The 288,358-nt window shown below is 37.7% G+C and overlaps 10 protein-coding genes and 2 long non-coding RNA genes across 24 annotated transcripts in view; 5 read left to right on the forward strand and 7 right to left on the reverse strand.

Annotated features, from left to right (window-relative positions):
- Positions 1-1,456: 1,456 nt before the first annotated feature.
- trabd2b (TraB domain containing 2B) lies at positions 1,457-58,254 on the reverse strand. The gene is made up of 7 exons (XM_082187598.1): positions 57,584-58,254; positions 54,120-54,689; positions 23,061-23,207; positions 20,596-20,770; positions 6,570-6,660; positions 3,459-3,707; positions 1,457-3,367 (listed from the first exon to the last, which is right to left on the reverse strand). The coding sequence occupies exons 1-7, from the start codon at positions 57,692-57,694 to the stop codon at positions 3,142-3,144; spliced, it is 1,569 nt and encodes a 522-aa protein (XP_082043724.1). The 5' UTR covers positions 57,695-58,254; the 3' UTR covers positions 1,457-3,141.
- Positions 28,996-37,072, forward strand: LOC309512797. The gene is made up of 2 exons (XR_014211191.1): positions 28,996-36,784; positions 36,849-37,072. It is a non-coding gene; the product is annotated as an uncharacterized lncRNA (long non-coding RNA).
- LOC309512165 lies at positions 54,606-66,783 on the forward strand. Its single transcript, XR_014210914.1, has 3 exons — positions 54,606-54,727; positions 59,773-60,038; positions 65,978-66,783. It is a non-coding gene; the product is annotated as an uncharacterized lncRNA (long non-coding RNA).
- Positions 66,784-75,814: 9,031 nt separating this feature from the next.
- lpxn (leupaxin) lies at positions 75,815-81,170 on the reverse strand. The gene is made up of 9 exons (XM_082187605.1): positions 81,013-81,170; positions 79,590-79,714; positions 78,928-78,983; positions 78,696-78,795; positions 78,240-78,500; positions 77,935-78,108; positions 77,391-77,472; positions 77,130-77,278; positions 75,815-76,940 (listed from the first exon to the last, which is right to left on the reverse strand). Exons 1-9 carry the CDS (start codon positions 81,083-81,085, stop codon positions 76,674-76,676), a joined length of 1,287 nt encoding a protein of 428 aa, XP_082043731.1. The 5' UTR covers positions 81,086-81,170; the 3' UTR covers positions 75,815-76,673.
- Positions 81,171-81,274: 104 nt separating this feature from the next.
- Positions 81,275-87,826, forward strand: znf692 (zinc finger protein 692). Of its 2 annotated transcripts, XM_082187596.1 has the most exons (12): positions 81,275-81,947; positions 82,250-82,441; positions 82,795-82,826; positions 83,285-83,791; positions 83,872-83,947; positions 84,034-84,111; positions 84,184-84,294; positions 84,394-84,444; positions 84,657-84,735; positions 84,941-85,055; positions 87,164-87,263; positions 87,439-87,826. In XM_082187596.1, exons 2-12 carry the CDS (start codon positions 82,275-82,277, stop codon positions 87,716-87,718), a joined length of 1,596 nt encoding a protein of 531 aa, XP_082043722.1. In that variant the 5' UTR covers positions 81,275-81,947; positions 82,250-82,274; the 3' UTR covers positions 87,719-87,826. The 2 variants fall into 2 exon arrangements, with proteins under 2 accessions (XP_082043722.1, XP_082043723.1); XM_082187597.1 differs by lacking the exon at positions 82,795-82,826.
- A 142-nt stretch (positions 87,827-87,968) lies between these two features.
- Positions 87,969-133,223, forward strand: fcho1 (FCH and mu domain containing endocytic adaptor 1). Its single transcript, XM_082187575.1, has 27 exons — positions 87,969-88,640; positions 102,344-102,397; positions 111,834-111,925; positions 114,321-114,395; positions 115,001-115,142; positions 116,282-116,434; positions 116,820-116,924; positions 117,803-117,901; positions 118,068-118,164; positions 118,499-118,616; positions 118,813-118,837; positions 119,965-120,025; positions 120,719-120,903; positions 121,758-121,782; positions 121,877-121,933; positions 122,750-122,801; positions 123,588-123,706; positions 124,040-125,002; positions 126,040-126,146; positions 127,467-127,581; positions 127,891-128,002; positions 128,113-128,268; positions 128,357-128,489; positions 130,435-130,631; positions 130,804-130,868; positions 131,842-132,009; positions 132,754-133,223. Exons 2-27 carry the CDS (start codon positions 102,365-102,367, stop codon positions 132,780-132,782), a joined length of 3,483 nt encoding a protein of 1,160 aa, XP_082043701.1. The 5' UTR covers positions 87,969-88,640; positions 102,344-102,364; the 3' UTR covers positions 132,783-133,223.
- A 292-nt stretch (positions 133,224-133,515) lies between these two features.
- rfx2 (regulatory factor X, 2 (influences HLA class II expression)) lies at positions 133,516-175,963 on the reverse strand. Of its 7 annotated transcripts, none has more exons than XM_082187584.1 (18): positions 175,824-175,963; positions 158,816-158,928; positions 157,695-157,784; positions 157,084-157,163; positions 155,950-156,214; positions 153,834-153,908; positions 152,035-152,216; positions 150,059-150,178; positions 149,268-149,389; positions 147,196-147,314; positions 141,716-141,825; positions 140,681-140,838; positions 140,467-140,564; positions 138,781-138,930; positions 138,467-138,675; positions 136,441-136,594; positions 135,522-135,564; positions 133,516-135,418 (listed from the first exon to the last, which is right to left on the reverse strand). In XM_082187584.1, exons 2-18 carry the CDS (start codon positions 158,918-158,920, stop codon positions 135,294-135,296), a joined length of 2,205 nt encoding a protein of 734 aa, XP_082043710.1. In that variant the 5' UTR covers positions 158,921-158,928; positions 175,824-175,963; the 3' UTR covers positions 133,516-135,293. The 7 variants fall into 7 exon arrangements, with proteins under 7 accessions (XP_082043710.1, XP_082043712.1, XP_082043711.1 ...); XM_082187586.1 differs by lacking the exon at positions 175,824-175,963 and adding an exon at positions 164,817-164,937; XM_082187585.1 differs by lacking the exon at positions 175,824-175,963 and adding an exon at positions 159,394-160,714.
- Positions 175,964-177,987: 2,024 nt separating this feature from the next.
- acsbg2 (acyl-CoA synthetase bubblegum family member 2) lies at positions 177,988-204,317 on the forward strand. 3 transcript variants are annotated; one of them, XM_082187580.1, is made up of 16 exons: positions 184,133-184,267; positions 184,476-184,532; positions 188,838-188,973; positions 189,721-189,803; positions 192,437-192,705; positions 194,984-195,072; positions 195,509-195,629; positions 196,070-196,150; positions 196,270-196,419; positions 196,576-196,752; positions 198,556-198,737; positions 199,503-199,745; positions 199,845-200,062; positions 200,927-201,066; positions 202,216-202,462; positions 202,579-204,317. In XM_082187580.1, exons 2-16 carry the CDS (start codon positions 184,526-184,528, stop codon positions 202,695-202,697), a joined length of 2,262 nt encoding a protein of 753 aa, XP_082043706.1. In that variant the 5' UTR covers positions 184,133-184,267; positions 184,476-184,525; the 3' UTR covers positions 202,698-204,317. The 3 variants fall into 3 exon arrangements, with proteins under 3 accessions (XP_082043707.1, XP_082043705.1, XP_082043706.1); XM_082187581.1 differs by lacking the exons at positions 184,133-184,267; positions 184,476-184,532 and adding an exon at positions 177,988-178,158; XM_082187579.1 differs by lacking the exon at positions 184,476-184,532 and having other exon boundaries at positions 184,114-184,267.
- Positions 204,318-206,574: 2,257 nt separating this feature from the next.
- mllt1a (MLLT1 super elongation complex subunit a) lies at positions 206,575-222,614 on the reverse strand. 2 transcript variants are annotated; one of them, XM_082187594.1, is made up of 12 exons: positions 222,479-222,614; positions 219,273-219,453; positions 218,416-218,498; positions 216,973-217,116; positions 216,742-216,867; positions 213,261-213,890; positions 212,738-212,828; positions 212,157-212,268; positions 211,358-211,457; positions 210,851-210,919; positions 209,150-209,221; positions 206,575-209,068 (listed from the first exon to the last, which is right to left on the reverse strand). In XM_082187594.1, the coding sequence occupies exons 1-12, from the start codon at positions 222,488-222,490 to the stop codon at positions 208,940-208,942; spliced, it is 1,749 nt and encodes a 582-aa protein (XP_082043720.1). In that variant the 5' UTR covers positions 222,491-222,614; the 3' UTR covers positions 206,575-208,939. The 2 variants fall into 2 exon arrangements, with proteins under 2 accessions (XP_082043720.1, XP_082043719.1); XM_082187593.1 differs by having other exon boundaries at positions 210,842-210,919.
- A 1,202-nt stretch (positions 222,615-223,816) lies between these two features.
- acer1 (alkaline ceramidase 1) lies at positions 223,817-229,041 on the reverse strand. Of its 2 annotated transcripts, none has more exons than XM_082187610.1 (7): positions 228,903-229,041; positions 227,725-227,846; positions 227,252-227,366; positions 226,662-226,800; positions 226,230-226,367; positions 225,959-226,096; positions 223,817-224,717 (listed from the first exon to the last, which is right to left on the reverse strand). In XM_082187610.1, exons 2-7 carry the CDS (start codon positions 227,815-227,817, stop codon positions 224,540-224,542), a joined length of 801 nt encoding a protein of 266 aa, XP_082043736.1. In that variant the 5' UTR covers positions 227,818-227,846; positions 228,903-229,041; the 3' UTR covers positions 223,817-224,539. The 2 variants fall into 2 exon arrangements, with proteins under 2 accessions (XP_082043736.1, XP_082043737.1); XM_082187611.1 differs by lacking the exon at positions 228,903-229,041 and adding an exon at positions 227,940-228,311.
- Positions 229,042-234,036: 4,995 nt separating this feature from the next.
- On the reverse strand, positions 234,037-255,174 carry myo1f (myosin IF). The gene is made up of 28 exons (XM_082187578.1): positions 254,998-255,174; positions 250,774-250,905; positions 249,880-249,969; positions 249,676-249,770; positions 248,699-248,786; positions 248,517-248,606; positions 248,287-248,418; positions 247,400-247,534; positions 247,128-247,260; positions 246,794-246,990; positions 246,632-246,712; positions 245,871-245,957; positions 245,693-245,779; positions 245,417-245,584; positions 244,830-244,915; positions 244,497-244,578; positions 244,305-244,411; positions 244,093-244,191; positions 243,674-243,818; positions 243,427-243,541; positions 242,887-243,056; positions 242,340-242,485; positions 236,750-236,896; positions 236,522-236,670; positions 236,374-236,439; positions 234,956-235,178; positions 234,699-234,871; positions 234,037-234,616 (listed from the first exon to the last, which is right to left on the reverse strand). Exons 1-28 carry the CDS (start codon positions 254,998-255,000, stop codon positions 234,540-234,542), a joined length of 3,303 nt encoding a protein of 1,100 aa, XP_082043704.1. The 5' UTR covers positions 255,001-255,174; the 3' UTR covers positions 234,037-234,539.
- Positions 255,175-255,798: 624 nt separating this feature from the next.
- The window catches only part of adamts10 (ADAM metallopeptidase with thrombospondin type 1 motif, 10), a 64,068-nt gene continuing 31,508 nt past the window's right edge, over positions 255,799-288,358 (reverse strand). For both annotated transcript variants that reach the window (XM_082187576.1, XM_082187577.1), the window contains 14 exons: positions 287,928-288,035; positions 287,575-287,720; positions 286,819-286,882; positions 286,237-286,339; positions 279,681-279,814; positions 273,303-273,426; positions 268,539-268,619; positions 267,165-267,328; positions 266,552-266,678; positions 263,521-263,650; positions 262,354-262,558; positions 262,096-262,272; positions 260,178-260,337; positions 255,799-259,024 (listed from right to left, as the gene is read on the reverse strand). In XM_082187576.1, the coding sequence (XP_082043702.1) occupies positions 258,915-259,024; positions 260,178-260,337; positions 262,096-262,272; positions 262,354-262,558; positions 263,521-263,650; positions 266,552-266,678; positions 267,165-267,328; positions 268,539-268,619; positions 273,303-273,426; positions 279,681-279,814; positions 286,237-286,339; positions 286,819-286,882; positions 287,575-287,720; positions 287,928-288,035 (1,833 nt within the window). In that variant the 3' untranslated portion in view covers positions 255,799-258,914. The remainder of the gene's footprint in view (positions 259,025-260,177; positions 260,338-262,095; positions 262,273-262,353; positions 262,559-263,520; positions 263,651-266,551; positions 266,679-267,164; positions 267,329-268,538; positions 268,620-273,302; positions 273,427-279,680; positions 279,815-286,236; positions 286,340-286,818; positions 286,883-287,574; positions 287,721-287,927; positions 288,036-288,358) is intronic.

The raw sequence follows: 288,358 nt of genomic DNA on the forward strand, positions 1-288,358 counted from the left end.
GCACTAATGTGTTTATCCAGACGTTCCTTTTGAAGGAACTGAAATAGCTTTTATTTGAAATAATAAAATGTCCTTTATTTCCATTGATCTCTTAAGGAGTCCTTCCAATGGCAATCCCAGGAACAAAGACACCCTCTTGTTTTGTGTGTTTTAAAACCGTGTCCCTGAAATTTTTATTGATTAAATGAAACATACTATACTGAATTAGTGTTATATTTGAAAGACCTTGAGTTGATTGTGTGTATGCTTCATCTTTCACTCTACTCAATTAGAACTACTCATATTGGCAGAAAGCATTTGAGGGCCACAAACAAAACTATACAGACAAAATATCAGTTATATATATAGTGTAAATACAATCTATAATATATATACTGTAAATACAATCTATAAATATAGTATTACATTTATTTTGACCACCCTACAAGTACAAGATGCTGAAACCACGCCATCTTTGTCTAGCCCTGGTGGGCCTTAACCTTGGACCATACGACCGTGCAAAGGGAGGCTTTAAAGCTGAGGGGGTCCTGGAGGTGTGTGGGCCAAGTCATGCCTTCCACATTATATGCTTTAACATGGATGGCAAATCCAGCACGGTTAAACAAACTTAACCTTCATTTGTGAAACGGTGCAACTCAAAGGGCAGAAAACGACTTGTGAAAGTAATTACCGCTGGGGAAAAGCAACAGGGGGAGAGAGAGAGACGGAGTGGAGGTAAAGAACAAAAATCATTTACGATGAAGAGGCATTTTTAATGAGTTTGCTCAGACATTGATTTTCCCCAGTAATCTTTTATTAATATGCAGTGGGCGTTCTGTCCCCAAGCCCAGGGAGGGGTCACAGCCTGTCAGGACCCCTACTCCCTCAAATAACACCCCAAAGCCAAGGCAAAATGGTATTTTAGCAAAGGCAAACATTGTCCTGTCTTGGCTTAAGGGGCGAAATAGCTGTTTATTTTAAAACTTGTATCTCTCTGCCTGGATAAGTGAGGTACTTCTGTAGGTACTACAAAAGGAGGTGCCGAAAAGACATGTATAAAATTGATAGGTCTATCCAGTTTTGCTTTTAGATTTAATTTATTACTTGAGATGTGAAGTGTTTAAACTTCACTCAGTTGCAGTATTAATTCAGTTTAATCACCTTTGGTTATAAGAAACAAACATGTAGGCCTATACAATTGAGCAAGATATAATTGTATAAAGATGATAAGACAGTGGATTGTATTGATTTGGTAGGAAACTATATATTTTTTTGGTTCCCAATTATATTTATTTTGACCATTTAATATTAGCCATGGCATTTGGTCAGTGCTCAGTTTCTTTAAAGTGTAATTGAGAAAGAATATCCTGATGAAGATAAAGGCAATGGGCAAATGGGCAATGTTATTATTTATTTATAAATACTTAAAAGAAAAGAAAAATACAGCAAGTAGGCCTATTATGGGTTTGATATAAAAAAAAACTTTATTCAATATAAAAACTTAAAATAATATTGTTATTCAAAAATTTTACATTTTTTTAAATCAAGATTATTGAACGTAGACAAACCATCTTTTGCAACGTATTTCTAGAGGTTGAAGATTAGAATGCAACATTTCTTAAGGTACAATCAGTTACAAAGGTGTTGTCTGCCACCTAGTGGATCGAACAGGATGGGTTGGTTGCATTAAATCATTTAGACTAATTTTATTCCAACGCAGTACTTATTTTTTCCTTCCTTGAAAGAGAAAGGAGATAGGTTTTCAATACAATGAAAGCGAATTACAATTTGAAATGCCAAGCTACAAAAAGTAAGAAAAAAAGTAGGCTACCATAAAACTAGTCCATACGAATGGTGGTCAATACTCCACGTCTTATCAATCCATACGGAAGTTTTGTGTATTAGGAACTTTACAAAATACTAAAATTCAGTATTTATTGACTGGCCTTTTCCCTTGTGAACGAGCTCGCGGTCATGACATGCGAGAACAAAAAGGGTTTTGCGTCATTTACGTCAGAGCGGCGCCATTTTTGAGTTGAACAAGACCGCGAATGAATACTCACTCACCTGTCATGACTCACATTAATGATAGTTTTTAACATAGCATTAAACATAACCATCCGATTTTATAGTATGGGAAACCTGCCTTGGAATTTTCTGCCTTCTCATGTTTCACGGAAGAAAAAATATTTGCTTTGGAACTGCATGAGGGTAAGTGATGATGACAAAATGATAACGTTTTTATTTTGGGTGGACTGTTTCTTTAACAGAACAAAACTCGACATCATTGAAAATGTGTATAATAATAAAGTGTCGACCATATTTTCTCCCTCCATTTAATAAATCAACTCGTAATTGTTTGTACAATTTTAGGCAGGCCTACTATACAATAAATAAAAATAATAATAAAAAAATAAATGCTTTGAGTACCAGTAGAGGGCAGTATGCGTTCAAGTATTAGTAACGTTGAAACCCTAAATTAAGGGACAGGAGTCAAGATTCTTTACATAACTCTGTTAACTTTAATACTTGAGAAATGCATGAAAATATACTCTTAATGAAATAATAAATATAAAATTTCTGTATGAACAAATGCACAATTTACAAAATATAAGTGTCATCTCTGTGAACTATTTAAGTTATTCAGTTATCTGTCAGTGACCATATCACATAATAACAGTCTCTATTACATCATTTAGGTTTTTAACCTTTATATGATAATGATAATTTGGTATAGGCTACTTTCTTTTGCCCCATTTCACTTATTAGAAGAAAAAAAAGCACATTCATGTTTAGCTGTCTGCTCTAATGGGGCAGGAGGGAACAGTCATGTGGGTATTCACATCAAGGTACAATCTTAGCTGATACTTATGAATGAAGTCTGGTCAGAGTCATTGCATAAGTATAACAAAATGTTCTTGTTTTTCTTTTACTGTTATTCTTACAGACTACCATTCTGCCAGATGTAACAATTAGAAATTTCTCACATATGTCTGCTGTTACATACTACAGCAACTAATTTACTGTAGGCACTAAGGCAGACATTCAAAATTGATCTAAGCAGTACCTAAATGTACTTTACTGCCATTTATTTTTACCACAGGCAAAGTCACTCAGATACAATTCTGATCGAGTTGAGCTTCCAAGAGACCCATTCCCTCTTCAGGAAGTGAAAAGCAGTTGTGAAATGAGACAGGCCAAAAGGTATGTCAGCGCATATGTTGGGTTTGGAGCAGCGGAGTCAAGAACGCTGGGGTTTGTGGGCAGGCTAGGGGGCATCAGTCTGTCTCTGAGCGGCGTTCGCCTTTGCTGTTGTTCGTGCCGTGTTTGAGGAGGTTCCACCGTCACGTAGCCATTGGTTATCCTCATATTCAGGTGTGGAGTTGTGCTACGGTCAACATGAAAACAAAAATGTGGGTTTTATTAGTAAAGAGCAGCTTTGAATTTCTTGCGGTGTCTGGCATGTGTCGTGTCCTCACCTGTCTCCTATGCGCACCCACAGGTCACTGAACAGCCGTGGTCGACTGTGTGAATGATGGGTTTTACGAGGGCGCTTGTAGCGGCCAAACTCCTCTAGCTGGCTGAGACTGTCTGGCAGCAGCATGTGTGTGAGTTCTTCCTGGCTGATCTCCTCTAGCTCTGGAGGTTCTGATGTCCATTCAGTCACTGACTCAAAGCTGTCTTCAGAGGGATTCACAGTAGTCGCCTCAACCTCAGACCAGCTCCTTCTGTGAGAACATGTGGAAGTTACAAAACTTATGGGGTGCAGAATTTTAATGGGAAATTGTCGAAACACAACAAGTTCATCACTATATCTATCTATCTATCTATCTATCTATCTATCTATCTATCTATCTATCTATCTATCTATCTATCTATCTATATATGCTTAAAATTAGGCGTGCATGATATATCAGTACCATATCATTTATTAGTTGTTTTTTTATTGTGTTTGTCAATATCGGATATATTAGCTGATATTTAATTAGCATGATAATGTCACCACATTTTAAATTGAGATTATTTTTACTGTCATCCAGTGCTCACTAATATCTTTTAAAACATTATTAATTTAATAATGTAAATAATTGAGAAAATCTCAAAATGAATATCCATTTTTTAATACTAAATTATAACTTTGTGATGTTTAAATTCAGTTGCAGTGTTTAAAATGATAAATTTTTTGTTTTAGTTTTCAATTTACTTAACATTTATTTAAATAAAAATTGACTAATAATAACTATTTGAATATCAGCCATCTATATCATAAAAAAATTATATCAGGCTATCAATTTAGGTTAGGATTTTAATATAAATTTAGTTGTAGCATTTAAAATGAGTATTTTTTAGCTTTTACTGTTATTTAAAAAAAATTATTTAAAGATAATTTTAATTAAAATGTATTATTAATGAATATTTTATTATCAGCCATTTATAAAAATTTACAAGCAATTTTCTGATTATCGACATAGGTCAGAATTTAAGTATCGATGCATCCCTATTCCCTACTTAAAATAGTGGATTAATACATATGAAGGTTATTTGAGAACTGGGTAGTGTCAGGAGACACCTTTGAAGTACTGGAGATAAAATCCTAGTAGTGTTTTAAAAAAGCTCTGGCTTATGGTGTGTGTGCATGTGTTTTGGAGATACCTTGGACTTCAAACAGCTTCATATCAACCTTTCAGCTTGCTAAGAATTTACAAAGAGCCAGTGAGGTCAAAACTACAACCTCAAAGTCTTGAGCTCCCTTACTGATATCCATATTCAGACTTGCATACCAATCCATACAGCTATTAAATGCCAGTGTTATAGAGTCATGACTCTTCTTTCATTATAGACATTTGGACATAGACTTTACCATAGTGAACCAGTAGGGCGTAGCATTGCTCAAGATTATGCCACACTGTACTTGTCACCTCCTGCTGGTGAGTACCCTATAGGGCATTTCATCGAGTAACCATGACGACATTTGGTAAACCGTACTTTATTCCAAACTGCCTCATTGTGGTTAGGCCAACCCACTGTGTTTAGTATGTCCATGAAGTGTTTTGTTTGGTTTGAATCTCATAATCACCCATATGTAAACCACAAGCACACTACAGGACTGGTTTCGGTTCTCCAGTTTGTGGTTCATGAGCTTTTAGTAAACACATGTCCAGCTGCCATTGCATGTTGTTTTACTTACCCATCATATCACCTCATTTTTTTTTTTTTTTGCGCTTTACAGAGAAGAGAAAAGTGAGCTAGAGGGAGCAGGCCTGAGAAAGCTGGAAGGGTTCATGTTTCTAAACCACAGTCAGTCCGTCATTCAGCCAGTCCATCCAGCTGTCAGCTTGTTACCACAGCCACTGTCATCATCTCCAGCAATCTGAGAACCCCCCCTCATGCACTCTCTGCCTCTCCCACTTCCAGTGGTGCAATGTGCCAAAGGAAAACGTTTGCACTGAAATTTGCAACAGGAGATTTTTCAAATGACACCGGCTGTATGTTGTGGCGGTGGTTGGGTGCTTTTGAGTTGTAACTGCCTTTCTGATACTGTTGGCTTGCTCATCGCTCTCATTTTTCCATTTGCGTCTTTGTTGGGTGTTGGAGTCATTACAACAGCTATTTAATGAGTACAACCTACAAAGCCTTTGGATCACCTCCTTCCAGCTCCCCCAAAGGCCTGTTGAGTAATGGTACGAGTATGCCAACAATGGAGGTGGGTTTCCTTTGTTTGAGCAGGCATTGCACCTCTCTCTAAAAGATAACTGGGTGAGGACTGAGTTTGGAAGAGTGCTGGTGTAGCCCACCTTGTCATGGTTAGCAGGGGGAGATAAAAGGAATAGTTTAGCACTGTTTGCAGTTTAGCACAGTAAGTGGAATATCCTCCTGGTGATTTACAAAGTGCTTGGGGTTTCTATGTGGTGAAATACGATGCACTACTGAGTCTGTGTATGTAGTATGCGTCATTATATTCTGCGCCACAGAATATTCAGGAAAGTTTGTTGTATAAATAACTTCATAATTATTGTGTGTGTGCACGGTATTGGCATGGGAGGAAAAGGAATTAGTGGAGACTGAATCTTAACGGGGAGGAAAAGGTGAAGAGGAGCACTGTCCTTGGTGAGAGAACCATAAAGCCAAGAGTGTGAAGCAGAGTTGTGTTCAAAATGCAGTTCCTGAAGTTGACTTGAGGTAGCAAAAAAGAAGCAGAAGTTCAGTTCCAATTGGAATGCAATGAAGTAGAATTACAATTAATTATGAAGAAATTCATATAACTGTAATTTTTAAGGTTTTCAAACATGGCTTTGTCAAGCTAACATTAAAATTTGGCTTGACAATACCATGTTTGAAAGTTTTTTAAAAAGCCTTGAAGTTTCTAAGGTTATAGGCCTTGGATGGATGGATGGATGGATAGATAGATTGATTGATTAACTTTTGTGGCCCTGGGTTGAAGAACACTTAATTTCCCAGAATGCATTACCTGTGTTGAATTTCTTTGCATTGCAATTCAGTAAATTCCACTGCATTCTGATTCAAATTCTGAATTAATTCAGAATTTTGCACAACCCTGGTGTAAAGTGTTTGTATGTGTGTGTACTCACTGTGTGATGGGCTCTTGCGCTGGTGTGTGCTCCACCTCATAGCCCTCCTGCCTCAGAATGTCCAGTACACTATGATTCCCCAGGAAATGACCTGCAGAACACAGGAAACAAGTAGCAGCCGTGTTAATGAGGATAAGTTTAAGGTGGGCGTGTGCAAATATTAAGAGAAAGTAGATAAGTGCATATAGTTATGGGCGGACGCTGTCTCAAGAACCCTCAGTTTCTCTTGTTCTTGATCTTGAGGTGCACTTGTTCCTTCAAGAATAAGGCCATATAAAATGCCCCTGTGCTACTGTCTCTCCGCCTCAGCTCTCACATATAATACGCTCATAATTCCTTCACTCTTGAGACATCAAACGCACGCGCTCCAGCGCCACGCTGATGAAAGCTGTTTCACTTGTCTGCGTAGCCGATAATCCTGTGTGTCACTCAACCCAGCAATAAGCGCTAATACAGCCTGACCTCATCGCCTCAGCATGCTCCGTGAGCTTATTAACGGCACGCTGAAAATCTTCAAGGCTGTCTCTTTTCATGCTTCTTTATCATCATTATTTTGCTGATCACTCGTGAAGACAGGGAAGGGGAGGGGGAGAGATGGGGCCCGCGGTGCTTTCTTGGCCGCCGAGTTCAAAGGCTGCTGGGGCGACTGGCACGGAGCGTGAAGAGGCTACTGCTGAGCGGCGGTCAGATCAGACGGACAGATTATGCCGCTACGCCCTTCGGCCCGATGGGAAGGAACAGGCGGCCCATTGAGGCCGGTCCTGTTGTGTTCCTCACCTCGTCTCCCATCCCAGAGCTGACTCAGGTTCAATGACACTGCGGCATGGTCGGCGCAAACTATCACACCCACATACTCTGATTAATGTTCATATTAAACTCGGTTAGAAATGATCTTTTATGGAAATTTCGAGTAAAACAGCCATGCCTCTGTATTCTGCATGTAAAGTCGAGCAGTTCATTTCATGTGCTGTATTTATTTGCAGGGTTTGAGCCACATAAATAACCCAGCTGGACAGAGCGTTCTCACAGACATTTGGCTACTGGAGGAAGTAGTTACTGGAGAAGTGTTTGGTTACTAGAGGAAGTAGTTGGATTAAGTTTCAGGCTGCGGTGAGGTGCGGGTGGTCACCAAATTGGTGAGGTTTTTCTTTGTTGGGACTTATTTAGGGCGCATTCGGAGGTCTTTCAGAAAAGCTCTCCTTTAATTAATGCAAGGAGGCAGATGCATGCTACAAAACAAATCAGCCTGAACTAATCTCTTGCTCTTTCTCCGTAGGCACCCACACCCAAAACACTGGCACACGATAAATAAATATACACACCCAGAAACAAACAAACAAACAAACCTGTGCGCCATACACACAGACTCGTTTCTCAACAGGAGCTTCAGCTCTCCAAAGGCTGATACAATTCATTATGTATATTTGTGGTGTTTATTTTGGGACCGCAGTTAGTATATTCTGATTACCAAGAGAAAACTGCAGTTAAGAAATCCTGAAAACACGCACAGGCCTTAAACAAATCCATTTGAGGCTTAGTAAAAGCTCCTGGCTTTTCACTACAGTTACACCTAAAGCCCTCATCCAAATCATCCTGTTTACAGGTGCAGGTGCAGTGACTGTCAGTTCATTCCTTCTGATTCAGTCAAAGTAGAGCACATGTGGTGTTTCCATAGTTTGTTTTTCAACCTGTAGCTCAGTCGGTAAAGCACGGCGGGAGCAATTCCATGGCAATGGGTTCGATTCACTGGGAGTATGAATACATTGAATTCACTGTAAGTGGCTTTAAATAACAGTGTCTGGCATATTAATAAATGTAAATGTTTAACTAATGTCCTTACGGCCTGGCTTTTGCTGTAATGCTTAAGCTCTGAGCTTTCTCTCTCTCTGACTTTCATCAGACTTGTTCTCGTTTTCACTCTCGGGGTATTTAGGGTTCTCAATCACTTTTTAGCAAAAATTCTTTGGTGCATTTATACATTTTATGAATCCCCTCTCCTCTCGCCCAATCTTCATACTCAGAAGATGTACTGTGAACGGTTCAGTGGTTGGTTTGAGTGTTTTGGTTTGTGTCCAGGTATGTCAGCACCTTTATGATACATGACAAACAACACGCACGCACACACACACACACACACACACACACACACACACACACACACACACACAGCCATTCAGCCAATATTTTAGACTTGTGTGCAGTGTTTTACACAGCAGGATTTTTATGTAGTAATTATCATAGTTTTAGTCATAGTTATTATCAGCTTAAATCTAGTTAATATATTTTTTGTCATATTTGTCAATTTTATTATAATTTATTAAACTCGCTATAAGATAGCAAATAATTTTATATTCCATATTATATTTTAATTTTAAATGCAAAACAGACCAAACATTAACCAAAGTGAATTAGCAAAAGTTAAAGCAAACTAGTTCAGTTACAATTTAGGTATTCAAATCTATGATTGTACATACTTTGAACTATTTACATAAACCTTTTATCTACTAAAAGCATTGTTACTGCATTAATACATGCATTGCTGTGTTAGGGTAACCCTAACCCTATTGGTATATGTTTGTCTGCTTAACACTTATGTGAATGTGATTTCACCAAGTATAATATGTTCCTAGATCAACATCTTTGTTGGTCCTGGAACAACATTCCAATCAACCAATAAAAATTGAGGTACAAGTTTACAGTTTATGCCAAGTTTAAGCTTACAACAAGGGTTAGGTGTTTCTACATCAGTGTTATTCACCTATCATTTCTCTCTGATTTTAGGGATAAGTTATGGGTAGGGTTAGGTTTAGGGATAGGGATAGGGTTAGGACTACATGTTCGGGAAGGAATGTTGTTTCAGGATCAACAAAATATGTTGATCCAGGAACATGTCTTACTTGGCAAAATCACGGTGGCCCCTATGGATAGACAGCCAACAAACAAAATATTCATTGGAGAGAGGGAACATTTGAAAGAGTGGAGAAAGCATATGGAAGTAGAATAATGTCAAATGTTTTTGAAATAAAAAGCCTGTTGAATTGCACTACTTGAAAAAAAATAGGCAATGCATTAACCATGCTTGCATTTTAATGCATTGTATTTTTAGTGCTTACATTTTTATGGGCTGAAATTCAACATGGTTCAATATTTAAGCTGTGAATATTTCAATTAAAAACATTTCAAACACCTTTTCATTATTAAAAATTCAATAATCCATATTCACCTTTCATATTTCACTTCCAAAATATTCAAACTGTTTAAAAATACAACCAATAATATTCAACAGGCAATTTTCGGTCCATTTTATTTCGCTTTGCAAATTCGCTTCCACAAATTCAGTGGTTCAAATTCGACAGTAAATTCAACATTGACGTCCAGGAACTGCAGGAAAAGCAGTAGATTGCCGAGCACACTCTCCATCTGCTGTTAGTCTACCTCACCAGCAGATGGTGCAAAAGCGCGTGTTGAAGACCAGCAACAGTTAGAACAAGTCATTAATTTCATTCATAAAACTCATTTACAGCAATGTAAGTGTATTTGTGATTATTATGACGGCTGTTTTATGTTAAATTCAGTGTCTTCACGGTTACTTTTCCTGTGTAGCCTACATGCATCTTTCTCTACCGTGAACGAGATTATAATGTTATTCACCGATGCGGATATACAGATCCAATGTTACATTTTTGAGGTTGACATATATTTCTCATGGTTGTTTAGTTGCCTTAACTTTATATTGTGGCGATGTGCTGCATGCAGGCCATTAGGGTTTCCCTCAATACTTAAGGATTCCCCTGCTGGACATACAACGCTTAACGTAGCTTAATGGACTACAGTGATGTAAAAGACCAAACTCGCAGGCAAGCAGATGGACTCAGAATAACGCGCAAAGCTTAATGCTGAGCGTTTCCCAGTGATAGATTGGCATAAAGATGGCTTGATGTTGGACATTCGCACATTTAGGGACCGTCTCTAAAGTGTATACGACTTTGGTATACACGTTTCTAACTCCGATAGCATTTGAATAGAACGACTTACAGTCATAAAACCAACTGTAAAGTGTTCATTTAGTGTCAGGCATAATGCGCACCCTTTGGATTTTTGATATTTATTCAAATAAATTTAAGTTTGCTATTGAAGTTAGAAACGTGTATGCCAATGTTGTATGCAACTTTAGAGACGGTCCCTAAATGTGCTAATGTCCAATTTCAAGCCAATTTTTACATTTAGTCATTTAGCAGACGCTTTTATCCAAAGCGATTTACAGTTAAACTAACAATAGGACAACAATATGCAAGTGCTGTGACAGTTTAAGCTAATGCAATACACGTATGCATACTATATGTATGTGTTGATTTTATGCCAGTATATCACGAAACGCTCAGCATGAAACTTTGCGCGTTAAAGGTAGGGTAGGTAATCCTGTTCAGAAACACTTTTTTTTATACTGGGTGAAATGGTCCTTCCATCCTGATAGTAGTCAATACATTATGTGTTTAGAAAAAGGAATGAAAAAAATCAGACCTCTGTAGCAGCTGCAGGACAGTAAAAACTCTGACCAATCACTGCCATTCGGTGCGAATGTAAAGAACCAATCAGATGCCTTCATGTCTCGTGCCCGCCCCGAGCCCCACTGCGCGCGCTGCCCGGCGTGCACTCATCACATGTCACCGTTCCCGGAAATATTCAGCTCAAAGCACCTGCATATGCAGTCAGCGAAGGCAAACAAGGCAAAAACTACTTCCTCGGACCCTGCCCGCGCTCTTGAACGACCTCCTCTGCTTCGCCCTCAACCCCGGACCTGTCCTCGAACCGACGATGCGGTACTTGTCTCCGGACTCGGAGTGTACGTTAGTCTTCATTAGAGTCAACAATGTTTTCATCATGGAAACTCTTACATGCAAAACACCGTATATGTTATGAATCTTACACGAAATTCATCTTCATCACAGTGTAACTGATGGTAATGGAAAAACGTGTATCAATGCAACCTGTTTTTAGTTTTGCCTTATAAATATAGCTCGTTACCGAATGAAACTTTACCATTATCGATATGCTAGCTTGATAGTGAGTACTAAAAGAAATCTTATTTGTTTATATTCATAGTGATAAAGTTAGGTATTTTATTACATGTGATTCTGACATGATGTCACTGTATGTACTGCGCTCCTTCCTTTCCACTCGTCTCAGGTAATAAATGCGTCTTGTTCCAGCCTGAGCGTTTGGCGTCGCGCGTTCATGTGTTTGGGGGCGTGGCTTTGGAAGGAGCTCAGAAGGGAGGGGGTGGAGTGAATGGAAATAATGAGCTGTGTTTATTGCAGATTAAAAGGTCTGCAGTCACTCGATTTTTATATTTTCTTTTTCAGAGTACTTACATTTTAATTATGTATTGGTATATAAAGACAGTTTAAACAAATTTGGAATGTTTTTTTTTTAGAAAAATGATTACCTACCCTACCTTTAAGTTCATATTCTGAGTCCATCTTCTTGCCTGTGGCCTATAATAATAGCCTACAGCCTACTTCCCTATAAGGTGCAAGATTGGTCTTTCATATCACTATCAAAAGTGATAATCCTTGAGTATGAGGTATTGAGGGAAACCGATTATAATCCTGTTCATGGTAGAGAAAGCTGATGACATGTAGAATACACAGGGAAAGTAACAATGAAGTTATTGAATGAAACATAAACACAGCTTTTGTGTGTTAATCATCTTTTCCGCATATACTGACACAGATAATCATTTTCATTTTATGAATGAATGTCTCCGTCTACAACACGCGCTTTTGCACTACCTGATGGTGAGGTCGACTAACAGCAGATGGAGAGTGTGCTCGGCAATCTACTGCTTTTCCTGCAGTTCCTGGACGTCAATGTTGAATTTACTGTCGAATTTGAACCACTGAATTTGTGGAAGCGAATTTGCAAAGCGAAATAAAATGGACCGAAAATTGCCTGTTGAATATTATTGGTTGTATTTTTAAACAGTTTGAATATTTTGGAAGTGAAATATGAAAGGTGAATATGGATTATTGAATTTTTAATAATGAAAAGGTGTTTGAAATGTTTTTAATTGAAATATTCACAGCTTAAATATTCAACCATGTTGAATTTCAGCCCATAAAAATGTAAGCACTAAAAATACAATGCATTAAAATGCAAGCATGGTTAATGCAATGCCTATTTTTTTTCAAGTAGTGCAATTCAACAGGCTTTTTATTTAAAAAACATTTGACATTATTCTACTTCCATAAAAGCACATATTGAGCTCTGTGATATGAAATTGAAATGCATTGTGGTCCACCAGGCTGCTGCTGTCTTTGATCATAGTACTACTTTTGTCTTGTTTGTTCTCTGCTTGCTGTCCATTATTATAAGCATGTGTGAATCTGTGGGTGTGTGTCAGATGATGCTCAAGGGAAGCCTCCACCTCTGAGTTATTCATTTTTGTTCTATCCAGCGCTCAGTCCCCCATGATAACCCTACAAACTACTGACCTGCAAAGCAGCACAGCTCCATCTAATCCACACACACATGCTACCCTGTGCAAGTTTTTACAGCAGCAGGAAATCTATAAATCTCGACATGGTCTCTGAGTCAACAAAACCTCCACGCCGCCCTGAGTGTGAGCGAGAGTAAATGACCACAGATCAGCTCTCACACCTCCTATAAATCTCTAAAGATCAGGAAATTCCAGCCTTCAGGCCATCCCATGGATCTGAGCTGAACCCAGAGATTAGTGAGAATTAAGGGGGTGCTTCTCTCTTTTACCTGTCCAAAGGGACTCCTCTGGTGGTAGTTCAGCAGACTCCATAATGAGGGGACTCTCTCTCTGTGGCGCTGCCATAGGGGAACTGGAGTGAACTACTTTAAGGTCTGTTTGGGGTTCAAGGGTTTGATGCAGAAACATTGAAACTGTTTCCTTTATGGCTTTAAATATTTACATTTCTCTTACAGTGACTGTTGGGTGGCGGGCAAGCAGATTTACCAAAGAGAGAGAGAGAAAGTCAGTAGAATGGATGGGGACATTTTCACAGTTGGGGAAATGTGAAAATGGAGGAAAGAGACAAAAACAGGCGGAGCAGGAGCGCATTAACAGTCAAAACTCACAGGGGTTAAAGCATTTAGGGGAAATTGCCCCTACAGTTTGTTTTAGTTTCTGACAGCTGGGGTCTTTACTTTTTTTCTTGGAATGTTGAAGTGGCTTTGAAGCAGTAAACAGAAATAAGCCTTTCTTGCACATAAATACATGTAATGGTATGTGCACACATACTTGAAGAGCAAAAACTACATTTATTGACAGGGCAGTGAACAAAAAGTGTGTGTGTGTGTGTGTGTGTGTGTGTGTGTGTGTGTGTGTGTGTGTGTGTGTGTGTGTGTGTGTGTGTGTGTGTGTGTGTGTGTGTGTGTGTGTGTGTGTGTGTAAATCAAATGTCAAATGTATACAGCCAATGTAGCATATATAATATGGGCCATTCTACAGAATTGGTGCAAACTGCTGTCCGACAACCAAAAAAAACACATTTAAAAAGCATTTAAGTATTCAAATTTTAGATGTTTACTAAGATCCTTCTATTATCTATTGAATCCCATAATAATATTTAAAATATAAGTAAGCTAAATATATATAAAATCATAATTTATCGGGTACTTTCAATTGGGAGGTGGCTGTCCTGAACCCTAACCCCTAAATTTCAACTTGTGAAAATGATATTGAAATATTTTTTTAACATTTTTTTCCATTGTTGTTTTAAAAAATATCTTTTTGATTTATTTTAAAAAGTAAAGTAAAAAAAAACACACATTTATTTAATATTTTATTTTTAAATCATGAAACTTTATGTAAAAAAAATGTGTCCCGCATTTTCATGTCACTACCAAAACAGTGTGTGTTTTAGTCCATTGGCTGAGACTGATTCTAACCACACCCCTACATTAGATCAAATTTAGTTTTTGTGTGTGTACGTCTGTTCAGAACTGTGCTAGGTAACCATGTGCTGGTTATCATCTTTGAACTAGGCTAAAAAGTATCTTAAATTGTCACTACCGAAACAGTCATTAACCGAAACATGCCATCATGAATGAATGAATGAATATAGCGCTTTCATATGTACTACTGTACACCCAAAGCGCTTTACAATCAGGGAATCTCTCCTCAACCACTACCAGTGTGCAGCATCCACTTGGATGATGCGACGGCAGCCACAGTACAACGGCGCCAGTGCGCTCACCACACACCAGCCATAGGTGGAGAGGAGAGAGAGTGATAGAGCCAATTCAATGGATGGGGATTATTAGGAGGCTAATCATTGTTTTGGTAGTGACAAAAGGGAACACATAATATTTCCACCTTAGAAACATTGCTAAGCTACGTAAAATGCTATCAGTTTCTGATGCAGAAAAGTTAGTTCATGCATTCATGACCTCGAGACTAGATTACTGTAATGCTTTATTAGCTGGTTGTCCTGCATCCTCAATAAACAAGCTACAGTTAGTCCAAAATGCCGCCGCTAGAGTTCTTACTAGATCAAGAAAATATGATCATATAACACCGATTTTATCATCACTGCATTGGTTACCTATAAAGTTCCATATTAATTACAAGGTATTGCTACTGACTTATAAAGCTCTAAACGGCTTAGCTCCAGTCTATTTAACGGATCTTCTATCGCCCTATAATCCATCGCACTCTTTAAGATCACTAAATTCAAGGCTTTTGGTCATACCTAGGATATCCAGAACCACCAGCATTTTCACATTTGGCTCCAAAACTCTGGAATAGTCTTCCTGATACTGTTCGTTGCTCAGAATCGCTCTCCCAGTTTAAAACTAGATTAAAGTCGCATCTCTTCAGCCAGGCATTCATATAATATTTTTAATCTTACAGTTCAAACTACAATCCGGCCTCTAGCTCATAAATGCCAGAGGAGAACTGGCCCCCGACTGAGCCTGGGTTCTCCCAAGGTTTTTTTTTCTCCATTAGGTCACCTGATGGAGTTTTAGGACACCATTAGGTCACTTGATGGAGTTTTTCGGTTCCTTGCCACTGTTGCCTTTGGCTTGCTCAGTTGGGGATATTTTGGGGATATTTTATTTTATTTTATCAATCAATAAATTCCACTTGAAACAAACCTTGTTGTATTATTTTAATTTAATACTGTGAAGCTGCTTTGATACAATCTGTATTGTGAAAAGCGCTATACAAATATACTTGACTTGACTTGACTTGACATAATCATTTATTTGGGGGAAATAAACAAATTTTTTTTACAGTTATGCAAATCAGTATCTTAGTATGTTGTAGAAGTGTTTTAGTATGTGAGTAAAAATTCTGTAACGTGATGTGGTCACTACCAAAACATTGGATGTTTTGTCTCAAATAAAGTAGACTGAATTATCATGTTATTATAGTGTTTGGTTCAATGTATACTCAATATAAGGTCAATATAGGCTAAGCCTTCTTATTAAATAATTTATTATTGTGTTTTGGTAGTGACAAATTTGGGGAGAGGAAACATATTCCAAAACGTTCTGAAAATACAATACATTTAATGAAAATTAACTGCAAAATTACTAGATACAATTTGCATACATACACAATTTGTGGAAAAAGACACCTTTTTTTCCAAGACGTTTCCAACTCTGACTTTGAACCAATTCTGTAGAATGGCCATATTATTTATTTATATATACAGTTAAGCCCAAAATTATTCATACCCAGACCAAATTTTTTGTGCATTTTAAGTGCATTTTTACTTGGTGAATGGGTATCTACTGACTGTCAATGACACAAGAACGTGGGCAAAGACTGTATGACATTGTGTAAGAGATATTAATGAAAAAGATTAGGTTTATTTGATAGATGATAGGTAACACTGGCACGGACACTGGCACTGACACGGACACAGCGGCATGGACACCGCCACGGACACGACGACACCGGCACGGACACACTGACGCGACAAAAAAGGTGAATTTGACTTGGTTACATGACACTCACCAACAGCGGTTACACAAACAAAACTAGACTAGATACAATGGAAACATGAATGCTATTTATACACCAAGAAAAATGACTAACAAGAAACACCTGTGAACAATCAAGACAATCAAACAAAAATATATAATTTTTTTATTATATATGCTATTATTTTATATATAAACATCATAACTGATGGTTATCATGGTGAGTCAATAAACTGTATCGTTCACACACTGTATGATTTCACTCCTGCATTTTAATGTGGTTGTCACTCCCAAGACTCTCTGACTCTGTTGACTCTGCAATTATTCTCTGTTATTTTTTCTGTTGTAAAGGGACACAAGGCGGCTTAAATAATTTGCATAATAAATCACAGACTTTGTCTTGGAGTGCATCCACATATTCTTTGTGTGTGTGTGTATGTGTGTGCGTGCATGTGTGTGTTGGATAAAATCACTTGCAGGTAGAAGCATCTGTGTAAGTGCATCACAGTAAAACAGTGTGTGGGAGAAGAGAGATCATGTGTTATGTGTGTAATGTGAGCTTAAATTCCATTAGCACCCAGATCAGTTGTTTTAGTAGCTAATGAGGCGTGTAATGGCAGAGTCTGATAATGAGCTCTGCTGGTCTAATTAGCACTGAGAGTCACTTTAGCACAATGTACTCAGAGATGCAGACCAACACAACACCGCAGCTCAAGACAAGCAGACTGTTTTCTCCAGGGTCCCGAAAGCCATTCCATTTGATTTGCATTTAATAGTTGAGCTTTTTTATTGTGTATTTGGAGGGACAATTTAATGACTCCGATAAAACCCTTCCTGCTTGCCTTTTGAGCCTGCATGATATTCACTTTCTAGTATATAATATTCCTTGCCAATAAAAGGACCAATTGCAGTGGTTATTGTGATGCCATCTGGTGGAGTCATCTTTTAAATCGCTTGACAAGCTACAAGTGACTCAATTTAAAGCAATTTAGTTACAGTCAGGCTGCTTTTTGCATCCCAGTTTAGCTCAAAAGAATCCACAAAAGTTCTTCATTTAAACAATCCATCAGAAGGAACTTTTACTAAAATGAATTGGACCCAAAGCAAATGGTCCCAATGCTTCATACTGCTTTATCAAACAATTGTGACCATGCCTGTGTCCTATTCCATTCACTCTGCGAAGTTAACATAAGGTACTTTGACATCATCTTCCCAAACCACTGGAGCTTTTGTTACGTTTTTTCAATGACTGACGCTTCTAATGCAGCGCAAAGAACCTTGGGAGTGGAGTGTACCTCGGTTGGACACCAAGAAAATGTTCATGTCAAAGGGCCCTTTGAAGCAATTCTTTTTGAGCACTTCTGTAAGGAATGACAATACAGTGACCACCACAAACAACTGCAAAACACATGTGCTGAGTGTTCCTCACCACACACAAACACACGGATGAGTGATCACATTCATACAAACACAGTAAGACATAAACAGTGTCCCTTGCTCTTACTGGAACTGACTGTAATAGTGCTTAAGAGCCTGTGATATTAGCTTTGTCATTTATTAGAGTCATATGCATGTCAAATCAATAGCAAAACAAATCTGAGGCCATTAATGCGAAGACAAATGCTCCCTATCACATGTAGCGTGTGTATTAAAGAAGAAAGTGGTTGGCCTGGGTTGTGGCCATTGCAGGAAATTCCTAGGGATGTTTTCAATAAGAGCACGAAACTCCACGCAGCACCGAGGAACCAGGCAAATGAGAACCTGCTGAAACGCCACACACACACTCTCTCCTTGCTCAGCAAATGGCTAATTAGGATGTGAGTGAATATGTTTGAGGAAAGCAAAATGATTTTTATAACACAAACAACGTTTACCATCGTATAGCATTGTCTTGACATACGGCTTTTTATGTAAGATATATGTGTTTGTCGGAGGTTTGTTAATAGATTTCTAGTGGATGTGAAATAGTAATATATACTGAAGTTTGTGTCTGTGATCTGTACCATAAACAGATGTGTCATGGTGGTGTGTTCCTGCTTATCATCTGACCTGTTGTGTAACTTTGCAGTCCTTCTCATACTCACAAAAAAACAAAGCAAAACAGATGAAAGGGAATAAGAATAGCTTTTCATATGAAAAACAGAATTTGCGCAAAACTGTATACATCAGGGGTCCAGTCTTATTCCTGGAGGGCCGATGTCCTGCCCTGCGAAGTTTAGCTCCAATCCCAATTAAACACACCTAAACAAGCTGATCAAGGTCAAAGCATAGAAACTTCCAATCCAGGCAGGTGTGTTAAGGCCATTTGGAGCTAAACTCTGTAGGACAGTGGCTCTCCAGGACAGAGTTTGGACACCCCTGGTCTACATGAAGCCTTGGTTTTAATATGTGATTTACTACTGCAAACTAGTAGGGAGCAGTAACTTCTACTTGTGCTTCTTCCACAGGAATTTAAAAGAATAGGGCTAAATCCGAAATCACCCCCTAAACCCTCAATCACTATTCCCTACGTTAGTCCACTAATACAGTTCACTTGAAGGAGTGAATGAAAACGAGTGAATGAATTCGGACAGCCGTTGAGAAAAACTGAATCAAGTCTTATTCATAAATAAATCATTTCGTTTTGTAAACTGTGTGTCTGTTGATTCATTGAACATATCCAATTCAAAAGAATGATTAATTCATGAAAGTGAATGTCAGGTAGAGGGGAGCTAAGGCTGATCAGATTTTTAATCAACATAAATTGTATGGATGACTTTTAGGGAACTTTTTACAAAAAGGTGCTTTGGCGTCAGGGTTGGGGGTATGTGTGAGTGCATATGAGTATGATTTTCCAAAAGAGTCTTCTAGCCTGTGCCATAAGGGCTTCCTGTTGAATCAGAACATGCTTTTGGAAAGTCTACAAAGCAAAGGTGGCAGGTTTGCTGTGGAGCAAAGATGGATGGCTTGTTTAACCACTTTACCAGCACAATGTGTACTTTAATCACCCCTACAGAAACTTGTGGAGCACTCTGGTAACTGTAGAACCCTCTGAGCCCAGGTTTACAGCTGCCAATTTTGCTTTCTGTCAATAGTTCTGACTAGGTTCTGTGTGAAATGGTCCAAATGAAACTGAGTAACTCAAACAAGAGCTCTGAGTAAACACAGTTAGAGAAAGGACTAGCACACAAGGGACAGGCAGACAAACTAACACTGCAGTTGCCGAACTATTAGTGTGTTATATTTGTCACAGTTTTGATCTTTTACTGATTTTGAGCTAAATGTAAAAAAACAAAAAAAAACACAGGGCATTATGTTAAATTCTACTTCTATTTCACTAACACTTACAAATTGACAGACAGGTTCTCTCTCTCTCTCACACACACACACACACACACACACACACACGTCCAGTCGAAAACCTCAGATTCACCCCATCAGTGCTAATAAACTTCACAAACATGTGTGCTCATAGCCACACCACAGTTATCCCTGATGACTTGAAGCAGCATTAGCTTGGAATGCAAATTAAAAACAAACCACTCACACTCTTACAGATGAGAGTAGCTGTCAGTCCTCTCACTGGGTCTCATTCACTATTACATGCATTCAAGTGTTCTTAATTACGTGTGTACAAAACGTTTTCACTAAATTTAGAACAGGTGTGTACACGCATGCATTTCTATTCTCATTCTAATGAATCCAGATTATTCTAAAGTGTGTAGCCAGAGTTAGAAATTAGCATAATACACACCCAAACTCTCACTTTATGCACCCTTTTGGTGATTAAAAATTTCATGAAAATAATGCATTTTGTGAGGTATGCATTTGTCAAACAGACAGAGAATCACACACAGGTGTACACAGATTAGGAATGTAGGTGATGTTTTCTCAGTCGTGGGAAAAGTTCTGAGGGCCATTTGGTTTTATTGCCATCTGGGGGAGTTTGTGTGTGTGTGTGTGTGTGTGTGCGTTTGTTTTGTGTGTGGAGCTGGACCTATTCCTAGTCAATGTCAACTGACCTCATCTTCACGTTGTTAAGAGAGTGTATGTGTGTGATGGTTATAAGTTTTGTGTGACTCACCAGCTCCGAAAGCAAAAAAGAATCTTTGGGTGGGGCTTCTCTGAAGGAGGGCAGAGACACGGCGGGCCATTCGCTCGTTGCGTTTGTAAATGAGCTCCTGCCGCAGGTAACTGTCAATCTGCTGCGCTGTCAAGCGCTCGTGAGCTGGCAGGGAACTGTTGATGAAATGTGGAAGCTGAGAGAGGAAAAAGAGAGAGAGAGAGAGAGAGAGAGAGAGGTATTACTAAAGGCCTGGCATGAATCTTAGTCTGTGTATGTGAGAAATTGGGCAGCTGAGAAGTTTATGACGCTTTGTGGAACGTGACATCCACACACACTTACAAATGCTGTTTTACTGTCTTGGACTCCATTGATTTGCTGCAGGGTAAAGTGTATAGAAAGCTTTCTACAGCTGGCCGTGTCTCTCTCTGCTATTAATACATAGGGATGGACTGAATAGATGGAAGGAGAAAAGGGAAAGTAGACTTCAAAGATGGAATAGAAGAGAAAAAGAAAAGGAAGATTAGGGAAAGACAATAAAGACGCCAAAGTCCCTGTGAACTGGTTTTCCACAATGAGGTTAAGTTTTTCTGATCGAAATGGTTGAGCTTGTCCATTTTTTTTATGGAATAAAAGTCTAATGGATGCCCACTTTTAGATTTAAAATGAAACTATAACATTTCTGTCATAAACTACAGTAAATCATAATCATAATAAGATAAATTATGCAATAGAGATGTATAGTTTGAAAAGCTTTGCTTTTATGGCACAAAGTTGTCTCCTATTTTCCTCTTCAATGCTGTTTATAATCGAAGTTAAGTCAAGGTTTTCTAATCTTTTCGAGGTTTTTTAAATTCCATAGTGCTTTAAGTTCCATAGTGCTTTAAGTTCCATAGTGCTTTAAGTTCCATAGTGCTTTAAGTTCAAAGTAGAGTTTTCTGTATGATTTCACTGGGTCTTTAAGGTCTATTTACACCAAGTGCATTGTGACATTGTTAGGAAAATGTGTGAAAGACCTTTTTTCATAGAGTGAAAAAGTCCATGTTTTCATTGTAAGACATTTAAGACAGTTTAAAATAAATGTAATACTTGTATGCATCATATGAGTTAAAAAGTTGCAATTGTGAGATATAAGGCTGCAATTGCAAGATGTGAAGTCACATTATGGGATAAAGAGGCAATTATGAGAAAGTCACAAATGTCATACATAAAGTCACAATTTTACTTGTACATTTGAGTCGAAATTACCTTTTTATTTGTTTTACTTGAGCTTCTAAATGTATGGAATCCATCTTTAGAATTGGAAAAGTGAGTATAGATCTTTGGAAGAGATCAGGGCATTAGGGAAATATATGGTTATGGCTCTAATAGATGGTCGGAAACACAACGCTTCCCATGTCTTGACTGGCTATACATACACCAGAAATGAAGGGGGTGGGGGGTAATGGATAATGGTACCAGGACGGAGGAATCGATAGAGACTTAAAAGGGAAACTGTGAGGTGGCCTCTTGTTAGAATCCAGAGCTTTGGAACGTCTAAATACTATGTATGTGTGTGTGTGTTTATCCATTCACCCCTCTAATGAGAGAACAGTTTGGAAATTGGGAGGCAGAGAGGGTAAATATGGCTGTGCACGTGTGTTTATCTGAGAGATTCCTGCCGGAGTTGTGCACTAAAGAACTGAAGGTGAAGTGCAGCGATGCAGAAAGCCATTCGTTTGACTCCACTGTGTGTGTGTGTGTGTGTGTGTGTGTTTGTATTCAGACACTGATAGATGAACTGCTGTACCCCTGCAAGTATCCAAACCACTTTTAGAGAAGGCTTTCCCGTAATGCCCTCTTATACTCTCTCTCTCCTCCTCCTCCTCTCCTATAAGACACAGTATAGAGAAACTTCAGTGTGCTAAAAGATCTACAAGTCATGGAAATTCAGTAAAAAGAGGGAACCTGACATTTAATGAGTTTATATATGTATACATTATCCTTGAATGCGGTTTGGATTTCTGTCTGTAATGAAGAGACTCTAGCAGAAAACTCAACTCAAGCTCTAAGTCAAGTATTACATAATTTCCGCGTAGAATATAGAAACCGAAATAGAGAAAGAGAATGAAGTTAAGAGGCATAAAGCAGTGAAAGGGGGAGCAGTCAGATACCTTATCAGACAGTAAAGCCATTAGCTGCCCAGTGTCTGATCTTTGCAGGAAATATGGAACAACAGAGAGAAATTACCTCCCTCCTTCCTCTTTCTGCTCCCTCACATTTTTCCTAAAATGTTCATTCTCTCTTGCACTATGTGTGTGTGACGTTGCTTTAATGTCTTAGCGTGCAGGGTGAAGTGGAGAATTATAGGCCATCCATCAGAAGGAACCTGTTGCTGCTCAAACTTTAAGCTCATAATGACTTCAATACATCACATACATGCAGTTACACTACACACATACTCACATGATGCATTGAACAGGAGTGTGTGTTTTGTGTGTGTGTACCTGTGATGTGTCATGATTGAAGATGATGGAGTTGAGGTCTCCACAGTTGTAGTGTGTGATGAGGTCCTCAGTGGTGAAGGCGCCCTGCAAAATGCCTGCACGCAAACTTTCATGCTGCAGTAGAGTCTGGTTCAGAGCAAACAACACCTGCAGACATACACACACACACACAGAGAGAGAGAGAAAGGGTTTGACATTTTGAACACATAAAATACACAAGTTTAGTCATTTTCACTCCCACACACACAATATAAAGTCACAAACGCACTCTTCATTTATTCACACACTATAAACATACTCCATATGAACATTTTTCCTTTTGGAGGCGCCCACAATTTACGCCAGCATACTGCCAGGTACAAATGTTGTGTAAAGCATGCAGGCAGTTTCTAGAGAAACAGGTATAAGAGAGAAACAAAATAGACAGGGAGTGCTCCTTTAAAAACGGCTCTATCTCCAGGGTCCAAGGGTTGTAAATTTACTGCCCCCATTAAAATAAAAAGTAAACTCTCTTTAGAGAGAATTTATGGTGTGCAACAGCCACAGACCACAGTGACACTGCAGCTGTCCCAGACTCCTGGGGTTAAACTTCACAGTTCACACTCCCGCCCACTTCGCTCCCACACCACGCATGATTGGCTGACTCGCCCGACTCTGGCTGTCAATCAAAGTTAAGTGTTTTGACAGCACAGCCCATTAGAGATGGGAGGGGGGGCGTTTTTTCTGTTATTTTGCGTGGAAAGGTAGATCGAATTTCACACTGTCGTGCACTCTGCTGGCTAACACGTTCATACCCGATCATGTGTGGTCAGTTGATTTGTGTACTTGATTACACCTCTCTATTCTGGCTGGATCCCGTCACATAAATTGCCTTGGAGATTTACAGGGAGTGTGTATTTGTGAGCGTGTGTGACAGAAATACAGTAATGAAAATGGTCAATGAAAGCAGTGATGCTGATTGATTTATGCACTAGCTTAAAGGCTAGAGAAGATTTAGTTCCTGCCTTATGCAGAAAGGTTGGAAATGAGAGTCTGTGCTGTTCTATTTAGCACTGGGAATGAAATACAGAATGCTGTTTTGCTCACTAGTCCAATGTGCTTTGTCTACACTGTAAGCATTGCCAATAGCAAGCAAACCAAACTTGACATCACTTTGTTTAAAAGCTTGAGAATCATAGACTAATATCTATCTATCTATCTATCTATCTATCTATCTATCTATCTATCTATCTATCTATCTATCTATCTATCTATCTATCTATCTATCTATCTATCTATCTATCTATCTATCTATCTATCTATCGTCCGTCAATTATAAGCATCAATGTAGTAAGCTACTTTTCCCCTGTAGTTTATAGTGTAACTATCTACTTTCTCAGCTTACTGTAAATATTTTTGGTATAATGTAATTTTAATCTTAGCTCGCTATAGGCTACCTTTCTTTGAGCATTGTTATTTTAGCATTATTATTTATATGCTATTATAGTATTTATTGCAATTTTAAATTATCTTTTATTTTTAGATTTTTAGTTTTCATTTTGATTTTAGTTTAAGTTTTATAATTTAACAAATTACTGTGCTTTTGTCATTTTTATTAGTTTTTGTCTTAAAAATATTTCTATATAACTTTTTTTTCTTCATTTTTATTTCATTTAAGCTTTATTTCAAATATTTTTATTTTATTTTTAATAGTTTTATTTAACTATAACAACACTGTTGTTTGAGTAGCTTTCCCAACACTATACCTGGGTATGATGTCAGCGTGGGGTTAGTGATACTATTTCATCTATTAAACAATTTTTTAACAATTCTATTTTCAGCCTAGTGCTGTGCAGATCTTTGTCACGCTGCCAGTGCGGTAATCCCAAAATGGACCGCGATCAAACCAGCACTAGAAGAGCACGAATGCACTCCATCTATCGCACTTCACATCCAGCCAGCTCTCTGTGCTCTAAGCCGACCCCCTGCCGGCCCTCTAATCGCCGGCCGTTTATTTCGATATTGCGTGTGTTGTTTTATTGTCTTCATTTTTTACGTTGCCATGTCATGTCGGGTGTTGCCCTCCTGTGCAGATGTGCTCTGGCTCTGTGTGCCACGGGTTTTTGCCCACACATGGGAGCTTTATAGTGATGCCAGCTGCTACAGCGGCCATGGCACGCTCAGATTAGGAGACCGGTGTCTGACCCATTTGCCTCGCTTCTGTGCTGGTGCCAAAAATGAGGAGTTTCCCTTAACCTTAAGCGCATTCCATGTGAGAAATAGAAAGATGAAAGGATGACTGGGATGTGATAGATAGAAGGATTAAAGGATGGGACGGCGAGGGCGAAAGCAAGCCAGGAAAGAGAATTGAATCATTCTGTGCTTCTCTGCTGTTCATTTGATGGACAGAGTGCGAGAGAGCGCAGACATTAAGGCCTGGTGTTTTGTGTGTGTATGTGAGTATGTGGGATGAAGGATGGCTAAAGTGTGTGAGAACGTTCCATTTGTTGAAGTGTGAACACCCTTTAGCATCCATTGTGCTAAACAAAAGCATATTTTCAGAGCGCTTTCTCTCTGGTAATGGAGATTTCACAGGGTGGTAGTTGTGCGATTTACCCAGATGGACTCTTCTGTGTTTCTTGACATGTGAGAAGCCCCATTTACATCTGATAATAACATCCGTTTTGGTGGTCAGTTTAAAACAGGATGATGATGAATCCAAGTGTTAAGATTTAGATATCAAATAAACCTAAAAGGTATGTTTGGGAAAAACAGTGGTGAGAATTTCCTTTTTGTGATCGGATCACTCGAGACGGATAATGGGTGTAAACGGGGCTTGAGTCTCATGGAGTGATTAAACACAGAAACCCCTTTGCAAACAAAAAAAGTTTGGAGAACCCAGCCTGCTTCTGGAACGTCTTACCTTCTCCCAAGCATTGCATTCCAAAATTTCATTAGCGGTTTGGAGAAAATAAATAGAGAAAAATACCAAGTGAGGGAGGGAAACACAAAAGAAGAGAATGTTAATTCCCATGTAATGATCCCAAATGAAAGGAGGGAAAAGAAGCATGCTATTTCATTGACACGTGTGAGTATGGAAGTAGTTCTTGTAGTTCTTGAAGACTTCTTGTTCGTTCATTGCAGCTAATTACATTATCACTCTCACACCTTCATTTCTTTGGGTCTCTTTCTTCATTCAATTATTTGACTCGCTTGTCTTCATTGTTGTTTATGGAAAGTTCTGAGGTAGAACAGAGGGATGGAGGGAGAGAGGATGGCAAAATAAATAATAGCTGGCTGCAAACGCATGTGCACCACAGCTGGAAGTGATTTCGTCTCTTTTAGAGTGGTCAGAGGCATTATGGGAAAAGTGCAGATGGGCACAGGTGCAGTTGGTGGGCAGTGCGAGCCAAAATCAGCTCAGCGTATCCAAACATAAAACGAAAAACAGCAGTCGAGCACAGCTGACCACTTCAAACCAACATCTTGTGGATGACACTTGCTCTTTATTAGTCATTAATTAGAGGTTTTCTCTTTCTTGCCAAATTTATCCCTGCACTTTTGTTCTCACTCTTGACTGCCCCCTACATGTCACAGAGATATTGTGCATTTTGTGGATTAGCTTGGGATAATTCATATATGACATGAGGTTTTTAGTTTCTAATCTTTCAGCAGAACGTTTTTCACAGCAAGGTTGGACAAAATTAGAATGTAAGAATTGGCCGCTTTTAATCCTTGAATGTGAATTTTAATTGAAAGTTTAGTATTGTCAAAACAATAATATTCACACAGACAAAATATCCCACCACATTGTTTCAGGTAACTTTATAAAGATATCAAAACTGTGATCTATCTATTTTGTAATATTTAATAAACAATTATAATTATAATATGAATTAGTCCATTAAAAATGACTCAAAGTCATACTCTTTGCATTTATTTATGTTCCATATTAATTGTACTTCCTAAAATTCAAATTTGAATTCAATTAGAATTTAAATTCTGCTTCCATTTTAATTTGAAGTTTAAAAGGCATTTTCAATTCAATTTCCAACGACACACAATCCTGAATCAAAGCAGGTGTGATTTTAACGTTGTTTTGACATTCTTCTAAACCATTTTGTGTAAATTCTGCATTTTTTCTTGCAGTACCCTTAAAAGGACATCTTTGTACCTTTTTTACTCCTAAAAGTTGCATATTAGTACTTTAGAGTACAAATACGAACCTTAAGGTACTAATATTAAACTTTTTGTGATAAAAAAGGTACAAATATGTCATTTTAAGGGGACTGCCCCAGTGACAAGCTGTTGTACCCTAAAGGTAATTTTTTTTACATCTTTTTCTTTCTGTGTGTAAGCGGTTAATGCCTTAATGAAACAGAGAGACCCTTTGCAACATATGCATTGAAGCACTTTCTGGACCAGGGTTTCTCTTTCACTACCTTGCATACTAATTTTACATGCTTTCCTTGTCTTGTATTTTCTTTTAGTCCAGGAGTCATATTAGTTACTGCCAAGAAAAGTTTGGTAGCACATTGGTGCATTTTGGTTTTCCTCTCTTTCCTGGCTTGCCAGACAAATCTCTTCATCTCTCTGTCTAATCTCTCCATGCACTCGTCTCCATCCTGTCAGTCTGTGTCTTGAACCCGCTGTCAGCCTGCAGTGACCATCTGTGTCTGTTTAATAAGATCATGGAGAGAGTTTCTCTTTTATTTTCTCTCTCACACCCTCTCTCTCACTTTTTGCACTTGTCCAAAAACAAACTCTGCCATTTGACTTGGCAGCACCGGTAGCGGAGTCTTCAGCCATTCTTTCCCTTCAAACAAAAAAAGAAAACAAGACGAAAGAGCAGGAAAATAATCAACTGTTTCTCAGCGCTCCAGCTGCTTCTGTGCTGTGAGGAGAAGAAAGTGGGAAATTACAAAAGAGTATGAAACGTATAGAGAACGTGAAAGGGTACACCACTGAGAAACAGGAAAACACTCAGGCCGGTCTCTAGGAGCTAAGGGAAAGATGGAATGGAGGGATGAATAAACAGAGAAGGAGAGGAGCATTGTTGAGAGGGGTCAGAGGTCAAATAAAACTCAGCCTCCTGAAAGCCCACCACTCCGAATAAACATGCCAGTAGAGATGAGCTGAGCTGCATGGGGCTTTAGGACACTTATTAACCCCTGTGTGTGTGTGTGTGTGTGTGTGTGTGTGTGTGTGTGTGTGTGTGTGTGTGTGTGTGTGTGTGTGTGTGTGTGAGAGAGAGAGAGAGAGAGTCAAGTTTTTTTTGTCTTGTAGAGGGGGAGTACTGTTAGGACATGATTGGTTTTCTAAACGACATTACAGTTTAACATACAGCTCTTGTGTTTTCGTACTGATTCTGACGAGATTGGGATCTGTGTATCTCTGGATGTGGGTGATATGGAAGGTCAAGTGCTATGGATGTACATGCATCATGAAACCCTTTGAAATAAAAAGAGACGTATAGCTGTGACCGATGTATGAAACATTTGTGGGGTTTTTAAGTCTCATGCTCACCAAGGCTGCATTTACTTGATAAAAAATGCAGTGATACAGGAATATTGTGAAATATTATTACAATTTCAAATACATATTTTCTATTTAGAATATATTTTAAAATGTAATTTATTCCTGTGATGGCAAATCTGAATTTTCCAAGCCATTACTCTAGTCTTCAGTGTCACATGATCCTTCAAATTTGCTTAACCTTATCAGTAAAAATTTGTCTTTTGTCAGAATAGGGCTAAAAACCACATTAAAGCTGCAGTCTGTAACTTTTTTTATGTTCAAAATGTATATAATAAGCGAGTACATCATGAAAATGGATTCATGATGTGCTCGCTTATTATATACATTTTGAACACAAAAAAAGTTACAGACTGCAGCTTTAATGTGGTTTTTAGCCCTATTCTGACAAAAGACACATTTTTACTGATAAGGTAAACCGTGTTTTTGTCTTATTCTGAACCACTACGGTAAACCTACAATAAGTGTTTATATTCTGACTATTTTAGACTGGTTCGGGTCGTACCACTGCAGAGTAGCCCAGTACCTGCGTGACTCGTCATAGACATATACAGAGAGAAGTAGCTCCGGCTACAATGTTCTTCCGCAAGACGCATACAGTTCTGTTTATTAACCGCTAGAGCGCCAAAATTTACGGACTGCAGTTTTAAATACTAAGCATGTTTAATGTAAATATTTAAAATAAAAAAATAAAAATTGTGAGCAACAGGAGTCAAAAAATATAATTCACTCAGAAGTCTGAATATAAACAATAGAAGTCAATGAAAATTCCTCAGGATTGATAAAAAAACGTGTGTGTGTGTGTGTGTGTGTGTGTGTCCTGCACTCTTGCATTGATCCTCTCACATTCTGAAGATAGTGGCCCCTCCCACTGGAAGAGATAACTGACTCCCACTGCTCTTTATCAGACCCTGGGGCGTCTGATAGCATCTAAACCATATGATGCTCATTCCAGAGCAGAGCGAGAGAGAAAGACAAAGAGAAAGACTGAGAGAGTCCTTCCAACTTCTCTCTTATCTACAGGATAGGCTTTTGTCCGTTTAATGCCCTCGGACAGCGTAATTCTCCTTGAGTGATTTGTAGTTTTCACAAACTCTTGCTGGAGAGTGTGCTGAAACATGAGTATAACCCATAAGTTTTAATATGATAATAAATGTGCTAAGGAAACTGGGGGGGAAAAGCCTCCTGCCACTGCTGTTCATTCATACAGACAGACCTGTGTGTGTTTGAGAGAGACTAAATGAGAAGCAGACAGTGACAGTGTGTCATGTTCTCCTGCTCAGAGTCACAGATGAGATCTGGAGCACAGATGGACTGCTCTCCACCCAAACCTGCAGTCTTATCAACATCACGTCCTCTTTCTCCCTCTCTTTCTACGATTCATCCTCATCATAATGTTTATTCTCCTTTCATCTACTCTCGGCCCTTCCTGTGCCATTTTCCTTTCATGTGTGTATTTGTGTGTCCACTAATGTTGGTCGAATCTGAGTGTGATTGTATAGTCAACATGTGCTCCAGTTGGTTTTTACATGACTGTAGGATGCACTGATGATTTTCTTTTTCTTTTCTTTTTTTGCTCAAAAATGCCATAAAATGCCACTTTCGTTTTTGGCTGAAAGAGAAAATAGACCAAATAGTTGAACAGAAAGCATTACTTTATTCAATAACAGGATCATTAAAGGCTTTAAAGACCTACACTTAAAAATGAAACTTTTGTCATCAGTTACTCATCCTTATGTTGTTCCAAACCCTTTCATTCATCTTTAAAACACAAAGATATTTTTAATGAAGCCTATATGACATTTCTGTCCCTCTAATGAAACTCCATTCATCCAAAACTCAATTCAAAACATTCATAAAAACATTGTAAATCAATTCACAATAACCGAGTGGTTTAATCCAATTATCAATCAATTCATATGGATTTCTTTTACAGTATTGTTATAAACTTTTAAACTGTCAAAGATTTGGGTGAATGGACTTTCAATGGAGGGGAAACTTTTTGCCACTTATATTGTTATATTGTATCACTTATAGTTATTTAAATTTTTATATAATATTATATAATATTAATACTATAATATAAAATATTTTTATTTTTCATTTTGTTGTTATTTACATAGATTTTTAGTTTTTTCAAGCAAAGAGCGTTTTAATACAATACAAGCACAGACTAGCTAAAAGAATTTAATTAAATGCTGCATAAATACTGAGAAAAGCACAACCAATCAAAACATATGATCTTTATTATATATTTATTTGGAGCAGGATTATGGACCGATGAGATTTTACTCTGAGTGGAGCTCCTCAGCATTAGAAAAAAATAGAACCAGGCGACCAACAAAAGCTTTTGTTGCATGTCATGGATGCAGCTGTTAAGGATAAACTCAGAGATTGAAGACAGAGGGTTTGACACTTAGGACACAGCGTAAGACTGAGTAGTTTGTGTCATACCATGCGCACTAATGCAGCATAAGCCCAAACAAACACAGCATTTCACGGCAAATCTTTGCAGAAAAGTCCGATTTCACACATAGACTGTGCCAGCACTGCAGGCCAATGTCTCTCAGACTAGAGGAGAAACAGAGAAAATGTGTGTGTGTGTTGTGTTTGGCTAATGGCAGGCATATGTTGTCTTGAATGTGTCCTGCGTGTACTGTACATGTGACCTTATGATAGAAAACATGGAAGTGTGCATGTGTGCTTTCATATCAGGAGCTTTAACATGTGTTGAATGCATATGAGTGTGTGTGTGTGCAAAGGCAATTGCACTCATCCAAAGGGGTCAGCCTCCTCCGTCAATTTCAATGTATTCCATTACAGCAGGAAAGGTTCCTGTCAACATGTGCGTACACACTGCAACAAGAACAAGCTGTCTGAGCCTGAGCAGATATTGATGGAGCTTTCACAGACTGGCGCACAGACGTGCCGTGTGATTCTGTGGAGGAGCCAGCGTTCTCTCAGTGCTGGCTAGTGCAGTCAGAGTCTGAAACTAGAATGAAATGACATTTTTTTCCTGATGGAAAATATGTACAGCGTGCTTGAGCAGTCTTATGTCATACATTTCTCGTGCTTTTGCTCTCTGTTTTCGGCTCTCATCATCCCAAGGCCCTCTGTGTAACATACACTCATGTGTATTTATACAGATGCATACAGATACATATGTCATTGGATATATTATATATACAGTATATATAGCCTATATATATATATATAAGAAATAATTTTCCCAGAAATAAAATAAAAATATAGCTGCGAGCAGCAATTATTGGGGTTCAAGCGGTATAAGGCCTTTAAGCACGTGTAAAAAGACATTATGTTTTATTTAGCAAGCCTGTTACCATCTCAAACATAGATGGAAATTACCATTTACAGCCAATACAGGAAATGTAACAGGAAATATATGGATTTTAAGTTTTTTAACAGTAATTCATTGGCCAATGGCGGACATGTTTTTTGAGATACGTCAATGTACGCATAGACAATCATTGCAGCTCGGACAAAGACACGGCATGCCGATTTTCAAGTCAATCGGACTAGCGGTGAAGTAGTTATAGGTGTTTTCATGTTTTTCCCTGTTATAGCGCCACCAAGTGGCCAGTAGCCGTGTCCTTTTCAACGCGACCACAGAATGAGCTCTTACATAGGTGCGCTGAGTTTGGTGAAAATCTCTCATTCGGTTCACGAGTTATAGCCATTTTAGTAAAAGTGGCTCCTCCCACTTCGAGCGTTTTGGCGGCCCTTAAGGGACCATGTCAAAAATCCATTTTCTAAAAAAATAAATAATAATAATGTAATATTGACGGAACGCAAAAGGCAGAGCTTTGAAGTGCGGAAGTGCAGTGCCCGGATAGTCTGTGGCGTGCGCGTAACAGAGACGCATAATGGCGCGAAATCCAAACGGCACCTTCTTTGTTAAAAGCTAACGTATGGAAAATTGCCATAATTTAATTGTGGCCTTTTTGTATGAGAGCTGCTTTCTGTATTGTTTTGTTTTCACATCAATGTGCTGTAAACAGATCTGTTATACGTACATAGGTTTACTGTACTGCCCTCCACAGTCACAGTGTGTATCAGTGCAATGCCAGTCACAAAAAAAAGTTACATTTTGACTGTGCTCTCTGCAGATGTTCATTTACTTTTTTTGTATAAGCTGTTTTTGATTGTGGTATACAGCAACAATTTCAAGTCATAAGTCTTAGACTCTTTATTATTTATTTCTGTATAAAAGCAGCTTTGTATGTTACTAATTATTCAGAATATGCATAAGTCCACAAGCATTATTTTTGAATGAAAGCTGCTGGTACATAATTCTATATTTTTGTATGAAAGCTGTTTGTGATTTTGCTACAGCAAAATGTTTATTTATTTTTTGTCTGAAAGATTATATTGCTCATTGCACATAACAGGAGGATGTTGGTTGGAAGTCTATAATTTTATGTTAGAGATTCAGAATATGCTGAAGTTTGTATTCATTGACTACAAGTGCTGCTGCCTGCTAGTACAGGCACACATTTCTTTTCCCGTTGGTTCTTTGCAATGTTGGGACATAAATATATGCTGGCAAATGTAACCTTAGAGTTGACTTGCCAAATCACTTCCATTTGTTTTTATTAATAAAATATATTGGAAGCAAATTCTTTATGGAGCATTATAAATACTTTGCTTTAAAAGTACCAAGTAGTCACAAACACAAAAAAGATGCATTGATAATCGTTTTAGCATCGCATCGCAGCCCTCTGAATCGTAATCGAATCGTGAGGTGCCTAGAGATTCCCACCCCTAACCATGAACCGAAATTTCGACTTTTTTGATAACTATCGACAATCAGACTCCAGAGAATCTTGCTGTACTGGTTTAGTTCCGATCGCAAAATAAGTTTTTTTCAAAAAATCCGAAACACCCGAAAAATTCGCTGAACGACAAGCATATCTGGGGAATGCATTTTGTCCGCCTTGAGCCAAGGATTCCAACGATATAATACATTTGAGCCATTTCATACTTTTGACCGCTGTAGCGCCCCCGTCAGGCCGATCGGGGCGAACCTTGGTGATATTGTAGGCGGTGTGAGTACTACCAGCCCTCAAAATTTCAAGTCTCTACAACTTACGGTTTGGTCTGCCCAATCACTTTTAGGGGAGAATGCTGATCCTTAGAAAATGTAACAATTACAATAGGATTTCAGCTCTATGCTGATTAAATATTTTATTTAAAGTAAAGCCCAATAGAGTGATCACGATGCAAACGTGAAGAGAAGGGCCCCAAAAAGTCCTCACTACTCAAATATGTTGTCACCGATATATTAAAACCTGTAGAACAACAGGTTTGGGATTTCACTATTTGAGATGTTCTTAAATCTGCCAAATCATATTTTGCTTTAAATCTAATAATTTCTACTGTAAGGTTTAGGATTAGGTGTATAGTAAATCATTTTTTTTACATGAAAACCATAGCATCTATGAGAACTGAGAAGTCTTCACTAAAACAGCTTCAAAGGTTTGTGTGTGAGGTGCATGCCGGCTCGGGCCGCCTTCTCAGACAAAGAATACATCATGTCAGCTCTTTCCCTCTCCTCCACACCCATCACTACACAGAGCGAGGGAGCGGGTAGCTTGGCAGAGGAGGGTGTGAATTAGAAGCAGATGAAGACGGGGAGTCACAGCCAGTGTTTCGGCAGGAACGAGAGCATTTTTACTCTCTCAGAGACCCACATCCCAGAACACATACAGAAATAGACATACACACATAGACAGACAGTGCTTCCGTTTCTACAGCTGGCTGGATCCTTATCTTAGAGAGGGAAATGGAAAGAGGGATAAGACCGACATACACAGACAGACAGACGACAGGATGAACTCAAGGAAAAAGAGCCAGAGAGAGCCAGGCAGACAGACCCACAAACAGAGCGCCTCTTCGACTATGTGCTGGTCTTAATTAGAAAGTGGGATCCAAAGTTTCTACCTCTTTCTCCCTCTCTATCCCCTTTTCCTTTCTTAGTGTCTTTCTCTCGTACTTTCTCTTGCCCATGCTCAAGTCTCCAAACCAAAGAGACGTTTATTACTTTACAAGAATGTTCCACAGGTGAGGGCAAGGCCAATTTGTAAATAAGCCACTGGGCAACTTGCAAAGTGAAACATGCCAAACTGCAGAGATCACAGCTATTTGCATCCATTTCAGTCTTGTTTCATTTTAGTCTTCATTAGCCTGTCAGAACATTATTTATTTTTATATTTATGTGTAATTTTGTATTTTTAAATCACTTTGAGTATGATGCAAGGTTTTTGGAGGACTCCATTTAGATTATATTCAGGGTTTTGTTCCTCTTATGGATCCTCATTGGGGTTTACAGTGTTCAGAGTGCTTTTAGGGGCTTCGATTGTGTGAATATATTGTTAAAGAAATAGAATATCAAAATGTGAAAATTCTGTTTTTTAATTACCCTCATGTCATTTCAAGCTAATTTTTTTCTTCTGTGGAACTAAAGAAGTGCTGAATGTATGCAGTGAGCAACAACGAGAGGATGAGTAAATGTATGTAACATACACTAATGTTCAAAGGTTTGAAGTCTTTTTGGAGATTTTTAAAAAGAAATTAATACTTTTATTCAGCAAGAATGCTTTAATAAAATTGCACAAAAATAAATACATTTCAAATGTAAGAAATGCTGTTGTTTTAAAATGTCTATTTATCACAGAATTCATCAAAGAATCCTGGAAAAAAATGATCATGGTTTCTACAAAAATATTAAGCAGCACAAACTCTTTCAACTGGGATATTAACAAGACATGAAGAAGAAACATATTAAGGATCATGTGAAACTGAAGAGTAATGATGCTGAAAATGTTTGCCATCACAAGAATAAATTACAATTTAAAAATATATTTCTAAATTGTAATATTTCACAATAATTTTAGTGTATTTTTGATCAATTAAATGCAGCCTTGGTCAGCATAAGTGACTTCTTTCAAAAACACTAACATTGAACAAAAGCATTAGTTGTGGTGGTCCTGTAAATTGCACACTGTTTCGTGCGTGCCTGTAATTCTAGCTGAACTTTATATGTGTTTTCCGGCGTAATTAGCAGCTTTCATATCATTCATATGATGTATTTAGTTAGTTTCTAGTCCAACAGCTCAGAGCTGATTTCATTTCTTTTGTATATTTACAGCTGTAGTTGTTTTCCTTGAATGTTTTATTGTTTTGTTGTGCGTTTGTAGTTGTGTGTGTGTTTTATGGTGGTTTGTGTGTACGTGCATGTCTGTTTGTTTGCCTTCCAGTAGTAGCATGCATTTGGCAACCTTTGGTCTTTTGCTAAAATTACAACAGCATTTGGTTTACTACATTCTGTATCTGTTTGTGTGTGTGTGTGTGTGTGTGTGTGTGTGTGTGTGTGTGTGTGTGTGTGTGTGTGTGTGTGTGTGTGTGTGTGTGTGTGTGTGTGTGTGTGTGTGTGTGTGTGTGTGTGTGTGTGTGTGTGTGTGTGTGTGTGTGTGTGTGTGTGTGTGTTTCCTTTGTGGCTCTTTGCTTTGAAAAACAAACATTTTATTATTTCATTAGATCCTTTAATAATGTGCAGCATTAGGAAAAACAGGGATCTGGGATTTGGTTTCCTGGTAGTACTAACTAAAAATAAGGGTTGTTTTTTTGTCTTGTGCACATGATGGGCCAGCAACCAATCACAAACAATCCTGTCTTCCAGCTCCTGCCAGCGACCAATCACAAACCAATCTCTGCCTCGGCTAACTGAACCTTTGGAAAACAAAAACCTATTTTGCGAGCATAAACACACAAAGGTGTTCTGATAAATGTAAGCTAACTTTGATTGATAGTCTTTTGTACTACAAAGAGCATACAAAAACACTACACACACCTGTGCTTACTCACATTTGTGGCAAATTTGGATGGCAAAACCCTGGGAAAAAAGTGCTGATGTTAATGGAACAGCAGGGAGAGGGAAAGTTTTGCACCATATTTTAACCAATAAAACCAAAGAATTACAGCTCAAACGGACTCCATGGCAATGCACCATGGCAAAACTCACCAGAGAGAGTATATATATATCTAGTGTGATACACCAAAAAAGTACTAGTGCTTTAAAAACATATATATATGACAAATGCAGGAAAAAAATAATTTGAATTTATTTCTTAAATCATACACTTTTTGCAAATAAGTAATATATATATTTTGAATTTCTTTTGAAATAATGAGTGGTGCTTACTGCTTAGTTTGAGTTGCTGGGACGTTGCTGTGTGATTGCTGTGTTGCCTCTAGGCAATTGGTTACTGGCTTAAGTCAAAAGATTTCACTCCCAAGTCTCTATGATATAATAGACCCTAAATATGGCTCGGGTCCTTCCATCAAGTAAGTCTAGGGGATTTTTCCACCCATTTAATTGTCCATCACGCAAAATCGTAAATCTGATTGCTTAAAAAAGTAATAGCACACCTCTCTTCAACAAACCACATGATTTGAGGTATCATTCAGGACAAATTACATGCCAAAGATTTGTCCAAATCCCAAACCTTAAGTATGAGCAATAGTACTAATGATGATCGTCTTAGCAAGCACCACTAATTCTAAGCGTGATCAGACTTTTAAACAGCCTTTTAATCTTGAAAACGTTTTAACAGTCACAGATTGATTCATCCATAGTGCCATTAATGTGAATCAATCTTGTTAATAAAGCTTGATAAGTTGTGATGGAGCAGGTGAGGAAGAGGGTAATTTTGTGGTAGCCCTAAACGTTCTTTCTGCTGGACCAGCTGTGAGCAGTAAATCCAGCGGTGCCGCCAGGCTGATCTCAGCTGATTTAATTCAATGAGTCGTCCTTTTCCTGCTCTGGACAACACGGCCTCCCATCACATTAGGGCTGTACTGAGGCCTCATGGGACTGCATACAATGGAGCTCTTTTATTGGACTCTCAACTACTATTCTTTCCCTCTCACTCTGACTTTCTCTTACTTTACCTCTCTAATTTTTGTTCATAAATTTGAATGGGGCCACTCTGTTTGGGAGCCGAGGACTTTGTGCTGGGTAGATGGTGCTGATTAAGTCTTTAGGGGACCAGGCAGAGTCTTTTGCAGCTGTGTGAGGTGTGCACATGTGTGTGAGGGGATATGCAGTGGATGTAGCAACCGTTATAACTGCATGGGGGGAATAGAAATGAGAATGTTACGGGCAAATAATGATATGCTGCAATGAATGCTATGAAAAGTACTGAAAGAAAAGTCCCCTATACAGTAATTAATATTCATGAGCCTGGCTGATGATAAGGTTTATCAAATTTCCCGGTTTGCAATATGAGCCTGGAGTAAATTATTTTTTAAGTGACTTGTTGAAGTCCAGTTTTAAATGCCATATCTGAGACTGACACACTCAGATCGGCCGTTCTGTGACCCTACATTTATCTGTTGTTCAGATCTCTCTGTGGGACTCGAGGCACTGTCTGGTTTGGCTATGCCCCAGGTCATTTAACCTTTTCTCTTTCTCTATCTCTATCAGTCTTGTACTTAAATACAGTTCATTTCATTCACTCACTAACAGTGTGTACAGATGTATGCAAGCATAAAATCTGTGTGCAAACATTTTCAAACAGAAACTTGTTTATAAAAATGTATATGTATGTCAGGGGCGTTTCCTCCATCCTAAAAAAATAGGATGAGAAAATAATCCCTATTACAAAAATAAAACAACGCAAATATTACAAAATGTGACATTAAAAAGTGTTTAAATCACTACTTTTTTTCTAAAGTAACACTGTCCAACAGCAACACCAGCAGGTAAAGTTACTGCGGGACGCCGCGTCTCTCGTGCCTCCTTTGAGCCCATTGACTTTTAACAGACCCCCTAAAGTTTGCAGTGGGTTTAGTGCGGGGTAATTGAGAATAAATGGGGGAAAGTCACGTGAGAGGAGGCAATGTGATTGGCAAAGATTAGATGTGATTGGTTATGATTGGTTCACATGATAAATCTCGCCTCTTGTTTTCATGTGTGTTCCAATGAACAAAATGATGGCGCAAATGGAAAGACTAATTAAAAATGAAGTAAACAGCCCATGTTGTGTTTTCATGTTTTATGGAGACTTTCCATAGTAAGTACTAACTATATATTCTATCCCCTTACACTAAGCCTACCCCTAAACCTACCCATCACAGAAAACTTTCAGCATTTTTACATTTTCAAAAAACATAGCTTAGGATGAATTATAGGCTGTTTTTCTCATGGAGACCAAAAAATGTCCAGGCAAACCATACACACACACACACACACACACACACACACACACACACACACACACACACACAGAGAGAGAGAGACACAGACACACACACGCACACACAACTATTAAAAGATTGGGGTAATTCATATTTTTTATTAATACTTTTACTCAGCAAGGATGCATTTGACTGAAAAGTGACAAAAGTGACGGTAAAGATATTTATGATATTACAAAATCAATTTCAAATAAATGCTGTTCTTTTGAACTTTCTGTTCATCAAAGTATCCTTTAAAAAAAAATATATATATATATATATTGTTGTATGTTGAAAATTCAGCTTTGCCATCACAGGAATAAAATACATTTGAAAATATACTAAAATAACTATTCTATTAAAATAAAAATAAAAGTTATTTAAAATTGTAATAATATTTTAGAATATTACATTTGTATTTTTTATCAAATAATGGCAGCTTTGGGGAGCATAAAATACTTCTTTCTTAAACACTAAAATCTTACAATTTGAGGTTATACTCTATATGTATGTACAGTATGTGCTTTATATAACTTAATCTGGGATAGGCTCTGAATAAACATTAAGTCAATGACAATATTTATGGTATGACTGCAGAGAAAGCATCTTTAACATTGTGGTGAAATTCATGTGCGTATGCACATGTTCTGACTCTTGTTGAAATTTTGTATGAGAACCTTTCCTGTTGACATAAGCAAGAACACTTGAAGGCAATTATTAGTGAGTGAGTGAATATGAATGACTTTGACAGTGGCAAAGCCTCTACCTGAGTATCTACAGTGTATCAGTGTGTATGACTCTGACAAAAAGCTCAGTTTCACCCAAACCCCAGGACCCAGTCATTTCTCATGAACCTTTTGTTTTTTGAAATTAATATTAGAATTGAAATAGAAATAGGCAGAACACAGGAATCAAGACTTTAACTGTATGAGTCGAAAGTCCAATGTCTATCAAAATGCTTGACAGACATCTCAGATTAAACTCTGTCAGAAGCACTTAAGTTACGAGGAATGTGTTTTTTGTTTTTGTGTTTGAGAAGAGAGCGATAGCAGCTCTCATCTTTCAGTCGAGCCACTGCTCTTGTTTCATTTAGTAACAGATGCTTCGGATGAGTGGTTGTGGTTTTGGTATCTTTTGGCGTGTGTGTGTGGTGTGCTGTGCCTCCTAGACACAAACTAACCACATTTTTATCGCTGTGTGCGCATACATCAGTGCCTTTTATTTATTCAAAATAGGAATGGCAGAACGAGAAGAACCATTTCAGCAAAAATAAGTCTCAGTTCACCGCAAACACAGACACACTCATACTCTTGGCTGTGTGAGGAAATGCTTCATTTTCAAGGCCTTTCCACATAGGTTACAGGCAGTGAGTTGTTCACCCCACAAACAGTGTGAAACCAGAATCCTTGAGAAGAGAAGATGAGCTCTTTGGGTTATTTCAGGTCACACCAGACCCAGAGCGCACACACACACACACACACACTGCTGAAGGCTGCAGGGGACATTTATAGGTGTCAATTAGACAGACCACAACACACACATAATAAAGTCCGGCTTGTGGGCAGTCCAGCAGTGCCCGTGAGTCAAAGCACAGCTTCAAAGGTAGCCTTGAACACCATTTTCAGAGAACATTTAGACTTCTCTGTCTGTACATTTAAACAAACTCAAGACAGCTTTCCACAGTGTGGTAACTGAACCCACACACCTAGAACACAGAACCGGATCAAACGGCTTAATGGCATATACAGTAAAGCTGAGATATGCTGCTGGTTTGGCAGACGGGTTTGGGCTTGGGTTTTATAAAGGATAACATTACGTTTGAATTCTTATACGATTTTAGTTTCTCATCTATTTAGGGGACATTTCATGAATCACACTGTATTTGGGGGGGGATTTGAAGTGGGGTGAATATATAAATTGTCCATTTTATTGACCAAACAAATTGTCTGAACTGTTTTTTCCTCTCAACTCATCGGCCATACTGGATTTTCTTTTTTATTGAGCTCAACACAACACATTCTAGGATTGCTTTTTCTTCTAAGAGTATGCCATGGAATATATTTTAGTAGGCAACGTAATTAGGCAGCTTGCCTTTTGCAACAACCCTCACATCAGAAGCACACCATTTATTATTTTCACAGCGTATATAGTGTTCACAGGGTATCAAAATGCTTGTTACGAGGTTCAGATTGCAGGACACTGATGAGATCAACATTTGTGCAGAACAAGACACAGAGTATTACACAAAAGTAATACATAAAAGTATATATAGAATTAAAATATAAATCTCCTATTTTTAATAAGAGAAGACTAGCAGACTGTAACGTGCTTGTAGAGCAACAATGATGTCTACAAATGCTGTCTAGTTAGGCAGCTCACTTGGTTTTGGTTTTGGTCAGCACTGATGTGTTTCTTCCTCCGACCAGAGCAGGGACCGGGGACACATGGTTATCATTGAAGAGGATTGTGGATTCCTTTCATCCGGGGGTGACTGTCTGTTTCCTAAACCCCGCTCTGACCTCCCTTACCTTTATCTCTCCCTGTCTCTCTCTCTTCCTTTCTCTCTCCATTTTCACCCGCTCTCATCTGCTTCTCATCCGTGAGTGAAAGTGAATCGAGGGGTTTGGAATCAGAGCATGTGTAATGTATGTCAATGCTGGACTGTAAACCGTTTTCCCATGTACAAGTGGAGGTTATCTATTCCCATAATACGATACAACGATACATTATCTGCTGTAGACAATAAGCCAATAGATACACATGGATCACCAGTTCAAACAGTGGTTTGAGTAAATGTGAGGGGGAAAAAAACAAATGGAGATTTGACGGGGCAGCCTGCCATTTCAAAACACACATACAGGCATTCTGTAAGGCTGTCAGTGCCTGTTAGGCTTGGCATCCTGATTAACAGGCGGTTTGGATCAACTTTCAGAAGACCTTTTCCCCTCCACTCCTCTCCCATTCACAGACAGAGAGTGAGAGAGGAGGATTATGGGAAAGTCTGAAAGGCTTAGAATATATATATTCTTTTTTTCTCATAATTTTATTATTTTATCTGTATTTTTAAACTTTTTTAATTGCTTTAACTCTGAGGATTTAAAAAAAGTGAGCAATTCATAAAAAAAAAAAAGAATTTAGCAGTTCCAACAGTATTCGTTATCGGATGATATTAGAGATTGTTTTATTTATTGTTATTTAAATGTGCATGCTCATTTCTCCTATTTAAAAAATTTAGATTACCTTTGCCATTATCTAACACTGACTTAATTTTTTTTAACTTATATTTAAATACCACTTTTAAATGTATTATTTAGCAAATCTCAGTAGAATATCTATTTTTATACTGTATATTACAATTTTGTGATGCATAAACTCACATGTAGCATTTAAAAAAAAAATTGTGTGTTTCAAATTTAATTTATTTAGACAAAATAGTATAGAATTTTAATCTTGTCTATTTATTTTGACTTATTGTTTCAACCAGAAGTTTAATATCAGGGCATCACTACTTTAATTTTCACTCTTTGAAACTAAATCCTAAGGGAATGGAGCTGATAATGAGTATTTATTTGTGTTTAGGAGTTCTGAGACTTAAGACTAAACCAAAAGATCCCTGTGAGTCATTAAATCCACAGTAACATCAGCCTTAAAACTGACCCAGATCACACACTCAGCCAATAATGACAGAGCCTCAATGCAGAATCAGATCATCCTGATGATGTCTATCACCACATTAAACATTTTTTCACCATAAAAAACAAAAAAGGCAAGAACGTTTTCCTTGGATGCAACGTGTCCTACAGAGACCAGTCGGCTAAAGGTGCTCTTTTTCTCTCGCTCTAACCATCTCCCGTTCACCCTCAGAGGAAAATCATTAGCTCCTACTTTTCCTCCATGGATAATGTGTTTCAAATGACTCCTTGCATCTCTTTCATCCCTCTTTGTCTCTCTCCTTTGGGGCAGGGTGCCTCTTGAAGGGCTTGTTTGGAGAGGGATGTTTCCTCCTGAGTTTGGCCAGGGCCCATGGCAGGTTCGAGAGGGGCCCCTGCAGGCCTCTATTCTACAGGTTGATGGATGGCTGTTTCACCTTGGACAGCTCTAAGGGTGGGGGGGGAAACGTTGCTGCTTTGTAATGCTGTAACGGGGCTCGTTCACCCCCCGAGACGGATGGCACTCCAAATAGAGTGAGCGGCAGGGGGCCATGTGGCTTGGTAAGTTAACAAGCTCATGTGTGCTTTTCTCGCAATATACGGAGCGCTGTCACACTCGACCTCTACACAGCGGGGTCACGGCTTCTGTAGAACGCAAGGTGGGAGGGGGTCCGCATTTGGCCGGTAAAGACATTATAGGAGAGAATGCTCACACATGCATAGAAACCCCCTGGTATATAGGTCTCTTTTTAACCCTTTCGTACATTTTAACCCCTTTCTTAGTTTCCTGAGCCCACTGAAGAAAGGCTCTGCTTTTAAGACTACAACTAAACTAGAAACACCATGGGTATACCTGATAAAGTGTATACCTTGAACTGAAAAGGTGTTTGTTATTTGGCTAATACACATCCACATGGCTCAATCAATCAGATTTTAGAGCTGGAACTTATCCAGTGATATTTAAAGGAACATTTTGTGTTCAAAATACTCAAGCAATAGCACAAGCTATCAGTAGCACCTGTGATACGTTGTCAATTACCACAAAAAAAAAACATTTTAGTTTATAACAGTGATGTTTACAGTAATTTATATACAATGGAATTCCTTTCCTTGTGTAGTATCCAAAAACCATGTGCAAAACTTTTACTTTTAAGGCTACAGCAGTTTGTCATTGGGGCAGCACCCTCAAGAGGTACACCTTTATAATTTAACTACACTTTAAGGGTGCATATTAGTACCCTAATGTACAATTTTTACTCATTAACACACATAATGTTTGTTTTGGGGCTTTACTTTAGAGTATTTTCTAACATTTATCCTAGCGGAAAGCCTTCCACCTTAGACTTCTATTGTGAGTACCGTAAAATTATTTTTAGTTACTGAGGGACGGGTCCAAATCATTTTTTGTGTTAGTCGACAGCATGACAGCAATGCTGTTGATAGAGATTCGCTTATTTTGAACCAAGAACATTCCTTTAACTTCTCCTCTCCAAAGTGTAGTCAATCGTATACCTTATCTTCTCCGTAGTGACCTGTTTCACCCTCCTCTGACCTGTTTTTAGGAATTTGCAGGGGAATTTACAGCAGTCGTGGCTGTATACAGGCCAGCTGACACAGAGAGTGTCTTAAGCACACAGATATACAAACACGGGAAACATTTGTGCATGCTGAGTGGTATAAATGCCATTCAAAGCTGTGGATACACAGAGGTCATCTCAGGGCTGAAGTAAAAGGTGCTGAAATATGTAAATCTTGGGCAGAAAAGCCTGAATATCTGTAATTGCTTCAGCTGGTGGGCCAGACGTGGTGCTGTAATAACAGACTCCCAGGAATCACAACAATGTCCCAATACTTCTCCACACTCGTGTTTTTAAACTCTCAGCTAATTTCTCTCAGCATTATTCCAGCAAAAACACATTATACCATTAATTGAACCTCTCCAAGATGTTTTTTAAACCTTTCAAGTCATTTTTGGCTGCCTTTATGTGTAGACCTAACTGAATCCAACAAGCGTTGATGGTGGTAAAATTCAGGATTAGTGGACACCAAGGAAAGATGACGTGTTCGGCTCAGTCATGGATGGTTGGAAAGACCCTTCCCCGCTCTGTCGACACTCTCTTCCCATCTCCAGTTCTCCATCGTGCTAAATGCCTCTCCTGTTAGCAGGCATTAAAAAGCCATTCACACCGCAGCCATGTGCTTGAGTTGGCCGGCATAATAGCTGAGCTACGTCTGGAAGGTGTCCGTTATTCTCTCAATCATTTATTTTCTCCATCTCCCTTAGCTTTTGGCACGCCAACAGCATGCGGTCTCTATAGACCGGTGCTCAAAGCCGCTCAGACACGGCAGATAAAGTCTCTCATGCAGCTTTTTTTTTGCTTAAAACACAGAGAAATGGCTGTTATGACTGTTACCTATGAGAGCCGGAACTGAGAAACGTGATTTATGCGTTTGAAAGCAAAAGGATTTGCTAATGCATGTCGATCGAATATCATGGCAAGCCACGGAAAAGCGCTCTCTGGCACGGACGAGTGCCTGAAGCCATATTTTTCACATTAGAGGTTCTGTACAGTTGCCTTGTGGTGCACATATCCGCTGGCACCCTGCTTGGGGGACGATCAAGCCTCGCAGGAGCTGTTCTCATACTGCGATGCCCATCTGACCATCATCATAATCAAATACACTGCACATGGGCCCTGTGAATGATCCAGTGTAGCAGTGCGGGCTGAACTGAGGGCATTTTGGAAAGTCAGGGAGGAGTTAAGAGCTTGATGGGTGGGATAGAGATGCTGTAGTGCAAGTCTCTTTTTCTCTCGCTCACTCAACCTCCTCCCTTGGGCAGGTGGTCTGGCCGAAAACTGACAAGGGCATCAGAAACCAATTACCCAGACTGCTTACACACAGGCTTTTCGCTGCCAAACCAAACTATGCTATCTGAATAGGCCTGCGTGTTCACTCCCACCCGAACCCCCCTTTCTCTCTTTCTCGGTGTCCAGCTCTCAGAAGAAAGAATGTGAGATGGTACCGTATTATTCCCGTTCCCAATCGTTATGCTTTTTTCTCATTTTCATTCATCGCTGACATTGCTTTAAATATCCATTTAAAAGTTATAAACACAATTAAGCTGTATTTATAAAATCATGGTGTATTAAGAAGTGTTTTCCTTTTTTTTCTTTCTTTCTTTCTTTCTTTCTTTCTTTCTTTCTTTCTTTCTTTCTTTCTTTCTTTCTTTCTTTCGTGTTGTTTTAGGATCATTTATATACCGTTAAAGTATTCATTAATATTTGGAATTTGCTTTTATTTTTTCAATGTTTCAGTTTTTATTTTTTAACTTGTACTAGTAGTATTTAAATATTATTATTATTATTTTACTTTTTTTAAGGTCTCGCCTCAGTCGGTAGTGCACAAGAGGCACAAAAAAAACTTGTCCTCTCTCACTGTGACTCCGAAAACCTGAGATTTCTCTCACTCGTTCTCTCTCTCCTCCTGTCTTCCTGTTTTTCTGTCTGGAGGGTGTAATTTCAGATGCCCATCATCATCTCCCATGGTAACTGGTTCCTGAGGAACCAAAGCTGGAATCGTTAAGCAAATTTGATTTCTCAACTCATTTGCCTTCTATAAACGTTGCCATATGTTTGATATTACATATAAGCTGTTCCAGTGGGTGCAGAGGGAAAGCTGAGAAAGGAGAGAGGTGGAGAACAGGAATCGGAACATTAAATGGCAGGTGAAATTGAGCGAGATCTGAGGCGGAGGAAAAACAGAGAAGATGAGAAGAACGATATGCCAAAACATCACTTTTCTTGGCCATAAATAGGGAAAAAGACAAAACATCAATTCTTTCAATCAGTCTGTTATTACATGTGCAAAACAAGAACATCCGAATGTTGAAAGTTCAACCAGCAGACAACCGTGATAGAAAACAACACCATGTCCCAACTCTACAACGAGACTTAAACAATGCAACATTGAGTGGCTAACCAGAATCCCTCTGTAGGCTGAATCAAAAGTATATTGTTTCTGGAAAAAAAGATTGTAAAAGCACTCAAGTATTTAACTCAAGGACAGCCTGAAGGTTGGACAGTTTTGTGCACTGTAAGGAATGTAGGCAAAGGAAAATGACTAACTTTTAAAATTAAAATCTAAGGTTTATAAATGTCAATGGCTATATCAATGTCCAAAAATGCAATTTACATGTTTTCCATGCAGGAAACAAATTGCATTTAAAATATATTCAAATAGAAAACTTGTAATAATATTTTTACTGTATTTTTGATTCAATAAATGCAGCCTTGTTGAGCATAAGAGACTACTTTTAAAAACGTAAAAAATGTATTATGTTTCTAAACTTTTGACAGGTACTTTACATGAAGACAGAATTACATTTTGAATGCTTTGTAGGAAGCATTATAAGCACTAAATGAGGTTATGTAGGGGTGAAAGTGAGAGCAGGGATGGGTTTATAATATTTAAGAATAAAGGAGAGAGGATAAAATGAGACTGGGTGATGATCTGTCAGTAACAGATATGTGTCACTGTTTCCCCTTTGATGTCACTGGCTCTAAACCAGTATTAGCGCAGTGCAGAAACCTAATATTGTGCTAATCTGAACCTATCTGCTGTCGTCTTAGATGGACTGGGGGGGGGGGTACTTGCTGTACTTGCTACCCCATGTAGCTATATATAAAAAGCCACGAACAGTGAGCACTGCATCACATCCCTGTTTTATTGATGAATTGGGACTGAATTTGCCTGATCTCATTCTGATCTCATAAAAAAATGAATGGAATGATATACAATCTTTCCCATCATGCCTCTCTCAAGAGCAGAATGGTAATAACTTTGCATCTGAGTATGAGACCTTGTTAATATCACTGAAGCCTGTCTGCACCCCTCAGGCGCTGAAGATCAGGGGTTGTTCAGACTCTGAGCCTGCAGAGGTTACAGTGACAAAGTGAGGTTTTGAGGGGAAGAGGTTGACAGGGAATCAGAGGATTTATGTGCACGCCTGTAAAACTTTACGAGAGGAGCCGCATTTCTAACGATCCAGCGGGCACTATTCACATCAGTCCCGACCCGGTGGGGGCGAGCTATGAAAACTTTGTCTGAGGCGGAGGTGGAAATGATAAAAGAAGAAGAGAGATGTTTTAGTCAGTGGCTAGCAGCATCTGTTCAAACAATAGCAGCCTGACAGAAGCTGTATGGTTCAAAACTGTCCATAAGGAAAATGAATATTGTGATTAGGGCAATGATTCTCTGCATGCACGTGCCTGCTTGTCCAGGGGTCACAGAAGTAGCCCTATTCCCATCTTTACTCATCTCGTGGGGTTTGTGCTGACATGTACGGGCAGGACCCAGAGGAGTGTTTAGGGAGAGTATGGATCGTGTTAGAGCAGAGGTCAACAAGAGGCTGCCTGTGTGTGCTGTGAACCTGATAAGATTCAGAAAAAGACCATAGAACCAAGCATGGAGGGTCTCTGGATTAAAGAGTTTTCAAAATACATTTACCTTCTGTGATGACAGATTCCTGAAACTGAATATTCTGAACTTAACATTATTATATTCAATAATAATTATATATTATATTCAAATAATGTATTTTATCTATTAAGATTTATTGGATGAGGTTGAAATGTGACAATATATATATATATAACATGCACATACACACTACCGTTTAATGTTAAAGAAGTCACCTATGCATACCAATCCTGATGAAAATTTGCATAGAAAAAGTAGCTGTTTTCTATGTGAATATATTTTAAAATGTAATATATACCTGTGATGGCAAAGCTGAATTTTGTATAAAGTAATGTTCAATTTCTCATTTAGTGTCTTTCAGTTCATGTACTTTCAAATGTAATGAAGTCGACCACACAAGTGGATTTCCTCTAGTTTTGTGTCTGTGTGTGTACATGACAAAAATGTCTCATTTCAATCTTCTTTGTTCCACTAACAAAAGCACTGCTGGAAAGTTTCCTCATATTTCTGAAAGGGTGCCATGTTTGTGGTCAGTCGCCTCAGAAATCTTTCCTATGAAGAGGGAACACTCTCCAAACCTGTTGACCGTTTGAAGGGTGTTTGTAGTGTGTTATCTGATTTAACTCTGTTACACCCATTGGTTGTATTTGTGTGTTTTTTTTTAATAAAATAGACCTTGTTCTCACTGATAGGTAAGACAGCCGGTGGGCGACCTTTTGCGTGACGTTAGGCCATTAGAGCAAAGATGAAATTACTGTTCCATTCTCAAGGAGGAATGCAGTGAAGATGATGAAGAGAAAGGAAAAGAAAGGTGGATCTTGGCACTGGGATCACAGTTGTGTGGAATAGCACTCTGTCTTGTGCATTCCCAGCTGTTGGGAGCTCATAGCACGATCTATCCCCAATGTGCAGAATTCATTAGCGCTGGAATACTGTAGCACAACAGACTTTCATTCAGGCCATTCATTCAGTCATTGAGATGTTTCATGGATCACTAACAATAGATTGATTTACTGATGCATTAACAGCAATCAACTGATTTTGATACAAAGAACGTCTGACTGCATGAATCATTAAATATCAGAAATCACTGATCACAGATCAGGCAATGGAATGAACATGGTTACTTATATATTGTGACATTACTGTCAGGTCCATTTCTTACAGTGAAAGTCTGTTTGCAAAGCTTGCGCCGAAATTGCAACTGATTTACCTAAGAATCACAGTGAAATGTACTAAACAAACAAACAAAGCTCTACTGAGACATTCACATAGTTGAAAATATAAAACCACTTTCTTTGCATTAGGATTCTGTACCTCTTTTCTCTCTCTTTCTCACTAACGCGCCAGTGGGCCGGGCAAAAGATATGATGATGTAGAAGTAGGCGTTGTTTTTATTCTGCTGAGGCAGTCTTACGTCACACTATTACGTCAATGTGACAAAATTCCAAACAAGTCATTTTCTAAGCTTGGATTCAATAAAAGCTGTTTTTGGACTAGGTTTTGAGTTCTAAAACTTACAGGATGTTTTTATAGCACAATGACCGTATATGTCGAGGAAAGGAAATTTGATTTCTCAATTCATGACCACTTTAATAGACTTCTATCAAGCACATAATAGCAATCTTACCAAAACGAAACGTATGAACTGTAGTATACACTCGCAGACACACATCTTTTGCTATTGAGTCCAAATTCATTTTACGCATTAACATTATCCGCTTCTATTTTCAACTTGACAGAAAGCAGAAAAAGCCACAGGACAGGATGTTTGTGGGACACAAACTCCAGTGTGTACTTCATGGATAATTACCTCTGCGAGGAAGGGCGCACCCTCAGCACAGACACAGAGTTGGCCTTGCTGACCACTGCTCAGTCGCTGTGTGTGTGCCACACTTTGGGGAAAGATGGCACTTTGATGTAGGTAACTACCTCCTATTTGATGAAAGTAAACATTCACGGTATCCATGGCTTGGCTTTTCCACTTCAGTGATTTCCACAGCAAGCCTACTTTTCAGGCCAATACATAATTGTTTAAGTGGTCCTGGACAGCAGGGGACAATTTAGTCATTAGAAAGGCCAATTAAGTAATTAGGCCAGCGGTTTGACTGCCGCGTGTACGCTCACAGGCCCCGCAGATTGCCTGATTTGGCTTTGGTGCCACTTCTATGCACATTTGCTCTTGATATCATTGAAAGCTCACTAGGTAAAGTCCCCTAGTGGACATCCTCCAAATGGAAATTGCATTTCTTTAAGAGCATGATGGGTAATTGAGAAAATTAAGTCGTGGATATACAAACAGAGGTCATTCCTGAGTCAAAACTATTTATGAAATAGAGAGTGCCAGAATCTTGGGTAATATTTAAAGACATGCTTAAACATCAGCCAATCAGCCACATGAAAACACCAAGCTCCAATACCATCTTGAAACAATGAGGAAAGAATTTGATGATAACATCTTTGCTTCCACCAGACTGAAGCTCATGTGTTCACATTCCCATGTTCTGATATTCTAATTCTCCATTTATTCTAATTCCATTATGCTGACATAAAAATTCCACTCTTTGCAGGTAGAGTGTCACAGAGGTGTGCAAAATGCCTCCACGAAGAGGACGAGGAAAAAAAAGAGAGAGGCAAGGAGAATATTTTGGGCTAGGAGGTTATCCAGCAGGAGCAGAGAGGTGGCTGCTTTTTCCATCACGCCGTTGCTCATGCCAGCAGATCATAGCGCCCAGTTCTTACACATGAGACCTGGAATGTAAATATTTAAATGCAGCAAAAGTCAGATTCTCCTTAATTCTATCATTTAAATATGCATTATTTATCCGAAGTCCATCAGATGATTACAGCATGGAGTATTGAGTAAATATTTGTAGCACAATGCTGATTATAAACTCTTTTGAATAGCCAGTTGACCATTTGCAAAATTTATGATGGAAATTTTACACACATTTTCCATCATGGTGTCATTCCTAATAACATTTCTAATTAAGCAGTAAGAATACAAGCAAGAGTGCAATTGTGCACTGAATGGCTGTGATTCGGGTGCTTGCTTATGATGTTCTTCATTTTTAAGTTGCTAGTTTAAAAGAAGTCTATTCAAGGCTGTATTTCTTTGATTAAAATGCAGGGAAAACATAATATTGTGAATATTACAATTTAAAATAGCTATTTGAATATATTTATTTGAATATATAAAAAAAATATATATATATATATATTCAGCAGCCATTACTCCAGTCTTCAGTATCACACAATCTTTTATAATGCCGCCTTGCTGAATAAAAGTATTAATTTATTTTTTATAAAAATCTTACTAACACCAAACGTTTGAACAAGAACAAGTTTTTGAACAAATTAATACAAGGTAACTGACATTTCATTCACAATATGGCTGGCCATGTTTATTTTTGCGCCGCCAACAAAAATACTTTAGCTTATACAGTTTGAATTCTCTGTAGCAAACACAGAGAAGCAGTGATACAAACAAATTAGTGGACGGGAATTAATTGCTGTATAATAATATGGTGAAAAGATCATGACAATTTCACAGTGAGTGTACAAACATTTCTGCTGTATTCAACCTATATATTTCTGTTAATCCCATTTTAACAGACTATATCCCTCCACGGTCCATCAACACTTTAGCACTTCTTCACAGCTGAAAACAGATGTGGCTTCTGCTAAAGTGTGAGATCCAACAACTTTATACTGTTAGTCTAAGTTTGCAGTGGGGTTTTCACTCCTTACGCAGAGCCTGAAATAGCCTTGTAACTTTCCCCTTTCTGCTGGTCAGAATCACACAGAGACTCTAGTATACATGGGGTTGTCTGCATCGTCAGCAAGGCCGTGACTTTTGACCTCAGCCCTGACGAGATTGGCACATATATGATGTTTCATGTACATTTTTTGTCTTCTAAGCACATGCATACATTGCTTTAGCATAGGCATGAGGCATTCATTCCAGTGATGCATTATGGGAGCTTTTCTCACGAAACAAGAGATAAACAGCTTGTCCTCCACCCCTATGGACACCGTGTTCTGCTATTGCCTGGTGTATTCTGCATGCTTTAAGCTTTAAGTAAGTGTGTGTTGCTTCCTGTCATGCCCAGCTGTCTGTGTTCATCCATGTTTGCGAAGCTAGAGATGAACCATGCGCTCCATGCAGCCTTTGAAACTCACCACTCCTGCTTCAAGGAGAAAGCCAAACCCTCCCCAATGCTCTTCAACTCCCCCCTGCACTCTATCCGAGAGCCAGACATGGATCTGTGCCAGGCCAGGCAAACCGCTCTATCCTCCAGGCATCACACCCCATTATCCCCCAAGGAACCACATCAGCACTGAGATGGGACCTGTTTTTCTGTAGCACCTTTCAAGCTCAAAGCACTTCCTGAGCTCTTGGCGACGATTCCCAGCGAACAGAGAGGTAAAAGGTCAGGCTAACTGCTTTAACCTAAGGTAAAGGCCAAGGAGGTTAATGCCAGTGACAACTGATGACTCACACCACAAAGCCCCTAGAAAGAACGCACTGCAAGATTGAGGATATCGTAGGCAGTTACTTTTATTGGGAACGATTAATACGCCGGCTAGCGGCATTTGGAAGCATTCCCAACTCTGATCTCCCACAATCCCGTGGCTCATGTTTCAGATTAAGCCTCGCAGCGACACCACAGCCTACACATCATCCAACCCCTTCCTTCTTGCCTCCACGCATGATCTTGCCGTCTGACCTCACTCCTGCTTGAGCGTTCCAGGCGAGCACAGCGCTCAAATTATCCTTCAGATTCTAATACAGCATAATCATTTGCCTGTCATTTTCATTTCATGCTCTTTACTTCTTCTGGGACTATTTTTGGGTGGAAAGCTGTAGGAAATTCAGATGTTCAAAAGCTTGCTGATTAGCCCTGTGATTAAAATGGATCGCTGGCTGAGCCTTCGCCAGAATCTAAAGCAGAGACTTCTACAGTCATTAAGAGCACTTTGTAACAGTTCACATTGCAGTGCCTAACTCCATCTGCTCTGCCCATTCTGATCACATTTAGTGTACGAACACAATTCGCTGAAAAGTAAACTCATACTCAAAGAAATATTTGATGCAATAAATATCCAAACCCAAAAGCCATTCAGTCTGAAAGCATTATTTTGCTGCTACATTAAATACGATTTTTCGACTTGCTCAGCCTGGGAATGAGAGTGGTATTTTGACCTCTCCCAGATTAAAGACGAGAGTTCTGTCACCCTTAGCTGGGTCTACATTTCCCACGATTCCTTACAGGGGGTGCGCTGTATGGCGGGCCCTGAAGGCATGTTCTTTTTTGACAGCATAGTTAGGAGGTGCTGATGAAAGTGGAGAGGCTACGTTGCCCCTGTACCCTCTCAAATTAGCACAGGAGCCCTGTTGCCTGTCACACGGGGGGCCCCGACTCACAGATTCAGTTGCAGTGTGAGCATTTATGACTGTGTTGCTGCCACTGATGCAGGTTTGGTGGTGCTGAGGTTGCGGATGTATATTTTTTTTATGTATATGTGTCACACAAGGAACAAAAACTCTCTCGGCCGTGTTGAATTTGTGGATGTGAATTTTTTATATATATACATTTAAAAAATTACATATTTATTCATGTGTGTGTGTGTGTGTGTGTGTGGCAAGCAAAAACTGTCTGCCTGTTTAATATAACTCCTACGCTCTATACATATTTCTGACCCACTTCTTCAGTGCAGAAATAAAAGCTGGATACCCTCCACCTGCATATCATCAAGCAATTAGGTAAGTTTGTCCATCTTTCACTCTAATGTTACATTCGACAGGCAGCAATAGGATAATCAAGACGTGTCAGATGACAGCGCGACCCCACAGGCAGCCAGAGTCATTCTCTTTCCTCCCTCTATACCTCATAAATATTATTCAGCATTGATTTCCACACCAATCTATCAACCTGACAGCTGCTCTCCCTCCCCCCTCTGATTTAACTTCAGTGGTTTCAGACTTTTTTTTGTCAGACTTTTATCTCATTTCCTCCCTGCTCTGGTCTGTCGGTGGACATTCATAATCACTTAATCCATAACAACACCTTTTTTTTTTTAACCACCGGATCTCCCATGCACACTTGCCAAAACACACACACAGGCCTCTCTGTCTGGTTGCCTGCTCACTGACCTGTGAGAAGTTCAGTCCATTCAGGGGATGACACTGTTCCTCCACCCTCTCCACAGCACCTGTCTGCTTCCCGAGACGCTCTGCCTCCTGCGCCATGAACAAATCGAGCACTGGAGTTCCCCTCGACCGCACATCTGCTTCAGTCAGAGAGTTCACCATCAGCATCACCCATACAGGCCTCTTGCGTTCCCAGTTCCCCGCAATGGCATTGAAGAGGTAGTCAGCATAAAGTCCACGGCCACGCTGATCTGCCGTCATCCAGAAGGGCATCATGTGTTTGACGTAGTCCAGGTGGCGCTTGAGGCGACGGTAGAGGTCGCGCGGCAGTAACGTCTGGAGGTTTTCTCCGTTGGGCAGAAGCTGGCAGCTGGTGAGTTTTGAGATGGTTAGAGGATTCGTGAGGTCCAGTTCAAAGAATACATTGGTGCTGGTCTGGAAGGCCTGTTTCGAGTTCTCAGGGATGTAGTCCCAGACTCGAGTGTAGGGGACGTGGATTGTCCCGAACAAATAGGACGGAGGGTAAGGAGGAGGCCGTTTCACAGTCCACAGGAATGAGTTCATGTCTTTCTGCTGTACGAAGAAAAAAGGAATAGAGAGGAGATTTTAAGGTAATTAAAGCATTGGACTGACACAAACACATCAAGGTTATTTCCTTTAACTCGAATAGCTTTATATTTAGAAAAGTAGCCTATATATTTTAATTTTATTATAATTTAAAAAAATCTTAATACATTTTTTTAACTGCATGAATCAAAGTAAACCACACTGATGAAGTATTGGACACCGATATAATAATCTTAACTGGATTCCACAGAGTAAGACATTAACTTTTTCCTTATTCACAGTCAAACTGAGAGAAAAAAAGCACCGTATAGTAGCTGTATCACAGAGGAGTCGGTTCATGCCAGTGCACTGATAGAGCTGCCGTATTAAATCTGGGGTGGAAATGTTTAACTGGGGTTCTTAGTTTACAGTGTGCCTCTCCTCGTAAAAAGGGCCTTTACACTCCGCAGAGCTGCAAACCTCTGCTGTTCTGCACCCTCTGAAACTCTCAAGTATTTACTAGTTGCTGAGGCTGTCAATAGCTGTGCCCTCGTAAAATGTAACCTTCAATGAACAACTCACTCTTAAACGGTCAATCTTTAATTTGAATGAATTGTTCATCCACCTCAGATCAGGAAAGAGCAGTTTAGAGTTTATTAACCACTAGTCAGAGCTGATGGTAATGAGAGCAGAAAGAACTGCAAGTGATGTTTGACTATATTTTTTGAAGTTCCCCCTTCCCCAGGTATCTTATACTTGCACACAACTCTTTTTTTCTTTTTGACTGGATCTATTAAGTAGGCCTACATTGCGAAACGCAATTCATACAGAAATGACTTGGATATACACCTCTTCCATTATATCTGAATTAGACATTTTAATATTTTTATTGAGGGTGTTATGTGCAGAAAGCTATTTTGCTGTCATGTGACAATAACACATTAAGACCCCCATGTCATTCAAAAAATGTTTTACCTTTTTTTGGATCAAATCAAATAGAGTAAATGTAAGCAACTCTCCATGGCTGAAATAAAAATATGATATATATGCCTAATGATTTTTTTGAAAATAGTGATAAAATATTTCAGTACTGTTTACTTGGTTATATGTGATATTTTAGGGTCATGAAATCAAAATATATATTTTTAAATGGTATAAATGTTTATCAAAAATGTATGAAACCAACATAAATGCGAATGCATTTCTAAGAACTTGCATGTTTTAATATTATCTTTTTAAATTTGTAACCTGACATCCTTATTGTTGTTAATGTTGCTAATGTGCCTTGGCTGTCAGCATTTATTTAGCTATAGGCTCTATTCCTTTATTCCTTTTTTCTAGGTCTTCAAGCCTGAAGTCCTTGTTCGTTAATGGCCACGTGCGACGGCTCTTGTATTAGCCTAAATGGACACCTGTGAAAATGACTCGAACACTGACCAGCTTTACTGGAGAGAAGCTTATACTAAAGTAATATATTGTGTATTAGCCGGTCACATTTGCAGACCCTCTGCTCTGTTTTATAGAGTAATTTCTTAACCAAAAACAGGCCTCGCAGTACTCGCGCATTATGAATTACATAAAGAATGCACAGGTCATGTCCTGGACAATGGGGCCATTAATGATATAAATCTCCAGGAAAAGATAAACATTAATTGTCAAAACAAATAGAGAGGTAAATTGGCAGAACGTTTGCGTGCATAATGCATTCATTTTCGGATTAGTAACCTATATTTAACAAAGTCTGTTGCATTTTAGCCTAAATATAGGCTGCTCAAACACTATTGAATGTGCGAATCTCTATTAAGATTTGGGATAGTCAATATGTTTACTTTAAAGGAATATAATGCATCATCTTTCCTTATGATTTCCACCCCGACCGACGAGGAATTCTCTCCTCAACACATTGTATGGCTCAGATGAAAGCGAGACATTAATTGCGTTAAACAGACTCGCGCACTTGCCAAATCATAATGAAGTAAATATGCTCGATAACTACTTTAACAGTTCTCGTCTCACGCACTGAAACTTGATCAGTTTATGGGGGTCAGTGATTTTTTCCCATATAAATGCATTTGAAGTCTATTCACCCGTGGGCTTCCCCTTTTTCCTTTGACACATAAACTGGCATTGCACTGGCAAGAGTTTAACGGTATTTCACTTGGCACAAAAATTCATTTTTCAGGCCCAGATTTCTACGAGTATATGACAAGAAGTGACACGCGGTTGGCTGGACGCCACTAAAATAATTGTTTAAAAACAATAAATTCCTATGGCTCAATTATTAACTGGAATGCAATAAATCTAATAATAATAATATACAAATAATTGTTTCTATTGCGATTATAATAGGGATTTATATGATAACTATTTTATTTTAAAATATTATCTAGGCCTAGGCTATATTTGGTGTTGTTAATAATACGAAGAGGAACAATATCGTGCAGAATAATTAAATAATAAGAAACGAAGATCACTTTAATCTAGTAGCAAAAGTTTTATGTTAAAATAAATGTTAAAAAATCATAATTTAGTACCCAGATGCAATTTTAGTTTGAGAAAAAGATCGTATGGCTACAGATAAAACAAATGCATCTATTTTTAATTCATTCAATTTTCTTTAATTTTATTCAACTAAAACTTTTATTAAACATAGGCCTACACGCATTCTACTCATTTTGATTTAGCCTATAGTGTCTTGACAATCTGGAGAAAAAAAAAGAAAAAAAACAGTTGTTGATAATAAAAGCACCTCTTTAAAATAGCCCACACCAGCAGCGGAGAAGATCAAACAGCGAATCAATTTATACTGTTTATAATATCATTCAAGATAGATCTAGTTAACATGTAATTTACGAGGATCTCCAAAGGTGCGTGCATTGCGCGCGAAGCAACTGCAGAAAGTGCGTTTGAGACAAACTCACCGATACGGGCTTGTCACATTGCCGCGTGCTCTCGTGCGTGTCCCGGGGTGAGCCCACTTGAAAGAAAGCGCATAAAGTTACCAACCATCGTAGTCCCGAGTGACAGTTCATTTCGAGATGAGAGGGCACAGGACACCTCACGTTTCCCTCAGCTCCGTTACCTCTGTTGTTTACAAGTTTTTCCTGGTTTCACAGCACAAATGAAGTGTTTTACGCCGGTTACGATAATGAGCTCACATTTGCCGTCTCGAAAGGGAAGCATTCTGCCCCTCCGCCATTCTACTGCCCCAGACTATCAAAGAGATTCGCGTTGTCTCCTGTCTCTCTCTCTCTCTCTATCTCTCTCTCTCTCGCTCTCTCTATCTCTCTCTCTGTCCAGTTGCCCAGCTGTGGAGAGCACAAACTCTGCGCTGCGCCCCTCAAGTTTCCAGCTTAACTGCGCCGAGAACGTGAAACGCCTTGAATGTTTCCCCCTCTGCTTGTTTTACAAGAGGAGGGGAGAACAGGTTCTTTCAGAGGACGAGAGTGTGTAGCATTTCGACGGTCATAGAACAGAGCATTGATCTTTAGCCTGTAGCTATATTGAAAATATTGCATTTTTCATTAGATGAATGTAGACTTTTCATTAGATGGATGTGCATGAATCGAAGTAAACCCCATAAAATATCCTGTTAAATCTGCTGTGAAACGGACAGCTCTTGTCGCCAGAAATTCACCTGACGACGTTTCGGTCATGACGGAAGAAGTTTTGTGCTCTAGCTTATATTTTGCGATTTCATACAGCTATATCATCTACTACTGCGGTATAATGTTAATATTCCTGCTGACTTGGATTACTAAAATCTGCTTTGTACCTTAAAATATAACCACCATAATTTTACATGCCACGTGATGAACAATGAGGCTACTATTAAATGTATGGATAGTTAGCACAGTGTTACACAAAATACCATCCAGGGTAACACGCATGACAGTACAAGCATTAACTAAACAACAAAAAGTGTTACACCCTAATTTCAAAAAGTAAGTCAATTTAGATAAACAGAATGTGATGTAATGTGGGGACTCATGGGAATGCCTTTATTGATATGCCTTTCATTGTGTTTCACTGTAAATTATATCTTGTATTTTTCTAAACAAAATACATTTTAACATTACTCTAAATATGCATGTATTATCTTGTTAAATATAGATTTGCACTGTAAAATAGGCCTGTCGGCTATATTAATTCATACTTTTTACTTTCATAATCACATTTTTTAATATTTTACAGTGAAATTGCATTTATCCATTAATCTATCTGCTTTTTCTGTTAAAACTGCATATTTTACAGGGAGTTAAAATAATCCGGCAGTGGTTCTTAAAGGGTTAGTTCACCCAAAAGTTAAAATTCTGTCATTAATTACTCACCCTGCACGTCAGTCCAAACCCGTAGGGCTTTTGTTCATCTTCAGAACACAAATGAAGATATTTTTAATGAAATCTCTGAGCTTTCTGTCCTACCATTGACAGTCTATGCAACTACAACTGTCAAGCCCTAGAAAGGTACCAAAGACATCATTAAAGTAATATGTGTGACTCCAGTTGTTTAACCTCAATTTTATGAAGGGACGTGAGTGCTTTGTTTGCACAAAAAACACGAATTAACACTTTATTTACAAAATATTAATCTCCGACACGTGTTGACGCGAGAGCAGACGCTTTGGAAATTAATATTTTATAAATAAAGTGGTAAATTGTGTGTCACTTGCGCTTCATAAAATTGAGGTTAAACCACTGGAGTCACATGGATTACTTTAATCATGTCTTTATACCTTTCTCGGGTTTGAAAGTGGTATTTGCGTAGGCTGTCAATGGAGGAACAGAAAGTTCACAGACTTCATTAAAAAGATCTTCATTTGTGTTCCGAAGATGTTACAGCACAAACGACGTTCTTCATGAATTTGTAAATGTCATCAGGGTCTTTTATTGTTTAAATGTTTCGTTTTTGACATATTGTACTGTTTACCCTCAATTCATCACTGTCACAATCTATTTGACAGTAATGCGTTTTGGCTATTGCCTCTAATCATTTTTGCATTGACGTGTACTGGATCGCAGGCGTAGCTATGATTAATGGATCCAAACATTGTAGGAAGTAATGCCTGCAAAAATATATTTTAAGTTTGTTTTTCATTCCATGTCTTAAGGATGTGTCACTCCGGCCAGTAACACCGGTGGATGAATGGCAGTGCTGAAAGCCAGTTGTCGTGTTTCCGCAGTCCCAAGCTCTGGTGCCGTGACCCGTGTTATTGTCCGAGTGGATGGGCGAGTGACAGTGTCAAGTAGTGGGCAATTAATCATACGGATCCTTCAAAACAAGTGCTACATAGAGCTCCGCTGGTGACAGCAGAAAGGGTCGACACAAGAGCCCCTTTGTGTTTCCATCACGTCTCATTCTCCAGACTCTCCACAGGTCCGTATGGGGCTCCAACGCCGGCGTACTTGCTCTTACCTACTGTATATTTTCTGTCGGCTCAGTGATTACACCACACTGATTACAACCTTATATTTGTTTATGTGAGTGCGAGCCTGCTCAACCAGGCCTTGATGATCTGCAGTATCAGTAAGTTTTAAAGCAGCATGTTTCAATCACAAGCGTTGATGAACGATTAAATTATATATATCTGGCTACAGTAAAGTAGCTAATGAACGGCTTTAGCTAAAATATTCCTCGCAGTTTACCCCACGTGCTCTAGTTACGGTAAGAGCTTCAGTGAGAATCAGTTTTCAGTCTGAATGATAGATAATCCCGTTTAATTGTGTTTTTCTACGGCTCATTGACCGTATGTGCCGTTTAGCGGGTTTATTTGACTGTTACTCTCATGGTGAATGTCAATGTGAGCCCACATCTGCCTTCTCTCATTGTGTGTTCTGTTATTGAGATCTTTTCTCTTCGTACATGTCTTCTGTATCACCTGTGGCCACCTGCTGAAGCATTTACCTGTTGAAATGACGCCTGGGAAGAGCTCAGGGTCTTAGGGTGATTTTCACATTCTTGGCTGGCAAGTGCCGAATATTCCTGGATCTGCTCCAGAGCTTGAAGCACATTTATTGTGCACTAGGATAGTGGAAATAAAACAGTTAAATGTTAATGTTCTGGTTGTTTCTTTAATGGATGCCTTGGGAAGCATAAAACTAAGAGCATGTGTGTTTTTTATGGTCACAGCGCTGTCATAGTTCGTATCTGCATTCATTCACCTCATCGTCAAGCTCAACCCTTCAACTGGACGTTCAACCAAACAAACACGCTGACAGACCAGTCTGCGCTCTCATATGCCGTCAAGCTGCTTTTTATGATGGAGTGGGTAATGTCTTTCACCTCAAGGTTCCTCAAGGCGCTTGTTTTTGTGTTTCTGAGGCCGAGAACTGAAGCTTTGACGTTTCACAGCTCTCCCCCGAATGAGCTCATGAATCATGATTAAGTCGAGAACAAATGTCTTCATTTATATTTGAAGGTCATTTCTGTTCATTTGGGAGCCTGTGCTAATTTTGATCTCTTTTTGGTGCCTTACCTGCTGTGTCCATTATAATATGTTTAACTTGTTGATCTTTAAAACGGCGCCCTCTATTGCCCACTCATGGTATTGCAAGAGTTTGTGAGAACAAACTAAGAGAAACGACCATTGTGCTACTCTCAGTAACTTAAGACAAAGTCAAACAAAAGGAAAAGTTCCCAGCAAGAGGGTTATGAAGAAATTAAAAAGAAAACCACTCAGTCCAGACCGTGCTGCTCATCCTGACAGTTCTGTAGCCGAACATGAGAATACTGCAGTCAATATTGTCTGTCGCCCAAACCAAAAACAACACAACACGGCCTTGTTGTCAATATTGAGGTATTGTTGTGGTTTCCAGCATTTTGGATTTCCTAGGACAGTATGGGGCAAAGCGGTCCTCACAGAAGGGGGTTGCAAGTGTCGTTTAGGGGTCACTAGAAGAAACATGAGGCTCTGAGTTAAGTGAACTAGTAATAAGCCTAAGGAGAGAAAAAAAAGTTTAAGATTTCACAGTTTTCATGCCAAAACATGAATAACTTGTGTAGTTATGACAGCAAAGTGTAGCAAACTACAAAAACAATAAAGGAGAACGACTCCGTTTACGACTGTTTGAACTATGTGCTTTCCTGGCGTGTGCTCACACGCAGACAAAGACTGTCGGGCTATCTCATGAATCAGTATGAGAGAGATGGAGAGAAAGAGTGAAAGTGAGAGGGGGGATGTGGAGAGATTCAGATGATGATAAGATTGGAAGGCGACAGACGGATGGTTGTTCGCTTTCTTTTAGACTATGATGGAAATCCTTACAGATCGAATTTGAAAGGCTGCTTCCAGGGAATATCGGAAACTGTGGATGGAATTGCTTAGCTTTGTTTGTTTGATGTTGGAATAGGCTTAACGGACTTGTTAGTGTATGTATGTAGGAGAGAGAGTGGAAAAACAGTGTTCATAACCTCAGAAAACACTGAACAATCACATCAAAGAGCTTGCAAACAAAGGCTTCCCATAATGCAACAGTGCTTTCTTTTTAGATCAGAGATTATGTGTGTAATTGCATGATGATCTGTGGGGGACCCCTGCTATGGCTTCATCTGTTACTGGGGTCTCTCAGTGTTACAGTCTGAATAGACTGCATAACTGCATCTATTCATGATGCAACTGTACAAAGAGCTCCAAAATTACTGCTGGTTAAAGATTGTGGTGGTTTAATATACTGAGACCTGGAAGCCTAGATTTGGACAAAAGAAATCATAATATTATGGAAATAACAACTAAGGCATCATTGTCAGGCAGCAGTTCATTCACATTCACCACAAATCGGCTTATCCAAGAGATGCTAATACATAGCAGACTGGCAACAGGGATCCAGAATTTCCCATAGGGAAAAGGTACTCCATACCGAAGCCGGTGTAAATCATTTATTCTCTGACCATGTAATTATAGGGTTTGAAGGAGCACTTAATCTGACCAAAGCAGGCAAACATTTATTGTCATAAATTTGCCAATCACAATGTACTGACACACCATTAGATGTAGTATATCATCTCCTGTTTAAAATGTACTTGTGTGTGTGTGTTTAAGGCAGAAATGGGTGGGGGGTGGCCAGAGAGCTGCCTAAGAAAATATGGAGAGGCCAGTTTCCTGGCTGCAGCGTACTGTGTAGGGTTTTTATGAGTGGTGAAATCTTAACCATGTTTATCCAGCGTTTTTCCAGTGTTCTTAAAGAACATCTTAGTTTCTTGACCTGGATTACTTGTCAGATTTTGAAATGTTGTGTGTGTGTGTGTGTACATGGTTAAAAATATGACAAAGAAGCCTAGTCTTTTTTAATCAATAATGAATACATTTATATATTATTATTTTTATTAATACATTTCTGTCATGACAACTCTTGGAGTGTTTGGCATGATCATGGATATGACAATGTTCATATTTGGTCTTGGCGGAATAGATCTGCCATGCTGCTGCTGTTGCAGAGCATATCCGGGACTTGCTACTGCCAATACATACGCAATACGCTGCTGTGAGCAAGTATATTGTACATGAATTACCCATAGCAGATCTATAGCCTACAGGTGGAGCTGGGGAAGGTGGAGGGTTTCCAGTAAACACGTCATCAGAGAAGAGAAGAGATGTCGCTACAAGAGGGAGGGGAAGGTATTTTGATTAAAGATAATAAGGGCACATTAACTGTAAAAACATTATTTGTACGGATAAGTCGTTACAAGTTGTAAATACTGTAATATTCCATAAAAAAATACGAATATTCAATGTGACTATAAGTAAGGCAAAAGGTGTGAAAATAAACATTTAGTTCCATCTGTTACTTTCAAACTTTTCAAAGAATAAAAAAAAATTTGTTTTTACAAAAGAACCTCTTTAGATCATATGTTGGTATAAAGGCACCTTTGAAGTCCTGCAAAAATGGCTGAACTGATGGTTATCTCTCTCATGTTGGCACCTTTAAATGTTTGTGTGTTCATGCTGTGATTTGAGCTTGTGATGATTATTTCTGTCTCAGCAATCATAGATAAATCAAAGAAGGCCAGCAGGCCATGGGAGAGAGTTGTGGACTGCTTCCCCAGTCTGTCAAGTGGACATAATTGCAATGCCATTTTTAAAAGCTTGGAGAAGTGCATTACGAATTCTGTCAAACTACATCATTTTCTTGTCTTGGCATAATCACGTTCTTGTCATGTCTGTGTAATTTTGCACTAGAGATGATGTCCTGTAAGTACTTCACTGGATAAATAAAACTCAGATAGATATCCTGTCCAGCATTTTTTGTCTTGAATAATCTTCAGTGATAATTTGTCTTCAATGACTCAAAGCTCTCCAGGGATGCTAAAAATGCAAGTACTTTTCTCAGGACGAAAAAAGGACGTTGAAGTAAAAAGAAAAAATGCTCTGCCTTTGGTTGCAATGACAGATTCTGCACTCTCTGACAACACAGTTGTGCTTTCCTACAGTTTGTTTTCATCCAGTGCTGTCAGTAAACAGCACGATCAGATCCCGACTTTCTTCCGCTACATGTTTTCAATTTCCGCTCACAAACAGTTGTTGCTCTCTGGCTCAACCCAGAAGCAAAGAGACGCTGTCAGTAGGGACATGATAAAGTCTAGGAAGCATCCTACCCTCCATCCCTTAAATTATCATACCACCCCTCTTCCCAACGAACGGCACATAACCGGAAAAAAACAATGAGTGTGGGCGCTTCCAGGAAAAGCTCAGTTCTCATTTTCTGCTTCTCTTGCTGATTCTGAGCATGTGTCTGAGCTTTTACTGTAATCTACAGTACGCCTAGGAAAAGGAAACATGCGTTATGCTGATTTGCTTATTGTCCTGCCAGCGGCCATGGCCTGACGTGCCTGTTTGTGCAGACGCACTTCACACACATATGTTTGTATGGAAGAAATTATACAAGTATGTGAATGAATCATTCATGTCAAATTTCCAGGCACGAAAAGTAGTGTTGAAATCATTATCATATTTATTATAAAATCATATTAATCAATAACTTTGATGATGAGGTGGTCATATTGTCTTTAGAATGGCTGATCCGGGTCCTGATGCTGGATGTCAATCTAATTAGCTCTTATTCATGTCAATCAAAGTGTTCCCTGTAAAAGAAGTACTCTAATATTTGTATTTTGAATGTGCACTAAATCTTAAAAGTATAATATAATATTAATGAAATAAAAGGTCATAAGTGTACACTTTTAAAATGAGGTGCATTTTATAATAATGTCATCTTAAAAGTTTTACTTGAAGGTACGCGTGTATTTTGATGTGTTGACTAAAGCCTACTTAAGCACATATAGTATACTTGTTTATAATTTTAACTGTTATTCGATATTACTTTTAAAGTTATTTTTTAAATTGCAACTTTATAATCACAAAACTGTAATTACAAATAATTATATTTAATTACATGACAAGTTTAGATAAACGTGACGTTAACATTTTATTTCACCATAAATGTTTGTCAGTATATTCGGCAGTACATTAACCATAATTCAAGTCAATAGAAGTAATTATGACATATGTATAAAGACGTACTATTTAAGTGGGTCAAAAAACAAAACAAAGTTCAGCTGCATTTAATATGCATTTAAAACACAATACATTTTAATTTAATTGTAAATTACATGCAGTAAGTGTTCAGTTTGCACTTAAAGTTTTTTTATTATTTTTTTTTATATATACTATGTAAGTCAATGGGGCCCGTTTGGTGACCAACATTCTTCAAAATATCTTCTTTTGTGTGAAAGAAATTCATACAGAAATTCCACAACTTGAGGGTGAGTAAATGATGACAGAAGTATATTATTTTCATTTAGTGAGTACTTTTTTAAAGTATGCTATACTTCTTTTTCCACAAGGGCTTGCCTTTCTAAAGCCTCAGCTAGACTCAGTTCCTCTGGGCTGGACTCCACTAAAGTCTGTAGGGGTTTGTTTTAAGTGTGGGCAAAGGTGAAGAACTAAAACACACACCACTCAACAGGCGGTTAAAAACACAGCAAGGCCCGTATGAAGGCAGAAAGCTTGATTAATGGCTGCGTTCACGGTCCAGCCAGATTCATGTGGCATCAAACATGAGATTCCTGATTCCTCTTAAATCAATCTCAGAGAATTGCAGATTTCCCGGTGTTGAGTTACATCATATCTCAGATGCTGTACGTGATATAGAAGCGTTTCCCTCAATTTGATTTCAATGAGATGAGTGCCTTATGCTCAGACATAATAAACAACAGTCATCCTCTTCGTTTTTCTTTCTTTTTTCCACTCCACTGTCAAACACAGATTTCATCCACATGGAGACATGTTATGAAACCCTTTTATGTGTTTCTGTTTGCAGAACTCCCTCTTCAAGACAAGCCACAGCCGATCAGAGCATCATCATGTGTTGGGTTTAAATGATGCATGGATGGATGAGAAGCATGCAGGTACTGCAGTCTGACTTTCATATGAGTGAGATTACAGATAAAACGTCATGTATCATTGTTAAGTTGATAAAACTATTTTCAATAAAAATGGAAGAGAGTTCTATGAATATTTTTCCGTAAGTGAATTTATCCATACTCAGATATTTATATTACCCATAAAGTCACAAGATAAGCATAGCATGTTATTTAATTGTAAAAATATTCAAATAGTTCTTGGGGGTTTTTTGCTAAAAATGCTCATGAGGGTCATTTTGGTCAATTCAATTTTATTTCCATAATTTGATGGATTTCCAAGTGAAACAGGATATTCAATGAGAAAAATTTGTAGTGCGGCACTTGATTATATCCATGAGGAATTGATTGGCTTGTGAAAATAGGGAGTTATATGCTAGATTGGAGCCAGATTTAAGGGGCGGATTGAGAGATTTGTAATATTATATGAAAGGAAAGTTGTTTAGGAAGCAGAGCAATTATTATTTATTTATTTTTAGATTACAAAGTTAAACTTTTTTTTAAGTAGCATGCAGGACTGCTTGTGCACTATATGCCAGAAATGTGTACAAAGTCAATTTTATGAAACAAAAAAGGTTGATCTTACAGTGACTTGTTTCAGCTAATGTTAAATCTTTACTTATGAAGTAAAAAGGTCAATTTTGGTGACTTGTTTCAGACAATATGTTACAAATAAATAAATAAATGACTTCTAAAACATAAAACGATGAAGCCATATATATATATAGAGAGAGAGAGAGCTATATCTGATACCCAGTCAACTTCTTCAGTGTGTTCGCTTCTCATTTAGTCGTCATATAGTGTTTGGAGACACCACTTCTGTTTTGAAGACGCAGGACTCAGACAGTAAATGAGCCGCGGTGTAGGTAATTGGGGAAATAATCCCCCTTGAGCTGCAACAGCATTTTTACAAAAAAAATATTAAGTGGAAACAATTTCATAGCCTGACCACCATATGCAAGAGGAGGAAAGACGGAGATGAAAAATTGCAATAATCCCTTCTTTCCTGTTTATCCTGGCTCAGTTTGATGGTATGTGATACACTGATAAAACAAGGAACCGATGTTTGATGCAGAGGGAAAGGGTTTCTAATGTCAGACGGACCCTTAGATGTTGTAAATTAAAATTAAAGTAGGAAAAACTGTGTTCTTGCACGTATGAAATGTGTTGTTAACGTAAAGCAGCACTGTAATTAGTATGGTGACCGAGAGCTAAAAAGTAGAGTGCTTTAATCAATGTAACGCTAAAAAAAAACTAACGTTAATTTGTCTTGTGAAACTTGTGAAAAGATCCATGCATACTCGTGTAGTATAAATGATGAATTAGGCCTAACTCTATGAGAAATCACAGAGGTCCCTGTTCTTTTCCAGTTCTGTTAGATTTTTTGTATGATTACCAAACAGCTATGAAAGCTAAAGAGCAGACCTGCCCTTCAAACAGTGCTTAGAGTCTGCTGAGGCTTTGTTCATGGGATTTTGCACATGGTTAATTAGATTAGATTAGCACAGATTCCTCTGCTATTCACATTAATAAGCTTGTCTGTGTGGGTGTTTATAAATGTGTGTGTGTGAGAGAGAGAGAGAGAGGGACTCTCAGTGTTTTCCATGACAGGGGCCAGACAGACCCCCGGGCCCAAGTCTCTCCCGACAGAGCCTGTGATTTATCATCTGTAAGCCCCTTGCTTCAAATCTACACACACACATAGACTGATCAACCAAGTTCTCATGTGGTTAACCACTCCTCAAAAAGACAAATCTCTCAATTCTTAACTCTCTTACATACAGTGTGGAAGGCACTGTCACTCCAAGAAATGCAGTTTGTGCAAAAACAAGACACCACTGTAAAGTACACTCTTAAGAAAAATGGTTATAAACAGTCATAAATATACATAAACAGTACCAAATTAGGGTTCTTCAGCTTGTAACAATAGCAGAACACTTTTTGGTGCTAAATAGAACCCTTTTTATGAGGTTCCATGGTGTTATAAATAACCTTTTCAATGATATTTATTATCAATCATATTAGTATATTAGTAGCCTATATTAGTATCTTCATATTATTAATATTACTATTATTACTATTATTTTTTATAAATTATATATATATATATATATATATATTTAGCCCTCTATCTGCCTGGTCTTATATCGTGTTGCCTCTATTCTGGTTTTACATAAAAAAAAAAAAAAAAATGCTGTGTCAATTAGGTACTTACATTTTTTATTGACATGGCAGATTGTAGCAAAAATTAGAGTGCTCTAAGAGGATACCTGAATACTTTAATAAATAACAATTGACATTGAACACAATATAGATGTAATGAAGACTAAGTTCCAGTGAAATACCTTCACAATCCTCTATGATGTCTTTATACGTCCTTCATTATGTGTGTATTCTGAGTGGCAGTTTCTCTCAGATGATGAGGTTATGATACGTGACAGCATCTGAAATACACAATTGAGTTTAGAGTTACATTGTGTCTCTTCCATTTGATTATGTAAAAACAGTTATGTTCATGAAGGCCAGAATTAGCAAAAATGGACTGAATGAGCCGTTTGTTTACAGCAAAAAGTTATATAAAGTCATGGTATAGCTTTTTTTTTGTGACTGGGTATGTTTAGGCATAAAGTCATAATTAAAAAAATCAAACAATATGGATCATAAATTCCATATCTCGGTTAGCCTACTTTGTGGAGAAGAGAAGATGAGTAGGCTATCCTTAACTGAACAGAGCTGCTCACACTTAATGTTCTGTTAAACTAAAAAAGAGAAAAAGACATGATTGTTAGGAAATGATTGTAATTTTTTTTTTATAATTTATTGACATTTTAATAAATAAATCATTTACCTGTTGAGAGTATGTTGATAGTCTGTGTAGTTGAGCTCCAGAAAATCAGTAATGAGGAGGCTTTGACAGTTACAGATTTGAAACACAAAAAGGCGGGAATAAAGAACCCTAAACTCTAACACAAAGAACCATTTCAGCATATAAAGGGTTCTTTAGGACGATATGGTAAATATAACTGTTACTATGCGTAAAGAACCTTTAAAGAACCTTTTTTTTTTTTTGGAGAGTGTAGGATCATCATACCTATTTTTCATAATTTAATCTAAAAACACTTCTAACTAGTAAACAGTAAATGTATATAAATACACCATTCAAAAGTTTGGGGTTGGCAAGATTTTAAACATCTTATGCTCGCCAAAGCTGCAAATGATCAAAGTAAAGCCAGTAATATTTTTGAAATATTAGTACAATTTCAATATATTTTAAAATGTAATTTATTCCTGTGATGGCAACACTGAATTTTCAGCATCATTACTCCAGTCTTCAGTGTCACATGATCCTTCAGAAATCATTCTAATATGCTGATTTGCTGCTCAAGCAACATTTCTTACTAAATGTTGAAAACAGTTGTGCTGCTTAATATTTTTGTGTTAACCGTGATGTTTTTTTTCAGAATTCTTTGATTAGGCTAATAGAAAGTTCTTTTTGAAGTAGAATCTTAAAAAGAAAGTTCAGATCAAATATTTTGTAACATTATACACTCAATATTGATCAATTTAATGCATCCTTCTTGAATCAAAGTGTACTAATGTACTATTTTCAGTAAAAATCTGAAATCCCAAAACTTTTAGTACAGTATATTTGTATATATACACACCCACAATCAATTTTGGCCTCCAAGTAGAGTTAAAGGTAGGGTAGGCAATTTCGGTAGCAAGCTGGCGGATGTTTGAACAATGTACTTTTACACAACAAACTCTAAATCGGTTTTGCCCTCCAAGAGGAGTGCATCAAATTTAGTGTGTGAGCCTGGGCCGTAAAGATGACGAATGTCAGCATTTGTTTTCCCATCAGCGGCGAGGCAAGTTTCACCCAGGAGAGCTCTCTGTCACAGCCTTCACACTTCCACAGCTCTCAGGGGGTCAACAGTGTGTGGAAATGACCGCCCTCAGCAACCTCTGCACCACAGTAAATCAGGCCTTGATGATGACGCTGCTGCTGCACTTTTCAGGTTCAGGGGAGGAGGAGGAGTATCAGATGAGAGGGAAATGAGAGGAGAGATGAGAGAGGAGGATTTAGTGTGTGGGAGGATTGCGGTTTGAGGTTGATTTGAAGCTCTCCCAGGTTGCCTCGGATCTCCGTCATCTCCATGGTTGCTTTTCTGTTCATGAGGCAAAGTTTTGTTTTTCTTTTCGAGTTCTGTTGGTGACTTACTGTACGCGTGCGACTCTCGCATTTCACAGAGCCCACATTCAGAAAATGGATATATTTCTTTAATATTAAAGGGGTGGTTAATAATGATTTCACTTTTCTAACTTTAGTTAGTGTGTAATGTTGCTGTTTGAGTATAAACAACATCTGCAAAGTTACAACGCTCAAAGTTCAAAGCAAAGGGAGATATTTGCTTTTAAAGAAACTGCTTTTTAAGCAGGGACTACATGACATTCCTCCTGGGTTAGTGACATCACCAACCCTAAAATGTACATAAACCCCGCCCACCGTGAACGCGATTTATAGATAATCATAACAGAATATACTAATCAATGACTAGAAGATAACTAGACATAAGCTACATAAATTCATCAGCTAACCATTCAGAAATGTCCTGTTGCTTCTACATGTCGTCACTTCTTCTTGAGTCTCTCCATCATTGTCTGACTTCGGTTTGAACATAAAAGGCTAAAAGTTTTAGAAATTTTCTGTGTGAGGTAAAAGGACACAAGCTGTTGAAGCTCCGCCCTCTGTGCCGGGAGCAGCAGCTCGTTTGCATTTAAAGGAACAGACACAAAAACGGTGCGTTTTCGCTCACCCTCAAAAAGTGACAATTTTAACATGCTATATAAAAATATCTGTGGGTTATTTTGAGCTAAAACTTCACATACACTGGGGACATCAAAGACTTATTTTACATATTGTGAAAAGGGCATTATACCACCCCTTTGAGCCTCAAATCTAAAATCATTCACTTTTTAGAATTATCTTAAAAGTTTCTCGTGTAAAACATTTTCTCTTGAGCATCCTGGCAACACTGACTCCAATGGTGTCAGTTTAGGGCAGGCCTATCTGATTGTCTGAACAAAGGAGAACCTGTTTGATAACAGTCACTATACCAGCTGGTGTCGCTAGTGAGCAGAAATTACAGAAGCAAAAGAAGAGTTCAAATTCAAAGAGTGTGTTGCTTTCCATTTAAACCTGCTTCCCTGCTTGCAATGAGTGAGGGAATTAGAGGCCAAAACTCAGAAGCTGAAGGAAAGAGAGCGTGAAACCACAGATCAAATGATAAAGACTAAAAAAGTAGTCGCCTGGCACGGGGAGCCTCTGCTAAGCACTACAGGAAGTCATCGGTACAGAGGAGCTAGTCATTAATTTGATATGATACCTGCGCTAGGCTGGCTGTGGGCCAAACCAAATACAGGTAATGGTGAAGGGAATGCAGCCCTTTTCCTCTGGCTTTGAATGAGCTTTTCTAATTAATATATGGGCCCTGTGTCACCAGGAAGCAATTAGGGGGTGTTGAAGTTGTCACTTCTTGTCTTCATTGAAAAACCTCTCAGTCAGAGGCAGTTACTTCAATACACAGATCAATACACAGTTTTGCTTTATCTAGCTTTTTAACCTTTTATTTAAAAACATTATTACAAATTCACTGCAAAGTATGTTTCATTGTATTCTTTGGAGGAAGTAATTCAGGATTTGCCAAGGAAACGAAAAAGCTTCAACGAGTGACTAAAGGTCACAGATTTTGTCAGGGGTCAATAATTCTCATTGAATTTTTCCTGTGGAAGCACATTCCCCCGCAGATATTTGGGATTGGGATTTTTACATTTAAAAAAAACATAAATATACATATTCAAAATTAAATTAAATAAATAGTTTTGTTTTTCATGACACAAACTTTTGAAAATAATTCAAGAAACATGATTTTTTTAATCCATTCAGTCACTATCTATATGTTAATTATAAGAACCTAATCATTATTAATTTTCAGTTTTTCTAATGAATGCAAGTGAAGTTTAAGATTTTTGTAAAAATGTTTGGCAGCAAAAAAAAACAAAAAAAACATTATTACATCACCTAAGAAATTTCTAAAATCTATGTTTTCTTTTTTTTTTTTCTTTTTTTTTTGGCCTCTATAATATTTGCACTGGTAGCCATCTGGATTGGATAAAAATAAATGTTAAGAAGTTTGGTGGTGATTGAAGACATGGCAAATAAATCAATAAAACACCGCTTTGCTGACACTCCTGCATTTCACATTTGCTCCATAAATAGATAAAGTTACATTTGACTTCATTGGTTTTATTAAGTATTTCATACAGTTAATCATTTTGGCATCCAGCAGTCCACATTCATCTTACCAATCCTTTATAGGAAGCCTGAGCCCCCTGAATGCGGTTTTGTTCGTGGGGTTACACACTCAGTGGCTTGTCTGGCAGTGACATACTGGACACTTATTGGCTTCATTGTTTATTATGGGAGTGTGGTCTCAGAGTTGCCAGGTTGGTCAGTATTTACGGTGCTCTGTGACCCATGCCGTGGCTTTGTGGATCGGTGGGGTGATAGAGAGGCCAAGGTCTGGTTCAGGTGAGGCTAGGGTTTCAGTGTAACTCCCCTCCTTTTACCCTCTCCTATGGATCCACGGACCAATTCACCCACCGGCCTCTTTCAGCCCTACAGCTGTAAATGTCACCTGACTCCTGCCACACCAGCACTTATTGACAGGCCTTTTATTCCTGCTGCTTTAACGAGTTTCAGCACTCCTGTTTCATTCCCTATGGTTTTACAAGTATACTAAACACCATTGCCCCCAATAATTTGCTCATTTCGATGCAAGTTGGATGGTTGTTGCTTTTAGACAACAGTTCAATACAAGGGGTTAGTATCGAATAGTTTACATTTTATATACAAAATTGCCATTTACTTTGTCTGCCAAATACAAATAGTTTCAAACAAAGCAGTTTCATTCCTGAATGAATGAGATTTTAAATGAATTGGTTGAGTAAATGAACCAATGACTCACTCACAAAGAAAATGGAGACCTGCTCAGCGACCCGATAGTGAAGTGTAACTCGCGACGGAATTATTCTATTGATCTGATTCTTTTCAATGAACCGAATTAACAAACTGCATTGAATGATTCTTTGGCGAATTCAACTGAACTGATTATAGCATGCAGTTAATTCACCGATTCAGTATGAACTCAATATGTGCAGACTGAACTCTATTTAAGCTCTGTCCTATCTGTAAGAATTTACATCTGCATACCAACAATAAAAAAAAAAAAGCTTACATCTTAGCAACCACATGAAAATGCCCACACTGCATACCCGAATAAGTTGGGAAAACTCCTTGAGGATATGAGGATATTGAGGATACTATATTCCTTGAGGAAATTTTAGATAACAAGTTACATCAAATTTTTTAAGATTTTAATTTTGTACTCATACATTGAAATTGCTGAACTTAAAATATATGAGTAAGCTAATTCATACTTTTAACTTAAAATTATCATGCAGTCTCAACTTAAATATTTTAGTAATGGGAACTTGGCTAGCTTTAACTATAGCTATTTTAGTAAATACTAACTTGCTAATAAGTAACACAATGCTTTGATAACATTAGCATAGCATAGTTCAAAAATGTTCTTATTGTCTTCTTAATGATTAAGTTTGGATAGTATTTCTTCTAGAAAGACAAAAAGGTCAGGTGGAGAAAAAAAAAAAAAGCATAGCATAGCATAGCAATTGCTGAATAAGTACGACAATATAAAACATTTTATATTAAACTAAGCTCATGCTCCACTTGTCACCATGTTCATTTTGCACAAAAAACCCATCATATAACACTTAATTTTAGCATCTACTTTCCGTTTTGAGTGTCATGGCAAAGCATGCTGGAAAATATAAATCCCTTTCAGTTGAATTCATAAAAACAAAACAATGAAACAATTCAGATTACTTAAATTGTGTCCGTTTTGTGAACTCGTAAGAAAAAGAAAGTTATAAATACTCATAAAAGTTCATTTGATTGAACTCATTTGTTTAATTAAAATGTTGAGCGTCAGGGTTTACAGTATGGTTCCAGACAGAAACCCTTTTTAGGAAGCTCTACATTAGCAGTCATTTCAGCAAAGGAACTGTAAACAGAGAAGAGGGAGTGAAAGAGAATAAAAAAGAGAAAAATCAGCTTCTGTTGTTTTCTAACAGCAACATATTTAATTTCAGTCTTCCTAAACCAGAAAAGAGAGTGCTATAATGGAGTGATGACAACTTGATTTATAAACTCAACACATACACGTCTTCCCAACCACTGCGCTCTGTTCCTCTTCCCTTCGTTCTCTCTCTCCTTCTCTCCCATTCGATTTATGAGAAAGATACTTCAAGGCTTTTTCAAACCCTCAGCACTCAAAATTTGATAGAAAACAAAATATAAAATCATTTGGTAAGAAATAAAAAACAAATATGCATTTAGTTTTATGACATTTATCATTAAATGCTATACAAAATGGGAAGTGGGAATTGAATTGTTTTTATTTTATATTTTAATATTGGGTAAAAAAAATACACTGTTAACTTAATACAAGATCAATACATATTTTAGGAAGGGGTTCTCATAGGGGATTCTCATATATGAGAGGAGGAGTGCTTTCTTGTATAGTTGGTCAGTTAATAGTATCGCAATATGTCTGAATTCATGCCTTTTATGGTGAGTCACTGTTAGATCAAGTCATCACATTAAAATCTAAAGTTCCCCATCACATGCTCCACGAGTGTTTGTCCACTCACTATGGGAGGTTCTTGCAGTTCATGACTGTTCGTGACTGTTATGGTGTGATAAACATCTTGATCTCTGACCCATCCTCCCAGAAAGCAGCTGTCATCTCTTACCATCAAAGAGCATTCTTTGAAGATGAGAAGGCTGTTCCTTAAGTTACTGCCCATCTGAACCTTGAGTAACAGTGCAGTGAACTGACTAATCAAGGGATCTTGAGCAATATCTATAGGGATGTTCCCTCATGTGATCTTGCCATGCACACAACAAAATAAACAGGCTTCTGTACAATCCATGTGTATTAAAGCAAGAAAATGATGGTCGGTGTTATTCTAACCCTTTTTAATGTTTACAGAACATGTAATTGTGAAAAATGAAAAAATGTGTTATTAAGCGAAGTCTTTTTTTAGTCATTGAAATCTTAATGACATAATAGTACATTAATGGCCTTTACAATCTCCTCAACTGGCAAAGATAATCACAAGAGCAAAATTAAATTCATGTCATAGTCAGCTTGAAGAAGAGAGAAGGAATCTTTGTCTTTAAATTTTATGAACCCTCTGTAACAATCATTTTTGTTTCGTTCAACATGTATTAAAATAGCTTGATTGATGTGATGTGATAAAATTGTATCACAATAGTTTAGAAAAATATAGTAAGTTATGACAATATGTGTTTTTTTTTACATTGCTTTAACTTTAATACAGTTATACAAGATTGAATTAATTTAAGTCAGTTTAACGTAATTTAAGTCACTAAGTTGAAGTGACTTGAACATTCAAGTTGACTGTACTTAAAAATTTTAAGGCAGCAACTTTTTTTACAGTGTATAAAGTTTGTCCCCCCTTTTACGTGGCATTTATACAATGCAATGTGTAACAGGGTGGACCAAACAGGATGGATGTTTTAAGCTTAAAACCCTTAATTAGTTAGGACAGAACAACATGCTAGCACAAGATTTACATTAAGGAAGAATTTTAATAGATATATCAAATATATTATACATCCAATACAACAGGGTGGACATGTTATGATTTACACTATTAAATAAGTCATCTAAAAATTAGGAAAAGAGAGAAAAGTTTATGACTGATTCTTTCTTTGTTCTTGGAGTTGCTTTTCTTTCCAAGGAAATGATGTAATTTCTAGCATGTCATGTGATTTAGGGCATATGCTTAAGGTTTTAAAGGGCAAATTGTATTTTATGTCAAAGAGAATAAGTAAATGTATATTTTACAACTCAAAATTTCTCATTTAGAAATATAGACGTAACCTTTATTTCAAAGCTATATAGTTAGTTGAATGTCTCGAAACAAAGTGTAAACAATAGCATTTGTAAGATTTTGAGTGCAATTTACATTTTCTGACTTGACTTGCTTTCTGAAGCTCTTAAAAAGTTTATTCTAAAACAAAATACAAAAAAAAGGGAGCCGGGGCCTGATAGGGGACCCGTTGCAGGATGTCTTAAAAGTAATTAAAATAATAGATTATTGATAAATTATTAAAATAATCTACATTTAAATCCTAAAAAACTAGGACTAAAAAGTAAAATGTCAACTGAAATCATATTTTTTCCTCACTAATTATTGTTTTTATTGAAGAAATTACAGGTCTTTAAACGTTTAGAATAAAAAATAAAATGAATCCTGGTTAATTAATTTAATATATCAGTACTCCCTGTTTGTGTTTACAAACATGTAGCTTTTTTATACAGCAGAATACCCAATACAAAACTTTTTAAATCTTGTGTTGGACAATGGAGGGCCTTAGAGTAAAAAAGTTGTAACCTTGATTTTCCTTGAGGAAAGTCACCTCTTTCACACAAAGAGTTTTGTGTGGCATACTGAACAATATGGCTTCCCTCCCTGCTCCTTAAACACCCCCTGACTCAGCTGCCGAAGGCAGAACGCACACACGAAGTGGTCGGGGTGAAACTTGCGGTCCAGAGCAGAGATGCAGCGACCTGAGATGGGCTCTCCGCAGGTCCCACACAGAGTGCCCTGTCTAGAGTGATAGTGCAGGGAACAGAGGGGCCGACCATTCAACTCAAGAAAGCAACCGTCTGTAAAAGGCTTCAGACAGTCCTGGAGAGAGATGCAGAAAGAGGGTATTAAAGATAACTATAATGAAGAAGAATGATTGAGCAGGTGAAGAATTCACCTATGAAGCTCACCACAATAGCACAGACTGACTGACTCCATATTCTTTAATAATAAGGAGTAAGTCACACGACTGTATTGCATTCCAGTCTTCAACGCCACTAATTCACTCACCGCACATACAAAGCAGTCGGGGTGCCAGGTTCCATTGGCTGCGGACAGATAGTTATCCTTCACTGGCTCTCCACAGCCGGAGCATTTGGGTGCAAAGAGGCGGTAGAAATCCCTGGAGCAATATGGTTTACCTTCTCTCTCCATAAACCCTGCAGACAAAGACAAATTTATTAAGTACAAAAGATCATTTTTCAAATGATGACCAGATCTGCTGACTTGTCAAAATGGTCTGCTAAATTGGTGAATTTCCAGTTGTCTCACCATCAGGTCCAAATAGATCCCCACAGTGGGAGCAGAAAAAATGTTCCGGGTGCCATGTTTGATCCATCGCTGTTAGAATGTTCTGTGCAGGCAAAACACACTCATTACCACCTGCTTCATTGGCTGGAATAAGTTCATTTGTTTGTGAAGTGAAAGAGTTGAAAATGTCATTCCAAATATTTGTATATACGAATTTTAAATAAATGAAATTATAATTAAATAAATACAAATACAATTTATAGATATACAAAACTTTAAAATGTAATATTTAAAATAAAATCTAAATAAATGTATACTATATATAGTAATTATAATATATATATATATATATATATATTACATTTTATATTATATATTTTAAATATTACATTTTATATTTGTATATTTTTTACATTATTTCTACGTATTTAATAATAATTTATTTCATATTTACAGTTTAATAATTAATTCTAATTAGTTATACATACAGTATATATATAAATGCCTGAGAAAACTCTAACTCTGAGCATTCGGAGGGTAAATACACACAGATATGGCAGGTCACCTGTATAATAGGACCCTTGCAGTAAGCGCAGCGAGGGGAGAAGAGGTTTTGGTAGTCTTTTTCACAGTATGGCTTGCCGTCTCTCTCAAAGAAACCACTGGTGCCGAGTTCTTCCCTGCATGTGGTACACGCAAAGTGTTCTGGGTGCCACACCTGACCCAAAGCTGTGATCATCTGCATGGGCAGAAGAACATAGACAGTAAAATTGTGAGAGACGATGACAAATTTGTTAATTCAGAAAACTCACCAGTGATTTGCAGAGAACAAGACATTATTATAACAAATCTGTTGTCTGTTGCTAGTACCTTCCCAGCTATACACTTTCCACAAGAAGCACAATGGCCTTTGGCAGCTGTGCGGACCCCCATTTTCTCCATGTCCGAGCTGAGAGAGCCCAGCAAGTCGTCTATAGCATCCACACTCTTGGATACTTTATTTGACAGTGGAGGATGTGGTTTCTTATCCTCTTCCTGACTATCACTTTCTTTAGTTTCCTCAGTTTTTTTGTCCTTTACTGCCTTGCGAGCCAGTGGAGGGGGGCTTGATGTAGGAACTGGTTCTGAAACCTACAAAATAAAGCATATGTGGTCCATTTCAAAGCATGATGTTTTTAATTGGTTTAGTAGGCAAGGCATGAATTAGGAGTGTTAATATGCTTATACTGCCCTCTTCTGGTACTACTCATTATGTGCAATGGCGGTACAATGCAAGTAGTTGATGCATGAAAAGGTCAACTGATGTCAACCTCATGTTTCCCTCACCTCCAGACCGAGTCCTAGCAGCTCATTCATGATGGAGTCTAGCTCTCGTGTAGCTGTGCCGGGACTCATCACTCCTGCCTCCACAGGGGCTGGAAGCATGCTAGAAAGAGATTACTGTTCTTAGTGAACAGCTGAACCTCAAAGGACACCACGCATGCCAAAATATGATCTCACAAATAAGATACATACAACAGATATTTGTACTCCATATTTTGCAAAAAGATGGATGTACCTGTAGGCATTATCAAATGTCTTTCCTGGACCAGCAACAAGACCTGAGGATTCAGTCTGTGACGATAGGAAAAAAGCATTAGAATGAATCAGTTTGGGCCTAAATATAGGCTATATTTATTAGCTATTGCAGACAAATAACTACACTACTGTTTCAAATTTAGTGGTCAGTAAGATTTTATTTCAAAATAATAGTCATACTTTTATTTTGCAAGGATGCATTGAATTGATCAAAGTAAAAACATTTATCATGTTTATAAATGTTTGAACTTTCTGTTCATCAAATAATCCTGAGAAAAAATATATAATTTAGCAGCACAACTGTTTTCAACATTGATAATAATAAGAAATCTTACTTGAGCACCACATCAGCATATTAGAATGATTTCTGAAGGATCACGTGACACAAGAAATGATGCTGAAAACTCAGCTTTGCCATCACAGGAATAAATTACATTTAAAAAAAGTTAATTTAAATTTATAATAATATTTCATAATATTACTGTTTTTACTGTATTTTTGATCAAATAAATGCCATCTTACTGACACCAAACTTTTAAATGTATGTTTTTGAATGTTTTCGAAACTGTAATGTTTTTCAAAATTCTTGTTTCAGAACAACTTGAAAATGAAAATGAATTGGTCTTCATGAAATGTAATTACTTGTTCAAGCTGAGTTGTGTTGTTGCTTTTAACGGAAGCTTTCAGTGAGAGAGTTTTGGGTGGAATGGGAGCAGGAACATCTGAAGTCTGGGTGGAGTTCTGAGCCAACTGCTCTAGAAGCATGTCTGAAATATCAAAATCACATGAAAATCATGCAGTGACAATGAAATCAGTGACACTGAACTCAAACTTTCACCAACTGAAGCAATGGTTACTGTATGTAGGTGTAGAACTAAAGGTGAAGCGTTAGCAATTCGTGTCATTTCCTGAGGAAGTGAAAAGGCACATCACTGTCATCGCAACGGATGCAGAGCACAAAACATAAATCAACTCTTTTGCAACACTTTTTTTGCTGACATAGAAAAAGTCACTTATGGGTCTGACTAACTTCTGTAAGAATACCAAGAAAAATGCAAACAAGAGCATAACTGTATTCCTAATAATGACAGGACTTCACAACACTCATTACTTCTCACAGGGAGGAAAAACTCAATTATAAATCCTCAGTACACCAAAATGCTCCCAGGAAAGAATATTTATGTACAGTATACATATATATTTGGGTTTTTTTCCGAATGACAACATTTCTCACCCTCTCCCAGAATGGTCTAGTTTAAATAGATATAAATATACACAATTATTCCAAAAAAAGGTGAAAACATTCACTGATGCTCAAGGAGGCAACACAATGCATTAAGAGCCGGGGGACGTAAACTTTTTGAATCGGATGATTGGGGTAAATTGTACTTATTTTGTCTTCTGGGAAACATATACATATATTAAGTAGGCTACATGTAGCTTCTGAAGGGCAGAAATAATAATTAAAAATTCACAACAACATCCTGTTCAAAAGTTTACATCCCCGGCTCTTAATGCATCGTGTCTCCTTCCTTCTTGAGCATCAGTGAATGTTTTCACCTTTTGTAATAATTGTTTATGAGCCCCTCAATCGTCCTCAGCGTGAAAAAATGGATCTCAAAATGATACAGTCGCTGTGCGAAAGGGTTCAATTATGCAGATTCAGAAGATGCTGGAAAACCAATGAAATTCAGGCCCTTGAGGATTTTTCTGAAGAACTTTGGGCAATTTAACTGCTCAAGACAAAATAGGGACACAGAAAAACAGTCGTTGATCACCAACAACACACAGTATTAAGATTCTAGGGTATGTAAACTTTTGAAATGTGTATTTGTGTAAATTCAGTTCATTTTTTTCTTTTTTCAGTTCATTTTTGTAAATTCAGTTATTGTTTTGTCTTGTAGATTGCAGTTTTTGCCATTTTTATAATCCTTATTTTGTTCAAATGATTAACATCTTGCATATTCTTCAAGGGGTATGTATACAGCAGATCTGTACATCAATAGAGACTCTATGCTGATTAAGACTTTAGTATTAGAAGGACACAGAAGGTCGAACAACTCACCGAGTTCATCCATGGTGGTCTGGGGCGTGAGATGAGAGGTAAGCAGCGCACGTTGTGTGTTCGTAGTGAGCATGTGTGGTGGGGGTGATCTGATACATGCAGCTGTGGGTTGAGCTCAATATCACTTGTGAAACTGATGTTGCTTCCTTTTTGTGTTCTCATTGCCGCATAAAAGTGAGATGATTTTACTTTAATATATATATTTATTAGTAGTAGTAGTAGGCTAGTAGAAGCTATTAGCTGTATAATACATAGTAGCCTAATAAAAGTAGTGGTGTTAAAAAACCAGTGTAATTAGACTATGTTTTAGAAGATTATTGAAAATGTTTTACCAATGGTTAAAAATTAAAGTAAAAGTGTAAAATGAAAAGTGTACAAAGTTTTGAAACAGTGTATACATAACAAGGTAGCTTGCTTAAGAAATGTAGGCTACTGTAAACATAATAAACTCCTGTAGGCTACAGCACTTTGGTACCCATTGTGGTTATGCATATTAAAACATTATATTATATATATATTTATTTATTTTGTAGAAATGACTTATAGGCCAAGTCTTTCAACACATAAAACACTGTTCTGATCATGTAAAATTATAAAATCACGGTGATTATTCTCAGACTACATTTCCCATAGATCCTAGCTATGCCGTGAAGAATTCTGGGACAGGAAACTTCCGATTCGGTTTCTCTTTCTGCAGCTCGCCTGACATAATACTCTAGAACTGAAGACATTCTTGAAATAATCGTATTAAGCAGATGAATTCATCTTATATTAATTATTTTTATGTAGCATCTCTTTCGTCGCGAGATAAATTCCATGCTCTTTACACTGAGTTAAGCGATAGTCTGTTGATTGACTGAGCGGTTCCTCCTTAAAAGGGCAACAGTTCGAGCGAGTGGGCCCCGCGAACCCTATCGCGCAGGGTCTTATTTAAGGTATGCCAGAGGTTTCCTGTGGTCTGTTTACTTATGTTATGACTTTGTTGTTGTACCTACACTGTGTATAGGTACAAGACATATTATGCGCATATATTTAAAATGAGGCCTGAGAGCAGCTGCTGGTGGTGGCACTTTCCATGAAAAGAGTAGCCTACAGAATATAACGTTAGACTTATACTGAAACTTTTTTAATGATTTTTTTCCCCTGATGATTTTATTCCACTTTTTTTTGTACAGCACAAAAAAAAAAAAAAAAAGCAAAAAAAGCAACAAAAAAAGTGTTTCTCTCTTTTTTCCAGTGTTTGTGTGGCACCTGTCAGTGTGATGTCGTCCTCTAGCGATACTCCTCGCAGTCAGCGGCGCAGGGAGTTGGATGCCCGCAGGAGTAAGTCTCGCGTGCGTCTGGGTTCGTGTCTGCAGAGCTGGGGTCATCTCAAAGAGAAACTGGGCTTTTCTCTTCACTCAGAGCTCGCTCAGCATCTGCTGCAGAGGTATAATACAGTGAGAGAGATACAGTTACCCTTAGACCCACACTAGATGACAGTTCGTTGGATGTGCGCTCTAGAATTTCAGTTAAATCACATCTGCAGTTGTTGATTCTGGCTTTGTAGGGACTTAACATTTTTTCCATTTGTTGTGATCCTGTTCCAGATCATACAGGGGAAAGACAGGAATTATGAGTGAGCTTAAAATGAAGTATAGGCAGAAAAACAAAGATGAACTTGTGGTTTATGGAGTTCGAAACATATTATAGTTTGGCTGACAGTTAAGTCTTTTGGTGGTGTGAAGCATTATAGATAACATGTGGTGTAACTGACGATGACGTCTGCTTCCTGTTTTGCAGCTACATTTCAAGAGTTTGCATCAAGTGCTCAGGTAAACCACAGTTAAAGGGATAGTTCATCCACAAAATGATAATTATGAGATAATTTAAAGATTTAAAGATTACCACAATGATCGCTCTGAAAGTGATCTTACGATATTGTTATCGTAATAGCTGTGGTGTGGACTTCCCTATTCATATAGAATTAGAAAAATAATAATTAAAACTTTATAGTTATCCTTATAGTTATCAACTTTGGAGTGAACAGGCCTTAAGAAAATAATATTTGCAATGTTTTTGGCCTTGTTAATCTGAGAATCATGAAATCTATTTGTCACTTTTGCATTTGGTTTCTCTCTTTCTATTTCTCTCTCTCTCTCTCTCTCTCTCTCTCTCTCTCTCTCTCTCTCTCTCTCTCTCTCTCTCTCTCTCTCTCTCTCTCTCATGTATGTATGTATGTATGTATGTCGAATGTCTACTTTAGTTTTACATGTCACTATGGCTTCTTTAGGTGATGGGAAAGGAGAGATCACAAGCACCCTATCAACTACCAAGGAATCTTTGCAGGAACTTATCCTGCTGGTCCACAACCATGGGCGGATGTGCCTTTCCCCCCCTGTCCTGCATTCTCGGCCTGTCACAAAACCAACAGTTCAAGATCAGAGTGCTCATGCAACAGGGAGAAGAGAAGCTGAAACTGATTCCAAGGACTGTGAGGTGGACGTGTGTCTCAAGTACACCTGTGAAGACGGACATCACTTTTTGTGGTCTCCTATTAAGATGGAGAAGGTAATGACATCTAAAAACGAAGGTGAAATAACTGCAGCCAGCCCAAAGAGACTCAAACAACGAGGCAGGAGGAGGCTGAAGGATCCTGACGCAGAGATAGAAAGACAAGAGGTGATGACTAGATTAAAAACCAGACGGCAACTACGAGAAAACACTGAAGTTACCACAAATAACACTGAACAGAAAAACAATACAAGCTCTCAAACGTTCGGAGACAACAAGAATGCAGGTGACTTTGTTTTTAAGGATTTTTCTCAAATAAAGATGCTGTTTTTGTTTTTTAAGGAATAACTAGAACCATTTGTTAAGATGTTACAGTGACTGAGACTTCTGAGACACAGAAAGGAAATAATGTGGCAGCTGACTTTTCGCATTCAGAACATAGGTATATATTTTTGCATATTTTAATGTTTAGCTGGTTTTATAATATTTAGTTTAATTATGTCTCCTCAATCTTTTTCTGATTTTCAGGTCTTCAGCAGACAGTGATGAGATGACTGAAGATGATCCTGCCAGGGTCTGCATTGAAAACCAAAGCCCCCCTGATAGGTATTTCCTCTATTCATCTACTCTTTTAATGAATCAATTAGACATATGTTAAGCCAAGTCTCTGTCTCCTAGCAATGGGGAAGTTGCATTGCTGAATTTAACCAACAGAGGGATCCAGAGTAGAGCAGATCCTACTGAGAAACACAACACAAACAAAAAGACAGGAACACTTAAAAATAGCAGGTGATTTTTCTAACTGCACATATTTTTGATATTTTCATATTTTAGGATTTCTAACAAGTTGAATAAAATCTTAAAAGTTCTTTACCATTTTCTCTCCAGTCCACAGTCTTTGAAAGATGATGTGTCCCAGATTGGTGGCAAGAGAAAACGGTTTGTTTTTTCATTTTACCAATGTAAATATTGTTTATAAAATATTTACAGTATTTTACATTTATATAAAAGTTATGTATAGTTATATAATTATGAAATATTAGAACAGTTATTTATTTATTTGGTGATATTTTCATGGTTTTATTTTGAATGCCTTATGATGTCCTATATGTTGACATCATATTACATGATACTGATCTCTGTGTTTACAGAAAATCAACATCCAAAGTGATTTTGCCTTGTGAGTTTCAAGGCTGCGATAAGATTTTCTCTAGTCGGCAATATCTCAATGTGAGTGCTGAGTCAATATTGACTGTCCATGACACATTCATTAGTCTTTACTAGACTAAAACATTTCCCATTGTTCTGCAATGATCTGACTGTTAGAAAATAAACTTTATTTAAAACAGAATTACGTTGATTGCAAGGTTTTGTGGAAAAGCATCAACACTGAGACTGGATGGCAAAGCATCTCACAATCTGTTCCTCTCCTCAGCATCATGTCAAGTACCAGCATCTCCAGCAGAAGACCTTCACCTGCTCGCACCCCCCCTGCAGCAAGTCATTCAACTTCAAGAAGCATCTGAAGGAACATGAAAAGTTGCACAGTAGTGAGTATTCAGTCCATTTGAATGATTTATGTGATAGATGTAATCCAGTGTAGTTTTGGACAGACACTATAGACATATGTATACACTATATACATGTATGTATGTGTATATGTATGTATGTATGTGGATTACCACTGGATTAGAAGAATCTAATTACCATGTTATTTAAATACAGTATATATATATATATATATATATATATATATATATACACACACACTGTATTTAAATACCATGGTAATTAGATTCTTCTAATTCAGTGGTTATTGGCTTGTGGGTTGCAGGTCTGTTTTGACAGCAGGTAAACAACAATGCTAAATGCAAATAACCATAAAGCTGTGCAAGTAACAATATAGTTGTGCATTGGTTGGAATGCACTGTAAAAAATGATTTTTTGGTGAAGTAAATACTACTGAAAAAAAACAATGTAATTTACATGAAAAAGTTAGTCCAGGCAAGAATTTAAAAAACTAAGTAAATTCCATATCAGTACTTATTTCAAGCGAGTAGAAATGAAAGCGTAAATATCAACTCAATAAAATTAAGTAAAAATTACTCAACTTTTCTGATACTGGGGTTCCCATCATGCACTGGACCTTGAATAATTAATGAGGTTCATTTTTCACTGTTTTCCAGCTGTATTTACACTGTTTTATCATTGCTTTTGTTGTCAGGATTAGTAACTTGCCATTTTGTGACATTTTGAGTAAATTTTCTGCTCAAAATGACACATTCAAACACAAAAATGATCCATCAAATGTTACCGTCATTGTGTATTGTCTACGAAGTATTGAGGTACTGTATTTGCATTCACATGAGACTTAACATCTGACATGATGTCTTATAAATTACTTAGATAATCTAAGTAAAGCACATACTATAAATGATTGGTATAATTCAATATTATTGTTTGAGTGAAATGTAATGCAAAGGAATATTCAACTAAATCGATATCAATCAACCTTTTACTAGCCAAGTTAAAATTACTTATTATCTTTGTTACTTTCACTTAACTAGGTTAAGTAAAGTTTACTTAATTCCATATTCCAAGTAAATTTAACTTAAAGATTTCTAATTAAAGCTACTAATAAATGTTTAGGTTTTTACTTGGCAAACTTTGTAAATTTACTAGCATTTTCAGAGTGAAAAAAATTAGCAAGCTTTTTTCAAGTAAATCCTACTCCAAATTTTTTACAGTGTGGAATAAAATAGGTTTATCAACTTTTAAAAGAAGAAAAACCTTCCCAAATCTTTTATTGTTGATGTCAAATGCTGGGTGTCTTATCAAAGTCTAGTCTACTGTATTTTGGTGCAAATTCATCTACATTTCATTGAAGTCATGTAGAATCCAAATTAAGTAGATGCAAAAATGGACACAGTGAAAAAAATCCTCGAAAAAAAGTTCCCACTTTTTACTGTGTCTGTCTATTATATATACTATTATGTACTTATTATGTCAACAATTAATTATTTGGTACAATATACTTATTGGATCACAATGAGTACATTGTATCAAATAATTCATGTTTACTGCTATTGAGATGGAACACGGGTAGGGACAGGTTTGGTGGCATGTTTGGGTTTAAGGGGGTAGGAGTTGGGACAACATGAACTTGTAAATGCAATTACAAAAATGAATTGCATGTAATTACATGTATCATTTAAATATATACAATGTAATACCGTGTATGTATACAATAAGTGCATTGTATATTATTTTAAAGGTTCGTACATAGTAGTTTAAGACACTTTAAAACCATGAACAATTACAGAAAGTTAAAGAAAATCCAATCCAGACAGCAGAGTATAAACATGGTTTGTGTCAACCACATTGTGTGTGCTTTGAATTATTGGATGCTGAAATTACTTTCATACTGTATGATATTTAATCAATGTAAAATTAATAATACATTTGAGTGTAATTATAGTGGAAGTTTCGTCTACTTTGTATGCTAAAAAATATTGTTTTCCAATGTTAAATCTATGTCCAGAAGCAAACCCGCTTAAGAACCACTGGACAAGTACAGTAAGCATTAAGGATGAGTGATGTTTTGTCATGTTGTGGTTAGTAACATGGTTCTCTCTATATGATTCTTTGTGCCTGTGAGATCAGAGAGACTATATCTGTGAGTTCTGTGCCCGGGCGTTCCGAACCAGCAGTAACCTGATCATCCACCGCAGGATACACACCGGAGAGAAACCACTGCAGTATGAGTTTCACCACACACACGTGCACCAGGCCCTTTGTTTATACCAAGCTTGCGTATCTCCCAAACTAATTTTTGCATGAACATTCCATAAATTTTTAGCACAACAACTGCTCAAGGCTTTGCTACTACAGTTTTCATCTCCGGATATAACTCGCCCCTTCTCTCTTTCTCAGGTGTGAGGTGTGTGGCTTTACCTGTCGACAGAAAGCCTCTCTGAATTGGCATATGCGGAAGCACAATGCTGAGAGCACCTACCAGTTCCCCTGTGAGATCTGCGGTCGTCGCTTTGAAAAGAGAGACAATGTTACAGCTCACCGAAGCAAGAGCCACCCAGACTACAATACACCCACTCCTCCTGAGCTTCTCCTTCCTCCTTCTGACCCAGTCCCGCATCCCTCTGGGCAGCGCAGATCTTCCCCTTCTGTTTCTAAGAATCACATTTCTGTAGAATAACATTTGTAATGCCGTGTTTTGACTAAATATTGTACCATTTGTGCATCCTTGAACTTGAGCAAACTACTGTGGGACTGATTGGCTTCTATAAACAAACTGAGTAATTGCCATGTGGTCTATCTGTGGTGTTAATTCAGATTTTGGTGATTTTTAACATGCAAGTAGATGTTTTTTCTTCATGCAGTGGCTGGACTTCTGTAAAATGACCCAAATTAGCATAATCAGGTCATTGTTAATCAGGTTATTTTATGTTGTAGTTGCTTTAGTTTAAAAAAAAAAGTAGGGCATCAAATAGAACTAAATGTGACTTATTTTATTTTATCAACAAAACTTGATATTTATGGTTTTGTGTTGAAATTCTGTATTACTTTTAAAAATGATCAACACAAGACATTTTTGGCTCTTTTTATATATATTTTTATTTATTTCTTTTCCACCCCTTTACACACGCATAAATCGCAGTTGTCTGGAAAAAATGTGATGCACACATAGACGATTTTGCATTTTTGTGGAGATTTGAACAGTGGTTTGTCATGATGCATTTCAGTAAAGAAATACATTTGCATACATTATAATAATCGAACTCAAGGGTTCCCGCCTTTAGGAAAGCCTTACTTTGATTGACAAACACTTTATCCAATGACTCTTGTCCATGAGAAGTGGGCGTTGCCTCTTGAAATTGATCCATACTCTATTGGCTAACAAAAGCGGTATTGGTAACGCAGTTGCCATGCCTACACAGCTTTGCTCCGGTGACGCTTGAGTGACAGGAAACGTGAACCAATAGGAACACAAAGAGGCGGGGCTTTTCTAACACTGTCAACTGTTCGTTCAAACCTTGTTACACATTGAACGCGCCACGGTCGGATCAACTACCGGCGATGAAAATGAGCCTCACTGTTTTTACTGAAACCACAACAAGGTAACATACTTTTTACGTTTCTTTTCACAGTAAGTGAAGTTATTGGTTGTGCTGCTGAAACGTTTTCCCGGGAATGCAACATAATAGGCGTCCAGCACTAAGCAGTTCATTGTACGTGACACTGACAGTGAGGCTTTCCCCAGCGGAGCATCTCTGTTTCAGTGTGTCAGCATTGTGGAGCAAAAGCCTGATCATTTGCTACAAGGTCAGTTTTAGTTTGAGCTGCAGCGCACAGCATGTTCCTCATCAGTAACGTTACAGTGCATACACATTTCCTCTGTCTAGAACAAAGACAGACACGGTGCTTTGTGGAAGGAAGTTGCTAGATCAGAATAGTGATGGGCAAAGTAGTGAAGTATTTGTGTCTCTTAAGTGTATTTTAAAAGTTGATCAGATTATTTTGTGTTTTTAAATAAGATGCTATATCTTTTTTGTCTATTGCTTCAGGTCTTACTAGTATCTACATTTATGTCACTAATGCTTTTAATCCACTAGTGACTAGTATCTTTTTCAATTTAACTAGCAACTATTAATTTAGAGATACTAATACAGTATTAATGCTAGTAGTGACTAGTATCAAGTCACTGGTACTTTTTACATACTAGTACTTCATTTAATTGCTATTAGTCACCATCCTAATAGTGTAATGTAACTATTTTAGTAACAAATTAAGTAAAAATTGGTTACACTTTATTTTAAGGTGTCAGTATTACAGTTTAATTATACATTTAAGTACTGAGTAATAATAATTAACTGCATGTACTTACTAGGCCTATATGGTTAGGATTAAGATGAGGGTTTGGCTTAGGGTTAATTGCATGTAATTATGCATAATGTATAGTTATTAATACAGTAACTACATTTAACATGTGTAACACTGTAAAATAAAGTGTCATCCAATTGAAATCTGTGGTTCAAATATTAATCTCTGAATATTATGTATTACATTTTTTGCTGGTACCAATTCTAGTTTTTGGTAACACTTTATTTTAAGGTGACATAGTTACACATTATTTACACTATAGTAATGACAGTAAATTATGCATAATTACAAGTAACTAAACCAAACCCTACTTATTTGAGTAAGTACAATGTAACTACATCACCTTAAAATAAAGTGTAACCTAATTTTTCGCTAACACTTTTTTACAGTGCCAATGTTAAATATGTTATATGTAGTTACTAAAGTAATAACTATAAATTATCCATAATTGCAACAAACTAACCCTAAACCATATCAAACCCTAATCCAAACCCTTAATATTTACTTAATATTACACAGTACGCAAATGTATAATTACAGTGTGTTACAATACAATAATAATAACTGTTATTATTAATTATGAATAACTATGTCACTATAATAATAAGTCCTAGTATGAAATGGATACGTACTAAAATCCTACAAATCCAAATAGGCCTACTTTTGGATTACTTTAGCAATTAAAAAAAAATTACTGGTTAGTTTTAAGGAATACATTTTAGAAAAGCTTCTTCAGATTAGATTTCACTAATATTCTAATAGCAGCTCTAAGACTGTTGAATTTCATGCCTTGAAAGACAAATCATTTGTTTTGCAAATTGTGTGGATGAATAATGTCCCTGTCATTCTTGATGAAGTGGATAAGGAGAAATATCTCTAGAAGTAGCCAGTCGCCTGTTCAGAAGAGTGGCTGGTTATTTCTAGAAACACTTGCACCACCGCATGTCACATCCTGAGGCATGTGGTTGTAGATTTGCGGAGAATGGCTGCAGGTTAGTTTTTCATATTCCCACATAGTCAAAAGAGTGTGCAAAGCTGAGTTATTGCGCAACACAGATCCCGGGGCTCATATACACTGTACTCCACTTTGTAACTTCTCTGTGGGATCTCTTGCAGCGTGTGTTGTAAATGCACGTCATGGTATTCCAACCTCATGATAAGAGTCTTGTGATGCAGATGCAGATTGTCATTTGCGTGTGTGTCTTGATTCTTGTTCTTGTTTAGTCTATCCTTAAAGGAACCCAGAGATTCGCAAAAGTCTGCGTATCTACAGTACACAAATATAACATTCTTAAGACAATTTTAAGATGCACTTGAGAGCACTGAGATGTGGCTAAGATAGGAAAGAATGCTGGAGTGCTTTTAAAAACAAATTAACAAACCATTGAAGCATCTGATTCTTCTAGTTGTGGTCCGTGAAGGATTCCAAGTGGTTCTCGAGTTGAATGTCTAGTAAAAATAAATAAATAAATTGTCTTCTAGATGTTCACTTCGTGAAAAAGTTGAATACTTTCCTAATGCCATGATAAGATTCCAATGCAAACGTGTAGTTACTAGCATTTCTTAATATTAAGCCTAAAATGTTAGTACGGATATAGTATGATCACTGTATAATATCAGTCTTTAAATGCAAAATATTTAAAGTGTGCCTAAAGTATACTTGCAATAGTTCCACTTTAGCACAATCAAATATATATACAAGTATATCTTTAGTTGGACCTCAGCACAACTTCCGGATAGGCTAAATAAAGTGCATTAAGTACAAAATTAGTTGTACCAATTTAGCAGACTTAAAGTATATCAATTTAGTATACCAAAAATACAATCACAGGATATTTATATTAAGTACATAAATATGAAATGAATTGTATTATACTTAGCATAAAATAAATGTATTTCAAATACATTTTTTGTATATTTATTTTTCACTAGGGTAGCATTTGTGTACCAATGAGTGCTAATGATGTCCTTCATAGTTTCTCGTCATTTCCAAAGTTGCAAGCTTTTACCACTTATAGCATTGCACTTATCTCAGAATAAAACAAATAAAGGCAGTTAAGAATTCAAATATCAGCATTTGATTATCAGTACTGGCTGCACTTTAATGACGAGCATGCACTTAAAGGGACAGCGTGCATTTAGTAGGTGTAGAGACTAAATTAAACTGCCTTTGCCTTATAATCTGGTTTTCTGAGTAGTATGTAATGACATCTGAGTCACACTTTAATATTTGTGCCAGGACTGAAGGCTGTTGCTGATTACTGTAAGTGCTGCATTTCCTCTGTGTGCCCAGACAGAGATATATACACCACACTGCTCTTCAGTGCTGCATGGCTTGCCAGTGCTATGCACGCAGAATGCATTGTTGTTGTTTTTTTTTGTAGAGTAAGCTTTTCTATCTCTGTTAAAAGTTTCAATACTGAATTTGGATTTTGGAGGCTACTTTAGTGTTCTAACCTGTCTCATCTTAAATAAAAGACTGATTAGAGCTCTGAACTCTGTAAGCATCTGGATAAAAAGGGCTGTACATCTTATCCCCATGCTTTATACTGGAGGTCATGCTGAAGTTAACAGTAGATATTTTTGACACCACACAATCCTGTTGAATTAAAGTCGGTCTGTCACTTTTTTAAGTCAAGGTAGATTCATTATCAGACCTGAAAGAGCTGGGACACATGAAAGCCGGTGCAGTTTGAGATTAGAGGGCTCATCTAAGGACACCCCCTGACTCTGAAGACCTGCAGAGAAGGATGGAGAGAGAGAGGGAGGTGGGGGATGCACAGTATGTTCCATTTAAATTTGAATTGGCTTGAATTGCTCCTGTTGATTAGACTTCATTAGAGTGAAGCTACAGCATTAGCATGGACTCCCTCATTAGCAGAGTGAGAGAACATCACACTTATAGAGAGAAGTTCATTGTAGTATTGTTTATCCTAAAGTTTCAAGGAATCTGATCCAGTCCTCCTGTCGCTTGTTTTATCATCTGCTGTAGTGGTTGTTAGTAGCAGCATTGGAAGATTTGTAGTTTTGTGTCAGTGCTGCTGGCTCACCTAGATCCCTGCCAAGCAGGACAGTGCCTGTGGGCAAAGCTTGGCAGCCCGTGGCAGATGGAGGATTTCTGTCTGTTGGGCTGTCTAGAGGCACACAGAAGCCTGGAGAAGGGAACGTGGCTCTGAGCCTAGCCGGATTGTGGGTCATTGTTACATGAATTGGATGTGGGATTTTTCAGTAAGCAGCCATTTATTTCAGCATGTTTTAATTAAATGTTTTATAGTTCATTCAAAAATGAATTTTTTTTTTTTTTACTCTCAACTCATATGATTTTATTCCATGAAACACAAAAGGAAATGTTCGGGAGAATGGCTGAGTTCCTTCCTTAGGAATTCTCAAATTTACTGATGATCTGTGCTGTAGTTCTCAATGTTGTTTGCTGTCAATACTTCACAGTAAATAATAATAATAATACAGTAACTTATGGTTGCCACATTTCATCAAAGTATATAATTTTTAAATAACAATCTACTTGAATACAAAAATCTGCTTTATAAACTGAACTGATAACCACCACCCATGATAATACAGGTTGTACAATAGAAAGCCACATATACTTTTGTTGTATATTGTATATGAGGCTTTATTGTACAACCTGTATTATCATGGGTGGTTATCAGTGCTTGTCCTTAAAAAATTACCAATACTCATAGATAGATGGCGGGTCATACACATAGACAAGACAAAACAAAACAACACCATCAGGGTAACACAGATGACATTAAAATAATGTAATAAACAATTACTAAATAACATAAAATGTAACAAAAACACCCTAATGTACATTATCGTTTACAAAAATAAGAAACAAAACAATTTAAATAAAATATAGGCCTAGTCATATGTGATCTGTCACACAGGGATTTTAATGTCATTTTACTGTTTTCTTTTCACCACAAAATATTACTCCAAAAACCCTACATTATTTTACAGTAAAATATACTTGTATAGTAGTACAATATACATATAATGTGATGTTAAACCATTTACAATTTTTCACCATATATAAGGTAACTTTTAAGCTTGTACTGTTGCATTTTTACAGTATTTTTTTTATTTTTTTTTTATGGTTTTAGCTTTAGTAAAATAAACCTGTTCAAAAGACTTGGAGTAGGCCTAAGTTGTATCGTCTTATGTAGAATTTTTGTCCTTTTTGGAGCTTGACTGTATAATGACCATTAAATATATTGGCTAAATAAATAGCCTATAAAATGTTGGCTAAATAAAAAGTTGATGGAAAATAGATTAGTAGGCCACTAGGTCCCGAGGTTTAAAATTTGCTTGACTTGAAAGTTCAGAAAAACGGTGACTTATGGTCATATGAAAAGGCAAACAAATTAAAGAGCCATACAACTGCTTTGAGTATAAAGTTTCAGTTGTTATTTTCAATGTTTTATCTGTGTTTATCAGTAAAATTATCTGCTGAATACAGACCTAACGACGACACGCTGTGTAGCATGATAAGAAAAGGTAGTTTACAGAAATCTCAGTGCAGTATTTGCAGCATTGAGATGCAACTGTCCTCAAATTCAGGAGACCCTAATCAAATTTGCTATCTAGGTCGTTTATGAGACGCACACTGACCCCAAAAAACTGAGAAAGCAACAGCAAGTGCTGGCAGAGAATAGGACTGTGTTCATAATTTGTAATGCTAATACACCTCCGTCAGTGTCTTCTAGATGTGTACTGTCATTTAAATGTCCCGTTGGGCTGCAAAAACATGGTTTAATGATCTGATTTAATTAATGCATTGTGTACAATTGTTGATTCTACATGTGCTTGCATGGCTTACGCTGCTGGGTGATGCACCGGATGGAGGTGAGCTCTGGACTGCTGTCATAAACTGTGCTCGAGCACTACTGGCAACAACAACAGCATTCAGCACAGCACAAAAGCCAGCAGAGACTGTGGTTTATTCTGCTGGGTTCTGAACAGAGGAACAAGCTGAACTCTGTTGGTGTGGAAGGATGTATTGCTGTTGTCCACATGGTGCCGTTCATGGTACCATTCGCCTGTAATGTTCAATGAGGTGACATTAAGTGTTGTCTAACTGCTAATTAGTCTTTTAGCAGATCATTTATTATCCAAAGCGACTCACACTTACTTTAGAAAAGGGAAACCTGGGGTTTAAGACCTTGATCTTGTCACCTTGGTGATAGTTTATTGATCATCACCGCTTTAAAGGGATAGTTCACTTTGAAATTTATTTTTGGTATGTTTTAGCTTACCTCAAGGGCATCCAAGATGTAGGTGTCTTTTTTTCCGCAGTAGTTTCAATTTTGATATTTTTAGGTCAAACCGTTCTTGTCTGTCAGTCAAATAATGCAGGTCTATGGTCACCACCTCAAAGAGCATGCACAGAGTCCAAATTAAAACAATTCCCCGTCGTCCAAATTAAACAATTCCCCATCGTAAGTACACATTGATGGCCTAAGACACGAAACGAGCGGTTTGTGTGAGAAAACGAACAGTATTTATATAGTTTTTACCTCTTATACACAGCCATGTCCAAGTGATCTGATCTGACGTGTATGCAGACTGGTGCATAGATATATACACTAGATGTCGCCTTGTCTACGGCAGTTCATTGGAACGAATGTCTTTAAGGCGATATCTAGTGTATATATCTACGCACCAGTCTGCGCCATCACTGTGTACTTACGATGTGGAATTGTTTCATTTGGACGACGGGGAATTGTTTTAATTTGAACTCTGTGCATGCTCTTTGAGATAGTGACCATAGACCTGCATTATATGACTGACAGACAAGAACGGTTTGACCTAAAAATATCAAAATTGAAACTACTGCGGAAAAAAAGACACCAACATCTTGGATGCCCTTGAGGTAAGCTAAAACATACCAAAAATTTATTTCAAAGTGAACTATCCCTTTAATACTTTTAACCTTTAATCTTTACCAGTCCAAATCTTTAATCATGATGTATTTTCAGCTGGGAATAAACAACTTTATTTACAACATTTAGTTCTTGTCTTTGAATCGGATTGGTCGAGTGATGGTCTAACAGCTATGGCACTTTTGAATGATTAGTGTTGTGGATTTTTCAGCGATTCTTCTTGCATATTTTATTAATCCGCCAGTAGGTGGCATCAACTGACTGTCTTTATGGGTGTGTCACTGTCTCATTCGTTCAACTGATTTGTTTAAAACACTGATTCATTCGGAACAATAGAAGTGACCGGCTAAATACAGAATAGCATTCTAGAATACTACTCTTACTTTTTCTGCAGTTAAAGATATGGCAGAAATAAGTTGGAGTGTGTTAGTATGCTATTCCAAATTCAACCGAGTCATTGATTTAAACTATTCATTCAATAAAGAAAGAATTGACCGGCTGAATTTGCATACTTTTTATGGCAGAAATTAGTAAGTCTTTATGAGTCATTGAATCATTCACTCAATTAAAACAAAAACACTAGGCTAATACATTGAGGTAGGAATTCATTTGTTTTGGCTTTGTTTGCAAATATATTTGAAGGAGGAGCAACAATAGTCAAACTGGTATTGTGTCTAAAATGTAAGTTACTGAATGTTAATTTGTTCAATTAACTGTTCTATATAAGCAATATCACACTCTCTCAATTGTGCTGTTGTTAATAATAATGCTGATATTCAGAGCAACAACACTCTTGCTCGAATGATATTGCTTAATTATTTTTATTTCTATTATATTATTGAATACCTTGGTATATGAATGTGGTAATCATTCAGTAACATGGTCTATATGATATAATAACAAATTATTTTGTGTAAATTAAATATTACATCTGACATTTTTTAGGGACTTTTTGATAATGAGGAAATAGCAGAAGGGGCTTCTGCAGCAAAGCCCCAGAATCTCCATAAAAAATTCCCCCAAATGTATTTGTAATCACACCAAATCAAGTTCTGGACATTTTGAAGAAGCTCTGATGCAGAGATACAGACAGGCTTGTTATAGGTGGGTGGGGGATTTGGCACTGCACTGCTGAAGCTTGCTGCAAAACCTCTCTGACAGGAAATGTTCTCAGCTCATTTTCTTTGCCAACGCAGGTGAGGAAGGACACACAGATTCACTATCTGATTCACACTTATCCACACGATAATACTTATTAGAAGCTGAATACACCAAACAGCCATAGTTCATGTTCATCCTTCTTGTTCATCAGGGATTTCGATTTAAGTAATATAATTTCTTAAAATGTATTTTAGGCCACTGTCGGTTGGTTAGCTCCCCTTAATTTCTTTACTAATGGAGCCCTTGGCCCTGAAGTAATGAGAAAATTTTATTTCAAAGCATGCCCTCTTCCTCATTTTGAGTTTCACTCCGCTCACACACACTTAGTGTCACACTCATAAAATCACTCTCTGACTTTGACAGATGGGGCTTTAGTAGCCGAGCAGGATGTCTACTGTCGATTCTTGGCTCTGGAGCCAGGCTTCACTCCTGGTGTGAGGTCAGCTGAGGGTTGATACGCTGCTTCGGTTTATACACTGCACCTTAAGAAGCTACGGATTGAAAGAGAGAGAATAGAGATCAGCGTCTCCCTTCTGAGCTGCATCTGCATCTGCCAATAACGCTCTAACAATCCTCTCAGCCACAGCAAAGTGAGAAAGAGAGAGAGATTGAAATGATGCTGAGCGTTGTCATTTAAATTCTGCCAGAGAGTAATGAGGATCACTTAGTGGCTGTGTGCTTTACTTTTAAGCTACTCATTTTTCCTGGCACCCTATCTGTTTTTTCATTCTGAAAAGCACCGGCTTTTTTGTACTTATTGATTAAATTAATGAATGTGACATGGCATGAGCAAGGATGGAAATCTCCTATTTTTTTATTTTTGGGGGGTCCTGACTCCTGTGCCAGCTAAGCAAGTGCAAATGAGATGAATGTGAATGCTAATGGATGGATTGGGATAGACGTCTTTAGAGAAACCAGCTACTATTAACAGTACGCTGGTCCTGAAAGACTCACTGAGCACCAGATGGATCCTCCAGAACTCACTCCACAGTGACCACCGAATCAGCTAGGAGGCTTATAGTCTTCAATGGAAAATTCGGCCGCACATTCACTGTGTTTTGGTGCCAATGCCAAACCCAAAGGGTAGATTTGCCATGATCCCAAATGTCTGGAATGTAGTTATAGCTTGTTATTTTACCAAAACATCTCATTTATTTGTGTATATGCCATTAGTTGATGGTTACAAGCACGTGTTAAATGGATATTTTAATGGTTATAAGATTTTAGTATCGCCATATTATGTCTACAGAGATACATGGCTGACATATACCTAATTACAGGGAATGAGAAGAAGCCAATCTTTAGAAATTCCTTCTAGTTCCAGTTGGATTATTCTTTCTCAGCCACATTACGCCCTGATGTCTGTTTGGAGACCTCTGAACCGGCGGCTGAGTCTTATTTTTGGAATGAGCCATGCTGCCAAGCTTGTGTCATCCATACACCCCTAAGGTTTGCCGGGTCGAGATAATTAAAGGGGTGTGAGAGATGGATAGAGGGAGTAAGGCGTAAGCATGAGTATTTCCCTGTCCATGAGAGGTTGTGCTGTGCACCGGCTGATGGTCATCAACAGTGCCAAGAGAGGCCCGGCCGGCCAGAGAAAAGCCCTGTGGTCAGCACTCCATGGGCTGTAGATCCTGCCAGCATCCAGCTCTCAGAAACATAACAGGAATCACACCTCCAACCGGCTCTCTGCTGGGCTCACGCCTAGCACCCACAAACACGTCTACTCAAGGACAGTGCTATCATTTTGGCAGTTGTATCACCGCTAATCTCTATAAAACATGTTTTTAAAGACCACACTTTGTAGACCAAAGATTTACTTTCAAACTGGCATTAGGTTAGTTCATTTATCAGCAGAAAAGTTCTGAAAATTTGTGTATAAAATTCATAAAACATACACTATCATTCAAAAGTTTGGGGCTGGTCTTTTATGCTCACCAAGGCTACATTTATTTTATAAAAAATACAGTCAAAACAATAATATTGTGAAATAATATTAAATTATTGTTAGGGGTCATGATTGTTTTATTCTTTTAATATGTTCCTTGAGGTTTGCTTAATGTTAATAAAGCTTTTTTGCACAAAAAACAAATATGCACGCAAAAAATATTTTTAACCCTCTGTCTGAAATGATCAGGTGCTCTAAGCGATGTTGGGTGACGTCACTTCTTGTTGACGTTCAAAGTATTGTCAAACAAAACAGAGGCTAGCTCCACCCTCCCTCCTCCTCATCCCGTCCCCTCCCCCTCCCTTCTGTGCTTCCTGAAACAGGCTTTTCCGATGTAAATTTGGGACTAAACACGCGTTCCTTCTCCTTTTCCCTCTTCTTTGCTATTTGTTCATCCGAACGTCGTCTCTTTGCTTGTGTGTCGGCCGTATCAAAACTCAAGAGAATATAATTCTAACGTTAGTTGTTGTCGTTTTCTAGGACATCTCTCCTCTAGCTAACTCCCCTCTTCATGCTTCTCTCTCTCCACTCCCCACACCCCCCTTCATGTGCACGTGCACTAACCCCCACCCCCAAATCATTCTTGTCGGTTATTGGCTGGAACACTGTTTGTTATGTTTCATGGTGCAGGTTGGCCCAGTTTGTTTTTGTTGCCATTTGTGGAGCCTGGGCTGTCTACAGAGAGTGAGAGACCGGGTTTTTTTACAGTGTGTTCGGGGGACAGGCAGCTAGCGGATAGTGAGGAGATGTTTGCTGTATGTGACAAAAAATGTTTCAGCCTAAAAAAAGCGTGACATCGCTTAGAGCACCTTTAAGGGGGCTGATCCTTTAAAGCGTGTCAGTAATGGGCCACTGTTATGATTGGCTTATCTCATTGTATAGGGAAAAGTGTAAACGCCCCACTATTGCACGCGATTCATTGTTTTAAAAACATCTATATAAAACCGTAATTTGCAGACAAAGCATTAGCAAATTTTTTACTAACGGTCTGCGATGTAGCTGCTGTCAAATGCTCCAAAAATAAACAAGGATTGCGTCCTCCAATGCGATATATTCAGGATTTCACCTTGATGTTTGTGGCATCATAATGTCAGAAAGTGTGCTAATTAAAGCTGTGTCCAAGTAAGTAGTCCTCATCACACATAAATAGAGAACTGTTATTCTCATGGCGATGTGGGTGTGAATGTACAGTAGCATGTGTCCTGACTCCTGATCCCATTCCCTTCTCCCTCCTTCTACTTTCCCATCTACCTCCACTGTCCTGTCAGACACTTAAAAAATTTAACCTGACTGCTGTCAGGAAGGATCCTCATTATGAGCCCCAGGTGTTGTGCGGTAGGCTGCTGGTCAGAAAAGCAGGAACACAAACCTGCCAATATAGTGACACTGGACTGGAAATGCCCGTCACATTTTGAGAGCCAGCAGGCACTGCCAGGATGTGTTTACGAAAGAGAGGGAGGAAAGAAAAGGATAGTGAAAAGGATGGTAATGTGTGTGTGTGTGTGTGCAATTAGAGAGGCTGTATTACAGAGAAGCATTCTGTAGTGACTCAGCTCTTTGCACCTGTTGTCTTACCTCAGAGAGATGTTCAACCATCGTATACACAGCTACAAAAGAGATGCATTCTGAAACATTACTCAGTTCCACTGATCTGACATCTTAACTTTCAACAGCTTTTTCGTGTTTTGTTTAGCCCCTGACGCTGTGAATGTTACATTTGATTTCACTGAACAGTGAAAAGAATTCAGTGGGATGCTCAGGCTATTAGCTGAGGTGATGGTTTTATATTTCTGAGTTGGCTGACATTTACATTCACAAAGAGAAACTTCCGCAGTCATCTCAGTGTCATCTGCTCCGCTAGAGCACTGAAACATTGAAACCGAGTGTGTTTGTGTGTGCACCTCAGCGTGGGTTTGGTCTAATTAAAATTGCCTTGAGTTCTTGCCACTAGCCCCTGCAGGAGCCTGCTTTCATCAGCACTATCTGTCAGTCTGCTCTACTGGTTAACCTTGTTTTTGATTGTGTACCTTGTTTCTTCCACTGACGGTTCCCCGAAAATGCATCCATTTAACAGGTTCACTTAGGCACATCTAATATCAGTTGATTATGCACAGAGAAAGACGGCCCCATCTTGTTTTAAAGATACTGAATTAGTCATTAGCCGGGTTTCCATTATAGAACATCATAAAACATTTTAAATACATAATTGTACATGCACATTTTTTTCCATTTAGATGAACTTTTCTGTCATTTAACGCTCACTTAGTAAATCTTTTAATTACTAATAATTTAATAACACTTTTAAATGTAATCTTTAGCAAATCTCAAAATCCAAAATATCATATTTTCATACTGTACATTATAATGTGGCAATTTAAAATGATTCATTTTAATTTGAGTGTTTTTTTATTATTATTAATTTGGACAAATAGTATAGAACTTTAAAACAGCTATTTATTAGTTATTGGCTATAAATATGAAAATGATTAGTTACAGTGGGTACGGAAAGTATTCAGACCCCCTTACATTTTTCACTCTTTGTTATATTGCAGCCATTTGCTAAAATCATTTAAGTTAATTTTTTTTCCTCATTATTGTACACACAGCACCCCATATTAACAGAAAAACACAGAATTGTTGACATTTTTGCTAATTTATTAAAAAAGAAAAACTGAAATATCACATGGTCCTAAGTATTCAGACCCTTTGCTCAGTAATTAGTAGAAGCACCCTTTTGATCTAATACAGCCATGAGTCTTTTTGGGAAAGATGCAACAAGTTTTTCACACCTGGATTTGGGTATCCTCTGCCATTCCTCCTTGCAGATCCTCTCCAGTTCTGTCAGGTTGGATGGTAAACATTGATGGACAGCCATTTTCAGGTCTCTCCAGAGATGCTCAATTGGGTTTAAGTCAGGGCTCTGGCTGGGGCTCTCTCATCAGACCAGAGAATCTTATTTATCACCATCTTGGAGTCCTTCAGGTGTGCTTTCATGTGTCTTGCACTGAGGAGAGGCTTCCGTCGGGCCACTCTGCCATAAAGCCCCGACTGGTGGATGGCTGCAGTGATGGTTGACTTACTACAACTTTCTCCCATCTCCCGACTGCATCTCTGGAGCTCAGCCACAGTGATCTTTGGGTTCTTCTTTACCTCTCTCACCAAGGCTCTTCTCCCCCGATAGCTCAGTTTGGCCGGACGGCCAGCTCTACGAAGGGTTCTGGTCGTCCCAAACGTCTTCCATTTAAGGATTATGGAGGCCACTGTGCTCTTAGGAACCTTAAGTGCAGCAGAAATTTTTTTGTAACCTTGGCCATATCTGTGCCTTGCCACAATTCTGTCTCTGAGCTCTTCAGGCAGTCCCTTTGACCTCATGATTCTCATTTGCTCTGACATGCACTGTGAGCTGTAAGGTCTTATATAGACAGGTCTGTGGCTTTCCTAATCAAGTCCAATCAGTATAAGCAAACACAGCTGGACTCAAATGAAGGTGTAGAACCATCTCAAGGATGATCAGAAGAAATGGACAGCACCTGAGTTAAATATATGAGTGTCACAGCAAAGGGTCTGAATACTTAGGACCATGTGATATTTCAGTTTTTCTTTTTTGATAAATGTGCAAAAATGCCAACAATTCTTTGTTTTTCTGTCAATATGGGGTGCTGTGGGTACAATAATGAGGGGAAAAAAAAGAACTTAAATGATTTTAGCAAAGGGCTGCAATATAACAAAGAGTGAAAAATTTAAGGGGGTCTGAATACTTTCCGTACCCACTGTATATTTCTCTGAATATTAAACTGAGATAAAAGGAAAACATTTTACTATTTGAAAATTAATTTTCAATGAGTTTTCCTAAAAATCAGTTTGGGGGGAAAAACACCTCTAAATATTATATCTGGGGGCATAACCACGTTCTTCTCTCTTTCAGAACTCTCTAGGAACCCTCTAAATGGAGATGGCGTATTTCAAGAACAATTTTTGGGTAAGTCTGTCACATTTCTTATACATTGTGTTCTTTATGTTCTAGCTTTGTACAGTAAGAGCAATGTTTACTCAGCGTATGTTTTATACAGTTGCCTTGTAAGCAGTTTGGGATTCATATGCTGACTGTTTCTGTCACATCATTGAAAGTATGAAGAAAGGATAGCGAAAGGAAAGAACAAAGAGAGAAAAAAAAAGTGTATGAACAAAAGCAGAGGGCCAGGGCTTTGTCAGCTTTCCCATGAGGACAGCCGTGTTCTGCACTTTCCACACACCTGGTAGGGCTATTTCAGGGGCGTCCTACTTTAATACCTAGCCTGCCCCTCTCAAAGAACAAGGAAGAAGGGAGGAAAATCAAGCCAGAACATTCAGGAACTGCTGCTACTGAATGAAGGCCACATTACACCAGTACAGATGCCTTCCTACAAGATAAAGACCTCCATATGTTAGAGAAGCTTACAACATCTGTGCCGTCAAATTAGTTTTGTTTGAGAAGTAGTAAAGTGGCATTTAAATGTCATGTTAAAATAAACATCATACAGTGATTGGTTCCCTCCTGTTTAAGCTGAACACCCCATCTCTCATTTGTAGTCTTGACTGGAGTTTTATTTTTGAGTTCCTCTACTGTGTTCTGGCTGGTTGGAGCCTCTGGTCTGCTGACCAGTTTGGGCCAGGTCATGTGATTGTCTGGCTTTGTGTCGCAGGACTGTGGTAGATGCAGAGACCTCCTCTATTGTGTTGTGTTCCTACACAAAAAACACCCCCCAAAACTCCCAAGCATCCATGCAGAACTATTATTCACTCTCGACCCCCTCATCGCTCATGCAGATGTATGCAGACGCTGACGCTCTGGCCTGCACTTTTTCCTGTTACTCCGAAAAGCAGTTTTTAAAGTCAACATAAAATCAAATTGGCCTTTACGAGTTCACACTTACATAGAATAAATAGAGTAAAGGTTATGCATATTTGGCGGGCTGTCAGAGGGGAGGAAGCAGAAGTAAGTCTGCTGTGTGTGTATATATACCTCTATCTTGTTAATTGAGTTGATTACTGAATATGTTAATAGGTTAGTTATCTGAACGTGCTCATCCTGAACTTTTAATACACATTTTTTGTATTTTTGTGCATGATTCATCAATGCATGTTGTACCGAAGAACTGTCATTAGAATTCATCAGATTAATCAGTTAATTCATTTTAAAGTCATTTTTTTGTGAGTTTCACCATTTTAAAATGAGTTTCTTTTTTGGTTGATGGAACCAAGGCTGCTTAAATTTCACATTACAAATACTGATTCATGGTAACTTTAAAGAAATTAATTGTCATTATAGTGTGTGTGTGTGTGTGTGTGTGTGTGTGTGTGTGTGTGTGTGTGTGTGTGTGTGTGTGTGTGTGTGTGTGTGTGTGCGTTTGTTTTATATTACATTGTGGGAACCAAATGTCCCCACAAGGATAGTAAAACCTGAGATCACCTCCATTGTGAGGACCAGCCAGCGGACCGCTGGGAAATGGGTTAATAAACATTCTAAATTATATTTTTTTGAAAATGTAAAAATGCAGAAAGTTTTCTGTGATGGGTAGGTTTAGGGGTAGGGTTAGTGTAAGGAGATAGATTAGAATATACAGTTTGTACAGTATAAAAACCATTAAGTCTATGGAGAGTCCCCACAAAGATAGTGAACCAGACGTGTGTGTGTAAAATGATCATAACTGTGTGTGTTTGTCTTGTTGTGTGCGTTCGTCCTGCTCTGACTGTTTCTTCAGCACTGAATAAAAACACCTGTGTGAAAAGACTGAAACGACACATTTGGGTAATTACTGAAAATGCATGATTAATTAAGTCTCTGAGAGGGAATTCACAATCGCAGTGATTAAGCACATTCCTTATTTAGCTCATACGTCTTCATCCTTACAACTGTCTTCAATCTGTTTTCTCCTCAGAAGGAAAACAGGGCGTTCAGCAGGCTGTCAGATGCTGTCTCACAACAGAGAGCTCATTTAGCAGCCTAATCAGTTCATTTAGTTTCACTCTTACTGTTCTTTTTCAATTTTGCGAGCTTGGATGTAGATTTTTCAGTCTCACATTAAAGTATTCGTGAAGCTTTGGAAGATGAGGGTTTATTAGATCTAGAAAGTTGTTAAATGCGGTCATACTTTAATAGCTCTACAAAGCATGCATTTTCTCGCATTTGCTAGTGAAAATTACTTTGGCCACACCAGTGCGTGTGAAATATGCCACCTAAACCTCATGAACTTATCTAGTACCATCAGAAAAAACGAACATTATACGCAGATTACCTTTCACACTAAGATTGGCAGATTGGCTGCTTTTTATTGGTTTCCGTCCAAATGAGAAAGTTATTTTTAATTCATTTATGGACACATGCATGGACGTTTCTGTCCATCGTTCTCATAGTGTTGTGCTTTTATAATTAATGTTTGATGTGGAAAGTAATGTATAGTGTGTGAATATTAATTGCATCTTTAATTTGGTCATGGATTAGTAACCCTCTGAGAGTGTCCAGACAAGTAACAGTATAATTAAGAATTCAAAAATAAGGTTCATGAATATTTATTATTCAAAACATAAGCCATGCCTTTATAATAGTAGAATTTGTTAATTAGTTACCTGATTAGAACACACTTAACAGTGTCTTCCTTTCAGCATATAAATTATGCTTACTGAGCAAATCATTATTTGTCCCTGTTCAGTTGAGTTTTGGGTCATGATCCATCAGTTTCCACTGCCATAGAGAGGCCTTTTGTCTTGTGCATGTAATTAACCAATAGCATTTCATTAAAAAAACAACAGAAGAACAAAGAACAGAAGTCAGAGAATTCCTCAAGTTAATGTATAGCCCTGTCTCCATCTCCAATTCAAGATAAACATCACTGATACGCTATATCTGTCTTATTGTCCCATTCGTGTGATTTAATCAAGACTCGTCTAGATAAAGGTAAAAGAGAGGAGGATGAAATACTTTAGGTCAGTCAATGATTTCCCTCTTTCTCAACTAAAAGCTAATGCAGTTATTCATCACAGGTGACAGGACTGGGCCATGTGTGTGCGTTTTACCCATAATGCACAGTCAGCAGTAAGTCCTTTACAGCCCCTTTGGAGGGAATTCTAGGAAATGAGCAAATAATCAAATATCCAACATACACATTGTTATGAACAATCTCATCCGAGATTCTTTTTTCATAAAAGAATCAACTCATAAGAGCCATTTGTTTCAGGACTCAGATGGGCAGCGCTGTACATACAAGTTTTCTCACAGCCAAACTAGAGGTCTATAAAAGATAAATCTTGGGACTTTAAGGGGATAGTTCACTTTGAAATTAAATTTTGGTATGTTTTAGCTTACCTCAAGGGCATCCAAGATGATGGTGTCTTTTTTTCCGCAGTAGTTTCAATTTTGATATTTTTAGGTCAAACCGTTCTTGTCTGTCAGTCATATAATGCAGGTCTATGGTCACTGTCTCAAAGAGCATGCACAGAGTCCAAATTAAAACAATTCCCCGTCGTCCAAATTAAACAATTCCCCATCGTAAGTACACATTGATGGCCCAAGACACGAATGTCTACTGCAGCCAATGCGACATCTAGTGTATATACTGTATCTGTACCCGCCCGCGCTCTCAGATCACTTGGATTCGGCTGTGTTCAAGAGGTAAAAACAATATAAATACTGTTTGTTTTCTCACACAAACCGCTCGTTTTGTGTCTTAGGCCATCAATGTGTACTTACGATGGGGAATTGTTTAATTTGGACGATGGGGAATTGTTTTCATTTGGACTCTGTGCATGCTCTTTGAGACAGTGACCATCGACCTGCATTATATGACTGACAGACAAGAACGGTTTGACCTAAAAATATCAAAATTGAAACTACTGCGGAAAAAAAGACACCTACATCTTGGATGCCCTTGAGGTAAGCTAAAACATACCAAAATTTAATTTCAAAGTGAACTATCCCTTTAAGAATTGATGTTGAGCAAGAAAAAAATCACGCAGTCCTTCTCCTTCTCGAGCCATGGTGAACTCATCGACCTGCACTGACACTTGAATGTGAAAAGGTTTTTTGAGGGACTACAGTGTTCTGTTCTGTTGCTTGTCCTTTGTGTTTATTGGGTCTCACATGATTGCCTCATTGCCCCGAGCATCATGACTCTGGAACGCCCTGCAATCTTCTAATTACAACTTCCATGAGACATGGCTTATTCATCAAACTCCATATTAGACCTTCTTACATGCTGCTTGTGTGTTTACAGCATAGGGTTAATTAAAATCAAGTGAGACTGGTTAGTTCTGTAGGCTAACACAGGTTATCATTGTGAGGTGGTGCTGTTGGATGTTCAGCCTCATGCTCAGACTGACTTTCAAAAGAGAAACGCATATGATGGGAAAGTTTTAAGTTTAAATGATTCCTGAATAGATTTATAAACCCCTTTCAGAATATAGCTCTCAACATTAATGACTTAACACATTACAAACAGATTTTAGGGAATCCAGCTCTCTTAAAACTTAAAAACCCCTGTGGTGAAAATCAAGCTTTTAATGTTGTTTATGTCTATGTGGCGTTTTTAATAAGCTTTAAGACCATGTGCAAATTCATTAGTCAACACCATTGCTGAGTATTTTCTCTTTAAATCTACGGTGAACCAAAGACAGTCTGAAAAACGCGGTTTGAAATCGCTGGCCTGTGACATCACAAACTACTTTGTAACCAATCACGTCAAAGTGCCAACGGGCTTTAGCATATAATCAACAGCGAACTAGCAGGGGAATCGTGAAAGAAGCCAGGTTATCCCAGTATATTTTTCTGTTGATATGAAAAATCAGGTAGATTTAGCAATAGCGAGTGTATGATGGATATTACGAGGTTATGATGAACTATATGCCTGACTCCGAGATGCTGGACAGGAACATGGTTTGTGTAACATTAGCAATACATTATTAGCTGTTTGATAACGTATTCAAACAAAAGGCTAATCATATTAATTTCTGTTATGTGTCCGACGTCAGCATTTACCTCAGGAAGTTGGCCGAGTGAATCTCTGAGCTGGTGGCGTCAGTGGAGGCGGGGCTAATTAGCATATTTACATCTCGTGTTACAATGCATTTTATGTGTACTAATTTTGTCGTCTTTTATTATCATTATAAAATGGATTTCATTTTTAATCTTATATTATTATGTTTTTGATTTGTTTTCATGTTGATGCTTATTGTAATGCTTTTAAAGCACTTTAAGCTGCTTTTCTTGTGTGAAAGGTGCTATGCAAATATTTCATATATTAGAGTTAATGCATTTTTTATTACAATATTTTATTTATTTATAGTATTTATAATAATTGTATAATATAAAATATATATCAAAGCTTTTCTCCACTTCCTTAGAGGAGAGGTCAAACTGATTTTTAACAGTCCTGGGACTTGTGATGAACAAGACAGAATACTGCAGCACCGACACACACGTATCGTATGCCCCTCACCTTATGGAATGAGCTGTCATGTGTCTCCCGCTCTCTCACAGTTTCCAGGGGAACCCTGTCGCTTTAGCAACTGCTATCTTGGTAGAGACACGTTAATACCGAGCGGATTGGAGTTCCTCTTTCAACACCTGCAGCTCTGCTTAATGTCATCGCAGCCAAGCTTATGCTTTGTTTCTCGCTCCCTGTCTGTCATGCTTCAAACATAAAGCGACCTCTGTGGCGGCATCACGTTAGAAAAGGTGAATGGCAGATACTGCTGTATGCTTTGCAAATGAACTTCAGGGAATGAAGCTATGAAAGAACAGACTGTCAACAGATGCGCCATCATTCCATATGCTTTCAGCACTGAATTCTCAATTCTGACTGAGGAATCCAGGGGAAAACACTGTCTGTTTAAGCCTGCCTGATAGTTGTTTACCGTCCTGTATTTAAAAAGAAAGAGGGAAGTGAGAGAAAGAGGCAGAATAGAGTGAGAGAAGGAAAGACGGCTTTAGAAGGGGTGCTGTTGTACCTGTGCTGTGTGGGCAGAGCAGAGAGAATCATGGGAGATCAGCTTTCCAAAGGGGTCAGGTTTCAACAAGCGTACTGGCTACACAACAAACATCAGCTGTTGTTTTTCATTTCGTTCTAACATTGAAATTACATGTTGGTTGCAACTGGTCCATTTGGTCCAACTGTTGTTTTGTGACCAGGGTTCTTTAAACAGCACTATACTGTGAACAAGTACAGCATAAAAGACTGAAACTGAACACCAGAAGGGTCCATGGGTAACTGATACCTAGTCTGGATTTGACTATAGTGCCACAGGAACATAAAGCATAAAGTGATCCCCACATTTTCAGTAACCATTTTTTTCATGTAGGGATTTTAAATAATTTTTCAATAAAATCTTAAACTTAACTAACCACAACATTTGATTCAAAGCAAAAGTATATGATTGATTTATTTGGTTCAGTTCTCTTTTGGCACTTCACCTCACTATAGAATTGTAGCAGCTCTCTGATTGGCCCATATCTATTTGGATAACCTCTACTTTTCCTTGTGGGACACAAAAGCTTGACCTCTGACCTGCTTTTTTGTATGATCTGCAGGTTTTTTTATATATTTTTTTTTTATATTTACGGCTAATTTCACCTCAGAACATAACAAATCTGCTCTTTAGAAACACAAAGTGTAAAATAGACCTCAAAACAATTACATTTTTGTTCAATGTCACAAATGTCTAGAATTCAAATATACCAGATTCAAATTCAAACTACAGTGCTATGTATAAGTTTAGACACCCATGCTAAAGTTGACTAAAAAGAGGAATAAAAAAATCATCTTTTGGAAATTGAACTTAATGCCTTAATTAAAAAAATTAGGAAAAATCCAACCTTTAAGGACACCAATTTTCATTGTGAATGAATAATGTATCGTAAATAAATAAATGTTCTTTCTTAAAATACAGGGTGCATAAGTCTGGACACCCTTATGTTAAATTCCCATAGAGGCAGGCAGATTTTTATTTTTAAAGGCCAGTTACTTCATGGATCCAGGATACTATTTATCCTGATAAAGTTCCCTTGGCCTTTGGAATTAAAATAGCCCCACATCATCACATAGCCTTCACCATACCTAGAGATTGGCATGGTTTTATTTCAGTTAGCTTAATAGCTGGTTTGATTTGCATTGAGAGATGATCTTATGGAAAGTACTCCATGCCAATCTCTAGGTATGGTGAAGGCTATGTGATGATGTGGGGCTATTTTAATTCCTATTTAATTTATCAGGATGCATAGTATCCTGGATCCATGAAGTAACTGGCCTTTAAAAATAAAAATCTGCCTGCCTCTATGGGAATTTAACATAGGGGTGTCCAGACTTATGCACCCTGTATTTTAAGGAAGAACATTTATTTATTTACGATACATTATTCATTCACAAAGAAAATTGGTGTCCTTAAAGGTTGGATTTTTCCTAATTTTTTTAATCAAGGCATTAAGTTCAATTTCCAAAAGATGACTTTTTATTCCTCTTTTTAGTCAACTTTAGCATGGGTGTCTAAACTTATGCATAGCACTGTATAAATAAAATATTCCCGGAAAAATTTATTTTGTTAAATGTCACAACTAAAATGTAAATTTACAAAAGTCTAATTCATTTTCTAGTCTCATAAATTATAGCTGTTGACTTGTAGCTCACCAGTTTTTCACTTTCTTAATGAGATCTAAAAAGATTCAGTTTAGACTTAAAGCCCCCCTGTGGTGAAAATCAAGCTTTTAATGTTGTTTATATGTCTATGTGGTGTTTTTAATATGCTTTAAGACAAACCATGTGCAAATTCATAAGTCAACACCATTGTTGAGTATTTTCTCCTTAAAACTGCAGTGAACCAAAGACAGTCTCAAAAACGCGGTTTGAAATCGCTGGTGTTTCTGACGTCACAAACTGCCTTATAACCAAACATGTCAACGTGTGATCGTCAACGAGTGGATCTCTGAGCTGGTGCGAGTGAGTGGAGGCGGGGTCATTTGCATATTCATAGAACCGCATATTCTAAATGAAGATGGTGTAGAGTTACATTCAAGCTATTTTAAGGCAATCATTTTTTTTCCAAGGAAAAAACATTTAAATATGTCATTTTGATGATCAAAGATGAGTTAAAAGGGCTAAAATTGTTGATTACAGGAGGACTTTAAGTAAGTGACAGTTTTTTAAGAGAAAAAGTGCACAAAAGTCTTTATCTGCAATACTCGTACTTGACATCAACATAATGGTTCCCCTTAAAATTTGTATAGAATTCATATTGTGCAACACCTTTGCAGTAGATTGTTGGAATCAGGTTTTGTTTAGTTGGCCCTGTCCAGTTTCTATCTTTGGACAGTGGGAATTTTGTCAATCCGTCTGTCTTATACCTGGGAAGTTCTTTCTGTGGTTTTGGAGATATTTATGGCCACTGACTTCTCTGGTTCTGTTATTTCTTTCTCTCTCTTCTTTGTTGACATTTTTCTGTTAGCTAAAAGAAAGGGGGCTATTTTTATACATGCTAACTTTGACCGCAGGATGTGCTGTTACTTTGTTCCAAAGGTTATCATCTGAGGATCTCCCCTACTGGGCCTTAGCCTTTGAGGGAAGTCTGGGAGAAGTGTTGTGCTCCTTGCTCACGTGGCAGGTTTTGCACACACTGCTGTGCTATTCTTTTGTTGTTGTATTTTCACTACACCAGACATCCCGCCCTACATCCCACCCTACAGAAACTCATTTCCGGAAGTTAGCACGCTATATTGTATTATATTATTTGTATGATTCTTTTTTTAATCATACAAATTAAGTATGATAAAAGTATTATTTCCTTAAAAAGATGTATTTCTGTAAATGACTGTCGAGATTTTCAGCGGTGTATTTCACAACCAGAGGGATGAGGGTTTGGCAGGTTATTCTCTGAATGGAATTTTTCCACATCAGTGGACAATAAAAGAAAAACGCTTGGTTTGTTTTTGTTTGTCTTTGATTTGATTCAGTGTCTTTTATGCCAAAAACAAAACAAAAAATACTGAGTCAGACTGTCATTCTTACATTGCATTTCCTAAAATAGAGGTAACATGTACAGTAACATGAGTAATATGGTTTAACTTTTATTTACTTTTCATTGCATTTTTCTTTTGGAAAAACCAGTTTTGGAACCTGTCCAGTCAGCAGATTTTTATTTGTTCCTTCTCTTGGTTTATTGTAATTCTCCCTGACTCTGATCTCTTATGTTTTCTGAAAATGATGAGAAGTTTGTAGAAATACTGACATTCTGTACAGGACATATTTTGTGCCTGCTGTGGCCAATGGCTCACAATCGACACCCCAGCCTTCCAAGTCCCTCTTGCTATTTTTATTTTGACACATTCTAACGATGATTGATTTTGCACACACTACATGAATGTGCCTTATGCTGGTGTTTTTGTTTGTTCACAGGGAGAGAAGAATGCAGGCTTTGACGTTCTCTACCACAACATGAAGCATGGACAGATCGCCACCAAAGAGTTGGCTGAGTTCGTGCGCGAGAGGTGAGGTGTTGTTTTGGGAGGAGTTGTCATGGTGATTGGAAGGAGGGGGTGATATGGTGTAACTGGTACTGACAGGAATGTGGCGTGGAATTTGTTTTCTACTCCTCACTTCTGGTGTTTGTAACTCAGCTGGAGCTGTTGTATTTTTGATAAGTTACATCAAAGTGGAATATTCATGTTATAATATTTTGATAATGTCTTACGTTATGCTGTATTATACTGTTGTTACTGTCGTATGTGATTTTACTGTATCTTAGAAAGTAATGTTACACTCTTACGTTAAATTAAATTACATCTTATTTAATGTGACATGACATGCATTATCTGATCATATTAAGGTATGTTACGTTATTCTGCGTTTTGTTAAAAGAGATGCTTTGTCATATTTGATCTTATGTGATGTTTAGATTACATTTTTCGACTTTATTTTGTGTTAGTGTTTTTTTGTCTTATTGTATATTGTTACATTACATTATGCTACATTAATGTGTTTTATCTTATTTGATTTATTGTATCTTACATATTGTTATATTACCTTATGTTGTTACATCACATTATTGTGATGTTTTGTCTTATATGATGTTACATGATGTTGTCCTTTGCTGTTACATTTGTGGTGTAATGTTTTGTCTTATCATACAGTATAATGTTACATTATGCTATAATATTATGTTATAGTCTTATTTGAACTGATCATGTGTTGTTACATTACATTTTGCTATGTTGTGCGGTTTTGTCTTAATATTATTTAATGTTACATTAAGTTATGCTACTTTAATATTTTGTCTTACTAGTAATAACAGCACATTATGCATAATTACAAGCAACAAACCTTAAACCAAACCCTAACCCTAATTATATAGTAAGTACATGTTGTTAATGAATATTACTCATTACTTAAAATGTAAAAAAAAAATACTGTAACAAGGGTACCTTAAAATAAAGTGTAGCCTAATATTACATTACAGTAACAACGCAACATAGCGTAACATAATGTAATGCTATGACTGATATAATTTTTGCCCAGTTTCACAGACAAGGTTTAAGCCTAGTCCCAGACTAATATTCATGTTTGAGCTGTTTTAACTAAAAGCAACTTGCACTGACATAATCTTAAAATATGTCAGTGCCATTGTTTTGTCTCAAGATGCACACCAGTAATGTTTTTTAAGGCACATTTAAAAAAGCTTCTTAAATGTCCTGATTGAACTAAGGCCTAATCCTGGCTTAATCTAAGCCCTGTCTGTGAAACCGGGCCTGTATGTAATCTTTTTTTTCATATGACATATTATCTTTTGCTTTTTTGCTCGAATTACTCTCTCTGTTCCATTACTTGCTTTCTCCACACCACAGTGCTGTCTTTCAGCACACAACACCGGAGTGTCAAAACACACTAACCTGAGAGGAGCAGAGCAGTCAACAAAGTGCTCACTGTCCATACACGTCCACAAATGCAAGGCAGTGCAGAAGTCAGAAATGCTTTGTGTATGTGCAGTGGATGAAACAGATGAAGAAAGATCTATCGTTTCACCCTTCCACTGACAGCATATGTGGGACGTGTGAGCATTTCTTTTGGTCTGTAGTAGACACTTGAGTTGGAGCTAATTGCAATAATTAAAATGAAAACTCCATAACGACTCTCTCATTCTGCAGAGAGAACAGAGTTCTATTATTTAGTTCTAGACTATTTAGAGCTCCGCCAAGCCCACTGCCAACTTTCATAGTCTCTTCTATCCGTTATAATAGAGTTGGATGCAGGCACCCTCCGTCATGGACTAGAGGATTAAATTGTATTTTTGTGTGTGTGTGTTAGAAATCTGTCCAGGAAAGCCCTGGAGGAGAGTGCTGAGAAACTGAGAGAGACAAATGCGTCCCTGATAAAAGCATAGCTTGTGCAATAAATTACATAAATCAATTTTCCAAAAGGCCATTTTGTATCCACTCAGGACATTGTGCCTCAAAGTGTCTCTGTTCCTTGAAGAATCTGACTTGACTGTCCCTACAGAAAGCAAAATTTCACTTATAAGAATCAAATAAGATGATGAGGCCAACAATATAGCCCGGCGCACTGGCATAATAATGACAACATCCTTTTTCCCCAACAAAAAAGCTTGGCTTATCGAGAAGGAAGATCACACAGTGGTTGATATGAAATATTTGGTGTTTTCAGCTGTGGCTGTGGCTGCTATGAACTACTTTTTTTCACTCTTGCATCTTGCATCAGTTTTTGTCCTGATATGTACCATTGCGAATATAAACACTTAGCACCCAGCACTGAAGAATTGTTTGTGAACTTTGAAGCATTAATGTTGGTGCCTAATCACTTTAGTGAGAAAGTATTTTTGCGAAGCGATTACCTGCTGACACTTTGTGTGTATTTGTGTTTGCATTTAAGGGCAGCCATTGAGGAGACTTACTCGAAATCCATGAGCAAACTCGCCAAGATTGCTAGCAATGGAAGCCCTCTTGGGTGAGTGATTTCATTGCTGTTATTATGAGAGTATTATGTGTTGAAAATCACCATTACCTTCGGATTTATGTCACCTGGAGATGAACAAAACATTGAAAAGATTTCTCTTGAAAAGAGTCCAGCTGCTGGCTTACAGATACTTATCAGCAGGGAGATTCAAGTGAATTGCATGCAAGTATTTTTATTTTGTGCATGAGTACATGTGGCTGTGTGTAATTGGACGAAAAGTCATTGCTATGGTTACCTCTTTCCTCTGCTTCCTTCACCTCACTTCCTGTCTGCACAAGCATGTGCTAGAGTAGTTGTCAAAACAATCAATGTAAAAAAATGACTTTGCAAAGATGCAAAGTTGGCATAGAGTCAAATTCGTAAAGACGAATTACGAGCATAAATACAAAGCTAATAGAAATGTAAACTTTTTATTTGGCCATGCAGTTTTTATATACTTTTTTTTTCCATATGAACTTTATGTTTGAAAAACTTACAAAGACATGGAAACCTGTTGTTTTTCTAATACTGCTGTGCTGTAAAAAATAAAATAAAAAAACTGAGCGGCTTATACACTTTCTTTCATTAGCATCTAACCACCTGCTTCAATTTTCCAGCACGTTTGCCCCCATGTGGGACGTGTTTCGCGTGTCCTCGGACAAAGTGGCCCTCTGCCACCTGGAGCTCATGAGGAAGATGAACGACCTCATCCGTGACATCAGCAAGTACAGCGAGGAGCAGGTCAAAATTCACCGCAAGGTAAATAAATGGCTTTTTAAATGGACAGAATCTTTGCACATGCCTTTGATGAATAACTGGCTTACTGTATGTACCCACAATTGTTCATCGCTGTTTTGTTTTTCATTAAGTGTCAACCACAATATTTCCGATCCCCTGCAGTACTTCAGTCTGATGTGAACGAGTGCATTGAGTTCTAATGTTGTGCTTTAAATCTTGATTGTAAGGTACAACGGGGTTAAACTCGCACCGGGGTAAAAGTGCCTTTGATTTTCTTTTCCTCTAAACCGGCCGCAGCACTTTACAAAACATCTGCTTTTCAAGATGCACGTGGAAATTTGTCTGATCGTGGACAGCAGCGCAAAGTTGATTCTGCTGTAATTTGATCTAATATTTGGTGTTTTAACATTTTGAAGATTTAAGTAGCAAACGAGAATCGCTAAAATTATTTAATATATTTTGAAACAAAGGTATTATTAATGATTTTCAATTTTGTTCAAGCTAATTAAATAACGGAAGAATATGTAAAAGTATGGTATTTGGGGATAGGGTAAAAGGCACCAAAAGTCACAATAATTAAAATGATAATAAACAGCCTTCTGACTTTTCCATTTGTTGACATGACATGGTTAGATTAAGATGGTAAGTTGGGTGTGTCAGCCATATTTATAATGAAAACATCATATTTATAAATATGATATCAATCATATCATATAATATAATAAAATATAATTTTGTTTCTTTATTTTTTAAATATATTTTTATATTAACAAATTGTAATTACAGTATATTTATTGAACAAAAATGAATTATTTTATTTATCAAATAAACAGAAAATAGTACACACTTTGCTAAAGTGGTTGTTTTGAACAAGTATTAACTTTTTAGCTGAAGTATTTGTATAAATGATGTGTGCCTTTTGCCCCGTGTGTAGGGTAAAAGGCTCTTGCCACCTCATACATTTGTACGATTTTAAAACAAAATAAAGCACTTTTGTGATTTATTTTCACACAAAATCTGTTGCTCCATCAATGTTCAATCCAATTTTCTTTTCTTTTTTTGCAATCAAACACTATGGGAGAAGTCAAAAGCACATTTTTCTTAAGGTGAGCATTTAGCCCCGTTGTACCCTATATTTAACTATGTTGTGTCTTGTGTAGACAAAAGAGGAAGTGATTGGTACTCTGGAGTCAGTGCAGTCTCTTCAGGTGCAGAACGCCCACCTGCAGAAGGCCAGAGAAGGCTACCACAGCAAGTGTGTAGAGCTGGAGAGACTACGCAAAGAGGGAGTGCCTCAGAAAGAGCTGGAAAAGGTGCTTGTGTTTGAAAAAAGTTCAAATTTAAGTTATTCACAGATTTGTTGGACTTGAGAACCGGGTCAGTTTGATTTATGAAGCAGTTTTGTGAACCATGTCAACTTGAAAAGGTCTGATTCAAAAAGCACAATTTGTTAACGAAGCTGCCATTACTACTTTTGGCGGATGTCGAGATTTTCTCAGAATAATGACTTAAACTTTTAATTGCGAGCAGCTGCACAATTCTTCATGATTCTTGTGTTCCACTGAAGAACAAAAGTCTATGAGTTAAAGTTTGGAATGACTTGACTGCAGCTTGTTAATATTTTGGTTGAACTAATCCTTTAAGCTGGTAGCCTTCTTGCAATATATTTTTTTCATCTGCCTCTTTCTCTTTTCTCAGGCTGAGCTGAAATCAAAAAAGGCAGCTGAGTCGTTTACAGGGTCTATAGAGAAGTTTAACCGTGCTGGAGGAGACTTTGAACAGAAAATGAGTGAATCAGCACAGGTTGGTGACTTGACAGTTGAGGGTTTTTTCCCATCCCCGCTGAGCGCATTTGTCGCATATGTGAAACTTCATTAAAGCAGATAATAAGCTAGGTTAGCTCGCAAGTTATCATAATCAAGACCTTCGGAGCAATTTCAATGAGCTCAATAAAGCCATGTGAAGTTACCATGACTACGAGGGCCATTAAAGCAGTCTGTGTGACAATATGATTACATGCCTACAGTCTATTTCTGCCCGGTGTTGACCTGCATGCATGAATAATTTGAGAGAGAAGGATGAATCTGTAAAATGCAAGAGAAGTCCTGACCTCACTCTGAGAGCACTGGAGTCATGGTATCCCCTGAATTAGGGCATCAACAATAATCTTAAAATTATAGAGGTTGACCACTGTTAAATGCTAGGGCCGGTTCTGTTACTCAAGCAAAATCTAAACATTTCCAAAAAAAGGATCAAATATTGAAGCAAGACCTTGAGAAGCCTTTTTTTACATTGTTATCAAACATTTCTTATTCATAAATTCTGTTATTTTGTGCTTTCTATTCATCCAATCCTGATTAAAATGTTTCATGGTTTCCACAAAAATGATTAAGAACAACCATTTTCAATATTGGTAATAAGAAGAAATTTTTCTTGATCACCAAATCAGTATATCAGAATGATTTATGAAAGATCATGTGACACTGAAGACTGGCTCAGAAATAAATTACATTTTAAAGTATATTAAAGTAGAAAACAGTCATTTAGATTTTTTATATTGAATCACAATTTTACTATTCTACTGTATTTTTCATCAAATAAATGTATCCTTGGTGAGCATTTGAGAAAAAAGTTTAAAAAAATCTGACCGACTCTTTACATTTGTCCTTCCACATCTGCAGAAATTTCAGGACATTGAGGAGGCTCATTTACGGCAGATGAAACTACTGATCAAAGCGTATTCACACTCCATTGAAGACACACACGTACAGGTTGGGCAGGTATGGCTCGCGTTCACTCTTGAGATTTTACCTTCTTCTATATTCTGTTTGATTTCTGATATTGTGCTGAAAACTTTAGACGAATAGGCTCTGAGGCTCAGAGTTGTTCTAGTCAGCATAGTCTCGATTAGCTGTGCTTGATGAAATCTTGTTCTATCACCTTTAGGTCCATGAGGAATTCAAGCAGAACGTGGAGAACATTGGTATTGAGAACCTCATTCAGAAGTTTACAGAGCAGAAGGGAACAGGAAAGGAGAGACCCGGTGAGTCACAGACGTATAAAACACTTTTCGGTTACATCTATCATTCCAGAAAAACTTTCTGGTTTCTCAGACATAGATAAAGGCCGGCCAAAGATATAAATGGATTTTCAGTATGCTCTAGGACCAGGCTGAATTTATGTGTAAAAACTCGCCTCAGAAGAAATGTCTAATGAAATATTCAGCACATTTGATTGATTGACTTTTATTTAGCATTTCTGTTGTACGGGATAATAATGCATTGAAAATCATTCTTCTGCAAATTTTTGATTTTGCCATATAGTGACTTTCAAAATGTGCCTTTCGTTAAATACTGTGTTGTATGTGTGTGGATAAGGTCCAGTAGGGTTTGAGGAGTATCTGTCCTCCCTGGTATCTGAGAACAGTAAAAAGAGTCGGGCTAAAGCCTTCAGGATCCCCGGCTTAGGAAAGAGAGACAAGGAACCCGATTCAACGTGAGTCATGCATTCATTTGAAACGCAATACATTTAAATGTTATACATCAAGGCTGTAACCAACATAGACTTTCAGAGTAGCACCCACAATAATTCACAACAGTGGTTGATCAAAATTAGTTTTTCAGTGACCAATTCTTCTAGATTGTTATATACTGAATAACGAATAACTTTTCATACCTCTTTTGTCCTCTAGGGATTCAGCTGTGGCAGATGCTCTTGTGAGTTCTCATAACACACACACACAAACACACGTTTGTTTCACAATATTAGTGAGGACATCACATTGCATAGACTTCCATTGATTTTATATTAGGTTACCTTTAACCCAACCATACCCGTAAACCTACCCATCACAGAAACATTAGATTTAAATAAAAACATGTTTATGGTCTATTTATAAGTCCTTTCAACTAGTGAGGACCAGAAAAATGCTGTCATAATATTTCACTATATAAGTGAGGACATTTGACCATCACAAGTATAGCCCAACCTGTGTACACACACACATAACACGCACACATACACACACACTATTGATTTTACACTCACAGAACAGGTTCAGGTTACTAGTCATGTATTATCAGCTGTTCTTGGTTAAACTTCTGATTAATTAAAGATACTGTTGCAATGATGCATTCAGTGAAGGATAGGTCAGACTGATTCAAACCCATAACTCCTAAAGTCTTTTTGAATCATTCATTAGGAATACTTAAATAATAATTTGTTAGTTAATCAAATTACACTGCTTATGATGTATATGTTTTATGCACTAAAAATAAACTGCTCACAAGAGGCATTTGTTGGTGAATCTGACTCACTCTACATCATTATGCTGTATGATTGATTTTGTCAGATTTAGCTAACTTCTAAGGACAAATAAACCCTTCTCCACAAACACACACAGACATACTGTCCACTGTTTGAATGTAAGTTCACATGTGTGTTTGGAAAACTGAAGACTCTTTTTCTACACAGACCTCAGTGTGTATGAGAGAGTGACGTGTCTGGCATGGTCTGGTTACCTCATTAAGCTATATTTAACCTTGTCAATACTGAGGGGGTTTAATGAATGTCTGATAGCCCAATGACTGCCAGAGATCCTACATAAACACACACTTGTTACAGGCTGTTATGTAAGACTTCAGCTTTAGTCAGACTCTCTTAAAACATTAGTGCTGTTTTAATGTGAGCCATGGCAACAGCATTTGTATGTTTATGAGGGAAAGACGGACCACATGCACGCTACAGACCTGCAAAGATTCATCACTCTGTCAGCTGATGTCCTGTGCCTTTAAATGTTGTTTCTTGTTGTGAGCTTGTGCTGTCTGTTTGTGCTTGTGTGTAGAACTCACCCCTCGAAGTGGACGACGAGGGCTTTGTCATACGTGCAGACGTCAACCAGAATGATATCCTTCAGAATAAACCATCAGGCATGGATGCAGTGAGAGTGTACAGTGTGCGTGTGCAGAAGTGTGTATGTGTGTTTAAGTCCATAAGTTTGAGACCACTAGTAAAAATGCTTAAATTCAGTTTAATACATTTATACTATCTGCTGTTGACATGAAGAAATTTACTTGAATTTGAAGATGTCTTAGTATTCAGTTTGTTCCTCTTTTGCTCTAAATTAATAAGCACTCAATCTGCATTAACTTCACAAGTTGTAAAACATGACAACGATTGAAAAAAATGATCGAAATAGCATCTTGTACAGCACTTGTTTACTTTTTAATGACCTATAAAAAGTGCAGAATCTTAAATATCTTTCATTAATTTTGTCATAACATTTATTTTATTTTGAATGCCTAATTTTCAATATGGCTTCAGACTTTTGGACCATAATGAGGGTCTGGTGTTACTCTTAGATTCCTGAGAAGTTAAGTTCATTGTGAGGGATGTTTAAGGATATGAAACTCAGTAGTGTCCCTAAATAGGTTGTTCATATGTGCAGTTTTTTTATTCTGAACAGCTGTGTTTGTACATTTGCACTCATGTCTATTTGTGTCCGTGTGTGTTTTCTGGTCCTTCTTTGTACCTGTGTGTGAGTACATGTGTATCCTGTATGGTGTCTGGATTTGCTCCTTAACAGCATTGCTCTCTACGTTGTTCTGCTGAGGAGAAGGAGGGAAATTTTTACTCCAGCGACTCGGATTTCGATGATGAAGAACCCAAAAAATTTCACATCCAGATCCGACCAGTTGCCAGCAGTAACCGTAGCAACTCAGCAGCCAATGAACTGGAGCTGAAGGCCACAGTGGGGGCGTTGACCCTGCCCCCTAACAGAGCGGTAAGAGATGGGGGTGTTTAATCTTTGATAGCTGAAATGAGACTGATGATAGACTTTTATAGAGAGTCATTATACTTAAACCTGTGTGTGTGTACATATTTACAAACTTTTTGTTAGATGCGATAAATCTATCTGTATATATATATATATATATATATATATATATATATATATGTGTGTGTGTAAGTGTATTATATATATATATATTTTTTTTTACATATACTATATAAAAGATATATAAAGCTGTTTATTCTACAAGTTGAGATCAAAAGACTAGACGAATAATACTCACATTGTCTTGGTAATCTCCCCTGTTATCTGACACTTTAGTTACTCAATAACTTAATCATAGGTGACAAATACACTCATGAAACATATGATGTATTTTTCACTCAAAAATGGCAAACTAAACTGCTTTAACCTGATTAGCTAGTTTTATACAACTTCTGTTAGTCAGGGTGCACAAGATTTTACTAGTTTGCCGGTCATGTCTATAAAATTATCTATAATTATATAATAATAATAATAATCTAAAATTAGCTCTTTGAGACAATCAGTCACTGTATTTGTCCATGGTTGTGAGTTTTAGTAGAATCAAATCTTTGAAAAATATTTATTTTATATTAATATATATTTATGTCTAGTGTTGTTTTTCTATATAGTTTTTTCAGAAAACCTACACATAAACACGTTAAAGCAAAATGATGCATCAAAAATGGCAAGAGAGGAAAGTCCAGTGTGTCATATTATTTGTTTAGGAAAATTAAATGAGACAGCAAATCATGAAAAATATGGAGCAAAACATTGACTAAATAGTAGTAATGACACTTAATTTCATTCATCCCATCCTGTAGGTGTCAGTAAAGAAGCAGCTCTCAAGTAAGTTCACTTATATTGCTCTTTATATCTCAGACAATATTGTGTATGTATGTTAGTGTGGATATTTCTCACGTGTCCTCTTCCTCTGTTACAGGGAACTCCAGTTCAGCAGGACGATCTGAAGGGGAAGGGGAAAGTGTTCCCCAGAGAGGTCGGTCACACTTCTCAGACGTCAACTTCTGTGCTCTTACAGCCAGAGTTATGATCATTCATTTCGTTCCTGTGACTGTTCCTGTGATTTCAGCCAGCCATCTCAAATGGCCACAATGACACAGACATGTCCCACCTCCTGTGTCTACATTAATAGATGTCGTTATCTCACAAACAGCTCAATCTGACACCTTAATCACAGCAATCTGCAATCCAGCTGACCTTGGGGTCAGCGCCATGCATCATAACAGCACTGTCATTATTGTCTTATATTGACCGACTGATCTCCGGTCAGCTGAATTGCTGTAATTACTGCCTCCGAATAAGCTCTATTTTTGTATCGTGGGTTTTGACAATAATAGCTGGAAACAATTTGGTGTGTGGTTTGAAGAAAAAGGTTTAAGGCTGTCTTCCTCCCAGGCTGGCTATTACTCAAACTTATTTGCAGAGATTAGTCATGTAGAGGAATGGTATTATTTTGATAGTACGTGGTTTGAACAACTTTATGATTAAAATTTGTTTTATTTATTACTCAGTAATTGTGCTGTACATTACGTTTTATGGGTGTGGTGTTATGGTTAAAGATCTAGGCTGGTTACTAAAACGTTAAACCTAAAAGAGATGATCCATAAACAATCACCAATGTAACCGTGAGAAAAGCACATAACCTAATATTTTTCCAGGGAGACTGCCTATAATATGTGGACTGTAAGCACTTTGGATGAAAGCATCTTCTAAATGACCCCTTACTTCACTTTTTTATTTTATTATTATACTGTTATATTGTGCAGTAAAGTAATGTTTTGTTGTTGTACAGAGGGAGAACAGGAGAGTCTGCGTAGATCCACATCCAGCCCAGATCACAGCAGGTACAGAGAGATTTCCCATACAGCATAATTACTGAATGCTTTAATATGCAAAAAATGCAGATTTAATGGTGAAAGATGTAATTTTTGTGGCATGCTGAATAAGAATGTGTGCCCCAAACTCATACCATAGGTTGAGCAAGAAGAGGACAAACTGAACGAAAAGGCAGTTTATTAAATAAATAAAAAGAAATGTTAAATTTAATTGATTAAATTGATTTATTTAAATTGTATAAATATAGATTTGAATACTGTAAAGATTTTATTTTATTTTATATATATTATTTTGATTATATACAGTGTTCAAAATTTTGGGGTTGGTACATTTTTGAAAGAAGATTCATATGCTCACCAAGACTGCATTTTATTTGGCAGTAAATTTATTGTACAGTAAAAACAGTAATATTGTGATTGTGAACAGTAATTTATTCATGTGAAATTTCTGCATCATTACTCCAGTCTTCAGTCACATGATTCAGAAATCATTCTAATATGCTGATTTGCTGCTCAAGAATTTATTTATTATTAATATAATTTATTATTATCATCAATGTTGAAAACTTTTGTTCTGCTTAATGTATTTGTGGAAACAGTGATAACTTTTTTTTTTTCAGGATTCTTAGATGAATAGAAAGTTCAAAGAAACAGCATTTATTTGAAATGGAAATCTTTTGTAACATCAAGTCTATACTGTCACATTTGAACACATTAATTTCTCAAACTTTTTATATTGATATTATTTCAATCATTAATTTAAAGATTCTTTTTTTTCCCCTCTCATCTCTTCAGGTTGAGTTCCACAGCATCTGGTCCGGACGCGCTGTTTGGACCTCCTCTGGAGTCGGCCTTTAAATCCCACAGCTTTACTGGCAGAGAGCAGCTCCAGAACGCCTTTGCTGCATCTAAATGTAAATCTCCAGCAGCACACAAACCACCCCCGGCCTCATCACTGTGATAGATGAGAATCGACTGGACGAGCTATTCTCTTACAGCGTTTTAAAATAACGGAGAATTAAAAGCTTTAAACTAGCCTAATGTGTGCCAGAGTGTGCGTTACAATATTCTAAGAATTAATTGACTCGCTTTAGCAGAACTGCTTGTGTAGGCATTAAATCATCAGTTATTCAATTATGGACAAAAGTGGAATGTGAATTATGTTTCTGCAGTCAATCTTTTCCTTATCCTATCTGTTAAGAAATGTCCTTTCTGATCAGTAATAGACTTTTCTCCATGTTTGATAGATGCCGCATTCTCTTCGGATTCATCCTCTCCTGAGAATGTGGAGGATTCTGGACTGGATTCGCCTTCCCATCAGCCCCTTGGAGTGTCCCCTGAACCCAACGTTTGGGCAGCCTGGCCGTCTACTCAAACTCAATCTAAAGACTCTGTAAACCTGAGCCGATCCACTGACCCATTCCTGGCCGCATTCCGTGACCCCTCGCCCGGTCGGTCTCCTCTCCCACAGGACGACACCACCAATGCCTGGCCTTCCAATCTACGTTCTCCACGTGCCCCACCCAACGTCGAGCCCACCACCTTCAGCTTCCCGGCCTTCTCCCACAGCCTGGCGTCTTCAGAACTGGAGCCGTGTGTGTGGAGCTGTAAACACATCCCTCCAGAAGACCCCTTCCTGGCTGTGTTTGAACGCTCCGCCCCCAAAGACAACCTGCCTCCACCTGATGCCTGGGTCCCGACTCCCCCTCGGCCCACCAGGGATAGCAGGGCTGTGGAAACCCGCACCGATCCCTTTTCCGTCTCTCTGAATGACACTAAAACCCTCCCTCCCCCATCCTCCTCCCGCAAGGAGCGAGAAAGGAAAAGAGATCGTAGCGTCCCGCCTCCAGAGTCTCCGGATGATCCTTTCGCTATTACTATGATAGGGAGTCCAACGCACCAATCGGCACTGGCGGCGCAGGCAGCTGCACAAAGCAGAGCTGGTAGTAATAGGCCGACACCCAGTCCTAACTCCGCCCCCAATTCTCAGCCGAAGAAAGAGCTGGTGCATTGGAACTCGGTGCATAACCCCTTTAGTGAGGGCACTACGAATAACACTGTCACGCAAGAGTCGACCAGAAAACAGAGATCATTTAACGACGAGCCTCGCAGGAACGGACCGCCGCTCACACGGCATTCTGGGCCGCAGGAGGACCTTTGCTTCTCTACAGACAAGGACCAGAACTTCCTGGATATTAACACACAACCAGGTATTGCAGATTAGTGAATGTCTGATATGGTGTTTTTATGGCCGATTCTGATACTGATATTTAGAGAGCAAAGTGGATGATATAATGGCAATATGCAATGGCCCCAAAAAGTGTATAGACAATTAACCCTCATTTAAAAAGTGGCATTTCTTATAAAAAAAATGCAGCACAAGCACACTTTTCAAGTAAAACATTTCTCAAAAAGAAGCTTTTTAGGTTTAAAATTATAAAACAATAAATGTATTGCTCAAAATAGAGACAAAAACCCTTTCTGGTTGTCAGACATTGGGGAAACACATTCATAGTTAATATGATGAACTACACCTGTGGTTACTCTGCGAGAACACATAGAAAATTGCAAAATATGTAAGCAATGTGAAGTTAGTTCTGCAGCATTTGATTGCAGATGCCACTTAATTTAATATTTTATAACAAAATATTTTATATCTAATGCAATAATATTCAGTCACTTACAGTAAGTGTCTTTTTTTAATTTTTTGATCCATTGTAAAATACAATTTAATGATAACAAAAAGTTTAATTTAGGCTTATGTTCAAAAGATTTTTTTAAGTCTCTTATGCACAGAAAGGCTGCATTTATTTAAACAAAAATACAGAAACACAGAAATGTTGTGAAATAATGTTGTTTATTCCAGAGCATCATTACTCCAGTCTTCAGTGTCACATGATCCTTCAGAAATCATTCTATGCTGATTTGGTGCTCAAAAAACATGAAGAATCTGAGAATCCGATTAATGAAAGAATCATTCAGAGTGGTTAAATAATTTGTTTCAGACTCAGAAAAACACTCATTCATGAATCAAACATTCCTACAATACATCTCTATGGTTTTAAGAAGACTTGGAATATAGCACACAAGTCATATGGACCACTTTTGAGATTGAAAAGTGTGGCAGGGTGTTATTCAAAATTCCAAAACCGTTTCAGAATGAAACCCATGGAATAAAGTCATATGGGGTTGGAATGACATGAGGGTGAGTAAATAATGACAGGATTTCCATTTTTTTCTCTTGCAGTCTCCCAGCATGGTTTCAGGCAGGACAGCACTGAACGTCTGGCATTGGCTCCCCCTCGGTCGGTTCGATCCAAGCGTTCCTCAGGCAGACTCAGTGGCTGTGAGCGGGTAAATGTTCCACAGACCTCATTACACCATCTATCCAACCAGCACACTTAAGCTTTTTTAAAACCATATAAACAAATCCCTTAATAGGGCTCTGCTGCAGCCTCTTTCGTTTTTCTCTTGTTTTATGAGATGTGGTTTCTCTCATGTGGTTCTTCAAATTGCTCCCTTGACTTTAGCTCTTAATTAACACCACTACTGAGATTCCACTTCAAGCTTTTAATTGCTTTATACTGGGAGGTAACAAATAATATTACAGGACATAGAAACAAGCCTCTGGTAATTTGTTGCCCAAAAACACTTGTTTTCAATCCACACACAGTAAAAGGAGAAAATAAATGGGGAGTTGACAGATAACATGGACATAAACTTTTTTCAACATCGATATTTTAGTTAAAAATGTATGTGTAATGGAAACCGTATATTTTTAGTCTGGTCTTCATCTTTTTTTCACTATTTTGAATAATTTGTATGCTTATTTATTTCGCTTTTTTTATCTGTTCGCTTAAGTCCTGCGGTGTGAAAAATGGATTTTAAGAAATACATATATTCCACGCAGTCTCCTAATTAAAAGGGTTAGTTCACCAAAAAATGGAAATTCGGTCGTCATTTTCTCACACATTTTCTGAAGAGACTCGATCACTTTAAATGATGAACAGATTTATTTTAGGCTTTTATTCACATATAAACATTGATCAGCGAACATAAGCAGAAGCTCAACCGAACATGCTTGACAACAGAACAAACCTCTCGCTGAAGCTGAAACGCGTTGAGTTACACGAGAATGAACCTCATTGGTTCTCGCACGTCAAGCGAATATGCTTGAGCTTCCGTTTACCGTATCTGATGTTTGAGTTGATGAATATTTAAATGTGAATAAAAGCCCAAGTTCAATCTGTTCATCATATAAAGCGATTGTGTCGCTTCAGAAAATGTTGACTAAACCACTCAATTCATAGAGATTAGTTTTACAATCTCTTCATGAACTTTTTTAAGCGTCAAAGTGTCAGTTGCGTAGCTGTCAATGGAGAGACAGAAATCTCTCAGATTTCAATAAAACATCTGTAATTGTGTTCTGAAGATGAACAGAAGTCTTTGGAACAACATGAGGGTTTGTAAATGATGACAGAATTAAAAATGTTGGGTGAACTAATCTTTTAATATGAGCTCATAAAAGTGGCATGTATAATTATAAAAAAAATATATAACAAAATAAAAAATAAAAAATATTTTAAATGTTTAAATTATTAAAAATGATATATTGTATTAATTCTAATAATAATATATAATTATAAAATAAGACTTTTCTGTGGTGTGTCTCAGTCTAGGTCTCTGTGCTCGTCTCCGCTGCCTGAGCCCAGTCCTCCCCTCACCTCCTCATCCTCCTCCAGCCCCAGTGAATGGGGGATGCAGAACCGCGTCCCCAGCCCAGCCCGAGGTGACCCGAGGCACACTCCTATTTCCCTAAACACTCGCATTATCACAAAACTTAATCATATATTACTCTGAGAGACATCCTCAAGAGCTTTACTGTAATTGAATTATGCTAATCTAATGTAGACATATGCACATTACCGCTGGGGACAGTCAGGAAATGTCCTCATGGCTGATTTTGTCCCCATCACAGCATCTCCCAAATCTTATTTCGTATTCAACTGCTGATCCATTTATTTATCCATCCTCCGACAAAATCCAGGGACCGACTGTGGCAGATGAAGTTATCAAGTTATGTAATGTGACCCTGCAGGTTTGTCGCGAGGACCCAGTCCCATATCTCTGAGTACCCAGGAGTCTTGGCCTGTAGCCACAGCCATCACGGAGTACATCAACGCCTACTTCAAAGGAGGAGAACACAACCGGTCCGTCTGAGGTTCTTTCTCTCCATCTTGAGGACAAAGTCTTTTATCACTTTGTCGCTCCAACTGAAAGTGATTTGCTGTCCAACCGTTTGTGTGTGTTTGGGTTTCAGCTGTCTGGTTAAGATCACCGGCGACCTCACTATGTCGTTTCCTGCCGGCATCATCCGCATTTTCACTGCCAACCCCAACGCACCAGTTTTAAGCTTTCGATTGGTGAACATCTCTCGAGTGGACCACTTCTTACCCAACCAGAAGTTACTCTATAGGTATGATGCCAAACACACACACACAACTGGCTTGTTCTGGGTTTAATACAAGCTCTGTGGACAGCATCTGTGATCTTTGTACCTGCAGCGACCCGTCACAGAGCGACCCGGACACCAAGGATTTCTGGTTCAACATGCCGGCCTTAACGCTCCACCTGCAGAGAGAGGCGGAGCTTAACCCTCAGGCCTCCTATTACAATGTGGCTTTGCTGAAATACCAGGTCAGTCATCACAAACCTAATGAGTGCTTGAAACCTAAAGGAATATTCCACATTCAGTTCAAGTCAAGCTCAATCATCAACATTTGTGTCGTAATTCATCAATGTTTTAAACAGCTTTACAGCTCAAATTATATAAAAGTTTTAACTGAAGAATTCATGTACACTACTGTTCAAAAGTTTGAAGAAATTAATGCTTTTATTCAGCAAAGATGCATTAAATTCATCAAAAGTGACAAAGACTTTTACATTATTACAAAAAAACTCAAATAAATGCTGTTCTTATGAACTTTCTATTCATCAAAGAATCCTGAAAACACTTTCACAGTTTCCTAAAAAATATTGGGCAGCAACAGTTTTCAAAATGTTTTTGTTTAAAAAAAATTTTTTTTTTATTGTGCATAGGCCTGTCGCGATAGTCAATAAATCAATTAATCGCACGATTAAAAAAAATGAGCTCGATAATTTTTCCGGCCGCGATAATTCTATTTGCATGCTTGTTTGTTTTCCTCGATCGTCTCTCTCTCTACCAAAGAGACTGGATGACCACTCTCGGTTGTCAGTTGCATTGTTGTCAGTCACATGGTCTTTGTATGGGAAAGCGGGACTGCTTGCGGCGACTGCCGGGAGAGAGAGAGAAGACGCTAGTTGTGAGTTGGAGAAAAAAAAGTGAGAAAATCTCACTCCAAGCTAAACTCAAAAGTTGGCAGCCCTGGAACCACTTAACCTGAGCGAGCCGGTATGTCGAGCCCGATCTCATGAAAATGCGTATCTATAATGTTATTTCTCGTGCCATTTATACGCCCAAAATAGTTTTTGCGTGCATATGATACGCACTTTATGGCGTGTAATACGCACGCACTCCTCACCCCTAATCCTAACCAAGTATTTTCAGTGCGTTGCATACACACGCAATAAAGTGCGTCTCCGTCTTCCCGACAGTAAGTTACACAATCACTCTGGCGTTTAGTCGACAAAGTAACAGGAGGACAGTGCAAAATGGTGTGATATGGCCTGTTGAGGCTTTTTTTTTTTTTGTTTACAAAGGTCCTAACTGGCAGTTTTGCCTGTTATGGAATGTATCACTATTTATGTCTGAGCCTAATGTTTAATAATTTTTTTGAAGTGCAATTTTGTTTACATCCATTTTATTTATTGTTTTTGGTATTTATTCAAGTGAGTTTTTTTGTTAACAGACACTGAGAGTCCATTGCTTTTATTGTTTTTGGTTGTTTTGTTCATTTTTTGTGGATATTTAAAATGTTTTCCGTTTTCAATGTTTAATATTCTTTAGAAATAAAAGTTTATAGATCTTTGAAAAGGTGTACCTGCATTATTATGCCATTATCATTATATTAAATGAAAATGGTCTCAGAACGACAATATTATCGTTTATCGCAATAATTTCTTGGACAATTTATCGTCCAGCAAAATTTGTTATCGTAACAGGCCTAATTGTGCAATAGCATATTAGAATAATTTTTGTAGGATCATGTGACTCTGAAGACTGGAGTAATGATGCTGAAAAATCAGCTTTGCCATCACAGAAATAAATTACATTTTAAAATATATTAAAATAGAAAATAGTTGTTTATTCTACAAAATGATTGTTTTTACTGTATTTTTAATCCAATAAATACAGTCTAGATGAGGATAAGAGACTTCTTTCAAAAACAATAAATCATTTTACCAATCCCAAAGTGTAAAACTGTTATAGTGTAAGTGCGCTTATAAAATTATAAGCTTCACATTTCCATAAATGAATCTTGATTTGAACCTTTTTTGTGTTAATCAACATTATTACATCAACAAACTCTGTCGACTATGCTTAACTTGCATTGAACCCGGAATATTCCTTTAAAGGTTAACATCTTTGAAAATGTTTATAATCTATCATAAAACTATTTGAAATGTTTATGTGAGTGTTTTTTTGATTGAACTCTCGTAGGCGTCATCTCAGGATCCGGGTCGTGCGCCCCTCCTGTTGTCCGCAGAGTGTCAGCGCAGTGGCACAGTGACCCGTGTGTCGCTGGATTACCACTGCTGCCCCGCAACCGCCCCCTCCACCCAGCTGACCACTGTACAAGTGCTGCTGCCCCTCGATCACACGGCCACAGACCTGCAGTGCCAGCCGCCTGCATCCTGGTGAGAACTGGACACACATTCATAACAACATATACGCAGATTACGAGAAAAGAACATTGAGGTTTGGGAGGCTGCTTATAGAGATGGAAAGATAAGAGAAAATGAAGTGAATATGTGATGAGAGAAGTGATAGATGAAGAGAACTGTGTTACTGACTTGTTCTGTTTCACAGGAGTGCAGAGGAAAGACGACTCCTGTGGAAATTGCCAAACCTCTCCCCGACAAATCACAGCAAAGGTCACTGCTGCCACCTGTTCATCCTCTCCTTTCTTTTTCTGTCACTCATTCATGATTCATGTTTAACTCTTTCCACGCAAGCATTAAAAAAAAAAAAAAAAGTTCCCAGCCAGTGCCAGCATTTGTGATAATTTTCAAAAAATTTGTGTGTTGTTTTAGTTAACAAAAACAATAAAAAAGACTTCAGAAGCCATATATTGTATGTGTTTGTGACGAACAGACCTAAATTTCAGTCCTCACTCACTCCCAAATTAAACAATTAATGATTTTTGATTCTTGTTTGACATCATGAAGTCTAACCTGTACCATATTTGATTTAATGTCAGCGTACTGGGTTATAATTGAATCATTTGATTTTAGAGTTTTGATCTACAAACTGGTCACTGTTCTGGCATCATATGGAATACAGCGATTATTTAAAATTCTCCTTTGAAATAACGTTAATGTGTGTGAAGAGTTCTAAAATGAAAACGTCATTTTTAAACAACAGAATAAATATCAGTCATAAAATGGAAGAACTAAAGAACATCTAACGAATATTGATTTCCTTGAAGAAGAAAACTGCACTATATATAGTTTAGCGCTGGTACATCTTAGCGGAGTTTAAAGCGCTGCACTGACACAATGTTTTCAGTGGAAGTGGGCAGAAGAGCGAGAGGCCAAGAAACAAACTTCTGAATACATAAGATCAGAGGGAGACTGACAGAGCATCAAGGGAGGGTTGTGAACATTTTGGAAGCAACTGCATGTTTATTCAAATATGGGCACCATTAGGATATTTTAAGATGATCTTTTATTTCTAAAGGCTCTTGCACATATCTTAACAAGGTCTGTGATGTAAACCTAAGAGCAGCTGCTAACTCTGTGTGTGTGTGTGTGTGTGTGTGTGTGTGTGTGTGTGTGTGTGTGTGTGTGTGTGTGTGTGTGTGTGTGTGTGTGTGTGTGTGTGTGTGTGTGTGTGTATGGGTCTCAGGGTCTGGCACATTGTGCGCCAGTTGGCAGTGCCTGGAGGTTCCCCGCGGGCCTCCCCCGAGCCTGGCTGTGCAGTTTGTGGGATCCGGGGCTTCTCTGTCAGGCATTAACGTGGAGCTGGTGGGCAGCCGGTACCGCATGTCCCTGGTGAAGAAGAGGTTTGCCACAGGTGGGAGCCAGACCTACTTTATGTCCCTCATAAGCAGCTCCCTTCAGTTCATAATTGTTTATTTAGTAGGATATCTTGTTGCCAGGGGGTTGCTGATTGTTTTGGGTGGTCTCTAGGGGGATGCTTATGAAGTCTCTAGGATATTCTAGCAGTTCAAAGATGCTCAGGTCCCTCCTGCACTCTAAGTTTAGATTTTTTGACCAATTGCTTGGCACCACAACACACCTATCCTCCACAAGCTGAGCATTTCCATAATAGGTATTTATGGTGAAATCTACTTGCACAACTTGTTTATCATTAACCCCAGCAACACCATGGTCATAGTTATCTTGAATGCAGTGTTGCTTTAAAGAAAGGCGTCTGCCGAATGCATGACTGTGAATATTTTAACCATTTAAATGCAGTATGTATACATTTATCACTCAGAAGATCATTACCGGTTCCTAACAAGTGATCCTTTTTTAAAACACGACTGTATATCTTGATGTTCACCTAATTATAACCATCACCACTTTTTGCTAAACTTGAACAGTCCCTTGTGCTTTTTAATATTAAGTATAATATTCAAGGTATCATCTCTGAAAACAGTTGTGCTTCTTAAGTGAGTTTAATTGGTGCTTAGTTATTAATTAATAGTTTTTGCAGTGTTTTCTTGAAAAAGCAAATCAAGACTGGTATAGTGATAACAGCATGATGCATTCATTGTCAAATGTAGTAATAATGTTCATCTGTATCGTTTTACAGGAAAATATATGGCCGGCTGTTCTTTGTGAGAGGTGATGGTGCCGCTCCGGTACCACCGAGGCACAACGTTTGCACTTTTTAAACCTACCTGGGCTGGTGGAACTGTCCATGTGCTAAAGGCCTAAACAGAAGAGATCACATTGTATATACAGAAAGTGATGTGTAGGAAATAGATAATACCCATGATGCATTGCTTTAGAATAAGTATGGCACTGGGATTAGGGACCACAACCAGCCTCTACTCTTTTATCTGTATAGAATTGTTTGTTCAGTGTGCAAACCACACATTTATTTAAAGTTTGAAGAACTGGATGTACATTTCCTTTCATTTTTAGTGCAAATTTGTGAATGAGTAAGTATGAATATGTATAATGGATATAAATATTCTGACATTTATTGAAAAAATGGTCTCATGTTGAGTATTCAAGAAAGGTTTACTTAAAGATAAAAATAAAAATCACACAAATAGACTTGTTTTTTTACTTTAAAGGGTTATGATTCATGTCGTTCCAAACCCGTAAATCTTTTGTTTATCTTCGGAACATAAATGAAGATATTTTTAATGAAATCTGAACAATTTCTGTCCCTCCAATTGCAGTCCACGCAACTACCACAAATTCATACATAGATCGTAAAACTAATCCATATGAATTGAGTGGTTTAGTCAGAATTTTCTGAAGAGACTCGATCGCTTTATATGATGAACAGACTGAATTTAGGAACTATCCCATTACAAAGCAAGCAGTTAGTCTGAGACAAAAGTGGTTTACACAAATTTATTACACTTTTTACCAGTACAAAATACAGTCGAACTAAGCAGTTGAGGCTAAATAAAGATATTTTAAAGACACAAAAATAAGGTATCAATATAGTAGTGAGAAGAATTGCAGCTACCTCCATAAAAATAATCCTTAGCCAGAAGCTTTAAAACAGCATTACAAAAAAAAAGAAAAAGAAAAAAATCTTTCCCAAAAGCACACAACAGGCAAAGAACCATGACAGGCGTTAAAGTACAGAGCCTGACACTCACAACCAACCACAGTGAGAAAACATCCGCCAATCACTTCTCAGAAACAAACACAAAACAGCTAGGAGAAATAAAGTTTATCTTTGTAAATAGCAGAGAGGGACATGTAGGGTGCCCGTTACGGGCCGCTACCAGGCACCGGTAAAGATCCCAACCGGGTTCAGCACAACATCCTCAAAAACAAATGATGTATCCTGAAAACGATAGATCTCCTGAAAATGTTTCCAGCTTTACTTCAGCTAAGTGGGCACGTTGTCTTTATTAAAAGCGTGAAAACTAAAACATCAGATGTACAGCACCAGGTAATGAGGCATATTTGCAAGAATCTGCATATTCTGTTACTAGACGCGTCTATTTTGGGGTTCTCTACGTCTTCTAGAAAAGGCTTTCTGAGATGTGGCGTTTTATAGAAATTTTTAGCTATTACGTAGCGTTTACGTTTTTTTGCTATTACATATACACAATATCTACTTAAATATGTTATTCAAAAAAAATATTTTAATCTTAAAAAAAAAGAAGATTGTAATAAAAATAACACAGAACTAGTCATAACCTGGTGAGTGCAGACTCACTTCCAGTTACTTCAGAAGGCCTTGTGTACAGATGCACGCTCACGCACAGGTACGTTCAATATATCGACAAATCACCGAGGCTCTTTTTAACCACTGCAAACAACTAAGAACTCGTCAAATAACTACAAAACTAGACCAAAAAGTTTCACAAACCATATTTGGTGGAAACTGCTTTGCTTGGGTTCAAGAGCAGAGCGGTTACCATCAACACAGTAGGCGTATGTACATCCTGAAGCTTTCGAACGAGAATGGGGTGCTTTCAGGGCAACCGATCGGAGCAAACAGTTGAATAATCTCATAGTGATTTTTATAAAACGTATTAAAAAGTTAGAAATTAACTCATTAGAACTAAAAACTGTTGAGGTATAGACTAGGCATCTCATATGGCCAGGGGTTCATCTACAAAACGTCTGGAATGGAGCGTTCTCCATCCTTTTCGTCACGGAAAGGCTTTGCATGTGCAGCAGGTTTGGGTGGACGCTGCGACGCAGCTTTGGGGTCAGCAGGTTGCATCTACGCCTGAGGAACCGCGAGGAAACGGCCGAGGCAGAAAGTCTAAAAATGTGACCATCTTTAAAAGGTGCTTTAGACACATCTGAGGTTCTGAGACGATACATTCATTCTGCGGTTAGAGGCACGGCCGAGGAAACGACAGAACGAGAGAAGGTCAAAGAGAAAGAGAGAGACAGTTCTGCTCTAGTGTTTCTTTTCTCATCTAAGGCACTGAAAGAAGACTATGGCACATGAAAAAACACATCACAAAACCAGCACGTTCTTGTTTCACAGTCGGAGAAAACCTAAAGGCGAGAGAGAGAGACACACACACTGACCCTAAACAGACCTCCGTACCCTCAAGATAAAGAAAAAGCTCACGGCTGAGTGTTAGCTTGGCCACCGGCAGCCGTAAGAATGTGGTCTGGGGTGAGCCTGACGCCCCGCTCCTAGATCTCCTGCAGGGAGTGACTGCTCTCGATTCTCTCTCTCTTCACCGCCGGCTCGCTCATACTCCTCTCGCTCATCCTCGACATGTCTCCATCACTGGCCATATCGTCTGAGAATGAGGCATCTGGGAGAGGGAAAAGAGGAGGATGTTGGAATACAGAGCAGAGGAACTTTCGAAATGAGAAAAAAGAAACTTTCTTTTTTGGGTTGGCATCAAAATCCATTACCTTTCTCCATGAGTGATGGCATCATTGAACTGAGGTCACTGAACTGAAAATGTAAAAAAAATACATGTTTTTTTAAAACGTAAATTTTTATGATTGATTTGCATATTGTATTACATTTTAAAACCTATAAATAACATTGATCTAAACAAAATTTAAATAATGTTAAACCAATTCAATATTTATTATGTGAAAAGTATTTGCTTAAACAAATTGTTTATATTTAGTCATTTCCTCCACAAACAAATGTACAATTTACCAAATGTTAGTGTAATAACCACCGAGACAAAAGTATAAGATAAATATGAGCTGAATATTTTTATGAATTATTTAAATAATAATGAATTATATCTCTACATATTTATTATATAATTAATATTAATGTGTAGACAGACATATAATGATATCAGTATTAGTATTTATATGAATGTACAGACAGAATTAGGCAATCAATAAAATTATTTATATGAATTTGTAGATAGATATAATTATAATATGAATAGTATTAATATGAATGTGCAGACAGATAGATAGATTATAAATATGTAATTCTGTGCATTTACTATAAAATCAAATGCTAGCTAGGAAATTAGCCTTAGAAAAACAAAGAATTCAACCACTCACAAAATGTAAAATGTCACTTCCACCACAGAATACTATTAAACACAATACATCGTTTGAGTTGTGATGGAATGGAGGTTTCAGAAAAATAACAATACTCTGATGGCGCGCATATATGCTCTTGGACATTGTTATTTAAATAAACTACTGCAGGCGTGAAAAGTGTGTATTCAGGGAGTTTATTTTCTTAGTCGACAGGGCCAAAAGAAACGCCTGCATGTGCTCAACGCTTAATACAAGCGGTTGGATTAATGCACGAAGGTCTGAAATATTAAACCATGGAGCAGCCAGATCTCCTCACCTCCCCCATGACAGCGATGGGCGTCTCTCCGGTTGCATGGGCGACACGGTGTTCTACCAAATAGAACATGTATTCATCATAGAGCAGACGGATGAGGTGGAAGGAGCCAAAGCTTGCGGCCGAGCGCAGAGTCAGATCTCTGATCACCATGGAGCTGTAACCAGGGCAACAGAGAGTTTCATTACAAACTACCACAACAAAACCACAACACCCGCCACAGATTAAAACGCTGCTTTCAATCTGCCCTCTTCAGAAGATCAGTTGTTGTAAAGCTGTGTGTCTGTTAAGATGCCTGATGAAATGGAAGTCAGACCTGCAAACTCACAAGCGGTGAAAAAGGTGACGTTTACGAAGTCATTTGTTGTAGGGGGGTCTGGGGCGTCGTCCCCCACGAGACCATTTTTATGATTTTAACATGTAAATTAAGCATTCTGGTGCATTCTGACAAGAAACATTTTGGAAAAAAAGAAAAAAATCAAATCAATGATACTTTTAAACATGAAACTAAACCGCCAATAGTCGGCGGCAAGTGACCGTCTTAATAAATGAAACGATTCGTTCAAAATGCTGAATCGTTCAATCACAAAACACCGCGCTGAGTGAATACCGATTTGATCGACGCGCAATATTTGACATCGCTAACAAACTAGACGGCGACCTTGCATGTCACACATCGCAACCACTCTTTACCTGCGGTGTTACAACTGCTTATAGCACTGCGGGTTTTTTTTTTGCAACAGGGAGTTTTTAGACGGTAGTGGAGATGTTTTCCACGTGCATAAATCGTCTGTCAGCAGCTGGTTCACCGGGTTGCGGCCACTTGCGGGGGCTCTTTCCCGTCATTTAAACGCAACGGTCAAATTTTTTTTTTTTTTTTTTTTACAATATTCGTCAAGAAGAATGCATTTCTCCTTCTCTGTCCAATTAGGCTTTCTTTTTTTGTTTTCATTATCCATTCCGATACCCTAGCCTACTTTATTTGATGAAACTGCGAAAGTGTTAGTGTTAGTGTTTTGCGTATCTATGGCAACAACATACTTTTATAACGTGAATCCAGGATCGCTGTCGTGAAACACTTAAATGTTTCCCTTACCTAAGAGAACCGTTTAAGAGATATGCAACACCCTTAAGTTATTCTCTTAGGTAAGGGGAAATCGCCCCTTAAGTATCATACTTAAGGGAAAAACTTAAAGTGCTTTATGCAACCGGGCACTGTTAACCCGCGAGAGCACCACAAGTTTATCCTCCATCACCGCACTCTCCGGGCGTTCAAGCAACTGTAGCTTTCATCACTAAAACGGAAGGCCCGCCTCTCCATTCATTCGATTGGACAGTGGAAAAAAACGCGATGACGTCGGGCGCTTTTTCCGCTTGGAGTTGCTTTTTTTTTTTAAACACGAGACGCAGCAGGCGCATAAACAGCGTGCAGAACGCTTGCTGCCATAGGAAAACAATTGAAAATAGGCGCCTCTCACTGCAAAAAACGCGTTAGGTATGATTGGCCCCACTGGGGTGTTATGTTACTTAACTAACGTTATATCAACATTTTGAGTTTTTTTATTTATAATTTATAATGATATAGTTAAGTAACATACCAGCTCCTTGAGTCGCCTTAAGTCGCGTTATGTTACTTAAAAAAATAAAACTCAACATTTTGAGTTTTTACCTCAGTATGTTTAGTCTGTGAGCGCTGCCACTTGATTGAACTGATGCGCTACAGCGATCTGTCATGCTACAGAGCGCAGATAAAGATCGCGACAGCTCGAGAGACGTATGGTCTCACTCCAGTCTATATGAAATTAGCCAATTTCCAATTTTTATTGTAAATGCAATTTCACCCCTCAACCTCCAACCCCCCCAACCCAGAAAAAAAACTCATCGGATCTACACGATTCAAATAAATGACATATTTTGTTTCAAAACGGCGAATTTCACAGAAAAGCGACTAGTTTGCAGGTATGAAAAGTGAAATAAATGTAGTTGAGAAGTAAGAGCCCACCGAGGGTTTTTCTAAGGAGCCTTGTACCTGTAAAAGGACCACTTGAGCAGGAACTGGCGCGCGGCACGAGGGAAGCTGGGACTGCCGTCGTAGGGTTTCAGCACCTGGTTGACCACGTTATCCAGCCAGGCGGCCCACTGATCCAGAGAGCTCTGCTGCTGCAGGGTCACCTTAAAGTCTTGCTCCAAACGCTGGACCACACTCTCATCACACTGGCACACCCAGGACGCCTGCTCCTGTGACAAACACACACACTCAGAGTGAGCAGAGAACGAACACTCACACCTCCTTATAACCTCCATGAACCTGAAGTGTTTCTGATGTTCCAGCAGAAGACAGACCTGCACGTTAGCGAAGTCCACTCTGTTGAGGTCGCTGAGCATCTGGTTGATCTGTGAGGTGTTCTGCAGGACGGCTCGAGCCGCCTGAGCCAGATGATTCAGAGAGGTGTAACGGCGCAGGGTCTGCGCAAACGCACTCACTACTGCAGCCTGCGCAGACGACAAAACCGTGTGAGCATCAACACAAAAATACCTAATCCTCACATCCTGTAAGGTCAGTCACCAAGGTTACACAGTTCACTTCTAAAGCACAAAAAAACATTCATCATAGGACAAGCCACAAGCATACACCCTAACCTAGCTATGTTTTTAACACAACCTTTGAAATGTTTGGGGTCAGCAAGATTTTCTTTTGTAATTATACTTTTATTCAGCAAAAATGCTTTACGTTACTTGTACTTACTTTAGTAATAACAAATTATGCATAGTTACATGCAACTAGCCCTAAACCAAACCTGGTCAAATTCAATTTTACAGTCTTGTTCCCCATTATACATACTGTGTAATTATTATAGAAAGTGCAGTAACTGGATAATAACTAGGTACTAACCCTAAACCTACACCAAAACCTAACCTTAAACCATTTAGATCAGATACCTTATATTACCCAGTACTTTTTAAGGTAAATACACTAAGTACATGTAAGTGTACATACTGTAAAATAAAGTGCAACACCATAGTAAACCCTATAGTAAAGTACATGTTGTTAACTATTATTACTCAGTACTTAAATGTATTATTACACTGTAACAAGAAAAAGTGTAATGCTCTTGTGTGTAATGCTCTTTTGAAATTAAACAAAAAATAATCGAAAAGTATTAAGCAGCAGACCCGATTTCAACATTGATAATAATACTAATAATAATACTAAATGTTTCTTGAGTACCAAGTCAGGAAATTAGAATGATTTCTGTAGGATCATGGGTAACACTTTACAATAATGTTTCATTTGTTAACATTAGTTAATGTAATATCTAACATGACCTAACAATGAGAAATACATTTGTTGCCATATTTATTGATCTTTATTGTCAGTTAATAAAAAAAAACAGCTGTTCATCATTTATGTTAGTTCATAAATCATTAACTAATAGAACCTTTGATTTTAATAATGTATAAGTAAATGTTGAAATGAACATTAACTAAGATGAATAAATGCTGTAGATGTATTGTTAATTATTAGTTAAATGTTAGCTAAAGTAGTTAACTAATGTTAGCTAATGAAACCTTACTGTAAAGTGTTACCAAAAAATGCCATCCCAAGAATAAATTACATTTGAAAATGTATTAAAATAGAAAGTTATTTGAAATCGATAAGAGAAATTATTTCACAATATTAGTGTTTTTACTGTATTTTCACTGCTTTTGTGATCATAAGGTACTTGTTTCAAAAACATAAAATCTTACTGACCCAACACTTTTAAACAGTAATAGTAAACAGTAGTTTTTGAGTATCATTATTATAGAATTGCATTTTTTATTTTTTGCATTTTTGAATTTCTTACATTAATAATATACATTATAATTTCATTTTTAATACTGTATATTCAATTACATTTTTATTTATTTATTAGGTTTTTTAGAATTTCTTCTTCTTGGAATTGTGTCTGCTTTAGCCAGCTTCTGAGAATATTTTCAGCAAATTTCTCCTTTAAGTTAAGGTCAGAAACACACACACACACATACCTTAGTGCGGACAATCTCCTGTGGGAAGTCAGTCATGGCTGAGGTCAGCCACCCCTCTAGACTCTTAGCGAAGTTTCTGATAGCTTGAGTGAGAGTGCCTGCAAGGATCACATTTCCCATCAGTCATGCACTCAAACATTCAGCCCACAATACAGCAGCAACACTGACCCTGGAACAGGTCACAGTAAGTGTGTGAAGTAGAAGAAATACTAACTGGGAACAGGTCGCAGTACATCAGGGATGAGAATCTCCACCAGTGCCTGATACAAGATGTGATCACAGCTCCTCATCCACTGTTTGATTGGTTCATATTTACACAGAGCGATCAGCTTCTCTCTGGGGAATCCTGGGATGTCCTCCACATCCTCTTCACTGCACAATATACCAACACATGTTCGTTCAGACAGAAATTCCTTCGTTTCAAATGTATTAAGATAAACAGCAAAACTTACTTTACTTGATTGCAAGTAAAAAATAAATGAACAGGTTGCATCTTTTAAAATAATAGATTAACTTATTGTACAAAAATGTATAAAAAGGCCTCAAAGTTTCACTCAGAGAGCGCAACACCTACACTACAGTTCAAAAATCTGGGTTCAGTAAGAATTTTTTTTTTTTGATATAAAGAAAATAATACTTTTGCTCAGCCAAGGACATTTAAATTGATCAAAAGTGACAGTAAAGATAGATGTTACAAAATATTTTTTGTTTCTGTTTTTAAAGAATCAAAGAATCCTTAAGAAAATCATGTTTTCAAAAAAAAAAATTAAGCAACACAACTTTTTTTAACATTGATAATAATCAGAAATGTTTCTTGCGCACCAAACTAGCATTATATTGATTTCTGAAGGATCATGTTACACTGAAGACTGGAGTAATGATGCTGAAACATTGCAAGATTACATTTTATAATATATTAAAATACAAAACAGTTCATTTAAATTGTAATAATATTGCACAATATTACTGTTTTCACTGTATTTTTGATCTAGTAAATGGAGCCTTGGTAAGCACAAGAGACTTCTTACAAAAAGACAAAATCTTAAACTTTTGAACCGATGAAAAATAATATATATACACAAATACATAAACACACACACACACACACACAATACTAATACACTACAGGAATGTCCTTGACTTTCTATGATGAGTTTTGCTCAAAATGAAAATCACAATTTAAAGATTTCTATACACTTGCAGATTTGACTGTGGGAACACTGTATAAAGGCGTGTATGGATATAGCACCTGTTAATGGTAGTGGCTCCGTCACTAGATGGCGCTGTTGAATACCAAAAGGTCTGCCATAGCTTCTCTATGAGATGGAACTGCAAGTTCATCACTACGTCCAGAGTCGCCTGACAGAGAGAAATCAGGGTTATAAGCAATGTTTAAACAAGCTTCCACGAATTAAAACACTCAAACAGCAAAACTGCAAATCTGACGTTAAATGCCACTATATGTTTTGGAACAAAAACACTAATGTGTGATGTCGATTTTTGGGCTGTAAGAATATCTTGAGAAGCTCCTATGTGAGTTATGATATCATTTGTGAGATGAGTGTGCTCCTTTATTCTGAGCGCCTGTCTTTCCTGTTGGCATATCAGACAACGAGATCATCTGAAGTGCGGCCCACTCACGACATCACCGTCCATCTCGCAGTTTAAATTATGAAAACAGCCAGTGCTCATTCAGAAGCACCCATCTTGAGAGCAATCCACCTTCTTATATAAACAGTTTACTAGTTACACAACACAATCCACATACAGAAACTTTCAACTACATCTTATATTCTGGTTTATGTCCAAAAAAAGGAACTTTAGTCAGTGTGGTAGGGATGGTATTTCAGTGAACTGTGACATGCAGAAATAAAAGTAGGTGTTGGTGCTTTACTGGATAGCAGAAGTGAGAGTGTGGTGAGTTCACTGTGTGTTTGTCTCAGAGTGATTCACACTCAGCTCTCAGATTCTCCTCGATGAGGACACACTCTTGTATCCAGTTACACGGCCCCCCCCCCCCCCCCCAGCCCTTGCCGGTCACATGCTATGTTTTGGCAGCCAGGTCACCATGGCAACCTTGTTTACCGTTGCCCCGGCAACAGATTAAACACAGCACTCCAAAACAAAAAAAGAGAAAATTCTCTTTCCTGGACAAACAAGCTTTCGTACCTTAGTCGAAAGAGAGGAAAAGCACTATAGTCTTGAATCTAGAGGACAAGTCGATGATTTTTTAAGGGTACTGCACTTGTGTGAACTCAAAAAAACTGTGTTTTATAAACTCACATCCTATCTCAGGCAGCACTAAAAGTGTAGAGCTCTGACTTCCTTAAAGGGATACTTTACCGTTTTTTCATATTAAACTATGTTATCCCCTTAACTAAGACGAGTTGATACATACCTCTCTCGTCTCAGTGCGTGCACTAAATCCCTCTGTCTTGCGGCGAAACTTTGTTAGCCCAGTTCATTTAATATGGGCCAAGCAGAGAAGCTACCAAACACCTCCACGTTTTCCCTATTTAAATACAGTTACTCGCGAAGTGTAACTCGACCTAGAACGGTGACACAAAACAAAACGTTGCGCTTTTCTAAGCGTGTAAAATGGATAACTATTTTGTATGGCGGAATACCATAGCAAGTGCTTGTAAGCACTTCGACTTGGCGCAGTAATATCTTCACTAGAGGGAGCGGGGGCCGGTGAGAGGATTTTTCCACGAGTGAAGATATTACTGCGCCAAGTCGAAGTGCTTACAAGCACTTGCTATGGTATTGCTTAATTTTTTCAGTTCGCTTTTCTAAGCGTGTAAAATGGATAACTATTTTGTATGGCGGAATACCATAGCAAGTGCTTGTAAGCACTTCGACTTGGCGCAGTAATATCTTCACTAGAGGGAGCGGGGGCCGGTGAGAGGATTTTTCCACGAGTGAAGATATTACTGCGCCAAGTCGAAGTGCTTACAAGCACTTGCTATGGTATTCCGCCATACAAAATAGTTATCCATTTTACACGCTTAGAAAAGCGCAACGTTTTGTTTTGTGTCACCGTTCTAGGTCGAGTTACACTTCGTGAGTAACTGTATTTAAATAGGGAAAACGTGGAGGTGTTTGGTAGCTTCTCTGCTTGGCCCATATTAAATGAACTGGGCTAACAAAGTTTCGCCGCAAGACAGAGGGATTTAGTGCACGCACTGAGACGAGAGAGGTATGTATCAACTCGTCTTAGTTAAGGGAATAACATAGTTTAATATGAAAAAACGGTAAAGTATCCCTTTAAGTGTATCAGCACTCTACACCTACTTACCAGTTCGAAGAGCATAATTTAACACGTTCAAGTGATTTTGGTGAAAATGGATATGTTCAGCAATTTCATATCTTTCTCTCTTTTCCACTGCCTGAAAAGCACTGGAAACTTTAGCGCTAGTGCAAAAAATGAAGAGTGACAGGAAATTTTGGTGTTCACTTTGTTTCTATTTTTTATTTTTTATTAATCGCATTAATAAAAAATTATTAATCGCATCTTTAATTAAATCGCAACATAGAATGTTGTAAATATATTGTACATACATACATATCATTGTACATACATGCATATCTATATACGTGTGTGTTTGTTTGTGTGTGTGTGTATTCAAATATATTAAAGGTGTAACCGTTAAAATTACTCATGGTTCGGTATTTATCATGGTTTTAGGGTCACGTTTCGGTATTTGCTATGTTAAGGGAAAAAAAGTACTTCTGTCAAATGAAAATCAACAAAATAAGAACAAGATTTGTTGTTTGATTAACGAATCAATGGATGAAGGAATATTAGGCTGCTGTCACTTTAAGATACAATGCACGGATCCATTATACTGATACTATACACATGCATGCCCCTGCATGGGAGGAAATGCCCCTGATACACACTCGCATCTAAAATAAAAGTTTGTAATTATATAATATGTGTGTCACACACATATTTTATACATTTACAAACTTTTATTTTAGATGCGATTAATCATGATTAATTGATTTGACAGCACTACATCAAATATGTTCTGACTGCTTGTGATTGTGTAGTGTTGCACAAAGCTTGTCACTGGACTCGTTTATAACAATATTAAGAGAGGGAGTATGAAAGATATTCAGAATGCGAAATCATTTCCATTTGAATGGGAGAGGTCTGAGTGAACCTGTTCATGTTGCAATAAGACTCTAGTTTGGTTTTGCAGAAATCAAACACTTTGACTTTTATGCTTTACCAGCAACAAATTAACTTATATTTTAGTAGTGAGGAGTAGGGAAAGACCCACAGATGGGCACAGACGGATGGCAAATATCCTGCTGGGTGAAAGGTTGATTGAGAAGACTGAAAACTCATAGTCTGAGGGATGAAAGAAGCCCTGGAACAAAAAGGTGTGCAGTGGACGGGGAGGGACAGAAAGAGAGATGGAGAGAAAGAGCGTTCGAACATGGCAGAAATGACATTAAAAGTGAGTGCTAGGAAATGAAGATGGGTCGAGTTCAACTGTCAGAATATTGAGAGCAGTGCTTCACTCCGACTGTAATGAAACAAGCCACATTCTGAAAGTAAAACTCAAGAATACTTCAAACTAGGAACTCAGTCAGCAGAAAGTAGGGAGAAGGAATACTTAGCAAAGCTGCGGCGAACGGGAATTAAGTGCCGTTTATTCTTCCATTAAAACACATTGAAAATGAAAGTAAAACCTAAGAGGGTGTTGCAATTAAAATTGTTCTATACAAGGTCTCCGATTTTAAATCGATTATAATATTTGCTTTCTTTTGTTTAAAGTACATTTTCTAATTTGATGAAGCAAAACATGGGAAGAGAAGAAATCTAATCTACTCCAAAGAACCAATCTCAAAACACTCCCTTTCCAGCACACATTAAATAGAGTGAATTTAGTATTGGAAGCAACTCCTTATCAACCAACTTCTGGAGATAACAGACACCGAGAACATAAATGTTTTTTAAAAGCACCATCCTTTGCAAAGCACTATACTTATTACAACATTATTTTTATATTTGATTTAGAAAACGTTTTAAGTAAAATTATAATTATAATTATACAACTACCGTTTTTTTTTTGTAATGTTTTTGAAAGAAGTCTCTTATGCTCACCAAGGCTGCATTTATTTGTGAAAACTGTAACAATGTGAAATATTTTTGCAATTTAAAAATACATTAAGATAGAAAACAGTTGTGTATTCCTGTGATAGCAGAGCTGAATTTTCAGCATCATTACGCCAGTCTTCAGGGTCACATGATCCTTCAGAAATCATTCTAATATGCTGATTTGGTGCACAAGATAGATTTCTTAAGTTTCTTACATTTCTTAAGCGGAAACGCTATCGCTTAGTTAATATTTTTGTGGAAACCAGAATACACTTTTATTCAGGATTATTTGATGAATAGAAAGTTCAAAAGCACAGGATTGATTTGAAATAGAAATCTTTACATTATAAATGTATTGACTGTCACTTTTGAATGGTAGTGTGAGTAATTAAAAGTTATAATCAAAGAAATAAATGATGTGTCTGTGTGCGTGTATTAAGCATGGACAGCTATACTGGGGTTCAAGCAAACTCTCAGGCTGTTCTGTTTTCAAAATCCTCAGAAATCACAGAATTAAACAATTATAAAATGTGTAATTAAATCTGATGCAGTTAACACGTTAAATTCAACAGAGACTGTGTGACAAATATTCACAGGTTGTGAAAGAACAATGTTCATACAAGGTCATTCTCTGAGATGTTGCAGGTGCTTGGTTTTCCTTATTCTAGCTGCCCGTAATAACAAGGCTCACATTCAAGATGGAAAACATGTTGATATATTGTTGCAAGAAAACAGCCTTGGGTAGATTAGTGTAACTATTTGCTGTAGTATATTTCATTCATAATTGTATTTCTTTAATATTCTTGTGGCGAGCAGGACGAGGCAGAGGGCCGTGAGAGAGTGGCATTTACATATTTTATATTTTACTTTATATTTTTGAATTATTAAATTATTTGAAGTTGTTGTAATAAGCATATAATATCAGAATTTTAATTTCCACTGGAATAAGGAATAGTTTATCTTTGCCAGGTGTCTCTATTATTTTCTAAAGATAGCTGTTAAGAAGTTGCTTCCTTTCCAAGGACCCTGTGAAACTGTTTCCTCCACTGGGTGCTCTCATTATAAAGGAAGTAGGAATGCACTGATACGAAAAATATGTCCGATACTGATAATTCTATATATTTGAAAGCCGATAACCGATATACTGGCCGATAAATATTAGATCCAAGTTTTGTGTGTAATTTTTGAAAGCCTGATTACAAAAACAAAAGTCTCACCATTAAAATCCATGTCCCAAGCACACAATTATAATTATGTTGTATAATTTTATGTAGCCTATATGACAGACTTGTTGCACTTAACTGTGTTTTCCTTTTTTGAAGTGATTCCAATCATATTTCAAACAATTCAAAACCATCATGGTGAACAGTGCGCATCTGAAGTGTCTCAGCTGAAGGAAATAACCCATTATTTATCGGCTTTAATCTATCAGGCAACATTTTTTATTGGGTCGATAACGATAGGATTAAAAATTTACATATATCGGCCGATGCCGATATGGTGGCCGATATATTGTGCATCCCTAAAAGGAATCAACCTCTATTGGCAAATTTGCTACATTTGGAAAAATTTGGAAAAAAACAACAACAAACAAACAAAAAAAAACAGTGTAGTACCTCACAGTGAATCCTGTAGTTGCTCTGTAGATTTTTAACATCGTTCACGTTGATTGGCTCGGGCAGAGGACACGAGCCCAGATCAGGTGAAGGGAAGGGGGGAAGGACGTGAGACACATCTGAAAAAACACGCAGTGTTACCAAGAGCGAGAAGTAAGACTTGAAGCTGGTTGTGTATGCATTCAGATGTTTTAGATGTGCTTGTAGGTAAATTCTATTAAATTCTATTAAATGTAGAAAAATGTATAATGTAGAAAAAGCCTGCACTAATTAGGGCTTTGCGATTAATCGTAGCTGATTTCCGATTTCAATTTTGGCTTCCAACGATTATGAAAACATTGAAGGTAAAATGAGAAAACCGAGGTAAAATGTTCATTGCAATCCTTCCAACGCCCTTTCCTTTCCTTCATACACTTTCGTTCCTCCCTAAAAGCCCAAACTTAACATCCAAACCAGACAAATAAGTAAGTGTTGTAAAATGCAGTCTACTGTTGCTAAACCGCAAGACGTGTTTGATATTAAACAGTGTTATTAAAAGCGCATTAAAGGGATGGTTAGGAGTAAAATCAACCTAGGGTCCTTTTCACCATGACCTCGAGCCAAACACTCCCCCAGAAGCCTTTTTTCCCTTGGTCGAACATTATTAAAATTAGAGCTTATTTAGAGATATCAGCCGAATGGCTTAGTGCAGGCGCTAATGGAACCTAGATTGTATCTCGTAAATTACCCCACTAATAATGCCCGGAATGGTACCAAACTTCTATAGTAGTACAAATAGGTTCTGTACTCATAAAACAAGGCATTGTAAAGTTTGTAAGTACATCAGGAGTTTATTTAAATAACACTTGCCTGATGGCTAATGCTACCGCTAACCTGGACGTCGACGTCACTTCAGGGGTTTGGGAAAAGCACGTAAAAGTCCTGGCATAAAGCGATGCATAAGGATGTAGTGTAAACTTTCCAATGCCTCGTTTTATAAGTACAGAACATATTTGTACTACTATAGAAGTTTGGTACCATTCTGGGCATTATTAGTGGGGTAATTTACAAGATACAATCTAGGTTCCATTAGCGCCTGCAGTAAGCCATTCGGCTGATATCTCTAAATAAGCTCTAACTTTAATAATGTTTGACCAAGGGAAAAAAGGCTTCTGGGGGGGGGGTTTGGTTCGAGGTCATGGTGCAAAGAACCCTAGGCTGATTTTACTCCGAACCATCCCTTTAAGCCGCAAAAGAGACACTGTTCCCCAGGCAGCTTTCTGTGAGCGCACTCCGAGTCGGATCTGAATGCCGATAAGCAAATGGGCTTCGGATATGCGCCTAAACGTGTACACACAAAAAATGTCAAAATGCCTTTTTGGAGAGTATTCATATAAACACAGTTGGTTATGTCTTCAGTAAACATAAACAGGTAAGGAAGAAAATGCATGTGTAACGGTATAGTGGATCCGTGCATTAGCTTTTAAAGTGACAGCAGCCTAATACTGTATATCTGCTGCAGTCTGTCATTAACAATAATCAAACAAAAATTACCAAGGAAAAACTCACTGATCTTGACTGAATAACTTAAGTAGCTTTAGGGCCCTATCTTACACCCGGCGCAATGCAAGTGGTTTTTGCAAGTTTCAGTCCGACGCAGTAATCGTTTTCACGTCCTGCGCCACGTTGTTTAAATAGAAAATGCATTTGCGCCCATTTGTGCTCCCATGGGCGTGCTGGTCTGGTGTTCTGGCGCATTGTTGGCATGTTGCTATTTTGAGGCAACAGAAATAGACTGCGCCATTGACCAACTGAAACCTGGTCTAAAGTCAATGGCGCAATATTTTTTTTGTTATTTAAAGAGCACGTTAGTAATGTCCGTCTATAGGCGGGTCCACGACGCGCGTACACTCTGCTTATTAAACACACAGGGACGCACGTACAGCAGCACACAAACATGCCAAATATTTAAAATAAAAGGATTACATTGACCAAAAATAATCGTGATTATGATTTTTACCATAATCGAGCAGCCCTAGTACTAATGTATTAAATCATATATTAATGTATAAAAAGTCATGGAGGAGGTTTACCAATATACTGCTGGTGATGCTGGCTCTGGGCCGCCACGCTTTGCTCAGGGGTGCTGGACGAGTGCTGGGAGCCGCTGTTCAGACTGTCACCCATCCCATCCATCTTGTGAAAGGGCTTAAACCTGGACACAGGAAATACCAACAGAATGACTTAATGTTGAATTCACTACAGGGGATTACAGATGATATGACTAAGCAAGAAAGAGAAGATCATTTTCCATCAGGCTGCAGAGCCAGTGTCCAATCTGAAGGTGTTCTGTGCATTTCCAATGGCAAAAAATTCTGATAGTTTTGAACCTGAATCACGTCATAAGCCGGATGTCGGCATAATGTTTTAAAAAGAAAAAAATTATTGAATAAAAGGATATTAAAATGTATTTTATTTAGAAAAATCATGCGAGAATTGATCAATAAGAATTATTACTATAAATAATATCAATATAATTTATTCCCTATAAATTTCTCACAACTGCATCAATTGCATCAATTTTTTTATAATTTAATAATTAATTTGTAATGTTTAAATAAGTTCGCAAAACCCACGCTGCGTTTTCTGTGTCTGAGATAAAACTCGGTCTGAGTGTCCATCTATTCAGCCAGTGTGGGACAGAATTAGACATGGATTTAATGAATCAAAGAGGGGGGGAAGAATCCAGAGCTCTAGCAGGATCTGAACAATTGAGTAAGACAAGCACACAAACACAGGATATGTGTGATCCTGATGGCAAAGAAGTCTGGGACATGAAGATTGCATGCCAGTGAGGAGGAGAGAGAGGGGATGTTCATTTCACCTCTGTTTCTGATGGACAGGTTGTTGTCTCATTGCCATGTACTGCGTGTCCTCCTGCAAGCGGTTGAGAGGCGAGTCAGGCTTCAGACGAATGCCATAATAATGGTATTTTGAGTTCCCCCTGAGAAACACATGCACATAGACAAAATGAGCGATCACATTTTTTTTTTTTTCAGCAACAACACACCACAATTTGAGACTGAACGTCATTTATTTCAGACCATCATCTCATGATCATTCTTTAGGTATTAGATGAGTGTCTGCAGCAAATCCACTCAGCAAATGTTCTTCTCTGTGCTGCTGTGGTTTCGAGACTGGATTGTGCTTTTCTTTTGAGAGTGGATAAGCTGTAAAAGTAGTTTACAGCTTATAGATTTATAGTTTATAGATTATATAGCTGTATTTATGTGGTGTAGTCTTATGGAGTTTCCTTTGTGTATTTTTATTCAATCAAACATACTGTGTTTGAGAACAAAAATATATTGCAATTAAAAAACAAAAGTTGCAAATAAAAAGCTGTTTTAATTATAAAAATAAAGTAATTGATAAGAAAACTCTTTAAAGTGCAAGTACCTATTTGTTTTTCTTTGTGCAGTTTTCATCACGCATGTACAACTTTGCTCTCTGTTCTGCCGTCACTGTTTGCTTGCGTGTTGAAAAGTTTTGAATTCAAGTGAACCTGCGTCTCAGTGGGCGGCATCTAAGCACCAGAATGAAAGACCTGTAGCTATTGGTCATTCGTGTTTTGCACAGTCTTTTGGCCACACCCACTGCCTGGTCCCACCGTGAGATACACATTGTAATGCCCTAACAAAATATCAATTTTGATCATTATTTACAGTAACAATTTTATGGACCATTTATGTAACTTAAAATAATGCAGCTGAATAAGCCAAGTCATTTCAGTGCAGTCTTTCAAGAGAGCATTAAATATGACAATGGCTGATGACACACTAATGGAATCCAAAGTTTTATTATATTTCACTCTACCAACCTGTTTTATGAACTCTTGAACTCTAATCAGCTGCTCTATTGCAATTTCTGCCCAGTCGGCGCAGACTTTCTCAGCCATTTCCTTTTGATCCTAATATACATTTGCCCACATTATCAAATGTCTTTCTAGAAAACAAAACATTTATGACCTAATGTAAATTATTTTTGTCAAAATTCATCATGTCATATTATCGCACCTGCTAACAGGTGCATTATAGTTAACATTAGCTCCAATCTACATGACAAAGCTCAAAACTCACTTTAAAACACCTGTCTTTGTACAAAATTATTGTGATGTAATGTGGATTTATAATAAAATAAGCAGAAATACACCACAAAAACACCACACCTTCAGCATTTCTCATATAATTCTTTATTCTCATAAAAATACCGCAAATTAATTGAAAAACACATCAAAACAATATAATGTTGTAATCGTCTATTTATTATCTTCATGTTTCATCTGTACAAACATCTATTTCTATCTGTTATTTATGTACAGAGACAGAATGCGGAAATTGACAGGATTTTAGTCATAGAAGGGTGCGAGTTATGACCACGTAATATGAGTGACAGATCAGTAGCGAATCATCTGTCTGAGTCATTTGACCCGGAACAGAGGCAGAGCCAGCGCATCAGATCTCATAATTTAGTTCTTTCTAAAGAAATATGAAGTAAACATGGGAATCCCAAAATCACACGATTGAATATGCATGTCTGGTTATTTCCTTTGAAATATGACAGCAGAACAGAGAGCAAATTTGTGCGTGTGCGTGATGAAAACTGCACAAAGAAAAACAAAGATTTACTCGCACTGCAAAGAGCTTTGTTATCAGTTACTTTATTTTTGCAATTAAAAGTCTTAAGAAGCCTTTTGATTTTGCAATCTTTTACTTTTTAGTTAGAATATAATTATTTTGGCTCTCAAAACCATTTTGTTTGATTGCATAAAAAAGACACAAAGGTAATTCTATATAGTCTGACCTGGTGCCAAGTCGGCGTGTGCGAAGGCCCATGAAGACAGAGCGGATGAGTTTGCCAAAAGAGGCGGCATTAACCGGATCCAGTTTTTGCTCCTGACAGTGTCTCAGGTAGTGGTTATACAGAGAGCTCCGCGGCAGACTCACTCCCTCAGCCGTCTCATAATTATCCAGCAACCACTGCAACTGTACACACACGAACAACCAATGAATAAAACAGTATATATTCAAGAAAGCTTAAATTCAAAACAATAGCATAAACAAAACCACACATAACAGAACACTTCTGCATACATACTGCATATGTATTCATTACCAAATTAACAGGTTAGAGCTCATATTCATTACCAAATTAATTTGATTGATAAAAAGGCCGTCATGGGATCTGCACACTTTCACATTTTATTACACAGAGAGTAAGGAAATATGTGGAATTTAAAGGGATAGTTCACCCAAAAAAAAAAAAGATCTGTCATCATTTATTCACCCTCATGTCATTTCAAACGCATCTGACTTTCTTCTGAGGAAAACAAAGACATTTTGAAGAATGTACTGGTCATTTATTTTCCAGTGACAGTGACTTGAACTTCAGAATCCGATCAGTTTTATTTGTGAATTAATTTAGGCGGGTTTTGTGCGCGGGATAATCGGATTCTCTGAAAAGGTTCAAAGGGACTCGAACAATGATTTGTGAATGTGCTAGCAGAGCTAATGAGAGCTAGGGCAGACATCAAGAAATTCCATAAATACATTAATTTTTCTGTTCCTCACACAAAGCTATTGTATTGTACATTCTTCACATTTTCCCTTGTTTTCTACAGAAGAAACTAAGTTACACAAGTTTGAAACAGTGTAATTTTAGTTTATTTATAAACTTTTATAATATTTATTAATATATTGAATTAGCTTTTCTTTTCTTTTTCATTTTCTTTTGTTTTAGTAATTTTATTATGTGCTTTTGTCATTTTGACATTTCTATTTAGCTTTCATTTATTTTTTATTTCAATTTTAGCTATAGTAATTTTAGAACTTATTTTATATTAGTTAGTTGCTTGCCAAGGCTACATTAAACCATTTTTTTATATTTTTAGTTAACAACAACATCATGAAGGTGAGTAAATGACAAAATTTCCACTCTTAGGTGAACCTTTTCTTAAAAAAAAAACAAGTTAGTTAAAAGAATTATCAAATTAGCCAAATATTTCATAAACATGTCAGGGGTGAGGGGTGTGTGGAACTTTGTGAATGAACGGCATTCAAACCCTGTGGGTGCAGATTCTGTGAAGGCCTCCTGACTTCGGAGGAACAGCATGGGAGAGGGAGTTTTAAACAATCTCAAGTCTACAGACTTTGAGGGAGTAATAATTGCCAATCAGTGAGGATCAAATAAGCCCCTCCACTGACACACTGATGTCATTGTTATATCAATCTCATCTCAGGGCTCACCCAAGAAAAGAATATAAAATATTCACTGCCTAGAGCTGAGGAGTCAGTCTAAAATACAAATAAAATGAATTCTTAAAATATTAAATCCTTAAATATTAAATTTGAGTGCTTGATGTTCAGGGGTAAATCTCACACATATATACAACAATGATCCCTGGGATGTTGAATGAATCAGTGGTGTAATGCAGGGGGTCTGAGGCGCTTTAAACCCAAAATACACAGAGCGAGGGGCTGTTCTGGAAAATGCATGCTCAGAGCAGCAGTGAAAAGCAAAGCGAAGAGGCAGGCAGGATGAACTAAGCCTTTTTTTCAGGATTTGTTCCAGTTTCAAGAAAGTTTTTTCCCAGTTTGACTTACATGGCTGTTGAGCAGGCTGCTTTTGTGAGTGGCAATCCCTTCTGACTTTTGGAGGTTTTCAATCGCCATTTCAAGCTGAGGAAAAGTAGGAGCATGCAAGACATGAAACGGGGGAAGAGAAGGAAAAAAAAAATGGAGGGGGGTGGAATGTTGGGGGGAGGGGGGGGGGGGGGGGGGGCACACACAAAAAAAGACACACAAAAAAAGAAAAAAGGAAATCAGTCTGTTAGCTGCAGCCGGACTTTGAGCATTTCCATTACAGTCTGTCAGTGTTTGCAGCCACATTCATTATGGGTGGACAAAAAGCATGCAAATGTGAGGAACTCGGAGGGTTACGCCACTCTTCCTGTCTCTGCCTCATATATGTTAATGAGCCGCACACACAGGGCGTGAGGTCAGGCTACTCTCAAACACATGAGACAAACTCTCCAGCCACGTCTGAAATCACACAGTTAGCGGGGTCGTGACCTCTGTGAAGACACGGTCGCATTTGATGCGTGATGCTGAAAAAGCAGATTTAATTTGACTCAAATAAACATGTTTTTCTGCAGGTATTAGCCGGGGTCCTATAAGTTTCTGTTACTGCATTTATGAACCGGACTTGTTTCTTCCATAGTGGGTATGAAAAAAAAAAAATACTATTTCAAAAGTTGGAATAAAGAGAATAAGGCCTGAAAAGAGATTTAGAAGAAAAGATTAGAGAGGGAGAGAAAGATATAAAGAGGCGGAGAGAGAGAGAGAGTGAGTTTTGGCAGAGTGGCAAAACTTATAAAGAGAAAGAGAGAGACAGGGTAAAAAAAACAAAAAAAACAGGCATCCTTCCAAGTCTTTAAAAGGCTCCCGAGGGCTCTTGGCCAAATGGTAATGAGCCCCAGGGGTTGCTTTGTTTCGGAGGCCACTCAAGTGGCTGTGAAAACTGCTAAAACAAGGCAGTCGCCTCCTTAAGCCCTGTCCCTGTTTCCAGCCCACCTCATAAACTAGCACACTGTGGAAAGAAAGCTACACTCTGATGACAGTGTGTGTCATCTCTCCTCTATGGTGTATTGGTAATGGAGAAATGTGTTTGCATGATAAATCTGTGATGTTACTTTTTGAGAAATGCACGGAATTGCAAAACACTTTTGTCTTAAAGAACGTAAGAATCAACATCATCCGTGACATGCTGCCGATTATCACAGAAAGTCATTTTGACTCATCCTTCAATTTGAAAAATAATTAAATAATAACTCTGTGGGAGATTTAAAGGGGTCATGACATGAGAAATCAAATGTCCCTTGATCTTTTGACATATACGAGGTCTTTGTACCAATAAAACATCCTGAAAGTTTTGATACTCTTTACTATGCAAATGACGTTAGCCAATCATAACAGTGGCCATTTACTGACAAGCCTTAAAGAAATGGCCCTTTAAAAAAATGGATAATTTCAGACAGCGGCTCAAAATGAGGGCTGAAAAAAAAATGTTCTGCATATAGATTTGTTTTTTGTGCAAAAACTTTATTAACATTATAAGTGAACCTCAAGAAACATTAAAATAAAAAATAAATAAAACCATGTCATGACCCCTTTAAGCAAAAATGCAGCTAGTTATAAAGTTTAGATTTAGATATTTTATTTCAATTTAGCTACTTTTCTAGCTAGGTAATCTACTAGTTATGCTTTATTGACTTGATTCTTAAGGTAAAGAGCCTCTTTCTGGTATCCTTGCACATCTCATGCAAAAGATATTAAGTTTATGGGCTATATGGTCATTGCAAAAACAATGTTAGTAAGTGATTTTATAAAACTAGTCTCATATTAATAATGTTTAGGTTTTGTAGCTATACTTAAAAGATATGTATTTTAATGCTTATTCCACTGCAGTCCAGTGCCCCACAGACTTTCCTTGTACTGTAACCAATTTTTGTTGGATTTTATAACCTGAGGGATGAGTTGAAATTTGTTAAAATACATGATCATAAGCGTAACCCAGCGTAACATTCCTGTCACATCTTATCTAGACCATATAATAGTCTAACCATAACTTTCTATGATCTCAAAGTAACTGAGACTAAAAACTCCCCTCCCATGTCACTAGTGGAACAGTCTTGAGGGATTTTAGCACAGCGGACCGTACCATTGCAGATGAGGAGCGTGAAGAGTGAGAGGTGTGGTGGCGGCCGCTCTCCATCCCGCCGTGAATCAGGTAGGCACTGCCGCTGGAAATGATCTGACTGCCGCCCACGTCCATGGCGATTCCCACCATGCTGTGGGCAGGCACTCCACCAGCAGACGAGACAACAGTGGTAACCTGAGTTCCCCCTGCTTGAGAGTCGAAGTAGTTGCTTCCGCTGCCCTGTCCATACATCTGGGACTCAGGGTTGTATGAGTATGCAGTACGACTGAAGGAACAGAGAATGACAGTAATGATTAGGGTTTAATGTAACCTCAACTTTCAAAGCACATCCTTTGACTTCAAATTTTCAACAGTTTTTAAAGTCCCCCTGTGGTGAAAATCTAACTTTGAATGTTGTTTATATGTCTATGTGGTGTTTTTAATATGCTTTAAGACAAATTATGTGTAAATTCATAAGTCTCTCCTTAAAACTGCAGTGAACCAAAGACAGTCTCAAAAACGCGGTTTGAAATCGCTGGTGTTTCTGACGTCACAAACTACATTGTAACCAATCATGTCAACGTGTGATCGTCAACGAGTGGATCTCTGAGCTGGTGCGAGTGAGTGGAGGCGGGGTAATTTGCATATTCATAGAACAGGGTATACTAAATGAGGCAAGGGTGTAGAGTTACATTCAAGCTATTTTAAGGCATGAAAAACATTTAATGTGTCATTTTGGTGATCAAAGATTATTTTTAATGGATACAATTATTGACTACAGGGGGACTTTAAAAGCAGTTTTGATCTGATTCTGGACTCCATCTATGTCTGAATCAGCATCTTTAATGACCAATTAAAGGGGACATTTAAAACATTTTAAAAACACACAGTCAGCCATTATTAATCTCCCCCAAAAGAAACACTTTCCATAAAAAAGCGTGAAGAATAAGGCATTAAACACTTAAAAAGACCCCTGAAAAATTTACTAATTTCCTTTTTTATTATGATCAAGCAGCCATTTTGAAAGTCATTAATTCGTCTTTCTGACATGAAAAAGGGTCCAATATTATAAATTATGTTATATATTAAATATTAGTGTCTTACTAAAATGATGAACTGAACACAGCTTTGATTGACAGATTGATAGGTGCTTACATTGTGCCATTGGGGTAGACGGCCTCTGCCCCCTCCACGTACTGCACCTGGGATTGGTACACATGCTGAACCTGTTGAACCTAGAGAGAGAGAGAGAGAGAGAGAGAGAGAGAGAGAGAGAGAGAGAGAGAGAGAGAGAGAGAGAGAGAGAGAGAGAGAGAGAGAGAGAGAGAGAGAGAGAGAGAGATCAGACTGGAGCTAAGTAACCACCGCAGGAGTTCTGAGATGTGTTAATGCAGATTCTGTAAGGGAAATGGGATGCACAGCTGTATGCAGGCTGCAGGCAGTAGGGGGCAGTGAGCACAAAGCTTCGCCTCAACAATCAGAGACGCCCTGTCGAACCGGGAAACTACTTATTAACATATTAGTCGCAACGACCCAAGCATGACGTGTGAAAAGTAAAGCATGCCTGCATTTCGGGGGTTCTGACAGTATACTGGGAGATAAAAAGCTTGATGGAAAGACAAAGATAGTCACACAAGAGAGTGAAAAAGATATGTAGAGAGGCAAAAGATAAGCCAGAGGTGTTGTGGGTCCTCAGGATGTGCAGTGAGCGTGCAGGGTTTGATTGACTGTACTGTGTGTGTGTGTGTGTGTGTGTGTGTGTGTACCTGCTGAGGGACCTGTTGCACTCTAGGCACTGGCAACTGCTGCACCTGAGCTCCCTTCTGGGAAGAGCCGGTGGCCTGAACTAACACACGCTGCAGGTGAGGGACACACACACACACAAATGTAAAAAATTAGACCCTTTTCTCTTTAAAAGGTGAGGTGCGGAATCGTTCCGATGTTAGAAGGCAATTATCCAAGTTTAAAGTCGTCATGAAACGGATGTTGCGATAGTCTTTTCTTCGCTATTGAGACGTACTTCTTGAATGAACAAAAAAAAAAAAAGGGACTTTGGGAAAAAAAATATTTGTCCACTGGGAATTGATTGGATCGTAGGATCATTGTCATTTGCTATTGCTGTGATCTCATGTGAGTGACAGGTTGTCATTAAACACGTCATCAGAGAAGAGAAAAGATGTTGGTGCAAGAAGGACGGGAAGTTACTTTTATTTTGGAGAGACAACTAAAGTAAGCCATTTTCGTGACAATGCAACTGTGGCATTTCCAAAACTTCTGGCTCAACAAATGGTGTGAGCTTGGGTTGGGACTGTTTGTCTAAATAATGGAAGGTGGGTGGAAGGGTGGTTTGTTAAACCAAAATACACACATTTATAAAAAATAAAATAAAAAAAAAGACCTCAGGATCCTGAGAAAGATCACTGGAAAGTTTCGTATATACAAGTGTCGTCTTTGATCCAGACTGCTAGCACCACAAATGTTACGTACAGAAAGTCTATATTTCCTTCATCGCTGGTTTTCGTCAAATCCTCTACAGCTGTCCAGGGAAATGTGATGCTCTACTCAAAATATTAACCGAAATTACATAAAGACTGGTTTCTTTGGATGTGAGGTTGATCCAAACCCAACATCTCCCACAGCAGCACCACGCAAAGTCGCTGCTAATCATTTAAAGTGTCTCAGTGACAGATGAAGGGTGTGGGTGAGGAGAAATCTTTCATCGCTTCAGATGGATCCAGTGCATATTGAAAAGCATCTTTAGAGAGATTCAGAACGATGACAAGAGCGAAAGCAGCTCAGATCTTCATATTAAACTGCTTGTGTGGGAGGAGCTTCCTTAATAATAATTATTATGCTACTTTTGTGCATCAGTGCTGAGCCTGCTTACCTGTTGCGAGGCGGGAACGGGCTGAACCACCGGCGCCTGGGCTGAAGTGGACGTTCTCAGCGCCACAGTGGACGCCGACTCTGAGCTGCCCTCTGACCGCTGCATGGTTCCTCCTAGTAGATAGTTATAGCATGTAGTATTAGTATGTGTTTTTATTAATATTGTAAGAATTCCCTCATGATAATGTTTAAACATGCCAACAATTAATAATTTTAAGTTTTTATTTGGAAAAGTAGATTATCATTAGTATAATACCACACAGTCAATTTTTATTTGAACAAAATCAGTTCAAGCTAAGAATATAATTGCGCAAAGCACCAAAAACCAACGCAGATGACTGAGAAACGAGTAAAAGATGACAATATTTCACTGTTTATGCTTAAACACTAAGTATAAAGAATGTCAGGATCATATCATGACTGAAATGTCATCAGGTCCCTGCTGATTTCGCCACATCAAAAGAAACAAAGCAATCAAACTAAGCCCCAACAGGTTGCGAGAGAGGATAAGAGCGGCCCACTGAAATACAACTCTGCGCATGTGCCAGGAAAAGTGGGATACAAAGCGGCTTTTCACACCGTCTTTTCCGAAAGGACCAAGAGCTCAACCTAGCCAAGTCAGGCTGAGTCACCCGCATCCCCAGCAGGCCGCTCACCTCTGAACTCTATTATGGAGAAAAGAACAAAGGAGACATTAACAATCCCATCACAACCGCAGCGCGGTTCAGTCGAAAGGGAATTGAGTTAGAAGAACTGAGTTTGTCGCTGTCGTCGAGATCCTGATGCAACTCTCCAAACTCTTATGGGCGCACACAACAACGGGAAAGAGAAGAAGAGAGTGACAAATACAGACCAGACAGCCTCCCACGGAAAAAAAGATAGAATAGGAGGTGAGAGCAGGGGGACTTTGGAAAAAGTGGAAGGGCAGAAAAAACAACCCCCCCCCCCAACCAACCATGAAAAGAAAAAGGAGGTAAAAAACTAAATGGCAATGAGGCTGGTCCCCCCCACCAGGACACTGATGATCTCCAGTGGTTGTTTGGAATGAGAGTCCGTCTCTAGGGGCTCCAATAATACAGCTGATATGAGGAAATTCCTCAATGCTTTGTAAACGTTTGTTGGTTGCTATGGTGAGGGATCCATGGCAACCATCCCTAACTCTACCACCCCCCTTCCCCTTGTGCTATTCTTTTTTAAGCTCACACACACACACACACAGGAACTTTGGAGTGCTGGAGAGACAGACAGACTCAAAGACGGAGAACGAGTTACGGGGGGCAGCCGATCTCTGTACATCTAAATAAGCTCTTAACCAGTCCGACGGCGCATTTATCATTCCCACCAGTGTGCTCAACAGGTCCCAGAACTGCGTTTACGACGTGCGCCTGCATTGATCCTGACCAATATGCAGCAGCAGAGACTGATCTGAGAGCTTCAAGAGACCCCTTGACTGACAGTTTGCTGTTAAAGTTGAAAATAGAGCAAAAGGCAAGCAATACGCTTGATTTCTGCAGGAAAAAATGGATGCTAATTACAGGCACTTAAGGTTTTCCACTGGGAGTAGAGAATAAAGAATAAAAGCTAATTGTGTTTTCTGAGATTAGTAAAATAGAAATAATGAATTCTCAAGTGTGAAGCTCTATTCAAAGGTAAATTAATTGGAGAAAAACCTAACTGTCCTCGTTTTCAGAAAATAAATGAATTGTAATGAAGACAAAGGACGAATCAGTTCAGTAAAAAAAAGCATGAACTCAGATGCCCTCTGGGTGTATAATATACTGCAGAAAGAACACTACAAATGTGTTTTTATAAACCAAAACAGCAATCCTGTGTAAATCCATTAAAATCCATGGCTTTTAAACGAACATTTCACAGCGTGTTCCAATACCTTTCGAGTCCATCTTGAGGACTAACTTATGTTTTTTATTTTATAGAGATTGTTCTGAAATTTGTTGTCAACAAATGTTTTAGAGCAGATTTACTTTTTACAAGATTTTTTTATTTTTTTATTATTAATTTACATTAGTGACGCAAAATATTCAGACCGGAAATTAATTTCCGGTTTCGGCTGAAAGAGTTTTGGAAGGCCGAAATCATTTGACTGAAAAGGTGACGTTTAATTAGCGCTTATTAGCTTTGTGCTTTGTTACTTTTGATATGAAAAAATCTCAGCTTTCAAATTCTGTCAAAAAATGTTTTAATGCTCTTTATAATGTGGCGTGACAGATTGTTGTAGCCTCCTCAGTTCAAGCAGTAGCGCTTCCTCTTTACTACAAGTTATAGCATGAAATGTTGAAAGTAACAGTACTTACTGAAATGTATCAAGTCTCATGTTATCGATCAATCACAGTTTTTCAACTGCGGAAAGATGTCAATAAGACAGCTTTAAACCTATCACGTAACGCTGCATTTACCTCAGCTAAGCAATTCAATTAACTTATTAATCAGCAAGAAAAAATAACTCTAGAGAGGAGCATTTTGATAAATATATGCACCACATTACATTTTAATTTATTTTATAATTTGTCTTATTTAATGTATTTTTTAATAAATCTGTCATGTTAACAAATGTTTAAATATTCATATTGATCATTAAAATGAAAAAGTTTATGTAAAACTGCCTTAACGTGAGGTAACTTAATTTATATATATGAGCGCTGAATGTTAAATAAATTTGATTAATTGATTACAAAACTTTCCCTTTCGTTTTTTTGTGGCTAAATGAAAACTTTCAATTTCAATGCATCACTAATTTTCATGACTTTTCATTTGACCATGAGGGCTTCGTGAGGATGATTCAGTGAAGATTCAGTGTTGAAATTGAACATCAGTACAGTAGGCCCACATGTGTCGATTTTAAAAGGAATTCAAATAGATTCAAACATGTGTCAAGCGGGAACTGTGACAACTCTTATCAGTAGCTAAAGGCATAATCAAATTAGCTGTATATTTAAATCAACAAAAACTCAAGGAGTGGTGGCTGGTAGAATTTTATGAATGACGTGGGTTCCAGTTCTGTGGAAATCTGTGGATTTGCGGGTACAGATTATGTGTGGGTGTAATCACCCAGTCATCACCAGGCTGGAAGTCTTCCAGTTTGTTTACACCAGTTAGAAGCGTGTACATGGTCACAGTCATGCTTTCCAACTGGACTTGCAGGATCAGTCAACCGGAGTTATTTGGTTCAAATCCCAGACTTTGTCTAACGCTCACCTGAACCAGACTGGAAACACGAGTCAGAACGTCAACAAGCTTCTTCAAAACTCAGAGGGTAAATAGTTGAGTAGTAGAGTGTGCTTAGATCTTTTAAAAGAAAGGAATTTGCCTGAGGGGTGCTGCATTGGTTATAAATATGTCCTGGGCTGTCCCTGCTGCAGTTATCTTTGGAGCTGATTCCTGCCTACTGCTATTATTCGCAGAGAATGGGAGAGATCGCTCGCTCGCTTCGGTGAGAAATCAAACTTCAGCCTGTCAGTCTGAGTACTGAGCAGCGGTTCTCAACCAGCTTTTTCAAGGTCCAAAATTTGCATTAACTGGCATTGAGCGATTTTTCTAAATTCTTCACTCCCGTTTACATGCAATTTTCATAACTTACCATAACCACTCATCTAGAGGAGCTTCTTTCAATAAAATAGAGAAAGAGTAAAGTAGGTTAGTTAAGACCCTGATATATGTATAGATTAAGTTCTTAGGGGTAAAAATACATTTGTGGTACCTTTCCCGAAAAATAAGTTTGAAATACTAGTGCTGCTGGGAGATGCATTAGATGAAGATGTAAAAATGTGCTGCGCACTTTCCTCTCAATGACAAAATAAACAACGAAAAGAACAGTGGTGAGAAAACAGCAGTTAAGAAAGCATCTGATCATAGTCACATTGACATGTTTGCACAAGCTCTGCAATTTGCCATTCCTCTGAGGTCGCATCATGTTTATTAATATAAACAAGTATTTATATAGCACTCTGTACAATAGATTGCTTTAAAGCAAAAAAAAAAAGGGGGAAAAAAACAGATTCAGTGTTGCTTTCAATTTTAAGTACAACTTTCTACTAAATGAACCGGAGAAGATTTCCACATTGAAGAAAGTGAAGCTGCAGAGGACCAACGATAGTTCAACGGTGTTAACCAGCCGGAGCAAACTTTTCTGGAATCTTTGCTTTGGCAAAACAGTTTCGAACTCCCGAATCAAACTACAAATTAATTTTGTGATTGTTCAAAATGACGTCACAGCAGTTGTTCTTCGATTTCGCTTGAAGTCTATTGGAGTCGTTAGATGTGCACGTCGCTCTTGTCTGAGCTCCAAGAAAAGGTTAGAATCCACACAAATTCCCCACCAGCAGCTATGGGCCGCACAAAGGCAGAAAACAGCAGGAGGCCCCCCGGCACTTTGGTGTGAAGAGTGAGAGGGGCCCGTCCCGAATAGGCTTCTGGTTTATTACAGTAGAGCAGAGACTCCCCGCCGCACGATACAAGCGCTCACCTCTGCTCAACACAAATGAGCTATTAAAGACCGCCACAACATTGTGGCCATTTCCTTCTGTTCTCATTAACCTGAGTGCGAAGAGATGGAGAGCAAAATCCTCTCCTGGAAGTATGCTGGCAATAAACCAGGCCTAAATGACAAAGAAAACACAAAGTAATACCTGTGATTGAGGTTATTGTTGAGAAGAGGGTTTAGACACATCTGTCATAGACAGATTGAACTTAAACAACACTCGATCAGAGCAAAGCACATGCAGATGTTCAATTAAAAACAGGAGCCCACAGTCTTGGCTCTTGTTTGCACTGGCCCACATTGTTTGCAGAGCAACAACGGTTGCTCGTGGCAACACCGTCCACTCCCGTTTCCAGGAGCCTGTTGCTATGCAACCAACAGAATACTTCCCAAACCAAACAATGCCATCCCCCAAGTGATCCTTCTATCTCACATTAACCAGAAACTTAGAACAATAAATACATAAGCTATTACTCTGACCCTCTGGAGCGGAGGCAGGGACTCGGGAGGGAGGGGGGGGGGCATGCGGTTATAGAGAAATATCTACAGAAAGCCGCTTCAGGACTTACAACTTTCTCTGGTATGAGACGCTGACAGGGACTGTTAAAGCCATCAGAAAGACACACAAAAAAAAAGTAAAGTAAAAAAAGTCATGCTTGCACCGCAACACTCCAAACACAACAATCACTTTGTAAACGAAGCCTCAAATTACTTTTCCAACTAAATAATCCAGACGTTCATGACAGATTTGCAGCTTGGAAATAAACTCTGATTGCTTTTACGACACGCCGGAAGCTACGAACAGCCGTGCAATAAACCAGAGACACTTGTTGCCATTAAAGGGCCGTCTATACTGGACATCTGTGTCCAACAAGCTGGGCTGATGTTCCGCAGATATGGGCCTTTCAAAACACACAAAATGCTCTTACCACTTATGATATAGATAGACCATCCATCCAAACTAACTGCAAATATGAAGTGTGTTATTAAGTAATGGTGGTGTGTGTGATTCATAACTTTTATATACTGTATTTGCATACACAAATTTAAAGATCTGAGGCCAGGTAAGAGATTTCTCTGACAAAGGCAGTTCTTCGTATCTATTTCAATATCGTAATGACTGATCCACTGAGATTAAGGTTTGCAGATGGCAAGGTTGGGCTGAGGAAGTGGACAGTTTAAGTGGTCAGCTGGGTCCTCATGTGAGCCCCTCAAAACAAATCCCCCAAAATAGGCACATCTCCAAACCCTCAATCTTCAATTGCTGTCACAACCCTAGCCCATCCGTCGCCAGCACACCAAAAGCAAAGGGCTCTGCAGCCAGGGAGAATCGGTCGAGCGTTGCCATAGAGACCGTTTGTTCACACTTACAACTCCACAACCCCCCTCCTCCTCCTCCTCCTCCTCCTCCGGTAACCCTTTCCAGATTTCCACACCACCCCCAACCCTGAGCTGAGGATGATTCCAAAAACGGGGGAAATAAAGTGTTGTAAAAGAGAAAGCTTACCTTTGCAACATTTGCAAGAAGGTTAAGGACAACACTGTTAAATGTGTCTGGTTCCACAGTGATAACCTTTTCTTTCAGGTTTCTTTTTTTATGGTGATAACAAACTGCTGGAACTCCAGTTTTTGTCGTCACACCACCTTGTTGCCCATAGTGATACAAAAACAGAGGACTGAGCTGTGAAAAGGAGTCTCTTAGAGCAGGTGTCTGTTTGGGGCGCGGAAATATATGTTCTGGTAACTACAGCAAGTGACACATGCAGGAAAGAGTTTTTCAGAAACGTGATTGATTCCAGTCAGACAAGTTACTGCTGCACGCTTTATATTGCAACAGTGCAACAAGTTCTGGCTGGCAAATAAGAAGCTAGATTAAAACAAAAGCACCATTACATGCACAATTAAAATATGCATTTATATTTTTTATATTTTATGTAATAAAATAAGTGCCATTTCTCTTTGAAAACCCTCTTCTGAAGACAGTGAGTGGAAGATTCCCAGACTACTAATGCTTAAATGCCATCAGGTCAGTGCCAGCGGTAACCAATATAGTTAAGAAAGAAGGAAGACAGAAACTTCCTAAAGTGATTCTGTCATGCCACATTGTCTCCACATTACGTCTACACCTCGACACTCGGATTTCAGAGTCACGTAGGCTGAGTAATCATTCTTTTGATAATCCACAAGAACAACATAGCCTTTACTCCTTCTATGACTGATTTGATTTCATCTCAACAACAACTGGATTATCACACACCCTTTAAGATGTTATGACACAGTGTAGTGATCTCTACCACTGTATGTAAAAAGCTTCTATATGTGTCATTGGTATTTATTTAAACTTGCTGACTAATAGTCGCCCATTACCACCAAACAGGGAAAGACTGTCTAATATAGACACATGAGACTTAATCAAATTTGATTTTGATCTGTCAGCACGGTTCAACACATGACAAATTCTGTCCAGCTCATCAAGCATCTTGCAAGTATCACATTATGTAATCAAATCCAGTCACGTCAACGGCAGCTATGGTCAATCAAATGGGTGTTTCTCTGGATTGTGTGTGCCAAATATTCCAAGATAAGGTCATTACATAAGAGAGATAGAGCAATAATCAGTTTGACCAATATTGTTTTACAGATATTCACAGATTTTCTACTTAAGGTGCAGTTACATTACTGTAATTTCAGTGTCATTTTGCAGACAAAAAAGGTCCATAATCTACCGTCAATGGTGTAGTGATGCATGAAGCACCACTCGCAGAGATGTCACTTTCAAACCAAGCAGCTTTCTGTTGGTCAGGGTGGCAAATTCACAAGACCAACTTAAACACAAGCAAAATCTGCATGAGGAACTTTTCTTCTGCATGAGAAAAGTTTCCAGCATGTGAAACTCTCGATCGTGCAGATTACCATTTAAATGGCTCACAAAATTTCAAATGTTTAGAAACATTACACTTTTCCAGTTAATTTTCTCATTAACAATAATTGCAATTAAAAAAATATTCATTATGCATAATGTTTATTGTTGCAGTATAATAATTTAGTTATCATTGTGGCAAAAAAATAAAAAAGTATACAAGTTTCAGGCATAAAAATATTCTAATATGTAATGTCCTATTGCTGCTTATCCACATTTCCATAAACCCATTTTCAAGATTGATATCTATGCGTTTACAAGCATCTATCTGATTCATACTGGGTTACCAAACAATGATATACCGAACAAAGGTGTGTTCTGTTTATGGGCATTACTGGTAAAAGTGATATCGTGATATAGAAATATAGTGTCATTTCAAGTCAAGATATCACATGACTGAGTCATCTGAATGATTCAGTCATGCCATTACTGGTGAAATACCGGTTATAATAAATATTAGGAGAATTGAATAAAATCTGTTGTGAGTATGTGGTAAACTATATTTATTATAGTCCTTTAAATGATTGTTGCCCTGATTTGAAATTTATGAGAAATTTTAACTGGTTGTAACCTGCATAATTTTTTTAATACACAAAAAGGAACAACCTGGACCTGTTGGAAGTTGATTCAATCCCTCCCCAAAGGAGCGCTCTGGGCTGCTGGGGGGGCAGAACGACTGTTTGAAAAGTTCTGCAATCTGCATACAATAGACTGATAGCAAAGAGGGCAATGAAGGAGTCACACAAGGTTCAGCCCTCACAGAATCAACAAGCTCTCGTCTGGTGTCTATTCAGGTGCATTAAGAGGTATGAATGGGAAGCTGAAGTGCAAATCTCCACACAGGCATGGCTTGAGCAATGCATAATAACTACAGAGATGTCAGCCTTGGCGGAAGAAAAGTCTTGAATAAATGCTCTTTTTTTTCTGAGGGTCCGAGTGTACCGGAGTGAACTTCTCCAGGATGAATGAGAGGACGGATGGAGTCTGACGCTATAAAGTGTGCCAAACCTCATAGTGATGGATATTAAACATAACAGAAGACAGAAATTGAGTACATTATAAATCTGGACTTTTTCAACTTAAACTAAATAAAGTAAATATTTAGTTTCAAGATGTTGTCCTAAATCACAGACACTGTAAAAAGAACGTCAATGCCTTGAGGTTAACATTAAGAAAACTGGAAAATGGACAGGAAAACACTAGTCGTATATTATGCAACAGTAAAAAGAGGGGACATTAGAGGGAATGTCCATCTCTCCAGACTAAGGCGAGAGAGAGGAGGCCATTGTGATGCAAATGTCACAGGCCAGTGTGCTGTTTGCGGCAGGAAATTTAATTAGCAGTTGTGGAGCTACGATACAAAGCAGGTGGAATGTAAAGAACGCTCAGACGAGGAGCGGCTTGAGACGAATTCGGGGGGGTTTGAACGCTGAGGGAGAGGTTCTTGTGAGCAACACATTTCAGTCTCAGACAAGTCTCAGCCTGCAGCTCAGACATCTCAACCAAGTCACTCGTTTCCTTTTTTTCCCACAAAGAAAACAAGGATCAGAGCACTTCGATTGCCTTTACTCATTTCATCATGGACCGGCTGGGCATAACATAGTTAGTGATACCGATGGCCGATATATCATAATAACACTATATCACATCACATTGTTTCATTTAAAGATAGTAAATTACACAAATATAACAATTGCAAAGTCTGAAGTTTGCTATGTTTTGTGGAAATTATGGTTTAATAGGCTAGATATTCAAAGACTTAAAAGACATAATACGGTATAAATGCATATTTTATGAATATTAACAGTATATTAAAGTATTTTGCTGCATAAATTAGCCTATCTATTAATGAAACGACAGCCCATCGGCTAATCTTAAACATGTTTGCTCTTAAACATTCAAATTGGATTGATCTATTTTTTACACCGAAAAAATAAATACCATGTTTTATAAGAGAAGTCACGGACAATTGTGCGACAGGTACGATTCTGTTAATGGCACTTCTCATTCATTTCTATGGTATCCACAAACAGTAATTGATTGTCGCAGAACTAGAACGAAACTGAACAAAATTCAACGATAAGACCATCTCTACCCTGTCCATCTGAGTTCTGATAACTTTTTCTGTTTGACTGACATAAACGGGACATTTATTTTTGACCGCACTAAGAAAATGGACAGTGCAAACAGACAGGAGCTCCCATTCTCCATCTTCATTGATTTACTGTATTTGTTTTACAGTTTTGTCTAATAATAGAAGGGCAAACACTATACTATTTTTAAAGCACTAATTGAGATCCCTAGATACTATTTATTCATTTTTCCAGAGCCTTTGGTTTCACTTTATTTTGTTTTTGTCCAATTCAGACACTCTACTAACTTTGTAGTAACTTTGCAACTTACATGTCAACTAACTCTCATTTAAGTATTAGTAGACTGTAGTATAATGTTAGGTTAAGTGTTAGGGTTCAGGTTAGTAGAATAAGTTGGCATGTAGTTGCAAAGTTACTTATAGTCAGTAGTAAAATGTAATAAAACCCTCTAAATAAAGTGTAACTGAGCCTTTTATCCAAAGCAACTTAAAGCGATTCATGTTACTGCCTCCTTGGGATGAAAAGTGCTACAAAGACTACATACTAAAACAGAGTTGAAGGACAGGCTAGAATAGATATAGGCTAGCTTGTGTCCCTCCTTTTATTAAAAAGTCTAATTCCTTGAAAAAGTAGTATAACATCTCAACAAGCAACATAATTTGAGTCTTCATTCATGTTTGTAGCAAAAATAATATGGGGTGAGTTGTGCATCAAAGTTTAATACTAATGGTTAGGAGCTTGTTCAAATCCCTAATCATGAGCGATAACAACAGAGCTAAAATAACTATTTGTAGGCAATTATCAGGCTGAATCTTCTTGGCTGCATTTCAACCTGTCAATTCTGTATAAAGTTACAGGAGGAAGCTATTTCAGCAACGTTAGAGTGAGAGATAAGATAAAGAGATAATTACAGCCATGAACACAATAACAAAACATGATAATAACATCTATGGAGACATGAAAAAGTTCAATCATCAGCCGTGCTGCTCACGCTGCCAGGACGGCCTAATGCTTGATTTCTAAATGCACTTTTGTCAGTGCCAAAACAGAGTATGTGTATTTCAAATCAGATCAGTTAACTGGGTTTGTTTTGTGTAATTTATTAAAGGGATAGTTCACCCAAAAATGAAAATTAGCCCATGATTTACTCACCCTGAAGCCATCCTAGGTGTATGTGACATTGTTCTTTCAGACGAAAACAATGGGAGTTATATAAAAAAAATGTCCTGGCTCTTCCAAGCTTTATAATGGCAGTGAATGGCCGTTTCTGTTTTGAAGTCCATAAAACTTCATCTATACATCATAAACGAACTCCACACTGCTCTGGGGGGTTAATAAAGCCAAGGCCTTCTGAAGTGAAGTTTGTGTAAGAAAAATATTCATATTTAACACGTTACAAAGTAAAATTCTAGCTTCCGCCATACGCAATCTACTTGCGCCTAAAGCGCAACTAAAGCCGGGTGCACACTGTGCGATTTTGGCCGCGATTTGGCCGTCTGAGATCAATTTTGCCAATCCTAAAAGAATTCTCTGATCCTATAGGCTAAAATCTGAAGTCTTTGACCGTTAGTTTGACATGTTTACCGACAGCCGATTGACTGTTGCGATCAAATTTTACCTCAGACGAAATTCTGGCAGTGTCAGAAGATTTGACTCACAGTCCTGCAGTGTGACTTCTCCTACGACGACCGTCAAATTGTCTTCGTTTTTCCAAGACAAGCCGTGACCAAAATTAACATTAGAGATTTCTTTGTGGCCACCATTTCAGTCCCGCGTGTAACGCAGCTCACTGTCACCGAACGTGTCATTGATTGATGATGTAAAACTCCGGACAAGTTTTCTTACGTGCGTCCGTTTTTAACGCGTCTTGACTGTCGTACAGTCTGACAACTGAGATCTTACAGTGTGATATGGATTACAGCGATGATCATGTTCGTACAGTCTGACCAGAAACAAATCGCAAAGGACTATTGTAAATCGCACAGTGCGTCAAGGCATAGCGTAAATATCAGGAGTACATCGCATCACTCGCTTAAGTTGCGCTTTAGTAGTGGAATCTGTATGTTCATTTGTCCGGACGCTAGTTATTTTACTTTTAAATAGGAATATTTTTCTTACACAAATGCATCGCTTCGCTTCAGAAGGCCTTTATTAACCCCCCAGAGCTGTGTGGAGCACTTTTATGATAGATAGATAGATGAAGTTTTATGAACTTCAAAACAGAAACGGCCATTCACTGCCATTATAAAGCTTGGAAGAGCCAGGACACTTTTTAATATAACTCCGAAGTCGGTTGTAGTCGTCTGAAAGAATAATGTCATATACACCTAGGATGACTTGAGGATGAGTAAATCATGGGCTAATTTTCATTTTTGGGTGAACTATCCCTTTAATGCTTGTAGTCCAAGTATTATGACCCCTTACAGCACAAGCGCAGCTGCCAGGTGGGTACAGCAGCGATCTGCTCCGGGCCGGGCTTCTTCCACACAGGCTAAATACAGCATACACACACGGGAGAGCTGTATCTTGTCATCTGCCACTCGCTCTGACACCCTTCCCCCCCATGGTGCATCGGTGCACAGTGCACACGTACAAATACTTTTCAAAACGGACCGCTGCAGCTGTCTCCTTGAGAGCTGCGCTCTACTATAGTCCATTAAAAGCTCAGCGTGGTTTAAGGTTACAGTAGACGCTGCTACAACAATCATAAAGTCTCCATGATGGCGAATGACTGGAGCTGAACTCTGACCTGGGAACAGGACGCAAACATGGGCACTGATTGATGAACGTGACCTAATGAGGTGAATAATGCACTTGCATGTACAGATTTAGGTATTTAATATCACACTATCACTTCCTGTTATGTAAATGTTCCTATCACTTCCTGTTATGCTTTCCTTGAATGATTTAAAGGGAAAGTTCACCCAAAAATGGAAATTCTGTCATCATTTACTTCTTACATCTTTCTTCAGTGGAGCATAAAAGAAGATATTTTGAAGAATGTTTCAACCATTTTTGTCCATGCAATGAAATGAGACATTTTTCCAATTATATATTTTTATGATTCACAGACGGTCCGTCATACAGGTAATTTCTTAGAGATCGTCTATAGGTGATAAACTATAGTTCACAAACACCAGCCAGAACAGTACTGACACTTTAAAAGGAAGCGGATGTGTAAAATCATGGCGTTATGTGGGTCACCTCACCTGGCTAAATATGGTACCGTACTGTACCAGCATTTCCTCTTTGTTCTCCTTTCGCTATAACCTGCTTTGCAAACCGAGACTGTGCACGTCCATCACCACAAACAGAGATTGAAGAGAGCTGATTAAAAACCATTGACTTTTGAAAGAATAACACAGCACCCACCGCCCAGCCCCTCTCTTTCCATAACCCTGGCTGTATTTGTGTATCAAGTTGCCATGTAAACATAACAGCTGCTTGGATCTGGGTTGCACGGAATTCCATTCCCATTCCTTTATTTTTCTTTGTGGTGGGTGTGTAACCAAATTAAAAGCTTGATTTGGACTACACTGCATTACGGGGCTTTGTCAAAACAAGTGAACGAATGGTTTTGAATTTGCCCACAGGTTTAGAGCTAATCTGTTCCTCACGTGTGCAATACAAATCTAACGAATATATAATTACCTACATATCTGTGGTGTCTTGAGGTGAAACTTTGCCAAATATTGATTTCAGCATGATAAGAGTTTGATTTTGCACAGTCAAACCGCCCCGCAGTTGACGTTTGACTTAATATTAATTATATCACGTGACAAAGAGCACAACGAAGACTAAGCGCCATTAACGTGAACTACTTAATATTCAAGAGCTAATCTTTTAAAATTCACCTACTTGTCTTTTTCAACAGTTAAACCATACTAGCTGTGATGAAAGAGCTGTCAAAAGACACAGTAGAATCACAAATGACAAAAATGCCATATATGAATATGTGAAGCCTTGAAAGCACATAATATAGGCTACACAAAGCAAGATTGCATGAAAAAAATAGCCCACTTTAGTGTGGTTAAATTTATCATGCAGTCACATTACTACCATAGAAACAGTTAAGCAGTGATCTAAAATAATTTCAATGTCACTCACACACTTTCAAAATGCCTTATTCCTGCTCTTCTAGAAAGCACAGATCTCAAATAATATGTGCAATGAAGCCATCAAACAGGCAGTTTGCATTAACTGAAGCTTTAATAATGTCAACTTACACTGCATTCAAAAGTTTGGGGTTTGGCTTTATTTATTTTATTTTAATATTTTTTTATTATGCAATTTATTCCTGTGATGGCAAAAATGAATTTTTATCAGCCATTACTCCAGTCTTCAGAGTCACATGATCCTTCAGAAATCATTCTATTATGCTGATTTGCTGCTCAAGAAACATTTCTTATTATTATCAATGTTTAAAATAGTTGTGCTGCTTAAATTTTTGTGGAAATCGTTTTTTTCCCCCAGGATTTTTTGATGAAGAGAAAGTTCAAAAGAACAACATTTATTTGACACAGAAATATTTTGTAACATTGTCTTAGATTTTTGATCAATGTAATGCGACCTTGTCGAATAATAGTATTAATTTATTTTTCAAAAATCTTATAGACCCATACTTTTGAATTGTAGTGTATGGCTGAACCAATGAATTAGTTCGGGAAACTTGTTTACCTGAAAAATAACAGGTGGACGGCAAAAAGAGTGTTTGGGAAACCTGTATGGATATCATCATTTTATTTTATTTAAATTCCATTTGGAGGCACAGGAATTAAACACCTCCTGTTACCGGGGCCCCCTAGTGCTCAGGGCCCTTGGTTGCATCCAAATTTGCCCACTGGGTTAAAGCATGTGCAAAAGAAGCCTATGCAAATTTAAACACTGAAATTCTTTGATTATAATTGGTGTGGAGTCAGTCATGTCGAGAACAGAGTGTAGTGTACCGTCCTAGACTCAGGAGGTCTGAGCTAAAGGGAGCTTAGTGTGCAAACCAAACCTCGCAAAAACTAGCTAACTGGACATCACACAGCCCAGGAAACAGCGACTGGCCTCATCAATAATTAACTTCAATTACATGAATCATTCATTTCTCCTCCAGCCTGAACATGCACCTGTAACAACATATTTCATTACAGAAACCAGATCTTAGGGCTTTGGAGATGTTGCGTGGTGAAGATGCGTTTGAGGAGGATTTCAGAGCTCAGTGAAGCACCTGACAGACACGTCTGCAGCTTCAGCTGAGCTCAGGAGGGACCCGTCACACACAGCGACAAACACACTCCCACTCTGACAGGCAGAAACGCCTCATCTCAAACATCCTTGAACCGGTGCTGCAGAAAGGGTGAAATAATCGAAACTATCCAAGCATGGTGTTATAGATAGTGAAGAACGGGTCGGCCAACATGATTTGTGTTGCTTCAGGATCTGCCTCTCTCTCTATGCCAATTACCCTCATTATCAGCTGCGCTTTCAGTGGCACTGACACTCTCAGCTAAAGAGAGATCAATAGAGAAGCACGGCCCAATGAGGGGCGACACCTGGACCACACGCTATTGTCATGAAGAGGGCTCATTACCAGGCTCTCTGCTGAGCAGGTGTAACATCGCCACGGCGACACGATGCAACTCCAGAAAAATGACGGCAGCTTTGGATGAGCACAGTCAAGCTGTTGTCAAACTGTTAGAGTCAGGCAGCCCTGATCTCATTATGACGACAATGCAAATACATATCTCATTTGCTCACAATTAGTACAGTATGGCATTCCAAATCACTGACACAGCTCCACTTAGTTACAACAAAGTTTAGAAAGGTGGGGAAAATATGCATATCTATTATTCCTAAATGCAATAAAAGTTTTGAATTTGAGGTTTCCGACAAATTTTGAATATACTTGCAAATTGGCAATAAAAACTGTGATTTTTTAATATAACAATGTGAGAATATAAAACATGGGAAATAAAGATATAGAATAAAAACTATTTTATTATTATTAGTTTATATTATTATCTATATAAATTGATGCTGTTTAATATATGATCTGCAGATTGGATTTTGGGTCAATGGCAAAGACTCTCCAACATTATAAAAAAAGGAAATAAATAAAATAAAATAAATAAATAAAAAATATAAATAAATGTAAAGGTTTTGTGTGAAAGACTTCAAACATGTCAAGTTTTCTAACCATTAAGTAAATGCAATTAAAACCCCTTTTTAAAATTCCTTTTTGCACCCTGAATAAAATAGAGATACATTTTGCAAATATATTTTTATTGTAAAAAAAAAAAAAAAAAAAATCATGAATTTTCATGATCATCAAGGGGTTTTCATAGTGTTACTGTATTTGACCGAACCTATGCTTTTGCCTGGACGAAATGTTTTTTTTTTTTACTTTTTTTATGTAATGATCTTTGCAAAGGTCATAAGGGTCTAAAGAGGTCCTCTATGATTTATGATTTTCTTGTCTCATGAGTCATGACAACACAATAAAATGACTTCCTGCACGCTGACTACCCTAACCAACCACACCAATTTTGTGGTCAAAAGTGGGTTGATTTAGTGGACAAAAGTTTTTAAATCTTAGTAATAATAAAAAAATTAAAAAAAATTAAATACTTCACTTCACTTTAATGACAAACAAACATCATTGACCCTTTCAACAGCCTGCAAAACATTTTAGCTCAGGTAAGAGAATACGATTTGAGCGATGACATTTCCCTTCAAAATTACGTAAATATATTTGCATTCAATAATCTAAACAAACATAACACTTGAACACTTTGTATAGTAAATATTGCCGATGACGCTCGTATTTATCAGAAATGCATCACTTTATCGGGCACCGCTATCCTGACTTTAGCAACCTGTTGATGCGTCCGAACCTGAAGCTTCAAGCCCGAAAGAAACATGACAGGTCTAAAAACGCCATGTATCATTTTTTGCGAGGTTTCTGTTCAAACTAAAGACATTTAACCTGGACTCGTTCATCACACGGAACCAGGCAGGTCCACGTCAGTCTCTTCGAATCAACTCACGCACTTCTACGAGAATTTAAGCGCTTCTTGAAGAAAAGCAACGGCGGAACAAAGCGGTTAAGTTGCTCCAGTAACAGATCTAACGTTAGCTGTTATTAAAACACTTCCAGCTTTTAAAGAAAGTTTACCTAGTTGGGTAATTGGTTAGCCGGTTAGCTCGTGAATTACCCGTATATAAAGCATATTAATCTTACAGACGTAACGTTAATAACCCACATGTATGGCATTCAAAGTACAAACAGCTCACTTGGATTTCTCCGCTATTAGTTTAACCGATCCCCAAACAAACTGACTGAAGTTGGCAAAGCAGATGAGCTAACCAACTAGCGTGCTAATGTGACTCTAATAGACAGCGAATGAGATCAGGGCGTGAAAACACGTCGAGATGTACATTACTCAACCTCCAGGGTCCGTTAAATTTACATTCAATTCATTTCGATCTCTCTAGGCAGTAAAAAGATATTCACCTCAGACTTTTGCTTAGATCTGCCCTGGCTTTACTGTTCTTTTCCCTCTCTCTCTCCTCCAGTTGCTGCTGCTGCTGCTGTTGCTGAGTGTTGCTCCCGTTGGTAAGTAACTGTCTCCACGACTACAGTCACTATGGCGAGCGGGGGTCTCGAGGCAACTGTTGCTACCGTCCTCTTCATACGTCAAGGGCTAAAAAGCGCGAGGGGGAGGAGCCAACCTCGAGCCCCTCCTAACTCATTCTACTTCGGCCTCGGGTCTCTCGTCTCGAGCGGTTGATGTTTGGTTCCCGCGGCGAGCGGCGCACTAACGCGCTTCGGCTCTTTTTTTCTCCGCCAAAAACCGGTCACTTTACCGCGCTAACGCCTATATAAAGATGATAAAATGGCCAGGTTCTTTGGTTACACGTCTTTCCGCATGGGTTGCCAAATTACAGCTGAAAAATACAAAACGAATGCAAGGCTTGGCTAGTCTATACATAACCTATTATAAAACAAGTAATACAACATTTACAATGTGATATCTAAACAATTTATCTCTGTAAATTGTAGTACAATATATAAACGTTAAAACTTAAATGGTTACTACGTTACTGTCTATGATGTCAGTGAGACTAGCAGATCAATTTCAAGCCTAATTCCCCACAATCACCGCTTAGTGGCAGTATATCACTGTAAAACAAATACACGTATCCTCATCGGGAGGAGATACAAGCGAACTGCATGCCACTGTATAATGCCAACTATTTTAAAACTATACAGTAAAGAGTTTGAAAACATGAACATTTTGAAAGATGTTTTTTAAAGGCTGCATTTATTACCATTCAAACACTTAGAACAGAATAGAAAAGTAGGTGTGTGTACAGTGTGTGTGGCAGAGTGGGATCAGTGCATATTAGAATTCATGATGGTTATGGCTCTGGGGAAAAACTGTTCTTGAATCTCTTTGTGGTAAGATTTAAGAGAGAGAAAGAGAGAGAAATTAATTATCCTTCATTAAGGATGCATTCAATTAATCAAAAGTGCCAGTGAAGACATTTATAAAAGATTTTCAATTTTTTTTATTAATAATTGAATTTAATAAATGCAAATAAATGCTGTTCATTGAACTTTCTATTCATCAAAGAATGAAACTAGTATCACCATTTACACAAAAAGGTTAAGCAGCACAACTGTTTTCAACATTGATGAGGATGTGATAATTATAATGTTTCTGGAGCACCAAATCAGCATATTAATGATTTCTGAAGAATCGTGTGACACTGGAGACTGGAGTAATGATGCTGGAAATTCAGCTTTTCATTACATTTTAAAATATATATTTAAATAGAAAACAGTTCTTTTAATTTGTAATAATAAGTCTTGGTCTTGATTAATGTTTCCAGACTTTTGACAGGTCCTGTATATGTAGTAGTTTAAACATTCGACAATAAACTTTGAAAATATTTTTAAGCAGTAGCTATTATGCTGCATTGTTGTCATATCACCTCACTATATGTTTAATTTAGTGAATGGTGTTGTTATCATCTTGGAAATAAACAAAATGCACAAACAAATTTTGTTTAAAACGCCTCTCTTGGCAGTCTACTGCACATTTCTGGCAGAAATTATCAAATTAGTATGCCTTTCTAAAAAATAGCCTATTTGAATTTATTGCATTTTAGTTAATGCTTGTTTTAATATTCTTGTTTATTAAACTTTCAGCACTTTATATGTCCTAGAGATGTTTTTTATTTATTTTTATTTTTTGATAAATAAAAGCTAAATTAAAATGTTCTTAAAAACGCTGTACCATGACATTTAGTTTTGGCGCTATTCAGATACTTTATTCAGAAATGGAAAAGTCCATTAATGAATGTTTTACATGACCTGAACAAAGAGTGAAATTTTAATGCGTATTGTATGAATTTTATTTCATAGATTTGCCGTCATTTGCACCACAATTTCGCCGCTAATAACGTTTTAGTTAGAGTTTCTGGTAACCAAGGAGACAACAGTGTCAGGAAAGAGCATGCTTGAATTATCACAAGTGAACGCCAGGTGGCGCGTGAGAGCTTTGAGGGAAGTGACGGGGGGCGCGGGCGCGCGCAAGTCTGATTATAGATAATTGGCGCGCTCACTACTCTTGAGTTTATTAGAAGGCGTGAGCTTCATAATGTCAACTGGCGTGGGGTTTCCGTGACAGTCTCACACACACAGAAACAGACATATCACCGTGCCTGATCTTCATCTCTGACGATTTACAACCGACTTCAAATCTATCTTTGAATCTCAAATTTGTACAAAACCTGTCAGTGACAACCTCAACACTTGGACGTACTGATATAATAAACAAAAGGTGAGTACAACATTACATATCTCTATGAGAATATATCTGTGAATGTTATTTTAGTGACGCAATTAAATCTGTGAGATCCATCCTCGAGTTACCTTTACAATAGCCGGCTAATTAGCTACCAAACAAGACATTCCGGTTGCTCAGGTAACGTTACTCAAGTGTGAAACCTGTGTTCTTGTCTGTTTGTCATATAATTTAGTCAAAATTAAATCTTCAAAATATTTTAGATTACCAACAAAAATAATTACCACTTGGTTCAGTTTGTTTCGTAGCAAGCTTTTGCACCATATAAAGATATGAAAGAAAAAATGTCACCATGCAGCTTTCAGCGACTTTTTAAAAACAAGATGACTGAGAACAAAATTACTGCTATTTATTTATTGCCTGGTAAACCTACCAGCAGCACCATCGATAGATTTGTACACACTCTGCATTGATGATTAATGTCGATGACCGTAAGTAACCTTCCTCGCGCCAGATGCTTTTCTGCATGGGAAGCTGCGATGAGGATCGGATATATTCGGTCAACGGTCACGTGATCGCATGGTATTCCAGAGCCACGCCATCATTGGCTGGTCGATGGTCTGGCTATGGTGGAGTGGAGCAACATCAGCATCATCATCACGTCAGTGTGTCATTTCAGATTACATCTGAAATATTTACACTAGGTAGACATGCTTGTGTCGTAAGCAAAGCTTCCAGAGAAGAGTTCTCACCTAACAGGGTTTTAAGTCAAATGATAAGACCGTGAATTAGAATGTCGTTATGAGTGAAATGACCCACTGCATTCAGAATGACAGGTTATGTAAGCTCACCAACTAAACTTCAGGTAGTTTCCTTGGTGTTTGAGAGTCTGACTCATATGGCTCAGTGCAAAGTAGTGGTGGGGATTTTGATTGTTCCCAATGACAAAGGGCCTGTCCCAATACCCTTGCAGTCTTGGCCACTTGAGCACGTGCGTGTGACAGGAAGTTAGTGTGCAAGACTGTCCCAGATCAAAAAATTGCCAAAGCTCAGTGCCTTTAATGCACACTTAATCCACACAATCTCTTAATACCACATTTGTGGCTAAGCATATCCCATAATTCATCATGTTCAGGAACTGGGATACCCCGAAATTGCAAGATTTTGAGGAAGATATTCAAGTGTAAGTTAAATGCCCAAATATTGTATAAGAATTCAGAATTTCAAAAATTGAGGTTTGTAATGAGTCAACAGAAATATTGTCATCATGTGTTCTAGATTGGTAAACACTGGATGATAAACCATATGGTCGGTAGTGTTATCAGCGTCTGAAAGCACTCATTTTGGAAAAGTGTATATAACGCATTCAAACAGTGACAGCTGGTTCAGATTTATTGACAAAATGATATTTTATTAAACGGATTGCTTAGTAACCTTAGTGAAAGAAATGTCCATTTTAATATACATATTTGACAATGTCTTGTGCCTTAATTTGCATGGAGGGACAGTGATGTCAAAGTGCTTTCCTGTTTCAAAGGAAACTGCTTTTCCTGTTTGTGTGTGCTGAAGGAAAAATGTCCTGTTCCTTCCAAGTGAAACTGGGAAATGTGTCATGGGATATAGACCCAAAATTCAGGCTTAAAGAAAAAGTTGTATTACATCAACCAATATGGCATGACTTCACAGTGTACTTAATTGTAATACACAAGTTAAGACTTTCTAGCCAGATGTTTTCACATCACCTTTAAGCTTTTTAATACTTGTGATCAAAAAAGGACTTGTCTCACTCACTCTCACTCAGTCCCTTCCTTAGCAAACGTTTGGATGAGATTTGTCCAATGCTGTGTGTGTGCCACTGGATCACGAAAGTTTTGTACAATAGTTTTCCAGGCTTGGCGGTTTGATAGCTTCGTGTTTGGCATCAGGAAGGCTAAGCCTTTGGTTTTTGAGGTCAGCCTTGATCGGGTTTGCCCTGGTTTTCTTGGGCGCCATTATTGGAACTTACATCTTAAAACAGCCTTTAAAATGTATTTAGAATTTTAAAGGTTTTTAAAAGTGTAAAGTGCAAAGGTTTTTTTGTGTCTCTGCTAAATGATTTTAACATATGTTAGTGATGCCCTTAAATTTTAAGTTCCTTTATATATATATATATATATATATATATATATATATATATATATATATATATATATATATATATATACTTGCACAATGTAGAAATGTGTAAAATAAATGTGGTAAGAACTAGGGATGTGCACGAATATTCGAATTTTCGAATATTCGATCTGTAATTATTATTCGAAAAATAAAATACTATTCGAATTTTATCGAATTTATGAAGCCGTAAATACTTTGCGGGTCGTAAATGCAGTGAATCCCTGATAAATCCCAAGCACTAACTCGCAGTTATAATTAAATGCACTGGGTGGCACTGTGGCACATGTTTAACAAGTTGTTTGTATTTTCTCATAATGTCGTCGTCTGCCTCGCGAAGTTTGGAATTACTAGTCGAAAATGAGGTTACTAAATGGAATTACTTTTGATCAAATTAATTAATTAATCTGTAATTATAATATCATCACCACAATGAGAAATCACATGAAATCCAAACAGCAGTCGACTGAGGAAAGACAGCTGTCTATCACTGCATCACGACTGCAGGTAAGCGCAGCTGTAGTGCGAGTGATCCGAGATGATAACTTATCTAATAGTAAAATGATTTTGAGGTATATTCTTCCTTTAAGTTTTCTTTGAGAGAGAGGTTTAAGAACAGAAAACGCAAGGTGCTGTTAGAAACTTAGAACTAGAACACCGTTATCTTTGTTTCTCTGAAACGTCTGTCAGCGCAGCGCGTTTTCTCACTCGAGCATAAATTGCTCGCGGCGTCCCTCCATGTGGATATTATTGTTTTTCTCAACATAAACGTGAAACAATATAAACACGATAATCATATGCTGACTCGAGTGTGTGAGTACGTTCTGTACGATAACTGGCGCAATCTGCTACTCTGCTTTATTAGGCGTTTTTTTCCGTTCGCGCTGCTTGAGCTTATATCCTTTTGTTCTTATATTTTTTTTGTTTACACATAGCGATAGGCCTACTGTTTAATGTTTTCAATTAAAAGAAAACTTTAACACATGTTGTAAGCTTGTTGTGTATATTGCCTAATCGTAAGCTTCTTCAGAAATGGTGCCAAAACGTAAAAAAAAAATTACCTTAAAAAATAACGTATTTTTCGTTAAACGTCATTTAAATAAACGAATATTCGAATATTCGAATTTTATGAGCCCGAATATTCGAATGCAATATTTTTGAAAAATGCCCATCCCTAGTAAGAACTTGCTGTTGAATTCTGACATTTTGAAAGTTCAATTAAAAAAAAAAAAGTAAAAAAAAAAAAAATTTGTTCGTTCATTCAGCATGTGTGTTTGATTTTTGCACCTCAGTCTGATGGTGTCGTTTCGAAGCCGGTCGTGTAGAGAGGCCCGTAGTATTCGCCACAGATGCCGTTTTTGAAACGCTTCTAGTTTGTTTAGGCCTGTCTGCTTTTAACAATGTCAAGGACATATACACCCGGCCAAAACAAAAGTTGCTGTTTGGATTTAAATAGTCAAATTCTTAAAGGGTAACACTCGCCAAATTGCATCCTAGGCTATTTTTGTTAATCTACCCGAGTCAAACATTTGTGTAAAAGCATAATTAGAATGGAAACGCCACTTTTAAGATTGACCGTATTTTCGTTTTCGGTCAAAATGCCTTTTGAATGGGAGTGCTAGGGGCACTACAATGATAGCATCAAAATCGCTATTTTTAAAACACTAAGGGGGCTCGACACAACATGAAACTGTGCTTGAAGTATCACCAGGGGCTCTACACATGATCTTGAGCACTGACAACATTGTTTGTGTACAATTGTTTCCGGTGGCTGGAATTTTGTCAGTCAAAAGTAGTCGGCTTTCAAATGCAACGTAACATGAGGAGAGTAAAGATCTTTCCATCTTTACTCTCCTCATGTCACGTTGCATTCGGAGATTCAATGCTTTTTACACGAATGTTTGACTCAGGTAGATTATAGCCTAGGTTGCAATTTGGCGAGAGTTACCCTTTAAGAGCCAATGGTTGGATCATTATTGCAGTGATTATGTTTATAGCATGTTATAACATTTTGTGAAGATATTTACATCAAGAGGTGCTTCAATTGTTGGTCAAGATCTTGTATTGACAATAAAAGTCAAATAAACTGTTTTGAGACTGTACTTGACAGAGTCCAGCACTCTGTAAAGTCTACTCCAGCACATCCCAAAGACTTTCAATGAATTTAAGGTCTGGACTCAGAGGTGCCAATTAATGTGTGAAAATGATTCTTCATGCGCCCTCCCAACCGTTCTTTCACAGTTTGAGCCTGAATCTTGACATTGTCATCCTGGAATATGACGATGATACGTCTTCCTACATGATTGTTTAAGAAATGAAAAGCTATATATCAATTAGGGTTAGAAGAACAGTTGCCCAACATATAACATGCTAGAAACATAATAATCACTGCAATAATAATCCAATCATAAACTCTTAAGCATTTGCCCATTTAAATCCAAACAGCGGCCTTTTTTGTCCAGGCACTGTATATTAGTCTATATTAGTGACCTGTTTTGAGTTGACTTTGAGTCACTGTGTTAAAAGAACCCACCTTGACATTATCAAAAGATTGCTCTTTTTCGCAAGAACTTAACTCAAGAACTCGCAACTTAAGAACGTCTCTGTAGTTTTGTGCATATCGTTCTGTTATTTTAATTTAATTTTTTTTATGCCAAATTACATTCATGACCATCAACCTCCTGAGACATTTCTAAAGAAAACATTGCTTCACTGGTTAGTAGTTCTAAAGTTAAGATGTAGAACTAGGGATATTTGTGTAGTTTCGACAAGCCTGTGCTAAACTTGCACTAACCTTTGGAGTCAGAAGGCATATCTTCACATATATTTATTATCTTTTCACAGTGAGGTGGCACTACCATTCAAAAGTTTTTGAAAGAAGTCTCTTATGCTCACCAAAGGTGCATTTATTTGATCAAAAATACAGTAACGATCACTTTTGATCCATTTAATGCATCCTTGATTAATAAAATATATTTGAAGCAGATCATCTCTGAAATTACCAAAATTTCCCCACTACAAAGAGATTCCAGTTTATATGTCAATGACAGAACCTCACTTTTTTTTACTTCCTTCACAAAAATGGCATCCTACAGCTCATTAGCTTTAAAGAAACAAACCAGAAATACAGGAACGAGCTGTCAGTCACATACCTTTTGAGGTATTCAAAGTCATTTGTGATTGTTGGCATCTGAATTTGTCAAAGGTAGCTTCAGGTTTATTCTTACATAATTCTGTTCCTTTTTTGACCCCTACTAGACTTACACAGCATGTACACATTTGTGTAGTGCTTTTTTTGTCACGTAGGCTACAAGAACAGCTCATTTTAACCAACATTTTCTTGCAAGTCGTTCCATATAATTTTGGTTTTGGTTTCTTTGGTTAGATGAGATGAGCTTTAGCAGGTCAGCTGCACTTGTGTGTGCTCATGCGATAAAGACGGTAAATTGGAGCAGAAAGCTCAAGCACTCTTACAGATCCACGTATGCAGATGCTCAGCAGCACAATATTGGCATTATTATGGCAGCATGTTAATGGGACAGATGTGTGTTTGTGGGCTATGTGTTTGTAAAATGATGTCAGTGCAGCTGTTCTGGCTTTTGTAAGCTGATGTATCATACTCAAAGTTGCACTGTGGTAACCTCATAGCTTCTGCATTGGTTTGTATGTGAGAGTGGCGTGTGTGCTTTATAGCCCCTCCCCCCGTCTTGTGGTGTGAGAGATTTCAGCCAATCAGAGCACGAGGAGTGTTTTTTGTGGAAGGGGGGGGTTGAGGATACCGTGGTGGTAATGGTGCCGTTGAGGGTGTGGTTATAGAGGAGTGGAAAGCTCTGTTTGAAAATGAATGTGCTACATGCACAGTTGTAGGGCGTAAGGAAGCGGCCATCATTTTGGAGTCAGACGATAAGGAAACCGAAGAAACAGTCATTTCAGCTTCTGATACAGAAAATCCAAAGACAAAGCAGCATTTTACAGCCTGTAAAGATGCACTGTAAGTTTCCATTTTTGTTTCTACGATGTAAAATAATGGTTTTATAGCACTTGGAATTGGTAAAGATGATGAATCGCACTCCTAAACACTGGGAGTTAGTTTCTAAAGCAACAGATCTGTGTGTGTGTGTGTGTGTGTGTGTGTGTGTGTGTGTGTGTGTGTGTGTGTGTGTGATGTGTGTATGATTATTGGTGTTTGATGTGTTTAGATCCCAATGGATGTGAATTATGATATGAAATTAGAGGCGTGGCCCCATTCATGTCTGGTGAGATGATTTTTGCATATGAAAGATACAGTTTCGGTTTTGGTATTTACCACACACTTCTCATTTAAATGTGAAAATGGGCATTGGAAACTTAAAGTATCCTCTGCATGATCCCAGCTCTCTGTGCCGGCTTACAGATGGTAATTTTCGGGTGGGGGCTGAGCGTAGCCGACAATTGCTGCCAGCATCAGCTGTGTGGAAACCCCTCCTCTCCCGTCCTCCTGTTGAGTCTTGTTAATGCAGGCTTGGACAGCATGGCAGAAGCATCAGCAGTAAATTACAGGATGTTTGTGGCGTTCGAGGTGTGGCCGACAGGATTTGCACATCCCTTGTGTACACACAGGGTTTTGGGACATCTATGCTCATCTATGCACATATTCTCCCATCAGTCTGCATGGCAGACGCCTTCACACACTCCTCAAATTGATAGCTGTGATTGTGTCTGAAAAAGTGAGGAAAAAGCAGGAAAATTGAAAATGAGCTTACCGATATGTGAGGTGTTTATGATTTGAGAACAAATGTGGTTACAGTAATTATTATTCTAAATTAAATGGGCCTGAGCTGAGGATTTTTCCCAGAACAATTACATGATTCAAGTCAAAATATAATTATTAATAGGAGGATAAATCAAGAAGTTGTCATAATCAACCCATATGATAATATGAGTTAATCAATCATTGAGTTTTTTATGTCCTTATTCATGGCTGAGTGATTGTCAATTTGTGGAAGGAAGATGCGGAACATCACACTTCAGAAGTTTGGGGTCTTTTAAATGTTTTTCATGAACTCTTATGCTCACCGAGGCTACATTTGTTTGATCAAAATACAAATAAATGTACTGCAATAGTGTAGATCCCTTCCTGATGCAAATTTACCAGGACAATTCAGAAAGTCCCTCAGCAGTGCCAGAGTGGAAAATATAGGACTACTGGAAACCACCAGAGGACCAAAGAAGATCTTGCTGGTGTTTTTGAGAGTTATATATAGACATTTTGATAGTCATTAGGCGAAGGATGAAATTTCAACAAACAACATCAGCTGATATATTAGTCATTAGGAAAGAGACATCACTCCTCTTCCAATCCATGACTCTTTGGTTTATTTTTTTATTTTTTCACATTTGAAGGCCAGTTAGCGCTATGAATATAGTATAATGCTGCTGAGTGAAAATGGCCATGATCACCAATTCACAGCTTTGGACTGATCACATGACAGCAGATGGCTGATTAAGATGAGATAAAGGGATGAACATTGAGAATAAACTGGAATGTGCAGAATGATGACGTGTATTTCTAGCTAATGAAACAGTATTTGAGCCTTTGAAATGTGGGGTTTTAAAGGTTGCTTGTTTGAAAATGCCAGATTGAAGGCAAAACTAGTTCTTAATGTATTTTGGGAATCTTGTAAATGTTCTGAGATGCTGATTGGTTTTAGCTTCACCCACCAGCTACAAGACACGCAACAAGGGAACATCAGTCAAACCAGCAATGAGATGCAAACTCGCATGGGTCCATAAATCTCAAACAAACCCATCCAAATTCATATTTTACTACCATGCCTTCAGTTTCCAGACAAGGGAGTCTGTTATCAGGCGAGCTGACGTCAGCCAAGACGAGGATTTGCATCTGCATCATTGAGTGCATGCTGGGAGTTAGTTGTGGCTTGTGTGTGTCTGTGAGGAGCTCATGCCATGGTGCCCGCTGAGGGCGGATGAGGATGGCTCTGCTGGGAGGGAAGTTACCAAGGTGAATGGATTGGAAAAGGGGGGAGGGAGTAGGTTAAATCATTCTACTAACTGAGGAAAAGACAAATGAGCAATTTTGTCCATTAACAATGTCTTTTTTGGACATGTAAATACAGTGGGATTTTTTTTGGAAAAACAGAGTGCCATGTAAATGGTTTAAAATCTTTAGTTCTTTTATGTTACTATTTTGAGTTTTTATTTAGGTTCAGTGTAGTTTTAGTTTTTCTCTTATTAATTATCTTGGTTATTTTTAGATTTACCTTTTCCTACACACATACAGAACACAAACTGTTGATTTATGTTGTTGAGACGCCCCAGTTCATTTTGACAATGCACAGATTGTCCGAAATCATACAGCATTGCTTGAAAATATAAAAGTAATTGTCTCTATAATTCTATTTAGCTTTTGTTTATATTGTGGTGCAGACAGTTTCAGTTGATTTCTTTGGCGTGTGTGTGTGTATCCTATATTGTATTATTTATGTAAACATATTTATTAAGTAGTTTAATAGGGCAATAATTTATTAATACGCTAAGCTGTTTTATTATGATTTTAGTTCGAGAAATGGTCTTTTTAACAGTTTATTATCAAACCCTGTGCTTCAAACTATTTGTATGTTTCAAAGTAGCATGGTGTTGATTTCTGATACTGTATCATATAACAGCACGGTACTTTTTGTAGAAGTGGTGCTCATAAAAACCCTAATGTTTTCATCATCTCATCGATGAAAGCTAAAACAAAAACAAAACCTCTGAGCAAAAGGTCATGAAGCACGAGGCTGATGAATACAGCACCCGGTTTGTTTTTCACTCCCTGGGTTTTTTTCAGACTCTAAAAGCCCTGTTTTTCTATCCGCTGGCCATTTCTGATTGTTCTCATCATTACAGAGGGGCGGGAGCGTCGTTGGCATGTGTTTTTATGGCAGCGGCATGTAAAAACAACATCCCGCTCGAAAGGTGCAGAGGTCAGGCTTTGGAATGGAGAGGGCAGAAGATAATATAAGGGTGGGCAGCAATATTTTTCTGGACGTAGTGATGCGTTTCCTCTTCTTGGCAATGACACCCTTTCTGTGCAGTCCGCAGGAGCCATGTTAGGAAATTTTGTGGAATAATAATAATTCATAATAATTCATTACATTTATATAGCGCATTTATATAATGTGGTCAACTGCCTTAGCAATCAACCTTTTTATGGTTTTCAATAGACTATTTATTCAGGGTTATTATAAAAGGTTGTATATTAGGGGAAGGGAGACTTTTGGATAACTTGTTCCAAAAGTTTTATATAATACTGAATGATCTTCTTTGATTAAAGGAAAAAAAATCTGTATAGTGATTTAGTGTCGAAAAACTGAAGAAAAGGCTCATGTCTGTTTCATTTAAATAATTTTTGTGTTTTGTTTGGCCATGTGACTGTCTCATGCTTTCTTCAGGGGCTTTCTTTTAAATTTAAGCTTTGACTCAACTTTTCGTCCTTTTCAGCAGTCTGTATGATGGTGTCTTACAGACATAAAGACAGAGACAGAAAGTATTGTGGCTGGTGACCCAGCCTGCTTTGCCTTTGGGGTCAAATCAGAGACTAGAAATGTATGGGTGAAACTGTTTTAGATGGGCATTCATAGTTGGTTGTAGGTTTACATTTCACTTTAATATATTGTGACTGTGTTGTGTGTGAGTTGAGTAGTATAGTCCAAAATAAGTAGTGTCCACTTTGTATTATGTCCACACACTTTTTAGCAGGTCACCAATAAATCCATCTTACAATATGTAAAATAAGTCTCTGTTGTCCCCAGAGTGTGTATGTGAAGTTTTAGCTCAAAATATAAATTAAAAAACGCGTTGTTTCGTGTGTGTCCCTTTAAATGCAAATGAGTTGCTGCTCCCAGCACAGAGGGAGGAGCTTCAACAGCTCCTGTGTGTGTGTTAGCAGATCCAATTACCTCACGCAGACATGCACTAAAATGTCAGAAACTGTTCTGCCTTTTATGTTTAAACTGGAGTCGGACAGCGATAGAGAGACTCAAGAAGAAGTGACCACATGCAGAGTGCAACAGGATGTTTCTGAATGTTAGTTGATGAATTTATGTTGCTGATGTGGAGTAAACTATCTTTAATTAGTATATTCTGTCATGATAATCTATAAAATCAGACGGATGCGACAGCTTGAGCAGACTCACAAATGTGCTCTACTACATGTGTAGACTGCGTGTTCCCGGGGGTGGGGTTTATGTAAATTTTAGGGTTAGTTATGTCACCAACCCGGGAGGAATGTCGTGTAGTCCTTACCAGCCGTTTGTTGTAGTCCTTTAAAAATGATTTAATTAAAAGCAAATATCTACCTTTTGCTTTGAACTTTGAGCATTGTAACTTTGCAGATGTTGTTTATGCTCAAACAGCAACATTACACACTAACTAAAGTTAGAAAAGTGAAATCATAATCAACCACCCTCTTTAAAGCATTTTATATGCCATTAAATTGCCATCCTGCTCTCTAGATATACTTTAGGCAATAAAAAAAATAGTTTGAGTGCTACTTTTAACACTGTGTCTTTTCACATTAGTGACTGCGTGTGAACCTACGGCCATGTCCACAGCCTTAGTGATGGACCATCCAGGGGACGCAAGCCTCCTCCAGTCCTGTGGAACAACAGACAGTCTCGCCTCCCTGGAAGATGTCATGGCCGAGTGTACGGCGAAGTCAGTGTCTTTTCATTTCTTCTGTCATGTTCACATAAACTTAACATGCATGTATACTAGGTTAGGTCTGCGACTAAATTCCCATGGGTTATTTATAGGCTACGTAAATTTGACGAATTATTCATGATAGGTTTGTTTGTAAACGTGAGAATAAAGTTATGTGGGAGTGTCATTATATAAAGAAACTACCAGCGTCTGTCTGCTATGCCAGGTTTATAAAATAAAGATACAATTCATCATAATGAATCGCATCAAATAAAGATTCGTTACATCATAAGTTGAGTACACACTTTTTATGTTCTTTATGATTGTTCCTCTTCAGATACAGTACAGTAGAAACCAAATGTGTGTTTGCATAAGTCAAAGTAAACTCAGCAACATCAATGTTTTTTACACTACTGTTCAAAAGATTGGAGTCAGTAAGATTTTTTTTGAAAGAAGTTTTTTATACTCACCAAGGCTGCATTTATTTGATCCAATAAAAATACAATAAAAATAGTAATATTTTGAATTATTATTATTATTATTATTATTATTACAGTTTAAAATAACTATTTTCTATTTTAATATATTTTAAAATGTAATTTATTCCTGTGATGGCAAAGCTGAATTTTCAGCAGCCATTGCTCCAGTATGTAGGCTTAAATAATGTAAAGTGATACTCATGTGTGTCTGTGAGAAAGATGAGACCATTTCAGCTAGAGAATGCTGCTTGTCTGGAAAACCCATTATTTGATTTCTTCGCAGTGAGTCATCAGAGGAGGAATCAGCATGTGCCAGAGAAGAGCAATCAAACACCAAAGCCGAACAGAGTGTGCACGCAGAATCAGGTGAGATTACACATTCTTGCTGTTTTACTAACACTCGCAAATCACTTTAAACTCACAAACACTTGGATGAAAAGTCTAGAACATGTTCTCACTATTATACAAACAAACATACTTGCTTACTCTCGCTGTTACAGGCATATGTGACCATAACCGCCATTTTGAACACATGCCATAAACATCTGAGGCCCCAAGTCCGCCATGTGTGCATTCAGTTCTGCATTACACAGATAAAGCACAGAGTGATGAAAAGCTGGCCGGAGCACTAACCCACAACTCGCACCTCAATGTTCCTTAGTGTTTTCATCATAAACTCTTACGTAACTTCATCTTTTCGAGAACTTGAGTTCACTAGGACCATTGAGTTCTATGTGAGAGGAAGTGCTTGAAAAGGAAGCTGCTGTCCCTATGCAAACTAACTTCCCTTTCCTTTAGACATGCAGCAGGATGATGGTTTTTTTAATGGGAATTATAATGCAGTTTCACAGTCCCATATGAGTTTGTTTATAAAGGTTAAACCATTTCAGAGCCATTTGAAAGTGACCCATGTGTGAACTTCCAGAAGTTCTATTTCTCTGCTGTTGTCTGTCTTGTTTACATAAGATAACAGAGCTTTGAATGAGGTCATGTCGCATGACTCTGGATTTACTGATCAAGCTGCTGTGATGGCTTTGTTTTTCATTTCGAACGGTTTTGCAGAATGTATGGTCAGCATATAGTTGTGTGTTATGGGTTTACGCTGCACAGGACGTTGTAAAATGTGTGAGGTGGCTTTCTTCCCCTTTCACGCACAGCTGCCGAGATCAGTCAAGATTAACTCCTGTTGATATTATTTTCAGCTGTCTTGCATTTCTTGCTGTGTGTAATTTCTGCGCCATTAGCGGCAAAAGCAAGAATTGTTTCCAAGTAAGTTTCCCAAACACTTCCCCATCTGTCATTGTTTAGACAAAAATGCCCCAAACCATTGCCAATGGTGAAATGAACAGATTGCAAGTCTGGTTGGATGTGATAAAATGACCCTCTGCAGCTTTAAATTGAGATGTTCACAAAAACAGTTGTGAAGTTATTATGAAAATGAGGCTGGTCACTCACTAACTGCCTGGAAGAGTCTGCATACTGTTATGACACCTGCAGTTTGTTTTCTGGTTTAAAGCTGTAAATGATTCTGTGCTCTGCAACTGAAACCTCAAAAGAAACTCTGGGCCAGTGTGTGTATTAGATACTAGTGATGGATGGACCTCTCATGCTGAGGCGAAAGAGTGTGTGAGTAAATGTCCTGATAGGGTGTCGCTGAGCCGTTTGATTTAAAACAGACGCTGCGGCAGAAATTCTTTTGTGTTTTGTGCAAACGAAGACCACACAGAAACACACAACGTAAAAACTGTGACTTACAGCAAAGACTTAAACAGAATTCCCTAACGTAAAAATACCAAAAAGCACTGTGGTATTATCATGTTATATCTCAAAGTACCACCTGTGTCCATGTTACTGCTACAAAACTATTTAATAGGGGTTGTCCGGTTACAAATGTATGATTTTTAATGATCATCATACTATACTGTGCAGAATAAATAATTATCAGAGACAATAAATAGTAGGGCTGGGTAAAAAAATATCGATTTCTCGATTTTAATCGATTCTTATTTTTACGAACCGATATCGATGCTTAAATCCCAAGAATCGATTAGTCGTCCTGTTTTCAGTTGATGAATGAATGTAAGAGCGCGCATCCCATCCAATAAATCGCAATAATCTTTGTGCTTTGTTACTATTGATATGAAACAAAGTCTCATATTTCAAATTACGTCCATTTTCTTACGAAATTCAAAACATAATACCATTTTGGCGCTGTGGCGTGAGATCGCTCTGGCGCAGCTCAGCTCCAGAGAAGCAGCAGCGCGCACATGATCTTCTCTCCCGCCTTAATAACACCAGTTACAGCGCGAAATAAACATGAATGAGCATCCGAAAGTATGTTAAAAGGTAGAGTAGAACTTATCGAATTCCGTATCATGTGACATGGAATCGCTCAATCAGTGTTTCAACCGTGGAAAGACTTCAGTAAATCAGCTTGTAATCAATGTCATGTAACGTCACATTTACCTCAGAAAAACCATATCCAGTGACCATAAACTTGTTTATGAACAAGTTTAACTTGTTAACAAGTTAAACATAAACTTGTCAGCTAGAAAAATGTACTCCAGAGAGGAGCATTCTGCTAAATATATGCACCATATTACATATTCATTATAATTTTTAATGTTCTTCAATTTTTAATGCATGTTTGAATAAATCTGGCAGGTTTTTATGACAGCCACCATTTAAATGTTATAAAAATAAATAAAAGTGTAATCTAAGTGTTTGTATACAAATCAGTTAATTTTTACCTTAAATATTATAGTAGGCTAATGAAGCTTAGTAGGCTACCACTGACTCCCATAGTTTACAGCATTAGTTAAGAGATTTGTTTTCCTTGAGAAAATTTGCCATGTATTGTACCAGATATCCAAAATAATCAATACTGAATCGAATCAGAATCAAATCGAATCGAATTGCAAGCTTGTGAATCGAAATCGAATCGAATTGTGAAATTTGTGTCAATACCCTGCCCTAATAAATAGCTGTTCACTTTGTAGGTGCCACCCCTCGACCCGACTCCCTATCTTTGCCCGCTAAGGGCACAGAGTTCTGGACCACATGCAGGGATGGAGAAGTGAAACTCAGAATGGGTGAGTCCGGCCCTGAGGCTGAACCCGCCATGACTGTGAACCAGTTGTTCACCTCTACTGTCCAGCGCTTCGGCAACTACAACGCTCTGGGCTGGAAAGAGGGAGAGCAGTGGAAAACCATAACCTACAGCGAGTACTACAAGTCTTGCCGCACTGCTGCCAAGAGCTTCCTCAAGGTGAGGGCCGTTAACTCATTTAAACTGTTGAGAATTGTTGAGGGTTTAATATCTTTATTTGTGACCCACTGAGGCTTTGCAAAGATGGGCATACAGTTTGCATTTTTACTTTTCCAACATTTTCATTGGCTTAATTTTTTAGCAATATATTAGTTTGCCCTGAGTTTGCCATTGTTTGAGTCAAGCACCTAATTAGCATAACAGATTTAACCCATGACTGTTTATTGCTTAACAATTTAGTAACTCTAGTCATTTTTATTGTCTTCTTGTTGCTGTTGAGATCACGACCGTTCAGCATTACAGTGTTATCTGAAATGACACGGTAATATTTCTGATAAGAGGAACATTTTTATGTAAGAGATGACTGATAACAAACACTTAAGAACGTATAAATGCATATAAACAGGTGTAACTTATTAAGATCACAGAAAGTCCTCATGTAATCATTGTTTTGTCCTCGAGTAAAGCATTTGACCTCAGGTTACCTCAGGGTGAAAGTGCCTGCAATTAGTGCACTGTATGATAAGGCATCTGGGTAATGACAAAATCCTTGTCCTATTTCACTACCATTTAAAGCCAATTTTTACCATTTTTAATGAGAATCAAGCACATTTTCATGCTCCGTTCTCATTAACATAATGTGTCTGGGCAGTTTTCATACTTTAAGTCTCATTCTTTTTATTCTCATTTCTGTAATATATACATAATACAGTGGAAATTCAAGTCAGCTCAAATTAAAGGAGAACTCCGGTGAATTTTTAAGTTAATCTTGATCGTTTTACCTTTGTGAGTACTGTCTATAGAAAAAAAACCGAACCGGATCGGTGCTTGCAACGCGGAGCTTTTACAGTTAATGCCCAGAGCTCCCATTCAGCTAAAACGGCAGTTTTGGGGGCATAAACCTAAAGAGTGTCTTTGTGCCTCTTAACAGACACAAAATGCAATTAAAATGTCTGTCCAACATGAACAGGGCCCTTACATGACAACAAGATGCGTTTAGCAACTTAGCCATTGTTTAAACTCACCTAAATAGTGTTTTAGACGGCTAGCTGTAGTCTCGCGCTGAAGTCCCGTGGGAACTTTAGGTTTATGCCCCCAAAACTGCCGTTTTAGCTGAATGGGAGCTCTGGGCATTAACTGTAAAAGCTCCGCGTTGCAAGCACCGATCCGGTTCGTTTTTTTTTTCTATAGACAGTACTCACAAAGGTAAAACGATCAAGATTAACTTAAAAATTCACCGGAGTTCTCCTTTAATGGCAGTACAACTAATACTATCATGATAAAAACTTGTCTAAATATAATTACAATTAAATAATATAAATATTCTTTCCATTACGGTAATGAGAATTCTATTTATTTATTTTCCCATCAGAGTAATAAGGATTAGGATGAGTTCTAAAATGGGCTTTATTTCCTTTATTCAAAATATATAATTTTGTATTTTTGTCTTTCTCTTTTGGGGTGTAAATATGACATCGACATGTTCTTGAATTCTGCACAACCCAGTCAGAGCTGGATTTTAGTTGTTGTGCAGCTTGAGGATAATTGGCCGCAGTACCTGAGAGTAGTTTCTCTCTGCAGCAGGAGGCTTTTGTTTATCGTCTTCGGTTTTTCCAGGCCCTTATCTTGGGATGAGGTTCATCTCCCAACTGGTCACGTTCTCCCTGTGGGGAACAGGACGTCATGCTTGGCGGCCGATGTGGGCAGATTTCCATGGTTTTGTTTATTGTGCTACTCAAGTGTAATTTGTCCAATTCAAACCCTGTGGGAGAGATTCAGATTGAGTTGTGTGTACGCAGCATAAACACAAAAGAAAGACTTCACAAAAGAGGTGTTAAATGTCATGACATGCGTGCAATATTTTGGCTGGTGCGACTTTTGTATTTTAAATACGATGCAGCTTGGTATGTTCATCCATATAAATCGATGACGAAGTCTGACTCATGAAAAATTCATTATTTTGAATCTTCTTAATGATTTTGTTAAACTGGTTCGCAAATTGTTTATCTCTAACGTCCTGTTGCAAGAACTTTGTTTAAGAGTTGGATGACATTTTGGAGTTACTGAACTAGTGAAGATCTTAAACAGAGATAAACGGCAGTATTTAACTAAATATTTATTTAACCACAAAAAAAGAACATGTCAAATGCCATGTGGGACTTCTGGGAATTCTTATGAGCAATGACTCATGGCATCTTCAACTTTTATGTACAAACAATATGATTTTGCTTTGAAATGTGTTTATGTACATGTGCTAACTGTGCGTATATGTTCACAGCTCGGTCTGGAGCGGTACCACGGCGTCGGTATCCTCGGGTTCAACTCAGCCGAATGGTTTATTGCTGATGTCGGGGCTATTTTAGCTGGGTAAGTATTTATTGTGAAGATGTTTTACACTTCGTCCTATGAGTCTTCAAATCAACCATAACCATATACGAATGCTGCTGTCATGCTAACTCCAGGGTCATACAGGTCATTCTCGATTACACATCATCAGCACACAACCAGTGTTTGTCCCAAACAAAGCTTTAAGTCAAATAGTGGCCCTGCTGTGCCTTAAACTGCCCAGCTGCCTTTATGACTTTAGTGAAGACAGATGGTTAAAGGCACAACCTGCACATGTTAAACGGCATCACTTGAATCTTGTCTGGGTCTGTAAACATATAGGTGGAGTCAGAATAGAAGTAACTTTGAATGTTGTTAATGTTTGAAGGTGTTTCCTGTTGCTGAACTGCTCTCCATTTGGTTACATTAGTTACAGAGTTCAGGATGTTTATTGAGGGATTCTGTATGTCATTGGCAGGGGTTTTGCTGTGGGCATCTACACCACCAACTCCCCTGAGGCGTGCCAGTATGTGGCGGAGAATTGCCAGGCCAACATCCTTGTGGTGGAAAACCACAAACAGCTGCAGAAGATCTTACAGGTAATGAGAGTACAGAACCCATTTCCTTTTCTAAATTAACTCAGATAAGACCTTTCACCTACACTACTATTCAAAAGGTTAGGGTTGCTCAGATTTTTTATGTCTTATGCTTACCAAGGCTGCATTTATTTCATAAAAGATACAGTAAAAAAAACGTAATATTGTGAAATTTTATTACAATGCAACTATAATTTTAAATAATGTTTTATATATATTTATATTTATGATATGATGATGATATTATTGTATTGTTTATATATTGCGAAAAAATACTACTCATTTACCTGTTTATTTTTGGTCCCAGTTCTCAGATCCTGAGACTGATCAGGGGCCAGATCAGTCACACTCAGTTCATTAAAATCACACTTAGTTCCGCCATCTGCTGTATGCTTTTTCCTGATGATCTCTTATGGTCTGTGTGTGTGTGTGTTTCATTTCAGGTCCAGGACAAATTACCGCACCTGAAAGCCATTATCCAGTACAAAGATGAGCTGAAAGAGAAAAAGCCCAATCTCTACACGGTACATTTGATTAGTCAAATATTTTCAATTCAGTTCTCAGAACATAATCTTTCTTTCTAATCCCACTCCTTTACTAATTGAATTCTGACATTTGCTATGTAAATATCTGACACACATAGTGGGCGGAGTTTATGGAGCTGGGCCGCGACGAGCCTGATGCTCAACTCGATGATATCATCAGCTCCCAGAAACCCAATCAGTGCTGCACACTGATCTACACATCTGGAACCACAGGCCAGCCAAAGGGAGTAATGCTTAGTCACGACAACGTGAGTTAAAGCCGAAACATTCACAATATAACATTTGAGACTTTTGAGCAAATTGTAACAAAAAGAAACTTTTAAATGAGGGTTTACTTGTGATATATAGTACGATGAGTCACCAGTCATTCTTAATACTGAAATGTTCTCTCTCTCCTCCTGCAGCTGACATGGACAGCATTTGCAACAGGCCGAGATGTGAGTCTTACAGATGCAGATAAGTCACAGGAAGTGGTCGTGAGCTACCTTCCACTCAGCCATATTGCTGCACAGATGATTGACATCTGGCTTCCCATGAAAGCAGGAGGAGTTACGTACTTTGCACAGCCTGATGCGCTAAAGGTTAGTGTGCATATTACACATCCTTTGCTATTCATTTGCCAAGCTAGTGCAAAAAAAAAAAAAAAAACGTCTTTTACTTTTATTTAGCAAGGATGCATTAATTTCATCAAAAGTGACCAAGACATTTATGTTACAAAAGATTTGTATTCATTTTTTCATGTATTCATTTTTTTTTATTCTGTTGCAATTCCTCAAAGAATCCTGAAAAAAAATGTCATGATTTCCACAAAAATATTAAGAAGCATAACTGTCTTCAACACTGGCTACGTTTACATGCAACCAAATAATCCGTTAGTAATCGGATTGACGGCTCAATCGGACTGAAAAGCCTTCATGTAAACTCCTGAATCGATCCAATAGAGCTCGATCCGAATGAAATTTTGATCGGATTGAAAGGGATGGTTTATTCCTTTTCTAATCCGATCGAGAGGACATATTAACACCATAGACAGTATAACACTTGATCGGATTGAACACCGAAACTGAAAGGACTGCGCATGTGCAATGACGTTGAAATAGCGTAATGACATATGCCGCGCAGAACGAGCTGTTCTTCCTGTTGAATAGTGTCATATAAATGAGTGTCCCGTCATCCTATAATTCTCCTTTCACTCAGCGTCTGTGAAGTGGAGCAGGACAACATCCCACCAGTATTTGTTTCGGATTCTCATCCACAGAAGACGTGGGAGGGGCATTTTTACTGCGTGATAAATATAAGCAGCACGGCACAGCGGTTCATTTGCTCACTGTCTCCAAATTATAACCAGAAATGGATAAATATTAAGTCTGCTGTTTAAAACAATTAAAGAACCAATGGTTATTATGTGCAAACAGCAGGAAACTGTATATTTGTGCATTTTGCACATGTCAAAAAATCTATCCCGATTTGAAGCTTGTGGCGTATAACCACATAAACCCGATCACGATTAGCGTTCATGTAAACACTACGTTCGATTCATCAATCGGAATGAATTTAGTCTGATTGAAACAAAAGTTTTGCATGTAAACGAAGCCATTGATAATAACAAGAAATACTTCTTGAGCAACAAATCAGCATATTAGAAGGATTTCTGAAGGATCATGTGACACTGAAGACTGGAGTAATGATGATGAAAATTCAGCTTTCCCATCATGGGAAAAAAATACATTTTAAAATATATTAAAGCAGAAAAAAGTTAAACGGTAATATTGTGAAATATGATTACAATTTAAATATATTTTTGATTAAATAAATGCACCCTTGGTGAGCATAAGAGACCTTCAAAAACGTTCTCAAACTTTTAAAAGGTAGTGTACATGTTAGGGAAGGCACTTCTTGTTTTCTTCCCCTAATCCCTCTGGAAGGATCTTCTCTTACGTACACAAAACGAAGACAATCTTGTTAGTTTCTTGTCCTTTTAAAGAGCTTTTTTAATTATCTTTTCGATGAAACGTAATTTATAAAGTCTTAGTCAGGCAGCTCTCATACACAGAAAGGCATTTGTGATGTTCAGAAGTGTTTAATTTTCAGAAAACAAGCCCCTGATCTGATCAGATATTTTATTAAAACAAATGCATGAAATGTTTCCCCATGTGATCTCTAGAAGCTGAGCATGTGATATCTGTAGTGCCTCAATGGGTCTCAATAGCGCCGCAGTACTGTTTTATAATAGGGTCATTGATTTAAGAACAGGGCCAGAAACTGGCATGACATACCTGCTCGTCACCTGACATAACCCTGGGTGTGTCAGCTGATGTTGGCATGCACATATGAACATGAACCATGCTTGCACGTGTAATAATAGAAGTCATTGCATGTCCCAGGGTACTCTGGCCGACACCCTACGTGAGATACGCCCTACTGCGTTCATGGGTGTCCCACGAGTGTGGGAGAAGATGCAGGAAAAGATGAAGTCGATCGGAGCCAAATCGTCCACTGTGCGCCGGAAGGTGGCGTCTTGGGCCAAAGATGTGGGCCTGCAGACAAACCTCAACAAAATGGAGCAGTATGTACATACACACGTACATACACACTTAAACACACAAAAAGAAGGTAGAAACATACGTTCACACATGACACTCGTTTTGAAATATCAGTAATTTACATTGGGATCCAGAAGTCTGAGACCAAATTGAAAATCTGGGATTCAAAATCTATTTTAAACCTGGTTGTAGGAATTTGAAACATTTAAAATAAAGAAACATTGAGCAATTAATGCTTTTTAATAATAGTAATATTCAAATAAAATATTTATTTATAATAAGAATAACATTTGTGATGTCAGATTTCCTTGAATAAAAAACAAATACTAATAAATAAAAAAATTCAAGTCATCTTTTCACTCAAACTCTTATTCTGCTAATATCATTTGAATCCCAATTAATGCCAAAAGAGTAAAATATGGCCTCTTTCTGGAAAATCTGGGAATAATACCGGTAGTCTGTTTTAAACAGTTTTAGGAATTTGAAACATTTAAAATAAAGACATTATAGAGCACTTAATAGTTCTTAATAATATTAATAAAATTACTTTTTACTCAAACTGTTATTCTGCTAATATAATTTGTATTGAAATAAATTTGATTAAATTAGAAAAAGGTAATGTGAGAAGTGGTCTCAGATTTTTGGACCCCAAGTTAGTGGACTTGAGCAGAAAAAAAGGGCACTTTAACCAGTTTTGTTAGAAAGATTTACACATCAATCGGTGACTTTTTTAAGACTGAAACAATTAGGCTCTGTATTAATGGAGAGGAATTGTCTTGTGTCTTCAGTAATGGCAACCTGTCCACAATGCCACTGAACTATCGGTTGGCGAAGCGTCTGGTGTTCCGGAAGGTTCGGAAGGCACTGGGTCTGGATCGCTGTACGAGGTGTTACACCGGAGCGGCTCCCATAACCAAAGACACGCTGGAGTTTTTCCTCAGTCTGGACATTCCTCTCTTTGAACTCTACGGCATGAGTGAGAGCTCTGGACCGCACACCATCTCACTGCCTGACGCCTTCAGACTCACCAGGTACTGACACCTGGATTTTTTTTTTCAGCTGAAGTGAGTCATTTTTAGTCACCTAAGCTTTAAGTTTTAGTATATTTCTCATTTGCATTTCCTTCTCAGCTGTGGAAAGGTGATTCCAGGCTGTAAGACAAAGATCTTCAGCCCTGATGCCGATGGGAATGGAGAGATTTGTTTCTGGGGTCGTCATGTGTTCATGGGATACCTGAACATGCCTGATAAAACAGAAGAGGCTCTAGATACTAGTGGCTGGCTGCACTCGGGTGACCTCGGCAAACACGACCAGAACGACTTCCTGTTCATCACCGGCCGCATTAAAGGTAATGAGTTTGACGGTCGTTTTCAACCGAAAACAGATTCTGTGCTTCCTCTTCGAACCACACCAGAGTTCATTTGGAAGTGGACTGAGACCCCCTGAAAAGGTGGGGTCCGCTTGTTTGGTGCGCACCAGGATTCAGACGGCAGCGTTCACACTTGTAGATCAGTTCTCATGGTTCTTTTGCTCCAGGCCAAAAAAGAAAGATGCATTTAGTCCTGGTTTGCTTGGCTTTCACACTGTTATTTTTTGACACCGAACCTAAAAATACAAACAAACTTACCGCTTACCGATGGAATTTACCGCGGCGTACATCCAAAACATGTACACGGCAAAACATTCTGTGTGCTAAATGCGCTTGTTGTATGTGCGTACATAAAATGGTATTTTTACCGGCTGCGAACTCACAAAGAGCTTATAGAATGCGTATAGAAGTCAAAACAGCACTAGGAATTCCTCTGTTGCACACAAAGAAAGATCTGTAATGGGCGACCGAATTCCTATGACGATATGTAACAGATATGCTTGAGCATTCTGTCCTTTTTAGGGTTGCATCTTGTGACATCACTTCCTGTTTTTGGTTAGTTTAGATGTCTTTGGTTCATATTTCATTAAACCGCACCAGAGTTAGCTTGAAAGTGGAAGGTGGGTCTCGGTCCACTTGTTCGGATGGCAGCGTTCACACTTATTCAAATGAACCGCACTAACAGAGCAAAGAGCAAACCTGCCAAGTGTGAACACACCCTCACTCGCTGGAACTAAAAAAGCTATGCAAATTCATTTCATAAGATGTTACAGAGTGGCCACATAAAGGATTTCACTGGGATTTAGTGTGGTGCATGTAATGAAGTTTCTGTTTTTATTCTAGAACTGATCATCACAGCTGGAGGTGAAAATATTCCCCCGGTGCCCATTGAGGACGCAGTTAAAGAGGCCATTCCACTCATCAGCAATGCCATGCTTATTGGAGACAAGAGAAAATTCCTCTCCATGCTGCTCACCATTAAGGTATCATATTATTTATAGATATGTGGATATGTATGGATATGTGTGTGTTGATTCCAGTATAAACGTGTGTCAAGGTTATCCACCTTGCACTCTTTCACCAGACGAGATAAAGCGACAAGCTTTAACAAATCTTTTCCATCCATCAACCAACTGTGATGAGTGACATTTTGTCAAATGTTTAGTTTAGATTTTTGTGGCTTTGTGTTAAAATATTCAGATCAGCTGTGATTGTCTAGGAAACAGTTAATGACCAAAATAAAACGTTTTTATTTTTATTTTTTATTATTCAACATTATTGATTCATTTTTAATGCCTTCCTTGTATAATTTGACTGATATCATGTTCTTCACAAACTGAATGCTGTAAATCTAATCTGAACGTCTCACCCGAAAAGTTGATAAGAGATAATGCTGATTGTAAAGATACACGAATGATCATTCATTTTTACTATGCTGTAATCAGATCATATCAGTATGTTTAAGTGATAGATGCTCAAATGTTATCAAACGGCTTCCATAAACTTAAAAGCTACTGCCAACCAGTGGACATAATGTGTAATTACAAGTTCCACGCTTTTTTCTTGGAATCACTACGCCCCCTAGTGGCAATACTTTTTGAGTTGTAAATTGAAGTGTTACTAGCTAGTAATACTTGCCTTAGCAAACACCACTATTATCACATTATTAGTAGTATAATATATAAAGTATAATATTGTTATATTATTATTATTGCTCATATTTAAAACAAACCCTGAGTTAAAAACTCAAGCATGTAACTTGTCCCACTGTATGATGTCTCAAATCATGTAGTTTGTTAAGCACGGGTGTTGTATTACTTTTCTAATACATTAGATGTAGTATTTTTACCTGGTGGACAATTATAAGAGTGAACAAAATCCCACAGACTTGCATTTGAATAAGGGAATTGAATAAGAAACCCTGGCCACCACAAAGCAACATGATTAAAAAGCAGTCAGAACAACTTGGCAACCACATAGCATCCCCCTGAAAACCACGAAGAACACTTTAGCATCACTGGAGTGTGATCTAAATTGAAATGGGAAAACTATTGGATAAGATGCATTTAATCGAATATATAATTAGCTTACCATTGGAAAAAACATTGACCGCTCTTCTCTCTTGCTCTCAGTGTCAGGTAAACAGTGAAACAGGCGCTCCTGAAGATGAACTGACCCCTGAGGCGGTGGAGTTGTGTCATAAACTCGGCAGCAACGCCACTCGAGTCAGCGAGATCGCCGGCGGCCGTGACCGCGCCATAAACACAGCTATTCAAGACGCCATCACCCGCGTCAATGAGAAAGCCACCTCTAACGCCCAGCGCATCCAGAAATGGACCGTGTTGGATCAAGATTTCTCTATCTCTGGAGGAGAACTGGGTGAGTTTCTTTGTAATTAACTTTCTGTGAGTTATTTCTGGGTTTTGTTAGTAATTATATTGATTAAGATGTAAATATGCTGTTTGTTTAACTGTTTTAAACTCTCTCAATCTCAGGGCCCACGATGAAGCTCAAGAGGCCAGTGGTCATGAAGATGTACAAAGACCAGATTGAGAGCTTTTACAAAGAAGTTGTGACCCCAACCACCCCAGACAACCCTCTGCCTCCTAAATAGGTGTCCAACAAAAGCCCTTGTCACCCACTTCAGATCCGGAGACAAAGAGACTGACATGGTCTAACACACACATGCTTACATAGGAACACCACTCAGACCTTGTGTTTTGCTTCATTGTTGAGTTAATATGTGTTCAGGGTTTTTTAATTGTTAATTTCATACTGTTTACATTTTTCTGTGTTACTGAAAGAAGGAAAACATGTTTGTAACAAAAAAGCCATTTGTGAAAAACACTTTTTTTTTTGTTATTTACTATTTATTTTTCTTGCCTAATTATAATGAAGTGTCTTTTGAGTCATGTTGTTGATTTATATGGAAGTGCAGGTGATACAGATTAATTTATGGTTCGATTTATCAACAAAGTTTGATCAATCTTAATAGCTAACATGCGCATCAGACGTGACTGAATTCTCTGAGAATAGCTTTGGGCGGTAGTGCTCGTTTGTCAACGGCACTTCTGTGAACAAGTGCCACCAAAAACACTGGTTGTTTAACAGAAACTAGATGTTTGCGGAGGAACATCCTCAAGACTTCGCTCTGTGAAGATTATTTAGCAGGAATCCAATGCCATACAAGCCATAAATGTTTTTGTTTGCTCGTTTTTCAGAACCAAATGCATCATATTTGTTTGAATGTTTGTTTCAGTTATGCGGTTGGTTTATATTGTTGTTTAATTCTTTGTAAAAAAAATTAACCTGTTAAATAGTGTAAATACGTATTGCATTAATTTCCTCTTCTTCTGTGGTCTTACTTAATGCTTTGCTGTGTCATTGTGACAATCCTCAAAGTAGCAAACCCATTTTCCTGCCATTGATATCTGGACAGAGAGAAGCGGTGAATATTTATCTTATGAAATACGGGGCATGAAGGATCTGGTGTGAGAAATAGATCTGTTCAGAGGTGATCATTTGATTTGCTTTGACTTGCATTGTTCTTTGCTTTGCATGTGCAATAATGACATTTTGACCAAATATGTAATTGATTTTATTTATATTGTATGCATAGTAAAATGAGTATAATGCAATTTAGAAAACCAATATGGATTGATAAATAGGTTAAATGGACTAACATTCTATTTAATCAGTCAAGTGCTTGAATATACAGAAATGTAACTGCAAATTACTTAATGCAAATCCAAAGATTGATCTTCCCTCTGTAGTTTTATCACACTAGAGAGCTTTCCTCAAATACTGGACCTCTTACTCCAAAGTGTGTATTTTCTGACTGCATAGCATGACCACAGCGAGGCCTTTTTGTAAATGAGAAAGTGCAAGTAAATTGTGCATGAAATGAGACTTTCATGAGAAAAGTTGTGCGCTCAGTCAGAATAGGTGAGAATGAAGGTAGAGCTAGTGAGTGATATCCTTTCCTCTATCTGGGATTTCTATTATGGTTTAAACTTTCTTTCTTTTTCAAAAAAGTGAAAACATGAAGCCTCAGACTGTGAAAGACTTGACTAGTTTTACCTGACTCAAAATCTATTGAGCTGGGTGACATTTAGTTGTGTGTTGTGTCTGTTGAAATTGGATTAGTTTATCCTGGGAGATGGAACTCCAGGTTTCTACTTGTATGTGTGAAAAATCCTTTTACTGGAAAATAAATGTACTATAATAACCATGATCAAGTGTTAAAGTGCTCATCCTTCAACTTCAGATAAATAGTTTCATTGGTCACTAGGATCAGAAATGGCTCACAGCTGGCAAGACATGTGAGCAGTATTGGGAACGTTGCTTTGTTTGGAAATGTAATAGGTTACAGATTACAAGTTAGCCTACTCTATTTAAAATGTATTAAGGCGAGACTACAGGTGAATAGGGTACAATTTTAAAATAATCTATGAAAACTTCCTCAGTTGATTACTTACACAAGTATATTAAAAAATGTATTACAAGTTTTTGAAATGTGTAGCCTATGTTTAATTATTCAAATTAGGCTTTATCTCATTAAATATGCGCGATTTTGCATGTATTTTCGGTAGATAGATCTGAACATATGATAAAGCCAGGTGCAAAAAAACATTTTTTCATTTTGTTTACACACAAGATGAAAAAAAAATCAGAGGGATTTCAGGATATATGCTTTCATTACCTAGGAAATCAAAATATACTGCCATGGCCTTAAAAATCGATTTTCGCATTATTTTCTTGATTAAAATGTCACATAAAGCAGGCCAGAAATGATTTATCAACAAATCCCTCTGAAAATATCTTCAGAATACTGCTAAGTGTATAACTGGAAAGTTTGGTGTACATAGTGCTAACGTAACATAGGCTGAGATGTTTGTACTGGAGAATGACAAAAAATCATTTTGAGAAAACGGCATTTAAAGATTTAAATAGCTCTAAATGAGATTTCGTCATTAGCTTTAAATCCCCCTTTGGACATTCACGATTGGTTACTGATAGAAAGGAAATGGCCATATTTGGGTTACATAGCGTTGTGCAGGAGACTCGAGCTTTACAGCGATAGGCTTCAGTAAACAGACGGAACTCGGCATGTAGCTCTGGAATGTTAACTTCTTGGTAAATTCGGGAGAAACTTACTGTAGTTTTTTGTTCAAGTAAACAAAATGTCATAAACATCTTAATGTATATTTTCAACGTTTTCTTTATAGCAGCTTGAAAGAACACATATTGAAGGAGAGGAGTACGTTACGGCCTTTATGGCAGGAGGCTTCGTAGGCTACACATCAAAAACAGGCAAAGCAACATATTAATATTATTCAACATATCATAGCTATTTACAGAAATTATTCAGGTGTAACCACCTTTGTAATCGCTAACATTTCATAAGTAACTAGCACTAATTTAATTTAAAACAATTCTAAATAACAAACTTATTACAGTAAGTAACGCTGTAACTAACTCCCCAACGCTGAAGTGTAGTAGCCTACCTGTTCAGTGAAATACAGTAAATGCTCTTTGGGATGTTGCTGTGCTTCTCATAATGTTGTACGATTCTTTTAGCATCAGATTAAAAAGACAAGATCATACATTTTAGATCAACTTATGGGTTTGTATTGGAATTGTCATTTCACCCACAATATAGATCAGGGCTTCATAAACCTAGATTAAAAACAATGCAAACCACCTTTATATATAGGCTAGTCAACATTAGAAGTGGATCAAAACAAGTGAATCAAGGTTGTCCTAAGACAAGAACGACAAGAGGATACCCTACTGTTCAAAAGTTGGACAACAGAAATATATATATATATATATATTTTAATAAATGAATGAGGAAGTATTATACTGATCAAAAGGAGCAGCGTTTATAATGTTATAAAATATTTATTTTTCAAATCAATGCTGTTTTTGTATTTTTACTTTTCGATGGTTCCAACATTGATAATAAGAAGCAATGTTTCAACATATTAGAATGATTTCTGAAGGATCATGTGACACTGAAGACTGGATATAAGGTATAAATTACATTGAAAAATATATTAAAATAGAAAAGTTATTTTAAATTGTAATACTCAACAATATTACTGTTTTACTGTATTTTCATCAAATAAATGTACCTGTAAAACAGCTTAACCTGGAGTTTAAAAATATGGTAGGCTAGCCTATAAGTTAAAGGGATAGTTCACCCAAAAATCAGACCGTAGTTGACCGTAGCCATAGCCTTCCATGGTATATTTTTCCTACTATAGAAGTCAGTGACTACTGTCAGCTGTCTGGTTACCAACATTTTTCAAAATATCTTTAGTGTCATATAGACTGTAAAAAAAAGAAATTAAAAAAAAGTTGTGTTCAACAGAAAAAAAACTCTTTGGAACAACTTGAGGGTGAGTGATGACAAAATGTAAATTGTTGGGTGAACGGTCCCTTTAATCGGGCTCTTAACAATAAAACTAGCAATATAAGACGCTGTGAACAGTACTCAAATGACTTTATTCATAATATGACTTTGCAATAAAAACATAAAAAGTAACATCTTTTGCCCTTATTACAACTTGCATCATATGACCACATGGTGGCATTGTATGTCAAGTTTAACACGTCATACTAAAGGGTTACTCTTCTGTTCAGATCAAGGAAGGTTTTCTACCACGTTATCAAAACATATGTAAAAACCCAGACCTCCCCAAACCCCACGGATAAATACAGTAAGTCCTTCCGCGCTCACAAACACAAATAAAACCACCATTGACTGACAAGACAGCTCTCTGCAGCTGCAAGCGAACTATGTGAAGATGATGCAGTATTAACCGTCGATTAATGTTTCCTCCAGCTCCTGTAGATAAGATTCAGACTGTCTACTATACATGTGTGTCTACGCAAAATGGGTGAAATATATGCCCCTTCATTAGTGTTCTTTGCTGCATCCCATGTACAAAATACAGAGGTTCACTTTCCTTCTGGGAAAAAAAGAAGCTGCTTAAACTAGCTGGTCTTAGAGGGATGCATTGGCTAACAAGTACCCAAAAAACCCTCTAAGACCAGCAAACTAGCTTAAGACTTTTTTCAGCATGGTTTAAATCAAATACATTAACAAACTAACAAACACTTGTTCGTTTCGCAAATATGCAGTCCCCCCTTGTAGTGGATAATAATGAGGCTACAACAAAACAGATGCTAGTAGAAATTCATCTGATATGCAAACACACCCTGCCATGAACTTATATTGGCCTGAAGCAAGTTTCAAGTTCTCATGGTCACGTTTACAGTCTATCATGATATAATGGTGTTAATACAGAGAAAAAAAAAACCCAACTGAAAATTCCTTAAAAAACTGGCAATTCTTGACACAAAACAATTGACAAATTAATATCATATTGCATGTAAATATTGTATAAAATTCTTAAAAATACAGATTAGACAATTAAGTACTTGAGTCAACAAAGCCAAAAGTGCAGAGGTACATAAATAAAAAAATAACCCCCTCAAATAATATATATATAAAACAAAAAAAACCTGGGTGTACTCAGTGGGATGTCTTTTCAGAGCCGCCACTCAAGTTCACCTAACTCCACCCCTTTGCCTCTTGCCCCACCCCTTTATGACAGGCTGACCCGAACCAGTATCCGGTCAAAGGTTAAAGTTCACAAAACAAGAGCTGGGAGTTAAAAGTTCACGCACATAACACTCAATCATTCTCTTGCTGAAAAACGCGCAAACATCTCAAATCGTTTCAAAGTTATAAACGTTATTGTTCGCCAAGATTCAGACGAATCAGTTAAAGATTCAAAACCCATGCAAACGACACTCCCAGACTCTTGCAGGGTGAAGTTAAGGGCATGTGGTCTGCAGCTCAGGCCACGGAGCCTCTTAAAGCTATTAGCATAAGAATGGACACACAGAGGCGAAGTGAAGCCGAGATGTAGGTCGCTCTGAGAGAGAGAGAGAGAGAGAGAGAGAGAGAGAGAGAGACGGGGAGAGAGAGAGAGAGAGAGAGAGAGTCAGAAGCACAGTGAATCTACAGACTGCTGTTCTGGTAGGGGCCACTGAGAGAAAAACAGCTTGTCTTGTCCTTTTCTTTTGTCTCTCCCGCTTAGTCTAATGAATAAACCAGATATGATGACAGAAAACACAGAGACCAACACAGACTTCCAAATACTTTCACAAGCTGCACTAGCAATGCACAACATTTAAGTTCTAAGGCCCGTTTGGCGAACACCTAAATGAGGATTGATGCATATTGGCATACAAATCGGAATCTCCCCAGGACGATATCCAGGTATCCCACATACACCGAAGGATTGACTAAAGTCGGAGTGAAAGATAACACTGCTGTAATTGCTAAGAGCACAAATGAGATGGTGTGAAAAAGGCACTAAGACTAGCCCTAGAGGATAAAAAGCGATACATTCATGGCGTGTGGGGCTTCCTTTTCCGACCACAATCAAAAATACCTTGAAAAACATTGGTACAAAAATAAAATATAAAAGGTTGCAACCCTTGATGCATCAGTGCGTATGGCTACAGAGAGACTTTTTTTTTCTTTCCAGCCGATTTCAAATATGACCCTCTAGCAGTTCTGGCCCCGTTAAGAGATCTTCCTGTCCGACAGGATATTGAGGAGGAGAGTAGAAGTGTTGTAGTGTTGGTTTGCAGTCGAGACGCCACATAGCTGCACTTCCTCCTCAAAATACTGTGATTCACTCCTTTTCGTGATTTGTTTCCCCACTGTTTTCATTTCCTGTGAACAATTTTCACCTTTTTGCAGCCCTCTCTCAGGACAAAAGAAGTGAAAAAGGGCAGCCTCCCCCCCTCCCCCCAGCCATGATGGACTTCCTGTCATGTGGCGGTGGCCTCCAGGTAGCTCTGTAGTTTACGGACAGTTGACTCATCCAATGAGAAAAGGTCAAAGTCAAAAGTTGTGTTGGTGACATTAAAGTGGCCCGTCTCCTCGATGAGGTTCACGATCTGGAGGCAGGAAACAGATCAATGGTGTTTGTTCAAAGCTTTTACACAAACGCAAGCTATTTTAATCACGCAAACACCCACCTGCTGTAGGACGTTACGCTCTCGTAATGCCATTAGCTTGCGATGAAGGTCTACCAGCTCTTCAGTGTACGCCTGAAACAAGAGGAGAGGAACACGAGATCGGTTTCTACTGCGGCTCCAAAGACCTGTACAAGCTTGTATGGAAGGACTAAAAGTAACTATAAAAAGCAACATAATTTACTGAAATTAGATTAGCTACATTAAAAATAGCAGCTTTACAAACTAGTACTAGTAGCATGATGTCATGCTTTGTGCACTGACTGAATGGACCTTAACTCCAAAACTAGTGAGCTGCCTACCTAGGCAGCATTTCCTGAGACGGAGGCCGTTTCAAAAGATGGCTTATTATACTACTGATAATAATCATTTTAAATTGAAGAAGAAGAATTGTGTTATGTAAGAGTAGTTGTTGTATTTATATATTTTATTTATATAATATTATCGATATTTCATTAAATATTTTGGTAACACGTTTCAATAAGGTTTCATTAGCTAACTACATTAGTTAACATAAACGAACAATGAACAATATTTCTACAGAATTTATTAATTTAGTTTATGTTAAGCTCAACATTTACTGCTACATTTAAGATCAAAAGTTTAGGGTCCAATTCTCACTATTAACTAGTTGCTTATTAGCATGCGTATTGCTAGTATATATTGGTTGTTTATTAGTACTTATAAAGCACATATTAATGCCTTATTCTGCATAACCATTTTCTACATCCTACCCAATACCAAAACTCAACTACATTACTATTAATAAGCAGTAATTAGGAGTTTGAGTCAAAAGTCATAGTTAATAGTGAGAATTGGACTCTAAACTAAAGTGTGACCGTTTTATCTGTAAACATTAGTCACTGCACTGTCCACTAACATGAACATTTTTATTTACTAACATTAACAAAGGTTAATAAATACTACAAGAATATTTTTCTCATTGTTGGTTCATGATGGTTAAGGCATTAACTAATGTCAACAAATGAGACCTTATTGTAAAGGTACATATTTATAATAATAATAATAATAATAATAAGTTATTATTATTATTATTATTATTATTATATAATGTATATATATATATATATATATAATTATAATAAATTTAAACAAAAACAAATATAAATATTATATATATATATATATATATATATATATAATTAATATTTTAAAATTAACAATAATAATAATAATTAATTTGTTGTTATTCTATTTATTTATAATAATATTTTTTATTAGAATAATTTTTTTAAATTATATAAGAATTGTTGTTATATAATAAGAGTACTGGTGGTACAATAACATATATTGTAATGTATTTATAATTGTTTATTATTATTAATAATAATAATAGTTATTATATCATTGATTTAATAATAATAATGTATTGCTATTTTATATTTAATTAATTAAATAATAATGCTTTTTATTACTACTGAATATTAATCAAATATTTTCCCCACTATTTGTGTGTATATTTTTAGAGTATCACTATTAGCTTAGCAACATGTTAGTAGAAACTATTGAAATCAATTGCAAATGAGGTTCCATTTCAGTTAGCATCCCTTAGAAGGGAACCGAAGTGGACAGAAGACAGCAAGACAGCTCACAAGGTTTTGGAACAGAGGTCTAGTTGGGTCGAGTTGAACAGATAGAAATAACTTGAGGTGAAAAATTAAAAGGTTGATTTACCCTTCCTACCTTGTCGTATCCCTTCTTCAGGACCTTTTCTTGACGTAAACAAGGGTCTGGACTCTTTCTGCCCGTGACCTGTATGATAGACAGGCAAAAGCAAACAGAGAGGAAAGGAACAAAATGGAGAAAAAGAAAGAAAAATCATACAAATGGACTAAAGAAGAGGTTTAAAGAATGATTAATCGAGACAATGATCTATGGCAGTGTTTTTCCAGCAATAGTGGAGCAGTGCCTGGAGCGCTCCGAATCCTGGTGATCCGACTGGCAGCACCCAGTTAAGCAGCATTCCACAGTCAGTGGATCAAAAGCTGCGTGTCGCCACCTCATTTCAACACTGGGCGCAGCGTAATCCAAGAACTAATGCCAATCGTCCATCATCCGACAGTCGACAATCAAGTGTGCTAAGAGTGTGTGCTGTAAATTGAACGATCGGCTTGACTGAATGAATGAACACAAATTGGACAGCAGTCAAGGCTTAACAAGAAGCTGATACGGTCTTGAGTATCAGTTCACCTTGTTGTTGGTGGAGCTGTGTTTCTGTGGCTGAGGGGGTGGCTCTCGACTGGGACGCTGCGGCCCGTCACTGCAGTCACTCTCGCTGTCTAAACTCAGTCTGTGAGGGGCAAACAGCAAACAATTAAACCCTGTGAGGAAGTTAAAGGATTGCCCAAGAATTCCAGTAAAAATCTGTCATTACTCACCCTTGTGTTGTTCCAAACCAGTATAACTTACTTTCTTCTGCAGAACACAAAATAAGTTATTCTGAATTATGTTGGTAAAAAAAAAAAAAAAAAAAAAAAAACGGTTTCGGTTCCCATTGACTTCCATAGAATGGACAAAATATACCATGGAAGTCATTGGGAACCGAAACCGTTTTCACACCAACATTTTTCAAATATCTTTTTTGGGTTACACATGAGAAAGAAAGTCATACAGTTTTAGAACAACACAAGGGTGAGTAAATGATGATCAAATGTGCATTTTTGGGTGGACTGTCCCGTGAAATGTAGTCATTCGGATTTAATTGTATGCAGCATTTGATTTGAAAGAATAATTGTAATACACAATAAACACTGAAAAGAAAACCCTATTCTAGCATGCATCTCACACTTCCAGCCTCGCAAAAGTAAGTCTTTCAAAGCGGCTCAGCAACACTTGAGTGAGATGAAGAATAAAGAGAGGCGTATGAAGTGAAGTGTTTACTCTGAGCAAACAAATCCGTTCTCCGCCTCTGCTAACATTGATTACAGGGACTTAAAGCATCTGAAAGACCTGCTTAAACAAACATTGACAAGAAAAGAAGGAGAATGACCTGGAGTCTCGACTGGGCAGGTTGTTCTTGACTGGCGTCTCTTCGCCTGAGCTGCTATCGTCATCATCAGACTCCTCCGACTGGAGGTCCTCCACCATAGTGCGCAGCGGGCCTACAAACCAAAGACCAGAATGAGCGTTTGCAAAATATACGTGGTTTAACTTTCAAACTTTTCGTGTAATTTCGGTGCCACTAGCTTAACCAAACAGAATTTGAAAAATAGTGATAGTTTTCAAAGAGATTTCCTTAAAACTCTTCCCATCTGCCATTGGTTAGATTAAACAAATGTCTTACCCCAAACTCACACCATTAGTTAAGCCAATGTTTTGTGTCAGGCTGGCTGTTGCAAATTAAAATGGGAGCAAGCCAATGACAAATTACCCACATCACCGTTCTAAAAAAAAAACTCATTCCTTCATTTTAAGGAAGTGCCTGTGTCTGACACATCCTTAACCCTCTCCATGGTGATCGATCAAATCAGCAGTCTGTTAACCTTGAGTTAAAGTATAGTAGGGAAATCTATTTATGGATCTGACTGCTGCTTATCAGGACACTCCCTGCAGTAAAAGAGCAGATCCTACCTTGGCCTTGTTTCTGCTGTGGCTCAAAGTCTGAGTCGGAGCTAGACTCTGAGCTGGAGCTGGAATTAGACGGGCTGGAAGGTGCTGACTGCTGTGGGAAAGAGTGGACAGGATACAAATGAAAGATTATGTTTATCACAGGGGGTGGTGACCTTTTTAACATAGTGTTAAGTTTAATTTGTATTTTTTTCATAATACATTTATCTATCATTTTAAATAAATGAATAAACATTTTATTGTCTAAAAATACAATTTAACACCATGTTAAAAAGGTTGCCATTACCTGACTTATTTTAAATAGATACATTTTATTGTGGAAAAAAAATGCGAAATAAAATTTTACATTTTCTTAATTTTTCCAACCCCTGATTTATTTTATATAAAAGAATACCTACGTTTTATTGTGAAAAAAACAAATTTTTGCCATCCCCTGACTTATTTTAAACAAATGTTATAGTGAAAAATTCTTGATTTAAAATCCAAAACAAATCTTAAAAAAAAACTATTATCACATAAATCTAACCTCAGATTTAGACGAGGCCTCATCATCCGAGTTGGAGTCATCGGATTCCGGAGGCTTCTTGGACTCCTTGACCTCCTGGGTCTCTGACTTGCTCTTGGCCCAGCGTCCCTTCTCTTTAGAGGCCTTCTTATCCGCATATCCCGAGGAGACTGTGGTGGAAGACGCGGTCCGGGGGGAGGTGCCGGTGAATCCCCCACTGCTGGAGTCTTTTGACCCCTCTGAACCCCCCTTCTTTGGCTTCTTGACACTAGGTTTGGGCGACTCTGCATTGGAAGGTCGTTTGCTAGGGGCTTTTCCATCGGCCACTCCACCTCCCCCTCCACCACCCGCCGACCCTGCCCCCCCTCCTTTAGGAGACATGCCTTCCATTTTGGACTCCTTCAACGTGAGTTTGGGCTCCTTGAAAGCAGCTTTGGGCAAGACTTTGTTCTCGTCTTTCACTTTGATCTCTTTTTTCTTAGATGATGAGGATGAAGATGAGGAAGGGTCACGGCTACTTTTGCTGCCGCCATCTCGGTCACCATCCCCTTTGGATGTGGCCTTGCTTTCAGAGTCTTTTCGTGGCCGCTCTCGATGCTCCTTGGGCATTTTGTGGGATTTGGTCACTTTGCTTCCCTCTTTACTGGGCTCCTACAGGAAACAGTGTTTGCTTTTAGTCTTTACGGTCTCAAATTCTACCTTTGGTTAGCAAACCATAAAATTTTTTTTTTTTTTAAATCCCTGTTTACCAAGTTAGATAGGAATTGGCACATACAAGGCAGTGCAATATATAATCATTAGGGCTTTTCACAAGGCAATTAACATTGGTTTATTGTCGTTCTAAACCTCACTTTTAACCACTTGCAATTTAGAAAAGGGATTGGCACCGCTTTTTACCCAGGGTTATGAAACCCTGCTCCGGAGCAGAGTTAGCGCTGCTTTTGTGGCGTTAACCCCGCATTGTGGTGCAAAATGTGTGCAGTGGGAAACAATGTGCTGTTAGAATGTTAAAACTAGATGCTAAGCAACCGAAAACAATTCGTGTGCCACATAATCAGATGCTTTGGGTCAAGGAAACTGTGCGTTGTATATAAACAGTCAATTCAGCGTTTAATAGTAAAAGTGCCAAACGTCGACGGAAAACAAGTGAAGAATTGGAGTGAAGAATAGACCATTTCATTCATATTTTCATAGTCTCAAAAGTCCATTCAGAAAAAAAGAAAAAAACATTTTACAGTTGGCAATGTGTAAGGAAGAAACGCAATGCTAGAGCCTTTATGTAAACAGGTCGCATGCTGCACTCATCCAATCAATGACAAGTGACACAGCAAATATGTAAATGAGTATGTTAACCCAGTGTTTAGGAATGTGCAGTGTGAAACGTCAGCTTGTGAATATACAGTTTGAATTGTTAACCTCGGGTAAATGATGAGCAGTGTGAAACGTGCGAGATAACCCAGTATTCCATTTCCCTGGGGTTTAGAATGACCCAGGGTTAGCTATTTTAAGTGTGAAAAGCCCTATTATTAGAGGTCTACGTCACAAATAATGATCACAATACAGAAGTACAATTCTGAAGCAGACTTAAGCTTTGTCAGTCATCTAAGAAACATCAAGATTGCACTTAATATTACATTCTTGTTCATTCATCTGCAAACTGAATCATTTCAAATTTTATTAGTATATACATATTTTAAAGAAATTAATAAGTTTATTCGGCAAGGACTCATTAAAGTGATCAAATGTGACAGAATAGGACATTTTTACTAAACTTTCTATTCATCAAAGAATCCTGAAAAGGGTATGTTTATTTGTTGCTACAAAAATACTAAGTATTACAACTGTTTTCAACTTTGATAATAATAAGAAATGTTTCTTAAACACAAAATCAGCATATCTGAATGATGGCTGGAGGATCATGTGACACTGAAGACTGGAGTAATGATGCTGAAAATTCAGCTTTACCAGCACAGAAAGAAATAACATTCTTAGATATATTATTATAGAAAACAGTTATTTGGTAACAATTTATTGTTTTAGTAAATGTTCAAATTAACATTAATTAAAATTGATAAATGCTTTAGAAATATTTTTCATCGTTAGTTCATGTTAACTAATGTTAACAAATGAAACCCTATTGTAATGTGTTACCAGTAATTTTAAATTGTAATACTATTTAACAATAGTACTGTTTTTACTGTATTTTTTTTATTTAAAAATGCAGCTTTGGTGAGCATATTTAAAAATATATATATATTTTACAAAAAGTCTCTTTGACATTGAACAGTAGTGTACATTTACCATAGTTCTTTTTTGTACATTTACCATCATGTTCTTTATTTTTTTACATTTACGGATAATAAACATGTATAATAATTAACTGACAAGTCATTTAAACCTCCCTCATATTAATATCGTAATCATTCCGCAATATATTACTATCTGTCACAATTTACCATGGACACATTGTCAAATACAACCAAACAACTGATCCTAGGATAAAGCACAAAGTTTGACACCTTTAATAATAAAATAATCACAAAAGGCCATTAAAGCATGTCTTAACTGTGATACTATTACCCATGTGTGACCTTCCTTCACACAAAGGTCATCTGCTGTATTAATGAGGCTGTGCTGAGATTAGGACTGTTAAAGCTAATGGGGATGCTGGAAGACGTCCAACACTAGAGAATCACAGCAACTGACCCTCTTTACTGCACTAATGAAAGATGCCTCAAAGTGACCCATACAAAGCGCCAGTGCTTGCATATGATAAAGCAAAGCTCATTTAATAGAGATATGACACATGTCCTACACGATGGACCCTTAATTCGCACTGAAACGATCTAATCTGCTGCTTAGAAGTAAACAAAAGGAAGAATAGAGGAAAGCTGTGATCCCTTCATATCTTGACAGGTATCCGGTATTCACGCATGATAAAATATTTGAGAAGAAATACAGAGGGGGTAAAAAAGTCTATAATCAGAATTTGATTTGATTTAATTAGATTATATCTTAACATAATTTAAACTACTGTTCAAAAGTTAGGGGTCTGTTTTTTTATATTTTTGAAAGAAGACTCAAAAATACAGTAAAACAGTAATATTCTGCAACATTATTACAATTTAAAATAACTGTTTTCTATTATTTCTATAATTTATTCCTGTGATGGCAAAGCTGAGTCTTCAGTGTCACCTGATCCTTCAGAAATCACTCTAATGTCGATTTGGTGCTCAAGAAACATTTCTAATAATTATCAATGTTGAAAACTGTTCAAGGGAACAGCATTTATTTGAAATAGAAATCTTTTGTAACATTGTAAATGTCTTTCCTGTCACTTTTGATCAATTTAATGCATCCTTGCTGAATAAAAGTATTCATTTCTTTAAAAGAAATCTAAAAAAAATTCTAAATCCTTAAACATTTATTTCCAGGTTTAATACTGATTTTCTATTTGATCTCAGAATTGTGGACCCTCCCCCCAAAAAATTATTTTACAGACCTTTGATCCTTGTGAGGTCTTGCTCTTCTTAGGGTCAGAAAAGGCAGAAAGTGGGATGGTTGGAAGCATGGGGTAATCTGGGCTGGGTTTCGGGACTACTTCTGCTCCCTCTGGGACCACCATGATCTGAATGAAAAATTAGAGCACATACACCAAAAATGTACAGTTTTCCTTAATAAGCTGTGCTAGATATAATCAGGAGGAAAAAAAATCCCATAATGCACCACTCACCCCTCCAGCCTTGACCAGCTTGCGACGGAAGTCCCGGGTGGGGTTATTAAAGGTGAGTTTCTCACAGCGCAGGTGATTGACAGGCGGGTTACCCTCCAGGTTGAGGAAGAGGTCGTAATTGAAGCACACCTTCTTTGGCTCCTCCTGTGTGAATGGCAATATTCATAGATTCCATAAAATGATTTCATATTAAAAGCGCAGTAAGTGATTTCTGAGAAACACTGTTGATATCTGAAATCAACCCAAACAAACACAAACCCTTCCCTTCATTGCTCCGCCCCCAAAATGCACAAGCATGCATTGCAAGAGCGGATGTCTCCTCATCATATCTGAAGCAAAGCAAAATAATGCTTCACAAAAAATAAAGCGAAGATGACGAACGAATAAGGAAGAACAAAAAAACTGTACATACAGCTGTATATCTAGGCAAGAGTCGCCAGCAGCACACCAGCTCCAGACAAACAATGACACTCAAAACTGTCCTGTTACTATAGCTAACGTTACAACAACAGCAGATCTTGGTTTTATGAAACATAGCAAACCAATGATGAGCAAAAACACAACCTCTGCGTCGGTGTCAGGCCTTCCCACTTTGGTCTCTCCTGAGCTGGAAAGTTTTTCTAATATTAACAAGAGTCCTAAAGCTCTTGCCTGATCATAACCCTTCTTTTACCAGTGACATTCCTCTGAGCTTTTCTCTTTAGTAATCTCTCTCAGCCATCTCTCTTTCTTCAAGTCTTCCTCTAGCTCACTCTCTCTCCTGGATGAGAGGACACGCCCTCTACTGCTGATTGGCTACAATAGTGTTGTGGTGCTCCGTCCGATCCACTTTCAACAGCGTTTCTCAGAAATCGCTTACTGCACCTTTAATGAGCAACTCAAGCATTGAAGTGAGTCAACAGAGCAGCAACTGGAGTGATTCTCAGACTTCTTTCATGGGGGGCTCAGTCAGTGCTTCATTCACTATTCAAAAGCAAAACCTCAGCAAAGATCAGAATTACAAATCAAACACCCAGATGAACATACTCCAACTCAATCTTTTTATCTCTGTCCCTCAGCATGCAGAAATCTATGAGTTGCTGAAAAACAGCTCAGGAAAATAAGACTCTCTGAAGGCTGGGGATGTTTTTCAGACAAGATACGACAGATACGGTTGCTTATCACAAGCCTGTGAGTCAGCGGGTGGGCTTGGAAAAAAAGAGTGTAATTGTTTCGCATTATGCCAGTTAGCTCATAAGGAAAAATCACTCTATGGTGCCAGCTTAATGTCAGTGAGGGGAAGTTCACAAATGACAAGACAGAAAGAGAAGCTGATGCTCTGATGAGTCACAGAGTGAGAGAGGAATGTGTGCAGATTGAAAATGAAAAAATAAAAAACTATAGAACAAGAGACAATAGCAAAAGAGGACAGGAGAGATACAGGAAGAGACTCAGATACCTCACCTTGTTTTTGAAATAGACCTCTATGGGCATCAGAAATCCAGCATAACCAGACTCCTCAACCTTGTATGGGGGCTCCTTACACACTGACATTAAAATGAAAACATGAATTATTTAACTGATAATTGCTGCATATACAGTATAGTTATACATTAAAATAAAAGCTTTATAACAATGACATTTTTTATGTTTTTTCCTTAGTCTCTAATGCTCACCAAGGCTAAATTTATTCAATCAAAAATACAGTAAAAGAATCTGACTATGCCGAAAACACAGTTCATTCATTTTTATTAAAATGACCTAACTGGACACTCCAGGAATGTTACCAAGCAGCATCTGCATGACCCAATTAATATTCACACACTATAAAATTAATTTTGCAAACAAATCTTGGAATCTGTGTTTTGAACCAACTAGCAGAAATGCAGTCTGAAACAACTGGTTTTATATTATCAACAAAATAATATCAAATAAATGGTACATATTAAAAATATCCCTTATCAAGTAATGTGTATAAAACAAGGTTATCTTAGACCAGCACTGTTAGTCCAAGACATGTGACACCTGGAATGCATGAAGTGAAATGGGTTGATGTTTAATCCACTGGCAATAGTTTCACTTCACCAGTCATCCGAGGCTACTTATTTGTTGCCTAAAGTATTGATTTAGTATTAGCAACGGAATACTAGACGCTGCTATTGTACCAAGCCAAAATTGATACTGATCCAACCCTAACCTCAAATATTGAAAAAAGAAGCATGCTGCTCTTCAGGATGTGTAACATGTCATGTGGCTCTCACATGCTGTTTTTGAAGATTGAACTGAGAATTGTGGTGCAATATCTGATTTGTGAAATTTACCCCTCTTGGGTTTAGGAAAGCTCTCGTGCAGCCGGAAGACGACTTTATCCACAAAGTGCTGAATGTCACTGTTCTCTGGGCCTCGCACGAACACCATCCAGTCATGGGTGAAGCCCTCTGATGTCACCTTCTTCCTCAGCTGGGCCCGGTGACCCAACTCAAGCTTTACCTGAACCGTGCACTGCAAACACAGAAACACATATTAATGAAACGCTTCAATAAAGCTGAGGTCAGTTGAAGTGCAGTAGAGAAGACCAGCGGCATATGCACAGGTGCGCGCACACATATACATATAAGTGACAGTAAAGTCGTAGTATTGATAATAAGAAAAGTTTATTATAATAATGAGAAATGTTTCTTTCCAGTAATGGATGGTGAAAATTCAACATTGAATCACAGGAACAAATTACATTTTAAAACAAATTAAATTGAAAACAGTTATATATATATATATATATATATATATAAACATTAAATGTTATTTACATTTTATATATTTATTGTTTTTTCAACATCAAGCTGTAGGGAATTTTCTTTGTGGTTTTTTTTTGTTGAGTTTTTGAGTTTTTTTTAATTGAGTGAAATCATATAGCTGAAAACTGTTATTGATATAGCAGAGAAGAGTTACTAATAAAAGGCCTCTAGACACCAAAATCGGAGTAAGAATACCTTTCGTTCACATGCTCAAGCTAATCATCTGTATCATCGACTGGTTCTGCCAAATGGCCAGAAAAAGCCATCAAGGGAATTCCTTTTGAAAAGCAGCCAGGAAAAATGAACATTGCCCACATAAGGTGGAGACGAGCCAGACTGGGTTCAGGTGCCCATGATGCTCAGCAGCTGCTGTTGACTCAAGCCCCTGAACTCGTGGAGATTTAAGAACCGGGACAGACAATAAGATCAATTCCAGACACGCTTCTTTTTTTTTACTTTCCTGAAAAGTAAGCATAAAGCCCGGGACACACCAAGCCGGCGCCAAAGAACTAGCTGCGATTAAAGCTGACTGTGTTGTCGCTAGGGATGTAAATTTACCCAAATTCCCATGATCGATAGTCGATTAACTTTTAGCATCCCTAGTTGTCATCTCACGTCGGCTGCGTCTCGGCCAAAAAACTGTGCTTGAACACACCAAAAGGACTAAAGGCGACTGCGTTCTGCACCTGCGTGCAAGTTAATATCTGTCTATATCAGCAGGAATCAATAGTCTATTTTCATCATTCAAAAAGGGAAACCAAAGAGTTCTCGCTCTCACCGACGACATCCGACTAGAAGCAGACTGACTCTCAAAAACGGCCCGACAGTCGGCTTGATGTGTCCCGGGCCGGCCTTATGAGGAAAATCTTATTGGCTGCCGTCTGGCCTTTCACCATAAAGCCCTGCGTTGGCTGACACTTCCACTTCCTTCAGCCAAAACCTGCCAGCCAGTCCGAGACGCTGCCAAGCATCAGAATAACCCCTATGAGTCCATCTCTCATTCACTCACCCACAAGCCCCAGCCGTGTCACATATAGACAGACAGTGATACAAAAGCCTGGCTACCCTCAACGGCAAGAAACACTGCTCTTTTTCCAGAACTTGTCATGTGTAATTTCATCACAGCAACTTGCCTTGTAACGATTACAAACGCTACCTACATAAAAGCTGTTCCACTCCGCCTGAGAGGAACATGACCATCCGAATATGAACACAATATGGGACAGTACACAATAAGAGATTCAACACATGACCACACTAATCCCAAGGGGGGGAAAAAAGATCAAAAGGCCTTTTTGAAAAGAGTAGATTAAACAGGTAAACACCACTGGCTCCTGGTCTCACAAATCCCCAGCAGAGACACACTCACCCTCATCCCTTTTTGTTATAAGATACGAAATAGACACAAAAGTGACAGACTGGATTCATCTCAGGTCAGTGCTATGATACAGATTATCAGTCAAGCACAGAAAAAACAACAAGCAGGTCACGTGCCAAGCCGATAGGCAAACGACAAAACAACAAGTCTCAGAAGAGTTGCTGCAATGTTATTGTCAAAGGCTAGAGAACATGCATGAATGAAACAGTACATCAACTATTTTTCACAAAAATCATTACTTGAAAAGTGGAGGGACACAACAGAAGTTTACAACTTGCCTTTCTAAAAGCACACTGAATAAAAATAGGTTAGGCTTTTTGTTTTGAGATTTGCTTTCATGTGCAAGTATCAAGCTCATGTACCTGCAATAAGTAGTCTAAAGCAGTACAAACAATACATCCGACTGATAATGGATGTAATAGCTGGATAAACAGCTCATTAATATTAAGCAGTAATGCTTAATAAGCAAAAAAAAAAACATTCTACATTAAGAGTTTTATTATGACAGTACTAACATCATGCTAGTTCGTTTAAAAATAAAACAAAACAGTATAATGTAATAAGTCAAACTGCCAAATAAAAATACCACTACAATTACTGACACTGCTATTGCATTAAAAACAGCTCAAAAAGTAATATGATTTTTTTTCTGCACAGAGACAGCTTCATTATTTTGGAATGGGACAACGTTAATAATAATAATAAAAATAGAAAAAGTTGCAGCAAAAGCAATTAACCTACTGCAGATCCCAGACACAAGGCAGAACGTGTAAAAATAGCCAGGATGTTATGGCAATGATATTCATCTACTACAGCATATGATCACTCCTGGTGCTGCTCATAAATCATATTGCATAAAAGGGCAATTAATTAGCCTTGGAAAGAGACAGATTCCCGCTTCAGGGACCCCCACCCTCAGAGCAAACCTGTGCAATGCCCTCAGCCTTCAGTGTGCGTGCTCTGTCAGGAACACTAATACATGGAAATGCATGTTCCTCATTTCCTCTAATAAAAGCCGCAGACTGTAGTGACTCCCGGACTAGAGAAGCACAGGACAAAAACACTCTCCTTTGTGTTTCTGCTAGTACATGCACTGCAAAAGCTGGCGCACGCATCCAGCCCTTCAGGCTGAGCTGATGTCCCCAAATACCGATGTAGCTTTAATATGCGTGGCCAGCTCGAGTCAGATAGCTGAGAGGAGGGAGAGAGGAGGGAGGGGGGTTATATGGGTCCGATCCGCTGCTTTCACGAGCCCCAAGTGTCCACATTCAGTTGCAATGGTGGATTTCTCTAAGCGCGCGCTTACAAAAGTTGACTTCACTCCATGCAACAGCAAAAGCGTTTCATACTCTACCTGATTCTCCATAGTTCACCGGCCTGATAAAGGTCCTGTTTATTTACAGAAGGCTTTTGAGCGGCTGCTCCCGACTCCTCATTGTGTGTCAATTCCAGCCCAAAACCGGAAACTAGACGGTTCCCCTCCCCTCTCCGGACCTCTGGCATGCACCCAAAACAGAAAGCGTTTGTGACCAATCATATGCCGTCCAGGATGAGCCTGGCACCGCCCAGCCAATCGTGAAACGCGGTGGGCGGGACTTCCCACGGACTGCCTGTACGGGTAGGTAATAATTAGAGATTAGCCGAACCGATGGGATGTTTTTATTTTTGCAGTCTACAGCGCTACATAACGTGCTGATATTTTTTCCTGAATGATTTTTAATTTCGTATTTGAAAACAATGCATGGTACACACAGTTGTGTTGTGATTGGTTGTGTTTAATTATGGGATTACAATAAATACTTAATGCTTAGTGAATGATTTCACTTGCCTTTTGAAGGGATTCATTTAATATATGAGAGACTGGGTTGTCATACTTTTTACTATAGTAAATATTTTGCTGGTTTTCTCTTTTTCTGTATAAGCACTATTAAGGTCTAAGGCAGGCTACAATACCGGGGAAAATACAGTTCATTAAACACACGTTTTCACACTATATGGGGTAAGTTGTCACAATGGAATCTGGCTTTAAACAGCCTGTTATAGGCTTTTCAGCTAAATTTAAACAGTAAACAAACATAAAATGTTATGATAGGCTTATTAGAATTTTAGTTTGGAGGACATAATTCACGAAAAAGTATTATCATTCCTTTAATATCTTAAAAAGAACCACTTGTCAAACTTAAAATCATAACTGTCCAGATCTTTGTATTTGAGCAGAAGGTACAGTAGTGATGCAGTTCATAAAGCAGCTCAACTGCTCTACACCTATGATGTACACTTGATGGCGCTGTGTGAGGAAGAGAACATAGGCTGTGCTATTTGGGTGAAGTATCCATAACCTGGAGTTGACCCCATTTTCTTCTTTTTCTACGTGAGGCACGCAACAAGCAGCATCGTTGTAAGTTTTGTCTCTTGCAAGTTTTTGACTTTTATTTGAGTGTATCTCATGTTGCTTCTTTGAAATACTTTTAAATTACAACAACCCCTTAAATAAATGATCTCACATCATACGCATGTCCCAGCATTATCATTTATATAAAAAATATCCATATATCATTAGTTTAATGTCACATCAGCTTTTTCCACAGTGACAACGGTACATCATCAACATACACAGTATCATACACTAAGGTGGAGTTTAAGAGTTAGCACACAATATATATATATATATATATATATATATATATATATATATATATATACATTTTTTTAAGTTCTTTAACAAAAATACAGTATAATACATTGGATTTAAAAATCCCAACACCAAAATGCACATATTCCAGTTATTACATTAGTAAACATTTGTCTGCACCATTTGCTGTGAGAAAATTATTCAGATCTCACATAGAACAGGCGGCTTGACTTTTCCTCCTCTGATCAGACTAATAATATAACTTAATTACATTTTAATCATTCAAGTTTCACCCATGAATCAAGTAGTTGATTATGGCAAATTTTCTCAGTGACTACTTGTCTTAAAAATAGAAGCCTTTGTTTCATATTAAGTAAATCAAGTAAAATGCAGATTGTTTTGTACATACAAATCATTGACATTCAATCTTGTCAAAACAGTGCAAATACTCATTTTCACATAACAACAGCACATTGTTTGTAAAGATGAGAATACAAAGTCGCTTTCATTAGACATTTACACACAAATACTTCAGTTTCAAGTTCTGTGAGAAATGAGGAGAAAGTGCCTGAAACCTCAACCATTTCAACACAATATGCAACATGTGTTTCATATAACAAGTATCTCTTCAGTGTTATAACATATGGAGTCTCAGGGTATTGATCTAGGATCAGCTCCTTCCAGTCCTTATAAATGTATTCACCAAGATTTGAAGGGTAAAGGCTGGCGCTACACCAAGCAGCTTTAAAAATGAGATTGCATCTGTTCATCTTGTTGTGCCTGCTAGCATCTTTTCCGGGTCTTTGTGTTTCCTTTGAGGGCTATGTAAGGCAGTCCAATGGCCCACTTATTCTGTGGCCAGTACTTCAGGACAGGGAGGGAATAAGGGATCTCTAGACTAGCATCCATGTAAGCGACCAAAGTGGTACCGTAAGCCGTGGCCACCACAATCAGAATGTGCCTGAACAGAGAGGAGGAGGAAAATAAACTAGATTAGCATAACAGTCTGAAAGTCTAGACAATGTGGCTTAACCCTGTAAAGCCTGACATATGAAATAATAGTCAGAAGAATCTACTCTTTAAAAATGGAAGAGTTTATCGAACCGTTAGACAAAATGTTAAATATCAAAAATATTTTTTGTTGCGTATCATATTGATACATCAGGCTTGTATGGCTCATATAGTCTTATATATTATGAGAATGTGGAACTCACACTCAAAAATAAATAAAACACCTCAATTTTATTCAGAGGCACAATCTTTGCAAAAATTGCTGATCCTGTATTTAAATGACCAAAAATTAAGATAAAATTCTGATTGCTTGTAATGTAAATTAATTGAGATCTTTATAACACAGACTACAGTAGTGGCCTAAGGTGAATTTTATATATTTCATTTTTTTAATATTTTTAATATGGGGGAAGAACAAAACACTAAACTTGGTTAAGGACTTCACTATGCAATGAAAAAAATGAAGAAAAACCAACAACATAAAGCTCACAGGAAAAAAACATACATTGACTACAACGTAATCAGCTATTAATATTTTGTCGGTTCTCTCTTGTTTTTGCATGTGTTCATAATTTCTTTGACAGCCTGGCCAAATATTATGTCTGCACAATTTGGCACGTGTCATGTCAAATCTTTAACACATTTTTTATAATAATTGAGTAAAGGGTGAAGATGTAAATTTTCCTAGGCTGGACATCACTTTTGGCCACTACTGTTCTTATTTAAAATGCATATAAATATTTATTGTGGGTGGAAAAACATCTAAATCAATGCAATACAATGATAATTGAAAGACTGAGTACACAAAGCCTGTTGTACAGTATTTGATACTCACATTTGACCATGATATTTTTTAAAACATGGTATATGGATAATCATGTTGCTTCAGTACGGTAACTGTTCATCTTTAAATATTACTAACAATATAAAAGTTATTCTTACATCAGTAAAGATTTCACAGCAAAAAGACTCGTGTACAACAACCTGAAAGTGGACATTTTTACAATTGTACTAAAAGGCCTTTTACTTGCTAAAAAAGTATAGACGACATAAAGAACAGTTTTATCAGCAAAGTTTTGATCGTGTTCATAATCTAGAGGCCTTCAAGATTTGTGTATTTATAATGATTCAGTAGGATTTTATAGGGTTAAAATGTGCTCAACACAAGGCAGAATAGCATGGCTCACTCACCAGATACCGTGCAGATAACAGAAGTTCAGTTTCTGCCAGAAGCTGCATCCGAAGCGATCGCTAATCCAGCAGGAAATGGCCAGAACCCACAGGCCCATGGACGCCCAGGCCAAACGCAGCACTCGCTCATCTGTGCAACTGTTTGACAAAGAGATCAGTTGAAGACAAGCAAGATAGCAAAACAAGACATAAAAAACATCTAGCATTAGTAGCATTTATAGTCTCAATGTGGACAAATAGTGACTTGAAGTGATAAATGCACATCCTTTACCTCCTCAACTCCATAAACAGAGAGTAGAGGATATGGATGCCAAAGCAGTTGAGAGCGTAGGCATTGGCTGTAGGTTTGACAAAAGAGGACAGAGTGCTTATGACAGTGATGATCAGGACCATACGAGAGAACGTTCTCCTGAGGAACAACAAAACAGAGAAAGAGAGACCACACTTTAGACTGCACACTTTAAATATTAATATAAGGGTGGTTGGACCCTTACTGAGAAAGCTGTGGAAACCATCTCTCCCACAGTGAGATTAGAATATGATGCTGCAGGTTCAAACAGGGTTGCTGTTACACAAACTGAAGACTGTAAATGGATCCTTTAATTTATCCTATTTTTACAGAACTGCAGATCTTTTGTACCATGCCATTAGAAAGGTCTGTTTCTATGTAATGGCATGGTATGGAAAAAAATTAAATTGTTACCTGTCTTTAACAAAAGATGGGAAGTGTCTGCGTGGGAACCACAGGGAGTAGCCAATAGCCAAAACCCAAAGGATGGACAGTTCGTCCAGCATCTGGCCCATAAAACTCAGAGTCATGTGAAAATACATGGAGAAAATACCTGAAGATAGAGAGAGAGAAACAGACCATAGAGTTAGAAGGAAATCAAGGAAGGAGAAATACGCTTTATTCTGGAATCAACTCCCACACTTCATTTTTCTTGTCAAATGTCCATTTTCTCTTGGAAATGTGTCACGTAATGGAAGCAAAATGGGATGTGAATACAACCAATTTTAACATGAATTTCTATTAGCCATTTCTGGTGTATTAATTTGCATGTAAACATTTTGTTGTATTTCCAGTTCATATAAATCAGACTTGTTGGCTTATTTTTCCACAAACAAACAAACAAAATCAAAGTGACATTTCATTCATTCATTTATTTGAATGAAATATAACAAATCAGAATATATAATGAATCAAATTTGATTTAGCTATTGAACAATGCTGCCCCCTAAAGGATTGTTAATGTCACAATTCCAGCCCCCTTTAGATTCGACTTTCACACTTACCTACAAAGACCATCATGATCCAGACCAGATGCACAGCCAGGTTTCTTTCCTTGGCATAAGGGTGCAGCAGGTAGAGCATTATGGGTGAGATCACAAAGAAGATGAAACTGCTCATCTGAAGGAGGAACAAACACTGAATCAGACATACTCAAACTCAAATCCTATCCCAATGTGCTCCCAAACTGGTTTTGTAGCAGTCACATTTTGTATTAGTCTGATACTGAGGTAGAACCATAAATAAAACCTGAATGGGCTGAACTGAACAGCACTAGATTCTATCTCTGTTGTGCACATGAGAGGTGTAACATTGTGCCTGAGTCACTGGATGCAGATGTATCATTATTATGGGTGTAGTAATCAGTGTAGTTAGCAATGCCTCAAATAGGATTCCTCTAGTGTTAATGTCTGAATTGAGAATGATTCACATTCACTAATGTGTGAAAGGATTTGCAGCTCGTCTGTTATGCTCCTACCGTGTTGAAATACTCCACAACATTCTCTGAATGTTTATAGTTGTCTTCACACCAGTCCACTTCAGAGCTCTCGTAGGAAAACACACCTGCCATTGTGTCAAAGGACGGGAATGACGGGATTTCTGAGAGAAAGAGAAACTGTTTTATTATTCGCTCTAATAACGATACGTCAAAAATGCTATGGCTTACTCTGTGTTGAAGAACAAAACACTTGCCATGGTGCTAAAGCTTGTTGTCTTTACACAGAGTGTTCCAGATAGTGACAGAATGGAGACACTGAACAAAAGCAAATCTCTGCCTTTTTAGTGTCTCTAGTAAATATGATACAAAAGTTTTATTAAAGGATAAGGAGCTGTTCACACAAACACGCTCCACAGCTATGTTTTTTTCCACTGTTTTCAATGTAAACATATGGGGCCTCGTGTAGCCTAGATTTCTGTTAGATTCTGTGTATGCACAACATTTTTTAGATTTATAAAACCAGAACCTGCACAAAATGACTATGTAATTTGAGCAAACTCCATTAATGAGAGTGACATATTTAATCTAAATGTGTATATCAAAATTAAGCTTTTATTCATTCTGTGTATACTTAATTTGCTCACACTAGTAAAAGAGTGCGTATCCTACGCAAAATAGGCTATTTACGCTAAGTGTTTTTTTTTTTTTACAAATCCCGATATGCGTAGAACCTGGTGACCTTTTCTGAGCTGACAAAGTTTTCAGACAGCCAATGTCATAAACTAAAGTGGTCAGTTTCCATAGAATTTATCGCTTTGTTGATTTGAATTTTACTGCAGTCAGACAATGTTTAACCGCATAAACTGTGATGACGATCACATTGTTTTAAACCAATAACTTTTTTTAAATAGATCATAATGCACACGTATAGATCCAGCACTAAATGTGGTTATAATATGATTTCAGCCTGTTGTATTTGATATATTGATACAACTACATCCTCTCATTAGCCCGCAGAGCGCACGGACCATCGAGCTGGGAAAAGTGAATCCTCTGGATAATAAATTAATTGGTAGGGGAGCGCAGCACAGACTTGAGAAAGCACACAAACACTACAATAACCGAAACGGTGATGATGAAAATGCATCTTATCTAAACTCTGTCAAATCAATACCAAACGACCGTACTCTTAAATAAAAAGAAAGAAACTATCTTACCTCACAAAAACGCATCCACAGCCGCGCGCTCTGTGTGTCAGGTTTAAGTAGGGGAAAAATGTCCCCGATCCTGTTACGCGGGTCTCGCGCTGTGACATCACCTCGAGGGTTCAAGTGAAACCGAGCAAACCGAGCAAACAGTGGCAACGGCAGTCTTTCATTGTGCTATTGTATCGTGAACCTGTATCGTGAAAAGACCTGAAACGCGCCGTTTTACATGACAACGGCCGGCCTGGCACGCGCCCGCCTCCGGCACGAGCTGAGGTCAGTTGCACCTCGGTCAGGGTATATTCTGGCAAACCGTTTGCCAATCACGTCTAGCAATCGGCAAAGCAAACTGTGGTACACGCCATTTGCCAACAAGCGATGGGTAATTCGCAAAGCACAATGTTATTTTCTGTTTTCCCAGCACGGTACCATAGAACGGCATAAAGTAAGAGGTTTGAGAAGTAAGAGGCGGGGCACCAGTTAAAAAAATTCAAAGTTAAAGTTCACGCAAACAGGTATTAATAGACAAGGTTTAGTCAAATATTGATTGTTTATAGCTGAATTAGTTATATATACAATTATACACAACCGATTTTATTGGTTTATAGCCTACAGCAATCTTATTGGCGTAGACGGTTGAGGCATGAGCATAGCCTACGTACACGTCTGGTACTAGTTTATGAATGATCTATGACGCTGTTTGGCCGTACTACAGAATTATTAAGTGATAACCATGACGATTTCAGTAACAATCAATTGGATAATGTTTTGATGAACTTACGAATCAAGTTAGATGAAGTTACTGTAAAAATGTATTCGTATAGAGCTCAATTCACATCGTTTTCGTTTCAAAGTTTTACAAAAAGTCATATTGTAAGCTTATTGAGCAGGTTTATGGCTAGACGATATCACGAAATATGTTGCTGATAAATGATACACTGTTTGAGATTATACTATTAAATTAATTTACCCGATATATCAGTGCCACTTTTAGTGGGCAATGAGCATGACTGCATGAAATTACTGGCATGTCAAAGTCTGATATAGACAATATTTTTCCGCATGCTATGCATATGGCTCCGTAATTTTACTTCATGCTTCTTCGGTTTTGTGCGTACAATGGGAATAAAAACCGCGCAGTGCTAAAATGTGAAAATAAATAAAAAACATTTTTTTTTTTTTTTTTTTTTTACTAAAACAGATGTTATTAGGCTATGTCGATCTTTAGCAAATATTATTATGTATACACGTGCTCAAGAGCGTATTTAAGCAATAGGCCTACATGTTCATATCACTTCTCTGCTGGGTATTTTATTATTTTATTATATTATAATTGCACAGATTTACAGCAGTGGTTTTTATGGTTATGCAGCTATAGCTATATGTGAGTGTTAATATTTGAAACCATTTTTACATACATTACATACGCAGATTAAAACATGAACACACAATGCGGGGGTGGATAAATAAATAATTGGATTTTTAATATGATGTCACAGACTCGTAGTCGTAGGGCCTATGTTAACGTTGACACTTATTAGAAAACATGAATCTTTAAAAAACAGGGCTTTACAGAACCAAAACCAATATATAGGCCCTCATATTTTATTAACAGGTAAACAACAAGGAAACATGAGTTCGCCATTAAACATTGTAAATTTGCACTTTGTACCAAATAATTGGACAACAAATCTCGTTAAAAAATGACAACAAAAAACGGTCGTGCTTTAGAATTTATAATCAGCAGCTTACATTCTTACAGTGAATTATCATCAATTTGCGTAAAATCATCCCGAGTTTGTGCTGATCAACGGATCCTGATAGAAATATGAATAAGCCAAGTGAATGACGCGCTAATGTAAAACATCTCCCAGGTGCCGTTACCAAGCGTTTGTTTTTAAACAATAACTTCATCTATTCTGTGTCTTAAGTACAATAAAACAATAGTCAATAGATCTTGACTAAAATTACCAACTTAATTAGGCCAAATCATTCACAAAATCGAAAAACTCTGCAGGACAGCAGCCCTCCAGAACCGAGTTTGGTGACCCCTGGTCTACAAGATTGCGGTATTATAAACCAATTAAATTGGGGGTGGGCGGAGCGACACGTGTTGACCCGCCCAAATGTGTCGCCCTGCCCCATCGTCCAGACTGCACTCTGGGGTACTTGGTTTATTATGACCATACAGCCCTTTGACTGGATTATTTCTTAAATAATTATATAATGTATTTGACCTACACATTTAGTTACGTTTGCATATGTTTGAAAGTGTATATTCGCTTATTTATCCGATTTAAAGAACTTTAAAATTTTATTTTATGTCATTTTACATGGACAATATAAAAGGTTACTAATGTAACGAGCAGACATTCTGCACCAGGAACGATATACACACTGTATGCCTACTGCAATTTTTATGTGATTTTTGTTATAACTTTATGTCTGATAACTTTCAGTAGGCTGGACCAGAAAAGCACGAACACATGTGGATTAAACAAATCACAGTTATTAAAACTATATTGACAGTCAAAACGTTTTGCTTATAAATGTATGTAAAATAAAGTAATAAAGAACTTGCGATTATTGTAGGCTTCTGTGCGCGGTGCGGGCTGCAAACGCAGCCGGTGTGAAAGCACAATGGGCACGCACGCGCAGCAAACGCTCTTCCGACGCGCCACTCAGGCGTGCTGTATGAAACCGGCCTTAGAATAATTGTAATGTGGCGATCGGGTGCGGATATCTATAAATCAGAGCATTATGTTGCGGGTGGGTGGCGGTGCATTATTAATTAGAAGCAGCCGATTCGGTGACGTTTAATATGATCCGCGCATCTTGCCTCAGTATTAAACGATCAAGCTTTAGATGATTTTTTCCACAGAAAATGAATGACACAAAACCATTTAAAACTTAAAAAACATACATATGAAATAATAGCCTACAATAAATTCTGTTGGTTGGAAGTCTTATTTCTCTGATGATTGGCTACACTGAATTTCTGAAAAAATATATAGCCTAGTTCATAAAATGTCTTAAGTGTGGCTTAGGCTACCCTGTACCATCTGGAAGCCTTACAGCATGGCCACCAGTTTGAGAACCACTATTAGGCTAAAATCTGTGTTAACGGACTTTACAATTATATTACAAAATGGAGGTGTGAACTTAAAGATATTAATTAAGATATTACATAAGAATGGGGTTACTCATGCCAATTTCTTATATCGTTAGATTCTTTATTGGATTATAGGCTATATTCTATGTTCCAAATATAATTGCGTTCTACTAATTCAGCTATAAACAATCAATATTTGACTAAACCTTGTCTATTAATACCTGTTTGCGTGAACTTTAACTTTGAAATTTTTAACTGGTGCCCCGCCTCTTACTTCTCAAACCTCTTACTTTATGCCGTTCTATGGTACCGTGCTGGGAAAACAGAAAATAACATTGTGCTTTGCGAATTACCCATCGCTTGTTGGCAAATGGCGTGTACCACAGTTTGCTTTGCCGATTGCTAGACGTGATTGGCAAACGGTTTGCCAGAATATACCCTGACCCACCTCACCTGTCAAATCTTTGACGCCCTTCAACTTCTCATAAACCGCAAAATATGTCAAATATTCACAAACATACAAATTCGATAAAAGGAATGTCGTGGAAGTTTACATATAGTTGCTCTCCGGTTACTTTTTTTTTGGGAGACAATGATTTATTGCAAATTTATAGTACAAGTATTTTAGCTACATTAGTTTGTTTATTTAACTTATTTAGAGTAATGATCCTTAAGCTTAATTTATTATTATTTTTAGAATTGTACCATTTTTTCTCCAGTTCCTGTAAGTGGCAATTATACATTCTATGGGGTTGGATTATTAGGCTATACATAGTCTATTGATAATTGTGTGTTAATAAATATGACCATATTTTTTGTAAATATTAGTTAAATGTGTGCCAGCCAGAGACAGTGTACTGTCTGTTGGGCCTAGTTTTCCCCATGGTTTCTACCTCATCCTATCTTCGGGAGTTTTTCCATGATGCCACTGTCCCCATTGGCTCGTTCACTGGGGGTTTGTGAGGCTTCTCAAAGCTGCATTAGAACAATATGTATTGTATATTGTGCAAAGGGCTATACAAATAAATTGAATGTAATTAAATTGAACATACACAATCACCAGGAAGAACACTAAACGTGATTAAAAACAAGCAAAGATCATTTACTGTCATTGAATGTAAAAAAACAAAAAAACACCACTGAAAGCTTATCAAGCTGTTCAATGAGATTCGCTATTAATCATTTTAAAGCAGTTACAATAACTGGCATGTATTTAGGTAACTACGGTAAATTTATGTTGAACTGTACATTATATAAAATCTCAGATTACCCCAAAAAGTACAAAAATATTAAAAGAAACACCAGCCTTTAACCCATGGGCTACATACATATTTGAAGGCATACTAAGACAGCTGCAGTTACCCTGCATCAACATTAAGATCTCATGCAAATATCCAGGCTTAGTACTGTATTTGTTTTGTTTTTACACTCAGCAACATGCTGGATTTTGCATACATAATTAGCAAAATAAGGACTGACTCTCATATTTTCTCTTGTTGTAGTGTCTCCATGCACCTGAGAGAACTTTCAGGCTGAACTCACCTGCTCAACCAGTCCTCCCCACCCACCTGCATAACAGAAATATGTTTTTTATGTCATCCACTTGCCTGTCAAAGACACCTCTTTGTGCCAACCTCTATTCTACTACAAATGCAATCCAAATATCATATCAAACACGTGTGACGCAGAAATTAGGTGAGGGGGAAAGAAAGACGGAAAAAACTTGTTTCCATGGTATAGCTCTTTAGGCTTTTTCCAACTTTCAGGAACAACAATTTACTGGCCAAGAGGCAAAAAAAAATAAAAAAAAAAAAAATATTGTCATTGCCTCGAGAGATACTGTATAACGACACACTTCCTGGTGCAAACTTGATTAGATTTTCAGTTTGAAAAAAGAGTGAACCGGACACATTGTAATTGACATATTCCATAACTATGATATATATATATATATATATATGTGTGTGTGTGTGTGTGTGTGTGTGTGTGTGTAGTACAGCATTGAAATCTTTTTAAACAAAGCTCTCTTTAAAATGTTAGTACCACAGACATCAATTTATTTTTTTGAGATTGAAGATTTTACACAGAAGAGAAAATAAAATTACAAAAAAGGATCAAACATCATTCAATACATTGAAAATATTTTCTTTCTTTTTTTTACATATACAGTTTTCAGAAAATGACACAAAAAATAAGGAAAAGGCTGTGATTGTTGTTCTTCCATTAAAAAAAACTGTTCTTGAAAAACTGCACAACAGCGCAGTCAAGTGGTCATTTGTGGGCAGTGCAGAGTCTTTGTAAACGGTGTATGTGCTCTCTTAGCCTGAAAACTGTACCAACAAAATGTTCTATTTTGTAAAAAAATATTACTTACAAAAATCATCATAAAAAAATTGTTACAACAAACCCTAAAAGAACTCGTCACTGGCTTGAGTGCAAATTCCAAGAGCCTAGGGGATTCCGTGACTTAGGAGGTTAAAGGTCAAAAGTCAGGTGCTGGTTTCATCAGTGCGGTCTACCTTGCTGGCATGCAGACGTCAGATCTTCTCCACATAGTTCCCAGGAAAGAGACCCTCCTTCCCATTAATCCGCCCTCTCCACCACCCTGATGGATCTACAGGAAAGCCAGAGGAATATTAGAAACAATTCAAGTCTAAATCTAAACCACAACATTCTTTCTTATTTCCAGGCCTCACCATCATTGATTAGGTCTATGATATCATTGACATCAAAGCTAATTTCATCCACATCCTGGCCAAAATACTGATAAAGTGCTCTGCATCGAGGGCCCTGCGGTCGGGGCTGAGGTTTGGGGCGGCTAGAGGGGGCCGGTGGAGGCCGTTGACTGATGCTCCTTTTCCGCTGCATTCTGGGGAGATTTTAGACTCTTTAGTATTTACAAAAATTGGATTCGAGATGTTTTTTGTATTTGCAAGTCTATCCTTTCTCTTACCCTGACATGCCCTGATCAGGCACATTGAGGAAGTCAAGGTTCGTGGACTGATTCTGGGCTGGCCTGGAGCCTCTTTGATTCTTCTGTGATCCCAGTTTAGGTAGAGCGTTGCTCGGTGGAGGGTTCTGCTTCATTGGCATGGAGTACGTCACTTCCCTCTGCTGCTGCTGCTGCTGCGGAGCACCAGCCCGGTTAAACTGTGCAGCCCCGTTCTGATGGCCCCCTGTTAGAAATACACATTATATAGAGGGTTACTGGTGTGTATCATACCGATTAGAGTGTCAGCTCAAGTTTTTTTCCGATCTGCATTTTTATAATATTGTTAAAAATTGTAAAGCCGGAGACTACAAATGGGAATAATGTTTAATGCTAAGGTACTGTTGCCCAAGACTTATTCCTTAAGGCCAACCAGAGTAGAATGAGTTTTGAGCTTTGGTTCCTCCTAAGGTTTATTTACTCTCAGGGAGTTTTCTCTTGTAAAAAAGAAGTGTGCTTAATTTGTATTGAATGTGCACTTGTTGTACTTTAAATCTTAAAGTTTTTTTTTTTTTTTTTTAAACTGTACTGGCAGATAATATAATATAAAGGCCACTTAAGTGTACTTCAAGAAAGTACACTTTCATGACTTTCTTAACAGACTTAAAAAGTTCACCTTGTAATAATGTCAACTTAAAAGTTACATTTTAAATCATGTTTTATTAATCTTTTGTTGTGTTTTACTTGTGATGTGTTGAAATCCCTATAACACTGTAGATGTTCTCTGTCAAAAATGACCGGCCTGCAAAAAATTGCTTATAAATCTGTCGTTATGCTACCTTATCACCAAATATTGGATTCAATCTTTTTGTCAGCTTGTTTTCTTTCAATTAGGGCAGGTTTTGTATTTATTTTTGAAACTGAGGCCCACGATCCATCAGTTTCAAAAATAAAACAAAACCAAAAATTGGCACCTCTGAGTCCAGACCTTAAATTCCTTGAAAGTCTTTGGGATGTGCTGGAGTAGACTTTACAGAGTGCTGGACTCTTGCATTGTCAAAACAAGATCTTGACCAAAAATGAATGCACCTCTTGATGGAAGTTGCATATATTTCCATCAAGAGGGTTTTTCTTTTCAATGAATCTGAGGTATGGTGCCAATTCATGTGTGAAAATGATTCTTCATTCTCCTTCTTTCTACATTTTTCCCCCACAAGTGTTGCCTTGCCACGGTTGCCTTGTTTTCTTCATTAGAGATATGGGGCTCTGTAATGCTCCGTAAACCACAGATCACTACATAAATTAAACTAAATTTAACTAAACCGTTTTTTGGGTCAAAATTTGGATTCATTTTGCATATAAAACAAGGATTATAGCTACAGCAACTGGAGAATATAAAGCGCAGAATTTCAACTTGATCCATAAGTTAGGAGTTTTTATACCTCTGTGCGGTTGCTGGCTTCTTCTTCCTCCACCACCACTCTGTGGCATTCCCTTCCTCGTTGGCTCTGGAGAAAAACAAAAATTTAAGCTCAGTGAAGAGTTTTTGTGCAACCGTTGACACTTCATCCACTAAACCATCTCACGTACTGGATGTCTTTGGCAGTCCATCTCCTACAGAGACAGTAAGGGTCTTTCCTGCAGGTTTGATCACAGTTGTCTCAGTCTGTCCCCTCTGGAATACCACTATACGGGTGCCGCCTCCTCCCCAGCCCTCCTTTTTCACATGGAACTCCAGCCTGCACAAAACATTACCATTCATTCATGTTCTGCACTGGAATGAGATAAGTGAGAAATGAGAGGGAGAGTAATCGGCACCTATCGCTGAAGTTCAGTGAGAGTTTGCTTCGGGTTTGCTCCTCATAGCGCTTGCACAGCAGACTGATGAACTCGGTCTTAAACATGGACTCCAGCAGACTGTCGTACTCAGTTTCATGAAGGATGAAGAAGTCATCTTGCCTTGTGCTGGAGGGAAATGAACAAAGACACATTTTAGATTTTTCCTGAAGAAAATATGAAGGTTCACATTCAATATAATTCCAATAATAAGCATTTGCCCAGTGTTTTTAGGGCATTTCTAGGGTGATCTTGGTCACTGATGCCTTAAATACACTACTGTCAAATGTTTGGGGTCAGTAAAATGAACGCTTTCACTCAAGGATGCATTAAATTGATCAAAAGAGACAGTAAAGACATTTATAATGTTCCAAAAGATTTGTGTTTCAAATAAACACTGTTTCTTTGAACTTTCTATTCATCAAACAATCCTAAAAAATGTATGACGATTTCAACAGAAATATTAAGCAGCACAACTGTTTTCAACACTGATAATAATAATAATAATAATAATAATAATAATTAAAGCTGCAAGCAGAATTTATCGGGGTTCAAGCAGTTAAGGCCTTTAAGCACAAAGTTATTAAATTTTATTTAGCAAGCATGTACCCACTGACATAGTAGATGGAAAAGACCATTTACAGCCAATACAGGCAGTTTACCATGGGAAATATATGGTTTAAACCTTTTTAACAGTTATAGTGCCACCTATGGTCTGATCTCCATAAAATTGTTTACTGTGACCTCAAATTGAACCCATACTCATGTGTACTGAGTTTGGTGAAGATATCTCATTTACTTCTTGAGTTAAAGCCATTTTAGTAAAATAGGCTCCTCCCACAACAATTTACCACATTCTAGTATTATTTACAATGATTCTAGCATGATTTACATAGTTTACCATGATTTTATCTTAGTTTACCTTGATTTACCATATTCTAGCATGATTTACCATGATATACTACATTCTAGTATGATTTACCATTGTTTACATTTACATTTACATTTATTCATTTAGCTGACGCTTTTTATCCAAAGCGACTTACAATTGCTATATATGTCAGAGGTCGCACGCCTCTGGAGCAACTAGGGGTTAAGTGTCTTGCTCAGGGACACATTGGTGTCTCACAGTGGATTCGAACCCGGGTCTCTCACACCAAAGGCATGTGTCTTATCCACTGCGCCACTACCACCCCTGGTTTACTGTGATTCTAGCATGGTTTACCATAGTTTATCATGATTTATCATAGTTTACCATGATTTACCTTGTTCTAGCATGATTTACCATGATATAATAATAATAATAATAATGCATTTTATTTATAGGCGCCTTTCTCAACACTCAAGGTCACCTTACAAAATCAACTATAAAACACTCAATCCATTTAACATTGAATCAGCGAAAGCAGGCAATATAATAACATAATAATACTACTAAAAAGAACAGGAGAAAGGGTGGGGTCCTTACAGTCAAAACAAATGTAAAAGTTAAAGAGAGTATGCCTGTCTAAAAAGATACGTTTTTAAGTGAGTTTTGAAAGTAGTTATGGACGTGGAGTGTTGAATGTAGTGAATTAATTAATATACCACATTCTAACATGATTTACCATAGTTTATCGTGGTTTACCATGATTTACCCTGTTCTAGCATAGTTTACCATGATATACCACGTTCTAGCATGATTTACCCTGTTCTAGCATAGTTTACCATGATTTACCATGTTCTAGCATGATTTACCAGGATTCTAGCATGATTTACCTTGATACACCACATTCTAGTATTATTTAGTATGATTTACCATGTTTCTAGTGTGATTTACCATGAATTACCACATTACTAGCAATTATGTGAAGTGTCAATGCAAATTAAGTGATAAACACTGACAAAATCTGATTGTGTTCAGTGGCGGTTCTACATTGAATTACACCCTGGGCGAGACCCCCTTCGAGCGCCCCCCCCCCCCCCCCCCCCCCCCATAAGAAATTTTTCTTACCCCATTGGCAGATCATGTTTTGCTTGTTTTAAGCAAAAACAAAAATTTTATTTATTTCCCCAGAAAACAAGACTTAATATCTTATGTAATTTTACAACTTTAGTAAAATAACGCTATGCATCTTTATTTAAGAAATGTTTGATATTTGGACTGGAAACAAGACAAAAATATAAGTAAGAAAAGCATTTTTTTGCAGTGTAATAACTGAACTTGTAACAGTTTTGCTGCAAAGCACAATATTATGGTGAAATTAGATCTCGTGTTTGAGTTAAAACCTAATTATTGTTAAGCATAGCAAGAATCATAGCAAAAAGGTTAACAAATAAGAGTTAGCCTATACCCACCAATTAATATTGCCCCTTCATTCATGACATGGATAACGTTACCGTAATCATACAGAGAAAACATAGTTGCATACCTTTATCTTTCGCTCGTTTCTAAATTGGGCACCTGATGGCTTTGACCTTTCTTATCCATCTCTTATTTGGCACTCGACATCGACAATCAACAGATTTCCCCTGATCCCCCCCATACCAACTGTCACTCACGACATTTTTTACAGTCTATGGTCACGACCAGAAGTCAAGACTAAACCAATTCACCTTGGTGGTGGTGACCAGAAGTAATCGTTTTGTATTACCTATTTTTATTAGCCATTCAGAAAATTCAGAAAAACAAAAATGTGCAGGAAATATAGAGGCCTGTATTTAATAATAATAATAATAATAATTCGTTACATTTATATAGCGCTTTTTCTGAGACCTCAAAGCGCTTTACATAGAAGGGGGAATCTCCTCAACCCAAATGGAACGGGAACGGGAATATTTATAATATTATGAATGAAATGTGCGTTATTTGGAAGAAAGTCGAGGTGTGACTGACTAACTATATGGATCCCCCCCCCTTGTCCGTTCCATTTGGGAGAGACCCAGAGGTGAACTGTCATCCGCGCCCGCGCCTCCTCCCCTTTCCCCTTATCAAACAAACAGCTTCTGTGCACGGCATCTTCTCAGCAAGCAGGGGCGCCTGCAGCTACAGGGGGCGCAAATTTGCCAATTCCCCACACAGTGAAATGATAGATAATAGAAAACCGCTTTGCGGCGCAGATTATTATTATTTATTTATTTTTCTGCTCGTGCCGGCGCCGCCCCCCCAAAAATAGCGCCCCGGGCGATTGCCCGGTTCGCCCGTGCCAAAAACCGCTACTGATTGTGTTATAATAGTTATTGTTATATAAGTGATTTTTAGAGTCTAAATATGAATGTGAGCACATGTGAAAAGCACATGTGAAAAGACTTCATTAATAAGTAGAATGGCCAGCAGAGGGCAGTAGAAGACCACTTATTGGCTCACTTTCACTTTAAACCTCATGATTTTCACCAGTTTTCGGCACTAAAGCAAACCAGTTTGTCCAGGTTAACTCAATAATGCATGCTTACACACACCCACCCACCCACCCACCCACCCACCCACACACACACACACACACACACACACACACACACACACACACAAATAAACATACACACACAAGTACAATTTTTTTAATGTTTTGGGATATGTTATTGAGAAAATATATTTATTGGTCTACTCTAAAGGAATTCCTTTGTGATCTAATAATATAAAAAAGAAAAGAAAAAAAAGAAAAAAGATTGCTTTTTAAAGCATTTGTTTGTTTCCCAATACTGAAAACCAATGAAAAGGTAATATGTAATATGACGACACGTTTCGACCAAGAGCGTGGAGAGGACCTTACCATCAAAATTTGAGTGCGCAGCGACTTTCCGTTTTCGAGTTATGAGTGAATTTGTACCGGGGGGCGTGGCCTAAATGGCAGTCACCGTTTTACTTTGTTTCTAGAATTTAAATTTCTCCATTTGATACTATTGTCAATAGTAATACTCTCCAATAGATGAATTTTGACTAAATGTGATTGTAAATGTTAAAAGAATGAATTTATAAAGTCTAAATATGAATTATAGAACAATATTAGGGAGTAGTATGATGAAATGACAGCAGGGGGCAGTAAAATACCACTTATTGGCTTAATATGCCATGTTATTCATTTTAAGGCTACATATTGAAGTGACCCTATTATAGCCATCCAAATAAAGAAGTTATACTTTTTCTGATAATTATTGATCTAGAGAGTCCAGAGAATTGCACAGCACTGGTTTTGAACATTATTATATGAACATTATATGATCATAGATGGAAAACACCATTTACAGCCAATACAAGTATTTTAACAGTTATAGCACCACCTATGATCCGATTCCATTCTTCTTTAGCATGTTATGTCACATATGCTCATCAATTTTTGTGAAGTTCCGAGTTTTCATTTGGGATTTATAGGCTTTTTAGTGTATTTTGCCACGCTCCTTTTCTAAATGACCCTGTTACAGCCACCCAAATGCAAAAGTTCAACTTTTTTTCGATAATTATTGATCTAGAGAGTCCAGAGAATTGTCCTAGACTGGTTTGGTTCCGATCGGGCCTAGTTCGCAAAAGTAGGTTTTGGACAAAATGCCACATAGCAGAAATTTTTTGCACTTGAGTCTAGGTCAAACAGTCTAAGAGTTATGAGCGATTTAGTACTTTTGGTTGCTGTAGCGCCACCTATGGGCCAACTGGGGTCATACTCTGATAGGTTGTCCCCAAATTGAGGCCTACCATCTGGCCAGGTTTCACGTCTCTAGGCCTTACGGTTTGGCCTGCACGATGCGCTTTACGAATCCTTACAATTACAATAGGGTTTCAGCATTCCATGCTTGAACCCCTAATAATACACGTTTCTTGCACCAAATCAGCATATCAGAATAATTTCTGAAGGATCCTATGACACTGAAGACTGGAGAAATGGCTGCTGAAAATTCAGCTTTGAAAATATCACAAAGCACAGAAAATGTTATTATTTACACATTATCTTCATGCGTCTTTGATAAATTATCATTAATTATCATCATCATGAGCAGACAAACAACATCCGTGACCATTCAACCCCCTCTACTTTCATTATCTCTCAGACTTGACATATATGGCAGAAAAAAAAGAACTGAGCCGCCATAAATATGAACTCATTTCCTGTTTGTTAATTTCCTTTTTGCACTTTTGCAAATAGTTGGACCCCGCAGAACTTCCGTATGAGCTCTTCTGGTCTGGAGGCTCGTTTGTGTCTCACAGTAATAAATCTGCATGTAAAGCACGACTGTGTATAAAGTACACACAGCATAAACGAGCAGCTTTACCACATTTGCTAAGGCCCAAACAGCAGAATACAGAACTGAAATAACACAGGTTTTTAAAACAGCTGTATATCTAGCTGATTGTAGATAAATGTGCAATGCCTTTGACATATGTAGTTGAGACTATTATACAGAAAAACCTTTTTACAAGTGGGATATTTCCACATTAACAAATTTTCTTCACAGCTGATCTCTCTTAAATGAGCAATTGCTACAAAAAGCATTGAAATGGCAATGTCACTATGTTCTGACTTATATGGGATTCATGTGGTTCCAGCACAATTACATGTACAGTTTATACCTTTAAAACGGGCAGTATGAGGCAGCAACTTACCTCAAAGAGATCGAACGGACACTAGAAATGTCCAGTTTTCTTTTCAGAACTTCCTTTATCTGGCCCTTCTCTGGTCCTTTCTTTATCTTTTCCCGACCGATTAGGTAGATGGATTTCGGTGACAGTATTAGATCTCTCTTTATAGACTAAAAAAATCAGCAAAAAAATAATTACAGCTTATTTTTGCCCTTATTTAATCTATTTTAAATAATAAATAACAAATATTAAGCAGCATAACCGTTTTTAGGATTTATTATTAGAAATGTTTATTGAGCAGCAAATCAGCATATTGAAGAATCAAGTGACACTGAAGACTAAAATAATGATGCTGAAAATTCAGCTTTACCATTCACAGGAATACATTGCACTTTTAAATATAATAAATAGAAAACGGGTATTTTAAATATTTCACATTATTGCTGTTTTTAATACTTTTGATCAAATAAATACTTCCTTAATGAACATAAGAGACTTCTTTTAGAAACATAAAAAAACAAAAAACATATTTTTTAAGAGTAAATATAATGTTTACTAATTAGTTTCTCACCTTGAACCTACGGTCAAACTTGTTGACCGAGTCTGCAAAGTCAACCCGCTCCCTCTTGGCCATGAACTGCCGGAGTTCAGGCTTCTCTTCCATGCCCAAGTAATCGCCAACAAAGTTCCTGTTTATACTATTCCTACGTCGTTCTTTAAAGTTATACAGTATATCAGAGGCTAAAAAATGTGAAAGACAAAGAGAGAGAGAAAAATAAGTGTGCAACCTCACATACAATTTGCTATTACAGGGTATACCATATGTTATGTAAACATTAAAAAACAGAAATGTAGTTAATAAATACATTTAATTTCAATACTGAAAAGTATCACTTAAAATAGTTAGGTATAATTAAAAATGTATTATTGTACCCAATTTTTGTGTGCTGTGTATTTTTATTCTTATTAAACAACCTTGCCGTTAGCTTAGCAACATGCTAACAGCAAACTCTTTTGAAATCAATGGGAATCATTTACAAGGTTCTATGACCTTGTAAGGACCTTTTAGGATGCTGCTTGTGTGGGCTAGGTTTTATAGACTTATATTCACCTTCCTCCCGCATCTGTTCATATTTCCTCCGGGCGATGTATTTCCTCCATGCCTTCTGGATGGTTCTGGCAAATGTGTCAAACTTCCTCTCTCGCATCTCCTCCAGCAAAAATAGCTACAATTAGAAGAAATGGGAGTTGAAATAAGAAATGTTTAAGGTTATGTCAGGATTTGTGAAATTATGGGGTTTTTTTAGGCCTTGATTGTATGGTTGGAGTTGACTTTTTAGGTGATTTCTGAGCCTCACCGACTCTGGATTCTTGATGAAGACTTTGGTGCGGCCCATTTGGTACTGATCCGTGTCCATGTTTACACAACGCAAGAGGTGCAAAACGCCCTGCTGTTCCGCACCACGCCAATGTGGCCACGTCTCCGCTGTTAGGATGGCATACCTAGCAAAACACAAGTGTGAATCAGTTACCTGAGATGCTAGCCCTGAGATCAACACACTTCGTCCGCCCTATGATTAACACCCCAGCGATATTTCCACTGAGATTAACACCTGAGGCTAATTTATTTGAGCTCCCTCACTTGAGGTTAATTCACTTAACTGGAAAACCCCAGAGCTAAATCAAGTATTGGACTGCAGTACTACTAAAATGTCCATATAAAAACACATTTGCAATGATATTTTACGACCAAACATTATTTCAAGCTTACTCTTACCTCTGTAAAAACTTCTGGAAGACTCTACGATAGGCAAAGCCTGCACGTCGTACCCTAATATTTTCCCTTAAGCCAAGATATTCCACCTGATGTTTCGCTCTGGGAACATAAAAAGGAAATTTATGAATAGCACATGAGTTCGTTCGCACCATCTTTGCATAATATCTGGAGTCTGAGCATGATGTTATATTGAACGAGTCAGAACGACTCACCTGCTCTCCTCCCAGTCCTTGGGCCTCTTGGTCTCGTTGGGTTTGATGCAGCGGATATAGTGCGGTGTGCACTTCATCAGTGTGCTAACCAACTCATTGGCTTGCCTCTGTGGGCCAGACAGTCAATGAGTGACTAAAGAAAGCATGACAGGTATGCTGATCCTCACAGTTTATTAAGGACATCGGTCTTACTTTGATCTTCGAGCTAGCAGTGGATGGTCTACCTTTCTTTTCCGTGTTGAGGTTTTCTGGGAAGAGGCTTTGGATGAAGTCGCTGCAATGCCAGATAAATACATATTTTTGGATGTTTGTAACATGTTGATTAAGGTTACGGGAAAAGTGAATATGTCAATTGGCTGGTGTTTTCCAAGAGGAGAAAAACAGTTCTTTCAGCGAAAATTGATTATGCTCATCTTTCTTTGACTTTCCATTACATTACATTCTCAAACCTTTACCAGACCCAAACACAGCCTAACAATATGGACAGTGCTTCCAAGGAGAGAGAAATAGAGAAATAGCACTTACTACTGGCTGCTCTGCATCAGTTCTATGAGATCAGGGAAAAGGACGTCTCTGTTTCTCTCGCAGAAACCGTTGATATCGTATGACACCTGATTTAAAGAAGTACTTAGTAAGAAGAAATTTAGTAGTGCTACAGCACTGTAATATTTTTTAATGTATTTGAAAGTCTCTTGTGCTCACCAAAGCTGCATTTATTTGATCAAAAATACAATAAAAAAAGAAATTACAATTTAAAATCACTGTTTTCTATTTTAATATATTTAAAAATTTAATTTATTCCAGTGATGGCAAAGCTTAATTTTAGCCACCAGTAATTACTTCAGTGTCACATGATCCTTCGGAAATCATTTTAATATGCTGCTCAAGAAACATTTCTTATTATTATCAATGTTGAAAACAGATGTGCTGCTTAATATTTTTGAGGAAACCATGTTTTTTTATTTTTATTTTCAGGATTCTTTGATGAATATTTATTTGAAATAGAAATCTTTTGTGACATTATAAATGCATTTACTGTCACTTTTGATCATTTAATGCATCATTGCTGAATAAAAGTATACATTTCTTGGAACAAAAGTCATAACACACACCTTGCCAGCGTAGTGGTGAATGACAAAACCCGAGTTCCAGTTGTTGAAGTGTTCGTGCGTCCCCACAGCAGCCTGTAGCTTCTGAAGCAGAGTTATATCAACACCCTCTTTGGTGGCGTGCATGGTGGCACACACATCATCCAGCACACTCATAATGCCAGGAGGATTCTGGGATTGAGGGGGAATAGAGTTACAGCTTACAAAGCAAATAAAACAATTATATCATTATGAATTACTATCAATATTAAATATAGCACAGCCCCTTTGCAGGCTTACCAGTTTATTTTCTATTAAGTCACACACAACTTTGTTGTTAAAGTATTCTATGGGTGTCCATTTGATGCCCTCCTGTACATACTCTTCCTGTGGGAGGTAAAAACAGTCTGTCAGATCGTTCAGGACAGAAACTAGTGAAAAGTGTAATGAATGATTTGTTGTTGTGTTTTTTTGGTACCTGTTCTGCTTTCAGTGTCAATTCAATAAAGATCTGCTGCAACTTTTCATTCACAAAGTTGATACAGAACTGTTCAAAACCATTCCTCTAAAATAAATAGATAATTATTATTATTAATAATATGAATTTAATATAATTAATAGTTGTAATTTGATGAAAAATGCAATAACATTTTAGCAGAAAAAACACACAAAATACACTAATGTTAAAAAGTTTGGGGACCAATGGTCTGTTCACATCAGAATGATAACTATAAAGATAACTATTAGCGTCCACACCAGCCGACAATATCGTTCTGTTTATTATAAGCACGTTGCAGATCTGCCGCTTTAAATGCTCGAGTTCGTTACAGCAGGATGGATTCTGATTGGCTGTTAATGTTTTTATTGTTCATCAGCTGGACAAAATAGTTCTGAAAGTGATTCCAACTATATCGTTTCTCTGTGCCTTTTCGTTATAGCTGTGGTGTGAACTCTGCTATTCTTTTATATTGAGTAAGATTTTTAGAACTAGATCTTTATCATTATCTTTATAGTTATTGTCCTTGGTGTGAACGAGGCCTTAAGACTTAAAAAAAAATTTTTTTGAAAGAAGTCTCTTATGCTTAAGTTTGAAATTATTTGATCAAAAAATAACCCCTTACTGAGATTTACAGTCAGTTAAAATGACAAATATTCCTTATTGACTGATTAATTATCTGAAGGTAAAAATTCACTTAATAAAATATGCAATCACAATCAATGAAAGGGAAGAATACTTACTTGGAAAATCTCAAATCCATAAATATCCAGAACGCCAACACTGAGCTCTTCAGTGGGTTTCTGTATGGCTTTATTTATTGCCTGCTCAGACAGAGAAAGACAAAAAAATTACCCTTTTTCCCCAACTAATGGTTACTGTGTGTTCATATGTCATTCACTAACCTCAACTAGGTAGTCAAACAGACGGGCATAGAGGGCTTTGGAGAGAGCGTCACGCGTGTGGCACGCTTGTTCCCTGTTCAGTGTCACGTCGATCGATTCAGATTTACCACCCCATTTGGAGTCCATTTTCCTGCTGGTGATTTTCTCTTGTAGACGGTTCTGGTCGATGCCCAGCAGGTAGGCAGGGAAAGCCAATACTGGGTTGAAAGCAGGGTAAAAGATGTCAATGCAAAGTCTGACAAAAATTTTTTGAATATAGAAATTAGGACTGTGATCAGTGGTGATCTCAAAACAGCAAACAAGGAAGCATTTACTTCATCTGCATATCACTTACGGTCCGTGCTTTCTACTTGCCCGTAGTTTCCCACCTCAATGAAACTGATGGCGCCCAGATGTAAGATGCCAGCTACAATCTGCAGTACCTGCCTCTGAACTATATCTGGTATGCCTATCACCTGCATGGCTTCCTGTAGACCAAGTCATCAAAACTCAAGGTCAAAAAAAGTCTAGGTGGCTGGAACTGACTAACTTTGCTACTTTTAATGTATTTGGTTCATGGAGGTGACACATTTAATCTGGCATGATAATACTGATGAAATGATGTACCATGGTTTCCTGAAAGTCCTTGCTGTCATTAGTTCCATCCACCTTGTATGTTCCAGACTGGTTCAGGTAGTAGTAGTAATCTGGGGTCATAATTCCCAATTCTTCCCTTTGCTGAGGCGTGCATCCATCTATTAGCTAAAAACAGAGTGGTGGTTTATTCAATATCTATTCATATGACCAATTAGTATTACGTGAAAATTGTGTGTTCAACATGAATGTTGTTGTATTTTATTCTATGAATTCTTTCTAGATGCAGTTCTGGGAAAAAATATTACATAATTGTATTAAATATTTAATATATTTAAATGATAAATATATTAAATATTACACATTTCATTTATTTTTGATTGTGACAGTGGGATTTTTTTGTTTTGTTTTTTTGTTCTTTGTTGTTCTGTAGTTATTTTATTTTCTGTTATTTTTAAACCCTGTTCAACAAAAAAAAAAAAAAAAAAAAAATTACAAAAAAAAAGCTATTTTTTGAGACCGTGGTAACTTATTTTGAAAAATTAATATTTAATACTTTAAAAAAAACATTATTTCAGAAATGTAATATTTGAGACACAATGTATTTCTATTATTTTTCCAATAATAAATATTTATATATTAAATAATTATTTAAATATGACATAGGCTATTTAATGATTTTTGATGTGACTGATGTGTGTTTTTTGTGTGTGTGTGTGTGTGTGTTTTATTCCCTTTTTCTTATCTGTAGTTTTTCTAAACACTGTTAAACAAACAAATTACAAAGCTTTTTTTGAGACCTCTGTGGCTCACTTTGAAAAAACATTAAAAAAAATTATATTTAAGACACAGTCTAAACTAAGACATGTTCCTATAATTAGAAAAAGGTAATAGAATAACACAACTTTTCTCTTTCCTACCTGGTAGAAGATGTGAAAGCTCCTTTCATTTTCATTCTGGCTCACGACTCTTGATTTTTCCAGCAGGAAGTTGGAGATCTTCCCTCCGTCTGGCTCTCCTCCTCGACTAAACTGGATCTCAAAGTATTTGCCCTGTCAATCGAGCTAGCGTTACTCACAGTAATGGAACACAGGTTTGCGTGTTGTAAATTCATAAGACTGAGCTGGATATATGTGAGTGTGAAACGCACAAAACGGCTTGAATTGTTGTTGCGGACTGTCTTCGCATTGCCAAACGCTTCCAGCAGAGGGTTTGACTGCAGGATAATATCCTTCACATGCTGAACAACAAAAACGACACAGGAAAGGTTTGAGAACTAAGACTTGCTTATCTTTTTACAAGGTAAAAAGATATTCTAAACACAGTTGTTACCTGTACTTTAGCTCCTCCACCTGATACTTTTGATATGTAGCCCATAATGTACTTAGCAGCAACTGTTTTTCCTGCCCCGCTTTCTCCGCTGAAGGAGGTGAACATAACACACGTGTCTTATTCAACACCTTTACATCAGTGCTGTTTGAATTCATATTCTCACATGTCATATTCTTACACACACACATAGATGCTTTTTAATATTAGGGCGTCACTGTCACAGGATGTTGTGGTTAGCGGCTTTTAAACCTTTTTAATTCTTTAAATACTGTTTAACAGAATTGACAGCACTGGTAAACTGAATAAAATGGCATGTCTACATTTGGCTATCCTCATCCTCATTGGCCGAGACTAAAAAATGGAAGTAGGCAAGGCCTCAGGGCACATCTTGCGAAATGAAGATGTTCCTATTTGGTCAGTCACATACATATTTCGGTGCCTATAATATCCCATAATCATGTTCAGTGGTTGGTTGAAATAATAAAAATGGCATAGTTGAAGGAATTCAATTTAGAAATGTCCTTATTTTAGTTATTAAATATTTGTTTGGTTATGTCTAAAGCTCGCTTGATTTGTTCTAGTTCATTAGATGTGATAGTTTGGTGCTTTGGAAGATACCTCGCAAGGAACCTTTATACAAACTTTGACTGGGTAGTGAGGTAGCAAGGGAGCCATTAAAAAACAACATTTGTGAGGTCTTCTTTACTGTCAGTGTAAATCAGGAAGGAAACTATACTAAGAATGGTGACCACTGCTGCAAAGCCTTTTTGTGGGTGTGACAAAACGAGGAAGGAACTGCCAACAGTGAGAACAGGACTAAGTATAAAAAGTGATATCAGCGAATGACACTAATACTGAAATGTGGATCTCTGCAGACATTCTTGTGAAAATGGGCTTGAGTTTGAATGTGGCAAGTTACAGAAGAACATCAAATCTGTGTTGAAACAGACAACACATATCATGTAAGAACTACAAACCTGATAATAACACATTGATTTTCACTGTCAATCATCATGTTCCTGTACATGTTGTCTGTCAGAGCGTAAACGTGTGGTGGGTTCTCATACTGGGCCTAAAGAAAGAGAGAGAGATGGCTGTGAATCTGACAATCATGTTAAATGCATGATAAACGTGAGAATTATTGATATAATGACAGTAAGTGTTCATTGAATTTGACCTACAGCTCCCTGGTAGAGCTCAATCTCACGGTCAGTGAAGTACGGCATCTGTTTGAAAGGATTCACCGATATCAAGACAGGCCCTATATAGGTCTTCAAATCACAGTTAAGGACATACGAACAATCCAGTTTAATTCAATCCAATTCGGTTTGCTTCAGTTCAATTCAGTAGAATGCATAGTAGATTATATACTGTATAAAAATGTGGGTGTGGTATTAGTCTCTACTGCTCACCAAGGCTGCAAATATTAAATCAAAAATAGTTAAAACAGTAATATTGTGAAATATTATTACAATTTAAACATCTCTTTTCTATTTTATTTTATTTTAAAATCTTATTTATTCCTGTGATGGCAAAGCTGAATTTTTCAGCATCATTACTCCAGTCTTCAGTGTCACATGATCCTTCAGAAATCATTTGGTGAGATATATATATATATATATATATATATATATATATATATATATAGTGAGAGAGAGAGAGAGAGAGAGAGAGAGAGAGAGAGAGAGAGAGAGAGAGAGAGAGAGAGAGAGATTAATGTTAAGTGTATTATAGTAGTTATAATCAGTTATTAAGCTCCATAACTGACATTTGAACTGCTAGTACATGTCATAGATGTCAGACAATCAGTCAGCATTTTCTGCGAATGTAATGGACCAAAATAAAGTTTTCAAGTAACACAACAAAGAGTGGCTACTAAGCGTCCTGTAAAATCAGGAAGTGAGTGTGTGCTAACTGTTGAGACACACGTAAACAAAAGAGGAAGACAAAACTTCTAATCAACCTTCTGTGAGTGACCATACAGTCTTTACAACACATGCAGTGCTAACTGATCAGTTGAGAGGAGTGTAACAATCCAGACTAGAGTGATTTGATCCCTTGGAGATCAAGGATACAAAGATGTAGTCGTCCATGTATCTCTTTTTGAGATTTTCCACGATGGCATCTTCGGTGATTTTGGAGAGAAGCACCATGTCATCAACACCACTCTGCTTGACATTCTGGCTCTGCCAGTGATACTTACTGGCCTGAAGGAGAGATGATACAAGGAGAGAGAAAATAAGAGTCACAACTTCCATTTATCAGCCAACTTGAATGGGCTAAATTTACGACAAAGATGTGAGTTTACGTCCTTGTCGAAATAGACAGCGGTTGTAGTCCTTTTATAGCAACTGATGTGTTTTTTTTTTAAAGCAAACAACTGTTTAACTACAAACATTATACTTTCTAAATCCTAAACTACTATTTCTAAATACCCATTCAAAATTCTTGAGGGACTCCTTTATGACTACAAACTGAACCGGTCTACAGGAAGGAGTTTATAAGTCAGAAGAGCTTGGTTGAGATCAACTTGTTAGAGTGTAAATCTAACATGAAATGATATCCACAGGCCATTTTACTTACATGAAGCACATTTACTTCTTTTTCAAACCCATCGTTGATATTATTAACGTTTTTTTTTACCATCCAATTGGTTGCATTAGTGACATTAAATTACTGTGTAAACCCAACAGGAAACACCAAACAGCTGATTTTTTCCCTCATAACTAAGGCATTATGTCACCCCTTTACTTCTTACTAAGGAACAAGATTCTTAACTAGCATACTGCACTGATATTCAAGTGAGGAAAAGACGCTGCTATGGGAAAACTGAAGGTCATGGCCAACTTGCAGCATCCAGTTCCTCTTTCAGTTTTCCCTGTTGCTGAAGTATTTACCACCATATCTAACCGCTCGTGATTGCAGATAGAGAAGGAGAGAAACTAAAAGTTGAACCGAGAAGATGTGCATCTGTACACATGAATGTAGCCTACTTGTTTTAACAGGAGACACGATCTTCATAAATACAAAGTCAAAAACATGTTGTTTCTAAAAATGACGGACGCAAAAAAGAATGTTTTAAACTTCGGATTTTAAATTATATAAAAGAAATACAATTGATAAAAATAAAATAAAATTCTCACTATACTGTTTTTTACACAGATTGACCAACCCAATAAAACAGTAATATAAAATAATAATAATAGGGCTCTGCTGAGCTACAGGTAAGGGTAAGCTAAAGTAGTCAATAAAAAATGTTTCAACGCATGTTTGGTTTAACAAACCCACAGTTGGTTAACATTTTTAAATGACATTTTAAAACCCAACGGTTGGGCTTGACTATATTTGACCCGAACATGGGTTGAAACAACACAGCATTTTTTAGAGAGTAGGTGCTGTCATTAACGCACATTGGAATTGGTCTAGTCTGATTCTGATTAACCCGATTTTTTTTAATTATGGGTGGTTGAAATTGGGTGGTTTTCTGTGGTTATAAGGACAGGAAACCACAGATAGTTTCCAAGCAACAAGCAACAGATGTAAGGAAGTTAAAAGATCAGCTGTGTGTCTGTGTCACATTTGGATGCATTACATACCACTAAAGGTTATGGCTTACTTAGCATAATCAACTAACATAACATCTCTCAACATAATTTGAAAAAGAATACAACTGTATGCTTATATTCATATATAATATAACAAGCATGAGATGCACAATTCAACAGTTTAATATAATAATACAATAGAGAAAGCGCTCTAAAGTTAGCATTGAAGAGGCTGAAGCTCTCATTACAGTGTTCACATTCATTTTTGCATTTAAATTTGAGGTTAACCAGATTTTTCTATGTATAAGTTTCTTAAAGCATATTTGTTTTTGATGTGTTGCACCATAAGGAAGCTGTGAAACATTTTCTGGGTTTGTGGTCTGAATTCCTAGCCTTTGTTTCGACCACAGCTCAAACATCACACATGGAGCGTGGTCTGTGTGATGGACGCGGGAGTTTCTGAAAATGCATCTCTCTTTTATTGAAGAGATAACAGGCTACATAATGTTCATAATGTCTTGTCTTAGGAGCATTAGGACCATGAAGATTAAAGCCACATTTTCTTACTCACTGTACTGCAATCACTATATAAAGGTTACCTATTTCTGAATGACATCACTAATGTTCAAAATTGGAAAATGCTCGATCAGTGGAAAACACCTTCATGATCTTTATATTCTAAAATTGGCGAATGAAAACCATTGTGAGTTATTCAGATAATAAACATACTGAAATAGCTGATACGCTATGAAGGGGAAAGGAAATGATAATTCACCCCCTGATGAGCAGAACAAAAATCAACCACACTGGTTTGCTGATGTCTGTGCTGAGGTAAAGAACTAATATAATGATAGAGCAGATGGAAACTGCATCCAAATATGCTTACTTCCCTAATTTAAAGTAAGTGAAAAATGAACAGTATTCACAGTACTCCTGAAATAGTAAGTGAAAAATACCCAGATGACCAACTTCTTCCAGCAAGATTTTAAAGTACACATCCAATGGAAACTTTATCATCCCATGAGGCCACAGGGAGAGGATTTGTGAAAGGCAGTGAAGCAACACAACTGACGTTGGTAGGTCACATGATAATTACAATGATGAATGTAGGACATTCTGATTACATTCATATTATATAGAACACAAAAAAGGATATATTGAAAAATTGTCTCAGAGGTTGTTTTGGAGCCCAATGAATTTCATTTTATGGTCAAAAACTGTTAACAATATCACCAATGTTACTCTTTTCTATTAGAAGATGGTAATAGCCAAAATAAGTGGGAAATGCTTGACCAGTGGAAAATACCTTCTTCACATTCCAAAATTTTATAATACAAATCACTTTGAGTCATTTAGAAATGTAAGATGTTGAAATTGCTGATATGCTCTATTGGTATAAGGGAAGAGGAACTACATCAAATTCATAACTCAGAGACAGTTCACAAATCTGAACACATTTTTTTTTTTTTTTTTTTTGAGAAATGTTTCAGTTTGGTTTGTTTTTGTCCATACAATGAAAGTCAATGGGATTTGGGGTTGCTTTCATTTTATGCTCAAAAACAGCTGAAATATTTTTCATAATACCTTCTCTTTTGTGTTCCATGACAATCATGAGATGATATTCATTTTTACAATGTGGATCAACTTTGCATCCATCATCTGACCAGTGGTGGAAGTTGTAGGCCAATTCTGGTGGATCTATTAAGTACAGTTTATGAAAGACACAAACTTCAGAAAGCTGTAGAAGTGGTGAGGAAGTTCCGAGACAGGAACCGCAAGTCCCCTCTGACATACTTCCCCTCACTTCCCCTCATCCACCCACCTCTGGGTGCTGTTGCGAAAAAATCCTCTGTAAACCTCTCGCCACATAGTCAAACGCTCACTTCCTTCAGAAGCACCACCCCTTTCCCAATCTGATTTCAGCTACCTAACTGCATTAACCCTGACATCATAAAAGCCCTCAGTATCACCTTACCAAACGAAACGTGAACATCTCACCAGTTTGAAAGCATCAGGCTTTGATGAACAACAAAATGAAAGCGACATGTGAAGGCAAAGTATTGTAATCCATGCTCAGGGTTAGTGCAAGTTAGTGCACACACATTAGGAGTAGTGAGTAGAGAACACACACACACACTGCAAACCGTGGACACACACACAAAAGCAGCCATTTTTGGGAGCGAATGGGGGTTAGGTGCTCATTTCCTGCCGGTATTGAGAATCGAACCTGCAACCTTCAGGTTACCAGTCTGACTCTCTAACCATTAGGCCACGACTGCCCCAAAGTGCATTCTGGTAATAAATATACAGAATAAAAGCTACAAATACTTATGGTAAATTAAACCTTGACTGATAACTGAGGTTAATCGGCTTCCATTTAAGGAGTGGTTTGAGTTCACATTTGTGTGATGCTGTTCTTAGAACTTCCTTTTCAGTTAGTTTCACTCATCCTAAACGAGTCGTCTCAAGCTTTTGACTTTACAGAGGAAACTTTTCAAATTAGCACCAACAGTTGTGTTATGAGTACAATGAGGAACGTATATTTCTATAAACTCTTATTTACAGGCATATCCCAGAATAGCTCAAAAAAGACAAGGGGTTGTTTAATCAACAAGGGGTCTTTTTTAGGAGCAACAAATAGGTTTATATTTTACAGTCAGATGTGCTGTGAATCCAAATGAGCCATAAGTAAAAGTCAAAAGAGAACTTATTAAACATCTAATTGCAATGATAAACCTCAAGAAAACACATTACCATTATGCCGGTGCTGTTCGTTTCTCCTCCTTTGTGGTTCTTCCTTTGATGAGTGTGACAATCCAAAGGTTTCTCAGCAACCTGCCATGACCAGCAGACTCTACAGCACAAGAGCAGAAAGTTTAGCGAAGGGAAGCAGACTGTGACAAGCACTGAGCATAGATCACTTCCTCAAACTCCCACAACCCTTAGGTGAGACAAGAAGTTGCATGCTTTCTCACCATAGGCAGTACACACGCATATACGCCTACAGAGAGGACCCATAATTGGACAAACTCATGTCCCTCATGATCATGCGAAACCAATAATGTGTCGCAGGTTCCAGGTCAGCCGTTACCCTGAGGTGTGTGACAGGATGCAGCCCCTCCTGTTGAATGGATGACAAACTACAAAAGATACAGAAACAATAAAGTCATCCTGCAAAAAACCACAACTGAACACACCCTCTCTCACGTTTAATCTTTATACAGTTCTAAAAACAAAACAGATCTGGTTTGAGCCTCAAGTCACATGGCCTAAAAATGCAAAACAAAGCTGAACTTTAGGGCCCTGGGCCCATAGGACCATGGGAACATAATCTGGCCCTGCAACCGAAATCGTTTTTTTGAGGTTTATTTTTATATTCAACACAGAAAAGAAGTATATTGCAGATATATACTGTATGTGACAACCCGCATATGACAAAGAAACGATGTGACAAGTCTGAGGTTTGTATGTGACAGACATAAAAGTCTGTGAAAACCAAATCTCAATGAAAATGTAAGAAATGGATTTAATACAGATGAAATGAAACATTGCATATTATTTGTACACAATGCATGTTTTTATTCAGCATTTCAAATCCATTTCAACTGGTCTACATACAATTCGGAGGGCAAAAACTACATCACAGGCACATGACGGTACAGCATGTTACTGAGTAGCATGTGAAAATCAACATTAAAAAAAGTCCCAAAAAAAAGTGTGACTGCATTTCCAAAGTGAATCTACAGTTATTGCAAATGTAGCAACACAGCAAAATTTGAACATTAAAAAAAGTAAAAAGCTTACCATCAAAAGCAAAACAGCATTTTCATCTTTCACATAATATTGTACCAAATATATGATTACAAAGTTAGTGTCTCTGCAGAGAGACTTTAAGAATAATTCTAGTTTTCATAGAATCTTGCTTATATATTTTTCCTTACCAAATGTATTACCTTTAACAAAACAATTCCTAAAATAAAAAAATAACATGAATCTTGAGATTATGACAAATAAAGATATAGCACCATACTGTAGCACCACAGATTAGCCACCAGTCCTTGAATGGATGCCATCTCCTCAAGATCTGCTCTTCAAATCAAACATTCGACATGCGCTGCCAGGACCCAGGACAGGGAGAAGGTCTGTTATGGCTCTCTAAAGGTGGTTGATACTAGTAAGTTTAGACAAAGTTGAAATGTTGATATTTGGAAGGGAATCCAATCAATCAACACATATTATGACAACACAAGTTAAAAAAATAACTTTGAATAGTTCACCTACAAATGAAAAATTCTGTCATTTAATCACCATTATGCTGTTCTAAACCTTTATGAAACAACATGTTTTATTTTTGTGAGGAACAGACCCAAATAGAAATTGCGAAAAAATATTACTTCCACCCTAATTCTTCCCCTTTACTCTCAAACCTCATTTGCATGTGCGCATACTCAAGCGCCAGACTGTCACTTCAAACAATGACTCATATTTTGGTATATTACTCACACAAACCTATTGTATGGCTATAGAGGAACTGGAATATAATTGTAGTACTTTTATAAAACTTTATAATGCTTTTTGTAAAACGTTTAACTGTGTGAATCACCCACCACTTTCACTGTATGGAATAAAGCAGCTTGGACATTCTGCTAAATATCTAATTTTGTGTCCCACAGAAAGAAAAAAAAAGGATTTGAACAACATAAGAGCAAGTAGATTATGGCAGAACCCAAACTACTGTTTAACAATCTCAAAGGTAAGAGTATGAACTTTTGGGAATGGTCCTGACCTGATAAAATGAAGCAGATGTCACCACAGTTAATGCACAGAGACTTGTGGTGCATTAAGAGTACAGTACATTATCTTGGGTAAAAAGTGTCTGAGAATAACTATGCGGTATGACCACCACATGGTTCAACAACAGCTTCCATTGGCCTCTTTAACTGCTATTACATGGAAGCTAAACTGACCTCTCGTTTCCCTCGGTTTGCTAAACAGTTCATTGTTCATCCAGGTTTGACTGACGCACGGTATCTTATTAATAATTAGCGTAAACATTATGGGACCGGATGGCAAGAAAATGGCACAGCACCTGCAAATAGCCACAAGGCCGTCAGATTAAACGATACAGTATACAGCACCAACCACACCAAATGAGAGCTTATGTTATCTGAGTGATCTGAATTGTCTCTAAAGGGCCGTTCACACGGGCAGCTAAATTTAATTGTTGAATGTCAACAAGTCACTGCTAGTAAATGTTCCTACCTGCAGCATCCATCTGTATAATGAGGTGCTAAGGTGCTGCCATTTTAGTGAATTTTCGGCAAAACTTCACGGGCAGAAAAAGGTCATTCTATATTGTCAAGCACAGCTCACATTCAAGCCAAGCAGCGTTCTGTTGGTCAACGCAGAAAATTTTCTGTTAGTCAATTTGAACCCGAGATCTGCATGGGGAAATCTTTCGTCCTCACGCAAAATTCCTGATCACAGGGATATCTATTGAAATGACTGGAATATTGGAATATGTCTCCGAATATTCGCAAAACAGCGGTTAATGTGAACGCACCTTTACTCATGTCGCTTTAAATCAACATGAGCGTTGGTTGCTCTGTAAATTGCTGTAAGTGTGAAGGCCCTTAAAGGGATAGTTCACCTAAAATTTTAAATACATCATTTACTCACCCTCATATTGTTCCAAACCAGCATGACTTTCTTTTTTTCTGTGATTTCTATTTTATTTTATAGATAATAGTTTTTTTTTTTTTTTTTTTTACTATTAATTGAAAGTCAATGGGGTCTTAACCTCCCCATACAGGTTTGGAGCAACATGAGGGTGAGTAAATAATGACGGAATATTCCATTTTGGGTGAATTATGCCTTTAAAGATGCACTCAATATTTTGTTTTCCTAATTTTTTTTAACACAAGCAAAATAAAAAGTTTTTTAAAAAAATATGTTTAACATCCCACCTAATAAAAGGCGTTTTATTTTACATGGAGTGGGTCTCTCATGGGGGCAGCCATGTTGAGATCACATGACAAGCTGAATACTACTCATTTTAACTTTTGCTTGTGGTAATAATACTACTGAAATAATACTGATAACTATTGTGCATGATGATTCACCCACAACACTAGGTGTCAGTATAAGTCCAAGACTATCAGCACTACACAAACAAACAAAAAAATACTGAGTGCACCTTTGAGACTATGATAAAGACGATTGGTCTATAAATGCTTATTTTATCACATTACAATAATAGACGACTATTATTCACTGAGAACTAGCAGTACAAGTGTTACAGTCCACACAAACACTTCTCTGTATGATAAGTAATGGCCGAAAGCACCACGTGGAAGAGCAAAAGAAACACTGACAGATGTCTTCTGGGCAGACTGGTATTCACAGCAGCAGTGCCAAAGCATCTGGTCGGAGGGAGAGAAAGAGAGCAGCACAGACATTCTCTCTCTCTCTCTTTCTTTACACGTCTCTCTCTCGCTCTCATTTCTTCCAGGCTTTCTCCCACAATGATGTCAGTTTGCCAGTGGTTAACAGCACTCCTCCAGTGGAATGCTGAGCATGGGCGGTTTTGGCCATGCAAGAAGATGAGGGAGGAGAAAATGAGGGCGAGAGAGAAAGAGAGAGACATAGAGAGTGAGAGAGAGAGAGGGAGGTCAGTGTCCTTGGCAGGTTTTGCAGCACATCTGTCTGAAGTATGCACGGCTGCAAAACTTGAACCTGAGCACCAGGGGGCAGTATGCCACTGTGTTCACATCTTTACACTCTGCAGGACAGAAAAAGTACAGTCAGTCACATGCACATTAAAAAGAAATGCAATATGCATCCCAGTTTCTTCCAGCATGTAACAAATTTCCACAAGTACTTCGTGGTGTATAGTTTTAGGGACCATGTCTCAATTTGCATTTAACTGTGTTAAAGTATGTAGAGTTCTGCAGGAATGGGTTTTGAGTTAGCATTTTAGCACTTCCATTTCCAAATGAGGTCTCTAGTGGTAACACAAGCTCAAGATATTTTCACATTTTAGTCTTTGACATTAAATACACCAGTAATACCTGTGTAGCCAACCTAAAGACTTTGTCGCAAGACTAGAGACTTTTTAGACCCCTTTAGCGACTTTTTTTCAAAAAACATTTAGCAACAAATCTAGATACTTTTTTTGGATTGCTGGTTAACATGTTGTCGCATGACGTCAACTAGTTACATTTAGTGACTTTTCGGGCAGGTTTTAGCTTCTTATCATTAAAATAGATTTTTTTTTAAGCTTTTACTTGTCCTAAAAATGACAGTTGCTAACAAGTGGCTAAAATGGACTAGAGGTTGCCTGGGAAATTAAACGCACCGCGCTTGAACAGGTAAGCTCATCTAGTCACTAGTCAGCTTTTATTGTGTTTATAATTGTACTCTTGGAAACTATTCAAACTCAAACTTTCAGAGAAAATGTTTTTGAATAAAGACTGAAGGTTAATGGTAGTAATTCGTTTGTAGTCTACGTTTATATTTTTCCCTCTGGCCATTGTATTTGGGCTTCGAAAATCAGACGTTGTGTTCATTTGTGAAGATCGTGATTAACAAAATGTTTAAGAATCATAAACTTTTGTTGGTCACAGAGCTTATTTTCTGCAATAATCCAAAAATCTGTGGAAAATTCCTTGGGTTTTTGTTGAGGGAACCAGGGTGATGCTAACTTCTGGGTTGGCCTACGAAAATATGTCATCACTGCAGCACTGCAGTAAGACAGTATATCAGTTTTGGGACATACTACTATCCTAATATTGCGTCAGCATAGTTGTTAAGGCTAAAAGAGCAGTAGATTGTGGGACATTTTTGCCCAAAAAACTTCAGCATACTTTGATTTGTAACATGCTATTATTACATTTATACATAGACCAGATGGTATGCAAATTGAGTCCTCTAACCTTCAGGGTTATCTGTAGGGCCACTGTGGTCACACTTGCTCTTGCACTGCTGCATGAAGGCGGGACGATGTGTCTCAGGGCACTCGTTGGATGGCTGGCCAGTGTGTGTCAGACACTGCACTAAACGAATCTCCTGACCCATACCGCACCTAGCTGAGCACTAGAACACACACAGACACACACATCAAAAAGGACATGGAACATGTATAAGAAAAAAAAATTGGAAAGTTTACATGGATTTTCACATATATGTCTTTTAACATTTTTAAACTCGATTCAGTGCATGTTTTCACCTGCTGGGAAGACAAAAAAATAAATGATATAACAAAATTAAGAATCATGTATAAGGTTGGAAGTCTTCGTTTTTGTAACATTTCTATTTATTTGAATGAATGAATGAATGAATGAAATATATATAAAATGTAAATGTTAAATATTTTTTCCCTTGTGCACTAAACATTAGATTGATGTTTTTATTTGCTGGGTCTCACTATTATATTTTTGTCATTCACAGCTATTCAAGACATAATCTAATTTAGCTTAAACATTAACACTTATGTCAGATGTTTTAAGTGTTTGTGATAAATGTGTTTGTGTCACAAAGTGACAATCTCACTGTTTTGAATTAAAGAGGTGATGAACTGAGAAATCAAAATTTCCTTGAGCTTTTGACATATAAGAGATCATCATACTATAATAATATCCTGTAAGTTTCAGAACTGAAAACTACCTTGTTAGTCCAATAAAAGCTTTTATAGACATCAGGCTCAGCAAACGACTCGTTTTTCAAAGTGGGGAACTATGACGTCAAAGAGGATAAAACACCGCCTCCACAAAAGAAGATCAACGCCTACTTCAACATGGTCTGTTTAGTCCCGCCCACCGATTCGCCCAAACATGCTAAATAACATAGGACGACATGATAATTGCTAAACCGGATCGAGCTACTTCCAAGCAATAAACATGCTGTTTACTAAATATTGTGCAGTGCCTGTTTGTGGAAGAAGACAGTCTGCATAAGCTTCCTTCGGATTCCAGCATGGTTAAACTTTATTAAATCAGTCAATCACAATTTCCCGACACGGATCTGCCAGCAACATGTAAGTAACCATGTGTATTCTAATGCCTGATCTGTGATCAGTGATTTCTGTGTAATTATTCAAGTTCAGATATTTCTCTTAAAATCGTTCAATACTGTTTATGCATCAGTGACTAAACGATCAACTTCACATAATTTCTCGTAGAAATAATATTTTTTAAACTGAATGCGATCAAAGAACGATCCCTTTCCAATCGCCCAAGCTGTCAATCAAACAGCACAGCGCGAGCCGCGAGAGCTTATCTGGACACTTACCAAACTCGTGATGAAATAATGACACTGTCACACTACACAACGAAGCGTAAGATGTGTATTCACATCGTGTTTGCATTGTGATTTGGTGTAAGCATTTGTGAGAGTGCAAAACTTGCGTTGCAATGATAAGATCTTTATTCACGCGATCAACAGACTGTCTGTCATCTGCTCAGTCAGTGCTCATCATGCTGCAACCTTTCATGTGATGGAATAGATTTAAATATAATGCTTTAAACGATACTTTTCACGATTTGTTAATCTCGATAGCTGTAATAGTAAAAACGTAGTAAAAGTTTTCGAGAGAGTTCATGTAATACTAGCTATTTCATATGCAAGCATGTCAGCCAATCACAGCAGTGGGCGTTTGCACTGCAGTCTCACAGCAGACACGCCCCTTAAAACAGAGCGTTCAAATCTGAGGCTGAAATCAGGCTTGGAAAAATGCCTTTTATTTATAAATTATGACAATTTTTGATGTAAAAATCATACTAACATTATAAGGGCACCCCAGGCAACATTATAAAATAATAAAACAATCCAGTTCATGACCCCTTTAAATCTCACCTCTGCCCAGGGTCCCGTAACCCACTGAGGTGGTGGGCAACGTTGTATGTTGCAGCGCACCCTGGTGGTCGGACGGCTTTGTTTCGTGCACTCTGACTCGGCCAATGTTTCACCATTCTCTCCACTTCTACATAAAATCACCCTGTACCTATAACCAGGACCACAGCTAGGAGTACACTGTAAAAGAAAAATCACAACAGATTAAGAGAGACCTTCCCAAATAACAGTTAACCAAAAATAGATGTTCTTCTACTGTACCTCAGACCAGTCCAGGGCATGCCATTCTGGTGGGCAGCTGTGGTTGTTGCAAGGCTCGGTGATGGAAGGCCGAGGTGGGGTGCATGCCACGTCATCCAGGACTTTCTCCTCTGTAGCCGAGATCTTCCTCTTACACAGCACTTCCCGTGTGCGCACACCTCTGTTACAGCTCCGACTGCATTCTGACCAGTCTCCTGCCCACCACCTGACAGAAACACAAATACCAACAGATATCAGGGAATGATGGCACCACATTGATCAGGCATACCGAAGATGTTATGTGAAGTCTTGTGCATGTACAGTGGAGTTTAGAAATCTAAAATAAAGATAAAAAAGTTATAATTTTTTATAATATATATTTTTCAATGTTGTACATTTGCTAATTAGTATAATTTTTATGATTTTTTTCATTTATAAAAAAATTTATAAAAAAATGTCCAATTCAAAATAATGATACATTACAAATTACAAACTTTCTGATTGATATATATATGAAGAGTTCAGATGCAAAAACCTCTAAATGCCATCTGAAATTTTCTTATAGAATGATCATTTTTATCAAGCTCGTATATTTAAATTCAATAATTTCACTTAAATGGCAATGAAGATTACCTATTAATTGTCATTTAAGTGAAATTACTGAACTTAAATAACAAGCTTGATAAAAAAATTATCATTCTATAAGAGAATTTCAGATGGCATTTAGAGGCTTTTGCATCTGAACTCTTCATATATATATATATATACATCTTCGGTATGCCTGATCAATGTGGTGCCATCATTCCCTATATATATATATATATATATAAATCAAAAAGTTTGTAATTTGTAATGTATCATTATTTTGTATTGAAAAACATTAAAAAAAATACATTATAAATGAAAAAAAAAACATTAAAATTATACTAATTAGGTTGGTACAACAGTGACTGGCAAATTGGTGGTATTTTTATAATATCTGGAAAAAATAAGGACACATTAGGACTTACTACAAATCTGATGTGGCCATATGCATCCCTGACCATGTCTAAATGTGGTTTGCATGATTGAATTACCATATGTTCCCATAAGCATGCCATTTACACCTGTATTTAGCACAGTGCATATGTGTTTGGTTCACTCAGGATAGATGTTAATGCCACACACAAACACATACAGAACACCCACATTGGAGGGCAGGGCTCCAAGTTGCATGGTCTTTTCTTGTCTTTGGGCTTGTTCTTCTTGTCACAGAAATGGTTGTAAACCACAGAGAGGTCAGCTTGTTTCTTGCACACTACCTGCTGGACTTGAACCCCTGTGACACAGAGAAAAGTCTTTGCTGTGTAAATCACACTAGATTATCACAATCCCTAATCATACAAACATAAAGCTTTGATGTCAGTGCTGTTTCATTCTTGTCTTTGTGTAAACACAGTCCCTGTGAAGTTATTACGGTTTTGATCCGTTGTGGTTATGGCTCTGTTCCAAAATCTAGCGAGCTGCCTTGCTGCTTACCGCCTAAACAGACATCTGCCATCTAAGGCAGCATCCTAACTGAAATGGAACCATATACTGTAAGTGGCTGGTTTTATAAGGCCACTAAATTTGTGACAAACATTACAAATCTGGCATGATACCAAAAAGCTGATAATTAATTATATTTTTGGGGCAATAGCAGATAAAAGGCTAATTCTATATTCAGTAATTCTATACAAAAATATTAATTCTATACTTTCTTTGTATATACTACCATTCAGAAGTTCAGATCTTTTATTCAGCAAGGATTAATTTAAATTTATCAAAAACAAATCAGCATATTAGAATGATTTGTGAATGATTTGACATGAAGACTTATTGAAGACAGTATTGAAGCTGAAAATTCAGCTTTGCCATCACAGGAATAAATTACATTTTAAAGTGCCCCTATTATTCTATTTTAAAGTTTCCTAATGTTGTTTTGGAGACTCCTATGACAGGTTTACATGCATCAAAGGTCAAAAAACGGTTTAATTTTCTCATAATATACATTTGCATATCACCACATTTTCAATGATTCTCAAACAACTCGTCAGATGAATCAGTCTTTCTAAATCCCTCCTTTCCGCGAGCTACTTTGCTCTGATTGGCCAGACAGCTCAGTCTTTTGTGACTGGTTTACCGCATACAGCGCGCGCGAGGAAAACAAAAACGTCCATTGCCATAAAAACGTCAACTATGCGTGTCCTGAGGCTTCCTACACCGTAAACTAAACACAGTAACGAACAATGACGTTGATTTTTAACATATCAATGCGAGCGCGAGTCCGATGATGAAACATTGGAAGAATTAATTCAACCCGAACCTCCGTCGCAAGGACGACTCGAGCAGGACGTTTCTCAGTAATTCACTACTCAGTTTGAGGTACATTATGAGATGTTGCAACTGTAATTCCTCACCATCAGCATGAACAAGTGCATGTCCATCAACAAACTTATAGGCCTATAATAACAGTGCATACGTTAGCCAAGCTCTAGCGTGAATGACTGATGTAACATAAACGTGGGTAAAACAAATCTTGCTCCATGCTTCATCTTTTCTCAAAGTAGTGAGAACGACAGACGATCTGCATTAATAGACACAGTTTTAGGTAATAGTGGCCCACAACTGATCAGCAGAAGTATTTCAATAAGACAGTAATTATTACTGTCTTATTGAAATACTTCTGCTGATCAGTTGTGGGCCACTATTACTAATAATGTGAGTTAGACAGAAGCAGGAGACCTACACAATTTTGAACACCATCTTTCAAGAGCGAGCGGTTTGCGAATCCTGGATTGAACTACGAGATTTGAGAAGCTGAAGTCGGTGAAATAAAGGGAACACAGCAAAAGTTTAGGATTATACTGCTGTGGTATCGTGGGAAAGATTAATTTTAACCACTGATACTTCACATGCTCGTCCTTGGGCAGTGAAAAAAAACTGGCTTTACCTTCACATTGTAGAGCACAGCGTCTTCTCGACATGATGCTTTCCAGCATCCACAGGAATCAGCTACTGGTTTGAGGGCGTTCAAGTTTTCCCTGGTGTCTGCTCGCGCAATATGCTAATGTTTCGTCTTGACGTCACAACGAAACGGCTTATGCCTCGTTTGTAAAACGATTCATTTAATTGATTCAGAGTCGACTCGTACTTTTGAAAGACAGTAACTTTATATACGGTGCACTTTCAGATTTAAAACTTTGCAGGATGTTTTCATTTACTTGGAGCTATGTTACACACTACATAAAAGGTCATTTTCAAAAATCCATAATAGGGGCCCTTTAAACTATATTAAAATAGGAAATTGTAGAAATATTTCACAATATTACTGTTTTACTATATTTTGATCAAATAAATCAAAAAATCTCCCCCAACTTTTGAATGATGCATATAACCTGAAAAAAAGTAAATAAAGTTAATTTAGATATCACATTATAATGTACAGTACAGTATGAAAAATAGATATTCATTTTGAAATATGCTAAAGACTACTAACAGAGTTAAATATTAACTTTGAGTGTTACATGATGGCAAAGGTAATCTAGAAGTAAAAATAAGAGAAATGAGCATGCATAATATCTAATATCGCCAGACATATATTCAGTGTGTGGAGCAATTTCTATGCATTTCTAACACTGGCTGATAACTGATATAATACCGATATACTGTGCATCCATATTTTTTATCAAAACTTCACAGATGTATTGTGGGATTGCCTTTTCCATTACAGCTGTTAACGAACAACCATCATGATGCCTTAAAGCGATTCTGGAACAGATTCCATGTTTTCGACAGCAAATTAGTTCTGAGCCACAGCTAATAGTTTCTTATCAGCAAGATAAATACGGGTCATTAACTGTGCATGAATACAAGAATAAAATTGGAAAGAGCTTGAGCATAGGAAGTGACATCAAAGCTGTTGTTTTTGGTGTATACAGTCCATGTAAGTGTTTTTTCCCAGGCTTTCAAACTGTTCACACACATCCTAACAGGCAGACATGGGAAATTTGCATTGTTTATGTGAACTGTGTTGGACAGCTTGATTTTCTTGTGCATTTAGCAATCATTGTGAATGCGTACACCATTTAAATTCAGTTTCTTTGAGGAAAACCTTTAAATGCCACTTTCATGTGTGAATAATTTTCTTATGTGTGTAAGTTAAGAGACAATTCAACCATAACAGACAGAAAACTGTTACCTCCTGCACACAACGCAGAGCAGCGGGACCAGGATGTATAATGCCAGGCATAAACGCTCAGTGGATCTCTGTTGACAGGTGGGTTAAAACGGTAATGGATCCCAGGATTCTCCTCACGGACCAAAACCTGCAACATACCACACAAGTGGCCTTCAACTCTTTGATTTCAAACGTTCAGCATTTTAATGAAGCTGGATAGTTCGTAATGAAATTAAATAAATAATAATTGTTTTATAACAGGTTTCGCAAAAAACTCCCCATCTTCCATTGCTAGAATAAACAGATATTCCTGAGCCAAACCCACGTTATGGTTTCTGTATCGGGCTGATCTGAATGCTAAAAAAAAACAAGCAATGTTTTGACAGCACATTGTTTAAATTTCTCAGGGCAATAAATCTACAAATGGCTTACTTATTGTTCTCTCAGCATATTAAACCGGGACAGGAGTAAGTACTTATGAAAAAAATTACACATTTCAGCTTGAAATAACATTTACACCGAAAATTACACTTAGCAAATACATTGCAGCTGTCTAAATTCTGAGGCATCTGTACCAACACAAGCAGTGCACAAATATCCTGCTTGAACAGACCACCCAGCATCTCTGCATTACCATGACGATCAGGGTCATGTTGGTGGGTCCAAGTGCTTCCAGGGTCTCCGGTTCATTGGTGGGTCGGCGATAGTGGAAGGTGGTTCCTGCGATGTCAAAGCGTCGTGGAGTGTCGATGGTCAGCTTGCCGTTGATGAAGTACTGATCCCCCTTGCTCTTCAACACTGTGGTAATCATGGAAAGGGTTAATAATTAACAGGCCTCAATACAGAGCAGACTCTTCAACGTGGAAAAAAAGACAAATTAACTGTTAATTTACAGGCTTTTCATGCTCTGACTAACCCCAGGGTTTACTTTGAACCCTTGGTTAAATAAAGTTTGACACTTATAAAAAGGAAGTTGGAACTGTTAAGTCTGGCACCACAATTTGGTGATAATGCCACAAAGCTTCACTAACCAAAGTATAAAATACTTTGTTGTTTTAGCAACAGGCATCTAATTAAACTCATGAAGCCTCTAAGGGTTATGGGAAAAATATGAAACGGAAGGGAAAGTAGGAAAGAAACTTTGAGTTTGCTCACAAAAGCATTTAAATATGATGGAAGATTGTTTCTGACATGGAATAAAAAAATAAATAACTTTTTTTCTAAGAATAGTGTGATATAAAGTCACAAAAGTCAGAATTGTGAGATATAAACTTGCAATTGTGAGGAAAAAAAGTATTTTTTCCCTCAGAATTGGACTTTAAAACTAGCAATTGCGAGATTATCTCACAATTCTGAGAGAAGTAGACAGAATTGCGAGGTATAAACTCAATTCTGACATAACTTGCAATTGCGACTACATATAACGCAATTGAAAAAAAGTCTGAATTGTGAGATAAAAAGTCGCAATTCTCTTTAAAAAATGTTTTTATTCCGTGGCGGAAAACAAGCTTCCATAGCTTTTCCTCCCAATTAATACTATTACATCACCAGTTTTGCGTTCCACTTTGTGAGCAAACTCAAAACTGATTGAAATAATATGAGATGGGAGGAAAAACTATATTTCTATGCTTTTGCAAAGCAAATGTTTTGTGAGCGAATGCAATAATCTCATAAATACACAAATATTAACCAAAGGTTCACAAAAGCACATTTGTAAAATCTGGAAACCTGACTACTCAAGATTAATTACTAGCCCAGGGTGAAGTATGAATGAACAGTGGAAAACATTGAACAAGATAACACTGGGTAAATGACCATGGGTTAACAATTAAAAAATTTGAAAAGGCACAAGTAATCTTAGCTGAGCCATGAGGCACAATAAAGCCCTCTCAGATCTATGCTTGCAATTCAGCGGGGAAGCTCTTTACAGAATCTACTAACTCCAACAGTTTATTAGCTCCTCTGAGAGGCTCATATTTGAGTAAAACCATGAAAAATATTGTCTCACCCAAGTAATTGTTAGAGACGTTGAGCTCTTGGATGTGTATGAATACAGATCCTTTGGGGATTCTGACCACCTCCTCATAACCTAAGAGAAAGTGGACACATATACGCACGGACACACACACACACACACACAAACACAAACTTATTCATAGCAAGAGAACAATACAGTTAGTGGTGCTTCACTGAGAGTGACTGTGATGGGATATGCAGAGGTTTGAGATTCCGAATGAATTCCTGGGCAACGTCTCTCAGTTCTGCTGCCCAACACACGTGTTTAAGGCCAGATTCCACCACAAGCTTGCAAACAACTTCAGCCTCTGACAAATGAGTAAAAAAAGAAAAGAGCCAAACAAATTTTTCCATACAGTCCTGCCACCGACATAGATTTTGTTGTCAAGAGTCAGGAGGCAATGTGGTGAAGACTGTGCAACAACATAATAAATCATCAACTAAGAATGGAATTCCTAACGAATTTATAGATTCTGGTTCTGATTCATATAAATGATTTTGTTTCCCTAAATATTTAATTAGAGATTCTTATACTACTTTTGAGGAAGAAATATAAATAAGAAAAGCAATTCTTCTTGCATTTATTGCTCTCAATATTCAGTTGCCAAATGATGAAATATATATATATATATATTTTTATAATTTTTTATATTAATACATAAAATAATATATATTATACTGTATATTTTAATGAGGCGGCTAAAATACATTTTTTTGATTTTTTTTTTACTATATGTCTTGGAGTATCACAATAATATCGTATCGTGAGTTCAGTATCTTTATATGTATTGAATCGTGACATGAGGGTATCGTCACACCCCTAATATATATGCATGCATATTCAAGAACTGCTTTACAGAATCAAAAGTTCTGAAAACCTTTTAAATAAATGGAACTGGTTCTGAATAATAATATACTAGAGTACTCATATCCACACACACATATACAATAGAGAGAGAGAAGCAGGCAGACAAGAGCCACTAGTAATCATTTGTGTGGTTTTGGTCACACAATGACTGGAAGCTTCTCTTTTATTGACCACATTTTAAATAAACTGTTTCTTTGTGTCTAAATTGTGTTTGTACCCTCAAGAACCCTGAACTCACAAATGCAGCCAGAGCCAAGAATAGCCCATCATCTCAGCCTCGGCTAGCCACTGCGGTCAATGTTTTCCCGCTGCCCGCCCAGGGAGTGGCCCACTACAGTTCCTGCAGCTGAGAATAACCTTCAGTCCAGCACAGAGCCAGCAGCCTGCCATTCAACACACCACCCACACCAAACCGGCTCACATTCAAACCTCTGCTATCTTCTAAAACAGCATCGCAACCCATCCACAGAATTTCAGTGTTATATACCTGTTCATTAGACCAGTTTTGATGGCTGGTTGTGACATCATGTTATGGTAATGATTTAGGTCATGAATAGTAATAAGGTTGAGCAGATGTGGCTAGATAACCCATTGTACCATGTATTAATATTCAAGTATTTTCATATTTTAAAATGTAATTTATACCTGTAACGACAAAGCTGAATTTTCAGCATTCTTACTCCAGTCTTCAGTGTCACATGATACTTCAGATATCATCCTAATATACTTATTTGGTGTTCACATTTGTTATTTCTACAGTATACCAATTTTGAAAATGCTGCTTAATATTTTTGTGGAAACCAAGATACAGTTTTTTTCAGATCACTCCCGTTTCTCACTAAACCCTCATCCTGACTGAAGAGTGTCTGTTTCAGAACAGACTATAGGAAGGAATTTTGCATGGCTCAGATCCTGTATCCCAGTGTTTATGACTTGGGCCTTGCATGTGAACAGGTAATTATGAAACGCCTTTTCAGAACGGCTGGAGTCCCTGAGCACCCCTCAACATCAAGGCAGCTGTCCAACACATATCTGACGTTAAGCACGATGTTCACTTACACACATTGTTTGAGTTTCCATAAAGGGATTTTAAAACACATTCTCTAAACACATCTAAAGTCTGAAGAGGGCCATCGACAGAAATTTAGTGCCCCTTTACTGTTTATCACTCTTTGTTCCTTAACTTTTTTAAGAATAAAATGTCAAAATGAATATGGCCTGGTGGAGAATGTACACTGATATATGTTGATATTGCGTTATGTTGATATGTGTGTGGACAGAAAACAGTACCAGTAATGACTTTTACATTGTTACAAAATAATTATATTTCAACTTTCTATTTATCATAGAATGCTGAATACAATGCATCACGGTTTCCACAAAAATATTAAGCAGCACGAGTGTTTTCAACATTGATAATAATAAGAAATGTTTCTTAAGCACCAAATCAGCATCTATAGAATAATTTCTACAGAATGACACTGTAGACTGGAGTAATGATGCTGAAAATTCAGCTTTGCCATCACAGAAATTATATTTATATTTATATATTTATATAATTATATTTATATTTCACAAACTTACTGTTCTTAATGCAGCCTTAGTGAGCATAAGAGACTTCTTTCAAAAACATTTTTTTTAATGTTTCCAAACTTTTGACAGGTACAGTGGTTATCTTATTTCTTGCATTTTGTTTTCATATTCTCTTATTTCTATGTATTTTATCCTTAGCCTGCAGATTTCATTTCTCTCATGCCTACTGTACTTTGTAAACACTGTTTTAAAAGGTGCTATAAAAATAACATTTTACTTGTCGTTTACTGTAAACTCATTCAGTTTTGCACTCTACCATTAAACTGCTTTTGGCCTCCATCTCCATCCTTCCTTTTCTTTTATAGTGAGCTGATTTTCATTTAGTTCTTGACATGCTCAATGAATACTCGCGTCTGTTCAGTGTCAGAACATGGCGCAAAGCGATCAGATTATTTTTTAAAGAGAGGGTGGAGGGTGGTTTGAAACATTAAAACAACATGCAACACATTTGTGGATTTTTTTATAGTGAAATACATTAAATAAATTATACTAGAAGAACTGCAAAACCTTTCCCACTTTTTCACACCATTTACTATGATCCCATCTCAAAGTGCAAGTTCATTTTTAACATTTTCCAGCTCATGACATCAATAGCTAATTGAGAAGCGTGTTTACTGACAACTCTCTGGACGCAGGCTGAGAAAGTGCTAACTGGAGAACAGGAAAGAAGAATTATCAGGGGTTTTAAAGAGGTTGGTGTGGGCCACTGAAGGAAGGAGCAACAGTCTCCCTTATGTCCTGGACAATCCAGTTCAATTGGACTTCTGGGTTAGATCCAGGCCTCAAAATACTCCCCCAGACACCAGAGGAACTTGCCAAGGCTGCTCCCAGTACCTCAAAGCATGTCACACACACATTTCTGAGGTTTAGGGGGGGGGCTACTCAATTCAGGCACCAGGCTTGTGTTACTTCAGTTAATAAGACAAATAGCAGTCTCACATGTGCATTTGCAAGCTTCACTTAACCATTAACAGAAAAATATATATATTATCCATCTTCTAAAAGATACTAAGGGGAAATTTACTGACAATAAGTTTGTGCCTCTTTATCGCATTGTATATTTGCACATGATTTTCGCATTGCTTTAGACCCTGAAAATCAAGCAATGGCACGAATGCTGCTACAAAAATTAATGCTAATTAATTTCTGCTCTCATGATCACTAGAAAATGTACACAAACATCCCTTTTAGGGGCCGTTCACACGGCACCGCTTTCAACTAAAAACGGAAAACTTTTCATCCGTTTTGACCATTCATTTATAAGACAAGGGCGTTTTGAAGGCCTGAAAACTCAAACATTTGAAAACGATACCGTTATCAAGAATTTGTGAAAATGGTGACTGCATGCGTATTACATGTTCAGTCTATAGGTGCGTAGTGTTTCTTTAAAAAGTGAATACTAGTGGATTTGTGTGAATAGGGACTGTTTTGACAACGTTGTCACCTGTACACAAAAAACTAAAAAGAAACAACTTTGTGTAAACGTACCCTTAAATAACCCTTTCTATAGGCGGGAAATGTGATGTATTGAAATCAACATGAACTGCTGTTCACAACTCATTTAATTTCCATAACGTGACATATTTCTAAATGATGCAAAGAGAAAATGTGCTTAGAGTGTGCAGTTATAGTATTACCAACGTTTCGGCACAAAAAGTAGCCTTTGTCAAGGTATAACAGAAAAATGTATGAAAAAAAAAAATGTAGGGCGGAACTTGATTTTTATTCATCAGGAAATGATAATGAATGAGTTTACGAAGACAACGCCTAAATAGCTTTTGAATGTTGATTCATGTGATCTATAGTGACGTCAGCAGAAAAGCAAAGTTGTTTCAGAGTAAAGCAAGTTTTTATTTCTGTGGATTTACAGTTGGTGTTAAAATATGATTCCCTAATGTTAAACTAAATCATCAATGATGGAATTGAGCCCAGAAATAAATGATTTTAGCTCTATTCAAGGCTGAGGAACAATATTTTAGCACCCAACTCTGTGCTGAATTGAGCTTTAGTTTAACATAAGGTGATCATATTTTAACACCAGCTGTAAATCCACAGCAATAGATACTCTACCTCTGTCAATAGAAAAGCTGTTTTTACTGAATCTATCCCATCGAGGGCTTATATTTTAACACCTAAAACATTATTTCACAAGACTGTTTGTCTGAAACGAAATTGTCTGTGGAAACTTTTCAACAACCAGGTCCTCAGTGAGAGAAATGGTATTTCAGCAATGCTTCTTTTGCACATATTGTTACATATCGTTCCAGTTCAAACTGAAGTGCACACACTCTGTACCTCCTTCAGACAAGGAGTCATTGAAGACCCCCTCGATGACCTGGCAGCTGCTCCCATCTCCTCCACAAGTACGGCAGCGATCTTCCCGAACATCCGAGCCAAGAATCCGGTCACAGCCCACATGCTGCATACAGAAACATACACATATTTACAGATTAAGGCAAAAGTCACAATGAAGAAAAAGAATGTAAAATTTGAAGATATTATACTATATAATGTACTGTGCATTTGTGTCATTGTCTGTGCAAATTTAAATGAAGCAATATTAAAATGCATGCTGTGTATTAAGCTGATCCCATGTAAAGTAGTTCAGTTTGCTGATTTTCAACCCCGATATACTGTGATTGCAGTATCTAAATTGAATCTTTCCATTCAAAGTCTTCTAAAAATACTGTTAGTGCATTAATATTTTCAGTTTTACCATCCCCACAATGCATTGCTTTGCATTGATAGCAAGTTACCTGTCTCAGCTTCAATTTACTGTAAGTTATTAGTCATATCTTATTTGCAAAACTGCAAATGCAGAACAAAACATTCAAATAAGTATAAAACATTCTTTGTTATCAGAGTAATGAGGCATATCTCTATACAAATTAACACATTTGTAAAACTATTTTCCATGCTCTATTTAATAAATGATGCTTGGTATAAAAATGATCAACTTTACATTACTTACAGACAAACAGTGTATCAGGAAAAGGGTCAAATAAAACATTAGGGATAGCATTGACGAAGTCATGTGCTCTGCAAAAATATTTCTTGCTCGAACTGAAAATGGCAGAACAACCAGAAGCTGTGATATAACTGATAAAGAGTTAAAATTTCAAAATAAAAGTATTTTTTTCCCCCAAAGTTTTCCCTCATATTTTAGTAAACAGTAATTAGCACTATGACTCCAGACTAGGGATGTTAACGATTAATCGACGATCGATTAATTGTCGATAATACATTTAATCGATAAAACTTATCGATCATCGATTAAGCAGGTTCATGCACGTGCGTGCTGTTCAACCGCAAAACATGTATTGAATAGCGAGCAAGCCGGAGTTATGTTTGGGACCATTTTACACCTTCATCATGACTATAAGTTTGCGTGTGCATTCGCAGCCTTTTGTTTTGTGCAAATGTAAGTTGTAATGTTGTGTTTATTTTGTGTAGGCCTATCTATATCTGATTTATCTCGTATAGGATGCATTTGGTTAAGAATTAATGTATTAAAGCTTACGGTGATCCTCTTCAGTTTCAGCGCACGCAGCTCAAACGGCAATGCCCGACTAATAATGACTATTGGACTGTCATATTACATAACATTATAAAGAGAACAATATTGTAATAAAATATTGTGAATTATTTGGGTTTAGTTGCCATAGTCACGTTGCTCCAGAAATAGCGCGTCCACAACATGAGTCATTTTGAATGGCACGTAACTTAGTTCAAGTTCACTTGTGCATTCGCTTCATTTTGTGCAGATATCATTTGTAATATTGTTTATTTTGTTAATGCACGGTTAATAATAACTATGATTAGGACTGTCATATTAGGCTACATAACATGAGAACACTGTTTTATTAAATCGTTGCGAATTCATTGGGTTTAGTTGCCATTTTCAGCACGTTTTTCCAGGAAGAGCACGTCCACAACAGTCACATATTCCAAGCACGCATCTGAGGCGTTGGTGACACTTTTCATTAGTCGTTATATTTGATTATTAAATAATTAATTTAATTAAATAATCAACCACATTGAAACATTTTACAATCCTACTAGCCCTTTATTTAGATTAAAAACCATTCTCATTCATTTGGTGAGGAACATAGCGTTTTGTGCAGTATTTGCACACCCTGTCATGCTGTTGGCCATAAGCAGCAGACTCATAATGCAGTGTTACGGCTAACGATTAATCGATTAATTGATCGTTAATTTAAACGACGATCGATCATGGGAAATTGTTAAAATTGACATCCCTACTCCAGACCCCATGAAATCGCCAATGACAAGGGGCAGAAATTCAGCTTTTCACCGAGAACCAATTTTAGTCTTTTCCTACTTTTATGATTTTATTGTGCTTTTGTATTCTTTTTGAAATTTGAAAGCTTGAGTTTCCATTCACTGTAATTGCATAGAAAAAGACCAGTAAAAAGACCTTTAATATTTCTTCTTTTCTATAACACAGAAGAAATTAAGTCATAGGCTCGGATGATTGTAACAAATTTAACTAATCGCACGTGTTAACACGTTACTTTTGACAACCATAATACATTGATGTATAATCTTGAGAGCATTCCCAGAACTTGAGAGATCACAATCCATTTAAATTGACATTGTGCAAAGCCAAGCAAGTTTCTCCAGAGGGGCCAAATCTGCACAAAAACAGGCCATTGATGAAGAAACCGAAGAGTCTCTGCTGTCAGGATCTAAAAGGTAACACAAAATGAACTCAGTAACCAGCAGACCAGAAACTGCTTGATACTTTCCAAATCCAGGCCTGTGCAACTTCACAAAAATCCCACTAAAGCTCCAAAGACTTTTGTTGACCTGGCCTAGATTCCATAACCTGCAAATGTGTGACCTATTTTCTCAAACCAACAATGGTAAGTCAGTGGCCGCTCAGAGAAGGCAGGGCATGTCCTGTGCTGGACCCAACAGAGCCGAGCTTCGAGACACGTGGTTCCACGGGCTCTTTTAATGCCTTGTGCTTCAAAGCTCTTGCTTTCATAATCAAACCCTTATTGTTTGGAAGCTAAGCCACCATGAGGTTGCAAACACTACTTTGATTTCTCCCCCTGCCGTTCTCCGGTTTTTATATGCACCATAAATAAGAAAGCCGAGAGAATGAGTGAGGAAAGGAGATGGAGGAAGAGAGGAAAGAGAGGAGGAAAGGAAAGAAATGGAGAAATGGTGAGAGTTGATGAAGGGGAGGGTGGGAGAAGTCGCTGTGATCATGTTCAGCTGCGTGCGCTGAGGACAGATGGATCTGGGGGGGGGGGGGGGGGGGGGGTCACTGAGTTCTTGCAGCATTTAGGGCAGAGCAGAACAGGGCTGGACTGAACTGAACTGTTGATAAAAACAACCACAGGTCTGGACAACAGCGCAAAGATAAACCAGCCAAACTCAATCCAAAGTAGCGCATTCAGCCTGTCCTGTGCAGTACAACAAAATGAAACACTAAATAAAATACACTACAGTTGGATTTACGAAACATGCTAATAAACAGCATTTTAAGGCTGTTTTCACACTTTGTTTGATCCAAACCGGAATTCAATTTCACCTCTCTCATCCCGCTGGGCTATTTTCACATTCTACTTTTGAATAAGAAGGGTAATCATCAAAGTGAGTACCACCATGAGTACTAGCGGCATTTTTTTGTTTACCACAGTAACTAGCTAACAACTCCGAAGAGAATATGCCAACATTAATTGTTATATTCATGTTTTTGATGCTTTAAATTTTCTACCAAAACATTATAAGGAATGACACTAGCGTTTAGCTGTCACAGACGTATTACCAAAGGTCATGAAATCTGAGACAAGCTATGATAAATGCATTACACTACAATGTGAGTACTATACTAAGAGCATAAATGAGGCAATAGATGCAAATTCAGGGCACAAAAAGAAGCATTTTTCTTTCCTGCTGGGCAGTTGGGCCAGTCATTTTGGCAGGTGCTGCCACAAAAATAATGATTTATTTATTTATGAAAACTTAAAGGATTAGTCCCCCCAATTAAAATTATACCATTAATTACTCTATTACCCTCATGTCGTTCCAAACCCATAAGGCTTTTGTTCATCTTCAGAACACAAATGAAGATCTTTTTAATAAAATCGGAGAGATTTCTGTCCCTCCATTGACAGCCTACGCAACTATTACTTTCAAGCCCCAGAAAGGTAGTAAAGACATCATTAAAGTAATCCATGTGACCAGGCGCGTCGTTAGAAGCCCCGGATGTTTTTTTTATAGCCCCGGATCTCAAAAAATTTAATTTATTGATAATTATTATTAGGCAAAGTGGCAAGCAGCACGAGTCCACGAGCCGTGAGAGCAGGGCGTGGACAGTAGCGCGAGTGTTAATGAGTCACCTGAATTCAAGTTCAAGCACCGGTTTCAAGTTTCTCACGGATGAACTTCGGGGGCGCGCGCGCCGCACCGGTTTAAAAAAAATAACGCAGTCAGCACCGCCGCACAGTCTTCAGTCACACCAGATGTTGTCAGGCTATATGTCAGTAAAACTCAGAAAAACGAACTTACTTACGTCGTGCCAGCCGTTTGCTCGCAGCTCAATCACGCGCAAATGCGGCGCCCTGTATCACGCAAAATAAACTAGCTTGTAACGTCGTGTTCTGTCGTCAATTAAGTATTGAAATAACCAAAGGGGAGATTAAAGCTGCGTCAAAACTCTATGTCGGGGCTTTTGTATTCCTTTGTAGGCTACATAAATGTTACACATTTTGGCGTAGCCCTACTCAATTTTCATTATTAATATTCTAACATTTTATCAATATTGCAAAGTCATCAAAACTGACTAAATATTTTGTGACCAAAAATTTGAAAAATAGGCCTACATCTAGCCTAAATGATCGTTCGTGACATTCTTTTAACTATAAGCAACCCAATTTGTCTAGATCTGTATTATTTCCTTTGTATAATGTGCTTAAATATTGCTGCGCAGTTGTGTGATTTAGTCTGCTTGATTAACATTATTACAATGTATTCCTATTTAACTCTGATATGTAGCCTATATATAAGGTCCTCGAATGTGTTCGAATATTTCACCAGCATCAGCCTTTTCAGTTTCTATCACTCCGCTTGTCTGTGTTTGCACAACTTGCATCATTAGGCCAGTAATGGTGACAAGTGACTGTCTTTATGAGTGAACAATTGAAATTTAATTGAACTGATTTAATAGTGCCAAAAACATTGATTAACTCAAGAAAGAAACAAGTTGCTGAAACCAATCTTTAATGCTAAAAAGTTTACATCTATGCAAAATAATCCTTGAAAGATTTCTCATTTAAGGCCATTCCTGTTTGGAATATGTGGTTGTGTATTGTCAACAATAAGCAGAAACATTCTGCATTTCCATTTTATAGTGTGGATCATTCATTTCAACATTTATCCTCATTCTCATGTTTAAGAATCTGTTATCTGCTTGACAAATAATTTAAGCTACTGCCGACTGACATGCTTTTAAAGCTATTGTTATCAAAAAATGTTGGCCTTCAAACACCTTAAAATGCACATATGTAGGTCTGAGAAATCAAAATGTTCTCGGGGGAGCATGCCCCCGAACCCCCCTAACTACCTCACATTTAAATGTGTGTCTGTGTGGTAGTATGGCCTGGTGTGGCTACAGTGCCAGGACTGAATTTTTTAACCAGTCTGCCCCCCTGCATATAGGCCTAAAATATACATTATTCTCTGTATCGAATCATGTTATCTTGTTACCCACCCTAGCCCCTGACGTTTCGGGCTCAGCCCCTGATGTTTTTAAAACCTAGAAACGGCCCTGCATGTGACTCCAGTGATTTGTCCTCAGTTTTATGAAGTGATGCGAGTGCTTTGTTTGCGCAAAAAAAACAAACATTTACCACTTTATTAAAAAATATTAACCTCCAAAGTGCGTTCATTGTTGTGTGAATGCGCGTTGGAGATTATTATAGTAGTAGTAGTAGTAGTAATAGTAGTAGTAGTAAAGAACAATGAAAATATAAATAAATTGATCATTCTTTTGGTTATCTGTCAAAATTATTATTATTGTTAATAATTATTTTATAAAATATTTTTCCTTTATAATTTACAGGAAATTATACAGCTATAATGTGACTGGGAAACAATGGCATGAGGCAAAAAATTACTGATTGGTTTGTAGTTTTCAACACATTCTTACTGATACTTTTAAGACTGTTTAAGACTACTTTTAAGTCACTTTTGCAAATTTGACTAAATCATATCTATGTTAGTCAGCTAACTGGCTAAAATTCTCTCACATCAGCCTTAGGACAGCAGACTGTGCTTGTTGTTGAGCCTGGAGTTATATTCTGTAAAATCACTTTCCCTCCTACCAAACGATACTGAACTCTGCTGTCTAATAAGCTGTAGCGTTAAAGCATCCTTAATAGATAGAACAAAATGTGACGTGGCATCAATGGAGTCTTAGAGCTCTATGGATTCTCCATATCACTACAATAATGTGCTGATAGATTGGTGGATTTATGTGTCAATCACTAAAAGAGGGAGTTTTTCTCTTCTGTTGTCTCTCGCTTTGGCAGAAATTCAAAGCCATCCAAAAACGACAATTGTAAAAGCATATCATACGAACCCTGCCATCTGAAAACTCTGATATGTATGCTTGAAGAAGAGTGTGTGTTACTGTCTCACCTTACACTCGCCATTAACACAAACGTCCAGAGAGTCGTCCCTGCAGGGTGTGCCGTCCACCACAGCTGGAGCGCGCTCAGTGTAGAAGTTATAGCCCTCTGCCAGGCAGTTCAGCGAGCATGACTTCACCCCACCTGCAGCCAAAACGTGCAAAACATCACACCTCAATGATCATGAGCCATTTAACATGTTACATACTTATACACTAGACTACATCCCAAAGACTAGCTATGCTAATGATGCAGAAACCTCAGCTTAAACTGACCGATGTATCCTTCCTCATGAGCATCACAGGACGTCATAAATTCTACAAAGCTCTTATGTAAGAAAACATTGTTACATGCGGTACACAATGTGAGACAAACTAATGCTAACGCCATTACGCTCTTGTTGCTTGTATAGAACTGACTCCTCATGTGTTATGCATTGTTAACTTTACACAACGGCAAAACAAACCTAAAAACAAACTGCTGGCAAATTCGCTCCTCGGTTTAATGTGCTTCTAACAATGGGGACACATGAACGGCGTATTTCATGAAGCCAAACGGAGATTTATAACTATACTAACTCTGCGGGACGGCCGCCAGAACTCTGTAGAGTTCCATGGCTGCATGTGGTATTTTAATGAGCTTGTGGGGTTTATGTAAGTTAGTTTATTCTTCCACTGCTGTCACATCCTTGAGTAGCAGAAAGGGGGTCCGGGGCACATTTTAGATGATTTGCTTAAGATAAAGCAGCTGAAACGCACATACAACACACTGGCTTTATTCCCCAGTCTCCTCTGTAATGGCCCTACAAATTTGAGAAACAGTAAATAAAGCATTTTGGAGGGGAAAACAACCTCTCTCAGCACATTCCCTGAGAGACAAAGAAGAAATCACACAACTCATCTGACGGACAAGGAAGAAAGAGAGAGGAGACACAGGCTGTGTCTCAAAGCTGATGTTATAGTTCCATGGAAGCCTGTTTCCTTGGGAGGTACATGATCATTCAAAAGTTTGGGAAGTCTTTTAGGCTCCCCAAGGCTGCATTTATTTGATTAAAAATACAGTAAAAACAGTTATATTGTGAAATATTATTACAATTTAAAATAACTGTTCTCCACTTTAACAATTTAAAATGTTATTTATTTCTGTGATGGTAAAGCTGAATTTTCAGCAGCCATTACTTTCATCTTCAGTGTCACGTGATCCTTCAGAAATCATTCTAATATGCTGATTCGCTGCTCAAGAAACATTTCTTATCATTAATGTTTAAAATAGTTATGCTGCTTAATATTTTTGTGGAAACCAATTATTGAATAGAAAGTTCAAAATAACATTTATTTGAAACAGAAATCATTTGTCACATTATATATGTCTTTACTATAACTTTTAATCAATTAAAAAAACATACTGACCTCAAACTTTTTAACAGATGTGTACCCTCACTAGTTCACTAGTCAATTTCTTAGGTCAGCTGGTATATGTAGATTGTATTTATTTTGTTTATCTATTAGATTTTTCTTCCAGACATATATTTTTTTAATCTTGATATTTTGAGCATGCTAATAGCTAATCATTTTCACAGTAAAAAAAAACTTTCTAAAAAGCTGCATTTTTAGGACGCTACTTCCAGTCAACAATAATTATGTTAATTATATGTACGCTGCATTCTCTTCCATAACTCTATCCAGCTGTTTTTGGAAGCAAGGACGCATCTTATATAAACGCCCCCTAAGGGACTGTTCGTTTTTTATTTAAGGGGCCACCGGAGGAGTTTTGAGATCTGTTGTCAAAAAAGACATGACCCTCCCTTCGCCAGCAATACATTTTTCTATGACCCTCCAAAATGATTGTGAAAAAAGGCATGACCCTCCCCGATAATTTATTGATTAGCCTACTTCTGTACTGCGCTTGGCAAAGATGTTCAGATAGCCATTGTTTGTTTGTTTTTTAAAACCATAAACTCTTGCTTTCTCATCTTACTAGGGCTGTAACGATAGACCAAACCTATGATTCGGTTCGTATCACGATTTTTGATTTTAGATTTGAAAAAAATCATGTTTTTGGTGCTGATGCGGTGTGACTCGTTCAACATGTGGGTGGCGCTGCCAACAAAGCATCTAAAAGCTGTCACAAAGAACCGGCTAAAGTAATTATTATGAATATGTCAAATATAGCAAGGAGACATTTTAATTGTTTATTAATAAACACGTGTTTTCTGTGTCGACTGCAAAGATGAAGTTGACGATGCGTCGCGATCTTCTCAGAACGCGCCAGAGAGAAATGCATATTTCATAAGCAGAAAGCAGTCTGTTTTCCTTCATTTTGAATTGTTCTGTTTAAAAGTAGACATTTCAAGCTTTCTATATATTTCTCAGGTCTGTGAGGCAAGTAGCATACCTTACGCTGAGTTTCGGTTCATTTATGAGACAAGAGTCCAGTTCACTCGCCCGCGCCTCCGTGTCATGATTATCTATTTTCTACTATATTTACTTCTTAGGCTATTTAAATCCAGATAAAACATTGATTAAAATTAAGATACAATTAATAAAAAAACGAAATTCACTTTAAAGAAAGGCTTTGTGCTTTCTGTTTGCGGTCTCTGTGAAATTTTTAAAGTCGCTTTCAGAGCAGTCATGTCCGTAATGGAGAACTGTCACGCCCGTAACATTGTTTTGTTTTTTTCACATAAATGCGACCACGAAAAATAAAATAAAAATAATATGTTATGTTCTGTGGAGGCCGATCTTTATTCATCCGGTGGGTATATATCTTTTGGTTTGCACAGTGTAATTTATAGAATTTCTAAAAAATATTTTGCCACCTAAAAGTTAAAGATTTTTTGTGTCACGTCACATGTGTATTTCCCTCATATTAAATATAAAACGCATTGTGTAGACTGATATTTTTCTAATGTCTTGACTCCTTTCAGACGTTTCAAAATATTGGTATTAAATGCATTTTCTGAGAATTTATATTTCACGTATTGACTGCAAATGTCACGTCCATAACACTGGAATCGCCCAAGTTTAACGAATTTATCCTCAACTAGTTTTTGTGGTGTAGGTCTACGTATTTATGTTAACTTAAATAAATCTAATAGTAATTTAAAGATGTGGTAGCCCTACATCTTACACATCGTGGAAACAAAATAAGAATGGAAACTAAAATATGGTAGTATGCGCCTCAGTCCCAATACTGTAAAACTCGACGTAGGCCTACGTTCACAACATGTTAATGCAGCGGTAGAGTTACACTCACAGGACACTGTGCACTTATTCGCAATCACAAAAGTTCATTATTTGCTCGTGCTTTAAAGCTTTGCCGGGTAAACATTTCATAGGCATTCTGTTCTGACATGATGCACTTTTTCTAAGCGCGAACTGAAGTGCGCGCGCACTGTCAAACAGCGCCAAACTGGATTTTTGTTGGGTCAGACCCATCTGATATCGAAGGAGGGCTGATAACGCGAGATCAACATCGATCTAAATGGAAAAAAATAGCACCAAACAAGCCACTTTGAAATGTTGCTGTTTTCATGAATATAAAAGTTGGGTGACCCTCCCCCTAGACTAAAAAAAATTGGATGACCCTCCCCTCAACAAAGAATAAAAAGACATGACCCTCCCCTATTTTCCTCCGGTGGCCCCTTCCATAAATACCGAACGGTCCCTAAGAAATGGGGTGAGGTGAACCTGAATCAGCCTAACTATCCAGTCATTCTATTATTCGATTAGTTGACTAGCAACACAGGGACTAGTTGATTTGAAAAAAATCTGTATGTAGTTTTGTACAACTCTTAACGGGTAAAAAAATATGGAAGGTGGTTAAGAGAGAGAGGAAACATACTGTACATTGATGTATTGTTTAAAAGTGCAAAGCATACTACCCACACTACTCGCTGTATAGGTTATGTAACAAAGAACAAAGAGTTAATTGACTCATAATCTCACTCATACTGGTACCAGTGTGTGGTTTTGTCCTTGCTCTGGGCCTCTTTTATATTACTCTTGAAAGGCTGGAAGGTCTGAACTCATTCCCCTTGCCTGTACCTGGCAGCAGTGGTGCTAAAACTCTGTGTAATCTTTCTTTGGCTGCCTAAGACCCGCTTGCCTTATCAGTTGAATCACATCTACCACAGTCTTTATGTTAAATAATAACTCTTCCTCTGTTTTATAAACCTAAAGAGGGCAGTTTTTGAGCTGCTGGCCAATTTTCTGTTAGTGTTGGACTAATTTGATAAGGTCCTGGGTGCCTGTGAAAACATATACTGAAGCAGGCTTACGATGGAAACTGCGCATCCCATGAGGCTTTGCTCTGGCAGGCCATAGGTGTATTTTTGAGGTGGCTAGAAGAGGGCTTCACTGGAGTGTATGGGTTTCAGGAGGTTCTGGTGAGAGTGCATACAGCCGGAGCACAATGCATTGAACAGTGTATCTCACAATGCAATGTGCTCAACCTGAACTTCGGCAAAAGTGATAAAGCGTGATTTTAATCTTTTTCTAGACTCATTACTTCAACAGACTGCCAAAAGTTAAGACACTGGCTACATTTACAAGCACCCTTATAATGTGATTAAGGCAGTACTGCAATGAAGTTGGAGCTCATGCAAACAGAACGCTGCGATTTTGAAAATGTGATTATGATTATAATTATAATTAGAGTAACTATAAAATCACGGTAAAATGTCTTCCTCTCATTATTACTGTGTACACTACCAAAATGTAAGGGTCAGTCCAAATTTTTTGTTTTCACAAGCATATTAGAATGATTTCTGAAGGATCATGTGACATTGAAAACTAAAGTAATGACTGCTCAAAATTCAACTTTACTATCACTGGAATAAATTACAATGTAAAATACACTGCCCGGCCCCCCCAAAAAGTCACTGTTTGGAAATATGCAAATGCTTAAGAGTCTACGACTGGATAATTATTGCAGTGATTATTATGTTTCAAGCATGCTATATGTTTGGCAACTGTTCTTCTAACCCTAATTGAACCCTAACCCAAATTGTTTTTTCATTTCTTAAACAACCATGTAGGAAGACACATCATGACCATATTCCATGATGACAATGTCAAGATTCATCAGGCTCAAATTGTGAAAGAATGGTGAATTGGCACCTCTGAGTCTAGAACTTTAATTCATTGAAAGTCTTTGGAATGTGCTGGAGTAGACTTTATGGATTGCTTGACTCTTGCATTTTCAATACAAGATCTTGACCAAAAATGTATGCACCTCTTAATGGAAATATCATTACAACATTTATTTCCATCAAAAGAACATAAAAAAAAAGAAGTTTCAAACAGAGAGAGAGTGCAGTCCTAAGGTCTATATGCCACCTGACCCTAAAGCAGGGTAAAACAGCAGTCTGGCACTTATTTTAACAGCTGCAAGGGATTTCCATTGTAAAATCAGCTGACTTGATGAAAGCAACGCTTGTAGCCTGCAGTGGGCTTCTCTCTGTAAGCCATTATGTTATTGGAGGGGCAGATTAAAGGCAGTTATGTCCTTGACAGCCAGCTTCACATTCATCAAAAGCAGAAACTTAAACTGGAGATTCTGGGAGCTGGCAGTCCGTAGCCCGGCATATGGATGCCAGACTGTTATCTGCACCCTCTCTCTCCCTCCCTCTCTCCCTCTCTCCCTCTCTCTCTCTCTCTCTCACACACACATCTGTCCTGGACCTGAGCCAGTGTAGAGATTGGTTCTTTGGAGCATGGTGGTCCAGTCCTAATATTGAAACCACCTTCAAAAGCCCTAAACAGTCTTAAACAACAACAATCGAGCACTTAAACATTCTCATAATCATGAAAGATGTAGGTAGGGAACTAAGATATCACATGTTTCTGTTCAGTTCTGAGCACAAACATTTGGATTAGTTCAAGGGATGCACCAATGTGATACAATTACTATTTATATTTTGAAGCCAATATTAGATATCAAGCTACATTATATGAGATTGATCACAAAAAGCACTCCTTAATAGTCCGCTACATGCTTTTAATAACACCAAAAATCATGTACAGTAGAAAAAGGCTTTTAATTTTAAAACAGGCACAACTGTAGAAATCTTTCTTATCCTACAATCATTTAAGAAACACATTTAGGCCCTATTAGTAACCACTGTAATAAAAAAAAAATATATGCATGTCTATGGCCAACTCTCTTTATTTAAGGATGAAAGAAGCAAAATGTAAATGTGCATATGCTTTTCAAAGATTTCAAATCTTACAGGCTCTGTGAAAAAATGTACTTTTTGTGTTTGACAATAGGTATGCCATCTAGAAATGATAGTCATTTGACTATAATTTTGCCTATTTAACTTATCGGGCCGATGCAATAACATTAAAAAGTCACATTTATCGGCTGATATCAATATGGCTGTCGATATATTTGGCATCCTTAATTTGTTCAATTGGCAGGCGCTATTATTCAAAGCAACTTAAAGTGCATTTAAGACAGAAACGTAGCAGTTCAGAGTAAAAACAGGCCAATCAAAGTGACACAAATCAAAGGAAAAAGGCCAGAATGTCTCAGAACAGGTGCTTTAAGGGTTTTATACTTACCACCCCTGTACGGCTTCCAGGTGTAGAATTTCCCCCGGAAAGGAACGCTGTCGAAGTCCGAGCACTGAATCTCCCGAAAATCCTGAGATCCGACTGGGCATTCCTAACCCACACACAAATCAGTCAGTCTGAGGATCTTATGGAGCATGGCAACAGTGAACCATTTTCTTCAATTTGCGTACGTTTACATCATTTAGAGCAGGGGTGTCCAATCCTGTTCATGGAGGTCCAACGTCCAGCAGACTTTAGCTCCAACACACTTGCCTAGAAGTTTCTGGTCAGTCTCAAGACCTTGATTAGCTGGTTTCAGGTGTGTTTCATAAGGGTTGGAGCTAAACTCTGAAGGACAGTGGCCCTCCAGGAGCAGGATTGGACACCCATGATTTAGCGGTTGTCCAATGCACCCCAAAATTTGTCAGAGCTTCAGTCTTACCAACGTATTTAGATGATACAGGAACAGAATCCATTCACAAACAAGCCAAAGATCTTTACAAGTGGGATAGGAGTAAATTTGTAAGAAATGTTCCTTTCTAACAGACACACAAAAATGGAGTCACAGTGACATGTGGCTTTCAAACTCACATCAATGTTGCATGATCTGAAGCGCTTCCTCTCTCCCAGACAATATTTCCCTCCAACCGTTGGCCTGCATCCACACAAGGACAAGCATCAGACACATCTGAGTACAATTTCAATGTAACTCCCAATTACACAATATATTCTGCTCAAGTTCATTTCAGCCAGACATCTTCTGTCTTTCTGTCAATCTGTTAGTTTTTACGATTTTTCCTGGCATGTCGTCAGACTAGGTTCATTGAGTACAACGGGCTGAGAGTAAGAACATTATGAATCATCGAATCACTCGTAAACACTATCGTTCCAAAGTTTGAGGTTGGTAAGATTACTTAATGTTTCTGAAAGAAGCTCTTATGCCCACCAAGGCTGCATTTATTTGATTAAATATACAGTTTTAAAACAGTAATATTAAGAAATATTATTACAATAAAAAATAACAGTTTGAAATATTATTATAATTCAAAATAACTGCTTTGGTATGTTTTAAAATGTAATTTATTTTTGTGATAGCTAATATGAATTTTCAGCAGCCATTACTCCAGTCTTCAGTTTCACATGTTACTTCAGAAATCATTCTAATATGCTGATTTGGTGCTCAAGAAACATTTCTTGCTTACATTTTTTAAGGATTCTTTGATAAACAAAGTAAAAAAAAAACAGCATTTATTTGGAATAGAAATCTTTTGTAACATTATAAATGTTTTCACTGTCACTTTAGATCAATTTATTGCATCCTTGCTGAATAAAAGTTATAGTACTCACCTTGGGCTGTCACAATGGCGAATAGAGGAAGAGACTCCGCCCCCACAGGTGCGACTACACTCCTCCCATGGCGACCAGTGGCCCCACCCACCATCGACACCCTCTGGACGCGTTCCATATGGCACACACACTCTTTTGTAGCACCACTAATGAGAAAATATCATTAATCAACATTAAATATGCAATATGTGACGACCCAAAACAATTGCCAATATATGGTGTACATTTATATTATATAATATCATATAAAATCATTTCATTATCAAACATGATCTATCCATCAAGCCAAAAAAGGTTCCTGAGCCTTGATATATCTGTGCTCTGATATTCCTCCCAGAATTCCCTGTCCTTACCCCTTTTTCGATGGTGCTGGTCTGGCAGATGGTGCCCTCAGCTGCTGGGATACTACTGGTGATGCAGCGATTCCCTTTACTCATGCACCAAAGCTCACTGCACACTTCCTGAACACACACACAAGCCACTAAACAAAATTTCAGACAATGTGGGAAAAACAGACATTAAGAAAGACTCAAGAGGCTGAAGAACTGTGTGGAAAGAGTAGAAGTAGGACATTCCTGCACCAAACAACGTCCTACAACGTGGCTATTTGGTTGCTAAGGTGCTCTGAGTGTTGCTAGGGTAATTGCCCTTATATACTATGGTACTGAATGTTTATTACTGTACATGATACTTGAAATAATATTACAGTTCTGCCATGGTATATGTCCAATAAAACAGTTTTTTTTTTGTTTCAGCTAAATCTCATAATGTAGATCAGTTGTAA

Source organism: Leuciscus leuciscus (genome assembly GCF_965113295.1).
Source record: "Leuciscus leuciscus genome assembly, chromosome: 13".
Taxonomy (NCBI): Eukaryota; Metazoa; Chordata; class Actinopteri; order Cypriniformes; family Leuciscidae; genus Leuciscus; species Leuciscus leuciscus.

Excerpts from the sequence above, each read along its gene's own strand:
- trabd2b (XM_082187598.1), bottom strand. The coding sequence starts at position 57,694 with ATGAACTGTCACTCGGGACTACGATGGTTGGTAACTTTATGCGCTTTC. Across the intron at positions 54,690-57,583 it reads AATGTGACAAGCCCGTATCG|CAGAAAGACATGAACTCATT; the intron begins GTGAGTTTGTCT and ends TTCTTCGTACAG. Across the intron at positions 23,208-54,119 it reads ATGGACTGAACTTCTCACAG|GTGTTGTTTGCTCTGAACCA; the intron begins GTCAGTGAGCAG and ends GTATGTCTGCAG.
- lpxn (XM_082187605.1), bottom strand. The coding sequence starts at position 81,085 with ATGCTCACTACGAACACACAACGTGCGCTGCTTACCTCTCATCTCACG. Across the intron at positions 79,715-81,012 it reads GACCACCATGGATGAACTCG|ACATGCTTCTAGAGCAGTTG; the intron begins GTGAGTTGTTCG and ends TTGATATTTCAG. Across the intron at positions 77,473-77,934 it reads GCAAGGGTCCTATTATACAG|AACATTCTAACAGCGATGGA; the intron begins GTGACCTGCCAT and ends TTGCCTGCACAG.
- znf692 (XM_082187596.1), top strand. The coding sequence starts at position 82,275 with ATGTCGTCCTCTAGCGATACTCCTCGCAGTCAGCGGCGCAGGGAGTTG. Across the intron at positions 82,827-83,284 it reads AGTTTGCATCAAGTGCTCAG|GTGATGGGAAAGGAGAGATC; the intron begins GTAAACCACAGT and ends TGGCTTCTTTAG. Across the intron at positions 83,948-84,033 it reads TTTTCGCATTCAGAACATAG|GTCTTCAGCAGACAGTGATG; the intron begins GTATATATTTTT and ends TCTGATTTTCAG.
- fcho1 (XM_082187575.1), top strand. The coding sequence starts at position 102,365 with ATGGAGATGGCGTATTTCAAGAACAATTTTTGG. Across the intron at positions 115,143-116,281 it reads AGGTCAAAATTCACCGCAAG|ACAAAAGAGGAAGTGATTGG; the intron begins GTAAATAAATGG and ends TGTCTTGTGTAG. Across the intron at positions 128,490-130,434 it reads TGGCTTTGCTGAAATACCAG|GCGTCATCTCAGGATCCGGG; the intron begins GTCAGTCATCAC and ends GAACTCTCGTAG.
- rfx2 (XM_082187584.1), bottom strand. The coding sequence starts at position 158,920 with ATGCAGCGGTCAGAGGGCAGCTCAGAGTCGGCGTCCACTGTGGCGCTG. Across the intron at positions 138,676-138,780 it reads TGGACTTCGCTAACGTGCAG|GAGCAGGCGTCCTGGGTGTG; the intron begins GTCTGTCTTCTG and ends TGTTTGTCACAG. Across the intron at positions 136,595-138,466 it reads CTCAAGTGGTCCTTTTACAG|CTCCATGGTGATCAGAGATC; the intron begins GTACAAGGCTCC and ends CCCTGGTTACAG.
- acsbg2 (XM_082187579.1), top strand. Across the intron at positions 196,753-198,555 it reads CACAGCCTGATGCGCTAAAG|GGTACTCTGGCCGACACCCT; the intron begins GTTAGTGTGCAT and ends TGCATGTCCCAG. Across the intron at positions 202,463-202,578 it reads TATCTCTGGAGGAGAACTGG|GGCCCACGATGAAGCTCAAG; the intron begins GTGAGTTTCTTT and ends TCTCAATCTCAG.
- mllt1a (XM_082187593.1), bottom strand. Across the intron at positions 209,222-210,841 it reads GATACGACAAGGTAGGAAGG|GCGTACACTGAAGAGCTGGT; the intron begins GTAAATCAACCT and ends CTCTTGTTTCAG. Across the intron at positions 209,069-209,149 it reads AGCGTAACGTCCTACAGCAG|ATCGTGAACCTCATCGAGGA; the intron begins GTGGGTGTTTGC and ends TCCTGCCTCCAG.
- acer1 (XM_082187610.1), bottom strand. The coding sequence starts at position 227,817 with ATGGCAGGTGTGTTTTCCTACGAGAGCTCTGAAGTGGACTGGTGTGAA. Across the intron at positions 227,367-227,724 it reads TTGTGGAGTATTTCAACACG|ATGAGCAGTTTCATCTTCTT; the intron begins GTAGGAGCATAA and ends TTCCTCCTTCAG. Across the intron at positions 224,718-225,958 it reads TGTTATCTGCACGGTATCTG|GCACATTCTGATTGTGGTGG; the intron begins GTGAGTGAGCCA and ends CTCTCTGTTCAG.
- myo1f (XM_082187578.1), bottom strand. Across the intron at positions 236,440-236,521 it reads TGGACTGCCAAAGACATCCA|AGCCAACGAGGAAGGGAATG; the intron begins GTACGTGAGATG and ends GTTTTTCTCCAG. Across the intron at positions 234,617-234,698 it reads CATAGACCTAATCAATGATG|ATCCATCAGGGTGGTGGAGA; the intron begins GTGAGGCCTGGA and ends GCTTTCCTGTAG.